This window comes from Tinamus guttatus, unplaced genomic scaffold (genome assembly GCF_059628265.1).
Source record: "Tinamus guttatus ecotype Peru unplaced genomic scaffold, ASM5962826v1 Tinamus_guttatus_pri_ptg000259l, whole genome shotgun sequence".
Classification (NCBI taxonomy): Eukaryota; Metazoa; Chordata; class Aves; order Tinamiformes; family Tinamidae; genus Tinamus; species Tinamus guttatus.
In genome coordinates this window covers 825,673-1,065,233 of record NW_028288793.1, presented here as the reverse complement: position 1 = coordinate 1,065,233, position 239,561 = coordinate 825,673, and the positions used below count along the sequence as shown (strand labels likewise).

Below are 239,561 nucleotides of genomic sequence, written 5' to 3'. Positions count from 1 at the left end.
GTCCCTCCGAAGGGGAGCTCGTCCCTCGGGACGGCTCCTGCGGGCCGGGCTGCTCCCAGCGAGACGCTGCCCTGCGCACAGCAGCGGTGATTGCAGAAACACCTCGATCCCCGCACAAAGCGCTGGATCGGGGCGCACGAAAGGCTTGGGGAAATGACTAACCCCGTTCCTGGAGAGCGCGGGAGCACAGCGGGACACGAGACGCCCACGCGCCGCGAGCGCGTCCGTCCGGGAGCCGCGCGGCGCCCGCAGGGCACGGAGCCCGCGCGGAGCCGACCCCGGCGCCTTCGCTCCAGGCTGACAAAAGCTGCTGCCTGATCCTAACCACTTCCACGCTGCCCTGGTCTTGCCAAGGATCTCGCTGTCAATAACTGATCACACGCATGCATTAACATTAGGTTTCCTGTAAAAGGACATCCCTTGCCAACGGGTTGGAATTCTGTTTCTAGAAGAAGAAAATGTTTCCGCGTGGCTTTCATGCCCCAAAACAGTCACATAGTTGTTCAGCATTTGCTCGTTTCACTTTGCTGCCCTGTAAACTGTCAGACTGTCTTTCACTTACCACAGCCACATACTAATGTGAAATATTAACTGTATCAGTGCTGCCACTGCAGCTCTGGACAGTTCTCAGAGCCTTAAGAATTGGAGATTTAATCGTCAAATTGTCATTATCAAACCCAGAGTCTCTCTCCAATCTCCTGCAAACAGGTGGAAATCCAGAATAGCCCTCTGGAAATCATTGGATTTACAGCAGTGAGACCGTGCACGGCGCAGTTGTCCTTTCCATACCCATCCACAGAGTCCCAATTTGCTGCGAGAGATGGAAGTGCTGCCCGGGCGCAACCCGCGGCCACGACCTGTCCCAGCCCTCAGCATCTGGCATCATCCTCTCCCTCGATTCGTGCAAGCAGAGCACACATGCCAGCCTCGAGGCTCGGGTAGGATATGGCTCACTCAGCTACAGCTCTGCAAGGCTGCTGACAAAAGTAGAAAATTGTTTTTCTCAGTAAGCTCATCAAATGACTCAGAAGAAACTTAGCGAGGAGTTATCGGCTCGGAGGTGCGGTACGCTCTGTGCCCTCTTTTCGCTCACGTTTCGAACCCTAACCACTCTAATAATTCTGAAAATTAAACACCGAGCTCTGCTTTTTACAGGGCTGCAGGCTAAGCATGGATGAGCTTAATGAAATGCAGCATTTATTCAGCCAACGATGAAAGACTGGAAAAGTCAACAGGGTGAAGCATCAGGCAAATCCATTTTCAGGATTTCTTTCCCCAGACTGCACTGCCCGGCCCCCTCTCAGGACCAGAAAGCAGCCAGATCTGAAAGATCAGACCTGAAACCTGAATGCAGTGAAACCCCAATGCCACAGTCGTGTGCATGACTCACCCAGGGCAAAGCCCTGCCAAGTCAGGATTTTACCCCGAGAGGTTAAAAAATGCAAAAATTTCTCTTTTTTCTTTTTTCTCTGAGATGTCCTCGTTGTGGAAGGAGAGAAGCGTGGTGGAGAATCGTGCACATTGCTGTATCTGTTCTGCAGAAAGCATTAACTCAGTCACTGGGGGCGGTGTGGGGGGTGCTGAAGGTTAAATACTTGCTTCTCCTGTTTTGATAAAGTGCAAGCTAATATTTTGGTTATCATAAATGGCATCTTCCCCAAAGGGAAATGAATATTTCAGGTCTTTACAGCATAGAGCCTGCTGTGATATACAGCTAAAGAGCAACTCCTGCTTGCTTCTCATGAGCCACCATTGCTTGAGTTTCAGTAGCCACCACTGCCTGCAAAGTTCCAGGCAGGAGCTGCACGTTCAGAAATTATTTAGGCAAAAGAGGAGGGAAAGGTACCTGGAAAGAATGGCTTTGATGCTGAGGAAGAGCAAAAGCTTCCTGCCAAAGAGCAATATAAATGCCAAAAGCCAGGCTGAGATTTGCACTAGCCACCAAGCACGTGTAGGTTTGGAAGAGTCAAACCTGCCACCAGGGTGAAGCGCTAGTTTAATCAACGAGGCTTTTTCAGCTTTCAAGAGGTTTCAGAGCCCTTTTGATGTGGGCATTTGACATATTAGTAATTGAGCTTCTCCAAACAAATGGCTGCACCAATATACAGGAAAAGAAAACGATGAAATACAGTCAAGATTTCAAGACAAGTTGTTGCTGACCTGCAAGCCTGAGTGCTGAGAAGACAAATATTTAGCAAAGAAATGAAACTTTCCTGAGAGGTCTTTCTGAGGGACAGAGCTGTGATCACCAGATGGGAAAAGTTATTAAAACAAATAACTGCCACTTATAAAATCCTCTAAGAGCCCCCACGCACATCTTTCCTGCATAATTTGCATTTGTTTATTATGCCTGGTTCTCTGCAGCAATTAGAGCCGCAGTCATAGTATTTCTCACCATCCGTTGGGATGTTTTCTTGCTCCAGTGATCCTGGAGGGCTCCAGAGGGACTGGGCTCTGCTGTTTGCAAGGCAAGCTGGTGCCTGGGAGACTGGGCAACCTGAAAGAGACACGAGACAAAAGAGAAATTAGAAAGAGTTAAAAATCAAGGAACATATATAAGGATTTCCTATACTGGGCTGGGGATCTACAGTTGAAGCTAGCGAATATTCCCATTTCTGAAGGAATTCTGAGGTGGTGCTGGTGGGTTCCTTGTTGCTGCTTAGGAGAACGAAGCTGAAGTTCTTTACTTTGAAAATCCATGTTTTTGGGAAGTGACAGAAGGCGGCATTGGTGATCAGGAGTTGCCTGCAACAAGGAACCATTAAAGCAACCCAAATCATCGCACGCACAACGGGACAAGGGAGCTTGCACCAACGCAGCACGACTCAACTTGCACCCAAGCAAAGATTTTAAAGTACCCTGGGCTCAGCTAGAGATGTTATTTGGTATGCAAAGTAGCTGTTTTCTTTCAGAAATAGCAAATCACCATCATCCCCTTAAAAGCTTCTGTCAGAAAATACCTTACTGAGGCCTGGAAAATAACAGCATTTTTAGGAAAACTGTGCTTAATTCAGCTTTGAGAGTTTACAATTCTCATCACTTTATATAAAGGCAAGAGAAAGTCTTGCTACTTGCTAAAATGCCTGAGCTTTGGCCAAGCCCCCACATGCAGCACCCTGTTCCTCATCCACCAGCACGAGGGGGCAAAGCAGGGTCTCAGCAGGACCCGCAGCAGCTCTGATCTGCCCCACATTGCCAAGGGGGTAAAAACCTGCTGATGATGCAGGCCAGGCCCTACATGAACCCAAATAGAGAAGAAACTGGCTGCTCACTGTGGTCACATCAATTTTCAAATTATCTGGGGAGCAAATGAATCACTCCGATAGCCAATCCGAGCGCTCAGAGATTTAGCTTTCACCAAAACTGAAACTTGCATTTCAGTAAATTGGTCGTGGATTCTGCATGCAGCCCAGCTCTTGACACGGGTTTCGGTTTTGCCTGGGTTGATGATGTCTTGAGGATGCACCAGCTCAGGGCTTGAACTGCACAGTTGCAAGGGGGGCAAGGCTGCTTTCGGTCGTGCTACGTTCATGAGAATCACAAGTGGAGCAGTCCCGAAAGCGGGAAGTATTCAGAGCTCCGTCCAGTTTCTGCCACAAATGCAAGGTCAGAGAAACAAGAGGAGGGAAAAGAAAGCAAAAAGAAATAAAATAAAATGCTTTCGGCAACAGCTCACAGCATTTGGCTCTCCTGCTTCCGACATTATTTGTCCCCTGTGGAACAAGCCCCGGGCAGGATCAGCACCGAACCAGGACTGCGAATTTCACCTGCAGGGTGGGAGCTGCTCCCGGGGCAGCTCCGCAGCTCCCGGCTGCCCCGTTCCCTCCTGCGGTTCCCCGGGGCCCGAGACGGAGCCCGGCACCGCGAGCAGTCAGGAAGCAGCCCAGACACCTGCGCTCATGCAAAAACAAAGAAAGACAGAAAAATAAAAGAGCTGTGGTCCCCCTGGGAGCAGCGTTATTTCAGTAACAGTTTTTCAGTAGCTGAACTCGTTGCTTTCGTAACTCACGTTTGCTTTTTCTTCTTGGTTTGGTACCATTCTGTGGATAAATCACAGTTTTGCAAGCATCCATCTGGCTGAAATACCTCTCAGTAGCAACGTCCATATTCCATCACCAGCTGCAAAACACAAAGGGGATCTGAACACATAGAAGTAGAAACTTGTACATGAAATATGTAAAACCCTATCACATCTCTCAGCAAAGAGGGTCCATTTGTTATCAGAAATCTCGGCTTAACCATGTGGGGCCAAACTGAGATTTTATTTTCACCATCATACATATTATATACACTGGAAGTGCACATTTGTTCTGAGGCAGGAGTTTCTGACTGAAGCGTAATTTGAAATGCACAAACTGAAAAGGGGCTGCTAACTGCAGACAATCAGCTTCAAACAAACCAAAAAAAAAAAGCGGAAGGGTAGAAATCTGATAATATTACTTTTCTTTGCCAGAGCAGAGGTATCGGCAGCACTTTTGGGGTGATTATTCTTGGAATCTTCACCACAAAAACCTCTGCCTTTGCCTCGGCTTTTCCGATGTGCCTCTGAAATGTCAGATTTGAAGGAGCCTGCACGGCCGGCAGGACCTGGGCTCAAGCCCGTGCTCTGATGAGCACCCAAGTTTGGAGGGCAGCGGTGGGGATGTCCCTGAGGCCACCCCTTCCGCACACAGACACTCTCAAAGCAGAGAGCAGAGGCAGGGGAGGGAGGGAAAGCCCCTCTTACAACATTATTGCTAATGGACAACGTCCCGAGTTGCCCTTCGGCCTGGGCTATGACCTGCCGTCACGCGTGCCGCGTCACTTGCGGGGACATGGGCTTGGTGGCGCGTCACCAAGCGCCACCAAGGAGGAAAGAAAGCCCCGGATTTCCCAACGCCCGGCGTGGGCCTCGCCAAGGCCATCGCTGCGACCCCGCTGGGACAGAGCCTGATCCCTGCTCCGCACTGTGGCCATCAGCATCCCCTGCACTGAGCCCGGGTGCAGCTGCTGTCACTGCTTCGTCCCTAGTGAGTCTCTGGGTATGGACACTTGTCCCAGTATCTACTGTGCAACCATCCTCATGGGTAACAGTAGCAAAGGGGTTGGACTCAACAGTCTTGAAGGTGTTTTCCAACCATGGCAACCATATGATTCTATGAAAACTGGCTGATCAGAGGAGCAGCGGTGCCAGACGTCTTGGTGTGCCCAGCAGCCAGGGTCAGGAGCTGGAGAGCCCAACCGCCCAGGTGCTGGGAATGGCCCCCTTGCAGGTGTCTGGTTAAAACATAATCATTTTGGAAAAAACAGCCCATAAAGCACCTGAAAGGCCAGTCCTGAAGACAACCTGTTCAGCCAGAGTCGTTGAGAGAGGAAAAGACTGAGAGGTCTCAAAGGCAGAAGTTCTCCCATGCTTTGTGACAACAGTGCACCAGGTCAGGGTATCTTCTGGACCCCAAGGACACACCTTTTGCCTCCCAAGGACATACCTTGACATAGTTGGTAGGCACATTTTATATCTGTTTTATAATGGAAGCACCAGCTCATTTTTCAGGTCTTCTTGCTCAGCACGTAGCATGGCAGGATGCTCTGCAGGTGCCCTGGGCTCAGGAAGAAGGTAAAGAATGCTGCAGAAGTGCTTATGGTCTCCATAGACCCCTGCACCTTATGACTTGAGAAGCTCTATCTATTAAATGCGCCCAAGAAAAGCTTGAAAGAGGATTTTCTCACTATTTTTTACTACTTGATGCAGATGGGTCCTTGGTCTAATCAAAAAAAGACATAGCAAGTGCCAAATATTAGAAACTCTACCTATGCAATTAAAAACAAAGTATTTCTTAGTTAAATTAAGCATTAAACACCTGATCTACAGATCTGCTGATTTCTTTACTACCTGATCTCTTTAGAACAAGACATCAGGTTGATTTAGTTCAAATGGAAGATCTGGACTTGATAAGAGATTTCTAATAATATGAGAGGTCACTCTAGAAGTCGTCATGACTTCTATTCATAATTATTTACCTACTTCTGGACACTCACACATTACATGGTTCTTATTATTAAGGATATTGGCTAAGTTTCCAAGGAGTATTTTGGCATTTACCTGTTGAGGTTGTATTAATCACATTGCCAAATATAGAGCAAGACTGCTAGAAAGCAGGTTTCCATGTTATGGAAATCCCATGTTATGTCATGCCAGCAAAAAATGCTTTAAAAAAGATAAAAAAAGACTCAGATCATTTTATGTTTAACCCACCAGGAACTGTTAGTCAGAGTCAATACTGCTGAGACAGCAAGAGCAATTGCAGGCGAAACTGCTGTTCCTACAAGATGAACAAATGGCTACTAAGTCATGGTTCCCCCATAACGTCACAAATACATGACAGATCTCATGAATGTGAAGCGATGAGAAATGGGAAATTTTGGAATAGGAAAGAAAAAAAATACTCCATGATGATTGCCTGGAAATCCAGGGGATTCTTAAGGCTAAATCTGTAATGCAGCACGTGTGTAACACACAACGTCCCTGTGTCCAAGGGCAAGAGATGGGCAACTTGCACACACAAACATCAAATATCTGTTGGGAGCAAGGTGCCTCGGTGGCCCCTGTCCTCGCTGGGCAGCGGGATGAGCCGGGACAGCTCCGTGTAGGACAGGGCACAACCGCAGGCTCCATCCAGGGGAAAAGCCCCTGCCGGAGCCGCTGCCTCGGCTGCAGGGAGGCAGAGTCCCCGTTTTCCCGACCGGCTCTTCGGAGCTGAGCAGCTCTGGGAAGCCTGGGGGACATGGGTAAAAGTGCACAAGAGGACTTTTGGGCAACATTTCTTTCCTTCCTGAAATATCTTCTTGGCAACCATGACAGCTGTTTCCTAAAGGTTTAGAAATACACCCACGGCCCCGGACACTCTTTAGGAAAAGGTGCTTTATTCATTCATGCAGCCACGTCGTAGTACTGCAGAGTGAACGTATTTCCACAGCGCTAAGCAAGGGTGAGTCAGAGCGAAACTGCACCCTCGAGATCTCTGACACGGCAAAGGAAACACAGGTAAACAGAGGAGCCTTATCAGTGCGCAGAGCAGAGTTTCCTTTATGGAATGGACACATGTGGCTTACGCTCTTTTGCACCAGAAAAACAAAGCAAGTTCCAAAACAGGGAGGAGGGAATTGCACAAGACCCGGAAGGGCTCTGAGCTACCTCGGTGCCTCCCCAAGGCCCTGCGTGTGCCCAGGGCTCCTTGCAGCTGCCCTGGCTCCTGCGAGGAGGAGGGAGCCCTGCCATGGCCAGAGGTTTCCTCTGGTCAAAGGAAGGACCGAGACCCCATCCGAGGTCCCTGTTGCAAAATCCGGGTCCCCTCTACTCAAAGACCTTTTGCAGAGCCACCTTCCCCCAAAGGCTGTCAGCACCTCAACCATGCACGTCCTTCCAAGACACCAAACTGAATGGGCTTAATTCCTCACAACGTGCAAGCTGCTGGCAGGCAGCCTTAGAGAATCGAAGCACCGAGTTAGCTCGGCTGCAGAGGGGTTAGAGGCATTGCCTACAGGAGGAAATCGCACCCACTTAGGCTTTTTTGCATAATTTTAGATCTGAGTGTTAAACCAAGGCAGCCTTCAGAGGACACTCTCAGCAGTGAAGCTTGAGCAGGTTCAGATTAATCCAAAATAGACAAAAACCTCTCAGGATTGGAGCGAAGGCTGGAATCAGAGAAAGGCAGGATCTTCTCAGTGGAAGTTCATTACTGCTTTTGACCGAGCCATCTCATGCTGCCTCCGCTTCTCCTTCCCCATAACTTCTGGCTGGTAGTCAAGAAAAAAACCACACTGATGCACTAGAGCCGGGGAGAAAAAGGGATAACTAATGACACACGGTGATTCAGATAAACTTCTAGTGTCCCCGCAGTGATTCACTACAAGATTCCTTCTCCTTCAAAAAACCCATTGACAACAAAAGACGCCAAACCAAAACACACACAAAAATAGTGACTTCGGGGCCCCCGCGTTACATAAGTTTGATCCCTTTGCACTCGTTCATGAATACGCACAGAACTTTCATCTTCTTGCTCCTAAATACATACGTATACAAAACACACGCAAGGACTATTTTGCAACAAGGTCCTTCACAGGGACTTGCAAATTCAAATTCACAAATTCACAGAGGTTCAGGGCAACAAAGAAGACAAGAAGTGAAGCGACTTGTGTCCAAAGCAATAAATCTGAAGTCTGGAAAGACCAAGCTATTTTAAAGTCATACAGGGCTTTTCAAAGAAATCCTCTCATTTCACAAAAAGGTAAATTGATCTCCACTTTCTCTTTCTTGGATAGTGAATTTTATAATCAAAAGTTTTATCACAAGGAAACGGGAATATGCACATGCATAGATATCTATAGAAAGAAAGAGAGGGCAAGAGAGAGCACACATGCACTATAATAAAAAACGGAAAAGGAGACAGACAAAGGAATTATCTTCAGCGCCAGCAAGTCATTTTTATCAGAGCTGGAACAATAACTCTCATTTCACACAACACACCCAAGCTCGTGGGGTTAATGCAAGATGGTCCATTTACAGGAAAACGAAAACGCTTTAATATGTGAATGGTGTGAATAAGAGAAGCCCTTTGGCGTTACCACACGCAGGTCCTCGTGGGAGCTGAGCCCGCGCTCTGCTCGGTGCCAGCTGCAGCAAAACGGCTCTTCAGCTGCCCACGGTACTGCAAGAGCCCTGAGGAAAAAGAGGCCACCATCATTTTTCTTGTTAAGGATTGCACCATCTTTTGGTTCCCACTTGTTTTCCCTGTTTCCTAAAAGCTCTTAGGGTACCGATGTAAACATTTCTCCTCACAAATTTGAAGTGCAAAATTAAAAACAGCACCCAGCAAGAGCTTGGAAGGTGCTCCTTTCATGCCAGTCAAAAGCATTAACGGAAAATAATAATAATAACAGTAATAATAATAATAAAGATTTAAGATTTATAGGATATCATTAGAATGCCAAAGGAGGAGGCAAGGTGTTTGCACCAGTTCATTAAAAGCAATAAATTGAATTAGGCATAGTGTTGGGAACCTTAAGTATAGATATGCTACAGAGATTTAAAAACAGAACCACTTTTTTCCCCTAACAATAGGGCATTCATCTAAAAATAAAGATAAGCATGAGGATGCAGAAGTAAACTCACACAGCACCTTTTTTGTTTGCATTCAGCTTTCTTCTTTAGCCACATTCAAATTTACAAGAAGCAAGCAATGAAAAAAAAAATGCAGAGTCTAAGCATAAAATCTTCGATGGGGTGTGAGGAGAGGAGGGGGGTCAAGGGAACAGGAAACCCAAGTTGACGGGAAACCCAAGTGACATTTGGGTTTAATGAATGACTTAAAACCCCAATATTACTCCTCAGGAAATGGGGAGAGGAAATTGAGAGATGTTTTGAGAGTATAAATGAGGGGCTCCATGAAGGTGAAGGCTGCAGATCTGTGTTTTACCTCCTGAGAAGCTGCACGGAGAAGGGCACCAAGAGGAGAGGCACCGCTTGCAGCATGCAGCCCTGCACCGCTCTTGTCCTCCTGCTCCTGGCTGCCCGCTGCTTGCACGCCGAGCCCAGCTGCACTCACTTCTCTGAACTCCTGCCCGCCTATCTCAGAGACCTGAGGATCAAGTTTGGGGAAATTAAGGACTATTTTGTAAGTAAGACAGCTCTAGTCTCTCCTCCTTGCTTCTATTTGTTTTTTTCTTCTTGCAAAGCTCGGTGGTGTGGATAGCTAGCTCCCTCTGGACAGAAGTGATTGGGTTGGTGTTACAGGCTTGCAGGTGGGAGCAAGAGAAGCAGCTCAGTTTCACTGCCCGCCGGGAGACAGCAGGCAAGGCTGTTCTTCCTAGTTCTGCTTACAGAGAAGCCGAGAGCTTTCACAATGAATTTTAGCACATCCTACTATCCAGACTTCCCCCTTATCGTTGCAGAGCAACTTATTCATTGAACAAATAGGAAGGAAATACAATCATCTTCAGGGCAATTTGGCACAGCCTCACTGAAATCAATAGCAGATGAAAAGGGAAATCTTTTCCTAAAGACTTTTTTTGTATATCGAGTTTACTACCAAAGTAGCCTGGACAAAGTGCTTGGGGAAGTCTGCAATAACCAGAACTTGGCTTGATGCCTGTAAAAGTTCAAGGCTTTGCTGAAGGGAGCCTCTGGTTGCTGAGGAAGCAATCACGACAAGATATCCACAGCATTTGTCACGGCAAAGATGTTTGCTCATATTTCTATTGCTATTTTTGCTGTTGTCGGTAGCTCCTGGCAGCAGATAAATGGATAATGCTCCAGATGAAGTCCCAGAGTAATGGTGTGGCTTGTATTTATTACCAAACCAGCGTGGATTTAAGACCTGGGTTTAAAGCTTGCTGTAAATCCCCGAGTTGACGCTAGGGATGAACATTTATAACCTCTTGGAAATGCTCTGTTAAGTGTCCTGGTCCCCGGGGTGCTACCTTGGGTGGGGGTCGAGCTCCTGGTCCTCCGGGGCTAGCAGTGCAAGAGGGGCTCTCCAAGGAGGAACACCTAGAAAGGAGACACACCCAGAGCGTGACGGGGTGCACAGGCAGCCCCGTTACGTCAGCCTGACGCTGACTACAGCCTGCAGCGTGGGAGCGGAGGCTCAAGCCCACCAGAAAGGCAATAAGCCCTGCTGAAGGTTGGGATTTCATGACCTTGCTGTCTTGGGGCCCCAGGATATTTGCACTGCCACGTTATGGGCCAAAAAATTGAGATTCCTGTACCTAGAATTAGCGTTATACACACAAATATGAGCAAGCGCTTTCCTGCATGGAGGGCACACGCGCAGCCAAGCCACGCGAGCCTGCGGTGAGGCGAGGGCACTGCCCAAGGAAAGCTTCTCCATTGCACCCTTTTTCCACAGCAATCAAAGGACAACGAACTTGGCATCCAGCTGCTCAGCTCCGACTTGCTCAATGAGTTTAAGGTAAGAACTTCACCTTATGCCCACAATATAATTCTCATCCAAATCCCCTGCCCTTCTTCATCCCTTAAGAAGGGAACCAGACTAAACCGAGGCTCCTGCCCCATGGGGACAGGGCTCAAGTCACACTTATAAGCGCCTGTGTGCTCCGGCCACCAAAGCCCGGTGACAACCGGCCTCTGGACACTTTCCCCGCCACTTGTGGCTGGCACCAACGTGGGTCCCTCTGCCTCCTCAGGGCACCTTTGGCTGCCAGGCCGTGTCGGAGGCCATGAGGTTCTACATGGAACAAGTCCTACCGAGCGCCAGCCAGGCCAGCGCGCGCCACCAGGAGAGCGTGAGCCGCCTGGGCAACGTGCTGATGAACCTCAAGGCCACCATGAAGCGCTGTGTGAGTAGGGGCCGGGGGACAGGCGGTGGCACGGGCGCTCGCACGCGTCCCTGAGGCCGGGGTGGCGTCGACCGCCATGGCCGCGCCGCCACATCACGGTCGTCTGCAGCACCGTGACCCCGTGAACGAGGAGGAAGGGGAAGCGGGAGGCCGAAGGGGCGAGGGCGGGAGGAGGAAGGGTTGTCAGCAGACGGGAGGAAGGCGGCTGGGTTCACGCTCTGCCTCGTCCCCCCACAGCACCGGTTCTTCACGTGCGAGAAGCACAGCAAGACGCTGAAGCGCATCAGGGAGACCTTCGAGAAGGTGGGTGTCCGCCCGGGACGTGGCGGCTCCGCTTGGGAGGGAGCCGCGACGCTAGACAGTCAGGGGCTTCAATTATATAAAAATACATAATACATAAACCGCAGTGTAGCCAGTGATGCCCCAAGCAGCAGCTGGATGTGCAGCTGGATGGGTAGAGGGAGAGGAAAACTATGAGCTCCAGGATTGGAGAAAGTATAAAGGAATAAAGGAGATAACCGCGCTTCCCACGGTGCTCCCTGAAAAACACCAGCTAAACTCCTTAAGTTGCTGGCAGGGAATCACAGCAAATACGCTGCAAAGTCTACACAAGGACACAACAGATGAGTTTTAAATTATTTCTAAAACTTGATATATAACATGCTACAGTGTGGGATGCAATGCAGAAAAAGGCACATATTCTGTCCAAATTGTACTTATTCACTGAGTGATTTTGCACTCACTTTAAGACGATTTTCCACAAATAATCTGCCTGTAGAGATTTCAAAACAGAAACATCAGTAATCCATCAGTGAACTAGTCATTGCGAGTACTCGTGCTGCAGAACAGAAACGCAGCCCATGCCCGATATCTCCAAATGAATCAGCTCAGACGCCTCGTTCACAGAAAGATCAATGTCAAAAGCCATCAACTCACGTGCTCCCCGCAAGCTCCCGGCGACGCGGAGATTACAGTCGAACGAGGCTGTTTCTAGCCACTCGGCATGACACATATCATTACCTACAAACTCGAACTAAAACTGTAACTGTGTCAAATGCATTCCTTAATAATTCTTGGTGAACTGTAGAATTATTATCTACCAGCCTAACCGTACACTTGTTAACGAGTTAAAAACTAATCTATTAACTTTCACTTGACAGATGAATGAGAATGGCATCTACAAGGCAATGGGGGAATTCGACATTTTCATCAACTACATTGAAGAATACTTGATGATGAAGGGAAGGAAGTGAAACTGTACACGGGTCTGCATCTTTCACACAAAATCGCACTGTCTTTCGGAAATAATATGACGCTCTAAGAGCATTTGAGACAGGTTAAAAATTACAAGTCAATAACCTGTTAAGGTTTAATATTGTATTTAAAGTTATTATTTTGTGAAGAGAATTTAATATTTATTACCTCTAATATATAAGTGTTTATGTTTACAAATGTTTTGAAGAGAGATGAACTTTTAAACTATTATTTATTGTTCAGTATTTTTGTGCTGTTATATGATTCTGCTGTTTTATTCCTAGCACCAAAGCTCCCCAAAGCTGCACTCTTTTGAGAAATTGTGCTTTTGGGAAGCATGTAATGAGTGAAATTTCTCCCGAGTGCAGCTATGGGGAACAAGGTCAGTCTCATCAGGAGCTCTCCAAGCTCAGCCAAGCGGTGCACTCTCCTCTCAAGTCTATCCATCTCTTTAGCTGTGCATTTAACTTTTCTGCATGTAACTTTGCCAGTGTGTCTGGTTCTGCTAAACCACTTAAATATTCAAAATGATCCCATGACCTTACACTGAGCAAAATAATTGTAAAAGAAAAGGGTCATTTTGTCTTTCTCGCATGGAAAGGACTGTGAAGGAGGAGGGTATGCACTGCAGCCAACGACATGGGATAATGCCCTAATTCTACCTCTTCTCTTCATTCCTGCATTAGTCCAGATTATAGAAAATATAGTAATAGGCATTAAATATTTGGTTCTAATAGAACTTGTGGTTCAATGTTGCTACACATTGATTTTCAGAGCTCCTGACACTCTGCACCTTTGAAAATTAGTGGTAATATTTTCTAGTCTTTGACTGGGTTTTATTCACTGTTTTAAGAAGATATTTAATTAACCACCATTTTAAGGTGGATTTGGTGATTTGCAATGAAATTCATATGGCTGACATGGTTTTGTTTTACTTCTAATTTTATGAACTTGCAGCATAGGCATTTGCTTCTAATATTTAGAAGCACTAGGGCAGCAATATCCTGCAATACTCTCAGCTTGTCATTTGCTTTTCTATAAATGTTAAGTCGCCACTGAGGAAAGACTATTGAAAAGTCATTTATTCTATTTTCACATTTACTGTGGTAGAAGGGTGTTCCCACAAAGTGGAACTAGTGATTGAGGAGCTGTACCCAACCCAAAGCAGGAATGCTCTTCTGCAGGTCACTCCTCTTACTGGAGCCACTGAAGTGGCTCAAGGGCCACTTGTTTGAACCAACCACTGTAAAATTTAAACCAATATTCTTGTTTATGCGGGGACTTCTATGTTGTCTGTGTGAAAAGAAATCATTTATTTTTCCTAATAAAGACCTCAGAACAAATAAAGCCTCTGATCTGTTCTTTCCAGTTATTAACACAGTCAGGGCAAGGCCTTGATCCTAGATAAGACACTAGATAGTAGCTAGCTACTGGACTAATGTGAATTGATAACAGAATTGCTGGGTGTTCCCCAGGTGTGATTTCCCTGTGCATGGGGAAGTGCATCTACGGCAGTGGAATATGTAATTCCAAGCAGCCTGCACGAAGCTCTGGTTCTGCCACTAACACACCCTGAAATCCCCCAAAACAACCATTTCCAACCCGCACCGCACATCCACCGCCGAAGGGCGGTTACTCACGGACACCCACCTGGCCACGTTTCCGTTTCAGTTTTGAGCATCTTTCACTTTCACCGATTTCAGACCTTTACTTGCCAGTCCACAGGACTCCCTGTGTTTGTCACTAGCTGGTCTTCCTTTCCTCACTGCATTAGAAATAAGAATATTTTCAGTTAATAAGATAATTTCTAAGTCTGGCTCTGTCCAGACCTCAGCACTGTGCAAGGCCCTGGGGAGATTTAGGCCAATAAATTGCTGGTGTTCCTAGAAAAACCTGCATTTTTGGGTGCTCTGCAGCACATGGGATCCCCTAACATCACCAGCAGGAAGACAAAGGCAATGTGAAGGGGACAAAGCCAACGAGGCAGCGTCAGCAGTTCATGGCAGGAGCCCAAGGACTCTCGTGAGCTCAAGCCGAACATCGTGTTCTGCTCTGCAGGGAGGAAAAGTGTGGCATCAGCTCAGCTGTGGTGAGTTTTTCAGTAAAACCTAGTCACTCTGGTTAAAGTAACCACAGGAAGGAAGCAGATGGGATGCCGCTTGCTGTACGGAGAATGAAGGTTCCACTTACCTGGTGCCACAGGAGTCATTCGATTCAGAAGAAAAAGGAGGAAAAGCAAGTCAGCAAGCGAGGAGAGGCTGGGCAGGCTGGGTCTGCTCCTCTGCGAGAGGAAGGGTCCTGCAAGGCCCCTGCCAAAGGCAGCACTGCAAGAGATGGGGAGATAGCCGAGCGCATCCGAGAAAGGGGACTAGATGTACGATCTCCAAGCAAAATGCAAACCCGCAGACTTTTGTCACCAAGGCACAGGGATGTTTGCACCGTGACACAGATCTGGTACATGACGACACACCGCCAGCTAGTATATACCACCTGCAAGAAGCTTTAGGTAGGGTGTTCTGGAAATGCAGAAAAGCCATCGAGGCAGCCAAAGGACCTGCCACAGGACAACGGCATTTCCAGCGGAGAAGCAATCCCTACGTTTCACTGCGGGTCGTGTCCTCAAGCAGGTCTTTTCACATTCTCAGGCCTGCTACATCCACATCTAGTCTCCTCCTGCCAGCTGTGCTTCTCAAGGGGGGCAAAAAAAAGGAGAGAGAGAGAAAAGAAGGAAAAAAAGGGCAGCCTGCAAAATGGAGACACACGACGCACTGCCACAAGTCACCCCCATGAGTCATAACACCTACATGAAACCAGAATCACAGCACCACCTTCCAGCCTCCACCAGCGACCTGCTACACGTGTTGGATGGGGCTGCAGCCCTGCCGTGCCCCATGGATGAGCTCCTGCCCGTGGAAGAGCCTTCCCGGGCCTGGTGTCATCCCACGTGCACCAAAAACATCAGTGCTTAGCCCAACACCGACCGACTTCACCAGCATCTCCTGCATCCTCCTCCTTGCGTTCCCATTTCATCCGTTCACTGCTATTTCTTGGTGCATACAATGAAACTTGGACCATCTCCACGCGTGGGTGCTGGGCCCAGGACATCTGCTCCTGGTGCAACCAGTGGCTGAACAGCAACATCTCGGTGCATGGTCCCACGGCGCTTAGTGCTGAGGTAGTTCCTGCCCATCTCAGAGCAGGTCTGCACGTTACAGTAACAGCACGGGGCTGCCGCGTACAGAAGAGATGGTGGTTTTGTTTTTTGATCCCGCACCAGCAAATGGTTTCCTTGTTGGGTACCGTCTTCCTGAGAGCTGCCCCGAGCGCCGGGGCCACTTCCCGACACCGAGCGCTGCCGCCCGGGAGCTGCCGGGGACCCGCGGCGCCTGCGGCTGCTTACCTAGACAAGCCCACGGTCTCCCCTGCCCAGAGGCTGCTTATCACGCGTGCACAGCGGGAGCACTTCAAAGATTTTGGTCTGGTGCAGGTTGCATGTGGTTAAACCACCTTTTTTTTTTTTTCCTTTAAAAAAAAAAAGTCTACATGCTAAACGCTAGAGGAAAAGACCTGGAGAGCTGATCTAAGCAGAAGCCTAGAAGACCTTCTATTTCCACCCTCTCGAAGATCTGCAAGCCATAGGGTCACCTACCAGCTGCGCCTTGGGTGGTCCAGCCTGCCATAACAGAGCCAACACTCCACAGAAAACCCATTTCCAACTCCCACCGTGACTCAGGGGTCAATCCAACTCAGCGTTGGACGTTACCGCCAAGGGTGATCTCCGAACTGTTGTTTTCCTCTTAAAAAGATGGAAAAAACCCACCTTCCAATCAGTGTTTATTCACCACAAGCGCAGTCTGCGGTTAGAGCTGCGCGTTTCTGACAGCCCGGGGCAGACAGTGGCCTTGGAGGCCTGAGCCCGGTGGCCAGGGACAATCCGCTGGGGCCGGCAAAGTCCCAACTTGCACAACCGCGGGCTGGAGTTTTCATGGCGAAACCCAAGGCTGAGCTACGGCGGGTGAATCACCACGGGGGTTAGCGAGGGGCCAGCGCAACGCGGCCGGCGTCTCCTCTGCTATTCCCCGGCGCCTGCGAGGCTCTCCAGCCAAGGTGCTCCCTTGGCTCTTCTACCTTCCTCCCCTGGAAAATCTGGGCAAGGAAAACTTCAGGAAAACATGAGATCCACTCCAAAAAGGGAGCGTGCAGGCAGGGTTTGCACACACAGAAAGCTCGTGGTTTCAAAGGTGCTTTGATTAATCACTGCAGCTTGGGTGCCCGCATGCAGACAAAACCCCCAAGGACTTCAAAGTGCCTGAGCATCAGGCTATTGCTCTGCTGAAGTGCAAGTTTCGTTCATCAAGGAAGAAACACCCCCAGGGAGGCAGCACAGCAGATTAGTCTGCTAGCTGCAATGACAGTTGCTTCTGCTTTTGCTTTTTTTCTCCTTAGAACCTTTCCTGAAAGCCATAAGCACCAGCACGGTGATCAGTGTGTTCTTGCTGACTCTAGAAAGATGCTCGGCTTCTTCGTTGGCCAACGTGGGAAAGGCAGCTGGGCTGGATCTCAAGGGGTCATGGCTAGAACCTTCTGCTGAGCTGGCTGACTAGGTACTGGGAGCAAAATACCACTTACCTCCTCCACGTACAAGGAGGAAAAAAAAACTTCTTATGCTTGAAATATTAATATACTCTTCAGGAGCGTTTGGCTCTTTCCCTCTTGATCTGTCTTCTAGACTTTGAGCTACTCCTCACAGAGAGAATTTAGCTCCTCGTGTCGATGCTCAAGCCACCAAACAGGTTACAAGATGCCCGTTGAAGAGCGTGGAGCTGCCAATTGGCATCACCAGGCCTGGAGACAGCCTGAACCCTGTGGCATCTCACCGTCCTATTCCAGCTGTTAGTCCATGGGACAGAGCACAGCTTTGATTCAGTGGCCGATCCCATTGGATATGTTAGATCAGTTCCTTCTTCCCCTGCACTGAAATCCAATCCAGCAATAAATCCTGCTGGCAGCCAGTCTCCAGGTGCTTGGATCAGAGTCCCTGGGCTTTCTGGCTGATGAGGAGGAGGAGGAGGAGATTGCAGCCCACGAGGACCGTACAAACCTGGTGTACAGCAGCACCAATTCAGTTATTATTTATGTCTTTGCCTCCTGCTGTGTGTTCCTCTCTGCCTCCTGGCAAGGTCTCTATCCCCATTGCTTCATACCCTGAAGCAAGAATTTTTCTTTGCTACAGGCAACTCAAGGTTCAGTTCCTGGCAGTAACACCAGATTTCTTTTCTCCTTTAGCTGAAATTTCATTTCCTGAATCTTTTGCAATTTTGCGGCTGGCACATCTTACATACACTGTCCATAATCTGCTCAATTTTGAAGAGCTTGTGCTAGACTAAGGTACTTTGAGTTTCAAAGCAGCGAGGAACACCTTCATCTTTCCTCGTGGAAAAGGTGCTGCAAATGCCCAAAGCAGGAATCCCACCAGCCTAGCACAGCAACTTCTGCAGGGCAGGTTATTGTCAGCAAAAAGAAGATTTTGTTCCTGGACACCTTAGTTTTACAGCTGCATTTAAATTATCTCCATCATTCCCTAACCAGGGCAGCAAACGCCATTATCAGAATTTTTTGTCATTTTACAGTCAACTTCAGCAAGATTATAACTGCAAGTTCAAGCAAGACTATTGCTGATAGATCTTGTACTAATTTAGCATTTTTTAGCATTAAGCAGCTTAGTTGTACCAGCACAATCCTTTCCAAGTATCACAAGTAGAAATCCTAACTCTCTGAAGTGCTTAATCCCACTTCTTGGAAAAGTGCTACCACCACCAGATTTTGCATAGGAAGTTTTGCATTTCTAAAGCACAGAGCTCACCGCCTGCTCCTGACGACAAGCCCAAGGAGGCTTGCAAGGTGGCTCAGGTAATAAACCACCAGGGAGATAGACTTCAGCAAAGAGACATCAGGTGCAAATAGAGGAGGAAAGAGCTGAGTCAAAGCCTACCCAGTTAACAGAAGTCAGCTGTTGGCATCCCTACATGCAGAGCAGCCTTACAAGCACTGATAGCTCACACACAGAGAAATATCTGCTCTAAATTCTCATCGTGAGAAACCTCAGGGCACTAGTGCAATGGGAAACTGCACACAACCGCTCCACACCACTCTGTTCTTATTTTTCCCTCTACTCATTGCACAAGTGGCCTTCCTGCCCCACACACCCAGCACTGCCCGGAGCACAAGTTGTCCTTCGAGGTTGCCCAGAGCTGAACAACATCATGAGAGTGCAACTAGCCACCAACACACACAAACCTAGGAGCGGGGAGACGCGGGTTATCTGGGCCTGCTTTCTCATCTTGCAAAAGCAACAAGTACATCTAGCCATGACAGACAAGGAAACAGAGACCTTCATGATTCATCTCACGGGTAGTAGCAAACACCAATGATCTCCCTGGAGCAGAGCCAGACTTTTGATCAAAACCAATCCCCTCAACAGCGAGAAATACATTTTTTTTTTTAGCAGGAAGTTTGCTACTAAAAATAGGAGGGCGTGGTGAGGAAAGAAGGTTTATTTTCCTACTAACTACTCAAAATTTAAAATGCTGCGGTGAATTCTTCATATATTCCTTCAGAGTCAGCAGGTTACACGTACAGTCCCTTGGTTCTACGTGAAGCGCTGGGTGGCTCAGTCACAGCCCGGAGGTGCATGGACTACGTGATGGTCACTGATGTTGAAGCTCACATTTTGTAGCTTCATCTCCAAGGACAGAAATACTCATTGGCTCCAGGTGTTGGGGATGTAGCTGAGCATCTCGGCTCCTTAATTAGCAACTGCAAACACATGCTTATCAAGCAGGAGAGTAGCAGCGAACAGGTGTGAAAAGGAGCCCCCAACTCCATGAGAGGGAGATGAAGTGCTTATCTTTTATCACTTGCATGAGCGGTCCTGCTTTCCAATTATGCTTGAAGTATTTTCAAAAAGAAGACTTAGCAAGAGAGGTTCTTGCAAGCTTATCTCATTCCTCTTTATCTTGTCTCTCATCTTCATCTTCCAGTTGAAGACAGCCACATGCATCTTCTTGTAAGGCCAAGCAGAGGTCAGGAGGAACCGGGTGACACAGTCCAGGTGCGCAGAGCTTGCGCTGTTGTTATTTACCAGCCGGAGCTGCTGAGGAGGAAACAGTTCCTGAAAGCCTCCTCCTGCTTTCCAATAATCCGCAGCTTCAGAAGCGAGGGAGGTGGAAATACCTCTATAAAACAGCAAGAAACAGCAATACTTAATCAAAGGATAACATCTGATCCAGGCGCATGGGATCTGGACCGGCCCAGGTATCACGGCCACCACCTTGAGCATCACTCGGATCGTTACAGGAGGTCCAAGATCTTGCCGCTTCCCTCCTCGCTCCAGGCACTCTATTTACAGCACTCCATGAACACGTTCACCTAAAGATTTTGCTTTCAAACACCACACAGCAGAATATTGCCTCGCATGAGTAAGCTGCTCTTCTCACCCGCCACCCACACTGACCTAGCTATTCCTTTTAGCATCAACAGCTTTACAGAAAACAGAGCTCAGTTTTCATGCACCTCGGTGGCCCCTACGAAAATGGTGACAAATAGAGAGTCTCATGCGCTGGGGCCGCGTGGTCCCTCCTGTGCAGTGCTCCAGGGCTGGGCATCCCTCCTCTCCCAGTGGGATAGCGCACGGAGGGGCAGCGGGGGTTGCAAAGTGGGGTGATGCTGCTCTTAATCCATGGGTTTTCCAGCCTCCTCCGGCATGCAGAGCAATGCGGCTCCTTCTGCCGTGCCCATCAAATTCCCACTCTCCACCTTAGCCCTCCCAGAGGGGCCAAGGAAACGTCTCGAGCCGCAAAACCCCAAGCTGGAGCCGAGATTTGTGCTGGCAAGCTCTGTCATTTCCAGGGCTGCTTTCAGCAATAACCCTGCTGGAAACAGCAACCTCAAGACGCTCCCCCCATCCGCTCGAGCCAGCTGGGGGATTTTCTCACTAGGATTACGTTAGTTTATAGAAAACACTCTCCAAAACGCCGAGCCGAAGCGGCGCACGCCCTGCAGAGCTGCGGGCTGAGCCCTTGGAAAACCCGTGCGGGCTTCACACCTCGGCGCAGCGTTTGCGCAGCGGGCACGGCTCGCGCCCGCTCCGCGGATTAGCTCGCTGTTTTGGAACGTGGCAGCTCCCGAAAAGGGACTCCTCCCCCTGGGGCTTTCGCAATTGCGCTCAGAGGCGGCCCCGAAGCTCCTTTTCTCGTGTTCTCCCCTTGCAGCACCCCGGGGGGTTCCGTGTCCTTCATGTCGTGGGGACCGAGGCGAGGGGTCCCCACTGCCCCGCTCCGGCACCGCGCAAGCCTTTGGGAAGGGCGGCGCTTGCAGCTGGCACCGCTCCAAACCACCGGCTTTCCCGGCACTTTTACGGTGCTGGTGGGAGGGGATCCCCCTGGGGATCCTTCCCAAGGGCTATTCCTGGTGTTCCGGCTGGCTCCTCCAGCTCCAAAGCAGGTCAGGGACAAGGAAGAAACCCCAGGGGCCGAGCAGGCGGCAGAGCCAGCCCAGCAAACCCGTGACCTAAAGCTCAGCCCAAGGGGCTGCAGAACAGCGTCCCAAAACCCTGAACCATCCGTGGGGTTTTGAGGGTGCTGGATATTCTCCCTTTTTGACCACACCACGCAGCAAAGAGGGGCCGACGCTGCCCATCCAAAACGCTTGTTCTGCACAGGCCTGGATGGGCTCCAGCTCCGCACGGGGACAGGGCATCTCGGATGTCACCAACACGCCAGCAAACTGCTCCGCATGGGGACAGGGCATCTCGGATGTCACCAACACCCCGGCAAACCGCAGCGCTGGCGCGGTGCAGCCCGGCGCAACGCGGTGCAGCCCGGCACAACGCGGTGCAACGCGGTGCAGCCCGGTGCAACGCGGTGCCGGTTCCCCCTGCCGGCTCCGGGACGCAGCGCCCGACCCGTCCCACGGGGAAGGAAGCCACTTGTCACCACATGCTGCGACACTGCTGCTCACCGCACCAAACCCGGGCTTTGTAGCATGGAGAAATCCCCCAGAACCGACAGCCGGCACTCGGCCACTTTGGGGGGAAAAGAGAGCAATTTAGAACCATGGGGCAAGTGGGGCACTGCGGTGCAGCAAGGAGGAGCAAGACGGGGTGACGCGTTAAGTGTCTTTAATCCAAAGGACTGAAGAGCAGACCATGAAGATTAGTATAAGCCAACAGACAAAAAAAAAAAAAAAAAAAAGATAAAAACCTGCTTTTAAAACAAATTAGAATTCCATACAGTGTCTAGAAGATCACCTAAAAACTAAACATTTCCTTAAAAAAAAAAAAGTAATAATCCCCCATTCGAACAAATTAAAAGCAGTGAAACAAAATGACAAATAATGATAATGACTCATGGACTAACGACTTGCAGGTTCTGCTGCTGGGAATGGCTTTCCAGGGATGCTGGCACCACCCATCCGGGGTGTTCCCAGCCCCTCTGCGCCCACTTTTCCCATGGGGACAAACTGCCCCTGGAGCAACAAGTGCCGGGGGGGTCCCACAGCCCCCGCGACCTTTGCACGGGATGGGGACAGGGACAGGGAGACGTGGGAAGCGTCTGCCCTACGTCGCCGCGGGCGGGAGATGAGTTTGGGGCAGGGAGAAGCAGCCCCGTGGCCGCGCGGTGCCCACGGCCGCCCTCATCCCGAGGGGAACACCAAGCCCTTCCCTCCCCTGCAGACACCCCGAGCTCAGCCCCGAATTCCCGGCGCACGGACAGACTCCAGCGGGCAGCGACGCGCGCTCGGGGCTCCGGGAGCTCCCGCTGCTCCGAACGCGGCAGCTTTCCAGGGAAACACCCAGCCCAGCGATGGCAGGAGCACGAGGACACCAGGGACCGCCTGGCACCGCTGCGGCCCCGCGTCACCCACCGTGCAGCTCTACAGTAGTTCTTTTTTTTCTTAAAAAAAAAAAAAAACATTTATACATCATATGCCCTAAAAAGGTCACCACAGGAATTTCCATGTCTTTGGAAGGAAGGAAAAAAAAAAAAAAAAAAAAGATAAAAGTTTCACAACGGGGAAAAAAAAAAAAAATCCAATTAAGCGCGCCATTCACCTATGGGACAAACCCCAGGTGACGTGTGCGGCTCTTATAGGGACATCTCATCGCCTGCTCCAGAAAGGTCAGAAACACAGGTGAGTAGCTAAAAATAACTAGTCTGGTATAAATGTCTGAATCCCATGCGCTTGATATAACAGTCTCTTTTTGTCTTTTTCTTAAAAAATATATATATATAGTTATTGCTTTCTCCGGTCTGGCGGGCGGCCTCAGTGCGGGAGCGCCGCGGGCTCCGCGGGGTTCGCTTTCTTCCGCCTCTTCATGAGCAGAGGGTTGGAGGAGTCCTCGATCTTCTTGATCTTGATCTGTTCGTAGTCCACTCGCATGGTGGCCAGCGCGCTCGTCATCTCCTCCTGAGGACAGCAGGGACAGCAGGGCCCGGTTAGTGCCAGCCACAAGCCCTGACCAAGCAGGGGAGGAGGGCCAGGACACGGGACACCGCCGGCTTTTGGAGCTCCAAATGGGTCCCAATGCAAAGCTCATGGAGCTGCCACCAGCTTTTGCTGCCCGTGCTACCCCAGAAAATGGGAGTTTAGGGGATGATCTGGGAGCTGCTCCAGTGGGAACCACCTTCCTCCCCGCTCCTTTACACCCTTGAGTCAACTCCAGGGTGACTCAGTCCAACCCTAACCCCTAAGCCCAAGTCTAACCCACCAGCCCAACCTTCTGCCCAAGTCTAACCCTCCAGCCCAACCTTCTGCCCAAGCCTAACCCTCCAGTCCAACCTTCTGCTCAAGTCTAACCCTCCAGCCCAACCTTCTGCCCAAGCCTAACCCTCCAGTCCAACCTTCTGCCCAAGTCTAACCCTCCAGCCCAACCTTCTGCCCAAGTCTCACCCTCCAGCCCAACCTCTGGCCCACAGGATGTGAAGGCAGGAGGGGACAGTCCCGGGGAGAGGCTTTACCTTCACGTCCTCCCACAGGTCCTTCTCCTCCTTGAGCACGCGGCTTGTGTGCAGCGGCGTCTGGGGCACCTGCATCGATTGCTGCGGGCAGAGGCGGCGCGTGAGCGGCACCGCGGAGCCGCCCGCGCGCCCGCCCCGGCCCCCGCGCGCTCACCATGATCCAGGGGTGGTTCATGAACTCCGTGATCGTCATGCGCTGCGTCGGGTCCGTCTTCAGCAGGTTGCGGATCAGCTGCTTCACTGAAACGGGCGGCGCGGGGACGGCGTGAGCGGAGACGCGGGATGCTCCCCCAGCCCCATGGGATGCTCCCCCTGGCACAGCGGGTGCCAGCCCAGCTGCAGCCCCCAGCAAACGCCCCTCGGGCAAAGGGGCAAAGCTGCTGCTGCCAGGACTGCCAGAACCACCCGGCGGTGACATTGTCCCCGTGGTGACATTGCTCCCAAGGTCCCCCCGGGGCTGGCAGAGAGCAACAAGCCCCATGGCCTTCGCTTACCTTCTTCCGACACTTCGGACCACTCAGGGTTGGGAAATTCATACTGGCCCATTCGGATGCGCTTCTTCATGCCCGGAGAAATGGCCAGACCGTGGTTGGAATAGAAGGGGGGGTATCCACAGAGCCTGGGCATGGGGAAGCAAGGCAGGAGTCAGCACGGCCTGGAGAGCCGCATCCCTGCCCGGAGCGCTCGGAGACACGGCGCTCCCGGCACGTCCCAGTTCGGCATACTCACAGGATGTACATGATGACCCCCAGGGACCACATGTCACAGGACTTGTCGTATTTCTCGGGGCCCAGCACCTCGGGGGCTAGTGGAAAACAAGGAAATCCCCGAGCATCAGCCTCGTGTAGCAGGGGACACCGGAGCCAAACAAGGAGCGTCCTCCTGGCAGCGAGCATGGAGCTTGGAGGGCTCGGAGCGGCCCTTGGAGCATCTCCAAGAGGAGCCATCCCAACCCCTGCTCTGCAGCCAGGGTCTAATCTTACCCCCCAGCTCCAGCCCTTGCTCCCATGAGCATGGAGAGGGGACTTCCAAGGAACAGGAGCCCTCCAGCTCCTCAGGGACTTACCCACATAGTACGGCGTGTAGCACGGGGTGGCCAGCGAGTTGTGCGTGGTAGTTTCCTTAGCAAAGCCGAAGTCGGTGAGCTTTAACACGGCATTGGGCCTTTTCGAGGTGTACAGGAGGTTTTCTGGCTGTGGAAACACGAGGAACAAGAAAGCAGAAATAAGAGCCAGGAGCAGCAAAAGGCATCGGTGCTGGTGGGACCGAGAGCAGGCGCCGGTGGCAGCGGGCGCATGCGGTACCTTCACATCCCGGTGCGCAATGTTGATGGAGTGCAAATACTGGATGGCTTCCCCGATGCTCTTCATGATCTCAGAGGCCTCTGAAGTGACAATAAAAGGACTGAGACGTTAAAATTCAGTTACTCCAAATGAGCCTTTTTCCCTGGGTCACCCCAGGAGCAGCTACGAACCAAGAGCCAAGGCAGAGGCCACACGGGGCTGAGGCCAAGAGGGTTCCCCCTACCCAAAATCTCCCTGCCCAAGCAAGCTCCAGGCATGATCCTAAACCCTAAACAGCAGGAGCAGAGAGGAGGATTTGTTCCTGGATAGGGATAGGCTTAATGGTCCTCAGATGGCACCAGGGGCCTGAACCTGCTGAAGAAAGCGTCTCTGCATGCTGGGAAACCAACAGGGAAGGGGGTTTGGGTTGGGGCTTTACAGAAGCAGCAGCAGAAGAGATTAAATTGGTTTAGCTCTATGAATTGCAGTAGGAATAGGAAATAGGAATAGCAAGAAACTGTCCAAAGGTGAAACCCGAAGTCAGTGTTGGCTCCATACCCCGTTCGGTGAAGGCCTGGTCTCCCCGATCCTGAATTCGGCTGAAAAGCTCCCCACCATCCAAGCTGCAACACAGAGGCAAGAGGGATTAGACACTGATTCCCCACTTCATATCTGCTCCAAAGAGCCAGCACCTTCTCCTGCAAAGGGGCCGTGCACCCACAGCTGTAGGGAGATGCCCCGACTCGGACCACACCAAAATCAGCGAAATCAATTCAGCCGGCGCGCGGTGACACATGCCGGTGACAAACTGGGTTGTGCAGAGACTTCCCAAGCACAACGGGCTCAACACTGCCCCGGGAGCAGAGCCAGCTCCTGGGCAAGCGGCTGGGGAAGGACCAGGAGAAACCCGCTTGGTTCCTTCTGCTGTTAAAGGCTTTCGAGGTACCCTAAGGAAATCCAGCCCCATGATCTCCACCGGTGGAACCCGGGACAGCCTGTCTCTGTTTCATCTAATTCAACTCGAAATGGTTTCTGGCTTTCCCACACAGCATCTCATGCAAGCGCCCTTGACACTAGCCAGACATCTGCAATACAAATGGGGGACAGCCACGAGGACCAACACTGCCCCGAGCACGCGAAGAGGGAGAGGACATGGAAGGAAAGAGACCCCAGCAAAGAGACCTCGAAGGTCGTCCCAGTTCATAGAATCATAGAATGCTCAGGGTTGGAAGGGATCTCTAGAGATCATCTAGTCCAACCCCCTGCACACGAAGGGTCACCTAGAGCACGTGGCACAGGGCTGTGTCCAAGCGGGTTTGGAAGATCTCCAGAGAAGGAGACTCCACAACCTCTCTGGGCAGCCTGTTCCAGTGCTCTGTCACCCTCACTGTTAAGAATTTTTTCCTTAAGTTCCTGTGGAACTTTTGGTGCTTCAGTTTCCGGCCATTTCCTCTAGTCCTATGAGTGGCCACCACTGAAAAGAGACCAGCACTATCCTCTGCACTCCCTCCCTTGAGGTATTTATATACACTGATTAGATCCCCTCTCAGCCTTCTCTTCTCCAGCTGAACAGGCCCAGCTCCCTCAGCCTCTCCTCGTAGGGCAGATGTTCCAGGCCCCTGATCATCCTTGTGGCCCTGCGCTGGGCAGCCCTTGGACACGAGGGCGAATGCGGAGCTGCTCCGCACGGAGCGCTCGTGCTCGGGGGATCCCTGCCCTGTTGCTCCGCTGCTTTCCTGCCGCCGCAGGGACCGTTCCCACCTGCGGGTGACCCGGCCTCGGCGCCGTCCCCAGAGCCGCAGGAGCTCCGTGCAGCAGCTCCCTGCTCTGCTCGGGCTGCTCCTCACTCCCCCGGCGCCCGACCAGCTTGCCAGGGGAGAGGTTTTGGCAAGGAAGCTACATTAAATCACAGCTGCGGTTGGGATGTGGTTTCAATGCTTTCCCCTTCATTCCTCCTCCTCCCCGTGTTGTATCAAACATCTAGCAGCAGCGAGTCGCTCGGCGGCCGCGCGCCCTGCCCGGCGCGTCCGTAAATCCGTCCTTGCCGCCAGCCAGACGTCAGCAGATGCGGCTGCGGTGCCCGCCAGGGACAACCCGTACTCGCCGTGGCCAAAGCGAAGAGGATGATGCTCTGTCTGCCTTAAACCCACGGCCCTGAAGCCTATGAGCATCAGAGCAAGCTCTCAGAATGACTCAGAGCCAGCTGAGCCCCCGCTCGGAGCGCACAGCGCTCGGGAAGCCTGTCCCGTGAGCACCTGGATGCCGCATTCCTGCTGGTCCCGCTTCCCTGCACCCTTCAGACCTCCTCCCTGCGCCGAGCGCCTTTCCGGAGTCACCATGACCTCCCACGACACGGCAGAGGGGCAGTTTGCAAACCCTCTTTTCTGCATCATCTGAGAGCAGAGAAGATGCTCGGAGCATCGTCCCCTTGGCCGGCACTTACCACTCCATGACGATGAGCAGACACTTCCTCCCCTGGTAGAGGTTCTCGTAGACGTCCATGATGCGCACGATGTGCGCGCACTGCGACGCCCTCCAGTGCAGCTCCACCTCCCTGCGGGCTTTGGGGCAGTCCTGCAGCATCTGCACGGGAAGCAAAACTGCATCAGACCAAGTCCCTGACGCGCTGCCCCGGCCAGCGGGCAAAGCGACGTGGGACAGGACGCCGGAGCAGAGGACGGGAGCGAGCGCGGATGCTGCAAGCGCGCGGTGAGCGCGCCGCGCTCTGCAAGGTCTCCACCTCCATCTAGTGGAAAGAGCGTGAAGTGGGAGGCCCTGGTCCGAGCACCCCGGGGGCACCACGCTGGCACGGACCCTGGCCGTGTCTCAGAAACACATGTCCCTCATCCACTGTGACTAGAGGAGCCGGGGACACCGACCACCAAGGGCAGCGCTGTCACCCATCCAGCGTCCCTGCGCTTCCCAGCGCATCAACCCCGTACCTGCCGCCAGAGAACCCCCTCCCCAGCACAGCCCCCCAGGTGCTGCCCGCAAAGCAGCCGGGGTGCCCACCCGGCACCCTGCAACGCTCCCGAAACAGCAGCTCCAGGCGGCCCTTCCACCAGGCCCTCGACCTTCGCGGAGGGCTCGCGGCGCCCGCGCGCAGGCAGGACTTGCCGGTCGGCCACAGACTATTAATTACCATGTTTGCCAGGATAAACAAACTGCCTTAATTATTACGCTCCTAAATATAGAGTGATGAACGTGTCTCTCTTGAGCCTGTTTCAGCTTCCTTCCTGCCGCCGCGGCCACCGGACTCGCAGCTTCTGACACTGCCCCGACTCAGCCCGAGCACCGCGGCTCCTCGTCCTGCTAAAGAGGGATTTCCACGGCTCCCCCGGCGCATCCCGCTGCCTGCTCCATGCCAGCACGTGCATTGGCAGCAAACACCACTCGGGGCCGTTTTAGCAAGAGAGGAGCTAAAAGCAGCACGTCTGTCCCACCGCGGTGCTCGCAGCCCCCAGCTCCGCAGGGCTGCTAGTGCCACCGAGCGATGCAAAAATAGGGCAGAAAAGGGGCAATGGGGCAGCGGGGAGGCTCCCTGCCTCGGGGAGCAAACAGGAATCTCTGCTGCTACGAAAAGCCAAGCAGCAACGGGGAGTTGCAGGAGGAGCCGCGGCGAAGGCTCCGGAGAAGGGCAGCGGGGACCGAGGGTGCGGGGAGCCCGGGCACGCAGGGCTGGGATCTGCAGAGGAGGTTTTTTACATCCGGCTTTGTTCCGAGGAGGCTGGGGGAGGAGAATCAGGAAGCTTAAAAGAAAAAAAAAATGTAATTACCAGCTGGGAAAATTGGGCAGCAGGAAGTCGGCTGTTAGTGTAATTCTGAGCGAGGCAAACAGGAGAACAAAAACGCACACCTGGTTTTTAGAGGTTATTCAGGGCTCTTCGAGAGCAGCCTAATTGCGTTCCTAATGAACTCCGGGGGCTGCAAATAACCCCAGAGGCAGCCGCGGCCTCCTCCATCCCGCGGCCTCGAGCGCGCGGGGAAGGCGCCGGCGCACGGAAACCAGATCCCCCGTTACAAAAGTGTCCCCTGGCCCAGGGCAAGGGCAGCGGCTGAAACACGAGCGCTCCCGGCGGCGCCGCGGCCAGCGGGGAGCAGGAGGCCCCGAGCCCGTGGCGGAGCAAAGCCCCGTGCCAGGAGCCCGGGAGCAGAGCTGCCTTTGGAGCGCGGGGATCCCGGCGGATGCGAGCGGCCGCGTCCCGCATGGATGCGGCCTCGTCCTGCCGAGCGCATGGGGACAGCGCGGGCGGCCGGCACGATGGGGCGGGGAAAACGTGCCCAAAAAATAAAGGGAAAAGGAACGCAGGGCAGGTGAGGGCGGCAGGGAGGCGGCGGGAGGAAGCGGCCGCCCCTGACTCACTCATCGTGACGGCTCTGTGCAAACAGCCTGCAGGAGACAGCAGTTAAGGAAGATAAATAAACAGCTTCAGTCTCGCATACCTCGGAAAAACAAAATTAGGCGACTGTTCAGCTCCAAGTCTCTGTTGTGGGATCATCCCAGGCTCTGCACCAGGAGCGCATCAAAGGAAACGCTGCGTCTGGGTGACTCTCCTGCTCCTGCCCTTCCCACGGCGGGAATCTGGGCTGTGCGCGGGGAGCAGAGGGGGTTCAGACAACAGGGAATGCGGGGATCTGCCCACGGCATCCACAGCACCGAGACACCCAAGGATGCTCCGCACGGAGACAGGGCACTTGGGATCTTTGTCCCCACTTAGTGGGGATGCAGAGTGGATGTTTTGCCCCCAGGCTTCTAGGTGGTTGCACTAGAGACGATCCAAGAATGACACCCAGCACATTCCCGGGTGCAGATCCCGGAGCAGCGCTTCAAGAGGAAGGAGAAGAGCCCTGGGAGCGGCAAAACCCCCAACCCAAGACCTTAGAGGAGGGCGATGGAGCCCGGGGAGGCGCCAGGAGCAGGAGGCCCCCGGGAGCGGGTGCCGTGGCCAGAGGGGAGAGTGGAAGGAATGCAGGGAACAGGCAGCCCGCTGTGTCACCGGTTATTTATAGAGCGGTGCGGGGAACAGCTGATCCGCTACAGGCGGAGCGGAGGGGAGCGCTCGCCCGTGCCGGGCACGGCGCTGCGAAGCTCCAGCCCTCATCCCGCGATGGGGACCGCAGGGTTTTCCACGGGGCTTCTGCAATAGGAAGCGCGTCACCTCCGCGGGAGCGCTCAGCACAGGAGCAAACACCATCGTGAACCATTAACTCGGTGCACTTTGCACCTCCCTCGGGAGCAGATGCGCGGGCAGACCTGGCCCCGCTGCCCTGCTTTGAGCCAAGCAGAGTCCCGCGAGGCAGAGCCCGCTCCGCGTGCAGGGACCCCACGCAGGGACCCGTCCCGCTCAGTCCCCCGGCGGCTCCGGCAAAGCCCGGGAAGCGGATGCAGCCCCAGGGTGTTTTTCTCCGGTCGGTGCCAAGCCCGGGAGGGTGTTTGTTTACGCGGCCTCCAAGCCCGCTGACGTAGGGCGCACGCTCGTGCAGCGCTCTGCCCTTTCCCTGGATGTTTGCTCAGGATTTCTCCCTTGCTGCAGGCTGCGTGAGCGCCAGGATGGAGCAAGCCGGAAGGCAGCAGGTGAAATCCAGATGTCCATCGCTCCCGTTATCCCTCACCCAGCTTTTCCTGCCCTCCAGCACCCCAAAGCGCAGGAACAGGCCAAGCTGCTGTTCCTATTTAAGGCCAGATATGAGAGACATTCGTTTCAATTAGCAGTAGCCAGCCCACCCCCAGCGCTCGCGCTGTGCGCTGGGAGCACCCGGAGCCTTGGGAACGCCGCGGGAAGCGGCTCCGGCGCAGGAGGAACGCGCCCAGAGCCCATCTCCGGTGGCCCCCGCCTGCTGACCTCATGCAGGAAACGCGCTCGGCGGCGAGTTCAGTCACTGCCGCCCCGGGGGCACCGCTGCCGTAGCGCGGCCCGATGCTCCTTCCCGGGACGCGCGCCCGGTTCGGGCAGTTTGGGCTGCGGACGGATGCGGGTACAAAAGGGACATCTCGGTGCCAGCGCCGTGCAAAACCCCGTGCGCAGACGGGGAGCGACACGTTTGAGCTGCAGAGAGCAGCCGGAAAACTCCCTCCTCGCTCCTGCTGCCTGGATGCAGCCAGGGTACGTCTGCCACTCGGCTCCTCGAGGTGAAACCCGCGAGCAAGGACACGCTTGATGCCCTCGATCCCCTCCAGAGGGGAATGCCGGGCTGGAAGAGGAAGGACTGCCCGGGATTCGGGCTGCACCCAGCGCTACAGAGGAGGCTCCGTGTTCGTGCCAAAGGGGACTGGAGAGAGGGAATTTCCTGCGGATTAGCTGGAGCACCCGCAACACGACAGCAGAGGATGGGGGAGGCCACCGCGACGCCGCCAGGTCCCCCCAGCAGCCAGTGGCGGAACCGGTCCCGCCGCTGGGTCCCTCCCGCGGTCCGGCCGTGGCCTCGAGGGCGGCTGCGTCACCGCGGGTGACGTCGCTCCGCGGACCGCAGGGCTGGCAGCCCCGGCGGGCCCTGCTCCAGCCTCCGGCCTTACTCACCCCACGCGGCCGGAGCCTCCCAGGAGGCTCCCTGGCCAGGTGAAGCGGCAGCAGCGCCTCCTGCAACAGCCACCCCGGTCCCTGGGCAAGCCGGCACCGCGGAACGGGCAGGATGGGGAAGCAGGGTCAGGCACCGAGCGCATTCACACTCCGCTTCCATCAGCTCGGAGCGCGTGTGCTTGTCCCCCCAGCCCAGCTGGGGAGAGGCAAAATACCCGGAGCGCCACTTGGAGCGGGCTCCCAGCCACCGTCATCCGCAGCTACTGGAATTCCAGCCACCGGGACGCGCTGCCAAATTTCCACAGCAGCCCCAGCTTTCCTTCCAGCCTGATTTCCCTAAAAAACACACGCTTGGCTGCAACCGCCAGGAGCCTCGCGAGAGGCTGCATGAGCTCAGTGCCAGGGTCGCTGGGGAGGCAGCAAGCCCGAGCGCGCGACCACGCGCCGCCGCGGTCCCGGGGACCATCACGTGCACGGGCAGCACCGGGAGGAGAAGCCGCTCGTGATACCGAGCCCTATTTATGCTCCCATTCCAGGATGGCTGAAGAGGCAAAATGCAGGAGCAGCGCCCGGAGCAGCGAGCTGCAGCCCCGAGCGCGCGAGGAGACGCAGCAAGTCCGCAGGGATGAGCAACGGGCGCATCCCTCCGCCGCTCGCAGCACCAGCCGGGACGGGCATCGCTCCGGAGCCGCGGGGCCCGGCTGGCCGCGAGCCCCGGGAACATTGAGATCCGCGCTGGCGCTTTGAACTTTATCTGCCGCCGAGGTGCCGCTCGCTGCAGCGCGATCACGTGGACCCTGACGCCAGTGGCTCAAATAATCTCATTACACACGAGGGTAAACGCCGGGCCTGGGCAGCCGGAGCCACCTCGCTCGCCTGCCCCTCCGATGGGGATCCTGTGGCTTCCAATGGTGCCGTCCCTCTGGAATGGAGTCCTGCTCGTCTCCTGCTCCCTCCTCATCCCTGTCCCCACCGCGCTGCTCTTGTAGCTGTCGCTCCATCACCAACGATGTCATCCCGGTGCACTGCATCTCCAGCAAAATCCATCTTTCGGGTCACCTCGGGTCGCAGGGACCTGCCAACAGCCACACACTGGTCCATGTTAGTCCCTGCCCCGCATCGGCGAGATCCGAAGAGGCCGCAATCCGGGAAGCGACGGCGTGGGACACCAGGAGCAGCGGGAGGTGCCGCTGGGGCCCTCTGCATCCAGACTCACTCGTGCGCATCCTGCTCCAAACCCTGCTCATTGATCCCAACTACATCCCAGGGCAAATTGGACCCGGATCATTCCCACTGGGGACTCAGTCATGGCACATCCTTGCGGATGCAGAATACAGCCAGGGAACTGGAAACAGGAGGCATTTTTGATGGTTTTAGATGCTTTAGCAGGAGAGACACGAAGATGAGCAGCAGCCACGGAGTCGAGGAGGCCATGTGCTGTGGGATGAGGGGTCTGCAGCGCTTTAAAAAGCCAGTGGTCAAGACCCAAAACAGCAACTTCAGCCATCGAAATTCAACTGCAAAGACCTGCCCATCACTGGAGGTGCCGAGCCCTTCCTGGAAGATGGGGAGATGCTCTCCAGGTCATGGTGGGCACGAGCCATTGGAGAAGGTCACAGCATCCCGCCTGGCCTCAGCGCACAGGGGGCTCCTGAAGGAGCTCATCTCGGAGCATCTCGGAGCAGCCACCTCGGGTAGAACCACCCGTCCCTCTCCTGCGTGGGCGCCAAAGCAAGAGGCAGCCCCGGGCTCTTATCAGGGTGTATCGGTTGTAGATTTGACTGCTCGGCCTGCGTAACATATTTAAAGGGGATTATGCAAATCCCCAGTTGTTTAAACAAAGTCACAGTCCAAACCAGTAAACCCGTTTGGTCAATGAGATAATGAGCCCCTGCCTTGGAAAAGTCCCGTGATGTCACTACACTTTCCGTAGCTTTTTGACTATGAGTCGCACCAATAGCCATGGAGAAGCTGTTTTTGGTTAAATAAAATACATGGCAGAGTTAATAAAAAATAGGAGAGCAAAAAAAACAGCATAGACAGAGGAGCAGAAGCAGAGCTGGCCTAGGGAGCAGCGGTCATCAAGGTCCATTTCCCACAAACAGCAGCCCAGGATCTCCACATATTCCATCATTTAGGGGTTATTTTGGATTTACTTCCGAGGGACATAGCATATGAAAACACAGCAAACTGGAAACCAGGCTGCTTTGCTCTTCGAGCATCTCTAACAGCTCCCGGCCTACGGGAGCGGGAAGCTCCGGCCACCTCGCCAAGGCAACACGAAACATTTCCCTGTCTCCTGCTGACGGAGAGCCGGCATCGCAACCCCTTGCCGAGCCCCGCGGCTAACGGTGCTCACGACGCAGCAGAGTTAAAAGCACAAGCGGAGCCTGGCAGCTCATTAAAGCTCCAAGGGCCTTAATGTCCCCCTGGTTCCATAGCGCAAACGCGGGCAGACAAATCACACGCTTCGGGAGACAAAAGACAGCGACCCTCTCTGAAAGCATCTCCGTGTTGGGTACCGGCTCCAAAACGAGCCCGTGCTCCTCAAAGAGCCGCTCGCCGCGGGCAAGGCGCAGGCCATTGCCACCCGCGCGCCTCCACAGGCTGCTCGGTTCTTCCCCTCGAAGGGCAGGATGAGGGTTTTCTGCTTTAAAGCTTGGTTGTTTGCTGGTTTTCGACAACTCATTTTAAAAGCAGCCTTGCTCCGCCAAGAGGTCCCGCAGGTGACATATATGATGGAGAAAGGGAAACGCCACCACTGCCACCTGCTTCCCCATTCCCTCCAATCTGGGTGACCTGCAAATTCCTTACAAAACACTGAGTTAAAGCAACTAATCACAAAGCCGGTATTTTGTCTAAAGATTAGCTGTCTTAGGAGTGGAATTTGCAGTACGCAGCCCTGGTCTCACTCCCCATCCCACCATTGTGCCCTGCGTCACTTAATGCCAAGAGCCCGAGTGCAGCAAAGCCGGCCAAGCAAAGTCCGCCCTGACCTACATACACGGGGCTCACCAGAAATTACAGGCCTAATTTTGTCTATTAATAAATCACGCCAAGGTGCGAGGAGGAAGGGGGCAAGAGGCCCGTGGCTTCCGCGGGCGCCAGACACCGAGAATTCAACCGCTGCCACCAGGCAGGGTCTAGGTGCTGGTGACCAAAGCCTGGACAGTCAGGTTGGGCAAAGTGGGAACAAATGAGATTTATGGATTCCGCTCTTGAGAAGAAAAGCAAATTTCCTGAAAAATACCCCAAGAGGGAAACCTGCAACACGAACAATCACAACCTACGGGAAAAGAGCTCGTCTCCCGTTTCCACCTAGCTAGGGCATCTCAAAAGCCACCGTCACATGCGGCCTTACTTTAGGTGCATCCTCCACTGTAGGATCCCCCCTAGAAAGAGGAGGGAATCAGCTGCATCGGTTTCTGTCACTGCTGAACGTGGCCTCCGGACTCAAACCCTGCAACAGTTGCACAAGATCCAAGAGGAAGCTCAAACACAACCAGAAGACACCGTTAGCACTAATGAAACGCACAGTCGTTTCCCCTTCAGTGGGAGACTGCATTAACACACGGCCTTCTGGAACAGAGGACACGGAGCAGCGTTGCAAATGGAAAGGTTTTCTGTACAAGCAACGCAGACGGCATTGAGAAATTTCAGCCGCAGCTCCTGGCTACAGGCCACCAGAATTCTTTTAAACAGCATCTGCAAGCCGACGACTTGATGCAATCGCTTCGGTATATCCTACTTTAGGTCATCCTTTCGCACCCATGCAGCCTATGAGTAATGCGGATCTGCTCTCCGCCGCTCCACCAGCTCCTAACGGAGACGCTCCCCAGCCCGTGGAACAGGGGAGGGCCTGGAGTCAACGCACTGGGTGCTTCGGGACGCGTTGGGTGCTTTGGTCTCTGGAGGAATAACAGATGGTGACCGAAGAACGGAGCTTTGGCATTAAATACACCTCAGCCCCCAAGAGCCACGCAGATATTCTGCACGACAGTTTCAAACCTACGTCACCGAGCACATTTCAGCACACCAAGGAAATAACGCAAATTGCCGCTATGCTAAATCCCGGACGCGTCGGCTGCACCGCACTCTGCGATGTCACGCGATAGTACGAACCCTGCTCCAACCGTCTCAACCAACGTTCTGATGGAAAAAGTCTCTTCCCACCAGGTATCCCCCTCCCTTGTAGCTCCTGGTGCCGTCCTTGATGTTTATTATTTCAAGGGGGACGTGTGGATCATCCGCAATTTAAATAGTTGAGTCAACGGCAGGCTGAGGAAGAAGAGCACGTCTGCCAAAACAGAGACTGATTTCGCCCATTTCAAACCAAAAATAAATGCTACCATAACACGTGCTGTGAGTCTACGAGGGTGCAGCTAATGGCAAACAGAGGTGTTTTTGAAGGAAAAGTCAAACTTACACCAGTGAACCGAGGAAGCCCCCTCTCCAGCACAGTCCTCACCACCCTGCACCTGTCCCACCTCCCCCTCCATCCCAATCCACGTGCCAGACGCGCGTCCTCATTCATTCCAGTGAGGCATCCCGGATACCAGCAGCCTGCTCTGCAGACAGAAGACGTCTGGGTATGGATTTGTGTGTTTTCTTCTTCTTTTTTTTTTTTTTTTCAGATCTTCCCAGCCCACAGGATAACGCCTCAGCTCCGAACAGCTAATGTGTGGGAGCAAATTGCATCCGAGACAGGGAACGTGCCGCTCGCCTGGCACAGACGGCGCGTACCCGGGCCACCGCGCGCCGCGTCACCGCTCCAGCTTCCCCCGGTCTCTCTCCACGGGGGACACGCGCGCCCACCTTCCTCGGGGAAGCTCCTCGGGGAGCTGCTAAGTCGCCGTCGTTTATATCCAAGCGTCTTCCCAACAAAGCAAGGAAACACGGGCCGGACCTCCCTGGCTCCCCGCGCTGCTGGGACCCCCCGGCCGACGCCGCGCGGGGCACAAAGCGGCGCCCGATGCTCCCGGGCCGGGAGCTGCCCCGACGGGGCGGCCCGCGCCCATCGGGCGGCCCCGCACGAAGCCCCGCGGCCCCGGGGGGCCCCTTCCCTCCGCCGGGAGCCGGGGCGGGGGCAGCTGCGGCCCGCGCGGCCGGTCCATCACTGTCAGGCAGGAACTGTTGCTGCCGCGCGGCTCCTTCCCCTTTCCGCGGCCCTCCCCCCGCACGCGCAAAGAGGAGAAAAGAAAAAGAAAGAAAGAAAATTAAAGGGTCAAAAGAAAAGGAAAGAAAGAAAAACAAACGCTATAAAAAATAAGGGGTATAAAAAAATAAAAAGGAAGAAAAATAAAGAAGGGAAAACAACAACTTTGCCGGTAGCGCGGACGCTCCCGCCCGGGCGGCGGTTCCCCCCGGAGCCGGCGCGCACCTTGAGGGCGAACTTCTCCCCGCTCTTCTTGCTGAAGATCTCCAGAACTTTGCCGTTGATGCCGAGCCCCAGCACTTGCGTGGTGACCTTGTAGTCGTCCGTGATGGCATTCTTCCGGATGTGCAGGGCGGCCTTGGCCGGGAACGGCGGGAACGGCGGCGGCGGCGGCGGCCCGTGCGGGGCGGCGGGCGGCGGCGGCGGCGGCTGCGGCGGCGGCGCCGCGGGGAAGGCGGCGGGCGGCGGCGGCGCCCCGGGGAGCATGGCGGGCGGGCGGGCGGGCGAGCGGGGCGGGCGGGCGAGCGGGAGCGGGAGGAGGAGCGGGAGGAAGAGGAGGGAAGCGGCGCGCGGGGGACAGCGACGGGGACGGGGGAGGAGAAGCCGCCGCCGCCGCCCCCCGCCGGAGCGCCCCGGCCCCGAGCGCGGCGACGGGAAGAGGAATCGCTCCGGTGCGGCGGGCGGCTCCTCCTCCTCCTCCTCCTCGGCCTGATGTCAGCGCCTCGCCGCGGCCGCCGGGGGAGGGACGGGCGGGGAGCGGCGGCCGCCGGGCCCGAGCGAGGGCCGCTCTCCCCTTCGCCGCCCCCTTTCCTCTTTGCCGCCCCCTTTTCCGCCCCCTTTTCCGCCCTTCTTCCCTTTTCCGCCCCCTCTCCTCTCTTCTTTTCTCTCTTTTCCTCTTGACTTTTGTTTTCGATGAGTTTTGCCGCCGCGTCGGACCCAGCGCCCACGAGAAGAACTGAGTGGGGTGCCAAGGATGGGGAACCCTTCCCAAAGCAAACGAACAAATGTAATCCATCGGCAATAAAAAAAGGCGTTCTGGTGGCAACAAAGTAAGCCCCTTCCCGTGGCTAATCCCGACCCCCTTGTGGACAGATGGAAGATAAGGAATGGCCACTGAGAAGCAACTTGACTCTGGGCCACCAGGCGTCCAGCAAAACCCCATGACCTTCCTTCAGCTGTGGGAAAATGGGAAGTACGGATTTCTCACTTGGGAACTCAAAGCAGGCGGCCACCTCATCACTAACAATCCTTGTTTTCCCTTTAGCAAACACACTTTAATGCCATTTGCTCCCACGTTATCCAGCCTGGCCACACGAAACCCCGAGTTTAACCTTGGGGTGGGAAGGGCAGGAGGAAAAGTGCCTGGAGCAGCACTGGGGCCGGGAGCGGAGCCGGAGCAGGATCCCTCACAGGCCTCTTCATGCACGTCCATGCACACGTCTGCTCCGCACGATGCCAGCAAGGGACGGACATGCCGGCTTGGGGAGCGGGAAGCAGCTCCTCCAGCCCGGCCCAGCCTGGAACGGGGAACCAGGGCAGGATCCTCATCCTGGGAAAACAGACAGACTCGGGGACTTGCAGCATCTCCTGGGAGCTGCTCCCCGGCGGCAGAGGGTTTGGGCAGGAGGGAGAGTCAAGGGGCTTTGGAGCAATCTAGGAGCAGAGCCGCTCTGGAGCACGACATGCACAGGAGGCTTTTCCTGGCATTCCCTTCATCAGGCCACGCACAGCACAGCCGCATCCAGGGAAATGGCCCTTTCAGCCCCAGTTTTTCTCTACGGGGGAACAGGCTGAGTCTGCTGTGCTCCGGGGCCTCTAGCTTTATCCCCCGTTACCCTGAGATCTGCCCCTCCTTTAGCTCAACGGTATCAGCACCCCATTGGGAACACGGGGTTGGAAGTCACGTTTCCCACGGAAACCTCCGCTTTAGAGATGGAGGAACGGGAATGGTTTGCAAAAGAAAAGAGGAAAAAGAAAGTAAAGAAGGAAAAGAGAGGGGAAAGCTGCTCTTTGCTCCACGCTGGGTGGCCGCAGCCACCAGGTGGCCCTCGAGGCCCGCGGTGTCCCGTGTCCTGCATCCCGGCGCCCATCCCGCCAGGAGCTTCAGCCTCTGCTATTATTTATGTATATATACATATACACACACATATATATCAGATACGCTCTTGGCCTCGCTAGGTGAATGGCAGGTGACTGAGTGCCGCCACTCTCCAGGCAGGAACGAATTTATCCGGGCTCACAGCCCTGCTTTCCCACCATTTTCCCCGATTTTCCCCAATGTGCTGGTTTTCCCGGCACTTCACTCACACCCATGTCAAGGGGAAGCTCTTTCCCTTCCTTTCCCATCCCCACCAGGGAAAAGGAGCGGCCAGGAGCAGCCCCAGCCTTTGCCTACGTGATGCAGCAGCTCGTCTGCTAAAGCGCCTTCCCTGGCGAGCAATAAACTGGATGATGATTCGATTAGAGCGGAGTTACCCAGGAAAAGAGACCCGGAAGATCAGGGTAATGATCACTAAGGCCACACGCATCCTGCCCTTCCCCCTGGGCAGGTTTGGAGGAGCACGAGGCTGCTGAAAAGCTAGAAATGATAATGTGGTTAAATAATCCTGTGTGCTTTTAGCATGGGGGTAATTGAGTAGAGGAGATTGCATCAGTGCCCATCCCAGCTGCTAATGCCCTTCCCAGAGCAGGAGCGGAGCGAGATGTCAGATCCGCAGAGCCACTGGGGAAGGGCCCTGCGCTCCGGACAGGGACGAGCATCAAAACCGAGCAGAGGCCGCAGGCACCGACCTGCTGCGTCGCTGCTCCCGTGACACGGACACCAGGAGGTTTTTCCATCCGCAGGAGGAAACCGTCACCCTGAGTCACTGCCCACGAGATAACATGAAACACCCTTCCTTACGCAGAGCCAGCAAAGCGCTCGGAAGGGGGTCGTTAAAGGTAATTTGTAACCTGCCCTTAATGGCACGGGCTGCCCAGAAGCAGCAATCAGGCCTTGTTTGCAGCAGGGCTGGGGTAAAACCAGGGGAAATTATCAGCTGAGGCCCGAGTAGGGGGATTAAAGGCTCATTTGGTCCCATCTGCAGGCAGCACCAGAGGCCTGAATGGGTCTGTTTCCAGCGGGATTTTACCCATTTCTTGCAGTGGTGGAAAATCCCCCCCGGGTGACCAAGGGCTCTGTGGCTGCCCCAGTGACTGCACCGCGACCCGGCACGTGGCGCGAGCCAGAAATAAACCTGTTTTGGTAGCAACGGGGCAAACAGCAACGGCGGCCAGGTGGGGGGCCACCCTGCTCCCTCGGGACGGACACATTCATTGATCGAGGTGGACGGGAGCTGCATTTTACACAGGGGCTGCTAGGAGCGAGGCGCAGACACTGCCCGCTTGCACCAGCAGGAAAAACGAGGATAATATATATAAAAAAAAAAAAAACACAAAAAGTGAAGCAAAAGCCCCTTTGGGAAGTCCTCCCCATCTGCTGGGATCTTTGCAGGAGAGAGTTGGGGAAAAGAGCAGGACGCGGGTCAGGCTCCGCAGCCGCCGCTCGCTGCCGTGCCCGGCTCCAGGAGCGATGCCCAGCGGATTAGGGGAACCCCGTCTCACCGGGGGGTGTTTATAAAGCGTGGGGTCACTGCTGCCCGCTTCCCGTCACACGGCCGTGTGTCAAGGGACGGTGCTGAGCCCCGTAAGGGCGGTGGAGAGGGCTGGAAATAGCGCCGAGCGCGTGACCGCGCTAGACAAGGGAAAACCAGGGACCGCACGGATTCATGGAGCGCGTCCTTGGCGAGCTGCAGCGCCGCCCGCTCCACCACGGAATGAGCCGCTCCGCCTGCTTATCTACACCCGGGTGGGAAATTTGTGCCCGAGTCCTCCCACACCGATAAAAATGATCGCCCGATTTGCTTGTGTGTATTTATTAGATATTCACGTGGTGCTTTCCCACCCGGGCACTCGCAGCTGGCTGCCCAGACCGCACATTTCCCTGCGTTTGTGTCACCCGTCACCAGCAGCTGCTCCGGTGACACTGGCGGCTCCCGTTGTTGCTGGTCACCCGGCGTCCTGGCGGGGCCGGGGGTTCCGATGGATGTGACCAGCGCTGGGTGCGCGCGGAGCATCGGAGCCCGGAGCATCCCGTCCGGCACCGCTCGGAGCATCCCGGCCCTGCAGGCAAAGCCAGCGGGGATGGCCCCAGGATAGGGCACTTGGAGGCAAGGGAAGAGCCTTAAGGCTCCCAACACGTCTCTCTAGCCCAGGGCTGCAGCCCGGGGCCCTCTCGGTGCAGGGAGACGCAGCCTGTGGCTTCGGGACATCCCAGGTTCTTCAAACGCAGCTTTCCCGGCCAACTAAACCATGCAGCTCCCAACTGCGGATTTGGGAAACGCAGGAGCTGCGTCAGTTCTATTACCAGCAACGCAGCGTGGCAAAATAAGCTTGTAAAAATAATAGTAAAAAACGAGCTATGCCTGAGGAAATACCACTTACTCACATAAAACCCTCATACAGACAGCCCTATAAAATCAACTGGAAGCCTGATTGAGTGGAATGGGTTTGCCGGCATACATAGCGACACACATATATGCACACTATAACCATAAATATATGGAAATTCAGAACACTTATGCACATATTGTGTTATTTTTTTCAGACTGTAAATTTTTTTGATTGGACAGTTGCCTTTAGATCATATTAAAACACGTAAGAAAAAAAGTAATTCACGCTGCTGTCCACAAACTGCTTTTGCCTGCAACAGGCATCATTTAATCGTATGTGCCACAGCTAGAGACCTTTTTATTGCAGTGTGACTTCACCTCCAAACCATTCCCATAGCCACTTGTGTACAGTAGGTTACCCATTTATAGGTTTCTAATAAAAGCAAATCTTTCTTAAGTAGCTCCTACTGGATTTCTCCTTTGGGCTTAGGGATAAGGAGGATTCTGGACTTAAAACCAAACCCCATGGCCCAAGGAGCCGAAGAAGAAAGTGACAACGGAGGAAAGCGATGGCAAAACCCTGGGATGGCCCCGGCGCGGCCGCGCTCACGGGAGGGACATTTGCCAGCTCCGAGGGCCGCGCTCGGAGCCACCCCGAGGACAAGGGGTGTGAAAAGACCAAGGAAAGGCTCTAAAATAGAGCCGGGGTGCCCAGGAAGAGCAGGGAGCAAAGGAAAAACCTCCCGGCAACAGCGACCTTCAGGCTCTGCACCAAACCCTTAGTGCCCCCCTTTCCCTCCCCTTCCTCCCGCCCCAAACACACACGACGACGCGCTGGGATGGTTCCACATGTGAAGCTAAGCTTTATTGAAATACCAGTATAGCAGAAAGGTTTTCCTGGCTCATTTTCTCAATTTCTGCTTTTACACACTTACTTTCTTCTTTTTTTTGGTTTGTATTAGACACAGCATTGTAAACAGCTCTTGTAAAGTCCAGTGGTTTTGCGTTGCTCTCTCCATAGACCCCACGGAACGCAGGGTCTGGCAATACAAGGTAAGTTGCACCACCTGGAAATAATTAATACTTTTTTGAGTACTTCTTTTGGAATTTACGCAGCGTGTTGCTAAAGATGTATTTATTTTCTTTCAATAACGTACTGAAGTCCAACTTGAGGAAAAATCTGCTCATTACGTTTAGACACATAGTTTAAAACCGACTTTTTTCCAAAGTGCTCCTCCACAGAGCAAGTCAAATTCACATGCACCTTATATGGTTTCTACATTCCCCACCATATTACACCTCATCACAATATTTAGAATAAAAAGGCTAACCTGCAAATGCTTTAGACATATTGACATTTAGTATGAACGTCTGGCAATGTGAGAGAAACCCTGAAGAGTCATTTGATTGCACCGAGACAGATGCAGGCTGGTAAAATAATAAGGCACAGTGCTGGGTATAGGGAACACGTTGGTTTATTTTAAGCAACAGACTTGCTGATCTGGTTAGCGAGTCCGTAAGGCGGTAATTGGATTAAAACCATCGCATCCTCTGCAACACAGCGAGGGGAACGTTCACCTACCCAAGACTGCTCCGGGGACTCGCGGATTTCGTGTTACCGTGGGATTAAAACCAGTGAGATAGCGGTAGCTTTACAACACCCAGGAAATGTTTCGCTGGAAACAAGTCCGATTTCCTCCAACTCTTGTCAAAAAGAAGGAACTAGTAAAGAGTTTAAAAAGTGGTAAATCTGGCATGCAGCAAGTGTGAAGGTTTGATGCCAGCTTTGGTGAGCGGCAGGGACCCACAGCTCCCGGTGCCCGACACGCAGATGGAGCTGCAGCTTTTCCCTTAGGAAAGTCTCTTGGTTTGGGACCCCAGCCGCTACCTTTCCGTATCATTTTGGCTCCTCGCTTCCACCACGGAATTACCCTTTGGCAGGCGGGGGATTTGCATCCATCATTTCAGCACAGCCCTCTGGGTGCAGCATCAGCCTTTTGCTTCTATGGCGAGGATTAGTAAGACATTGCTGGATCATCATGTATATGTTGCACAGCCAAAACAGCTATTAGTATCAAGAAAAAGAACTACAGTTTGCAGTGAATATCCCTTTAAAAAGGACCCTAGATTTATTTCAGAGGTAGTTTTAAAGAGGATGACCATTGCAAAGACCCTCTAATGATAAAATAGAAAAGCATTTTAAAGATTCCTACTTTTTAAGAAGTTGCAAATGCACCAAAGTCCTAGCAGGTCACAGTTCCTGTGAACAGCTTCAGATTGAGCAACACACCCACTCCTTCATAAAAACTGCCTCGAAACTTCCCGATTGCTTTGTTCTGAACTCTGCCGCTGCCAGAATTCGCATTCAAAGCGGGTCAGAAGGAAACCAAAGGCTGCAGCGGGGCAGCTGCTCGACGCGGAGGAGCCGCAGAGCCGATCGCAGCGTCAACGCGGAGCCCGTAGGGCCGCCCCGGCGCCTGGCCGCGACCCCGCGGCGCATAGTGCCAAAATACCCCCCGTGCCGACACACGGACAGGCAAGGAGGCAGCGGCCGCTCCGACGCGGAGCGGGAACGGCCGGGAAGCGCACCCGGACACCCACGGCGCCCTTATTCCCAGGAACTGCGCGGGAAGCGCAAGCATCGCAGGAAACTAAAAGTTCAAGCGACTTTAATAAAAGTCCTAGAAGGGTGACAGCGCTTTGGTGTAAACCCGAGGCATTTTTGCATGGTTTGTGCTACGTTTTGTGCTTTAAGTAACAGTAGAGCCTCGCTGGCAGACTAACAACCTGCAAAGCAGAGCTGCCACAAAAAGCAAAGCTATTCTCTTGCTGTTTGGTCAAGTTTAGGTTTATATTGCTTTTAACAAGCCACACAGTGCCACAAATAGCCAGATGGATGAATTTCTGGCGATTTGAGACCTCGTTAACATTGACCTTTCCAAAAATGAAGTAGAGCTGTGAGGTTCGGCTGTACCTTAGTCAAGCCAGCGCGGCTGCCACCTCTAAGTGACACTGTCCAATACTGTGTGTGACCGTGTCCAAGCCCTGTGCCACCTCCCGGGGCTTCAACATGCAAAGAACTTACACGGACGAGTCCCAGGCTTTCCCCCATGCACAAGACTTATTATCTCCTTTAAATTGTTCTCACGTGAGATTTATCGTCCCTTTCGAGTGGTTTCCTGGTCTGCAGGACTGGGAAACACTGTTCTTCGAAAGCAAAGATTTTACAAAGAAAAATGAGGCTTAACAAATGGAAGCAATGAGGAAATAGTCAACTGTGTTCGCTGCGGTTTGGGGCCATCCCTTCCCACATGGCTGAAACCCACACAGCACTGAGGTATGCAGAAGGCTGTTAGAAGGTACCTTATAGCAATCAATTCCCAATTCCTAGCGGAATAATTAAAGTTTAGCATTTGTTAGGTGAAAAAATATTTTGGAACCAGGAAAATATTCATTCTTGCCAAGAGACAGGCTGTTTTGCCTGCTGTTTGTGCAGCTCCTAGCACAAAGTCTCAGCAGCCCAGCCCTGCACAGCCCAGCACACAGGGTGCTCCTTCCTCCACCTCCTTCCTCATCCGACCAAGGCTCCTCCAAGCTCCTTCCTTCTCATTCCCCGGGCATGGTTCATGAAAGGGACACACAGGGAAGAGCACAGAGCAAAAAATGCTCTTAAAATGTGCCGCATCTATTAAAGAATGTATGGAATTCAGGGTATCTTTTGGCACTTCTATACAATTGGCTTCCCTGATTTTCCATTCAAATAGAATTTAACTGAGTCAAGTAAAAAGAGCATTGGTCGTGCATCATTAAGAAGTGAACCACAAACATACTGTACACGCTGGTCGTCTTGTGGCTGCACGGATAAAAGCTGGACTTCTATTTTAATACCATTACTCAGCTTACTGGATTGACACTGGTAAGGCAAAGTAACTTGGAAGAGTTAAATAAATAAGAATCTCGGTTTTAAACAACAGTCTTGGAAAGTTTGGAGCCTGGGCTCTTGAGCTCTGCCTTTCGGAGTTGTTTTAACACAGCACATCCCCAGAACTCAAATTAAACACAGCAGAGGAGAAAATGCAGCCCCATCTTCTCAGAACAAGGGTCTTATGTTGAACATTTGGTTGACTTAAGGATCACACAGATAATTCCTTTGATTGCATATACAGAGAGACTCCTAGTTTTGTCATTAAAAACCTGCAGCAGAGAAACTCATTAAATATAAAACCCTCTGTTCTTAAAAATTCTAAATTGTATTTAAAATTGTCTTCAAGCACCTGGCAACAGATCAGATGTTTCTGTAAATGAAGTTAAGCCATATGGCTCCAAGGAGAACAACCTGAGAGCTGTGCTGTTGTTATTACAGGTCACACCACTATTTTAGGTTCTTGGAAGATAAAGAGGAAATACAAGCTTATATACTTCAAGCATGCAAAAACTTAAGACATCTCTCTTTCAAATGCTTGAAGAGAAACAATTAGAAATAAAGCAATTCTTCCCATAGCATATTCTGATTTAGATCTACCTGTCTTCTGCACCTTATCAGTCCTTGCTGACATTTCACAGATCATGCTTGGATTTCAGAGGACTCTTCTAATTATTAGGCCTGTCCCACATATGGGTTCTAGTTGCAGTGCTGGCCCTTAAAACCTCACTTGTCTGACAGGGATGGTGTGTTGCATTTTTATGGAAAAAGCTCCATGTCATTCAGTGGCATTCACTCTAAACACACACGTACACGCACAAAAAAAATTAAATGACCAGAATCTCAAACAGGTACAAAGTAGCCTCTAGCATCAACAGTTTCTTTAAGTTCAACATTTCTGTTTTGGAAATGACACAGGGAAGGAAAAAAAAAATAGTAAAAAACACAACTAGCAAAACTGGATACTTAAATTCAAGCTCCAAATAAATACGTAATTAATTAATTAGCCCTGAACAAACTGGCCCATACTTGTAATGGGATGGGCCAGTTCTGATCTTTAATTCCCTTACTGGTTTTTCAGAGATTTTTAAGGGAAATAGCAAGTCTGCAGAAGTCGGAAGTTTTATGAAGATATACCATGTGTTTTGTGACATTTCTAGGCTCCTTTTAAATATCATACTGTGACATTTTGTCACCAAATTGCGCTGGTACCTATATCCTGTAGTATTTTTTTTTTTTAAGTCTCAGCCAGAATGCATGAGGGAAAAGCAGTGCAGAGAAAACAAAATCTTCAAACATTGAGCTGTTTTGCAAACAACTTGCTAATGCTTTACATTAACACATTTGTGCTTTTGATAATAGCTGTAAAATATCTCTCCAAAATAACGAGAGTTCACATGGGGATTGACTTAAAGAATTGATTTTAAAAATCAATTTTCCCTTGCCATCTTGTGCCAAAAAAATCTGTTGAACCGTCTTGATAAGAAATAGTCTGATTTCTAAACCAGCATTATTAAACAGCACATCTGCTAAAGTGGCATCTTACTCAAAGTAACAGATGTGCTGACTTATCAAGTAATGTAATATGCACCACATTGAAACTGAAAAAAAATTGATAGAAGTTAGCCCTTTAAATGTTTCTATTTTGATTGATTTTTTTTTATATTCAAGATTTAGCATTTAAAAAAGGTAAATCCATTAAAAACCTCTGCATTTAACTTCCTTACATGTTATTAACAAACAATTAAAACACAAGGTATGTATTCTGGAAATACATAATCCTCTATTAACTAACCAGTTTGGGTAGCACAGTACATAGAGGTATCCCGCCGTTGGAGTCGGCTGTTAAATTAGCCCTCAGCTTGTTTGCTACTCCAACCACCGGAGGCAACTTGGAACCTATTCCCGGGAAGGGAGCTGTGTAGTTAGGTGTCCGTTTGCTGGAGGTTTTGTCAGTGCTGGGTGGTTTGGGCGCTCGTTTACAAATCCAAGGGTGCCTCAAAGCTTGACTCGGCGTCATGCGCACGGTAGGATCCCAGCTGAGACATTCTTTGAGGAAGTCCACGAACAAGGGATCGTCGCAGCCTTTTAATGCTGTCACCCAGTCTTTGTTCCCTGGAGCACCGCGGAGCTTCCCCCTGCGCGAGCGGCTCCCGTTGAGGGTCACCCTGCCGTCCGCGTGCGTGGTCACCGTGCAGTAGCGAGGATGGCCCTTGGAGTTGATGAAGTTCTTGGCTCGCTTGGATTGATCCAGGAGCTTCTGCGGTGGCATTCCAAGCAGTTCCATCATACAAGCCAATTGGTCTCCCTCATCCTCGCCGGGAAAAAGAGGGTATCCAGTCAATAGCTCCACCAGAATGCAGCCAAAACTCCACATATCTATGGGCATCCCATAGCGGCTTCCCAGAATTACCTCGGGTGCCCTGTAAAAGCGAGACTGAATGTACGTGTAGACTCTTTGGTGCTCAAAACAGCTGGACCCAAAATCTATGACCTTGATTCCACTCCTCCCTTGCTGCTTGAGGAGGATGTTTTCTGGCTTCAAGTCACAGTGGATGATTTTGTTTCTATAGAGAGCATCCAAACACTGCAATATAGAGTGGGCAAACTTGCGCACCAGCTGGATGCTGAACCCCTGAAACTTATTTCTTTTAATCAGCTCGTACAGGTTCATACTCAGGAGTTCGAAGGTCATACAGATGTGGTTGCGAAAAGTGAAGCTTTCCAGCATGTGAATAACATTCATACTGCCAGTTTTATCCTGCTTCTTCAGATGCTCCAAAATCCGGATTTCTTCGGCAGCTTGGCGATGGAATCTCTTTTCGTTGCGAACCATCTTTAAGGCTAAGTGCTGGTGGAGTTTATGATCATAGACTTTAGCAACTTGCCCAAAACTGCCCTTTCCAATGATTTTGAGCACTTCATACCGGTAAGCAAGGTGGTCATGGGGCACATGAATATAGCTGCCTTGATCATCATCATAGCCTCCGTTGTTGGGGCCACCTATTACTCCTTGCCTCTTTTTTGCAGCTGGACCCACAAAATAAATTTCAGAAAAATTAAATATCTCTTGCTGCTCATAAGCAGATAACTGATGTTTGTACTGTTTGACAGCTTGTTCTGGAGCCTGGGAAACGGTTTTGTGCGCTTTTAAGGAACTGCCAGGACATTTAGAAGTGCTTAAACCATCTACATTTTTATCTTTTGTCAGGGAAGGAAGAGCTCTTTCTGTACTATTAATTCCTGCAGACTGCAGAGTGCTACTTCTTCTGTTGCCAGAGTCCTCAAATAATTGCTCAACTTTGACCTGGCTTCCAGTCAGAGGGTGATCCTTCATTGCAACTTTGTGGCTATTAACCTAGAGATGGGAAAACAACAAATAAGCTTCCTGTTATCTTTTACAGTAGGAACCAAGAATAACAACCAATAGGACATAAAACAAGAGCTGTAACACCAGCACATTTTGCTTTTCTACTAGGAATGAACATAAAATGCTGGATTCATTCCCTAAATTAACTCATGTTACAAGAGCAGTAATCAATGGGTATGCAAGGAGAATACAACTTACTCGACCAAGAATATATATAAACGCGGTGTATTTTTGAGTCCATAAAGGGTAAACCCTCAGCAGTGGCCCAGGCAAGGGCACACTACCTATCCCGGCCGGAATGCACGCAGCCTGAAAACAGCCGGGGGAGCAGCTAAGTTTAGCTTTAAGTGTGGGTGCAGAAAACACAACCGCCAACAGATGCAGTTTGCACCTGTCTGAAACACGCAGCATAACACGGATTGCTGGAGAAGTGTTGGGAATATCGCAAAGACAGCAGTGCCAAAGGAAGACAAGCAAATGACAGCAAGTGACACAAAGACGGAGTAACCAAGAAGCAGAAGGATGACAAACCAGGACAAGACTGAAAAAACAAACAATCACAAAGCAGAAAACACCCGCAGCACCAGCAAGCACACTACAGAAAACACATTGTTTACAGCACTGTATCCACGACTCCCTTTTACAAGCTTGACAGCTGAATTATTGTATTTGAGAATAGACTTAGAAACTAAATAATCAAAAATATGTTTTACCACTCTCAAAGTTTGAGTAACAGCTGCCTCTTACCATCATATTTTATTTAGACTTGAAATTAATGTATCAAGAATATAAAAAATGAGCAAAGCACTATGCAAGTTTTCAACCTTGTTATTTTCACAGACTGAATTCCTACAATTCTGTTCCTTACTTGTGGCTGCAGCTATTCCCCCTTTTCAACCCAGTGACCCTCCACACTGACAGACAGCGAGAGGTGTTATTTTATCCCATGCAGCACTGAAGAGGCCATGGCTAGTGTAGCAACATCTGTTTTCCATTCTGGCCTTTAATCTAAAAATAAAGATTTGAGACACATGCCAAACCAAAACTCTGGAAACTGAAATAGCTACACAGGAATTGAGCAAAAGAAAAAAAAAAACTGTAGCTCCACAGGAATAAAATTGAATTCCTTTTTAGTTACATACAGTCCAACATCACAGCACACTCGGTAAATAAGGGAAGTGATAATTCTTGCCAAAGACAACCACGCACCTCTCTTTCAAGAGTCCATTTGTTGGTGCTGCCCTGAAACACCCGCTCTTGCTCAGCAGCCCAGCAAACAGGCACTTCCCGCAAGGCTGTCCCAGACCAACGGGGTCCAGGCCATCCAAAACTTAACGAGTCCCCCCGCTCGGAGCGGTATCAATGCAGACACAGAGCACACTGCAAGGGACGAGCCCTTCCAGAAACTCAAAGGAAAACAAACCACCAAAAAGCACTCGCCCGTCCCACGCAACAAGAAACACACCACACCTCCACCCTGGGAACTTGGATAAACACCTTTTTCTTCGGGTCTGGCTGAAACGCCGAGATAAGGACGACGTGCGTGTTTTGAGAGCTCGCTGAAAGTCTGTTCACATTAAACAGACACAGAGAGTAGGTTTACAAATAAACAGAGAACATAAGCATGGAACAAGGTTCATATTTGTTTGGTTTATAAAGTTGGGGTGGGAGGAGGAGGAAAAAAAAAAAGCCTGTCCCTATGGAATAAGTCTTACTTCCATCTTTGAAATCAAGACTTGATATTGTCACTATGTGGGTTTCAATTTTATGCACAACAGAAGCAGCTTTTTATCATTGTACGTGCTGAATAAACACGAGTACACATTTGCAGACAACTGTCCTGACGGAGAACATCTCCACAGCAGTTTATATCAGCAAGGCCTCTGTGAAGAAGCCTCTTGTAGCTGAATGAATGAATTAAGCACCAAGACTTCAAAAATGCAGTATGTACCACATTAATCCTGCTTACATAAATATTTTACAAGTGTTAACAGTGTCATGGATTCTAGCGACATGATAGAGTCCCAAAGTCGCTCTTATTCTGACTTCTTAAATCATAGAATCATAGAATCATAGAATGCTTAGGGTTGGAAGGGACCTCTAGAGATCATCTAGTCCAACCCCCCTGCATACGCAGGGACACCTAGAGCACGTGGCACAGGACTGCATCCAAGCGGGTTTTGAAGATCTCCAGAGAAGGAGACTCCACAACCTCTCTGGGCAGCCTGTTCCAGTGCTCTGTCACCCTCACTGTTAAGAAATTTTTCCTTAAGTTCCTATGGAATTTTTGATGTTTCAGTTTCCGGCCATTTCCTCTAGTCCTATCAGTGGCCACCACTGAAAAGAGACCATCCCCGTCCTCTGCACTCCCTCCCTTGAGGTATTTATATACACTGATTAGATCCCCTCTCAGCCTTCTCTTCTCCAGGCTGAACAGGCCCAGCTCCCTCAGCCTCTCCTCATAGGGCAGATGTTCCAGGCCCCTGATCATCCTTGTAGCCCTGCGCTGGACTCTCTCCAGCAGCTCCACATCCCTCTTGTACTGTGGAGCCCAGAACTGGACACAATACTCCAGATGTGGCCTCACCAGGGCTGAGTAGAGGGGCAGGATCACCTCCCTCGACCTGCTGGAGACGCTCTTCTTAATGCAGCCCAGGATCCCATTGGCCTTCTTGGCCACGAGGGCACACTGCTGCCTCATGGTCAACTTGTCGTCCACCATGACACCCAGGTCTTTCTCCGCAGAGCTGCTCTCCAGAAGGTCGGTTCCCAGCCTGTACTGGTGTCTGGGGTTATTCCTCCCCAGGTGCAGGACCTTGCACTTGGCCTTGTTGAATTGCATGAGGTTTTTCACCGCCCAGTTGTCCAGTCTGTCCAGGTCCCTCTGGATGGCAGCACAGCCCTCTGGGGTATCGGCTACTCCTCCCAGTTTGGTATCATCAGCAAACTTGCTGAGGGAGCACTCTGTGCCTTCATCCAGGTCATTGATGAATAAATTGAACAGGACTGGACCAAGGACTGACCCCTGGGGGACCCCACTAGCCACAGGCCTCCAACTAGACTCTGCACCGCTGATCACCACTCTCTGGGCCCTGCCATCCAGCCAGTTCCTAATCCATCTCACTGTCCACTCATCTATCCCACACTTCCGGAGCTTGCCCAGGAGGATGTTGTGAGGGACGGTGTCAAAAGCCTTGGTGAAGTCGAGATAGACGACATCCACCGCTCTCCCCTCGTCTATCCAGCTGGTCATTTCATCATAGAAGGCTACCAGGTTAGTCAGGCAAGATTTTCCCTTGGTGAATCCATGCTGACTACTCTTGAGCACCTTCTTGTCCTCCATGTGCCTGGAGACAACGGCCAGTATGAGCCGTTCCATCACTTTTCCGGGGACGGAGGTGAGGCTGACTGGCCTGTAGTTGCCTGGGTCCTCCTTCTTGCCTTTTTTGAAGACTGGCGTGACATTGGCCTTCTTCCAGTCTTCCGGCACCTCCCCTGTTCTCCAGGATCTTTCAAAGATGATGGAGAGCGGCTTAGCTATGGCATCTGCCAGCTCCCGCAGCACTCTGGGGTGCATCCCATCAGGGCCCATGGATTTTTGGGTATCGAGGTTCCTTAGATGCTCTCTGACCCAATCTTCCTCTACCCAGGGCAAGTCTTCCTCTCCACCAGCTTCTTCTCTTGCCTCTAGGGCCTGGGTCTCTAAAGGGCTGCCCTTGGTAAACACCGAAGCAAAGAAGGCATTGAGCAACTCTGCTTTTTCTGTGTTATTTGTAACCAAGGTGCCCATCCCGTCCTCCAGCGGACCCACGTTTTCCCTGATCTTCCTTTTGCTGTTAATGTATTTGAAGAATTTTTTTTTGTTATTTTTAACGTCCCTTGCCAGCTTGCCTTCCAGACGTGCCTTAGCTTTCCTTGTCGCATCTCTGCACTCCCTGACTACGTTCCTGTATTTCTCCCAGGGGGCCTGTCCTTTTTTCCACATTCTGTATACCGCTGCCTTCTGCTTGAGCATTGCCACAAGCTCCCGGCTCATCCACGCAGGTCGCCTGCCCCCTCTGCCTCCCTTCCTACACACAGGGATGCACTGTTGCTGGACGTGGAGAAAGTGCCGCTTGAAAACTAACCAGCTCTCTTGGGCCCCCCTGCCTTCTAGAGCACTAGCCCATGGGATTCTACCGAGGAGGTCTCTGAAGAGGCTAAAGTTGGCCCTCCTGAAGTCCATCGTCGCAAGGCTACTTACAGCCCTGCCTCCTCCTCGCTGAATCGTGAACTCCACCAACTCATGGTCACTGCAGCCGAGGCTACCCCCCACCTTCACATCTCCTACTAGGCCCTCCCTATTTGATAGCACGAGGTCCAGTAGCCCACCTCTCCTCGTCGGCTCCTCCACAACCTGCGTCAAAAAGTTATCGTCGACGCTCTGCAGGAACCTCCAGGACTGCTTATGCCTGGCTGTGTTGTCCTCCCAGTTGATGTCGGGGTAGTTGAAGTCCCCCATGAGAACCAGGGCCTGTGACCGTGAGGCAACATCCAGCTGCCTATAGAAGGCCTCATCAACCTCCTCGTCTTGGTCAGGTGGCCGGTAGCAGACACCCACCACAGTGTCTCCCACATTAGCCTGCCCTCTAATCCTTACCCACAAGCTCTCAACTCGCTCATCCTCGACTCCCAGGTTGAGCTCCATGCATTCCAGTTGCTCTCTCACATAAAGAGCAACTCCACCACCTCGCCTTCCCAGCCTGTCCTTCCTAAAGAGCACATAGCCTTCCATGGCAGCGCTCCAGTCATGCGAGCTATCCCACCACGTCTCTGTGATTCCGATGAGATCATGACGCTGGGACCGCACACAGATCTCCAGTTCATCCTGCTTATTCCCCATGCTTCGCGCATTGGTATACAGGCATTTCAGGGAAGCAACAGAGGCCACAGGTTTCCCAGGAGGGGTGAAAGAGGACCCTCTGTGATCATTTCCTACCCTCACTTCCCCACTACCATACTCCCGCTGGATGCCATCTGACCTGGGCTGTGCGGTACTGCTTGCCGCGTCAGTGTGCCACTCCCCTTCCCCCTTCTTGCCTAGTTTAAAGCCCTCCTAACCAGGTTGGCCAGCCTTTTTGCAAAGAGACGTGTGCCCCTCTTGCTAAGATGAGTACCATCGTTCCCCACTAGCTGTTGGTCATCAAACAGAGACCCATGGTCGTAGAAGCCGAAACCCTGTTGCCAGGTCCAGCGGCGCAGCCAGTTGTTAAGCTGCCATATTCGCCTTCTCCTCCTTGAGTCCATTCCCCTCGTTGGCAGAATGGAGGAGAACACCACCTGGGCACCTGTACCTTTGATGGCCATCCCTAGGGCTCTGAAGTCTTGCTTGACGTCCCTCATTTTCCCCATGGCATCATTAGCACCCACATGAATCAATAGTAGAGGATAATAGTCCGACTCCTGAACAATTCTTGGGAGCCTTTCTGTGATATCCTTTATTTTGGCCCCAGGTAAGCAGCAGACCTCTCTGGATGAGGGGTCCGGTCTACATATCGGTGCCTCCGTGCCCTGCAGCGTGGAGTCACCCACGACGATCACCCGCCGCTTCTTCCGGGTGCTCCTTCTCACTTTAGGGGGAGCAGCCTTGCTGCATGGATTAGACTGCCCCTGTGTAGAGATCCCCTTAGACGGGCCTTGGTTCAAGGCCTCCTCTATCTGATTGACATGTTCCAGGGCCTCGTACCTGTTGAACGTGGTCACCGGTGGAGGTGAGGTGGGCTGTGGAGGGGATCTTCTGCCACCTCGAGTGGGGACCCGTTTCCATTGTTGGTCGTCCCTGGAAACTGTTAAGTCCACCCCCTCTACCCTAGGGCAAGAGGGCACTGGACTTTCTGACTGAATTGGGGAGTTCTGAGGGTAGCTTCCCTGGGAAGACTGCAGGATGCAGCTCCACCAGTCGATTTCCCTTTCGCATTCCCTGATGGCCCTCAGTCGTTCTACCTCCTCCTTTAGCTCCGCCACCAGGCTGAGCAGGTCATCCACCTGCTCACACCTGAGGCAGGCTGTGCTTTCGCCACTCCCCGGTAACATGGAGAGGCCCAGGCATTCCCCGCAGCCAGCAGCCTGGACCGCTGCATGTTTCTGTGGCGGTTCAGTCTGGGTCGCCACAGTCTTCCTGGCGGAAGCTCTCTGCCGAGTGGAGACCATGTCTTTACCTGACCCTTACTCCCTGACCCCTGCCCACACCTCCTGCCTGCGCAAACTGCCGCGCTAACTGCCGCGCCACGCCCTCCCTGGCGCGCCACGCTCTGTTTGCCCGCTCTGTTCGCCGCGCTCCTGGTCGCTCGCGCTCCCTGGGGGCAGCTTTTGAATTCCCGCCTGCCCTGCCGGCTCCGCCCGCGCTGAGTCAGAGCCGCCTCTGGCCGGGAGCTCAGCACTGCCCGCACGGGGGTCGGCGCTGGGGCTGCCTCTCGCTCTGTTGTTCGCCTCTAGACAAGGAGCTCCGGGACGAGCGTCCGCTCCAGAGCCCTTCCCTTCGAGATCTGAGCCAAAAAGGCAGTTTCACAGCTTTTAAATTCCCGCCTGCCCTGCCGGCTCCGCCCGCGCTGAGTCAGAGCCGCCTCTGGCCGGGAGCTCAGCACTGCCCGCACGGGGGTCGGCGCTGGGGCTGCCTCTCGCTCTGTTGTTCGCCTCTAGACAAGGAGCTCCGGGACGAGCGTCCGCTCCAGAGCCCTTCCCTTCGAGATCTGAGCCAAAAAGGCAGTTTCACAGCTTTTAAATTCCCGCCTGCCCTGCCGGCTCCGCCCGCGCTGAGTCAGAGCCGCCTCTGGCCGGGAGCTCAGCACTGCCCGCACGGGGGTCGGCGCTGGGGCTGCCTCTCGCTCTGTTGTTCGCCTCTAGACAAGGAGCTCCGGGACGAGCGTCCGCTCCAGAGCCCTTCCCTTCGAGATCTGAGCCAAAAAGGCAGTTTCACAGCTTTTAAATTCCCGCCTGCCCTGCCGGCTCCGCCCGCGCTGAGTCAGAGCCGCCTCTGGCCGGGAGCTCAGCACTGCCCGCACGGGGGTCGGCGCTGGGGCTGCCTCTCGCTCTGTTGTTCGCCTCTAGACAAGGAGCTCCGGGACGAGCGTCCGCTCCAGAGCCCTTCCCATCGAGATCGAAATACAAAAGAAATTTGTGATTCCACTTCCCCTGAATTATTTCTTAATAAAAAAAAAAAACACCGGGATTGTATCTCAAACCTGATTCAACAGGTACAAGTAGTGAGTACCAGAACACGACCATAACACACAACTATAGATCAATCTTAATTTGAATGCAGAAAGGCTTCATGAAAAGCAAGTTGATTTCTGGGCAACATCAGCCTTCTTTCATCAGCTTGCTTTCACAAATCAAGGGCTGCCAGGTTATTTTCTTGATAAACTTGCTATTAGCTGTCAAGAAATGACTGACAAGCTAAGTGGCAACCCTGTTGAAGCTTTTCACTGCCTTTTTTTATATACACAGTTCACTTAAACACTGCACCTTAGGACTTTAAAAAAAGTGATATAGTAGAACATTTCAACAACCTGTAAAATAATTTTCTTGACTCAAATATGAGCAGAGGACAATAAAGTAGGATTTCTAATGCTACGCAGCAAGTTCTGTGCTGAACACAATACCACATTCTTTTTAAGCCTACAAAAGGCAAGCATGTCAATAAGCTATCACACAGCTGCAACACCCCCATTCTATTATTTTACTGTGTACAGTGAAATATATGATTATTTGGCTATCTTCTATGCCAGTCAACACAATATGAAGACCCAGAAGACCTTTAAAATACTCACATTAGATCTTCCAAAGGAAGGGAGTCCTGAGGGGCTCTGTTCTTCATTTGTAGACTCTTGGTACCTAACCTGATCTATCCTCATATAGGAGTCATATAATCCATCTGCAAATCTGCCTGGAAGTGTCCCATATAGAAACTGATTAGTCACAACCATTCATACACTGGCACAATAACTTAAAATGCTAAAAGTGCATCTCACATCACACAGTTTGCTCAGCAAAACCTGCAGCTTCCATTCATTTAGTAATTAAAAAATAATCCTTCAAGTTTAACTTGGGCATTAAGTTTGTATTTTACCACAAAACAGCACAAATCTTTTTGCAAATCTCCACTTACTTCTCTTTTAATCTGGGGCATTTTTATTAACTTTTGCGCTGCAGATTTTTTCCCAGGAAACATTAACCCATACGCTCCCTTCCCCCCGCTCCCCACTTTAAGCAGGATAATCCCAAACTAGCCTCATTTACAGCTACAACAATAAAATTAAAAAGCATGCAGTTAAATACTTGAGAGAGTTACCCTTTAAAGCAGCTTAGCTTTATAAAAACGATATGGGGGAAATCAGAAGGAGCAGCTTAGCTTTATAAAAATGATATGGGGGAGAGGAGCGGGGATGTGTGGAGTGAAGCCACAGGAGGGTCCCGGAACAGCCTTTCCTGGGGATCCCACACCAGGAATGGGCTGTTCTGAGGGACAGAACAACCTGTTCTGAGGTTTTTTTTTTTCCCCTTCACCCATTTTAACGCCCCTGCTACAAAACAAAACCCTCGCCGCTTCCCCGCCGTTGCCCCAGCCACGGCCTCGGCAGAATTATTTCACGAATTATTTCCGCAGCCGCCACCGACAGCGGCCTCGCCGTTCGCTAATTACTAATTGCTCATTAACGACCGCGGCCTCGGGGAGCAACAAGCGGTTTCTCCCAAGCCGCGGGACGAGGCGCGTGCTCAGCCCCCGGCCGGCCCGGTGCCGCGGGCTGCCCCAGCCGAGCGGAGCCGGGGCGGATTTTGGGGCTCAACCGAGGGGAACCTGCCGGGCCCACCTGCGCTGAGGGGCGCCTCGGGCTTCCTGCCCAGCAGCATCATGGCGGGGGGGTGGCGGCCGGCGGGCCGCGCGCCCCATCCCCCTTCGCGCCGCCGCTGCCGCCGCCGCTGCTGCTGCTCCTCTTCCTCCTCGCCGCCCCGCCGGGCCTGGCCGGGCGCCGCCGCTCCGCTTTCCAGCGCGGCCCCCGAGCGAGCTGCGCTGCTCCCGGCCGGGCTGCGCGGCTGCCGGCGGCGCCTCTGGGCCCGGCCCGGCGGCAGCGGCGGCGGCGGCAGCGGGGCCCGCCCGTTGCCACGGGAACCGGCCCCTCCCTCCCGGCGCATGCGCGGCGGCGCCCGCTGGGCCGTGACGCCACGGTGGGGCGGGGTTACGTCAGCGGGGGTGGGGCTTGCCGAGATGGGGCGGGGCTTGCAGCGCCTGGGGGTGGGGCTTGCTGAGCGGGCGCTGCGTGGCGGCCGCCTCCCCCCACGACTGACAGAAAACCTCGTTGCAAAAAATGCATTAAAAATAATAATAATAACAAAAAAAAAATGGCCCCGAGCGCCCTCGTCAGGGTGTAGCCGCGCACAGGGCTTGCCTGCCCGTTTCCCCCCGGCCCAGGCCGGGCCGCGCCGGCGGGGCGGCGGTTTCCAGCCGGACGCTTTGCGGCGGGGAGCGCGGCATGGCGGCGCCGGCGGGCTGAGCGCCGCCATGTTCGCCAAGGCGCTCAGGGTGAGGGCCAGCTCCGCCATCAAGGGCTCGGACCGGTGAGTGCCCCGCGGCCCCGCGCGGAGCGGCGCGGAGCGGCCCCGGCGCCTTCCCCGCCGCGAGACCCCGCCGGGCGCGCGCCGACCCGGCGGGTTTCTAGCGCAGATCGCTGAAATCCAGGCCATCCCGGTGCAGAAATCACCAGAAAGCGCCCCAAAACCGCCCGATTCCCACAGCGAGACGGGGCCACGCAGCGAGGAGCACAGGAGCCTTGGAGCGGGGCAGCTTCTCCCCTTGTTTGTGCCAAAACAGCGTCACTCTTCTAAGCCTAAAACAGTTTCTCTCCCTTTTTTCTTTTTGGCTTGGAGGTGCGACCATAATTGAGCTGTTTTTTAAGTGACTTTTGACGTCAAGGGCAAGGTCTGGGGCTGCCCGGTTTGTGCTCGAGTTTTGGGGCAGTTTTTGAAGTTAGTGACAAACCAGCGACAGCCGCCACGAGCAGGCGCTTCGGGAGGGAGAGCAGGACAAGCCTGTTTCTCCCCACACTATCCCAGCGCGCGACTCTTTCATGTGCAAACCCAGACACAAACGCTTCAAATTAGCTTCTCTGGGAGGAAAAATACAATGGAAATGGGAATCTCGTGAATAACCAAAAAGCAGAAGCTGGTGATTATTGAGGAGGTGGTCTATATGGTTTTGTAACACAGCCGTGATTTATCTTCGCAGGAGAAAACTCCGGACCGATGTTGCAGCGGCTTTTCCTAACCTCAGTACTGAACAACTGACAGAGTTTATTCCAAACAAAGAGGAACTTAATGTCATCAAAATACACACTCACAAAGGCGAGGCCGTTACTGTTTATGCAAACAACAAGAACCCAGTTCTGTTTGAAATTGAAAAAGCTCTGTATCCAACAGGTACGGGAAGTGGATTAAAGGAATTCTCCCTCCCTCTTTACCTTTTGGACTCCAACCCTTTCCCCCCAATTGTGCTTGTGTTTTAAGTGCTTGTATGTGTCCCCTCACCATAGCATCTTCACAGTAATGTATTTATGCTCCCAACATCTGTGTAAATCCAGCAGGACTTCTGGATTCTTTGTGCTAGAAGGAAATTGAGATGCTGAGAGGTGACAGGGTCCAAGAATGTCTGGGAAACGAGTCTTGTGAGTCATAGATTAGTGGTGTCCTAGCCCCTTTTCCCTTTTTGTCCAGTAACTGCAAGCTGTAATTGCTAGAAGCGTGATGTTCACTTCTAGGCATCCTTGGAATTAGGCAACAAATTGTTCTGGTACTCTGCTCTTCCCCCTATTCCTTCCCCCAACACACCCAGCAATTCTTCCCCTAGCTCAAAGTGTCCCTGATTTAAGGAAAATAATACAAAATATCTGTAATATATCATTTACAATAATCCATGGAAGCTTGAATTCATTGGCAGTTTTTCTTCTTCGCATATACTAGTTATTTTAGAATTGTTCTGACTTCAGATTTATTGAATACCTGAGTGGCAGAATAGTATTTAACTGTGGTTAGTACTACACTGCTTAGTCTTAGAAATGACAAGAGGCAACAGCTAGAGAAGTTTTTGGTGATGCATCTTTAAATTTGCTTCTGTTTTGGGACAGTGTACACTCTGTGGGCCTATCCGGATCTTCTCCCTGCTTTTTCAACATGGCCCCCAGTGCTACAGAAACTTGCAGGAGGAGCAGGTAGGAGAACTAAAACTTTGTTATGTTGCACGGTAAAAAGCAGTCGTCTTTGGAAATTGGTATTCCACAACACAGCTTTTGTGATGCTCTCTGTCCCAGAGTCAAAAATGTACTTGAAACAAATAACAGGAAAGGTTCATTTTTCACAAAGTATTTCTTGTTGATCTCCCAAAGGGAATATAAATTAGCAGTAGGTAAGTTTGTGAATGAAACAAAGTATGTCAAGGTTTTTAAATGAATTCCTCTGTTCTGAGAGACTCAGATTTGGAATATCTTCCCAGGGTGTGAATTTGAGTAACAACTCTGAACTGGGACAATGAACTATCTGTGTTGCTGGTTTGGGTTTATTATAACTCATCTTGGGCAGCTGAGTTCATCTGCTGCTACCTTGCTTCTCTGTCAATTCAGAGGTGAGCTGGTTTATTCCATGGATAATGAGTAAATTGTGGATTGTGCAGGTGAGGTTGGATTTGAATTCCTGGATTACTAGCTCTACAATTTAGTTATGGGCCAACACTAATAGGAAAGTCCATTTTCTGGAGGCTGCTTTGGATGCAGTTCAGACTCATGATAGTCAGGCTTTTATCAACTGAAATTGCAGAACTGCTCAACCAGCAGCAGATTAAATTTCAGCCACTGTGGCCTTCGTCCGTAAATGGAAGCGTACGTGTAGAAAGAGATGTCCTTCTTTCCATGACAAAATATCTAGAGTGTAAGTGCTCAAGTCCCTCTGTTCACTTTGCTCCTAGCGAAATAAAGCGGGTGAGTGCGTAGATGCGGTAAACATCTGAGCAAGCCCTGCTGCTGACTTGCACTGACCTGTTTTCTGGGGGAAAATAAAAAAGGAAAGTCCTAAAGGGGGAAGGAGGTTGATGAAAGGGCTGCTGGTCATTCATCTCCCTTGGCAACCAGGCTACCTCTGGGAAGATGCAGAGATAAGGAGCTCCCTACGACACAATGGCCAGGAGAGGAAGAGAGGAGCAGGAAAAAGCAGCAGAGTTTCCAGCCCTGCAGCGCAGGGAAAGTGAAGGGAATTAGGGGAGCACTGCCTTAAGAGGAGCAATCACAAGGCACTGCTGCTCTCAGCTGTCTGTTCTGTTAATGCAAGTAGCTCCTGCCTTCCCTGGTTATTTACGTGCTTACCCTGATATGTTGAGGTCTTTAGGTGGTTTCTGTCCCTAGAGGTGGGGACCCTGGTTGCGATTGCAGCCTGCTTTCTAGATTTGCTGGAAGCAGTTGTCATAGCAGGTAGAAGGGAAAAATATTGTTGCCTGTTTCAGTATGCACATGAAAATCCATGATAACTGAGAAAAAAAAGCGAGATACCCTCAAAACCAAAGCACAGAGCACAGGTCTGTCCACGAGGCTGCAAACTGCAGCCAGTTGTAGCTGCTCTGAGGGAGGTCAGGTTCTCTTAACATAACTCAGTGATAATGTGATGCTCTACATCAGGCATAGAAAACTCCTTTACTCACGTGGCCATCCATTCATCCCAGCTCTGGAAGGCAGAAGGAAGCACACAAGGAGTCTTTCTGTTTCTGTGCAGCTTAGCAAGGAGATGGTTAAGGCTCTTTCTTCCTGCCTCCGGGCCTGCCAGGTGAGGATGGAGCATTGAGCTCTGCTGCTGTCCTTGGGGACGTCTCAGCACCCTCCTGCATCAGCCCCCTTGCTCCACAGCTTGGAGACAAGAACTCCCACCTTCCAGGCAGGAACCTGGGCATGCTGAGCTATTGAAAGGCTTGTGTTCTTGCCAAGGGAGGGTGGCCGAATCTTTCTTCGGTAGCTGCTTTCCTCCTGCTCGTTGAAGCTGAATGCTAAGTGCTCGTTGCTGTGTTCTCTCCCAGATCTGATGCTGCCCGGAGTCGCAGTGCCATCTTCTGGCTTCCCCCAGGTGGAGCGGGGCACGCTCTGCGCCGTCACCCTCTTGGGAAACAGGTACACGGGGCTCCTTATTCAGGGGCTTTTCCCAGAAGCTGATAATGAAAGTGCTTTTTAAAGGACGACCCTGGGGATTTTGAGGAAATAAAGGCAAGCCTGTTCCCTTGCATTTAATGCAGAGTAGACTTAAACAGGGTTGAAAATTCTGCAGAAAAAGAATTCAGTTAAGTTTCTCTGTAAAAATAGCTTTTATCGTGGCTGTATGTGACAGAAGCACAGCCAGTGCTTGTCCAAGAAGCACAGGGTATTTGCAGTGTCCTGCTATGATGCTCTCTTCTTTCCCCAGAGCTCCAGTAGCAGTTGGAGTTGCCAATATGTCCAGCACGGAGATGCTTGCTGCTGGAATGAAAGGGAAGGGGTTTGCCATACTGCATACCTACATGGATCATCTCTGGTAGGTGTATATCCAGGTGCACCTGGATAATTTGCTTGATTTAGTTCCTTCGACTTGAATATAATCGTTACAGATACAAAGCGACACATCCCTGGTGCTTCGATTTCAAAATATCTGCCCGTTCTATTAAAACGGCACACTGAAATGATTTTGCTTGAAAGGAGGCAACTTTGTGAGTCTCAACCAAAGAAATGAGTTGTTCTACATTTCAGTTTGACCAGTTTGCTCAGTTTTAACTTAGATTCATGGGGAACATACCGATTTCGGAGGAAGGTGAAAGAAAATAAGTTTTGTAGTTTTGAGAATGCAGAAGATTTATGCAGCTGCTCATGTCTTTTATCAGAGGATATTTATTCATTGTCCCATGAGTTTAGAAGCAGTATACAGAAAGCTATTTTATGCTTTTTTCTTCCTTTTTAGGGAATTAGGTGACAAATCTTCTCCTCCTACCTTAGCTCCTTCAGTAGCAGATCCTGCTGAAAAGGAGAGTGCTGAAGATGAGGAAGAGCAAGAGCCTGTGGTCAACTGCACGGCTGACCCGTTGCAGCACGTGGACATCGCTGATCTGAGCCTGAAGGAGCAAGACAGCCGTGCAAGACTGATGGGCAAAGAAGAACTCAGTGAGAACAGAGCTCCAGAAAGAGCTGAAGAGGACACTGCAGAGGTTCAGCAGGAAGCTGAGGACAGCAGGACCCCACAAGGTATTTTTGCAGACTGACAGAACCACATTACAGCTCTTCTGTTTGCTGAAGCCAGTGTCCATGATCCCGATTACTTCCCTGGAAGACATTTTTTATCATAGTGGTAGTTTCATGGTCCAGAGTGTAACCTGCCTGTGGTGTGATGGCTGTTACTTCATGTGCAGAATATCTGGGACTAAGCCTGCCCCAAATGTGCAAAACAGCAAAATTGGGTTGAGAATGTGCAATTTTTGTCTCTTGGTCTTGTTCTGTAACTCTTGGATGTAGAGTTAAAGAGATATTTGACTTTTTAGTAAAAGATAGAAATCAAAATGAAAGCTGTGAAAGCAATCTGAAGTGTATCATTCTTGAGAACACTTCCTTGTCCGTATGGAAGGACAGAATACTTACTATGCTTTTTGCTTGTTTGTTTTTTTCCTGCAGAGCAAATGGATGAATTATTTAACCAGTGCTTTTTTCATGCTTTAAAATGCAAAGTAAAGAAGTCAGATCTTCCTCTACTGACCAGCACATTTCTCCGCAGCCATATGTTCTCATGCTGGTATGTGGTAAGAAGAGTATCTTTGTATAGTGTGGTTTTGTCCTTAAAAATGTGGAATAAGCATGTGATATTTGGGATGAAGTTTTTGACTCAAAAGTTAAAATCAGTTTTTATCTAAGGCTGTCTAAGATTTTGCTCACTCTCACAGTATTTGATGTGGGAACATCAGCGCTAGTTTCATTTATCATGGTCTGCCTAAGAGCTTTTTGAATTAATTCTTTCTCTGTGATTCCTGTTTCTGCTGTTCAGAAAATTTTAGCCTAAGCAGCGAGATACAAGAGGAAATGTAGGGCAACCACTAACCAAATAACGTTTTAAAAATCTATCTATAGCCCTGCTGGACAACAGCTGGACATAAAGAAATCAAGCTATAAGAAGGTAAGATCTCTCTCTCTCTTTTCTTTTTTTTTGCATTAATTTAAATAAAAATGGAAGGAGAGAAAAAGCTTCAGGTGAAAGCTTACATGACAGAGGCATTAGCTATTCCTTAGCAACTGCTGTTTAGAGAAGCTGGTGGCAGGGAGAGCTGCCTTATTTATTAATTTTCTGACTTTAAAAAGCCTTTAAAAGCACAAGAAGTGGAATTTCCTATGCCTAGTTTTCTCCACACTTATGATTGCTCCTTCATTCAGTTCTCCAAATTCCTGCAATGTATGCAGCATCAGAAGATCTTACAAGTGAAGGAGCTGAGCAAAGGTGTGGAGAGCATTGTGGAAGTGGACTGGAAACATCCAGAGTAAGTAGAAGATTATAATCTTTAAGAGGGTCATTAGTCTTTAAAAGGAAGGAGAGAAATCAGGTATTTCTAGCTCTAGTATCTATACTGTACTTGATCTCCCTTTCTGAATAGCACGGTGAATGTAAGTCATAAGTTTCATTCCTTTCACTTACGGTAATTTTAATTACCAGTAATTATCGTTTCAGCCTTAAAACATTTACGGTACCTGAAGGGTTTTCTTCGGTTGCTGCTGCCCAAGAGAGCAAGGCTGAAGACAGAGAACAATCTTACCATGCTCCTGAAATCATCCCGCTCTACGGCGTCTCGGCAAAAATGATCCCGCTCTTCCAGGAATCTGGACACAGGTGAGCACTCCAAAAGTAAGATAAAACCATGGTGAGGTGAAGAGGCAACAGAACCATTGCTGCTGCTGCCACGTTTGCAGGTTGGGCAGCCTAACCATTAGTCTGCAGGGGGATAGCCCTGTAATGCTACCAGGAAGGGCAATAGCAAAAAGAAGGTTTTCAAGAGGGTGCCTGGGTGATTGGAAGAGCTCGGTGGCCTCATTGAGTTGTTGCTGCTGAATGTAGCAGGAGTGATTGCTCTCTCTTTTCTGCTTAGCGAGTCTAACCAACATCTGTTTCTTAATGTAGTAATTAGGTTGCTTTTTCCTTCCAGAAAAGGCAGCATCCTGTCAAGCAGCGAGGTGAGAAACATCGTCATTAACTATGTGAAGGCTAATGAGTTGGTTGATGAGACAAACAAGAAGTAAGTAGATGTGACAGTTGTTCTACCACGTTTCCACATGAGATGTTGATAGTAGAGTTGAAAAATGAACTTGCTTGTGCCTAACACACTGTTTTTCTGTTGTAGCTTTGTAAAGGTGAATGCCATTTTGTGTGACTGCCTGCTAGATAAATCAGAACAAGATGAAATCACAAACCTGAAGTGGGATGACCTCCTGAGCAGGTGACCTTTCCAACGTACTCTTTACGTAGATTTATTGCATGTGATTCAAAGCCCATATTATCAGAACTATGGAAGTTGTTACTTCCTACGGGTAAAATAAAAATACTTCCACATTTATTGGTATTCAGGCTGACTACTAAAGTTGTTTTTCCTCTTTACCATTTAAAAAAAAGATTTTAAAAGGAGAGTAGCTTTTGCTGAATTTTAAACTGCAGTCACTTCATTGGCCTATCTGAACAATATTTAACTCAGTTAAAGATGGTTTTCATTGACAAGAATCAAACTGTAAAATCTTACCAGTAATGATCTAAGTGAAAAGCAGGTAACATCCTCTATAAACTTCTTTCAGGTGTCTTGAACGACTGCAGCCCTTACACCAGGTGACGTTTTTTGGACAAGAACCCATTGTGAGGAAAGGAAACATTGAGCCCATCAGCATAACCATAGCACAGAGATCATCAAATAAGAAGGTAAAGACAAAATTTAAATGATGGGTTTTGAGCTTGTTTTTCTGAGCTGAGCCACATACAGCAGTGACATTGGTGATAATTATTACAACCTGCAGGTGACAATTATCAAGAACCTTGAGCTCTATGGTCTAGACCCACAGTGTGTTGCCAACATCCTGCAACAGAGGGTACAGGCCAGTGCCACGATCACCCCAGTACCAGGAACAAAAGACAGAGTTCAGGTCCAGATCCAAGGCAATCAAATCCACCATCTGGCCAAGATGCTGCTAGGTAAGTTCCTTCTAGAACCAGGCCAGGACTGCTTATAGCAAGATACAAGGTTACTTAAACTCCAAATATTTACCTGAAATGAACTCTTTTTTTATATTGCAGAAGAATACCAGCTACCTCGGAAATATATTCAAGGCCTTGAGAAGGCTCCAAAGCTTGGCCGGAAAAAATAGGAGAAAAACCTAGTGTAAGAATTAATGAGATCTCATTATTTATAAAAGTGTTGTGCCTACAGATCAAGAATAATATACAGGTCCCATTCATGCAAGGACAAGTCGTGGACTTTTGTAATGTCTGGAATTGATCCAATTAATAATATTGCTCTAGCTGTCCATTTTTCATAAAAATAAAAGACGGGGGAAAAAACAAAAAGTGTCATCCTTGTATTCACTTCTAGGATGGATTTCTGCTTTAGGCTTAATACATGAAAGTACCACAGGAGGGCGCCAGATGAATAAGTTAGAAGAGATTCATTGATTTACTGACAGTTTTATTTTCTTTGTCTGTTACACTGTGCATCTGAACAAGTAATTTCAGAACCTTCAAAAAAGCCGCAAGTGAGACATTTTTTAAAAATGAGCCGCAAGTGAGACATTTTTTAAAATGCCACTGAATTACTAGGGAGTAGTAAAAATAAATTACAGCATTGCAAAAATGCATTTCACTTTGCCATAGAAGCTTTACTATTCCATTCTATACACATTATTTTACATGTTTTACAATAAACAGGAAAAATAAATTCACACAAACTAGGCAACACACACCATACTAACCAAAGGCACTGCCAACAGTATTTTGCGCTTAAGGAAGGGGGCAACTCTCCTATCCTAGACTTGTGCCTTGGCACAGGTCAACTGACTGCTGAGATTTTGAGGTTCACGGTTACCTATTCTTCAAATGCCCCATGTCTTCAAAAAAAGAAGAAAAAAAACAAAAACAAAAGAAACAGCCCTCCCCTTTGCAGGAGGTTTTCAGCAGCATTCACGGTAATTGCGTAAGAAGCCATGCCTTCTACCAGATGTCTAAGACATGCTGGGTTCTAGGAAGGGAAAGGGAAACACCAAAACTCTGGTAGAAAACAACGAAAAAGAAACCCTTACAAGTTTTAGCCAGAAAACTAAGGAGTTTAAAAACAAGCTTCTGGATCTTGCTTCTCAGAACCAATGGCAGTTTTTGCAGTGTTGTTCCTCTTGACTGAACAGAAATATTTATACAGTGCTTGTGAGAGCCAAAGCGCTAGATGAATGTTATTTAAATCACTTCACAAGTGCGCAGTGAAGTAATATGGATTCTTACAAAGGGGCAAACACGGCCCCAGAGCATGAAAAATTACTGCTCTCCTTGGGCTGCTGCCACGTTGCTGAAGGTCGTCGGGGTGGAGGTGACAGCACCGCGGGGAGGCCCTTCCTGCACCCCTGGCTAAAGCCTGAGCTGGGCCGAGCTCGCACCAAGCGGCATTTGTGCCACCGAGGGGCTCGAGGTGATGCAGTTGCTCTCTCAGGTTAATGAACAGAAGTTACAAACAACTCAAGTATAAATCTGAAAAAAAAAATATCCCAAACAGTCACCTTGAAGGAAGGAGGAGACAGGTCCTTGTCCCTCCGTGGAGGAAAGCGGCCTCATGCCAACAGTGCTTCAGGTGCTGGGGTGTCAGGGACCGATGAGGCCTCCAGACCTCAGCCCTGTTCCAACTTCCTCCTGGGCCCAAATGTAAAGTTTTTACATGTAAGGAGGGAAAAAAAAAAAAAAAAAAAAAAAAAAAAAAAGGCACTGAGGTAAATTTTAGACTCTTCGAAGTTGTCTGTCCTGCCCGGGAGCCCGTTCCCTCCTTTCCCATTTCACAGGTGAAACCATGGCAGTCCCTGTGGCGAGTTCAGGGAGACACTTGGGCCACCAAGGCCGCATGCAGGCGCTCCCCAAGGCCCACGCGGACACGGCTCGTTTTAACGCTCCCTTTGCCGTTCCGCGCTGCCACAGCCTGCGTGCACAGCGGGAAGAGCTGCTTGTTTCGCTCCCCTGGCTCCAAACCCCACACAGGACCTTCCCGGGCACGCAGCAAGGGCAGCGATCCAGCGGGATCCGCTCCGGATGGCACCGGCAGAGCCGGGCTCCAAACAGGGATGGGGGGAGAGCACCACGAGGAGGAGAGGTACCAGGAGCAAACGCGGTTTAAGAGGAGGAAAGCGAGGCCAAGAGCTCCCTCCCTCTTCGCAGCGCTCCGCTCTCCCCAACCTGTGCATAGCACAAGAGCAATTGGCCTCGTGAAAAGGGAGGTTTCCTGGATTAGTCTTAGATCCGCATTGCTAAATGGTCGCTACCAAACCATTCTCCCACATTCCAACCATCATCTTTGACACTTTTCAAACAGATTTTTTTTAAAACACTGGTCCCAATTCCTACAAAGTAGGAAACCAGTAAAACATAGGCTTGCTAAGCTTAGCATTGGGGATATTTGCTTTAATTTGCCTTCAAAACTTTTTTCTTAATTAAAAATCTAATAAGGGTAAAAATAGATGACTTTTTTTTTTTTTTTTAACTAGATTTCGATCATACTTAGTCAAAGAGTGCTGTGTTGTTGCAGCCACCTTGGCATCATGACCTTACGTGTCACTTGTGAGCTTAGCGCGGCACAGGAGCCTGTTTGGCCCCGGTTACCGCTGCGGCACCCCCGTGGTTTGGTGCAACCACCTCCTCCACCTTATCCGCTGCTTCCTGCGCTCCGCTTGCGACACGGGAGGCCTCTGCCCAGGGACGCTCGCGGCCGCGGAGCCGGCCCCGGCCACGCGAGCGGAGCCGCGGGTGACCTGCCCAAGGCCAGTAGCTGTTCCTGGCGGTTCGACGCTCAGCATTTCCGTGACGTTCCTTCACCCCGCGGTTCGGGGGAAACCCCAAAGTCACCCAGCAGCGTGTGGGTTTGCTGAGGGCCCGCTGGTTAAAACGGGCTCCCCATTCTTTGCCTGGTCTGGTCCTGAGACAAGAGGTTTCAGAAGAAGAAAACGCAGTACGTTCGCTGTAGGGTTACTATGTGCCAGTCCGTAATGGGAGGATGAAGAGGGACAGTGAGTGACCACTATAAGGTGTCCTGAGAAGTGTCTTTTCATTTTAAAAACAGTACCTAGCTTAGCCTGATTCTGCATGTGCCTCCTGAGCAATTATCCGGGCTTGCCTCCTGCTTCCTTCAAGGTCTGCTGCAGTCTCTGCTTGAACTTCTCGTACTTCCTTTGCACTTGCTGGATTTTGTCCTTTTCTTCTTTATCCAGTATCATTAGGAAGTTCTGGAGCTCCGGGATGGAGAACGCGTCCCACTGCAGCAACAGCAAAAAAGAGAGGGATCGATTGGCCTTTATTACGCCTTGTTTTGCCCTGCCTCCATGGAGAGGAACAATAACAGAGTTTAAACACGTATCTGACGTCCAGGTAGCCTGGCTCAAGGTGGCAGGTTGTGATAACGGGTTAGGAACGCCCAGGACCGTCATAGTGCGGAGCCCCTGAGCCTGGAGCCCTAACAGGAGTCTTATTTACCCAGGTGGCTCAAGGTTTCCACTGCAAGAGGTGGTCCAGTTCCCAAAGGAGTTGAAATATATATAATAATTAAATAATATTTAAATAATATTTAAATAATCAACCTAGGACCTCTCGCAGAGAGGTCTGGCTCAAATTAGGAGATTCTGCAGCTCGGGGAGGATTCCCACGGGCTCCTGCACTTACTGACCCTGCATTCGTCACAACACGGAGCGCGTCTGCGACTAGGGGCTGGCTGGGAGGTTGTTACCTGAATGGCCCTGGCTTCTATTTGAATTAGCAGATTAGTTATAGCAGTATTTAGCTAATCTAATTGTTGAGGATTAACTTTGGGACTGTTGCTTGGTTCCATAAACAGATTACGGTTTGGACATCAAAACTGACCTCAGCGATTTCACAGCTCAAGTTTAATTCCTTAAAAATCACCGTAATTTATGAGCAATAAGTGGTCCAAACATTTCTCAAAAAGTTAAGCAAAGTCCAAGCAGTCCATTCAATAGATAAAAATATTAACTTTAAAGAGAAGCTAGTATCAAACTCAGTATTTGAGATGATAGCAAAATCACCACCAGAGGGAGGGAACTTGCTCACATGCCTCCCCGTCAGCCCATGCTGCTTCTGCCATAAATCTCACAGGTCCGTTTGACATTGCCACGTGTTTGGGTAAAGCTGTTAACATTCATGTGAAAGCCAAGGGAAAGAGCCACAGACATACCTCAACTTCCCCAGTTTCATTTTCCTTCAGCACAAAACTGAGAACATCTGTGTCGGGGCCAGCGAGCAGCCGGAGGTACAAGGGATACTCTGTTAGAGGGAGCTTCTGGAGGAGAACTGCAAAGGGGAGAAGACATCCACAGTGAGCAGGGCTTTAACCCCATTTTGAAAACTCATAATTCCCCATTAACTTCAAAAAAAACCATGGGAGCAGCATCACGTTTTCTAAATATCAGGGCATTTATTCACCCAAAGCGTAGGCACCGACTGACACAACACCATGGGTCCTAGATCGAACACTTTGACATCACGTTTCCCACGAGAAAATTGCCCAGCCTGATCCTCACTGAACAACACACTTGAAGTTCATGTTAGCAAAACAAAGTCTCCTTTGAGGGAAAATACAGGCAGATGACTCGTGATTAATGCACTGGCTTGGAACACTGGGTATCTGGTGCTTTTCTCTGTCACAGACACCCTGCACCAGCATGGGTAGCACACCTAATTTCTCTAATTCCAGCTTCACAGATGCACAACAGAAGTCTATATCCACCACCATTTCTATAATTTTCTTTAGCCCATGGCAGGAGAGGAGAGAACTTAAGAGGGCCCCATTAGGAAACTCACTGTTTCTGTAACAAAAATAGTGAGAGAAACTCATTGGCTGAAGGAAAGCTGGCAGGTCCAAGGAAAACCCTTCCACGTTCCCAACTCTAAGAGTGTGAACTCACCTTGCCCGTCTTTCCGCATCTCCTTGAAAAGTGCAAACTTCTGGGGGTTATCCACCACCATGAACTTCTTCAGGAGCCCCTGGATGACCTCGCTCACTGTGGTGGTGCTGCTGATGTGCAGCTGCTTGATGGCATCCAGCGGCAGGTAGAAGGAGGTCCTCTTGTCCGTCATGTCAGCCAGGTTCACCTCCTTGAGGGCATCGTAAATGGACTGCGGCCGGATCCCCGCCGGCACCGTCACGGGACGCCGCAGTTTCAGGTGCACTTTGATGAAGCCCGTGTAGGTTCCGTCATCATTCTAGAGCAAAGGAAATCAGTCACAACCCAGGACATTTCCATGGCTGTGCAGCCCTCAGGTCATGGTCATCTTTTCCCCGACACGAGGGACCTCCTGGTCTCCTAACACGATGCTTCAGCCTGCGGGATGACGGCAGAAGAACTTTCCGCTGTGCTTAGTGCCCTGCTAGGAGGCTGAGGGCCTCTTATTAATCATGTAAACGTAACCAGCAATTTGGGTTAGTCGCTGCTGATTTTTTCCTGTTTCTTACTGCTTCATAATGACTCATCTCTTCCTAGCATCTGTCCTATCTTGCCTTATTTAAAATCGATCTTGCTACAAGTTGGTTTTGAAAAAAGCTCTATGTAATTAGCAGCTGCTCTTAAATGCAGATTGGAAAACTCTGTGTGGGCCTTGATGCTGGTGCTCAGCTGGAGCTCCTCACTGTATTCCTGAAGTTTCTGGATTTCTCACATCTGCATGCAATAAACCAGCATTCAAATCACCCTGTCTCACACCAGATCTCTTTCCCTATCCCTCAACTCTGCAGAATCAAAGGAAAGCCCTGGCTGTACGCAGACATTTCGTGGTGGACAGCCCAGCTCATCTGCCCAGCAAGGGCACACGAAGGGCTCGCCAGTCCCCACATAGTGTTTTTGCTACACTTAAATAAAAGTAACTCAAGAAAACGCTGGGTCCAAACCACCCCTAAGCTAGTAGCTCATAAAAATCAAGGGCATGAGACACTCCAGCACAACTCACTGTGCAGTCCTCAGAAAGAAAATTGTTTTAAGTAATATTTATTGTTTTAGATAGACTCTGTGTTGATTTGAGATGTTATCAAGCAGCAGAAAGTTATGTAACTGCTGTTCTTATAACTCTTAAAAATTATTACACTCTTAATACAAAAAGCCTTCCCCTTGGCCATCGAAGGAGCGCTCCTTCTGCAGTTGAAGGAGGACAGAGGCAGGGACCGGTTATCCCAAGTGTAGTAAAACTAGGGCAAAACAAACTCCGGGATGGAGCTGGGCAGGACCGCGGGGCACGAGGAGCTCCGGGTGCTCCTGCCTTGGCGCGTTGACGAGCCGGCTGGGTTCCTAGTCCAGAGGAACCGGCACCGGGCACCTACCAGCTTCATGAGCAGGCAGTTGGTCACCTTCGCATTGTACTTCTCGATCCTCTGCTTGATCTCCTGAACGGTTGGAGGTGCCCGTTTTTCTTCTTCCAAGGTTTTTGCTACATTCTGGAATAAGAAGAGACAGGCCTTGTTGGACAACAGGGCACCTATCCGGCCCTCCTTGTGCCTGGGAAATACGTGGACAGGGACTACGTACGGTTCGGAGGCAGCACTTGCTGCTGCCTTGCAGATGCGGATAGGGAAATGTGGGATAGAGCAGGGAAAAAAGCCCGGATCACAAACCTACTTTTAAAAGCACTACCCAGTCACCGCTTGCACCTGCCAAGAGTTTCCTTGTGCCATGCAACAAGCCAAAATGCACGTGCTAATTAGAGCATCCACAGGCTCCATCTGCCACGCAAGGAACCCCCTCCCAAAGCTGCAGCCTTCCTGGGAACCGCTTCCCGCAGCTTCATCCAGGCAGGATCTGAACTTAAATCTTCCCTGAATTATTCCCCAAAGCAGTGCCTTCCTGTCGCCCAAAGGATTGGAAATTCTGCGCATTTGCCGAAAACCGCAGAGCGCGTCGGCGCGCGGCGATGCCGGAGGGGCAGAGCTCTCGCGGTTCCGCTCTCGCTCCGGAGGCTTCGCGGAACTTCCCCTTCGGAGGCAGAACCACGGCTGGGGCCGCAGGGGGGTAGCGCAGGGCACCGATGTGATAGGGGGACACCAGGACACGGGGGGACACCAGGACATGGGGGGACATGAAGGGAGGAGGCTCAGGAGCCACCGGCACCAAGCGCCCGTGGGTGGTTTTCTGCAGGGAATGGGACCAACACAGTCCTTGGTGGAAGCTGGAGCTGAGCTCCCACTTCCCACACGAGCAGCGATTGCAACAGCCCACGAACACCCCCAAAACACAACACCAGGATTCTGGATAACTGCACTCGCCTGCCTGCAAGATCAACCTGCCGCGGGGCTGCTGCCCCCTGATCTGCACCACCCTGGGAGCAAATCCACATCCAAAAGCTGGCTAAGAAAATCTAGGTACAATAGTGAAACAGCAGGAGGTAAACGAAGCCCCAGGTCCCAGTAATGCAACACAGCCACAGCCAGGGCTCCTGGTAGGAACCAACCTGTGCAAGGACAGGGGTGTTTGCTGCCCTGCTCAGCACCAGTCGCTTGAACCTCATTTTCCCCATTTCTGATGCCTAGACACTAGGTAAAGCCAGAAATCTGGGAAAACACCATCGGAAAATGAGGCCGATGCCCCAGCCCCTCGCCGGAGCGCACGGCTCTGGACAACAGGTTGGCTCCTTCCCCGACCCCGTTCAAGTGCCATTGAAAGAGGAACGCTGCGTTATGGCAATGTGACAGTGACGGGGCTTAACAGCCATTTTATGCTCTCTGGGGGTCATTTTACAAGTCATCGTGCATCTGGTGGAGAATTAATTTGCTTTTATTAACCTGTTGGCGTTGGTGACAGATGGCTTAACCGTTTCCATTGCAGAAAACGGTATACGTATGTGAAAAGCAACCACCTGGGCCAGGAACTGAAGAAAATATCTCACTTTTACCCCTCTGTGGCTCTGCGTTAACCTGCAGATCAGCTCCTTCCTGCTCTCACGCTCACCCCGAGCTGGGGGTTTGCAGCGTTTCTGGTGCAGAACACGCAACAGGGCCCCGGGCAGAAAAACAGAAGCTCTAAACCATGAGCCGTTGCCACATTTCCTGTTTTACGGGGACAGGATGAAACACGCCGAGAGCAAAACAGCGCGTGGGGCCTCCCTGTGTACCCTGGGACCTGGTTCCAACGCAAATGAAACGGCCCGAAAAGCGGATTTGCGAGTTCCCGGGAAGGAGGGACAGGGACCAGCCTCGGGGCAGCCCTGGCGAACACCTCCCTGTCCAGAGCTGAGAGTCCCTCATATTTCACTCCCTTTAGGAAGTTTGGATCTGAGTCTGTGTTTGCTTTGGGGCTGGGAGGAAAGGGCAGAGCAGCCTCGAGAAGGGGAAGAGCATCATGGCTGCGTTGCAAAGAGGTGACAGGCAAGTGGGAACAGGCTCCGTGCTTTGATTTCCATGGAGATTTCACTTGGAAACAGCTTTTCCCTGTTGCAGCTCTGCTCAGAAGCGCCTGACCGGAGATGGGAGGGATGTTGAGCCATGGAGCATCCCTGGCCGGGAATGCCGGCTCCATTTCCACACCACGGCCCGGGCGCTGCCGACCGTCTGCGCCAGCCAGGGCCAGGAGCAGAGGGAAACTCAGCTCGGAAGGTCCCCATTCCCCTCGCTCCACACACAAACAACATGGGAACCTTAATGGGAGCAGCGCGCGGCTCTGCTGCTTGCTCCGGATCCATTTGCTCCCATTAGCTGCCCACGCTGCTCCCAAGGGCAAAGCAGGAGGGGAGTCTGGCAAAACATCCACCAAGCTGCAAACAGGCTCCTGTGGATGCGGGGAGCCCCATCACCCCCCGGGCTGCACTGAGCTCCATAACCCTCCCCGTGCACTGCTGTGCCCTGGCGAAGGGCAGCCCGGGACCAGCTGGGCCCCGCGTGGGACCCCGGCTCAGGTGCCACAAGCTCGCGCTGTGTCACGGCACCCGCCGCGCTGCACGACGTGGGGTGATGCTCTCTACACATCCCCACCAGGACAAGCTGCGTATCGGCCGTAGAACAGCACAGATGCTGCACGGAGCAGCCAGCGCATCCTTGAGCTAACGTTTCACTTAGCTAAAAACCAATGAGATGTTCCAGGCGAGTCCTCCCACTCGCTTGGTGTCGTCGCCGGGAAGGGGAGCCAGCTCCACGCAGCCCATCCAGGAGGAGGGGACCACGCAGGGCAGCACCTGGCGGCTCCCGCTCCTCCAAGGATGGAGACCCGAGCCCAGGAAACCCCTGCCAGCAACGGGGGCTCCTGCCTGGGACACCCACATGGACACGGGCCGTGGGGCGAGCGGCGCGCGCGGGCGCCCGGGCACGAGCCCCGCGCAGCCGCGGCACCTGGCGCCATGGCAACGCCCATCGCCATGGCAAACACCCCCGCCGCGTTTCACGGCTTTCCGCGTTTTTAACCGGAGAGACGGAAACTGCTGGCTCAGCTCCGCGGTGCCGCTGCGGGAGCTGGGCACGCAGCGGTGCCAAGGGACAAACCTCCCGATCCCGCTGCGCCGCCTCCTCCTGCGGCCATCCCGGCCGGGAGCCCCCCGCGGTGCCACTCGGTGGCTGGGGTCACCAGGTACCTTTGCCACCAAGTGTGGCACGGAGAGCGGCCCCATGAGCCAAGCCCTGCTGTTTTCCGAGCCTTTTTGGGTGGGAAAAACTCCTTGCACTTTGCGTCCTGGTTGGTGCGTTGTTGGCGCATGTCCTCAGTGGGACACGCGTGGCCATCCCCGAGCGCCCAGTGCAGGACCATGAGCGGGATGCTCAGAGAGCGGCGGGATGCAGAAGTGCTGCCGCGCGGAGGCCTGCGGGAAAAGGCGGCTGCGGAGAAGGGAGCAAAACGCGTGGTTTTCCCTGCCTTCCCTCCCCGAGGACAGGCACCGCTTCCTCCTCCGGTCACCGCGGGCCGACCCGGACGAGCCCCCTCGCACGGAGTCCTGGGGATGCTCCGAGTGCCGGTCCCGGTGGCACCTCCGGGCTCTGGACCCAGCTCGGAGCAGAGGGAGCCGCGCGCGGCGCGTGGCACCATCTCCCGCATCTCCTACGCACATGAATCATCCAGTGACATTTAAAGGCAGCAGGACGTGCTGGTTATTCATAGCAAGCAGGAGCTGGTGCCTAACAGGGAATACCCTGTGCTAAACCTGAGGGAGCATTTCTTACATATACATGTACATATATACATATGTTTTTTCCAGCTGAGCGAGGCTCTGCCCAGCCGGGCACCCCCGTTTCGGCAGCCTCTCACCCCGGTGCAAGCACCAGCGCCCATCGGGGCGAGCTCAGGCGCTCTCAGGCCGGATTCCTCCTCGCGGTGCTTCTCCCCCCACCAAACCTCCGCTTCCGCAATGGCTTCTGCTCCCCTCCTGCCTCTGCACCCGGCGCTGGCGGGTCCAGGGAGGCTGTTTTTGAGCACCCCTCGGTGGCACCAGCAGGGACACTGGGAATCCCGCACCCCACGGGTTCGGAATCGCCCATCCCGCGGCGCCGGGGGCTCCGGGACGGGCGCCCGCCCCGGCACCGCAGCCTCCACCATGTTGGGGCGCCGCACGCGGCCTCCGTCCCCAGCCTCCCCACGGCGAGCGGCGCCGTCCGCGGCCCCCAGCCCCCCAAATCCGTGCTGGGGGCGCAACTGCCCCCTAAAACCCTGAGGGAAATAAATCATGGAGCTACTCGGGGCCCTCCTGAGGCAGGGGGGACAACCTGGTACCCGTGGGGTGCAGGGCTGGGGAACCTGCCAACGCGCAGCGGAGAGGCAGCTTGTGCTGCAAAGGCAGCACCTGCAAGTGCCTGTGCACCAACACAGCCATCCCTGGGGTCCCCAGTGTCCCCAAGGTCCCCATGGTGTCCCCAGGGTCCCCCCGCTGCGGGGCCGTTACCTTTGCAGGGGTTTTGCTCGGCGCGCTGCGGAAGAAGGAGGTTTTGGCCGTGAAGAAGCAATCCTCGAGGTCTTCATCCAGGCTGCAGTAGCCGCTGCTCATGCTGCTGCCGATGGTCATGGGCGGCGAGGGGCTGCGGGCGGGCGGCCGACGAGCCCCGGCGCCGCCGCCTCTCACATCCCACGCTCCCCGCGCCGGCTGCGCCTGTGCATCCCCGGCGCGCACGGAGCCGGCGCCGCTCGCCAGCCGGGTAACCCTTCCCTGTCCTGCTCCGGCACGGAGCGCGCCGGGAGCGCTCGGAGCGGCGCCGGGCGCCTTGCGAGGCTTCACCTCCCCTTCCTGCGCGCCCGGCTCGCGCACAGCCGCCCGGCCACTTCCTCTCGCACCGCTTCGCTCCCGGCATCCGCCGGAGCCGCTTCGCCGGGGAGCACCGGGCACCGACGGGCCCCTCGTCGCCCCATGGTGGGGCTGTCCATCCCGACGTGGGAGCTTTGCCCATCCCGGTGTGGGAGCTTTGCCCATCCCGCCCCGCTCTGCTACATCCCAGCCCTCTGCAAGACGCACACGCAGCCAGGGCAAGGGGCCAACCTGCAACCTGCTGCTTTGCTCCAAAAACCCCTTGGTGGCTCCCACTCCCTTGAGTGGGAAATGCCCAGGGCAACCCTTGTATTTCAGGATGGATTTGCCCCCCTGCACCAAACAAACTAAAATTTCAGAAGCTTCTTGTCTATGTTCTATGTCCTATGTTGACACTTCCCAGCCAGACTGTGTTTTCCCTCCCTCCATTTCAGGTGATTTCGTGCCAATGGGGTCCAACCCAACGCTTGCATGAGGCACAGGGAAGCCACAGCAGACCCCAGTTTGCAGCCCTATTTTCTCCACTTTGCAGCACACACACTCATTTCCCAAAACTCATTACAGTCATCAGGATTGTTTTAACCCTGGGTAATTCTTCAATGCTGCGGGCGGGCAGCACGCACGTTGCTCAACAGCCACCAACACCGTGGTGAGACCTATCAGAATTGCATAGGAAAGGAAGAGCCAGCAGAGCCAGAAAAGTTCATGCCACCAAATAAATCCATGCAGTACCCATGGTCCAAATACTTCCATGCAGGGAAGCATTATAGGAGAAGATCGAGAAGCATCACAGAGGAGATGGAGAGCCACAAAACCTGCATGCTGCTCCTTGCAAAGCGTCCGCTCGCAGCAAATCCCCCGCTCCATCCCGGCACGACGGCACCGTCGCATCCAGCATCTTCCTCGCGCTGCCGAGGGGCTGGGGCTCCTTGCGCCAAGGCCACGCGATAACCCCGAGCCAAGAGCAGAGCCTGGACCTTGCCCAGGGAGACTAATCTGGGACCCAGATGTAAAGCACTCTTAAGTACTTTACTGGATCAAAGCCCAAAATATTAATGCCTACTATTACATGGCAACAGTGCTTAAGTATGTGATACTAAATTAGCTGTTTCTCTGATGTCTCTAGTTTGCTTACATTTGATAACACTATTTATTGACTTCCAACTATGCCAGCTATTAAAGTTCCTGCATTTCCACTGCGCAGTCCCCTTCGCTCTCCGGTGCGGTCCAGCACCCTGCACGTCTCGCCCCACAGCACCGATACCTTTTCCCTTCACCTCTCCCCTCCAAGGGGCCAAAACTGCTCGGCCAACAGAGAAAAACAACCGGAACGTGGCAGTGCCCAGGTTCAGATGGAGTCCATTTGAATATCCAATATTTCTTCCCAGATCCAGACGATTCTTCCCTACCCAAGGAACGAAGCTTTTCTAGCTCTGCTGAGGAGAAGCCCAAGGACATTTGAAGGAGCTGCAGGCAAATGCACACGTGGCTCTGCACTGCTGTGAGAGTTACTTAATGCATAACCTATAAGAAAGCAAATTCTGCCCAACTCCTGGGTCCGAGAGCTGCAGCCTGCACGTGGGAGGCCACTGTGCTGTTTTCCAAAACCTTTCCCATTTCTGGCCGTGCTCGGCACTGGGTGACAGTCTGGCCAACACTGCAGAAGGCCCAGTCCTGTCCCCACCGTGTTTTAAGCAGTACAAGGGAACAAAACTGCTGGAAACATCCCAGTCCCATCCCTAGTGTCACTTCACCCAAACAGCAGCATTAAGGCAACACCCAAAGCCCCATTTATTTGGAGTAAATGAATTTTCCGTTCGGATCAGACCGTGAATCTGCCCCGGGACTTTTTGACCATGACGTGGGCAGGAGGAGCCACTTGGTGGCCCCGGTCTCACCACGAGCATCACCAGCGGCTCCCTGCTCCCCCCAGTGACGTCCCGCGGGAAAACACCGTTTTTGGGCAAGCAAGGAGGGACTTCGGGGCTCTTGAACCAGCAAAACGCAGGTCTGCACCCCGCCAGGACACGGGGGACCTGCCCCACGCCGTCCTGCAGCGCTGCCACCCCACGAAAGCGCCGGGTGTCCCCAAGGGTCCCCAAGGGCGCGGAGCAGCCCTACCTGGCCGAGGCGCAGCGCCAGGGAGCCGTCGGGCGAGAGCGGGCTGGGCGGCTGTCCCGGCCGGCGGCAGTCCAGCTGCACGAGGCTCCGGCATCCCGCGTGGCACGTGTAGCCGCAGTCTGCGGGGAGAGACAGCGTGAGCGCGGCCGAGCGCGGGGGGACGCGGCACGATGCCGGATCCCGGCTCGGTTTGCTTCCTCACGCCCCTCGTGTATCTCGGTTACTTTTTGTCACTGTTTCTGCATGTATATAATGAAAGCATTCGATGTTCAGCTCGTTTAGTGAGCAGGTCCCCAAGCGCGGATGCTTCCAGCACAGGTTGCGGTAAGAGATTGGTGGAGCCACCCCCAGATCCTGACAAAAAGAGAATAACGGGAGAGGCCACGGCCTGGAGCGCCAGCAGCAGCCACCTCCGAGTGCTCCTGGGTTCCCAGGGCACTGGGATTTGCATTTAATCTAACATCCTATCTCATCTTAGGTGACCCTGCGTGTGTGGGTGGGTTGGACTAGATGAGCTCTAGAGGTCCCTTCCAACCTTAAGCATTCTATGATTCTGTGATTCTATGAACTGCCCTCGCACACGGATCTGCTCCACAGTGCTCAGTGTTGGCTGCTCCCGGCCCTGCCTCTCCACGATCCCGCTTTTCCAGAGCCTCTTGGCCGTCACCACCACCCGCTCCCGCTTTTGTGCCCCGATGATCCTTTTAATCTTTAACCGCAAGAGAAACAGAGTGCGATTTACTTTGAATCTACCCCAAATTCCAGAGCGGTCACTGAACCAGGGGGAAAAACTCCTAAAAGCAAGACAAGATTCACCGCAACCAGGGCCAGGACTGGGGCTTCCCTCAGCCTCCAGCTGGGCTCCCAGCCCCAAAAGTGCTGGAGCAAAGGGAAACCCTGGGATGGGGCTGCACAAGCAGCGTGGCCGGACTGTCGCACAGCCCACGACACGCTGTGCGGTGCCGGATCCGGCCCATTAGGGCCAGGCATTTCATGCTGGGATTAACGCGTGACACCTCCTTAGTCACCAGCACCTATTAGCAGACCTAATCGCCCGGTATCTGGTGGGGGACACTAATTTTAGAAACCGAGCGCGGCGGCAGGATGCGGCCACGCGACAGGCTCGCCCGGAGCTGCCACAGCAGGATGCCACCACTCACCAGGCCCAACGGCGCTGGAAATGCCATTTCTTAAATGTAATTCATTAAACAAACGCAAATATCCCAATGCAGCAACAACCTCCACGGTCTGGAGCCCTCAGGGCTCCTCCAGCGGGACGCTCTGCTCCAGCACTGCCGGGCTTGGCTTTTTTGGCTCTTTAGAGCAAAATGCTCTAACATGGCTCCGGGGCTTGTCTTGGTTTGGAGCATGCATGCAATCTGAGGGCTCCTCTCAATTCCTTCCAAGCAAAACCGTTCCCACAGGAAGGCTCCCGCCGCGAGGCCCCTGGAACCGAGGGAACCGAGACAGCCTGGCGAAGGCCCCAGGTCCAAATGCCCCCCTGAATCATCCCGGTGTGGAGCCATCCCAAGCAGAGCCGCCCCGTTCGCAGCCCGACGCGTGGGCACCGTGCGCTCCCGAGCGCTCTCCATGCACAAACACCCACCTGCGCTGCCCACGTCCCCCCGGCGCGGCCGCCGGAGCAGCCGCAGCGGCGCCGGCCGCGCTTTAGCCCTGCGGAAATGCCCGAAGATTTTACGGATCCTCCTGGCCACGAGCCCCAGGCAAGCGGCCGCCTCGGCGCCGCCGTCGCTCATGGTCCCCGCTCCGCGCCGGCACCGCGAGCATCCCCGCCGCTCCCACCGGAGCCCTTTCCCTGCCGAGATAACGCCCTGACATTGTCCATTCGCAGCCTGCCGCTCCGGGGGGATCGGGTTTTTTTTTGGAATGACAAGGCAAGAGCTTGGGGCTGTGCATCCCTGCGCCTGCTCCGACGGCCCTGGAAAACTTTCTATTTCTGGGGCTTTTTGCTTGATAAGATAAAGCAGCGACGGAAGCGATTAGAGGGGGAGAGTGCGCAGGAGCCGCCGTGTGCCGGGAGGGCTCCTTGTGAGACCCTCTTCATGCAGCTGCTTTTCCCTGTGCCCTTCTGAAGCTTAAAAAAGCCTCCAAAGTTTAATCATATGCTAAATATAAGGAATATTCTGTGATTCATTAGATTATCCAGTGCTACAAAGAGTTTTCCAGGTTGTAAGATTGATGCTATAGGTCTTTCGTGGGGCACAAAGATTACCTTAGTAGCATGCCTTAAATTCATGACATTATAGCATTTAGAACCTCTGAATTACCTCCAACGCTACCCAAAACTGCCCTGTTCGATGTCTTCGTATGAGCTTGTCACGCTTTCCAGCATCCTGCACGAGACCCATGGGCCATTTGCACAGGGAATAACAAGATAAAAGTCACCTTGCTCCCCTAACATCCCAGGCAGCGCCGCAGGGAACCAGTTCAGCAACTCCGGAGGAGGAATTGTCCCTTGGTCCTGCTGTCCCGAGCCCCATCAGCACCCGGTGCTTCACTCCTGCACCAACAGACTCAATTGGAGCGGGGAAGAGGAGATGGGAGGAAGGAGAAGCCCCCGACTAACCTGCGCGGTGCAACTTGGAGCGTTTCTCCATGAATCCTGCCCGGGCACGGCGGCTAAAAACAGCGAGAAACGCGGTGCCGAAGAGCCAGGGGCTGCTCCGCGCGCAGCTCCTACGTCCTCCCGCGCTGCCCTTCGCCGGGAGCAGGGCCGTGGCCGGGGCAGCTCCAGCAATGGGATGCACCTGGCACCCGCGCGGCATCCGGCGGCACCCGGGAAGCTGCCCCGACTCGTCCCGCGACGGCAGCGCCGGGGACGGCGCTTCCTGCACCCTCGGCTCTGCCGGCCCGAGTGGAGACGCGAGCGAGCGGGAGGAGGTGACGGGGACGACGGAAATGCTCCGTGTCCCGCAGCGGGGAGCCGCGGCACGCGCCAAGCGCCCCGGCTTCCCCAGCGCCTCCGCACCCGCCAAGGATCATTATCTGCGCAAACATCGAGCGGAGAACCAGTCTTGCCAGAAGCGCAACGAGCTCCAGGGAGAAGCGGCGCGCGCTCCAACGGCTCCTCCCCAGCAAGGGGATCCCGACTGGGCCGAGGATCCGAGCACGGGCTGAATTCAGGTCGTGCTTTGCTGAACCATGTCCAGAACACGAGGTTTAGGGACCAGCCACCAAGGCTGCACGAGACCTCCCTGCGGAGCAGCTCCTGTCCCTGCAGAGAAGGCGGCTCCAGGTTCCAGCTCTGGGCAGGACAGACCGTCACGGGGACACACGGGAATGGGAGCGGCGAGCACAGGCGAGGCTCTTAAATACATTTTTGTGCCTCGCACCGCGAGGTCCCCAGCACGAGCATGAGTCACCAGAATGGCACCTTTGGGCAAAGCGCGCCTCGGAGCCCGCCCCGACGGAGCCACGCTCCGGGAAGCGCCGCTGCCTCCGGAGAGGCCTTCCCGCTGCACAAGGGGCCACGAGGCTGCCTCCGCGGTTATTCCTGGAAGGATTGCTTCGCCCCACGGGAGAAAGGGGGATCTGGCAGCAGGGATTCCGGCGCACTTCTGCTTCCCACCAAAACCGTGGGGCCAAAACCCCCTCCAGGCTCAGCAGAGGCTCCGGCCCCTTCCTCCTTCCTGGTCTCTTCGCAGTGCCCACACAGGGAAGTCACCGACCGCCCTCGCGGTCCTGTCCTGATGGCACCAACCCTGGCCAGACCCAGCGCAAATATGAAAGGGCCAGAAGGGCACAAACGAAACTGAAGCAAGAGTCATTCCCAGCAAAACTCCGTGGTCATTTGGGGAATTTGGGGGGAATTTTGGAGGCAGAACTGTTCCCTGAGCCTAAACAGTTCTCCATGAAAATTAAAAGTGTAACAGAGGGTTTTTTTTTTCCTAGTTATATTGAAAGAAAACTTTAAGAAGTCCGGCCAGGGAAGAAGTCCCCCCCGAGCAGCTTCTCACAGCAGCACCACAGACCTCGCCGCGTCGCTGTTTTAGATGGGGATTTTCAAAGCAAGTGCTGGGGCTGGTGCCCACGCGCCGTTTGCACCGTCAGGAGCTCCCGGTCCCAACGTGCTCCCAGCTCACGTTGCGCCGCCGGCCGGGTGACACTTAATTAACAGCAGCCAGGGCTAAAGCCTTAATGCGACGCAGCGCGGCCATCTGGTGCTGCCCCGCCACGATTCGGGAGCTCTCGTCCCGAGCGCGCTTCCCGGCTCCCTGCAGCTGCCGGCAGTGACGAGGCAGACGACAGACAGGTTCATTAGCGAGATTAATTGCCCTAGAAAAGCGGGGGCCGTTCCCGAGCGAGGGGAACATCAATCACTCATGCAGTGTGTGTGACCAACACAAGCGAAACTGCTGTCCGGGCAGCTCGCGCACCCGCGGGTCTGGCAAAGCCAGGACGTGTCCCCAGAGCCACCACCGCCCTCCCCGCAGGAGCCCCGCGCCACGCGGGGACAGCAGGGTGCGGGGGGGCAGAAAGGGGGCAGCCAGGGTGCGGGAGAGCCGGGTAGGGAGCAGGAAGGGCCCGGGACAGGAGGGTGCAGGAAAAGGCGCAGGGCACAGGCAGGATGCAGGACAGCGGTGCTGGGGGGCACCAGGCGCCAAGCAGGGTGCAGGGGAGGGCGCAGGGCACAAACAGGGGACAGGACAGCGGTGCGGGGGGACACCAGGCGCCAAGCAGGGTGCAGGGGATGGCGCAGGGCACAAGCGGGGTGCAGGACAGCGGTACTGGGGGACACCAGGCGCCAAGCAGGGTGCAGGGGAAGGCGCAGGGCACAAGCAGGGTGCAGGACAGCGGTGCTGGGGGACACCAGGCGCCAAGCAGGGTGCAGGGGAAGGCGCAGGGCACAAGCAGGGTGCAGGACAGCAGGGCTGGGGGGCACCAGGCGCCAAGCAGGGTACAGGAAAAGGCGCAGGGCACAAGCGGGGTGCAGGACAGGGGTGCTGGGGGGCACCAGGCACCAAGCAGGGTGCAGGAAAAGGCGCTGGGCACAAACAGGGGACAGGACAGCCGTGCTGGGGGACACCAGGCGCCAAGTAGGGTGCAGGAAAAGGCGCAGGACACAAGCGGGGTGCAGGACAGCGGTGCTGGGGGACACCAGGCACCAAGCAGGGTGCAGGGGAGGGCGCGGGGTGCCGCGCGGGCTGCGGTGTCACTCACAGTCGCAGCGCAGCGCGCGCTCCCGCACGGCCGCCGCGCACAGGTCGCACCAGCCGCTGCGCGGGGGCCGCGGCGCGAAGCGGTGGCCGCGGCCCCCGCGCTCCGCCGCCTCCCGCGGCGCCGCGAAGATGCTGCGCACGTCGGGGAGCAGCCGCGGGGCCGCCCGGCCGGGGCGACGCCGCAGCCGCCGCGCGCCCCGCGCCCCCGCGGGCCCCCCGCGCTGCGGCTCCGCACCGGGACCGGCACCGGGACCGGCACTGGGACCGGGGAGCCGCGGCAGCGGGCGGGGACGCGGCCCCACGGCCGGCGAGGCCATGGCTCGTTGCTCGGTCTGCCCCGGCTCGGCCCGGCGTGGGGAGGAGGAGGAGGACGAGGAGCAGGAGGAGGAGGAGGAAGAGGCGCGGCCGGGGTGGGGGGGGGCGGCACCGGCCCGCCCCAAGGGCGCCGCCCCCGCGGGAATCCCCCGCCGTGAAACCTCCGTCCACGGGATCCCCCCGGGACCCCCCGTCGTGAAACCTCCGTCCACGGGACCCCCCCGCCGTGGGATCCCCCCACCCCACGGGACGCAGAAATGTCGCTTTGCAGCGGCCACGTTGGGGCAGTTCAAGCGCGACAAGGACGACTGGTGCAAACTGCCCCCCCCCCCCCCCCGCCTTATTCCTTTTTCCCTTTGCCAAGAAATAAATCCCTCTCAGACGCTCCATTAAGGGCAGGGTGGCAGCCAGCGGGGTCAGGGCTCCAACGGCACCACAGTAAATCCGAGCTGGACAGAAAAACGATGCAAGTTATAAAATTGGGAGAATCCCAGAAAATAGTTTGTGTGGGGGAAAAAAAAAGCCTTTAAATTATGGTGTAGTTGTACCCCTTCCATAACAAGGAGCTTGGCTCAGCGGTTGGGATGGTGGTTTTAAAATTAAGAGCAGGAATGCTCTGACTTCGCCAAATGCTCTGTGCAGGGGAGAGCTCTGTGGGCACCCTCAGCCTCTTCTAGCTGGAAACCTGCCCCAAAGTGTCTCAACGTGCCCCAAAACTCCCGTGCTTCCCTCTATCCCGTTTCTCCCAAGGGAAGCATCCTGCTCCCGAGCTTTGCCTCACATGTAGCAATCCCGGTCAAGTGGACAGCAGTGTATTCTCAATACAGCATCGTTCAAGCACACGGACACAGACTTCGGAACAGAAACACTCCTGACAAGGGGAACGTCCCTTGGCTTCCCGTTCCTCCGGTCCCCGCAATCCCGGCAGTCCCGCGGATCGGAGGTGCCGCCTTTGCCAGCAGCCGCTTTTCCAGTGCCAGGATCCCCCGGATGAGCCCGCCCGGGCTGCGTCAGCCTCCTGCCCACCATGCGCCAGGTTGGTGCCACCTCAACAACCTCCTGGGCAAATTTTGGCAGGCTCGAGGCTTGCAAACCGCTCGAAGCTAATGCTGGTGAAACTGTGCAAAAACGCTGGAGCAGAGAGGTAGGATAAGGAGAGTTCCCGAAACACGGATGGACCCGAGGAGCCAGGAGCGCTCCGGTCCCCGGAGAGTCCCGCTGGCTTCTGTGGCTCCAAATCCACCGCATCTCTCAAATTCCGGCAGTGGGAGCAGCCCCGTCTAACCTGCAGGAACAAGAGAGAAGGATTTAGCTGAGAGGCCCCCAACCTAAGCACCCTCATTCACCCTGCACCAAAACCTGCAAGAGATTTTGGGTCTGGAAACAAGCTTTGAGCTGGTTCCTGCGTCTCTTGGTATCTGTTCATATCAAAGCACAACAGACCCTTTCTTGTCCCCTTTTTTTATTCCCTTTTTTTCATTAGTCCCTATGAAAGCACATCTGGGATGAAAGAGCCTAAATCAATGAATTTCTTCCTTTTCAAACCTGATCAGAAGCTTTTTGAGATTTTTGAATTCATGCTGCTGTTTTGCATTATGGTCCTCAAAAACGGGCTGCACAGGGGAAGGACGAGAGGGTTTTGGCAGCAGCAGCAGGCTGGTTTTCCATGGAGTTTAGTCCAGGAACAGAAAGGACCTGCTCCTCCGCGGCCTCTAGCAGCCAGCTGTGCGGAGCAGCCTGGGAAGAACACTGGGAACGGGGTGGTGGAGATGAAATAGCATTTACAGAAGATCATGCTCAGGCTTCCCAGCAAGATGAACGTCCCTGCGCTGCCAGACCGTGATGTAAACCCAGTGTCATTAAACGTGACCGTGACCCGCCCGGCACTGCCTGGTCCTGCTCGGTGCCGGGTGCTGCGGAGCGGGACGGGTTCGGGATGCTCCTCACCGCTCGATGATGCTGTTGTTGACCTGGAGCTCGCACGCGACCGACCTCATCTGCTCCAGCAGCTCCTGCATCCTGCCGGGATCCCAAACGAGGCCTTGCACATCGGGGACTCCGCTTCCCCAGAACTCACCGTCCCGACGCTCCGGCTGCTCCGCAGGACTCACCTAAGGGCCATATCGTGGCGCGCCGCGTTCGGAGGAGCCGGCAAAGGGGCCGGTGACAAATGCTGCGTCTCCGGCAGGACCGTCTGGAGGAATGTGTCCGAAGCCTGCGGAGACGGGAGGCTGCTGCTTCCTACGGGCTAATCCCTGGGCACCGGCCCGGAGCAGCAGTGATGAAATGTTTGGGGATATGCCCAGCATATCCACCCCATTAGGGCAAATAAAACAAGGACCAGAGCATCTGCTAGGTGTCTATACTGCAAAATTCCAGGTGATCCATCGGGATAACTAAAGGTGGAGCATCGTGTTGTCCACTACCGCAATCTCCTCTTTATCCCAGTACAGACAGATGCGGAGAGCCAGACAGACTGATGCTTACGGACAGGGAGCCACAGGTTCAGGTGCCTCTGCTGAGGTTCCCCCGCACCCTGCCCTGCTCAGCAGGAGGAAACAACCCCAAGCAACGGCACCACCCCAAAACATGGCAAAAATTCCCCGTTTAGGAACAGGGAAGCAGCCTCTGGGCTTCCCTACGCAAGTGGCCCCAGCCGTATCCCGAAGCCGAGCACCCACGCGCTGCAGGCAGTCCTGGCACTCCGACATCGCCGCGCCGCCGGCGCTCATGCAGGTGCTGAGCCTCTTCAGGTGCTTCTTGATCTTGCAGACCTTCCTAGCAAGAATAGAAATACAGAACAGAAAGAAAACGCCAGTCAGTGTTTAGCAGCAACATGGATTTTTTTTCTTCTCTCTTTTGTTTTCGTTTTGTAGAGTTTTCTGTAAGCTGTACCAGTTTTAAGCTAAAATCCTAAAGGAAAGCGGATGAGTCACAGCAGTGCTGTAATTCCAGCTGCAGCGGGGCTATCCAAAGAGCACAGAGAGCAAACTCCTTAGGGAAAGTGCAGGACCGTGGCTGCCGCCCCGAGTGACGCACTGGCTGCTCTCCTGTCCCCTGCCAAGAGCCTCCCCTCTAAAAGCTACTTGGGTTTCTACTAAAATCGGCATGGGCTGCTTTAGGATTTGATGCTTTATAAAGGCTGGAAGGATTCGGCAGCCCCTGATTTGCCTGGGAGCCCCTTCTGCATGGGAATATTGCATAGCCAGGCAGGGAAGCACAAAACTCAGACCTGCTCCATCCTGTGACCCTTGGGGACCGAGCACCAGTGCCCGAGGGCGGAGGGTCCGTCTGCCCCGCGGGCCACACGGTGCCAAAAAAGATCCTGGTTTGGTTTGGCTCAAAACCAGGGAGGTATTTAAGGTGAGCGGTCCATATGCGGGCGCCAGAAAAACACCCACCATACCACAAACCCTGGCTGCCAGCGGGAGCAAAACACGGCCATTAAACCTGAAGCAAAAATAAGTTTAAAATATCCTGCTGTGACTCATGAGGACAGGAAAACAGGTGCAAAAATAATCCAGGAAAACATGGGGAATCTTTTTTCCCCCCTGCACAGGGCTCCGGCCCCAGCGCTGGAGGTTAATGCACTGCATGGATCTGATACAGGTTTAATGCATCGGGATCAGGCTGGGGAGCCCTCTCCCTCGGAAACCCTGCACTGGTCAACCCCATACCCAAAACACCAGGTCCAGAGCAGGTCTCCATGCTAAGGCATCACAGCAAATCCATCTTTTTCCGCCCACACCTCCACCCGGAGGGACAGGTGATCTGCTTTAAAAACCACCTTGCAGTAAAAATCCGGTTTCTGCAACATCCTTTTCTTCTAGCTGCCTCCCCCTCGCCCCGCTCCCTGCTGCAGCAATAGCCAGTGAATTGCACTTAATCACTGCAAGGTAATTTGATCTTTGCCTTATTCCCCAAACACCTTTTAACGTAACATCATTCCCAGTGAGCAGATCTCTTCATCTCAACAGCAATTTTGTCCTGGTACAACAACCTCTCCCCAGCAAAGAGCAAGGAACCAGCTGCCTCAAACGAAGCCACAACATTGGGCTGGATTGGGGCTCTTTTTTGTAATTTAAAACCCAAGGGCAGCTCTCGTGGCAAAGCAAAGTGCTCGGGCCTGTGGGAGAGACCCGAGGAAGGGGCTGGTACCTCATTCTGCTCCCATGCAGAGCCAGCATCTCTTGGTACCTCTGCACACAGTCGTCCTGGAAAATCAGCAGCACCTTCTTGGCCAAATGTCCTAAATTCACCCTAAAGACAGGAGAGGAAAAGAGAGGAAGGGGAGAAATGTTATTTCTTTATGAGCACGAAAATAAGCACTGCAGTTTAGCTAAGAGGAGGCCTAAAGCAGGTTCCATGGAGCATGGGGGCTGGACACTCCACGGTGAATTCAGCAGCTCGTTACTCACTTGTCCAGCTTGTGTATTTGCTCCTCGTTATAGCCCAGCCCTGGGGGGAAAAGACACATTGAGCTGCCGGGCAGCAGCTCGGCCCCTTCGTGGTCCTAATTTGGGGAATGGGCAACTCCATGACCCAGCCGGGGCATCCCAGGGGAGCCGGAGCCCCAGGGTTATTGCCACGGCGCAGATAGCTGCTAAAAACAGCAAATCAGCAGTAAAACTGGGTCACTGCTGCTGCGAAGGCAAGAGAAGCTCTTCCTCGCCCACCACTTACGCAGACACGTCCTGGCCTGCTTGAACTGCTTGTGTATGAGCTGCATCTTCTCCAGGCAGCACTCGATCTGCTGGATGCTGTGGAGGGCACAGAGCTGTGTTGGCTCCCCAAACCACTCATTTTTTTAACCCGTAAAAAAGAAGAGGGCGATAAAACACACGGAAGCGCCCAGGAACGGCGCCCAACGGACCTCTTGTCCTCCAGCACCTCGTGCCCGTGCGCGGCCAGCTCGGCCAGGACGCCGTCCAGCTCGGCCCGGTGCTCGAAGAGGTCGCGGGAACATTGCGAGAGGTCCCCCAGCACCTGCGGACGGGTCGGGACGGGTCGGGTTGGGTCGGGCAGCGCCGGGGCCAGCGCGGCCGCGCGCGGGGACCCACCGCCTGCAGCCGCGTCCTCACGGCGCCGAGTTCCTGCAGCGCCGGCGTCACCCCGGTGCCACCGACGGCCTCCAACCTGCGAGAGCGCAAAGCAAAAGTGTCACAGGCAGAAACGGGCCGGGGAGCGTCGCGGTGCCATGCACCAGCACCAGTGGATGCAGCCGGGACGTGCTGGGGTTGTCTGAGACATCCCTGCAATTTGGTGAATGTTCCATGAGCATCGATGTTCCCTCTCGTGTGGGAATAAAAGCCACCTTGGCACGAACGGTGTGGTTGGGCTGGGAGCCGGCTCAGTGGAAACGTTCGGTAATGGGGTAAAAAATGGGGGATTAGAGACAGCAGGAACGTATGGAGTCACCCAGGGTTAGCCAGAGAGCCAGGACTAACGCCAGGCTCACAAGAAACTGGAGACGGGTATTTAAACACTGAAGCAAAAAGCGAGAAAAAAGCCTGGGTGTCTCCTTTCCTGGTCTCCTCAGAGAGCGGAAAGCTTTTATGTTCCAGCTACCAGTTTGTTCCTGGAATTTGAGTTATTTCTGATTATCCAGGCACCACTGAGAACCCCACATCTTATCTGCAGCCTACTGATGGCCAGCAGAGCCTCTGGGGCTGCAAGGCGGCACCCGAGGCCACCGCTGACACCTTCCCCCCGTGTCCAGCACCGCCAAAGCGGCCTCGAGGAGCCACTTACAGCCCACGGGTCTTCACCTCGGTGAGCTGCAGGCAGCTGAGCAGCGCCAGGGCTCCCCTCCTCTGCTCCGAGAGCCTCGAACACTCCATCTTCAGGCTGCCGCTGCCAATAGAGAAAACAGGGATCCAGCCCATCCGGACACAGCTCCGGAGCTGGATACAGCCGCCAACCTGGGCTGGGGGCTCTGGAGGGGCCGCGGGCACTTACAGGACCCAGTGCAGCCCGCGCAGCAGCAGCTCCCGGGCGCGCAGCAGCTCCCGGGCGATGCGCAGCGTCCGGTGCGCGGCGCCCACGGCGCTCTGCAAGGCAAAGCGGCGCTGCCCGCGGCTGCCCGCGCCGCCGGGGCCCCGCGCCGCCCCGCACCTACCTTGGCCGCGCTGCAGTCGGCCACCACGTCCACCTTGGGCACGAGCTTGGGGAAGTCCAGGGCGGCTGCAAGGGGATGCATGAGGATGGAGCGGGGCGATCCCCGCGGCGCTCCCGGCGGATCCCGCGCTCCCGGCCGGATCCCGCGCCCCGTGGATGCTCCGCTGCGGAGCCACAGTGACATCTCGTGCCCGCCCGGGTGAAGCGCCGAGCCAGCTTGGTGCCGGCTCCCGCGCTCCAAGCAATTCCGGAGCAAAAGCGCCTGGAAGGCTGGGATGGGATGGGAAAGCAGGGGGTGCATGGGGCAGCTGAACCTGCAACATCCTAATCCTGCACCCTGATCCCTGCGCTCTGCACTGGGTTGGGCCCCACGGGCCTGCGATCAAATCCCTCTTATGGAAACCGCCGCTGGAGCCTCCCTGCCCGGGCTGGGAATGCCGTGGCACAGGGCAAGGCCCGGGATACTCACGGTCTCTGTATCTCAGTCCCAGCGGCTGCTCCTGGGCCTCGGTGCTCAGCAGGGTCAGCGGGCTGCGCTCCGTGGTCCTGTGGAAGTCGTGAGCTTGCAGGTTGGGATCCAGCTCATACAGGTGGCCCTCAAAGAAGTATTCCTGGTGGTGAGGGGCGATGTTGGTTTGCTTGAAGACAGCATCTAAGAATTTGGTGGTACTAAAAATGCAAAACATATGACATGGTAGCGAGTGAGAAACAAGAGGAGCACTCAGACATCCTGCTTTTTTGTAGGGCTGGGCTGCTCTGTTTCAACCAGCTTTAGAGGGAACCATCCTGAGGTCACATCCTGAAATTGGGAGCTGAGGCTCTAGTTCCTGCATCCGATCCCAGGTTGGTTTCCTTACGTGTTGTGGGAGTGGATGTAAATGCGATGCAGGGAAGCCTGCTGCAGGGAGAAGACATCGACCACGATCCTGTGCAGAATATCGCTGGTTTCTGCAAAAAACTGGTCAAATCCCCAGCACTTTTCCTGGTCTGCCTCCAGGATATTAGCCAAAATTGGTATAAGCTGGACCTGCAGCCCCCTGCAGCAATGAGAGGAAGAAAGAAGGGTTGTTTTTAGCCACTTCTGCAGCAGAGTCTCCTGCAAACAAGTCACTGCTTTATGCCCCTTTTTACAGCTCTAAAAGTGGGAATGTCCATGGCTATCCCAGTGGGATACTCACATGGAGAGCTGGCACGTGGCGGGCAGCTTGTAGCTCCACTCGATGCTCCCGTTCTCCTGTCTCTGCACCCCTGCGATGGCTCCGGGGGGCTTCTCCGTGGTGATTTTGTGCCTGTTGGGATGAAGTCGGTGGCTTCATCCCTGCTGGTGGCCCAGGCTGGGCGACCTCCCCCGGGGCGCTGCAGCCCTCGTGGCGGGAGCGCAAAGGGCGAGTGGCAGCAGCGTGAGGATAGCAGAAAATAAAGGGAGAAAACAGGCCAGTAATGCGGTGCAGGGAGCTGGAACACGTTTCTGCTGCAAGTCCCACAGCCTTGCACCCCAAAAGCCACCTACATGACCTCCTTGTTGCGGCGAGGCCCGCCGAAGGGGACGAAGGGGAGGCTGCCGGTGGCAGCGTGGTAGAAGGTCACCCCAATGCTCCACAGATCCACGGTCACTCCGTAAGCCTTTTGCTGGGGTTTCCGCAGAACCGCTCGCTCGTACATGTCCGGGTGCTACAGGGATGAAGCAGAGAGCCCACAAGGTCTGCAGGCAGCGGCCAGCCTCACGTGCGGGGATTTAAAGCTATGGGGTCACAGAATCACAGGTCGTGGTGGCCTCTTCTATTCCTGGATGCTCAACACAAAACATCTCCTGAAACTTTATAATGAAAACGCTGAGCAGTCCTCTCCGAAAATCTGGCCGCTTTCAAGTTTGCCTCCCCACATCACCTGTTAGCTCTAAAAGTGCCCTCAGTTGTCAGCGGGGACAGACCTCCACGGCACGTAGAGCTGTGCTGATAAAAAGCCCTTTGTGGCTCCATGAGGACCACATGAGACACGAGCCCCGCGTTTCTCCTCGCTTTCTCTCCAGCCTGACTCGACTGGGGTTTGGCCTCTATGTTGGAGCAGGTAGCGCTTTAGCCCGGGGCTCCCGGGGTGGGCACGGCGGTGACGGGCTCTACTCACGAGATACTCCTCTGTCCCATAGACCGACACAAACTTCTCATCATCATCCAGCTCTCGGGCGGCCCCAAAATCTGTCAGTTTATAGATGCTCTGCCCGTCTTCTCCCATCAGCCGCATGATGTTCCCAGGCTTGATGTCTCGGTGCACGATGCCGTTCTCACGGAGGTGGTTCATTCCTGCCACTGGGAACATGGAGGTAGAGGGCGTTTTTGGGGAGAGCCGCATCCGTGTGTCCAGGCTGGGGTTGACTGAAACGCGGTAGAACGGGTGGGATGAGCCGGAGCGCATCCCGGCTCCGCCACGCACCGACGCACTGCAGCACGATGAGGAACTCGGACTCGGCGAGGCCGAAGGCGTTGGCGGGATCCTCCAGCACGCTGAGCAGGCTCCCGCTCGAGCAGTATTCCATCACCAGCACCTTCTGCTTGCTGCTGCCCTGCGCGGGAGCAGAGCAGAGGCTGGATAGCAGCGGGGTTCCACCAGCGACAGGGCCCTGTCCTTGCTCGGAGGACGAGGGGTTCCTCCTGCTCCAATTGGGACACCCAGGAATGCAGGCGGGAGCTGCTCTCTTCCCCAAAACAACCCCAGTGCTAAAGGAGCGAAGGGGTGGGTGACACTGATCAGCTCCCAGGGACAGGGAACAGCATCGAGCAGAAGAGTCTCTGGAGGGGAGGACGCCCGGCTGCCTCCCCGCCTGGCCTGTCCTCTCAGCAATCACCTCCACGCTCCAGCCTCCGCTTCCCCAGCCTCCCTGTTGCCCGAGGGCTGGTTAAGGGCTCGTTACCGAAGTTTGGCAACGAAGCAAAACGAGTCCCTGTCCTGTTAGCCATGAAGGTGACACCAGCGGCCACCAAGCCGAGCTCACCCTCACCGTCTCCTCCACGGCGAACAGCTTGACGATGTTCTTGTGGTTGAGCTTCCTCAGCATCTCAAACTCCCTCAGCTGAACCTCCTGCGGCCTGAAGTAGCTGGCGTCGTTGAAGACCTTCACGGCAACCAGTTCCCCCGACTTCTGCACCGAGAGCAAGAAAAACAGGGCTGGAAATGCAGCCAGAAAAATAGAGCTGGAAATGCAGTTGTTAGCGCCGTGCATCAGCATCGTCCGGAGAGGAGCGAGGGGAGCTGCGGCAGAACGGGGCAGGGGCTCCCGTGGTTTCTGAGCAGGCTCCCCTGGCCCTCACCCTCTCCTGCTCGCCCCGCTGCTTCCTCCTGGAGCTGCAGCGCTCGGTGCAAACGCGGATCCACGCGAACGCGGCTCCTCCGCCCCGCAGGAGCTTCCAGGCTAGACCAGGGGCCACCCCGTCCCTTTCCGGCCGCCGCTCACCTTGTTGCGCGCCTTGTACACGCAGGCGGTGGCCCCCTGGCCCAGGACGTCCTCGGGGTGCCACAGGTAGTTGGGGGTGCTCTGCATGGCCGGCGCTGCGGGGGCGCGAGGCGAAGCCGTCACGGCGATCCCGGCGCTTCCCCCGGCGCCCCGCGAGCCCCGTCCCACGGGGCGCGGGCGCACGAAGGGCCGCGGGGCCGCCGGAACGAGGCGCCTCCCCCCGCGCCGAGGCCTATCGGGTTGCAAAACCCGCGGAGGAAACGCTCCGCTTCCTGCTCGGAGAGCAGAAATTCCCCACGTTGCAGCCGCTGCCGGCTCTGCCGGTTCCCGGCTGGGGCTGCGCGCGGGGGCGGGAGCCCGGGGAGGGCTGCAGCGGTTGCCCTGCTCCCGCCAGCCGCGAGGCCACCGCGATGGGCTCCAGCCGCGTCCCCGCAGAGCCCGGGGAGCTCCGGAGCAGCCGGGGGTTCTCTCCGCGCGGAGCCCGGCAGGAGCGGCCGCAGCAGCAGTTTCCAGCTCCCGTGGTGAGGACGGCCCCGGGGCGCAGGCCGGTCCCGCTCGCTCGTGCAATCGCCCCACGCGCGTTCCCGAGGGTTTCCTCCCCCAGGGACTGCAAAACTATCCAGCCCGTGGGAGCTGCTGCAAAGCACATCTGGAACATCTGGGGGCTCTCAAGACCCCCGCATCAGCTGGGCCCCATCAACAGCACCAGGGGGGAGATGGGGGCGGCCTTTGAGCCTGAGCTGGGGGAGCCCCGAAGCTGCAAAGTCACCGCGGGACAGGGAGGACAGGGAGGAGGAAGCGGGTGCAAATAAAACACAAACACACGGGCTCCCGAGGGCCCCGACCGGCCCTTGCCTCTCCGGGAAGGGCTGATGCCCAAGGGCATCCTCGGGGCATCCTCAGGTCGCAGCGTTTGCCAAGCGCCGCCGTGACGGAAGCAAAATAAGTTTAGTCGAGGGAAAGTCTTTAAGTCGTCAGGACTTGCAGCGGGAGGAGCTCGCGTAGGGCTCAGCGCCTCCAAAACGGGGCGAGCGCCTCGAGATGGGGCAGGAACGGGGCGCGGGGGGAGCCGCCGCCGGTACCTGGGCTGCCCTCGGCTCCGGCGCCGCGGATCGCTGCTCCGGGACGGGACGGGACGGGACGGGAGCAGCCCCGGCGGGACGGCAGGGATGTGCCGGGAAGCAGAAGCTGCCGGTCATGTGATTGAGCTCCGGCTGCGAAAAGAAAGCGAAACAGCCGCTTTTATAGCCCCGAACTCGGAAACGGGACCTCCCGGAGCCCCGCGTCCCGCGCAGCGCGCTGCGGCTGTCGGAGGCTGCAGAGAGGCAGGAAGGAGACTATTAAATTCTGTAACGCTATTTAATGAACCTTGCAATACTGCAAGGCACCTTTTCCGGCTTATTAGCGGGCCGTCCGCTTTGTCCAATCCGGTATAATTATGGACGCGACATTTGGGACGAGATGGAATAGTCCCACGTCCAAGACACAACCAAGGTGGGGCAAGAGCAAAATTCAGCGAGACAGAAAGACTGAGCAAGCTCGGTCGTCTGTGCGAAGAATTTTGATCTTGTTGACAGACTAGATGTTACAAGTCTAGAGAGGTGTAGGCAGACAAACCAGATGACCCGCGTCTTTTCGGGCACAGGCAACAGACATGCCAAGCCCCCTACTCGGACGGATGGGTCTGTCTACCAAGAAACTATTAAATTCTGTAACGCTAAAGAAAAGAGGTCCCGGAGGAGCTGCCGGTCCCTCGGGGAGCCCCAGGAGGAGCCAACGCCGGACGAGCGGCCCCGGCCTCCGCGCGTCCCCCCGCAGATCCCGGCTCCTCCAGGCTCCTTTTCCCTCCCCTTCCCCGTTGAAGCCTCGCGGCTCTCGCTCCCGTGCAGCGCCAGCCCCTTCCCGCGCATCCCGGCTGGGGGCAGCAAAGCCTCGGGAACGGGGCCCGCGTCCCGCGGGGATTGCGCGGAGCCCCGGGCTCCCCGCGGACACCACGCAGCGCCGGCCGCAGCTCAGCGTTTCCACCGTTCCCGAAACATTTATTTCTCCAAAACTATTGCTAATGACAATGGATACATTTCGTTGCCCCCGTATGGATTTCAACATTTCCAGCACATGTAACTCCTAATACTGTACAAAGGAAAAAAAAAAAAAAAAGATGTACCTCCATATTGTACAGAGTTATATATACAAAGTACAATTTTACACGGTTTAATATATACACCATATATATATCGGTGTAGAAGACATGGAACAACAGAAACTTTGAGCAGGAACATTGCACCCCACCATCAACAACTGCTCTTAATAGCAAAGCCAGCCCCAGAGCACCCCACGAGCCCCGCGGCACCAAACCCACGGGGACGGTTTCCCGGCTTCGCCGCGGAAGCTCCGTAGGCTGCAGCAGGACCGGGACACGGCCGCTGTCTGGGATGCCCCGTTGGGAGCCGCTGCCGCCCTCCCGCTCCGCACTCGCCCCTTCTTAGACCAACAAAACTCTCCCGGCTCCAGCGTGGTGGGAGGAAGCACGAAAATGCAACAGATCTGAGGGTTTTCCAGGCTCTGAGCTGCTGTTTGGTACCTCGAGACCCACGGGCAGCACCCAGAGGTGCCCCGGCCGGGGCCGCTCGCCGCAGGGCTCCCCGCTCCGACGCGCCAGGAGCCCCCGTGCCAGCCCCGTCCCCCAAGGAAACGTCCCCGTGTCTCCCACGGCCCACGCGGGACGCTGGCCAAGACCCGGTCACTGCCCGAACGGGGGGATATTGCTGGAAAACCGCACAGGGGACAGCCAGCCCCATCGTTAAACACAGGGTCCCTCCGGGAACAGCAGCTGCTTCCCGCACCCCTCACTGCATCCCGGCACGGGACGGCCCATTCCCGTCTACCAGGAAAAGCACCCAGAGCACCAACTCCAGACACTTATTTCTCGGGCTGGAGAGGGAAAAAAAGAATATCAAAAAGCCCCAAATCCTCCCAAACAGCCCCCAGGAGGGTGCGACGTGGGCACCGTGTGTCCAGTCGTGCTATTGCTGCAAGGCGGGCGCTTGGCGGGGTCACCCCCAGGCTCCTGCCCGGCTCGGACGCGTTTTGCTTTGCAAATAAATTTATGAGAACTTGGTTACCTTAACCTACTTTTGTGCAAGAACAATCTTGCCTTAAAAAGAAATAAGAAACAACACAACCACCCTCCCCAACACATGAGGTATTAATCACAGGAAACCCAAAGACTCTTTAAACAGGTATCAAAATACGTACACACATATACAACATGTTGCTGTCACAGTGCACCCTAACCCTCTTCATCGGAACAGAGCGGCTGGTACAGAGAAAACGCGAGTGTTGGGTCGTGTCCCCCTGCTTCGACACGAAGAGCAGGTTCACAATTTATAGTGGGAGCCTTTGGATTACCTTAGAGAGGCAAAAATTTAGCACTCATTAAAGCACACTGCTCAGTTCCCAACTAGGGAAGTAAAACATACCAGGTTAGAGCTCTAAAAACTATGCAGATCAATGGCCTAGAATTGTACTTTATTTTTAAAGTTTTGCTTTGGATTATTCCAATCCAACACTTGATGAACAAGAACCCTTTGCTCATACAAAACACTATCAAACAGACGTACGTTATTCCAGTTATCCAACACTTCTTGTCTTTTATATTTGACACATACATTACATAGAACTCATGAAAGAATTTTCATGGAAGAGCTAGTATTCCTTCAGAACATGAAGATACGAAGCAACATTTCTACCTCCACAAGCAAACCACCGTGTCTCATTTGTCCACAATACATTGGTCTCTTCTCTACGATGCCCCCGCTCTGCAGAGCGGTGCTGATGCTTCCAGTTTGTCTTTCCCACCTCTCCAGCAACGAACGTTTGTCACCCACGATGGCCAACGTCCCCTTGGCCGTGGAGGGAAGCTGGGCTGAGGTTTCTCCCCTCGTGTGTGCGACGTGTGCGGGTTTCCTGCCGGTCCAGGCCCACGCGGAGGAGGAGATGCTCTGCAGGCTGCGTATTGCTCGCGGTATGGAAGTGTCCGTCACAGTGCGCGCCGCTCCGGATGCCGTCGGTCCCCCGAGCGCGTCCCGGGACACCAGGGCTGTCCCCGAGCTGCGGGTGCTGCAGATAAGCACCGTAATCCCACGCACAGGCAGCTACAGCCACCTCAAGCCTTTCTGCTCTCTCGTTTCCCTCCACACTTCAGACCCCGCTGATAGAAAAGAACATCTCCTCCCCGAACGTGCTGCGTGGGGCTGGACACTGACCCTTAGAAACGTGAATGCTAGGCATAAAAAGTATAAAGAAAATAAGGCATTACAAATGAGTCAAAGTAAGTTTACAGAGATCCTGCTCTTGACACGGATTCACGTTGGCCATTCACGACCCAACAAAACAAAACAAAAAAATCCCTACCTAAGGAAATGCCAGAAAGTTCTGCCTGAGCGAAAAATTACCAGTTTGTTTTAATTCTTTTTCCCCAAAAGCACGAGTGATTCCTTGGTGGTAGGAGTCCGTCAGAACCTGAGAGCAAAGTTCGCTGGTCGAACTGGGGGGATCCTCCCGGGCGCTGCACGGGGCGAGACCCGCAGGAGCCCGGCGCTTCCCGCAGAACCGCTGCTACGGATCCGATCCGGAAAAAGCAGCAATGAAAACGGCCTCACCAAAATCTTCCCAGCATTCCCTTTCTATTGGTGTCCACAATTTTTCCATACGCTCTTAATTTAGGGCACAGAGAAGTTGGTCTTTTCAAGTCATTCACTTGGATATGCTTCTTTTGCAGAAATGGGGTAGGGGGGGTATAGGAAGAATAAAACCCATGTAACATCCTTAAAATAAGTCAGGAAAGTATGTTTATGGAAAAGTTCTTCATAATGCATATTTTTTGCTTCTTTTTTAATTACTAAGTGCCCATTATAATGGCATTACACTCACGAGGAAGCCAAGTGTGAGAAACCCACAAATTTAAAAGAAACTCACCTAAAAAAAGAAGAGGAAAATAGCTTATCTCATGAATTTATTTGATGAACGCCCAAGACGTGCAACTATTTAAGTCCCAGGAGAGCTTGGGAATTACAGACTAGCCAAAAGCTCCCTCTCTGGTGGGACTGCAAGATCTTCGTTACTGCTTTCAGTGGCACATGCCTTTTAAAAATTAAATAATCGTTAGCGTTCTGGAAATTCCCAGCGGATACAGAAGAGTCCATGCAGCGGCCCAAGCACTTGCTGCCTACCGTGCAAGTAGGTTACCAGGGATTCATTCAAGTGTCTGCAGCTCCTGGCGAGGCAACGCGCAGGGAAGCCGCTCCGGGAGCCGCGTGCCGACGTTCCCAGCCCCGCCGCTCCCGGCGCTCCGTGAGAGCAGGAAGCCTAAAGCAGTTTGCGGTGGCCACGGCCGCCGACCGAAGCATCTGCAGCCAGGAACCGGGCAAAGACACAAAACTGGAGAACTTGGGGTTGAAGTTTCGCAGTGCTCGTACTGGGGTTTTGGTAAGGACCCATCTTGATACGGGATCCAAACAAGAACGTGTGCGTTGGTCAGTGAACTCCTGGAGGAGCACACCAGCTAGTTTGCAAAAGTTCAACTGGTTTTACATTCAGTTTCCCAAGACCATACAGCATAGGACAGCCTATGGGCTGAAAATTACACCGAAAAACAACAAGGCTGCTTTCAAACGGGAGAGCAGAAGAGGAGAAGACAACTAGATTGTCCATAAGCAACAACCGGGCTCTTTCTTATGCTCCTAACCCCCAGGAGCATATTTGTTTGTATTTGCACAGACACATATTACGTAAACTCCATAAAATCTAAGTGTTCCAGAGTAAACTATTCGTCGTGACAAGTGTCGACTAGAGGAGGAGGCTAAGAGCTTTGGCCCTTGGGCAAGGATTCAGGGAGCAAAATCCAAAAGCAGGGGATGTAATGGAATTGAGACAGACCCTTAACCACAGTGGCACCAGTGGGCAACGAAATAATGCACAAGAAACAGGCATGTCCAAGCTCCACCTAGCTAGTGGCACCAAACATGCAGTAGACTAAAATCTATTCTATTGTTTCCCTGTGATAAATGAAACACAGAATATATAAGTTACTACACCAGTACTCAAAACATGATGCCACTAAACATTTTTCAGTGGCCAAACACTTGAACAAGGCATTAACTAGAAACCAAGATCTAACTCATCACTTTGTGTTTTCCTCCTCAGCTTCACAGTGACCCGATATCGGACTTCCTAAGCGTGGCATGTCCTGTTTTGCCTTAGAACATCACGGATGCGGGTACGTGGCACGAGGCTTAGTTTCCAACATTTCACTCCCAGGAAGCATTCCCAGCAGGAAGTAGCAGTCCACAACTGACCTTCAGCAGAAGTTCAAAAATGAGTTAAATAGGGTTTTTAAATGACTCCTCAGCACAGTCTCTTCACCTGAAACAGCACAGTTACATCCCCAGCGCAGCACCAAGTTCATCAGACAGTACAGGACTTGTCCGCAGGCTGCGGAGACGCTGAGGACGCGACGCCCGGGCTCGTGGCGTTGGTTTTGGGGAACACTGTAGGCTTGGGCCTCGTCGCTGGAGGTTTGACCTGCGTGGCCATTTTGACCGACTTCACTGGCCTGAAGGTGCAGGGGATGTCGCCGGCCGTGCTGGCGCTGCGCTGGAAGGGGGGTTCAGTGTCCTTGAGGATCTGAGCGTGCAGGGGGCTGGAGGGCTCCGAGGTGGGAGCCACCACCGGGGAGGTTTTCAGGGGCTCCAGGGTGTCGAGGACGACGTCCGGCGTGTGCTTCACGCTGCTCTGCCGCTCCAGCTCCCGCAGCTCGTTCAGAGCAGAGTTCATGGTCGCTTCAATGTCCTGCGAAGGCAAAAGAGAAACCGAGTGAAGCTCTGAACCGAGACCGAGAACAAGCAGGTAGGAGTCAGGCAGAGTCCTGGGCCTCTGGTGGTCGGTCTGCAAGAGCCAAAGCTGATGCAATGGGGAGATGAAAAACCTACATTTTCTTTAATGTTAATCTGGTCCTTTAGTGATGCCAAGTCTCCCAGTTCTGATGGATTTTGGGGAGGTACCAATTCCAAGGCAATGCTATGACCACAAAAGCACGCAGCTCTCAAAGCAGCAGCACTGCCTTGGGTACAGGAGATCCACGAGAAACAGTTCATAAAAGACAGGAAACCCGAGGCTGACACTTGTGCATCGGCTGATGGGCCAAACGCTCTTAAAACATAGCAAACACTTGGGTTTTGCTGCTATCCACGAGCCCACGGAGGGAAGGGCCTCACGCTGGGCTCCGGCTCTCCGGCTCCCTTGCGCATTCCCAGGCAAGGAACGATGGTAGGAGCCGGGAATCTGACACCCCCGGGGCTACCTCGAGACCAAGGGGATTTCACTTATGAAGTCAGGGAAAATATAGAAAGCGCGCGAGGGTTACGAGGTGGCATTTAAAGCAGGGGGCAAGGAGAAATATTGATTTAACATCTTTTTGTAGTAGCTCGGGCTTTTAAGGTTACTCTCCAGTGAAAACTGGAGTTAATATTTTGGCAGGAAGAGGAGGCAGAGCAACTGATTATTGTCAACTGAAGGACAACAAAATATGAAGATAAAATATATTATAATTTCATTGGAGGACATGGGCTAAAGATATTCATCAGGCAAAATACTGTTTTCCATCAGAATATGATGGAATTTTTACTCAAATTTTTACTTGCATCAAATTTTACTTGGATCAAATTTTTACTTGCACTTTATTTATTACTTAATGTTGCTGCCTTGTCAATGAAAATGCTGTTTAATTTTCACATATTTTACCCCAGCTTTTTAGAAATCTAGAGACTTCTGAACCAAGAGAGGCAAAGAGTGACTGCGAGCTGACTTTGTAACCCGAGAGCCAGGCATTCCTTGGCTTTAGATAGATCCATCACATACTGAAAACAGTTGGTACAGGCAAGCATAGATGCGCAGACACATCCAACAGCCTGGATTTGGAGAGAGGGAAGATCCTTCAGGGAGCAGGGAAATCTGTAACATTTATATCATTCACCCCATTAGTAGCTGTCACTTCTCGAAATCTCTAGACCTGACTTTTCATCATTTTTTATGCTACTTGTGAAACCACAGATGTTTGAATGCAAAAAACACCAAGTTTTTTTTGCAAGTTCAAGCACAGCTGTAGGTGCTTTGGTACCTGTCCTCATGACAGGGCACTCGTCTGAATAACGAACTAATCCAAACGGGGAGGATTAGGGTCCAAGGCTGGTTTCTAATCCCCGCTCCAGGATGCTGGGGGTGTATAAAGGTGCACACTGCTGGCCAGCTCGGTAGCTTCTTGTTTTGCTCACGCTGCTACATCTGCTTCCAATGCCTGACCACAGGCCAAGCTGCTAAACTGACAGGAAAAATGTTAAACTGACACTAAATACTTTGCTTTTCTTACGTCTTGAAGTTTAGATAATGTATTTTTTTTGCTGACAGCTTTGGAATCTGTGTAATTTTCTGCAAGGAGCAATTTTATTGTTGAAACTCCATTTGAATAATGAACAAGGCCAAGTTTTTATGGAGTAAGGACCTGACTGCTTAACTTCACTCGTGGAGCAGTCGCCGTGACTTGCACACAGTGAGGCTAAAGATTACACTCAAGCTGCCTAGTAAATTAATGCTGCATGGCTGGAAGGAACGGCAAGGAAGTTATAAGATTGATTCAGACTTTGCATCAAGACATTCCATTGTATCTGGTATCCTTTAAGTGTGCTCAAACAACCCTTCAGGCAGAATCCTCCTTTTTTACCTGTGCAATAACTTCAGGGTCCATGGGCCGGTGGTTGTTGAAGCTCTTGGACCTCCCTGCCGTCACAGTTTTCCGGGTCTGCGGGCTCTCTATCCTGTTCTTCAGCGACGAATGTCGGCTGATGGAATTGAGGCTGCCGTGGCCACTGATGGAACATTTATCTGGAACCTCCTTGGGAAGACTTTGGCTCAAAATGGGCTGAGATGAGGGTCTGGAACCCGCTATGGCTCCTGGGGAGGCTGGTTCTGCCAGTGAACTACCTAGCCCATGGCTGTCACTTTGACGAAAGGCTCTTCTGATGCTGCCTGACTCTGGTTTCTTTCTCTGCCTTCAGTCACAAAAGCAAAACAAGTCAATACAAGCAGGAACACATGGATGGGCTGTAATTTGAAGATATCCCCCCAAGACAACACAGAAGACAATGGGAAGACACATACAGATACCCAGATTACAAAGGCGCCCAGGATTTTAGGGGGTCATTGGGAAACAGTAAATCATTGCATTTTAACACTTCTAACAACAAGACTGGATTTCTGGCAGCTGTGCACATTCATAGCAAAACCAGAAAACTTGGATGGAAATCAACTGAAGTAGAGATTTTATATTTGAACAAAAAAAAAAACCCTCTGTGCCATCAGCAGGTTTTGATGATGTGTTTTTATTACATTAGAAGAGCAGAGCTACAATTTCTTGACTGGAGGACACAGTATAAGTCTACTAAGCTCCTGGCCCAAGGCATCAAGTTGTTATTTTCAGAGACTGGCAAGCAAAGAACCCCATAGATAGTTTGGGGTCAGAACCATTTCCAGTATGTGCTGGTGGTAGGAGAGATCTTTTCCAGTGCTTTAGTAAGACCATGAGGCATGATCTATATAGGGCTACAGATATACCAAAAGATGATGTCAAATGGATGAGCTGGTCCAAACAATTTACTTTCTACCCCAGCAGCATGTGGTCTGACAGCATGATTCCATTCAAATTATATAAAGGCCATGTAGCAAGAATACTTTATGCCATAGGTCTGAAGCTTGGCATCCATTATACAGGGAAGGATCCATTTATATATAGCACCAGCCCCAGGAATAACTGCAAGAAAGTGTTAACTCCAGTAGGATTTTGGCATCCAAATAATAATTCAGTGGGTGGCACAACTGTCATTGCGAAACCATCTGATTTAATTTTGCTCAAGTCTGTTCACACATAGGTCAGAAGATTCATTCCTAAAGAAAAAACAACAAAATGAGTCTTACGCTACTATTGCTAAATATCGGTTTCCCTAGTAAAGGGAAAAAATTATGGAGTGGACATTACCCAGGCTTCCTACAAGCACTACATACAACACTAGCAAGCAGCAGATGGTGAGGCTCCAGCACAGGTCTGTTCATTATACATTCTTTTTTCCATAACTGACAGAAGGACATACTTGAATGGCTCATACAATAAATATCATAAAAGAAAGATGAGATCCCAAACTGCTCTGTGCAGCTCCGCTGCTGTGGGTATCAGCAGAGCTCTGCTGACTCCCACAGCCTGAGGTCAGGCTCTGTGCAGGACACTAGCTCTTCCAGACCTTTCAAAAAGAAATGCATCGCTATTACTAACTAGAGTCTGTTAAGTTAACTGAAAGTTAAAAAATGTCCACTTCTATAAAGCTAATTAATATCTTCAGGGCACAAAGAGATGGAAATAATCCGAAAGATGTGGGGGACAGTCTGCTCTAAAATAAAAGATCATGACATTCTGTCTCTTACTAGCTTAGTTTTCCTGGTTTATTTTAAATCAAGCTGACTGTTGGCTAAGGCAACAATTTCTTACTCAGCAGGTAAAGTTAAGAAAATGGGGGGCTGTGTTGTTTCACTGCAAGCATATGGTTAGTAACCTGCGTAAGGGGAAAGGTGCTGGAGGAATGAAGAAGTGTTAAAGGCAATATCAGATGGTGGGATTCAAGGAATGTCGGTTAACACGCAACACGATGCTAATGCTGATGTGTGACCCATAAAACAAACCACGTGAAATGTAAATGAGACAGAACAGGTCACAGGAACATAATAAGGAATGGAACACATGATTACAAGAACTCATTCCACAATATCTCTCTTTCTCAGTATGTTTATCTTACCAAAAAGGACGTGTTTGGGAAAACTGGGGCAGACGGCACCTTAGGGATAGGGAGGAGAAGCCAGCGGGATTTTAAGTGAACACTGGCCACACTGGTGAGAGAGGGGGAGGAAAGCAAACTGCAAGCAAGTTAGAAGAGGTGGAAGCACAGGGAAATGGTGGCAGTGCTCATTTGTTAACCTGGCTCAGGAAAGGAAATCTTTTACTGGACTCATCACCAAGATCTTTATAATTACATAAAATAATGCAGGGCTGTTCTTACTTGTTGATGTTTGCAAGGTAAATGTCTGCGACGTGACCCCCACTTGGGCAACTGGCACCAGCTCTGGCTGTCACTTTTTCTTCCGGTGGCTCAGAATTTATTTCTATTTCAGACTTCGGGCTGGATCTTTCAGAGATACCATCCTCACTAGGAAGGAGGAGGGAAGGAAATCACAACCAGAACAGCACCGAGTTTTACATACAGCACCACGCATGCAAACGCACAAAATCACTGTGCTAAATGTCTCTTTCTTAAGAATCATTATATATTTGCCAAATCTGAGATTTCCACAAGCAACTTGGAGGTTGCAGCTCTGCATCTTTATCAGGCTGGCAGCACCAGGGCTGCTTTGGCATTGCAAAGAGGCTGGAACTCAACTGTCACGTACGTGTTGTCTGTGCTTCAGTGCAGCTCTGCTTTTCTTTTTAATGGGATCCCCTTTTGAAGGGAATATCGAGGGATGAAGAAAGCGACCGTGCGGCGTCAGCATCCCCACACAAATGCCCCATCCCACACCTGATTTTTAAGCAAGCCCTCGTGCTGATGGGCTTCAAGACGTAACGTACGTGTCTTGGACGACGATGTACTGATGGGGAATGAGGCCGTCGATCCCGTTGTGCCGTCCCTCCCACCAGTCGTCGGAGGCTCGCTGGTAGAGCAGCAGGGAAGCTCCTTTCTTGAAGGAGAGCTCCCGGGCAGTCCTGCCGATGTAGTCGAACTTGGCTATCGCTTCTATGGGCTCGCACTCTGGCAGAGGGAAGGGAATAAACAGCAGGTCACTAAACGCTGGCGCTCAGGGGAGCAGGCAGCAGTTTAAACCCACAACATGGATGACGGTGCGGGCAGGAATCTGGAAAAGTCAGCATGAAATTCACGGGGATCGGTTCAAGACTTTCAAATCCTGCCACTCGTTGAGTCTAAATATGCACTAAGGCAGTTCCCAACGCGGAGCAGGGGACTGGAGATGAGCTCAGCCACACGGCCCCGCTGGACTCCGCTTGCTAATTACTTCCAAGGAGCTTTCCAAGGCAGCGGAGCGCTCCGTGGAAACGGCTCTTCCTCGGGGGAACAGTCTTGGTTCCTGTTCCTTCAAAACGAAAGATGTCCCATTTTGTTCTTAGATCTGCATCAGCGTTAAGGGAAGCTCCTGGGGGCAAGCGCCATCCAGAAGACACTTGGAGGCCAAACACGAGCCGTGGCTTTTAATGGTTCCTGGGAAGAACCATCCCTGAGCTCTCCCGAGGGTGCCCCTCGGCTGGCAAGGCACTAGCTGAGCCTGTGCAAACGCCTGCTGTAAATCCCTGCAGAGTAATCACAGCACCATTGCCACCAAGGGCCACATGAGCATCGTGCATGAGCTGAGTGCTGAGGCCAGGCAGCCACAGCACCCACCCAATGACCCCCCGCCGCCGCTTCCTCTACCACCAAACCGTGAAATTCCATCAAATCTGACATTTTTTGCAAGTCCATGGTCCAGGAGAACGCAGGCAGCAGCCCCAGACGCCCAGCACAGCACAGGGAAGGTGGGAAAAGTCTGGCCTGGGTTTCCACCTCGCCATCCCTGCCTCGCTTTGGCCTCCCCAGAGCTCCTGGGTACCCAGTTCTGGCTCCTGGTTCCCTAGTTACCTCTTTCTTATTTTGTTTCTGGAGCAAACTTCCTCATAATAGTAAAAAATTATAATGCTCCTTTTTGGTATTCCCCCTTTATTTCTGAGGGGGAAGGGAGAAGGATTTTGAATGTTTCATCTGTTTCGTTAAGAAGTGTTTATTATTCCAAATAAGTGGTGCACTCAGGTTTCCCATGTTTCTAATTTGCCTGTTAGGACTCGGGCTTTCATCCAGAGCAGTGATTTTAGACTCGAATTTCCAGTAGCTTTTTCCTACTACACTCCTGATCACAGAAGCAAGCTCAGACCAACGGGACTGAGCCAAGCCGCTATCCTGCCAGTCTGGGAATCTGGGCAGGAAAGCAGCAGTCAAAACCTTTCCACTCGCACGCATGAGTTAAGGAGCATCCTACACGCTTGTCTTGCAGTATTACCAACTTCTTGTGCCCCTCTCAAAATTGCATGTTCAAGCCCTCGTGCAGAGGTTGGAAGGGAACAGCACAGATGCTCTGCAGAGAACAACCTACCCCAAAAGCCAGGGGTGATTCCTCCACCCCTCTGCTCCATGAAGAGCGGTGCCATGGCCAGCAAGGTGGCTTTGAGTCCTCTGATGCCATCAAATAAGTTAGACACCTGATTTATTTTTCTTGATAGCCAAAACTAATTTGGAATCAGCTATGGAGCTGGAAAAGCTTACTCTTCAGTAGTTTTGCTGTATTTTCTGCAATAGAGCACGTTCTCTAAGTGCTCAAAACCCTTCTCCTCCACAGCATCTGCATCTCCCCAGCCTGTGAATCCTGCCCACGACCAGCAAAGGTGCCCATAATGCAGGCTTTACTTGGGGAGGACCAGCTCCAGCATCGCCAAAAAGCTAAAGGAACAAGTGTCTGGTCACATCTAAAGAGGGAAGGAGCGGAAAAAACCTAAGGACTTCAGTTCCAAATCCTGAGAGAGGCCACGAGTCGCAGAAAGGTGTGTGTAGCACTTCTGGGGAGCGAGTCCAAGGCACAACTGCAAAAATCCATTACAAGTGTGCGAGGCTCCTGTTAACAGAACCTCGCTGTTCTCTCAGAAGAGATAGAGGCCCAACTCTCTCCTCGGCTTCAGTGCCAAACTCTCACTACTTCGCATGGAATATTCTGTGTAGGTTGTAGGACTGCATCCAAAACGCCTACAGATGTTACCTTGCACAGGGGCCCCACGCCATCAGTTCCAGGGGTTGTAAATCGGTGTCTTTCTCTAAGGTCTAACTGCTCCTTTTCCCATCTCCGTGCCCTCTCGCTGTGCAAACTATCCAGAAATCCTTGCACCGTGCGAGTGACCTGGTGGTGTTAGGGCTGCCCTAGAGCCTGGCTCCAAAAAGAGGGCAAACGTGCGTTTTCTTTTGTTTGCCTCCTTCAGACAGGACGGGTGGAGGTTAAAGCCCTGGGCTCTCCTGCCAAGGCTACTGCAGGGGGAGATGCCTGGCACGGGGAGAGCAGCCGAGCGCGCTGGAGCGCCGCCAGCCTCTGGCTCCACACTTAGCTCATGGTTTCCAGCTCCGAGATCCCGCTACGGCACAGATGAGCTGAGCCTGCCGAGTGCCCAGGGCACTGCGCTACGGCGAGGGACCCTTGGAAAAAGGGAGACTTTAAAAATAGACAGGCAACTTCTAAATATTCCTGCGGAGTCCGTACCTTGTGCTTTTTGGCATCAAACGCTGCCTGTGGCATTTCAAGCAACTACTGTGACTTAAACTTTGGAGTTAACTTTGGATTTCAACCGCGAGGCGCTTCATCCTCCACCCCCCACCAGGGTCCCTAAGGAAGGGGCTAAGAGGCTCCGCGTTACCGTCGTCGCTGGTGTGGTGCTCAGCTGTGACGTCCTGCACCGAGTCTTCCGTGGAGGCCCTCTCCCCATGGGGACTTTCACTGCAACAGAAGGAAACACAGGGAGCGCTTTAAACTGGTTGGAATTGAGTCTCCTCGCTTGTGAAGCGCACGGGTAGCTCGGAGACGGGAGCATGCACACGGGATGTCCCCAGCCAGGCTCTTGCTGTGCCACACAAGTCAGTACATCCAAAAACGAAGCTAAGCTGCCTATTTGCTCGAGCAGACAGACATTTCCAGGTCCAAGTTGGTCATCCCCCTCCTTCCCTTCCATCACAAACTTGGAGTGTCCCACGCATTTCACCAAGTGACTCCCGTCACCAGCTGACCCGACTGCAATCCCTCTTTACAGAGCACCTCAAATCCTGAGAGCTCTTGAGTGTTTTGCACCAAGAAAAGCCTTGGAAGCGCCTACAGGAACAAGGGGCGCACGAAGGCCGGGTTTCGGGAAGCAGTCCCGGGAGCAGCTCCCTCAAGACAGGCCGAAAGGAGCCGGAGAGAAGCCCTGGCTGTGCTGGAGGCACCGCATGGAGCGGGCGCCAGCTGGATGGGAGGCCTCGCGGCCGGTGCTGCTCCCATTGAGGAGAAAAAAGGGGAAAAAGGAGAAGAAAGGCAGGATCGGTGACGGGACGAAGCAGAGAGGGGCTGAGTCCAGCCCCATGCCTGCCTGCGACTCGCATTAAAGGCGACCCGGGCTTCTTTCCAGACTGTAATAACCCCATCGGCCCCCTGGCCTAGCAGTGGTTAAAATAAGCGGTCGCTGAGGTGCAGTGTCCTCCCTTTGAGCAGCTCGGCAGGGTCACCGTCCTCCTCTGCTCTCCTCTAAAGCAAGGCAGGGAGGTCGGCGTGACGCCGGGGTCTCAACACACCTAAGAAACGCGGGGGTCCCTCCTTGCCTGCTTCCCCCTTCCCCATAGCAGGGCTGGGAGCAGCCGTGCTCATCCTCCTCCTCGTGCTCATCCTCCTCCTCGTGCTCATCCTCCTCCTCGTGCTCATCCTCCTCCTCGTGCTCATCCTCCTCCTCGTGCACCCGCAGCAGCCGCTCTGCCAGCATGCATGGAGCGAGCGGGAAAACAAGGCCCGCTCTGTCACCAGAGCAGCCCCATTTCTAAAACGTATTTATTTTAATATAGGAAAATAATCATTTGCATTCCTGGGACAGGGAAGGGGAAAGGGGGGAGGCGGAGGACGCGCTTTAACATTCCTCATTTTCAGTGGGAGAGATCAACTTGGCCAGTAGAAAAGAAAACACCTCCTTTCCTTCCCCCACTCCCAACCTTCCACCCCAGATGACAGGAGCCGCTCGGGCTGAATTGCTTCCAGATGCTGCTTGCAGGCTGCGCACGCGGCCAGGCCTCTGGAGCTTTGAGCTGGATGGAAATGGTGATTTCGCATTCCTCCCTCCCCCATCAGAGCTGCCCTGAAAATTAAACCGCGCCGCAGCTTTCTAGGTTCAGCTGCAAGTGACCCCTGTCTGAAGCAGAGTCACTCAAAAGAGGCAGGAGAATGTCAATGGCAGAGAGAGAGGGGGAGAAAACAGTCGCATGGAAGCATTAGCAGTAGTTGGTGCATCAGTTTGTCTTTCCCAAGGAAATGGTGGCAGCTACCATAGCAGAAAATGCAAAAAAAATCTCTGTCAAGCCTTCCCCTTCAAGACAGGTGAGCACTTCTGTTAGTGGTGGGTCTCCAGAGACACCAAAGACATCTTCTCTTCCCAATACAGACCCTGAGTGTCTGAATCCAGCACCACACAACACAGAATGGCTATGAGCACAGCACACTCATCAGAAACTGAACACACATCCTTTCTTTGGCTATCATACCAGTAATCCTCAGTGCTTCCACCTCTGCTATAGACCGGACCCTCCAGCTCCCTTGGTCCCGGGAAGATGTTCTCATGTTGGATGATGATGGTTTTGATCAACTCATTGACATGAGCCTGGCAAGAGACTTGATCGTGACCTTCAGGCACAGACATCAACGTTGGCCCGAAGCAGATGGCGAGATTGTAGGGATCCATCATATTCTCTTCACTGAACTGAGATAAACTGCAAAAGACAGAAGGGAAGAGTAGAGTTAGCAGAGAACAGCACCTTGTCCTGCTCCCCAAGCAGATCCCAGTGCATTATTCAGTGTGGGGGAAGCACCAGCATTTTCAATATGTGTTCAGAGTGGCTGAAGTCTCCCAGCCAGATCAGGAGCGAGGTGAAGCTGTAGCTTCTGCGAGAAATTCTGCGTCTCAAACGCTCTGCAAAGCGAGTCAAGAGGATTTCTCAGGGGGAGCTTCTAACTAGAAACAAACAGGAAGCTTAAACTAGTCTGGAAGCTAAATGCTCCAGCACTGAATTAGAGTCAGAGCCATGAAGGGAAGCGCTGTTTTATCTGGGGAGCTCCAAGTCCCTGGAGGTACAAGAAATGACGAGATGTGCCATTTTCCTGGGGAACCTATTTATAGCAGAAACCTCAAATTATGGCACAATTGCAGCATTAAATCCATCACAAGGAAGAGGATGAGAAAACAATCTTCCATACTGCCAAAATCTCATTAACAAAAAGGAATTTTGTGCAGTTTTCTCTCAAGTTCAGATCCAAAATATGTGAAGCTGATTGTATTTTTATCACAGCCTCCACTAATCATGGGGCAGACAATTTATGTAGAAATAATATCTACTCATTACTGACCAGCCATGATTTCTTATTACCTTATTTTAAACATGCAATTTCTGATAGGCTAAGTGATGATTAAAAGTAGATTGGAAAATACTGTTCTAAAGCTATTCTTCCCTAGTGTTCAAAGGTACCCAGACCTGGAAGTTTGCCTGACAGTTTTAAGGGGACTTGCCACTGCTGAAATTCAGGGTATATTGATATCAGCTTTGCTCAAATCCCTGTTTATAGTTTAACCTTCCTCTGTAGGTTTAAAATACTCCCTAATGCAGACACTCCTTTTCTTTTGTTCTTGCTGTAGGATGAACAAGATGAAGGATATCAGCAGCACATTTCCACTCAACACTACCAACCTCAACAGGGAGCAAAGAATGTTTAAATCCTGCTATGCTTCTGGCTAGGATGTTTTTCCTTTATGCTATCCCTCAGGTGTCAAGACCACACTACTGGAAGAAGCTATTGACTTCTTGCTGTCAAACTGCCTGATGAATCAGCCAGATGTAGCAGAGTGTTTAAAAATACAATAACCTCACTCTGCAGCACTCTCACCACTTAGTATACACGACTCCTTGCTGGTGTGGGACCTAGCTTCCAATTCCCTTGTATCATTTTTTGCCTGAATTACCAGCAAATTATTCATGTTCATTTCTGGAGCTCCACTGAGCTGCAGTGCTATCATGAGGATAAATCTCAGTGAGGCTCTGCAAGTCAGCAAAACAGATGCAAGAGTCCTCTGCAGCGACACCTGCACCTTGACCTGGGGCTCAGAGCTCATACAGCAACGTCCAGGCTGATTCTGTCACTCAGCTCACTCCAAGTTATTAGAGCAGGACCACGGGGCTCCTGCGGATACTCACTGATTGAGGAATGCAAAGAGGTATCTCATTACAATCAGAGTGGTCTTGGGCAAGTTCAGAAGGACCTTCCGGATGTGCAGCGCTCTCTCTTGCAAGTTATCCATCGCTGAAAGGCAGAAAGGGCACCAGAGTTACTACATCACCAGACCCACATTTTGCCACCCAGTATACAACCATATACTGTGATGTGCAAACTATTAGAAAGGAAAGGCAGCACAAGGAAGGGTCTGCCCCTTCCCTGGACGCCCGGCTGTCCCCGACGTGGGAACGCGCAGGCTGCGGGGCCTTCCGCAACGAAGGCTCCTAACACACAAACCTTGGCTGCGAGCTCCTTCCTAGCGTGGGAGCCCTGCATGTCATCTGTCTCAATAGCTCCGACACAATAGCTTATTCAAGTCAGCTTAGAAAGGTGGGTGTTTAAAGAAAAAAAATATTTAAGACTCAAAGGCAGATTAGCATAGTTAAAGGGTGAGGCAAAAAGCTCTGTGTGCAGCAGCCTACTGAGAAATAAGTGGGCAGCATAAATCATCTCAGAAGAGCAAAGTTATGTGGAAGTAGATTTTTCTTTTCATATAATGTGAATTCAAGTCTGCAAATGCATTTATCAGGAGAAGAAAACCACAAATCATATTAGAAGCAGTTATCTTCTGCTCAGCTTCAAAGGCTGCCCCTGTGAGGGACAGGGGAACTGCTCTCTGATTCAGAGCGATGCGGCAACAGTCGGGCCATTGAAACAGGGGTTGTCCAAGTACAAACACAAAAACACAACCTGCTGCCCCCAAAACCATTTTTAAAAACAAAGATGTTAACAACTGCACTGTGATCACCCTCGTGTTTGATATCCTGTAACAAGAGTCAAGAAAGGGGCTCTCATGCTGACGGAGTTAAAAGGCAAATAATGACCACCTTGCTGGCTAAATAGGCAGCAAAGCAGCTGAGGCAGCAGAGCTATGAACACGAGGGAAAGCACACGGGGCAGCAAAACCCTGCTGCAGGTGCAGGCTTTTGTGAAGGCATTTCTGGAACCTCTGAACACGGGTCTTGAGATTATTTTTCAGAAGGGGAAGTCTTTTGTTTTATTCTTTAAGCACAGAATGCTGTCGTGAAGCGCTGTCTCATAAAAATACATGCTATAGCTCTTGAAAAATCTGCTCATTTCTATCTTCTTCCTCATCTTTAAAAGACTGCTATGAAAATACCTGTCCTGATGCTGGCTGAAGCATATGGCCTAACAGACACTAGGGTAACAGTGCAGCCCAAAGCCAAGTAGAGTAACCACCAACAGGCTGTTCTTGATAAAGATAAGGGAGGATAGGTGGAAGACAAGGCTGAAAAAAATCATTCAAATTCCTTTCCAGATCTTTGTATACTTACTGACACAGGCAATCAGATCATGAAAGATATCCTTGGGGAAGAGGGGGTGCTCCAGTCCTCGAAAATAGAGCTTCAAGACACCTGCTATTGAATCCATGTCGTGGTCATTCTGGTCCCCAGCCAATGGATCCTCCCCTAAGGTACAAGCAGAAGAAAAATAAGGTCAGTTAAGAAAAAACAAAATGCTGGAGAAAGGAATCAAGCTGGAAGGTGGCAACTCAGCTGTAGGAAAGGATTTAAGTAGCACAAAGTTAATCCCACCTACTTCAATGAGACTAAAACCAACATGGAGAGGAGAGGGAACTCCCTGCCCTGAGGATTGCTCTGAGCTCTACTCAGGTAGGGGCTGAATTTGGGAATCACCATTGAGAGAAACATAGCACAAGCCTGGGAATCTCTGCAAATTCTCAAATGAAGCCTGGCCTGGACTCTGCCTACACAATGGGGCAACAAGCATCTTTACGAGGCTCAGCAAGAGGCAAGCAGCTTGTGTTGAATTATGTGGAAGGGGAGGGGAAAAAAGAGAAAAAAAGGGTTCTGGGAACTACAATTTGTCATTACAGATGTGTCACAGTTTGTCTATGTTACAAAAGAAAAGATGCCTGCTTAAGGAGTTGTTCCCTAGGGAAAACTCCCTATCAGATATAATTAGATTTAACGATGGGGCAAATCTCAAATTGAAGCTATATATATCCATTATGTGACTGAGATTACCAAAGCTTGCCTATTATCTTAATAACACACGGGATAATAAATGGGCCACTACAAACCAGCGCATTATGCTTGATATTAACTGCCACCAAGGGTTCTGGGTGAAGTAATAAACTGCAGAGACATTATTTGTCAGTTCTGTATATCATGTGCTTTACAGCGGTAGGTGAGATGAAGCTTAGAAAAAAATAACTTTCTGCATGTTAGTGCTGAAACAACTGGCTATTTTCTCAGGATGTCTGGTATTGTCATTTATTTTTTAAAAAGGATCTTTGAGGCTGATATCAGGGCCTTCAACCTGCGGCTTGTCATACCCGCTCCTGCTTCATCTGTTCCTGAGGAAGACAGGCCAAAAACAGGCTTGGAGGTTCCTGTGGGAAGCAGCACGGCCGAGCTGCATCTCGGGAGCACGGGATGCACCGAGCTCGTCCTCTAGCACGTGCTCTGCTCACAGAGCTGCAGGGGACAGGGACATTGCAGCTGTGCCCAGCAGTGCAGCCCTCTGAACCCTCTGGTGCTGCAAACAACCCTTAAGCTACCGGACATGAGAGATGACTGAATGCAGAATGTTTATTAAACAGACACTCCAAGGCATAAAGCCTAATGCCTTGAATATTCAATATTAATGAATGCTACAGAAGCGCCTGGCGAGAGTCTCTTACGAAGCTTGAAAAAAATTAAAAGAGGATATAGTAAACTGCATTCAACACACTTAAGCTATTTTGGAACAGCTGCTTAACAAATAATACATTTGGCAAAGTATTAATTGGATATACTGGAACAGATCCTCCTTACCTCTCTCAAATGCATTTTTTATATCGTTCACTTCAACTTGTGACCCAGACACTCTAAATATTCCTTCATGCTGCAGCCCTGTAAGACAATAAGGGACGTTGATAACAACTGACATAAGCTAAGCTGGGACCTTCATCAAGTACAGCATGATGAAGGAAACAGCAACACAGGCAAAGGATCCTCTTTTCAAAGCCATCTTCCCTTAAACATCCAGCCACAGGCAGACCACGGAAAAACAGAACTCTGGCACCCCTGAGGAGAAGTATTAACCCTTCCTAGGACGCCCACAGAACAACTTGGTTATAACATCCATGCGTTTTATCTTTCACCCTGGAGGATTTTCCAACCCAGAGAAAGTCATGAACTAATGGCACACCAGCCAGAAGTAAAATATAGCTAACTATACAGCAAAACAGCTTGTTTTTAAAGAGCAATACTGGAAAGGCCCAGAGCAAATTAGGCCATTGGAATTGAAGCATTTAATTACCCTAAAATGCCTTGATATTTAGGATTCTAGAATAGCCTTTAAGACATTCCTGGGAAATAGCGTGCATAAACAAAATCGTTTATGTCATTTATCCAGTAGGTGAGATATTTTAATTAACTGTCATCATCATTTTGTTGGTACATGAAGGATGAGCAGCAGAATTTTCAAAGCAAGGTCCAAGGATCCCTGCCCAGGCTTCCTCATCACTGCTCATGTGAACAAACAATCCAGGATTTGATTTTGGGGTCTATAAACTCACCGTGTCTGCTAATGAATCGTATGCAGCTCTCCACTACCAGGGGAATGGCTTGGCTGGAGTCCTGAGCAGAGAAGAATTAAATGAAAAAGCAGTTAAAATGCAGAGCTGGAGTCAAAGCCAGCGATTAGTATTTCTCCGTGACTAAAACGTCCCTGTTTCTGTTTGCATATAGCACCTCCTCCAGCAGCTTTGGACAACAACGACTGAAGGACACCCCAAAACTCATTTGCTGGGAAGCTGCCGCATCGCACTCGCTCTTGAGAACGGCCTCGGGGGGACCGGCCTCTGCCCAAAACCACGACGCCCCGGCCATCACTTCCCTAGTTTCGGTTTGATCATTTTTTGTTTTAATGAAATGCCACCGAATTTGATCACAAAGTCTCTATTAATAATTCCTCTCCTAATTAGCCGTGGTCGGCACAGAACTCGTTTCCTGCACGCGCTGGAGCTCCGCGCCAGCCAATTAAGAGCCCTTGAGAAGCCGGGGAGCTGCGCAGCTCAACGGGCCCCCACGGATCTGCTTTATTAATAATCATCCAAACAGCATTATAAAGGCCCAGGCTCCTACAGTTTGACAAGAGGAATTCATGGAGAAGCACACGCCCTGGGTCCCCAGCAGAGATTAAGAATCTCAGAGCAGTTATGCTTTAAATGCTTAGGTCACACTCAAAAAAAAACCATTACCACCACAGGCAAGTGATTTCATGTAGGCTACGGAGAGCTGCAGAGAGATGCGGGTGTTGCAAACAGATTAGGTTTTCATTTAGGTTTCCAAATCACAGAGACCGGTGTGTCAGTTGTACTCGGTCAGAATGTGCTTGGGAGACACCTCGAAAGCTCCTCGGGAAACCGGCAGGCAAAAATGCACATCTCGGTTTTTGTATGAGGAGGGAATGTTTTTGGAGCATAAATAGAGCAACAATAATTGAACTCAAAACTAATCTCTGCATACAATAGGAAATGCAAGTTTTCTACGTATATGTTAGCAGTTTCACGGAGGAGAAAACCTTCCAGATCACCTTGAGACACTTCACTCCTCCCTCCCTGCGTTAACCGAGGTCCAGTCTGCAGCCTCCGGACCGCAAGAGGACACAGAATTCCCCAGAGGCCACACGAAAACTGGCCTTCCCAAACATCACATTACATTTTATGTGGAACGTGTATTTACTGCTCAAAATAACAGCCAGGCCCAAGCATTTTTGCCTGCCAACTCAAATGCCAGCAAAGCTGTAAAGCACACGGTCAGCCTTCCCTGCAGTCACATGCAATAGTTTATCTTGCTACAACAGGGACTCCAGGATGGAAAATAACTTACTCTCCTACTTGTGCTTATTTTATTACTGTTGCTTGCTTATTATTATTATTCTATTATTGCTTACTATTTCCAGTACATGCAGATCTTGAAAACAACAAAGCAAAATCCAAAGAGATTGTATGAAATGAAACACTAAGCAACACTTGCTCTTTAAGATGTGCAAAGGACATTTAATTTTGCTTCTCCTCCCTCTGAAAGGGACATGCTTTAGCTCATTAGGTACTAGAAAGTAATAGATCATCCACGATGGCCAGGGAAGCGGGGGGAATAAAGCACGGCTGGTGTTAGCTTTTATTACAGGAAGGTAGAGCAAGCGGTTACAAGTTTAATAGCATTCCAAAGGCACAGGGGCAAAAATAAAGGGAGAGGAGACAGTGACATACAACAGCACGAAGCCCATAAACCCTGCCCAGCAGCCTGAGAACTTTCAGGGTTATTACACATGCAGACTGCAGCCAGGAGGGGCATCGGGGGGACAAAGTAGTCCCATATATTCACCCAGAGAGTAGCACATAAACACCAGGGCAAAAGGAAGAAATAAATTTAATTGGAGCAGGAAGCAGCGTTTAGCAAAAGCCCCATGAAATCGCCCTTGTTGTGCCGCGCAGCTCCCGAGAGCGATGCTGAACATCAGGGGCAGCAGTCAAACAGGAATGAAAATGCCCACGTAGAGAGGGAAAGGGGGGTGGAAACTTCCCTGCTTTCCATCCCTCCTCCTCTACACCCGAACACACACACGGTTTATTACTCAAGGAAACGTTTATTACCTGCTTCCTTATAGTGGAGCTGCGCCTGCCACTGATTACACGATCCAAACCACCCATTGCAGGAGGAGGGAAAAAAACAGAGAGAACAGACACGTCAGCACAACCCTCCATCATCACCCAACTTCTCATTTGATATTCCAGGCTCCACTGTCTTCGGAGGAGGGAAGAAGTCAGCTACACGAGTCAGTCATAATGACTTAGTCTCATCCAATTTATGGAACCTCAGAAAAATTTTAAGTGACTTTAAATCACTAAAATACTGAAAAAGGCACAAGGGAGCCTACGGCTTTGACAAAAGATTATCCTTGACATTTTAATTCCAACCGTATGGAGATCTATTATACAGGGCTCCATGCTCAAGATGAAGTTTGTTATAAATTGCAGATAGCACCTCTCCCAAGGAGGCATTTTGCAGAGGGAGAAGCAGGTGGGAACGTGCTGGCTTCCCACTGTGCTGTTAACAACTGTCATTGGGGATTCTTTATTATAGTTTCTGATAGGCAATAAAAAATAAAAATAAAAGCAACAAACCAGAGCACCGCCAGGCACCAGCCAGCCGGAACCATTCCAGTTTATACCATGATTACCATTAGAATCGTGGTAGATGTTAATTGCAGATAAAAAGGAAAGTCTTCCTTTGCCAGGGTTTTCTCTTCAAATTTATCACTGAGGTTTAAAATTCCTATAGTTCCTGCTAAACACAAAGCAGGAGAGAGAATGGCAGAAAGGCCTAATGTATCATTCAAGCCAACTCCCTGCTAGGGCAGATGGCTGCTGAATTATAAATAAGGTGATTAGAACTGTGATTTTTAAGAAGACAGTACAATGTGTTAATTCAGCAGAAATTCCTGTTAGAAAAAGCAAAAACATCAAATTGAAAAAAAAAAAAGTAAGAAATCTGATTCCGTGGGCTGTCACGGGTAATAAGGTTGCTTTAAACTATTAGCTGCAATGATTCTTGGATATTTACAGTTGTTTCATGATGAATAATATTTGATTATTACAGATGTCAGACTCTAATTAGGGCCTGTCAGCCCTGCTTTGCTGCAAGGAGGGTGAAAAGGAGGAATGATGCCGATGGGCAGCAATCACCTGCCTGGTGTTAAACCAGCAGGATGATGATGCACAACCCTCACTTCAGCTCCTCGTGCCCCCTGAATCCATCAATTTGGAGATGGAGACTTTTTATGTTTAATAAAAACACCATCAAAATAAGCTTACTCATGACACTGCGAGATGGGTGTTAATTATAAATGGAAATTTTATTCTCCATGGCCTCTGTATTGCTGCAATCCAGCTCAGTGTCGGAGCAAGACACTGAGGGACGGGGCTAGTTTAAAAGCAGCGGGGGCAAGAAAGAAACTACACAAGATACCCAAGTGCCTTTTCCTCTCCTTAGTTATTTTTACCCCAAATCTGTTTCGAGACCAACCGGGGTACGGCCAGAGCTGCGGGGCACACGGGTGCCAGCCAGAAACGCGAGGCTGGAGCAGGCTCCATGCCAAGCAAAACACCCTCCCCGGGTGACCGGGGTCCAACTGATTTATGAATCACCTTGCACCCATGCAGATAATAGAAGTGATATTTAATGCCAGATTAACTAGCAGGAATTTGCTTTTATATTAGCTAAGTGAATGTCCTTTTCTAACAGACACGTGTCTTGGGCTGCTATCTGATCCTGCTTGGCGGTGACCAGTTTGTGGCAGCCTTTCCTCAAAACACGGATTCTCCGAGCCGCACGTACCTGGCAAGGGAGCAGTCCGTCCTTTGACCTGTTGGGAAGACAAATAAATACAGCATTAGGGCAAAGGGATGGGCAAACACCCTTGAGTGATGAGTATCTCCTGTTTGAGGAAGGCTGAGATGAGCTGCGAGGAAGAGGAGCAGCCGGAGGGCCGCGTCGTTCCCGGTCGGAGCGCGGGAGCTTCCCTGCTGGCACGGCCCCGCGGTGCCGACCGGGAAGCGCGGGCTGCTGGAGGACTCTTCTTTGGGAAGTATTGTTTCTGCAAATTGCTTCCCTGCACGTTGTAATTGCTGACTTGCACTGCCAAAAACCCGGGCTTGTCAACCTCTCCCTCCCTCCTCCTCCCCAGCGGAATTAGCAGGGAGATAGATTATACTTATAAAGCCACTTAACAACACTGCAAACACGCAGAGATTTGTTAGCCCCCAGCCTGGCCGTGCTAGCATTAAGCTATTAGGGCAGAGAGGGGTTTAATGATATTTTCCACAAACATTTGCAAGAGTGTCCATTAATGTGCCCCGACTTTGCAAGGATGCAGCCAAGCTAGCGGCTACCATCAACACAGGCATCATTGGAGAACAGCACAAGGCGTGAGGAGGATGGAACACTGGCGTGTGCCCTTGGGAATGGCACAGGCCACATCTTTGGCTGGAACACATCATTCCCAGCGAAACCCCACGGATTTACACCAGCTGGAAACCCATCCTCCCTCCAGCATCTTCCTGCTCCCGGGGAGATGGAGGAATGAAGCAGGGAAATGTCTAATTGCTGATGGCTGAGAATTAGTTTAGCACATCTTGAGAGCCGCTTTCCTCGCCCCCCGTAAAGCCGAAACAGTGCATGATTTGCATGAAAATGTTATTCTAAGGCAGAATTTCCAACCATCTGTCTCACCTCCATCATGGAATATTCATATATATAAATTACATGACTGTGGCAAGATCAAGGGGCTCCTACATTACAGTGACAAATGTGTACAGTAGGCAGGGACATAATTGCTTGTAGATAGGAAGACTTGCTGTTATTTTTATTACTAGAAATCATCCTCTTTAGATTAAGGTAATTTGCAAGAGATCTAATAAATGCCACCTAAGGAAAGAGCAAAGAATAAAAATTGTAACAAAAACCTGAGGTTTCCTGGGCCTGAACATAGGCAGCTGTAGGTATCTTTTTTCAATTAAACTTCTAAAAATATTTCTGGGACTCCTGAAAGGGTTTTTATTTGCCCATATCCCACTTAAGTGACATTTTATGAATAGGACTAGAAGTGAACCCGGTTTTGTACCATTAATTTAACTTAAAACTGTACCTCACTGCCTCAGCTCCCTGCTGACAGGAGTGATCTTTTTTTCGAACATTTTTGGAGCTTACCCTGGCACACACTGGATCCCTTCACAAGAAGGGCCGAGAAAGCTCTGCTATTGCAAAGTGAGCACAAAAAAAAAAGAAAAAAAAACCCTTTAAATCTGCATAGTAATACGGAAATTGCATTAAATTTCCTTCTCTTTTGCCCCACCACAGCTTGAGATCGGCTCAAAGGGCAGGCAGGTTAAGAGGAACTAGGTCTCGGTATGCAGAGGTCAGCTCCGATCCAGGAATGTGATTAGTCACAGGGCAGCACGGGTGTCACTGGGAGATATTCAGAGGCAGAAGAAAAGCACCCTAAGGGCTTTGACTTCACCCACCCTTGTCACAGGGCAGCCCAAAAGAGAACAAACCCTAAAGACTAAAGATTGGGTCAGGCTGCTCCTCCTATCTGCTAGTGCCTCGAGTCCGATAAACATGCAACTCTTAATTACTGTAGCAATAACTATTTTATTTTTATAAAACATTTTTAACCTGAAAGCAAAGCACTTCAAAGGCCACATGCTGTTTAAGTTTTCATTCGGAAAGCACCATAAACTGTGGGGAGTCCAGTTTAGTTACTAAAGGAAATAAGAAGCAGCCCTGCTGCAGGATACAAACCCGGGGAGGAGCGGAGCCATTTTCCGACCCGACATTTACACTGTTAAACCATCTCCACAAACACCGGGCGAGCAGGTTTCTATGGAAATTTGGATGCGCTGTTGAAGAGGGGTGTTTGGGCAGCAGGATGTGCCCGTGCCACGAGGGAAGGAAGCCCCTCTTTGTTGGCACCCCAATAGTGAAGGTGCCGGGGGTTGTGGCTGCTGCCTGTGGCCTGCGGATGGGCCCCGTATTTTCCCCGCTCTGCAATTTGCTTGTGCTGTGCTCACACGCCCGGGCTTGGTCTGCACTGGGGTCAGGAGCACTAATCGACCATGCAAATGAACCTGGGGAGCAGCCTAACGAGGCGCCGCTCCCCAGCTCGTCAGGGAGCTGCCACTCACGGGCTCTGCCGCGCGCGGGGGGCACATGCTTCATTTAAACAAATAAGCGAGGCACATTAGTGACTCATTAAGCATTTGCCTTTCATCATTATTCAAGCAGCCATGTAGGTCATTTGGCTTCTGCAGCACACAGGTCAAAATAAATTCATAAAACATGAACGCATCCAGGCAGCGTCAGTAATCCAGGAGCATCCTGCTCCGTCAGCTAATTCCACAGGGGCGCGCGGGGCCACACTCACTTTCTCCCAAGGTCTTCTGCAGCAGGTCGTGCTTGGCTTGGAGCTTCGTTATCAGGTTCCTGCCTTCCAGGTACTCTTTCATTTTCTGGGGAGGTGGAAAGAAAGCGACGTGAGCGGGGGACAAGCTCTGGTTTCTGCTGCCTCCTCGTCCCGCGGGGCGCTGAGCACGAGGCCGAGGTGGCACCGAGTCACCCGCGCTGCACAGGGCTGCAAAGGATCCACAGGGACCCCCTGGGGCTGCCCCTTGTGCCGCCCAGCGCTGCTGGAGGGGCCATTTGGGCAAACTGCGAGGCTGCTGCTGCGGCTCTCCTCTCACTTGGCCTCTCTCACCCCACTCGCCTCGTCCAGCGCCGCTGGACGGTGCTGCCTCCGCGCCGGACGGGCAGCACACCCGTGGTTATATAACCACTTCTCCCACCTGGTTCGGATTTTTCCCGGCTCTGCAAATGCTGGTTTTCGCACTTCCTTCATCTCCTACTTTGCACCTCAGCGCGGGGCTGCTCGTCCTGGCGCGCGGCAGGGCCCTGCCGGAGGCCTCTGCAGCCAACGTGGCTGCACTGAGGCCTTTTTTTTGTTTTTTTTTTTAGTATTTCCCTATCCAACCTGTTTTCCAATTCCCACTTACGTGTTTTTCCTAAAGCAGTTACGTTTTTGCATCAAATGTTTAGCAGAAAAATAAATAAATAAATAAATAAAACAGAGTGTACATTGCCAAAATAACCAGAGAAGTTGAAGAGGGAATATGAGGATAGATGTGAGTCTGGAAGATGCTGAGCTGCCTGTCTCGAAACCAAGAGCAGGCAGACAGCGCTACATGGCTCATCTCAAAATAGCTCAAACAGAAGCTTAAAGATCTGCAAATCAACTTGATCTGGGAGAGACACACACCTCCCTTTGAAGCAGACGCTAACGTTGAGCTCGGTCCTTCTTGCGCTCCGTCTACATCCCAATGGCCCCCGCGTTCCGAAAGGAAGGGCCCCCCTTCCCAGACAGATGTGGCCCCCTCTGCATTGAACACGCGGCCTCCATCCCAGTTGGGGCTGCACTACCTGCGGCCGGGCACCAAGGACACCTAAATCACACAATTTCACACCGTAAATCAGTGAGGATCTGCTGCTGTGCGATGCCCGATGCGAGGAAACGTAAACGAGCTCCCGTCTCCCTGCCTTGGGGCAGCTTCCTTTGAAGAAGCGTCTTTGGGGCCTGGAACATCTGCCCTGTGAGGAGAGGCTGAGGGAGCTGGGCCTGTTCAGCTGGAGAAGAGAAGGCTGAGAGGGGACCTGAGCAGTGTCTAGAAGTACCTCAAGGGAGGCAGTGAGGAGGATGGGGGCGGCCTCTTTTCAGTGGTGGCCACCGACAGAACTAGAGGAAACGGCCACAAATTGAAGCACCAAAAGTTCCACAGGAACTTAAGGAAAAATTTCTTCCCAGTGAGGGTGCCAGAGCACTGGAACAGGCTGCCCAGAGAGGTTGTGGAGTCTCCTTCTCTGGAGATCTTCAAAACCCGCTTGGACGCAGCCCTGTGCCACGTGCTCTAGGTGACCCTGCGTGTGCAGGGGGTTGGACTAGATGACCTTGAGAGGTCCCTTCCAACCTTAAGCATTCTGTGATTCTATGACTGGTGCAAACAGGCCAGGATACACCTCCAGCGGAGGGAGGAATCCTGCCAGGATACGGACACCGTAACCAGCTCTCCTTAAATTAAAGCCCCACATCAGCTTCCCTGTGCTTACCTAAGAGGCCTGCCAGCCACCAGCACAGCACCTGCAACTCCCAACCTCTGCTCCGCGCCACGAGGGATTATTTTCCTCAAGCAAGCACCGCTCCTTCACTTCCCATCCCTCTGCACGCCCAGCCTGCAACGGGCACGAGGGGATCGGACTCTCTCCCGCCCGCGCTGCCGTGCAGCTCCCTCCTCATCCTCATTAGCACCCACCGACCGCCTTCCTCAGGCACGGAGATAACTGCTCCTTGTAGATTCCAAGCTTGAAATTCCTATAAAAGATATTTATGGCTCTGCCCAATCGCAGATCAATCACGTATGCGATTAGGCTGCTTAGAGAAGCCCCTCGTATATCAGCGTTGTCGTGCTGATAGTTATTTCATCCGGGCGGGTTTGACGTGACAAATAGCCCCTCTGCCCGGGGGGACAGCGGCTTCCCGCCTGGCTGCATGGGAGCCCTGTGGAATGGGAAAACTGCTGCACCCAAGTCCAGCGCGGGCTGCGGCTCCTCCGCGCGCACGGGAACACGGAATAGTCCTTCTCCAGGGAGAGAACGCTTACAGTCCAATTAAAAAACCATTTTTCTACTTCCATAATCATAGGCAGGCTGGTTAATCCCTTCTTAATTGAATCCGTTTCCCTGCCCACTTTTCTTGATAGCCAGCATCACCTTCTAAGAAGGCTTTTTAATTTAATGGGTTATTTTAAGCTTTTTAAGCACTTGTCCAGGGAAATGATAAACTCACCGATAAGCCTATAATAAGGCCAGCCCTGACAAAACCCATCCCATCCGCCAGTGCAATTTGCACAGAAATTCACTATTTTAACAAGTGACACCATTCTTGGAGCAGGACCTTAAAGGACAGTAAGTATAGCAAAAATGCCCAAGGGAATGACAGAAAGTAGTGAGGATAAGTAGTAATATTTTTTGTATAATTTTGAAAAAAAAAATTAAATAGAAGAGAATTCAACAGCTCAGCATAAAACAGATTTAAAGGAAAAAGAAACACCCATGTATTCTGGTATCAAAGTCATTACAGAAAGCTCTTAGCATCTTGTAAATCTTGTACACCTTGTGAAATTGCATCAGTTCTATTAAAAGCTTATTTGAACTTCCGAAGTTGGAAGAGGGTAACAAAAATAAATAAATGCTCTTTCAGCCTGTATTCTTTTTCAAAATTCTACATTTACAAGTTGGTAAGTTTTTCCCAGACAATTCCTTTGTTAGGAAAGAAATAAGAAGAGGAAAAAAAGAAAAAAAAAAAAAACACATTTTACTCAGCTTATGCACAAAGCTTTTATCAGACAAAGGCATCTCAATATATTTAAAAGAATCCAAAGCACCTGTTTTTAAAAGCATTATTCTACCTCTGCTTGCCCAGAATCAACTACAGGTCCATTTCTGTAAGATGACAACAAGGTTTTGTACTTCCTTGTAAAAATAACGCTAACAATGCTACAAATATAGGTAGAGAGTTCCCCAAAGCCTTGAATTGCTCTGAACACGCTGAATTCAGCGGCTCACCGTGAAGTAGAACTGCTCTGTCTCCTGCTGGTTGGCCCGTCTCTTGGCGATGCTCGGTTTGCTCATGAACGTTTCGGAGACGGTGGATTTAACGGACTCCATCGAGTTGCTGTACTGGAAACAGTCGGAGACATCGAAGTCCTCTATCGTGACGATATCCTGGATCGTCTGGAGCGTGGCTTCCATAGTCTTCTTAACCTGGCCAGCAGGAATGAGCGTTTTATTAAGAGTGAAGATAATATCTTGTAGGTGAAAAGAGAAGCAATGAGGACCTCAGAGCATTTCACTAAATGAACAGAGATCACTGGTTTGGTGATCTGTGGGCCATAACTAGGGTGCAAGCTCTGCTACTTAACAGACCACAGGCCCTGGCAGCAGAGAGGCTGGAGCCCGAGGCAGCACCAACATGGCTGGAATCAACGGGCTGGGGTGAGAAATAGGAGGATTGAACCTCCAAGCAGAGAGCTGGGGGGAAAAGAGCTGCTCATCTGCTGCAAGTACATCGGGAGGGCATCAAACAAAGGTCTGATTAAAAACAGCGCTTCTCTGTGCTGTAAATTTTTCCTGAAGGTCAAGATCAAAACTCTGGGTATTTAAAGGGATTGCCATTTTTTCCCCAGAAGAAATTAAAAATTCCTGAATATAGAACTGCAGATCAGATATTTTGATCTGTTCCCAGACAAATGCCATTCATCGAGTGCTCTCATCCTAGATGACTGATGAACCAAAAGCTAGCTCTTACCTTATGTTATCAGAATTCAGCGTCTTAACTTCAAAACACTGCTTTTTTTTTAGATATTCAGATTCAGCTATTTGAAATATGGTCAGCGCTATCAATTTAGGGTTGGAAAAAGGATTTTTTTTTTTTTTTTAAGTTGCATTGGACCAGGATGTTTCCAGCCGTAGATGCTTCTTCCTGCATTTTACTGCAAACCATCATGAAATAGGATCACAGCAACTGCATTTTTCGCAGTGCCCTCCTGGCTTTGCAAGCAGCAGGAAGCGCTGGCTTTGGGGGGCTCACCTCCTCATTCTCTATCTTCAGCGTAGACAACCTGGACTGCAGCTGCTGGCACCTCTGCACTAGTTCACTCTGGACTGGTTGCTGGGCACATAGCTGCGACTCCTGCAAGAGAAGATGCAGCATTTTTAGAGTACTAGGGAAAAACACAGACTCTAAACTGTATAAATGTAACTAAATGGAAGAATGAGCGTTTGTGGAGCTAGAGGCAGGATGTGAACTGACCATGTCACCCATATGGGGCTGAAACTCGAACTTCATGGGCGGGCAGAAGACGTTGTTGTACATCTCCATGAGCCGCTGCTTATCGCTGTTGGCGTCCAGGTTCTCCACGGCATTCTCAATGGCATCCAGACCCTCGTGCTTCGACTGTTCCAGGTTCAGCTCAGCTGACAAGAACGTCCTGAGTGCTCTGTTGAGGCTAGCGTGGTATCCCAGGTCACAGCACTGCTGGAAAAAGCCACACAATTCCATATGAATAAGAGAAGAAACTCTGAAAGTGAAATTAGAATTTCTGAGGCTGTAAGTAAGGGATACTTCACCATTTTCTAGGTACCACAATGGTCTCTGATTGACCACAGAGATATCTGGACTAGCTGTCTTCGCTGTAAACAGAACCCAGTCTATGAAAACCTTAAATAAAAAAAGTTCTAAATTATTCCAACTAAAAGAAAGACAAAGCACTGAAGTACTCTCGTGAGAAACAAACCACAGCATCGGCATCACCTGCAAAGGTTAATCTGCAGCTACCACTATTCCATCCAAGCTACAGAAAAACTGCTTCATCCGGCACGCCGCTGGCAGCACGAACACGACCTGAACAGTCACCAACAGAAGGAAGGGAGTAATCCAAAAAGCAAGCAGTGCTGGGTTGAGATGACATCACCACTAGGGTGAAACAGAAGAGCAAAAAAACCTTCCAAGCACAAGGTGGTCAAGGTCAAGAATTTCCTGGCTCTCGCTGACACGAGGATGATGTCACTGGCAGACGACCAAGCGGCTTCACCTCCACCGCGCCGCACGGCCAAGTCCTAATGTTTCATAAGGGAGAAAAGGGCTTTTCTTTAGCTGATCAGAAACAGACCGATTTTTTTTTCAGACATCTAATAAACCGAGCGAGAAAGGAGCCCACCTTCTTGGAATTACAAGCAAGATTACATATGCTAGGAGACTATCCAAAAAGAAAGAAAGAGACCATCTGCTTGATTGCTATGCTGCTCTGTAAGCAAAAAAGATCACATGAAATCTCCTCCTCAGCCATCATTTGGGTCTCATCACTGTCATTGTGAGTAAACGGAGGAAAAAAAAACCCATGATGGAGATGGAGGGGGCCTGGGTGACTAGGGGACCGTTCCCGCTTCCGCAGCATCCCTGCTGCCGCGTGCCGGCTCCGGTGCCAACAAGCTGTGGCAGGTGGGGAGCCTTGGAAAGGAGCTGCAGTTGCTGCTGAGACCGCAGGCAGGGAATGAAAAGGACGTTGCATTCAATCAGAGAGCACAAAAACACAAGCGAGAAACAAAAGATGCTTGATTGGGAACTTGCACGTGCGGGACGGCCTTGGATCACAGCTCCTGCTCCTGTGCACGTGGCAGTTCCTGCCCTGCAGCTATTTGGGGACAGCCAGGCCGAGCTGGGCCACCAGCGCAGCCAGCACTGCAGTCAGGAAGATTTAATAGAAGCAGCCACTCGTTTTCCCCTCCCAAGCGATGCTTTTGCCCACTCAAACAGGGTGACACGGTCACCGTCACCTGCATCCACACGGCAAAGCACCAGCGGCCCAAGAGGGGTTTGTGATGGGGCTGGAAAGGCCAGTGGGACTAAATATTTTATAGCCCACTTCATTAGGCAGCAGGACTACATTAAAGCTGAAAAAACACTTTGCCAGCTTATTTTATTGAAGCCGGTGATAGGAAACATTTTTCAGCCCACTCCCCTACTTTAATATTTTTAAGAGTCCAGCACACTGCATGTATAGAAGTATCAGTCTTGCCATCCCTTTTCTGGGTTATATAAATGTTTGATGGAATCGTTCTCCAAGGAAATCAATTTTTTATAAGAATTTAATGATAACTCATTCAAATTCACTTCCCAAGATGACAGCTGATTAACCCTTTGCCAGACAGTGGTTTAATAGGCTCAGAGAGAAGGTTCAAGAAGAGAAGAGCCCTCTGTTTTCAAATGCCATAATTCAAGTTTAACAAATGTTACCCAGAAAGAAAGGTCTCCTAAAGAGGCAGCAAGTATAGAAGAAACACATCTCTTCAGTATTGCAATTTTGCAAGGAGTGAATTGGGAAATGGTGAAAAATCTGCTTGTTTCTTTGTCCAGGGAGTGGCCAGCAGCAGTTTCTTTTGCTTTTGCCACTTCTTCTGACACCTTTCCCCATTGGTCTGCAAAGCAGTCCCAGGGCCACAAGAAAGAAAAGCATCAAGCTCCAGCAGACCTAGTGGGTGGGGGTGTTAGACAACAGACAGCCCAAGAAGCAGAGAGATTTATTCCCCTCCTGAAATACACTATGAGAAGCATTAACCTTGAAAAGTATGGAATTTTTCAAGGCAAGTTAAAAGCTGTGTTGGAAAATGCTTCTGTCCTTGATTTCTTTTACCAACTGGCATCCTGCTTTACAGGATCATTTTTCTTGTCAAAAACATGCTGAATTATAATCTTGAGGCTTTGCTTAAAAGAGTGAATAGAAAATGTCAAATAGGGATACAAGAACTGTGCTTTGCTTTAACTAAGCAATTTCTTCTAGGCGTTTCAGTGCCAGGTTTATCGTGTAACAGGCTCCAGAAGCCAGCGAAGAAAAGCTCCCCTAACAACTTAATGCCTGATCATCAGGCCAACTGCTCCTGCCTGAACTGCCCATCAAGCACCACGAGGCTGCGGCGGTGGAGGACGTGGCTGGGTGTACAGGACACGTTGAGGGAGAGGCGCACGTGAGGGTTAATGACAACGATATTCACTGCAGTCACCCAAGCAGCAGAACTTACATCAATGAGATCAGACAGGTCATGAATGTAATACTTGAATACAGATGCGTTGGTGGCTTCCAGAGCCAGCAGATATTCGTTTCTTGCCTTAATTGCCTTCAGTCTATTCTCTGTGTACTTAGCTTGGCGCTGAAAGAGAAACCAAAGACAGGATTTATTTTAAAAAGAGCTGTGGAAGGAGTAGTAGCATTCTTAGTAACACTAAGCAGTGTTCTGAACAATTCTCACCCTGACCGTATAATTTGTTTAGTTCAGCTGGATCCTGGTTTTATCAGGATTCAAGGGCTTAAAGCTTAGATTAATTACCTAGAAGGGTTTAAATATTACTGTACTAGGCAGTTTTAGTCCTCTCTGAGGACCCTGACTATGGTATTGGCAAAGAGTAAGGGAAGAACGAGGAACAAGGTGGGTTTATGAGATTGTAAGGTGACTTATAAATAAGATGTAATTTCAGTTACCTCCACACCTTGAACGGCAACTCTAAGCACTGCTTGCCACTGAAACTTGCACAAATCCACCCTAGATCACAGCACAGATCTGAGCCCAGCCACATTAGTAAGTCCCAAAGCTCAACATGACCACGTAGCCCAAAGTCAACACCAGCTCTGCCCTTCGCTCATCTGGTTGTGTTGGCCCTAGACTCTAATTTAAGGCTGCTTATCTAAAACTTGTCCTGATCTTTCAAGCGAGGTGTTCCCATCTGTGTGCATCCTCGTGCTACCAGTACCTTCTCCTTCATTTTCTCTATTTTCTTGACGGAGCTTCGTCGAACGTGTTTTTCTTCAAACTTGACGTTGGCCGTGGAGTCGGGGGAGCGTGGGGTCTGCTTGTCCTCTTGTTTCACCGACTTCCCAATCTGCTTTTCCTCCTGCTTCTCTGCCTCTTTCAGCTTGCTCTGGGCGCTGATGCTGTCTGCGTTGTACATATGGTAGGTTTTCATAACCTGAGCAAGATGCACAACAGTCACAAAGTGTAACAGGGCAGAGAAGGAAACAGGTTTATCTACCTGGCAAGCCAAGCACGCAGAAACTTTGCTTTACACTGTCATGTGCATGACCGAGTCTCGGGGCAGAACATTACACACACACCTGCAAAGCTCAGAAGTTAAGAGGAGGAAAAAAATCCTACAAAAAAGTCACGTGCTACAACGCTTTACTGGGACATTGTTTGGATTCGGCCAATGCACTCTGAAAAAATAAGTTACTTGAACGTAACTCTTGACAGTAGGTTTGTATGAAATGCAAGATATCACATGAAGTAAACAAAGGCACTTGGACGGGGACCAGCAAGTCAGATCTGTTTGTCTGCTGGGAGTCAGAAATGTCTAAACTGGCAAAATACCCAGGAAAACATCCCATCACAAAACAGCGTGCCAGAAGACGCCCGAATGAAAGCGCGGCTCCCAAAATGAATTTGAAATCAAAGCAGATTAATTTACAGCTGCTGCTTTGTTTAATTTTGGCACACGCCTTCCTGTACACTCCAATGGAGGAACTGAAAAAAAAAGAAAAAAAGAGAAATCAAAAAAACAGAGCAATTATATCTTGCCTTCTTATTATTCAGAGAACATTAGTTGTCAAAGTTGGAAAAATGACTGGTTTTCATGACCAGGTACAATTTCTGAATGTCTCTCAGCCTTGTTTCTAGCTACATGAGGCATTTAAATATTACAAGTCTCAAGCAACTATACACAAATCAATAGTTTGATCATAACAGCTTCATAAGTAACTCATGCTCAATTCCTTTAAATCAAATTTGACATGAAAAAGCACTTTTGATTGCCTTATGTAACATGAATATCAATAAATGAAGGTGGTTCTTTCTGAAGGCTCAAGCAGGAACTTGTGCTACACGGATTACAGCACATATTTTTTATAAATATTATCCCAAAAGCATACAAATGTGCTTATCCCTATTTCATCTTAGTCTGAGGTGCAACAGGGTTTTGCTGAAGCACGGATAGGAACAGAATTTGTATTTAATGGTGAAAGAGCAGGCGAACGCAGCCACCCTTAAAGACTTTCTGAATAATTTACACACACGCTTGCAGACACAGCCACTGCTCAGACTATAGAGCAGGTATTTATAATAATGGAGGCAAAGGAGCTTCTTTTCCTCTATCGCTGAAAGAGGAGCAGGCAGAAAGCAAGAGAAGCAGGAAAAAAAAGGGAAAAAATCCTGATTTTAATGACTTCACCCTGCTGGCAATGCCACATTGGCAACCACAAGCGCCGCCTGCTCCCTGCTTGGCAGCGGGGCTGCTGTTGACTCACTGGAGGCTGCCGGGGTCAGCGGCCAAGTCAAGGACTTGGGACAATTCGGGACAAAAGGGACAATCCAGGGGAAAGGGCTCCGCACCGGATCGATGGAGGGGAACTTAAGAACGGGCCCGTTTTCACGGACGCCCATCTACGCTGGAAACAGGGATACTGTCCATCCTTTACTCGAAAAAGAGTAAGGAAGATTCCTTCAGGAAGAAGGAAACACTGCTGAAATAAACGGCATCCTCAAAAGGAAAAAAAGAGAAAAATATATAATTTCTACAGTAGCAAATCTGATGAGCCACCTTCATTTTAAAGTGAATTCTCTGCTTTTCCAGGAGAAAAGGGGAGTAGTGGAGATTCCAAGGCAGCTATCGCAGCAGCAGGAACACTGGAGATTTTCCTCCCCTCGAGCTCCCTTTTTTTCCTAAAAGATTCTAATTCCAGGGAAGCCTCTCCAATGCTCTCGATACCTGACTGCCTCCCAACGCCAACATGGACTCAGAGACATCGTCTTCAAGGAATGAAGAAGTTGTCCCTTAGTGCAATGAGCCGGTGCATCATTAAGAAAGGAGGAAAGACAAGTCATTTTGAGCAACAAAGCCACGGAAAACCATGCCGTGGTGCTGCTTTTAGAGCAGAACCAATTCACCAGCAGCTGCTGAGGGGAAAAGAAACAGCCAAACAGCGGGCTCTTCCATTCATCTGTGCGAGAAGAAAACTCCCCAAGCAGCGGATGAACCTTAACGACCACATTCTGCTCTTCCCGAGGCAATGCCTCTTCCTTGGTGCTCCAATGGCCAGGCTGGGAGCGGAAAGCGCAGATGGAAGCCTATTACTCTAAAGGGAACTGTTTTGCTGGAAGAGCAGAGGAACAAATAAACACGGAGGGTTTTTCCTCCCCGCTGAAGTTGCATGCTTGCTTTTATACGCTCATTTCCAGAAGGGGACCACACAAAACCACTGAGCTTATCTGATTCCATCATTCATTAACCCGACTGATTTCTTACTAGTGCATTTGGAAATATTTCTAAATATCTCCTTTATTTTCCTCCTTTTTTCTCTTTATTTTTTTTTAACACTGCAGCTAGTAGGAAGAACATCTAAACCTGAGATATTTGGGAAGAGGAGCCAACACTTACAGAACTGAAACAGAACATTAAGATGGAGTGAAATGGCGAGATTTATACTACTGTATAGACTGGTGAACACAAACTGCCTCGAATCACAAGGGCTGCAGACATTTATCAGCCTTAGTGCTTCGTCTCTGCTGTGAGAGCAGGCTGGGAGACGTCAAACACCCTTCCTTGCGTGTGAAAGGAAGCCAAGAAGCCGGAGTTACCGTGTAGAGCTCGTTCAGGACCTTCATCAAGTCCTCCTGGAGCTGCAGTCCCACTTCCTTACTCTGCAACGAAACAGAGAAATGAAAGTTAATTGGGGAAGACGGGGAAGAGGCGAAGGAAGTCGGCCTGCTCCACATCTACAAATAAGCTAGACTTCATCAAGCCCTGTTATTTACGCTAACAAATCCAGTAACTGCTCAGCCAACAGCCACTTTATGGTCAAATTGCATGAAGGATATTAATAAACTGAAATGTTATACGCACACGGCCAAGCAGGCCTGAGAGTTGGAGACAGGAGAACTTCCAGCAAACGGATTTTCAGCTTTAGAAACAAGTAGATTCTCCAGCCTCGTATGTAGCAATCTTAGTGTCTGCCTATGACAGCTTGGCATATAGCAGTATATGGAAGGGCCCTCAGTCATAGTAAAGGGTTTCCTTTATTTAAGGCTGTATCGCAAACAACAGGCAACACTTCCATTCTGCTATAGAAACCCAGCGAGAGGGGCTCAGTGATGCTGGCACGAGAAGGCAGCTCCTTCACAAGGGCTGTGTTGGGCCACAGGTTCGGCCCCAATAAATAACAATAAATAACTCTAATCATGCAAGTGCCACTGCACGGCGTTTTGGCCCGCCCTTTTCAAAGACAGGGAGGCAAAGGCAGTTTGCAGAGGACAAAACGGAAGCAAGGTCGCTCCTCGCACTGCTCCAACCTCCAGCATCCTCTTGCAAATGTTCTTTTGCTCAGGAATTTCCTCACCGCAGCTACAGAAGCACCAGAACGAAGAGCAGAATCGCTCTGAGGGGGATTTACATTGCGTTCGGCAGGCAGCTCTTCCTCCTTGCATTCAAATTACAAATTCAGATATGGGATTCACCTCCGCAGACAAAGCAATCAGCTATTTTTAAACTACAAAGGCTCCAATGCAATTTAACTCTATCAACACAGATCGCTCCTCCCGGGGGACGCGCGCGTTAGCGAGCTGCCTGCTTCAACCCAAGGCAATGTGACTCATGAACCCGCTTCCTTCTCTAAGAAAGAGCAGAAGGAAGGGAAATAAGGATTAGCAGCAGACAGGCGAGATGGGTTGTCAAAAGTGGTCAAGACCCAAACTCGCCTGCAGCCAAGTGTCAGATTTAAAAATACATATATATATTTACTTATTTAAAAGCCCTGCTATGTGACAGGGAGCGCGCGTTTCTAGATTGCTATTGGACACAAGTGCTGCATGAAGAGGCAAACGTTTGGCTTGAGCTGGACACAGAAATAGGGAATGAGAAGTACATTTTGCTATTAAAGACTCTGAGGGTGCCGGAGTCACGTCTGTAATGGCCAGGGCCGACACCTCTCCATGCAAAGGCCTCTTGGAAGAGGCGTTTCTGCACAGACCAACCTATGCAAAGGAGGGGAAGCAGCTTCCTCACCTAGCGAGTTCAATGGCACTATTAATCTTCCTTGATTAGAGACAGCGCTTCATGATGGAGCTGATTCATATTCTAAAGAGTTTCCATGAGAAAAATCTGAGAAACGCAGATGCACCAAGGAGCAGAGTCAGCAGGCGCTTAATGACACTCCTTGCTGCGCAGGGAGCAGCTCCCGCGGCCTCTGCGCCAGCACCCGGCTCTGCTAAACCCTTCCCAAACCCTCATCCCTGCTCCGCTAAACCCTTCCCGAACCCTCGCCCCGGCTCCGCTAAACCCTTCCCGAACCCTCAACCCTGGCTCCGCTAAACCCTTCCCGAACCCTCAACCCTGGCTCCGCTAAACCCTTCCCGAACCCTCAACCCTGGCTTCGCTAAACCCTTCCCGAACCCTCGCCCTGGCTCCGCTAAACCCTTCCCGAACCCTCGCCCTGGCTCCACTAAACCCTTCCCGAATCCTCGCCCTGGCTCCACTAAACCCTTCCTGAATCCTCGCCCTGGCTCCACTAAACCCTTCCCGAACCCTCGCCCTGGCTCCACTAAACCCTTCCCGAACAGCATCGGGGGCTGCAGCGAGCGCCGAGGCAGAGCGTGTCCCCACGAGCCTCCTGCATCGGATCCTCTCCCTGCGTTTTCGTGGGAATGGACCCACGGCCACGTGTGAACGAGCCATGGGATCCACGGCCGAGCCATGGGATCCACGCACGGCTCCCACGCGCTCCCCATGCCGTTCCCCGGGGACAGATTATCCCCCTCCGACAGCAGCTCGGAGCGAAGCTGCCGGTTCCCGCTGCACGGAGCCGTCTGCAGCAGCAGCTTCCACATCTCTGGAATGAGAAGCTGGAGCTGCTGCTCATCGGTGACAGCGGCCGCGAGGATTTGCTGCCTGTCCGGGATGACTGATGAGGCCGACGGCCGGGGCTGCTCTGAATGTCCCGAGCACTGGAATTCTCCCTCGGGAAGCGCTTTGCAGCGGCGGCTCCTGGCTGCTCGAGCCGCCCGGGCCGGGCCCGTCCTTCTCCGGCTCTTTCTGCTTTTTTCTCACATAAAATTGCTCCTTGGCTGTGCAAACTGCTGAAGCATCAATTATGCAGGGGCAGATTAAAATGCATACTCTAATGCATATTCAGATGCACATTCAGGCTGGAGAAGAAAAGGAGAAATGTAAACAGAGAACTGTCAAAACAGGCCAGCCCTCGTGTTCCCAAGCGCGCGGCAGGACCGGAGCTGCCGGATTGCGGCACTAAGACAAAGGTAGCAGAGATCAGGGTGCCACAAGAATGAGGCCCCCAAACGGCCGTTTGGCCCCGTTCCCAGGGCTCATTTTGCTGCTTGATCTGGGCCGTTACCGGGCCCGGGTTGGAGCTTGACCCTTGGGAACGCGGTACCCGCGGGTCGGCACCGGGACCGCGACGGTGTCGCTGCAGCCGGGGCGCCCGCGGGCCCGGGCGCTGCCGCTCACCGCGCGCTTCGTTACCGCCACCCGGCCCTCCGCCTCCCGCTAATTCGATCAAGATGTTTTTGGGATCCGCTGCGGCCCTCGCGCGGCTGTTCCGCATTCCAGGGAACATGAGCGACTTCAGCTTCAAAATATTTCGGGGGAATAACGCACACGAGAGCTCCGGAACGCTGCTGATGTTCACGCCCCGGATGTCAAGGCTCAGCACCATCGTTGCAGATCGGATAGAAAGACGGGGCGGCTTCAAAAGCAGCATCCAAGGGTCACTTTGTGCAGGATGTCCCTAGCAGCAAGGAAGCCAGCAGGACCTGCTGCCGGGGAATGCATAAAACACCAGGATAAAAGATTTTATCCAAGCTACGATACTATGTGGGTCAGCAACAGGATGGGACCAGAATCCAAGCCTGCCCACTTTGAAAACGATTCTCCAACTAGACCATTTCTCTTGCCTTTTTAAAAAAGTGTAAGTGGAATAAATGCATGCAGATAGGCAGCGAGCAGGCATCTCATTGTCTAATTCTGTGCTAAATTAACAGTGGCAGGGGAGAGGCAAGGTGACTGTGTCCTTGCTGCGAGCAGACACGGAAAACCCTTTCCTCTTGCTGGACCCTCCATTTGTCCAACCGGAGGCCGCGGCTCGGGGGTTCGAAGGGGAGCGCGTGCCAGGTAAAGCCCTCCAAGCCCAAACGCGACTGCTCGGAGCAGCAGGTCCCATCTGAGCTCAGGCACCACCAGCCTCCTCGTGAGCTTCCCGCAGGCTTGGCTCAATTCCATACGGATGCAGGAACAGGCACAACGGGGCATTTCCACATTCTCCCCCACGCAAACGCTTGGATCCTCGATAGGGCATCCTGTGACCGTCATCCTCCTCAACCCAACGCAGGTTTCAGTGACACCATCCCTGTTTCACAAAACCAACGCTGTTTTGGAGAACCTTCTCCCACAGCTTCCGCAGAGCAAGTCCTCAGCACCCTCACCCAGCCCTAGGGAACGGGGGCTCTTTAGGGATTTCTTCTACAGCCCCGAGTTCTCGGAGCTTAGAGAAACCCGAGGAGAACAAGCCCATGACGGGACGCGGTCCCCGCGGATCTGGGGGACAGTCGGACCGCTGCTTTCCAGCACAGGGACCCATTAGGCATCCCCAGCCCCACTCAAGTCACTGCTGCAGTTTTGAACTTTCTCCACTAATTCCACTAGCAATTTGTTAAATTCCATTTCAACACTGCATGAGAAAGAAGGAATTTTCCCCACAGAGCAAAAATGGGAGACTCCAAAAAAGCCATTCCTACATAAAACCACATCTCACCACTGCCTTCTGCTTCCGACTAACCCCTGCCCTTTTCCTCCTATTTTTTTTTTTGCTGTTTTCTGTGCTGGTGCTATTAAATCCTGGGCTTCAGGCGCTCAATCCCAGCAAATCAGGCAATTTTATGGCTGAGGGTCCTCATTCCTACAGCGAAGCGGGCCTGGCCTCACCTGCCGAGCGAGCGGCACGCGGAAGGGGCTGCAATGGGAATGCGGGAATGGGCAGCACGGAGCAAGGCCGGCGGGCACCTTCCACACGCTGCGAGCAGGGAAACACAGCCCTTTGGATCCAGCCCCAAACCAGGTCCCCTCTGCTGCTACCAGAGCGCTGCAAACCGCCCCCGCGCTGCACACGAGCGGCGTGCTGGGGATTTGGCCTGGAAAACACAAATAAACGGCAATATAGTCGATACAAGCAAGCGGCATCGTGGCCAGGGCGCTTCCTGTCCCTACGAGGCTTTTCCATGTGTGCCACGTTTTTAAATTGCTGCTATTCCAGCCCCGATGCAGCGAGCGAGCCGCGCTGCAGCTGCAATGTAGGTCAGCTCAAGCAGGGACCCCTTCAGAGAATTAATAATTCTTCTTCCTTGATTACTGCAGGCTTTTAACCAGCTCATCGTGGATTCTTCATTTCACATCAAACACGGTGCTGTACATGGGTAGATAAATAAAGCGTTTTTTTCCCCCACGATCAAAGGTGTTAAAGAGGAAGAGAATTCAAAATTGACAGTTTGGGTTTTCAGCCCTTTTTCTAGGTTTCCTTTCCTTAAATACCATTATTGAATTTGCTACGCTAGCGTAAAGCGAGGAGCACCGGGCTGGTTAAAAAGAGATTTTAAAAGCCGGGGCCCAACACGGTGCGAGAGGGGACGTGACAGCAAGGAAGAGCCACCACTGGGCACGAAACCCACCCAAAATCAGGGCGAGTTCCACAGTGGGTTCAAAACCCCCCGAGGAGTCTCGGCTAGCGGTTCCGTGCTCCGGTTTTCCCGGATTTTATGGGAAAGCTGTTTAAGGAGCGTGAAGAGGAGGCTCAACGGGGGATTCGGGGCAACTCTCTGAGGTCTTCAACACTGGGGTGGAAATGAGGAGATCAGAGAGGACCCACGTGGCAGTGAAAGCTGCTGGTGCTGCCTGCAGGGACAGCACACAGAGCTGGGAGCTCTCCACCGCTTGGCTATTTTGTGAGGTAAAGATCTGTCAAGCCGAAAAAAGACAGTTTGTTCATAAAATCCACGAAGCGAGGAAGGCTTTCCTAATCCTCATCTTTTGAAAACTGTATCTATTTTCCTTAAATCCGAACAAAACCCGTCAGTCTGCTTCTAAGGAACTCTTGGAGACAACAGAAAGAGTGATTAAAGATATTAAATGAAAGAGCCTTCTCCAAAGGCGACACGAGTGTAAATAACACCGCGGATCCCTGCGAAAAGAGCGAGATCTGCAGGCGGGGAAGGCTGATAAGCGGAGCCGACCCCGGCCGCGCGCGCGGGAGAGCGAGGAGCGATGAGGGGGATAGGGATTGCTAAATCCATGGATAAAAAGGCCGTGCTTCGGAAGGATGAGGAGGAAGGACTCAAGGTGTGTGTGATGGTGGCCGCGCAGGAGGGAGGCCGACATCCAAGGCGGGCTGGGACCGGGACCGGGACCGTCCCACCACTTCCCCCTTGGCTTCATCGGCTCAAGAGAGGCGATTTATTTCCCCACTTGCCTTTCGCATCCCTGGAATTAGCACAGACCCGTGCCGGCAGCATCCCTCGGGTCAGGGAGAAGGCGGCGAGCAGAGGCGGCCGCCGGGAAAGGCTGAGGATCCGGGACACATCCGACACGGCGCGCTCGCTGGCTTTGGCAGCGCGCGGCTTCTCTTATCAGCAGAGATACCTTTGAAGTGGCTGGCGAGTTTCCAGCTCGTGTCCAAGCAAATCAGACCCTTCACATCCCAGCACAGCCGGGAAAGGGATCTCTTCATCCTGCAACGCGGGCGGAAAAGCTTCACTCGGCAGCGCCCGGCCAGGCCCCCTTCCCGCCCCGCTGCAAACGGGGACTGGAAACACAGGCCAAAGCTCGCAAGGAACGCGGGCATCCCGCTGCGACGGCCCAAGGTCCTTGATTTTTAGCAAAGCTCGAGCGCCAGCGCTGCTGCCCCCGGCCTGCAACCCGCTGCTTTTCCACGGAGCTCCGGAGAGCAACGCGGGAGACTCCGTCTTGGCCGGGACCCTTCCCGCCATGGAAGACCAACTGCCCGAGAGGCTCCTGCAGACCCAGCTCCCACCCCGGGATGTAAAACATTTGGAAAAACACAGAAAATAAACCTGTTCTGCAGTATTTTGTGCAAACGCATCATGCTGGGTTTGTGTTCTAGCCCGTAGCAGCTTCCCTACCAGTTTATGCCTCTCGCTGGGCTGGAGAAGGTGAGAGATTCTAGTGGAAAAGCACAAGCTTGACTTGGTTTCTGATTAAAACGCTACCGCTAAAAACAAAACAAACAGGGCAAGAGCCTCCTTGTAAAAGGAACCGAGAACGAAGATGAGCTGCGACGCCAGCCCTTCCCTGGCAAAGCCCTTCCTGCCGACCCGCTCCTCGCTCCGACTCCAAGGCTTCCCCTCCGAAAGGATTACAGGAATTGGCATCTGATCAACCACAGTGTAGCTACCAGAAAGCTTCGAAGGGCCGGGGAGGCCCTACTGCAATTTTGCTCAAGAGAAGGTTCCTCCTTGACTTAAGGAACGTCCCAACATGAAACTAAACAAACACAAATAAAAAGGAGACAGAACGCAACCCTTCCATGTTCTTCCACACTCCTGATAGCCAAACACCACTCAGGAAATCTGCATTGTACAACGGGACACTCGCACTCATTTTAATTGTAGAATTTACCTCAGCTACCAGGGCCCCCCAAAAGCTGCTGCAAGGGGGCAAATCAATCCGGGCGCTGCTTTGGACCGGGACACGGACCCTCCTCAGCACCGACGCCGCGCAGAGGTGCTGAACACATCTGAGTCTGCTTCCTCGAGACACGTCAAGGTGCTGCCAAGACCAGAGTGAGAAGCCAATGGGGCCTCCATATACTGCTCCTAAGCAGATTTTAATTCTAGAGGGAGACACACACCGCTCACACGACTGGTTTTTAACACAGCAACAGCCACCAAAGGCAAGAGCACAGGTAGGACAGCCTGCCAGGCAGTTTGTATTAGAACAATTCCTCACCCATCTCCTGCAGCCCCGAGGCTGAACAGCCCCAGAGCTCTTCAGACACCCCACTCACCCTGCACTCCCTTTCCTCTGACATTACCTGTGCTGAAATCTCTACCATTTCCAAAATCTTACACCCTGACAGGGAGCAGGGAATGGAACAGGGACAAGTTTACACCGTTTAGCAGGCGTTTTTCAAAGCTTCCATATCACGTTTCTTCAACTGGAAGAAGATTCTTAATAAAAAATATCATCCTCCCACACTGTCTAGCTTTTTTATTTTTTTTCTCCCCTAAACATAATCAAGGCAGAAGGGAAGAGGGAAAGAGGGAGGAAAAAATGAACACAAAAGCACCTTAGCTGCATTTTATCCTTTCTCCAGAGGAGGACATCCATCATTCCTCTATCATTTTGTATGATAGGAACCCTCTCCTCCCTCCCCTTCCCCTCTTTTTTTCCTTTAGGCAGCAATTCCTCCTCCACTGCTGACAACATTTTGTCCTTGGAGAGTTGTTCTTGATTGCACTCAGGATTAAAATTTGGGAGAATTTCTGATTGTTCAATAAATGTTTCAAAAAGCTTCTATAAACTGTCAACACTAAGCAGATTAGGAGGTGAAAATGTGGCCTGGATTTACCCACTGAATCTCCACTGGAGATTTTCAGGAAAATCCTAAAACAAGGAAATCATTACAGAAAGGAGCTGAGGCAGGTCAAGCACAGCTACCCACAACAACAGACATTAGGAACAGGCAGAATAAACGGATCCACCAGAAGTTGCATCCGCAACCCGGCGTCTCGGCAAGGACACGCGGCGTCGCGCTCCGTTACCTTCTTGAACAGGCGCCCCGAGTCTTCGCTGACCTGGACAAAGCGCGGGATGATGTTGTTGAGATAGATATCGCTGAGCGTGGTGTGATCCCTGCTCTCCCGCTTCACTTGGTTTAGCAGGAGATTCCAGCAGTTGACTGGTGAGAGCACGTTCTGATCCTTCCTGCAGGGATGCAAACAGAGACAAGCATTGGATGGGGCTTCACCCGCAGCACACGGAATGAATCCGTCCCGCGCGTTCCGCATCAGGGAATATCCATTTAGCCACGTAGCATCTGCATGGGAAACAAAACGGGATGGCTCGTGCAGGACAGCAACCAGTGCAAGTCACCTAAACCCACCCTGAGCAGAAGAGCATGCAATATCCATACATAAAACTCGACATTCCCATCTTTGGGCTTTGCATTCCCACCTTTGGGCTCCCACCATGGCCAATTCCCCCTGTGCACGCAGTCCGAAAAAGCTACTACCCCTTTTTGTTTTAAGCACAGATATAATAATTCAGAAAGAGCAACTCCAATCTCTGCTGGAAGGCCAAAGCTCAACTCAGTTATTGCACAAGATTGTACCAGATTCTTTTCCCCTTAAAAGGAGTGGGTGTAATTTCCACAGAAAAAGGAAATATCCTTTTTCTAAAAGAACAGTGAACTCTGCTGCAAGCAGCATCTGACGCTATTAAAGTCACTAAAGAATTAAGCCCAAACAGACTTTTGCTGTCCTTCTCATGGCATTGAGGGTTGCATCACCAGCAAAATATGCATAATTTAAAGAGGGAAAAAAAGAACAGTTCCAAAACAGCTGATTTTGACACGTGTTTCTTTTTCTTTAAAGCAAGCACAGGAGATGACTGCTGTGTGATGGGGCCTGCCCCAAGGGCTGCAGCGTGTGCGAGGGGGCAGAGAAGCTCCGGTGCTTTGAATAGGAGAAAGAAAATAAAACGGGAGAGGGTAGAGATTTCCCTCGGAGATAACATTGCCCTTTGTGGTGCCTGCGGTACTGCGGATACTGCTGGCACGGGCAAAACCAGCAGGAATGATGCAAACCCAGCGCCGTGCGGGCCTGGAGCTGCCAGGTGCCGAGCGGGCCGCCCTGCTCCGGACCTGCAGGACCTGCCGGCTCCGCTGCAGCTCCGGGGCCTCCGGAGCTCCCTGCAGCGAGCGGAGCACGGCCGGGCCCCCAAGGACACGTGCAGGGCTCAGCTCCGCACGTTCCGGCTTCTGCCGACACCGGGGGTGACAGCGTCCGCCACAAGCTTCAATATAATTAGGGGGGTTTGTTCTAAGGTGAAACAAGAAACAAAACCCGACTTTCTCCCAGCACAAAGCCGGGGGAGGAGGATGGCAGCGACTCCAAGGAGCTCTTCCAAGCGGCAGCGCTGCTCCAAGCCCGGAACGAGCTGCCATCTGGCCCGGCAGACCCGGCTGCGCGGAGGGGCCGGGCAGGCAGCGCTTGGGGAAGGGCCCTGCCGGGGCTGCCACCGCTCGGCTGCTTTGTCCCTTTTATCCCCAGGACACCCATGGGTTTTGTACCTTGGCCTACGAGCTGGAGGAGCAGCAGGAGCAAAGACACGGATGAGCCCCAGGGCCCTCCTGGCTCCGCTGCCAGCCCTGGCCGCTGCTGCTGCCCTGCATGGGACGGGCAAGCTGCAAACAGGGACACGCAACCACGGCTGGACCTTCTGGGAATAACACTAATAGAAGGAATGCGGGCAACAACCGGCTCTTCCACAGGGGCTAACGCTCTCTCTGCAGCCCAGCGCCGGCCCGTATGTGACGCTGCGCTCCAACAGCAGAGCCTGGCTGTTCCTTGGGGCTTGCCATTCCCACACCTTCCCGGCCGTGCTCCAGCTCCCTTGGGAACACTGCCAGTGCAAGGATGAGGGGCTGGGAGCGCACAGAACGGATCAGGAGAGCCGGGCTAGGAAACCGGAGAGGCAGGCGGGCGATTCCCAGCTGTCCTGGCTGCGGCAGCGCAGCGCCCGGAGCTATTCCAGGGCACATAGCACAAATACCAGGAGCCGGGGAAGGATGCTGGGCAAAACTGCTCGCGTCCCACGGCGCCACGCGGGTTGTCGATGCTCTCCGTGTGGTTAAACAGGAAAGGCCACCTGGGAGGAGAAAACAACCTCCGCACACGGCACTGTCACCGTGGGCTCCTGTCCCCAGCCCCGGCCAGCGCAGCTCGCTGCTCCTCACAGCAGGAATCTGCTTTGCGATTCCTCCAATTCCTCAGGGCCTCCTGGTTGCACTAAGCCCTCGGGTGCCCGGTCCGGGTGCTCCCTCCTGCTTTTGCCCAGGTTTCACGTCTTCACCGCAGGATTTTGACAGCAAGAGCAAGATGCAAAGATCGTCCCCGTCGCGTGTCGGCACCGGCAGGAGGAGGACGAGGGGACCCGATTCCAGCAGGAAGGAAAGGGGGCAATTCCCGAACTGCTCACGCCGGCGGGCACCGCTTGCCAAGGCCCCGGCGGGGCAGCCGCTTTCCCAACACGAGCACCGGTTACACACGTGCTGACAGCAGCTCCGGCTCGGCCACAACCACGAGCAGATGGCAGAGAAGCAAAGTGCCGTTGGCATTAGCGATTCCGGTGGCAAAAACACCCGGCTCCCAACTCCTTGTCACTACGGACAAGGGACCGGAAAGGAAAACCCAAATGACAGTGACTGCCGGCTCCAGGCACGTGCGAGCGCCGCTTCCGCAGTCTGGATGCTCCGGAACGGCTGAAATCCTGGGGATCGAGACCAACAAGAGCGCCACAAAACTCTGGGAGTTCCCCCACGTTGCAGCCGTTCCCGTGCAGAAGCAGCGTCCGACACGGGCTGCCGCGTTCCCACCGCTCTCGGGGCGGGTTGGAAGCCCGTGCGATGCCAGCGACGCCGCGGGGCGTTTAGGGCAGCCCGACTGCCACCGGGGCGGATGCACGACGAGGAAGCCGGGCACGGATTTGTGGAACCACAAGGAATGCAGCTCGGTGCTCCTCGGGCCTTATCTCGATGGAGTCCCGGGCAGCCTCCACTTCAAAGGTGTCGGTTGGTCTCCACAGATCAGAGGAGAAGATGGAGCTGGAGCGTGTGAAACTTCTTAATTAAATTACTCATGGGGACAAGGAACTCGCAGGCGAGCAGGGATGTATTATCCGCTTCACCGTGTGCTGCGAGGGAGGCTGCACCCCGAGGTAGCAACAGGAAAGGTGCCTTAAAAAGAGTTTGTGGATACAAACATGCTCCAGCAGCCTGAGAAGGGAAGTTATTTGCAGACGGGTGCTGCTGCAAGAGCCCCTTGCAGGGCACCATGGCCTGGAACAGGCAAGGCAGAGAGCTTCGCTGCTCTCCATAGCTGCTCACACTGCTCTCAACTTTGTTTTGCTCTATAACAGCAGCTATCATCACAGGACACAGCACAGAACAACCCCAGGATCGCTGATAGGGTGGAAAACACCCGCAAGGTTTCCAAGCTCAACTCTACTCAATTACATCAAAAAGAAACACAGGGCAGAAAAACCTACTTTTTCTTTTGAATCACCTCCCTCCAAACCCCACACAAGTGCAAGCCCATCTGATCCACATTAATTAACATTTATACCTCCCCCATAGCCTATGCCATCTCTACTTTAAATAGATCACTCCAATTTTGAGGAAATAACTGAGTTTCTCTGCAAACTACCGATTCAAACCAATGCTTGGCTTCCCCTTCACGTCTCCCTGACACTGCTCCATGCTAACTGCAGCAAATGCTGTGAATTGCAAGCACCGACATATACGCTGCTCCCTGCCCTCCTCTTCCAAAAGATTTTAGTTATGAACATCTGTTGTTTACAAGTGCTCAGCCTGGAGGTTGCCAGACTGATCCTGCATCTTCCACTTCAAGGCACGGGCTGCCAGAAACCCAGCTGAATTTCATGCTGGGATATCCTGGACATCCTGCGCTCCAGCTGACAATTGCTACTCGCTATCCTGCTTCCACAGATTTTCCCAATTTAAAATATGGCCTTAAAATAGCCTCGTCTTCGCATTGTTTTTCTTTTTTAAATTCCTCCCTTTAAATTAATTACTCAAGATTTGCAATGCTGTTTATACTGTTAACTATTTATTGGGGATGGCAAATGTCTCCAGAACAAAAAAACACGTAAAACGGGTCAGAATTTGGAAGCTAAAGTGTTTTTTTCCAAAAGGAGACGTTTTGGTGCAGCCAGAGCCGTCCCTAGAGGTGACCCCCTGCTTGGCGGCGCTGCCTTCGAGGAGCCCACGGAGCCCACAGCAGCGCTGAGACCTGCAGAAACGGATGCTCTGATTTAACAGCCACGCACGAGGCCTTAAATCCATCAGGTTTTTATGGAGCGATGACTGCGCTCAACTTTTGACCGACCAACTCCTGTTACAAGAGGGGCTGCAAGGCCCAGGCTATGAGACACGCTCCCTCCCCACTACCACTTCTTACATCTTCTATGAGTGTTATTTATCATGAGGATCCCCAAAAGCCTTCCTAACTATGCGTTTTATACAAATGTTCTCTTCAATAGCCTGTCCTATTTCCAAACTCGTTTTTAAAAGAGGAAAACCACCGTCAAAGGGAGCTGGTCTAACGGCCATGGTAGAGTAGTTAAAAGCGAGTCGAACCTGGGTCATATCCAACTGTCATCAGCTCATATGTCACCTTGGATAAAACAATCTGTTCCCACTCTTTGGAGATAGCAAATGAGAATAACAGCCCCCTGCCTCTGTAAATCATTTTGAGCTGCTCGGGTGCAGGCAGCATCAGACGGTGCAATGGGCAGGCAGCATTTAGGTGCAGCATGAGCTATTGCAGCTTGCTGCAAAGACCTGTGCGAGGCATTTGCTGCAAACCCCCACAAGCCTCATGCCACTCTGTCCTGTGGCTGCTTTTAAGCCAGCCTGGATGTGCCTGGTGGGGAGAGCTCCTCAATTTAATTCCAAGGGTCAAGCTGCAGCCTCTTCCCCTTGACAGCATTCCCTTAAATGAAGGCATTTGGAGTAACTCGGCAATTACACGGTAGCTACCGAGCACGAAAGGACATGCAAATTACAGCGTTCCTGCCTGACAAATTTCCTCCTTGACAGTGCGTTATGAGATCTAAAAACTGCAAGTGACATGGTAAGCAGTCACTGAATAACATGGTACCTTCCAACGTAATTGCTATGTTATCAAAAGAACGTGCTATTACTGTATATTTATAGGTTAGAGCCACGCAATTACAGAGTAGCCACCAGCATGTGCACATCTCTTGGAGTCCTGTAATACCAGAGTGCTCAGGAGCACAGCTCCGACGGCTGCCGTAGCTCAGAGGGGCTTTTCGGGGATTCCAGCCTGGGCTACAGCTTCAGCCTCTAAAAAATACAGGATTCCAGGAAAGTTACTCTTCAGGATTCACACAGAGCAGTGCTTGGGATGGCAAAGTGTCATTTGAATTCATAACTATCTGAAAATGACTCGTTTGACCAGCTAGGAAACAGTACTGTGTTATTAGTTAAGGACTAGAGGTGGCAGGGAAACCCCAGGGAGCATCTAAACATCCTGCCTAATGCAACAGCCATGGTCACTCCTGGGGCTTATTTTTTTCCTTCTAAATCAGTAGGGCTCAGAAATCTCTCCTAGCAAAAAAAATGATTTAGTTGCTTTGCAAATCACTGTGTACAGACACAATGTGGTGATTTTGCAGCCCAAATCCACAAGGCTCTGAACTGCCTCCTCTCTGGAGGGGAACATTGGATTGGAAGCATTGAAGCAAACCAAATGATGCTCCCAAAGACAAATCTAGCCTGCGAAAACACAGAAAAGGAAGAAGTGCTGCTGCTGAGACACCCTCAGCCTTGCACTTCATATGGTGCATGCCCTTGTGTGATGGTTTCGAGCACACAGAGTTAAGTGCTAACGTGAGCGAAATCACTGGAAGGGAAGACTGGAGCCAGGTGAAAGCGAGGCTCAGGAACGGGGCCCAGAACATTTGGGGAAAGGGCCTAAGAGCCCTTTCTGAATCTAAATGCAGAAATTCTGTGATATTGCCCCCAGGACACTCAGTTAAAAGGCACGACCTTCTTTCCCAAGCTAAAAGCTCAAAGCAAAAGCATTTCTGGTCGTTTCATGTCTACTTTAAGCACAGAACTACAGCAAATTACACCAGAGCTGTACAAAAAGTAGGTTAAAACGGTGATACTTAATGGCTTTCCCAAACAGGGTTTCTAGGTATAAAGGAAAGCTGATCCTCCTCTGCTGCATGATACAGTAACCCACAAACAGAGGGAAAATAAAAATCACGGCATGCCCCAGACGAAGCTCACAGCTACACTGTACTGTGGGTGGAGGCACATCCAGATGGATCGTGTCAGGCAAAGGACAGGCTAATCCAGCCAAAACGAGGATGATTCACATCCCCAGGCTGCCTTTTGGTGGTGTCCCCAGCTGCCACCCTGACGCGGAAGCCGCGGGCACCGCTCCGGTCCCCGTCCCGCTCCGCGGTGCAGGGGGGAGCCGACCCCCCGGATCAGCTCCCTGCACGGCAGCCCCTTCCTCCGGGCAGGAATCGGCAGCAAAACGCAGCGTTTCTGCCTCCACGAAAGCAAGATCCACACGAGCCTCCCCGGCTCGAGCGGCTGAACTCGTGAGCAGGGCATAACCAACGCGGCGCCGCCAGGCCCACCATTAATTAACGTTTCAAGCAGGTGTGGCTAATGTAAATACCCCTGGAAAGGGCAGAGAATAGCTGCAGTGTGAGAATCCTGCAGCAGAACTCTATTAAAGAGGCCATTTCCTACTGCAAACACAACCAGCTTGTCAGTGAGGAGCAGTCCCCAGCAATGGGACTGCCGTGTCCTCCGTATCCCATAAAAACGACCATCACTTCCAACGGGAGCATGAGGATAGGCAGCGAACCAGAGCACAGAGTCTTCTAACCTGACACGGATCACAACGCTCCTCTATTTGAGCGGGTGATTCACTGCCAATTAAGACATCTTTTAAGACAGTTTTAATGGAGCCCCGTCAGCTTTTTTAATCATAGCTCTATCCAAAAGCGCTACTGGCCTTGTTTCTCTGCAGTTTAAGTGATGAGGAAGATAAGTGAGAGGAAAGAAGCCTGAATAAAGCCACTTGGCATCCAAAGAAGTCCTGGTTTTGACCATCAAATGAGGTGTCCAACTTGGCTTTCCAAGATAAATGGCTCCTCCTATATTGTGCCAGCTCTTTATCACTGTTGCCTATTGGAAACATTGGTCCTATCAGGAATTACCAAAAGGAATCAAGCAACCAGGCTAGGTTCAGTGTTTATAGCAAGCTTGGGAAGTGTTTTCTTCTGAAATCCATGCAAATGCTGATACCTACGTTCACTACAGCAGCTCTGCGCTTGCATTCCTACACGTGTCACCACGTATTTAGAAAAAAAGGATAAAAACGAAGGGCAAATACTCTACTTGAATTGCTGGTCCTTGGTGCTCCTAGTTTTGGCGAGGAATCTCTCGGCCAGCTTCTCCAAATTCCTCGAGTAATCCATCTCGATCTCGGCCTTCTTGCGGAAGAAATCCTGCAGGTCCTGCAGTAGCTGCACCCGGAGCTCACACTGCTGGTCGAGGCATTTCAGCTGCTCTACCAGTTGGGCGCGGATCTCTGCAACGAACAAAAGCATCAAAGATTAAGCGAAATCTCATTAGAGAAACACCGCAAAGCTCTCTATACGGTTAAAAAAAAATCCTTTCATTAGTAACATGGCAAAGCCCCATTATGAGCAACTATATGCACAGAAAGCGATGCGGGGGTGGCAGGAAAGTGACATGGGACATCGAGGGGGGTGTCCGGACGCGCACGGAAAGCGTCACCCCTCCAGGTTCACCAGCTACAAGCATCAAGTGCATTTCTGGCACTAAGCAGATGTGCTCATTGCCTAAAAATGTACTGAATCTCCAGGCTGGAAGCAGGACCGAACGCTGCAACACCCCACGTCAGCTCAGCGGGTCACGCCGGGGAATTTCTATCGGATTCCTTCGCAGGCTCTTGCTGATGCAGAAACAAGATGTTAACGCGCGCTGCGGCGCTCCCAAAGGCGCCGGTTTGGGATGATTCAGTCAGTGACTGTGTCTCCAGCTGTGCAGCTCTATAAACCCAGCCATCAAAGCAGAAAAAGACACCCCTTCGCAGACCAGAATGATACATCTTCCTCTTGGGATGCAGCCCTAGAAAGATGATTTTGCTATTAAAAAAATAAGAAAAAAAAATTTGCAAGTTGTGCCTCTTTATTTGCAAGACTGATAAAGCAGCTACCAGTCCAAGTGTTAACGTGATTATTAAACATAATTATTACTGGAGCTATCTATTTGTATTTGCACATTTTACCACCAGCTTTCAAGACGCTGCAAGATTCTCACTTGGGCCCTCTCTGATGGGCTGCTCATCTCCTCATCTGACTGCAAATGGGGGGCAATTTGCTCGTGGCCAAACAGTGCAACAGAACGAAGCAGAAATAGCACAGACTCCTCACTAAAAACACGCTGCCTCTGCCCTTCCAAGTCACAAATCAGCCCTGGTTTTTGAGGGGGTCTGCATGAGGCCACCGGGCTCAGCCACGGGCTCTGCTGCAGGGGGGGCAACCTCGTGCATCTTGCAGAAACGCGCCGCAAAATGAGATCAAGAATGCAGGAATTTCCTGCGGCTTTACGGGGCCTTCTCGAGCATAAAGTGCCTGCTTGTTTTCCCACTGCTTACACAAGCACAAGGTTTTTTTCAGCCTCACTCCGAGGACATACCAGGGCGCAGCAAAGGCAGCGCGCGACACACTGAGGGTCATTGTACCACACAGGGCCTTTTGTAGGGCTCTAGTCACAACAAACACGTTTTCATGGCGAATCCGCTGCTTTCGCATCTTTTAATTGACACAGGTCATTAGGCTGCAAGGACAAGAAGCCCGTGGTGGAACTGGGATTAAGCATCGAGCATCCTCCCTCTCACATCAAGCCTTGCCCTGCGCTACAGGGTGCCCCCACGGTCATTCTGGCTCCTGTGTTTAATTGCTGCATAATTAAAAGGTCCCTAATAGCAAAAGAAAATTCCTTCCATGTATATTTTTCTTTCTATTGCAGCTCAGAATCGTTTGGATTTCCCTGCATCTGCTGTCACTTCCTTCTAATAAATGTACGTGTTTGCTTACAAATGGGCACTAAAGATGCTCCCGACAGGCAGCATCTAACCCGACCCAAAAGACTCCTGGAAAGAGAGAGTAAAACACGGTCCTAGCCCTAAACTAACAAAGTTTATCACCTTTTGCAATCTGGTTGATCTGCACCAATTCCAGGCAGAGACGGGTCAGAGATCAGCAGAGCAATCCCCAAAACTGGTCTCTCGATGGACTATTAGTGACTATTTCTACACTCCAGCTCTCCATAGACACGAGTGCCCCAGTAAGTGCCAGTTATCCCTGATTTGCTGTCCTAAAGAGCCATATTCTGAGTCATTATGAGACAGACAGCTATAATCGCAGGCAGTGGAGAGGAAATTAATTTTTTACCCTACCCATTGTAGCACCATTTTACTGTTCTGGTCTCCCGCTCTGCTTTTCAGCTCTTCCTCATACCTCCCGATCCGTTTTAGCTTATTCCACAGCTTAGCAGTCATTTCAGTTTATTTACAGGCAGGATGACCTCCTGCTGCACAGCGTGAGCTTCGTTTTTGCATCTCCTTCCCTCTCGCTGATTCTACTGCGAGTTATATAAACGTAGCCTTCTGGATTTTAGTATTTACAAGAATTTATAGGGCTATGTGTGTGCACATACGTGTTTTGCACTGTGGAAGTTACCGAAGTTCCCACACGACTGAGCTCTGCTCCTGCTCTTTAGTACTCGATGATGCATCTTGAGGGAGACCAGCACCAAGGAGCACAGGCCAGGTCCTGCTCTTCTGCAGCACCCAGCCTCTATGAGAAGAATTTATAGGAAAAAATCTCCTTTTTAGAGTTTTTAAGCCTCCTGTGAACCAAAGGTGTAGAAATAGGGAAGAGAGATGCTTCTGTAGCAAATTGTTCATTCTTCAGCGGGTCACAGAGCTACAGGGATGAACCAGGACTCAGGAGTCCTCCTGTCCTGGACATTCGGAGCAGCGGGATCACTCCCTGCCCAGGGTCTAGCTTTTCCTGGTGAAAAGCTGTCTCCAAGTGCTACAGCAGGACAGAGCACAGGGAGGCTCGGCCTTCCCACCACACACTTCCAGGAAAAGCTCAAGGGACCCGGGCTGCTTTTCAGGATGGAGCTGCACGGCCGCGTATCTCTGCTTTGCTCAAGCCGTTCCCACCGCTATCCCAAACGCCACGAGCCCTTTAAAAAGAGGACAAGCTTGGGAAAAGAGTGGGATGACAACAAACCGGAGCGACCAACCCGCGGCTCCCGCCCAGATCAAGCGGCAGCGTCGCCCACGCGGCCCCGCCGCGGCGGCCGGGCCCGGGCGCCGCCGGGGTCCTCCCCTGGTAACGCTCCGGAGCCAAACACAAACAGGAGGTGCAGGGAAGCCAAAGGGAGACGGGGGAGAAGCAGGAATGGGAAGGCTGAAGTCAGCACATTGGAAAACCTCAAGCGCAGCCCAGGCCGCACGGAGCAGGGCTGGGCTCGACGCTCTTGAAGGCCTTTGCCAGCCACCATCGCTCCAAGCGCCCAACGCCACGAGCAGAACCCGATGTCGGAGCGCACGAAGGGGAGCCCAAAGCGACCAAAACGTCCCCTTGGCACCAAAACCTGGTGCTGTTGACTAAAAACCCCGAACCCTCCAGATGGGAGTAAAAGTTAAAGCCTCTTACAGGTACAAACAACATTCAGAAAGTCTTCCCGGTTACCTAATGTATTCCCAGCATATTGCTAGGAATTGTTCCTATTTCCCTACCGTTAATACATGAACAGCCGTAGTCTAAAAGCAAAAGATTTCATGGTTTTATAAAGAGAGTCTCATTTCTAAAAATGATTAAAAATAGGGCTGTGACAAACGACAGACAACAGCCTTCGCAGTTCTGGCTACGGCCAGGAGGTTTTGTGATTTAGAAAAACCTTCATACAGTAGCAGGGAGAACTCCATGGAATGAAATGCACTGCTAGCAGAACACTGTTGATCACAGCCTTAAAATCTCCCTTGTAAATCTAAGAATGAGGCTTTGAAATGAAAATGATATAAGAGGAGGAAATGCAGCCTGCTGGTTAACAGCAGAGCCCGGAGATTCAGGTTCATGTCAGCAACTGCATGTCCTGGAAAAGGTGAGTTTTCTATTAAAAAAACAGGGTATTCTTTAGAGTATGACCCAACGCTAATATTTCTCAATCCACACTGACAAAAATCCCTTTATAGTTATAATTATATATCATTATAAACATTTGCGGCTAAAATTCTAATATATGCATGATAAAATCGTTTCCACGTCCAAGATATATGCATGAAGTTTAGCATTAGTGAAGTAAAAAGACCATCTGAGGCATGCTTAAAAGCAAAAGGAAACAGAAAGCCTAGTTCTTAGTGAAATACTAGGGACAGCCATGCATTATTTTCATACACACATCTTAATATATTTGCATCGCTAATTACTCGGGCCTCCCAGATTTTCCAGTCACAATAAAAGTGTCATTAGAAGAGCCAGGCTGTTGACTTCTCCTTTAATGCTGCTGTATAACACTGCAATCAGGACGGATAGCTTGGAAATCTCCTGATTTTAAGCGGCTTTTGGCCAGCAGCCCCGAAGGCTGCTGCAGTTCGGGGCGTTTGCTGCCTTCCCGTAGCAAAAGGGCTTTGTTTGCAACCTGCAGGCTGCAAACTCGGGCAGGGCTTCAGACCTGCAAAACTGTTCAGCAAATGCTCAAAATTCAGCAATTCAACACCCTGACATAGGTTGCTGCGGCACCTACTCTGTGCAGAATTCAAATGAAATATTTAGGTGTTTTTATCTACCGCAATAACCAAGCGAGTCTCTCTCAACACAGTCCTCGCTGCCGACCTTTCAGGGAGGATGTTTAAAAACCAGATATAGACTGAATTACCCCATGCAGGGATTCGCTGTCCCAATCTCCTCTGCAGAACACGGATAAATCCCCACATGGGCCAGGGCAACCAAAGGCCTCATTTTTATAACTAATCCACAGTGCGCAGCGAGAATAAAACGCCCAAGAGCATCGGGGAATATTTTGTTTCCAAGCTCAGCGACTGTTTATTCCAAACAAACACCAGTCTAATCAACATACTTCAAATAAGTAAAAAACAAAGCAAGCCACATGCAAGAGGCAGGAGCGTTACAACTGCTTCTGCCTACAGGAAGTTTCTCAGTATTTTAAGCCTGTCTGTGCTCAGTTAAAGGATACCCCAGATGACATCAGAGAAGAAAAATCTCCAACTTCTGCCTACGCTTTGACTGCTGCGAGATCCTACGAATAAGTAATAAAAGGACGTTTTATCACTGGTTTGCAGCATGGATTTACACAGTAATAAGTGCAACAATAAAAAGGGATTTTTAAAAAAATCAGTTTGGCACGCGGATCGTAAACAAAAGCAACGCATTTGCATCAGTTCTAGTGCTCAGTATCCAAAGAGATTCCTGGGGAATGATATATTCCACACACAACTTTTAATAGTTATTCCCCTCATTCGCGGTGATTAAATTAACAGTGCACAAAGCAGAAGAAAAAAAACAAAACAAAACAAAAAAACACTAGCTGAACATTTTTAATGCAAGGGCGGGTTTTTTTTAGCACTTGCTTTCCTGCTCCCCAAGCACTGGCTGTTGGGGTTTTTCTGTCCCTCTGCTGCCTATTCGGAGCTTTCTCCTGAGTTTACTGCAGAAAGAAGAAGATTCTCTCCTGTCAAAGCAACAGATTTTTTTTAAATCAACCATCAATTTTTTATTAATTTTTCTCTTCCTAACTTCTGGATGCTCCTTAAGGCTTCCCTATGCCCCTCATCCCAGCACCAGGACATGCCACATGCAGGTGTCAAAGCAGGACAAGTAAATTCCACCCCAACCCTCCCGCTCCTGTCGCACCTAACGAAGCCCAGAGCTCATTCTCTCTGTTTAGAAAAGCCACCGCGTTTCACCTGGCACAGGAGCTCTCTGATCCTTCCGAGCCCACAAACCCAGAGCCTACACGGCATCCTGCCGTTGCCAAAAACGCTCTTCCTGCTCCCCAAACCACACATCAAAGCGACGGGACTGAGCCCCAGGGAGCTCGGAGGCATTCGGGTGCCACCGAAACGCTCCTTCATTTTGTTTGTTCCCTAAACGGATCCATACTCCAATCAAAGCCCTGAACTTTGGGGTTAGGAGAAGAGAGGGCCCCAAACTCTGGCAGTTTTCTTCAGTTTCCTACCGCTTTCCAAGGTTTCTGCAATGTTTTCTTCACTTATTTGAGAACTAGTTATTCTTTTCAGCTCCACGGCTCCTTCCAAACCTTTTCCCTGCCCACTACGTAGGGTACAGGAACTATTTAATGGCAATAGATGAAGCCCAAGACTTGACACGGCTCTTTGTTCCCGCCGAGCGGAACGGAGAGATTTCATCTACCAGTGCTGATTAAATCCGAAGTGAAAAGGCTGCTTATTTCTGCCTTCCCAAAAAAAGAGAGAAATCTTTTGGAGATATTTTAGCTGCAAAGATAGCAAGGATTTTATTTTCACGGTGGAACAGCACTAAATTGAACTGCATTATTCATCAGCAGCCGGTAACGTGATCGTTATTTCTGGCATTCACCATATGCTCTTACTGCCTCGAGTCTCTTTAGGAGCCCCAAATTAAATGCACCGCACATGACACGTTGTTTGGAGAGCGCGTTCCTGCGCACGCACCGGAGCCGCACGGATGGGAGCGGGACACGCGCGAGCAGGAGCCCCGTTTGCAGAGACTCGCTCTTGTACCGAGGAAGACGTCGGTCGCGGCATCGCTCTCATTTCAGCCAACACCCCTGGGCGGTTGAAGTCCCACCTGCCCCAAGAGTTTTGGGAATTCCACTTTAACCCCCAAATCAATGGACGCCCAAGGCATGGAGTGACTCCTACATGGGGTCCCGGCAAACGGCTCCTTTCCCCCTAGCCGGAGTCCCCGGGGACATCGGGGCAAGGCCAGGGAGAAAAACCCAGCAAGCGGCCACGCGACTTAATGCATCGTAACATGGAACGCGCCTCGCAGATCGATAAAGTTGCTGGAACAAACGCAGCAATTAACGAGTTATGGGTTTTAATCCCTTCGACAAAAGGAAATTCCCCCGGTGACTCTGTCGTGGAGCTATAGATGCAGCCGGGCCGATCAACACCCGATCTACCCCATCGCGGCCCGGATTCCTCCTCTGCCCTCCGCTAACACGTCAGCACGCACAAATGGTGGAGGAAGAGGAGGGAGGGAAGGGGGAGCGTCTCGGAGCGCGCACGGCAAACCCGACTTCGGAATGGCTCGCGCACAAGGATTCCCGGATACGCATGGGCAGGAAGGGTGTTTTTAGGGTTTTAACCGCATTAGCAATATCCACACCAGTTTGGGATCCGGGCTGACACCAAGACCCCAACACGGGGGAACTGGGCTGTTTCTCTCGGACACGAGGAAAGCAAACGGCGCCAGGCTTCTTCCTCAAAACCGAGCCGCTCCGGAACTGCGCAAGCCGCCCTCAGCTTAGCGCTGCCGTTCCCGGTTGCCATGGAAACCGACACCTTTCCTCGGATACCGCGAACGCTCCCTGCCATTCCCGGGCTCGGGAAGCTCCCGGGCCAGGCGGGACGTGTCCCTGCCGGGCAGCGCGGAAAGGCGGGACCCACCTGGGCGCTCGTGGAGGAGCCGCTCGGCGGCGCCGGGCCAGCAGCCCCGCGCGCGCGGCGCCAGCACCATGAGGGAAACGCGGCCTTCCCGCCGGAGCGGCGCGCGGCCCACCCGGCCGGCGGGATCCGGGCAGCCCACGGAGCCTCCGCGGCCGCTCTGACGGCTTCGGATCGCTGCACAGAGCTATTAACTAAGCCTAGACATTCCAGGGGAGGTGAATAAGCTCCGTGGCAGGATCTCGCGGGTGACTCCAGCAGGATCAAAAAGGCCCGGGTTATTTGCCCGAGGAAGCAGTGGACGCTAATGACAAAGCCGGCTGCCTCCACAGTGTCCTCTTATTTTCCTCAACGCAGCGACACCTGCTATTAAAGCAAATCCAGTATGTAAAACCCAAGTGATGCATCGCTAGAGCGACACGAAAGTTTGGGATAAAGCAGTCCCGAGAGTTCACAGGAGAAATCCAGCTGGAGCACTGCTCTTCATACACAGATAGCCACCTCCAAGGAAAGGAAACATAATGGAAATAGAACCACAAAAGCAGCTCTTTGGTCGGATTTGTGAGGAATTCACCCCAGGCCTGGACAGTGAGGAGCCCTGCACAGGGCCCAGGAGGTAGCGGGGGAGCTTCCAAGTGACAACAGCTTTTCCTGTCACTCCCAACACGGCTGGGAAGCCAAGTTTGGGTCACTTGGAGACATCTCTCCAGCTGCCCTTTGAAAGGCCAAAATTTGCATTTACAACTTCCAACAAAACTTCTTTATACTTGATCTGTATGTTGATAACACCTCAGGTAGCTTCTAAAGCCCAGTTGTTATCAGCCATGAACTACCAACACAAAAGCCATCACATTTTCTTTTATTCCTCATTACACACAGATCGCTAATGCCACAAAGTTGCGACTTTGACGCATTTGTAAAGTGAGAGAACCCACAGTAAGGCAGAGGGTATTTGTCTGAAAACTCTTTTTGATGATGAGGGCTTGTTTGAATAAAAATGAGGTGCCCACCAGGTAACCCTAAAACCATCTCAATCGGCAGACTGATTCGTACTCAGTCCACAATAAATGTGGGCAAAGTGAAACGCAGGAACTAATGGTGGAAACTCCAAAGGCAGGAGAGCGGCCGAGCTCCGCGAGTGGAGATCCCACTTTGGGGAATGGGGACGGGTGGATGTAGCCATGCGAAACGCGACGCTTCCTCGGGACCATCGGAATAACCCGGAGCGGGAAGCGAGCAGCCAAGGCTGCAGTTGAAGGGGGCTCCTCCTGCTTCCAAGGAGGATGGATGCGACTTCCCAAGAACACGGCTCCGAGCAGAGCGGCAGCCCTGGCGAGGCGGGACCCGGCACCGCGCGGGCTGACTCACAGCGGGACCATCTGGACAAAACATTCCGACCGGAGCTTTCTCTTTTTTAAAAAAAGCTCAGCATTTGGAAGCAAATTGCCAGACAAAATTACACAAAACGATCTGCCGAATGTGCTAAGAGGTTGCCAGAAAAATCTTTCAAAGTAGACAGAGCACGGAAAGCTGCATCCCGCCGGGATCCACTTACAACTTATCTTTCCAAACGCCAGCACGTCCGGATTCGTAACGCGAGAGCCCGGAGCGCGCTGGGGTCAGGGCGAGCGCGCTCCCGCAGAGGCATCCAATGGATCCAGGCATTTTCCGCGTGATGTGGCCGGATTCCCGACACAGTCCCATATGGAAGTGGCTCGGGACAGACCAGTCCACCTTCCTCAGCTGCTTTCCAACTCCCAACGTTATGCCCAGTTTCTTCCTACCAGGAAGGAAGGATTCTTCGGGAGCGGGTATCCCTGCTGGCTCCTTCCCGACAGCAACCAGCGAAGTTCCCAGCTTCCACCCAGCAAACTCCGCTTCCCGCGGGATTGCTCAGGGCTCCTTTATCCCTCTCGCCCAAACGCATCACTTCCCAGCTGGACCATCGGCCACGCGCTCGCACCTCGTCCCATCCCGGGGGATTCTAGGTGCGAGGCCACGGAGCCCCGCGCGTTCCCACCGTCCTTCCTCCCGCCTCTACGGATAAGGCGGGATGGAGAGCGCCCTCCGGCCGTGTCCTGCGGCATCGGCACCGCTGGCTGCCACCCCTTTGTGCTGCAGCACCGGCGCTAATGACATGAGCAGAAGGCACCGGCGCTTGCAGGATCCCTCCTTGCAAGCCAGGAGGACCGGAGAGCCTCCGCGACAGGCTGCCCTGCTTTTAATACCCTTTTAAACGCACGGAAACCACTTCATCTGAAGGAAATCAAGGCAATCACTGCCTTGAGGACCCCCTAGGACCCCAGTTTGCCACCCTGCTCCAAAAGGCTCCCTTGCAGCTGCGGGGACGTTTTAATTCAATCCCCTCTCTGCTCAGCCCTTCTCCCTGCAGTTCAGCCCCACGACTGTGCGGACAGGCACGAGCCTCAGAAACACCCCGAGCAAAACCTGTACCTGCCATCAACCACCGCACGCTTCCCCCAAAGGGTTCATTTTTACTGCAGCATATGCAGCTTCCTAAATTTTAATATTAGTTTGTACTTTCCTTGATTTCACAATATACTCAAGACAGAATGAACAGAAGAGGTTTCAGTTCCCTCTTCTCTAAAACTGCATCAAAGACCATTCATGGCAAGACTCTTCCTCATCCGAACCCCCAGAAGGGGCCACTGGCCAGTTATTCTGCAGGGCTCAATATTCCTGAAAGTCCCAGTTCAGTTATCACCAAAACAGGTCAGGTACAGAGCTAGACACAGAGCTATAATCTGTGCTGTGGAGCAATGGGGATTATCAGGTGCCAGACGCATCATTTCAGCAGACACGAAGCTACGCGATGTGCAAGGCTTGCAGGAGGGGACAGTAACAGTATAGCACCATGCACAGAAATGCCTCTATCAATGAAAAAACTGCCAATTTTGACTTCTTATGACTTCTTAAAGCCAGGAGGAGCTAAGTTTAATTTGCAAAACGGCTGTTTTCTTTCTCTAAAGCCAGGGAAGGTGAAGGAAAGAAGAGTCATTAAGGAAAAGAGACTTCAAAGAGGCACTTCAGGGAACACGTATCTTGTGAGAAACGCAGTGCAGTCCTGCATCTAGAGCTAACAAGGCAGTATTTTGTCATATGTAGTCACTTAACCACTTTCTCTTTACCTGACCCATACGGTTCCATGTGCCCTTGGAACTGAGGCTTCTTGCAGAAGTCACATAATCACTGCACAGATCCCTAAATTGTGCAAACTGCACCAAAGCGGCTCCAAACCACCCACTTTCTTCTAAAATAGTTAGGTCTACTCAGTCAAAAACCCTGGTCCTTAAGAAAATGAGGCTTTAACTCATGGACAGCGTGGCTGGCTGAGTCAGCAAAACCAGGGAGACCCAGTTGAGACCTCAGTCAAGGCCGGGATGAACTTCACTCACCTCCGGCAGCTTCCCCCGGAGCCCGAGCGCTTGGGGGCTTCTACGGGAGAAATGCACGTATCGCACAGCCTTCTTTTGTAAGTAGAAGTGTGCATTTAAGGGTAGAAATATTTAAAAAAAGGAATCGAGAGTCATATTTTGACCTTAAGTTGACTCAGTATCTCTGCAAACACCGTCCTCTTCGCCTTCCAAACCCTCATCACTTCCTATAGCAACAGGGGGGAAACGGATACAGACTGTTGGGGAGCCTTAAAAACTAGCCCAAACAAGCAAAATGTTGCGATCCTGCTTCAAAACCAGTCCCTTTGCAGCGATTTTCCTTCATTACCTCCATGACTCCAGCAAAACGAATGCACGGGCAGCAGCGGGAGCTCCGGGAAGCCCTTTGGCTCCCGGGATCGGGAACGCGGCTCCGGCTGCGGCCGCTCGTTCCGGCTATTGTGCTCCAAGAATAGCAGCGTGGAGCGCGCGGACCCGCCGCATTGTGTCCCCTCCTATCCAGGCGACCATCGGAGAGCTATTTAAAGGGTAAACCCAGCGGCCCTTGGAGCGTCGGCACAATCTGGGAAATCGCAGCTCCCGCAGCCTTGGGAAGCGCTGGATTTTCAAAGCTCTCCCCAACAGCCGCAGAAATATTTGCCATCCGAAGCGCGACAACGCAAGGAAGGAAAGTTCCACGATGACAACGCGCACGGTCTCTACGCTGAGACTTTCCAAACGGGAGCTGGCTGCTCCTCAATGTAGGTCAGAGCAATATGCAACCTGGTTAAGTAAATAAAGGCCAAGAAAGCTACTGAAGGGAAAGAGATTGTACAGCGAGCTGCTCCTAGAAATATATCTCAATCATAATCATTTATCTTGGTGTATCCGCCACGATCCAAAAATCAGCAATTTCCTATTGATCTACCGCGAAAGACCCTATGCTCTCTGAGTCATTATTGCTCCTCTGCTGATTAAAATGATGGAAATTAAGCAATCCAGGCAAAAATCGCACAGCAAGTCACTCTCAGAAGTGAGGAGCAGAAGTTTCCAGCCGCACGTGTAAGACCAAGGCAACGCTCACTACTTCTATCGTTTGTAAGGAATTCAGAAGAGCAAAAGCAGTAGCAATAAAGGACATTTCTCCTAGGTACACAGCGCACAGCTCGAAGATTTCATAGCTATTCACGGAGTTATGCGCTGTTCACGAGATAAAACTGTATTCTCATTATTTCTATAAAAATCAGTTACTTCCAAATACTCCATGAGCCAATCCCGGCCTCAATCCGAGTAGCTCCGACACCTGCAAGAGCCAGGGCTGAATTCCCACTGCAGCCGGGCAGAGCCCCTAGCGCTTCCCAGCTCCCACTCGGAGCGGGGCAGGGAATGACTCATCCTCATCCTCCCGCTCCGGCCGGAGGCGGCAGAACCGGCTGCCCCTGGCAGAGCCGCTCCCGGCTCCTCCGGCTCCTCCGGCACCGGGAGCATTTGGTGACATTTCCATCGCTACCAAGAGGGAATGAGCTTGAGTCGGGAGCTAAAAAAGATGAAATTTGAGTCATCCGCACCGACTTCTCACTCTTTAAAACACATTTAACGTATTTCTGATTTGCAGATTGCTCCGTATGAGCAGCACGTTAGAAAAACACAACTGAGGAGCCCACGAGCAAGAGGAGAAAGCAGCAACCAACTCTCGAGGGAGCCCCCGATACCCAACTTCCCGCAGAGACTCTGTTCTTGGGGCTTCCCAGCTCATCTCGAGCAACCCTGTCAGCAGGAGGGCTTGAAGCAGCCTCTGTGCAAGCCAGAAAGATCCAACGAAACAACTCAGGAGCTGCCCAGCCTGCTGCCCATGCAGAGAGCATCGCCCCGCTGAGCAAAAGATCCCAGGTTAAACCTAAAAACCCACGTTCTTGTGAGCAGGGTTTCCAGGAGGCGTTTGAAAGCACTGCCTTAGCTGGGGGAAGAGGCACGGTCTGCACTCTGAGTTTATTTGGACTAACCACACTATTAACCAATTTGCCACCGGTAATAACAGCCGTACCGCGGTCACCGCCGCGCTGCCAATATCCAGGCAGGAAAAACACGGCCGGCCTAACCTCAACCCGTGCCAAGGCCCGGACCAAAGGGAACCGGCAAGGAGCTGGGTCCTCAAAAAACGTCCCCAGGAATCATCTTTGCAGCTTTTCCCTTTTCTATCCCAGTCTCAAATAGACTCGAGGACTCTGGCGCCATAAATCCCATTATGATTATCACAGAAGTCGGAAGGATAAATGAAGGAGCGAGAGAGGGCTCAGAAGAAGAGATACCCACACACATCTCAGCAATCCAGTACAAGGCTGCCCAGGCTTTCACTCATTCAGGCAGTGTTTGTTCCTGTACTCCGCATCCTCCGCTGAGTTTTAAGCGGGGGGTCCCCTGTATTCCCCATCTCCACTCTCTGCTTCTGCCCAGCCGGGGACGGGCCATTTTGTCACCTCCAAAAATAACAATTGAACAATAAAAAAGCAGAAAACGCAGCACATACGACTGCCCGGTTAGCTCTTCATTTGAGGAACTTTTCCTAAAAATAAAACACACATCCTTTCCAACTGGGCAGGCTGCATTGCCAGACAAAAAAAAAAAAAAAAGACTCACTGATTTATAGCTAAGTTTAGTGTCACTCTTTCCCTGCTGTTTAGGCAATGCGAGAGGCGCTCTCCTAAGAAGCGGAGCAGTTGTCCTGTACCTGCAGCAGCAAAACCACCCGCGTGCAGGGCAGGGCTGCGAGGGGCAGATCAAAAGGCCGTCCCGGCCCACGCTGCAAGTCCCGATGACAACAGCAACCTCAACTCCCTTCCTGTCAGCGCGGCAGCTCTGGGAACGGAATCTATTAAACAGCGGTTAGAGCATCCAGACCTCTGCCGGGATCTCTTTATACACACACACAAATACACGGCCTGTCCTCCCTTTCTGCATTGCTGTTCCACAACTCACGGACGTTCACGAGAGCCGGTCACAGATCCGAGAGCAAAAATGGGAGAGGAGGAGGCAGAGGGACAGGAGGAGGATCCAGATCTGCAGACATCCGGCTCCAGGGGGAATCCCAAGAGCACATTTTCATTCAGAGCGGCCTAAGTTTCCATGCAAACATCATTACTGCATCCTGCGGCCTTTGCAACGCTGCGTTTTGCTCGCTCGGTGCAGGAGCCCTGTCCCCTCCGGCTGCCAGATGTGCAGATTTGTCACCCCCACCTCCTGCTGGGGCCTCGGCGTCTGGCAGCAGCACCTGGGAATCAGCTCCGGGCTGCCCCGCGTGTCCCGGGAACCCACGGAGCACACGGGAATCTGGGCAGCTGACGGGGGCGCCTGTTTGGAAGGGCAAATGCGACTACCCAGGGCTCCAGCTCAACAGATGGAAAGAGAGGAAAGCTGGAAAGTCAATTTTATTAAAGACACCAAAGCAACAACAGGCTCCCTTCTTAAACCACTTCAGAGCAGCCTTCGTTTATTAAGTTTCTGAGTAACAAGTTATCAAACGCAGGGGAAAAACCTCCATGGGTCTGTTCAGAGCTTTGTAATTCTACAGCTCATAAAACATGCAGGGTGCTTTGGGTTGGCATTATTATTCATTAATGGATCCAGCGCAGCTCCTAGCAAAAACAGGGACGTTTCTTTGCAGGGTGAGAGCGGCTGCTTCTCGGTTAAGCACTTCCCATCTCGGCTCTCAGAGCACTTGGCACGCGGCAAGCAGGACTCTCCACAAAGGAGCTGTTGTGCCCAAGTCCTGCAATCCCCATTTTAAAAATGGCAGAGGTTTTTTGTTGCTTTTAAGTGCTTTATGGCCAATAGAATTTCATTTATATCCACTAACAAAAAAAGAAAAGGAAGAACAAGTCACTGGATGTGTCAGACGTTACGGCCAGAAGAGTAACCCCGTTTCATTGAGCACCGCTGCCTTTCCTTAGAAGTGCGTGCCCAATTTCTGCTTTCACAGGAACACGGTGCTTACTGCGGGTTTCCAAGAAGCTGGAGGAGGCACCAGTTTTCGAGGAAGCTTCACCTTTTGTTCGCGGCGCAGAATGTCCGGGATAGCTGTTCACAGCACTATAAATAACCGCGGAGAAGTTAACTCATCCCAGTCGTGATTTCCACGGCAGGAAGCGCCCAGGTGAAGCGGGAGGATTCCCGTCCGCCAGCTCCGCGCACGGCGGCCGCGTCCGTCGGCGGCTGCCACGTTTTGCTGCCAAGTTAAATAACGACATCTGGCAGCCGACGGAAAGCGTCTTCAGCCCATAAGCTTTTCCCTACATAAAATTTCTTCATATTTTAATATCCTAATCCGTGCTAATGAAACACGCGAACAACTCATTTTTTCCAAAAGGGAAGTGCATCACGTGAAACGCGTTGTAGATACCAGATGCTCTCAGTGGGAAGCGCCAAGCACCGCCCCGGCCCTGAGCCCAGATAAAGGAAAGGCCTTTCCCACAGCCCCCGGCTTTGCGGATCAGGCACTACCAGGTAGGAGCATCCTCAAGGGCAGGACAGCCTTTTATCCCACCGTATTTCAACTCCGTCCTGCAGGCATCTGGAATATGCCCAGAATAAAGGCAACCCCGTGCAATATGCCAGAGCGCAGGAACTTCCTTGAAATTGCCCTTCAATGGGATTTTCTCCTGCCCTGTGCGGATCACTCGCTGCCTGCTGAGAAGGGCAGCAAGAGGGTCAATTAACGCCAAAATCCAATGACGGACACGGGGAAACACCAATCCCTATCGCTAAACCCAAGGGTAACTGCTTTGAAGGAGCTGCTACACAAGCTGCTTTCCAAAGGTTCCTCGCTTTTCCTTGCAGTAGGGAACGGGTTGGTTTTCCTCGGAGCAGGGAGGACAAGGATGGAAACCCAAGCGCTCTTCCTGGAAAGCTCGGCAATAAAAAAGCCTCAAAAATAGCAGCGCTGACCAAATTTCCCTGCCGCAGAGCAAAATCCTTTCGGGGTTTAGAGCTAATCTGCTTATTTGGCCAACTCCAAGAGTCAAAACGCCAGGAGCTGCTCACGCGCCGCGGCGCTAGCGGAGCAAGTTGGCCTCCCCTGCCTAAATCGGGGCTTTTCACAGAAATCAAGGGAACCAGCACCATTTCTGCGGCTGGCTGAACACACCCAGGACCCAGGAGTTTCTCCCACATTTTCACACCGTGATATAAAAACGCGCGTTAGAGCAGAGCGGGAACCCTAGGGAAGCGCGAGGCTTCCCGGGTGCTTCACCCCATTAAACAGCAGCATTCCAGGCGCACGGGCCGGGATTCGGCCCCTCCACGGAGCGCGTTTCCATCCGCCCTCGCTCCCGCTCCTCCTGAAGGCCGGCGGCATTCCGGGCGCTCCGGACGCGCGCACGGATCCGCACGGCATGCCCGGATACTCCCAGCTCTTGCACACACCGCGTCGCCCCACATTCAAATCACAGAGGAAATGACTTTTTCTTTTTAATTCCCAGCCCCTGTTTCATTTTTTTCCCCTGCAAGCAGCAATTAACTGATTCAACGCCAGGCTCCAAGGCTTTAGGGCCAGTAGCAAGTGGTTACGTTACCAGCAAGAAATAACATTTAAGAGCAGTTAGAGTTATATCGAAAGCAGCCAAACATCCTTCGAGACAGCCAAAAGAGGGAAAAGATGGAGCCTTATCAAGAAGGCTACCGATTTCAGCAGCTAAAGGGAAAAAAAAATAAAATACCATCAAGGACACGGCCATTCTGCAGCTGGAAAAGAAAAAGGGACTTGCTGGAAATTCATCCCCCGCTTTGGAAATGTCGCAGAGTTGCCTGAACTTGGTAGCAGCTGGAGGACTTGCCTGAAGTTGCTCCTGTCGGGCTCTTAATCCCAAGATTGGACCCAGCCAGATAAACCTGCGGCCCCTTCCATGCTGGGCTGGCTTTGGTTCACATTAACTCATTTATTTTTCATATTCCTGGCACTTCTTGAACTGAGCCACAGGATTTGCAGAAGACTTTTACCCTTTGCTGGGGACTGCTTCTTGATAGCTGAAACGGCTTCTGAACCATCAACTTTGTTAAAAATTCCAGTATTAAATTTCTGTCGCCCAAACCATGAAGCTATTTACTGGAGCTTTATACAAACTAATTAAATATAATGCTCTCATGGGAAACGGGGAGAAAGGGAGGAAGAATTACAAGATAAATCACTGGCTTTTCTTTCCGCAATAAATGTACATTCCAATTTAATACATTTAAACCAAACCAAAACAAGACAAAAAAGCCTGTCAGTCTTTGGTCAAGGGGAGATAGGCAGAGTCCAAATCTTCCACAGAGCACATTGCACAGCCCAAATTAATTATCTCTGCTTTCCTGCAGCTTGCACAAAGGGATTGGGAAAGACAACCCAGACAAGGGGCCGAGGTCGAGATATCAAAGGCTCCATATGGAGGGCGCAGGATCTCCCTTTGCAGCTCCACGGAACTCGGGATCTTGGGGCACGGAAAGGACGGAGGCGGCGCTTCCCTCCCTGCCGACCCCCGGCACCGCGATTCCTGCCGCGCCACGCACCAGTTTTCATGGATTTCTCCAAGATCCCGGCGTTCCCATGCAGCAGAGTGCACCAATGCCTGCCGCCTCGCTCCGCCAACAGCCCGAAACACTCGAGTGTGCAACATTCGCTAGGACAACCACCAAACACGGCCAGTTTTACTGTCGCTGGAGGCCGTCGGGATAGCGGAAACGCAGAGGAGACTCCAAGGAGGAGCAGGGCCTCCGTGCAGCTGCTTAGGAGCCATCCACACAGGGAGGCTCTCCAGATCAGTTCACTTTTGCACGGGCAGTACCTTTGTACTTGCACCTCCACGTATTGGAGGTCAAAGGATCGTAAATTAATCCAGGCTGGAAGGGACCTCAGCCTCTAAGGCTAGAGGCTGCACTAGCACCTTCCCAAAGGCAACTAAAAACACAATTTATACAATATATACCATTTATACAATATATAACATACCAACGCCTGATTCATTTCACTCTCACAATGACAACTTCATGGCATCAGTACCCAATAACTGAATAATCCATAATCAGAGGCAACGTCACTCCCAAACCGTTCATGACGTCCAAGCTAGAGCTCGATCCAGACTCCAAGACCTGGTCCCACGCTCACGTTGCCTAAGGCCGAGGCAACGAGGAGGCAGCGCGGGGAGCCCTGGGGTTCAGAGCAGCTTCCGAGGCTTCTTCCAGCACCACCTTCACCTCCTGGTCACAACAGGAACAGGGTCCTGCTGCTCGCGGGACCTTCCCGATCGTTTCTGACACTGCGAACCACCTTGCAACGTCGGAATGAAAGAACACGCGAGACGTAAGTAAAGGAGTTGAAGGGATTTTTGAAGAGAGCTGAAGATCGCCGCTGTGCAGACAGCGGCACACAGTGAGAAGAGGCTTCACCCCGGGAATTCGCAAGGAACAAACGGAGGAGGAGGAGGGAGGATTGATCCCCTGCCTTCACGCTAAGGCATCTCTCTACATCTCATCCGTCTACATCCCATGGGAAGGGCACCAAGGGATGTGGGCCACATGATTCAAAATACCCGTTTCTACCATTTCCCACACAAGGGTTCCCCGTCACCATCGAATGGTCCCTCGCGGCCAGGGGACGTTTGCAGAGCGTTCAGGGACCACAAGTCTGAGCACGACACACTCGGGAAGGCAGCCCGGCTCTCACGGCTTCCAGAGGTCCATTTAAAGACAATTCATTAGCCTTAAACTGCACCCGTTTTGGACAGAAGCTTTTTATAACACACACAAGCAAGAAACCTGTGTATCGCTACTAGAGTTCCTCCTGGGGCCCAGGTCACAGCCTGGAATGACAAGTCCTCTGCACAAGTCCCTTAAGTGGCAAACTGAGTTTTGGCAGCAAGAGCCTCTCGCGTCATCTCCGCATCTCCCTGGGCGCTCTGTGCAAGGGGAAAGGTGCTTTTTGTGCACGGGGAAAGGCGCTTTTTGTGCAAGGTGCTTTTCCTCCTCCTCCACGTGCAGAGCGAGCGCGACGTGGGCAGCTCCCCCAGTGCAAAATCCGTGGCGTTTGCTGCAAGCCACGCTCGCTACAAACAGCATTTCTAGGATTCAAATCCAAGCTGTGCGACCACGAATTGATTTCTGTTGATCGCGCGCTTTTGCACGGGGGTAATAGCAAAATGCAACATTTAAAAACCGCTCATTCTGCACTGGCTTCAATTCCTATTTCCATCAAACATAGCTTGAAACAGGAATAGAAACTAACATGGTAAAGAGGAAATAATGGTCTCCATTTCTGCCTTTAAGAAGCCTAAAATCATAAAAAATCATGAAGATAAACATTAACTGACCTTTATAGTTGCTCAAATAAACATTTTTTTAATATAAATGTCAAAACTTCTTTTAGGTTTAGGCAAAACCCAACACTAAGCTTAGCACAGGATACGCATCTATTTGCAGAACTACAATTTAATGACTAGCAACCAGGGACAAAGCCTCCCAACTAGGAAAAATAGCTGAGCACGTAATTGCAAAATAGCATTTTAATTGCCAGTTTTAATCTAGACTTCCTACTCACATTTAAGTTACTATTTTTTTAATCGCATTGATTTAACTCAATCAACCCTGCCCAAAGGCCATCTTTCCTGCCTGCTAGGCGCAGAGCAAGCAAGTTTTAACCAATTAGACAAATCACAAAATCCCCTAAGTTTCTAACAGCGATATCGAGCCACACACAAGAAATAGATATATATGTCGCTTTATATAAGTGTCATTTTGAAAATTTCGCAAGGGTAAGCAGCTATGCAGACATTTCACCATCCTTTTTACCCAGGGCACATGATACTCTGAAACCCAGCCAAGAGGCTTCTGCAGAACACTCGCATTACCATTACAAATATCCCTCTCACTCCTCACTACCTTCCTTACGACACCTGGAATACCACTGTTATAAGATATAGGAGCTTTATTTAATTGTATGTGTATAGGTATGTGCATACACACAAAAAATGCAGCCTTAAGGTGTGACACTCAAGAGCACAGCAAGGGAAAAAAGGGCAGGCAGTAACATTATGGGCTCAGCACGAACAAAATCCTCAATAATGGAACTTTCTAGCACAAATTGCTGTGCAAAGACCCTAGGCAGAGGTCTGCAACACTGTCATGGGCCTCTGACACTACACAGGTTTTTTAAGAGATTCCCTATGATAAAAGGAGGATTAAAAAGCAATTAACTGCATTTTAGAGCAGACATAAAAAAATATCGCTATCTCAGAAGCCAAAGATTTGTTGCATCCAGTAAAACAATCCCCTTCCTGGGCTGGCTTTTGGCAGGAACACACCACGGTAGGAACCCACCCCATGGCGGGGAGAAAAAGCCCTGCAGTCGCGCGACGAAAAAGCCCTGCAAATTCCAGGCAATCTGCAAATGGTTCCCCCTTCCCCACCCAAACGTCTCCCGTGAACTCCTGCATTTCCAAGCCAGGACTGCAGCGAGGAAAAGAAAACGGCTCCTACCTTTAACTTGCGTGTCGTATTCAGCTATGATCTCCTTATCCTTTTTGAATTTGGCCGGCGACGTCATGTTTTCTCTCCCCAAAAGCTCGGCCTCCCCGCGGAGCCCCCGGAACGCAGCGGAGAAGCGCGGCCGCGCGCCGCAACGCCTCGATTCCCCCTCTCCTCCCCGGGAAAAACGGGAAAGGGAAAAGCCCCCGGCTCAGTCCATGGGGAGCGAGGCGGAGCGCGGCACGCGGATGCTGCGGGGGGAAGAGGCGGCAGTTTGGCCTCCCTGCACCAAAACCGGCATCCACCGGGCGAGACCCCCGGGCTCTCCCCTCCCCGGCTGCGGGCACTAGCACAGCCGGGCCCTCCACGTCCTCCCGCACAGCCGCATGCTCGGGGCTCTCTTTTTGGGGGGTTTTCCTTGGCTTCTGGCGTTTTTTTCCTTGCTGTTGTCTTGTATTTTTCCCCTTCCCTCTTTAAATGGGCTCGGAGATGATGCAGCCCAAATCCCACAAGGGAAGCAGAAAGGGCGGCTGAGGGAGCTCGTTTTCTTTGGCTTGCCTGCAAATGCAAAAGAAAAAGCGTATTATTCATTTTATTTGTACTATATATCGCTTTTATTTATTTTTTAGAGAATTAAAGGTCGCACCCAGCAAGCAGAAGCCCCGAGTGAAGGCGAAGCGGCCCGGGGGCCCTTTGCCCGGGAGCTTTTTTGGGGAGATTTGGGCGGATTCTCCCCCTTTCCGGGCACATTCCCGCACTGTGGCGGGAGCGGCTCCCCCCGCAGGACACAACTTTTCCCCGGTACCATTTTTTTTTTTAAATTTGCTTTCCCGTTTTCCTTTTTTTTTTTTTTTCCCCTTTTCAAAGGGGGAGGGGGAGCTGCAGCGCGGGCAAGGGGAGGGGGCGCCGAAGGCGAGCGGGACCCGCTCCCCGCGCGCCGCGAACAATGAGCGGCGGCGGGGCCGGAGTGGGACCCCGCGGCGGGGAGGCGGCCCCAGGCCCCGCTGAGGGGACCGGGTCGGACCGAACCGGGCCGAGCCGGGCGGTTACCTGGGCGCTGCGGAGCCGCCACCACCGCCGCCTCCCGCAGCCGCGCGTCCTCCGGCCGCTGCCGCCCGCCGCCCGGTTCCCCCGCCGCGGCCCCACCCCGCCGCGCCGCTCGCCCAATCGGCGGAGCCCTCGCGGCGTGATGGACAGGGCCTCCAGCCAACCAGAGCCTTCCACCTCCCCGCCGCGGCCCACCCCTCTCAGCGCCGCCCCGCCGCCCCGGTAGGGGCAACGCCCCCAGGTTCTGCGCATGGGCGGGGCGAGATATGCAAATATACTGCTGGCGGGACCAATGAGAGCACACAGGGCGTGCCCTTCCACCAATAGCCAGGCGCTGGGGGCGGTGCCACCGTCCTCCCCCAACGGTGATTGAGCGGAGGGGCGGGGCCCGGAGAGCGCTTCCTCCAATGAGAGCGGGGAGGCGGGGCGCCCGCCGGCCAATGCGGGCGCGGGGCCGGGGATTCAAACGCGGGGGCCGTTGCGGGCGGGCGCGCTATGGCGGGCGGCCCCTTCGCGGAGCGCAGCGTGGCCCTGCTCTGCTGCCGCTTCTGCCGGCAGCTGCTCAGCGCGCGCGGCATGAGGGCCGTGCTGCTGGCCGACACCGACGTGGACCTCTACTCCACCGACATCCCGCCCACGGGGTAAGCGCCGCCCGCGGCTTCGGGGAACTCCCTCGGTGCCCGGCAGCACCAAAACCGCCGTAATTCACCCCAGTCTCCCTTGCTGGGCTCCCCGAGGGCACCGGGGGGTAGGTGAGAAGCCGAGGGGATCCCACGTGGGAGCAGCGAGCGGCTCCGGGGCCCTCCCTCCGGTGGGGCAATCCGCCCTGACCTGCTCCTGCTCCCCAGCAACTTCCCCCAGAAGGGCCTTTGAATACCAAGAAAATGAGGCAGCAAAACAGCACGATAATGTGAAAGCAGGGGGTTAAAAAATATATATCCCTAGCTAAGACTAGCTGGGACCAAGGGTCTTGTCACCAGTGAAACTTCAAGTTCAAGTCCTGCAACCAGCAGCAGCCTGTGGGAACCAGTGAGTGCGAAGGGAAGCGGCACTTTCAGGGCTATTTTGAGAGACCCTGTGGCACACGGGCTCAGGGCTCCCTGGCCTCTGCTTTCCATATGAGTCTAGCTGGTGGCTGGGAGGAACAAGCACTTGGGCAAGGGCAAAGGACACACAGGACTAAGGTTAACAGCAGCCTGTAGTCACAGTCATATCTAAACTTTTTGCATTGCTGTTTTTCTTCCCATCCAGTACTGTTGACTTCATTGGAAGCTGCTACTTCACAGAAATCTGCAAATGCAAACTGAAGAACATCGCATGCTTGAAATGGTAAGGGTGTCCTCAACACTAACACCTGCTCAACAGGCAGCAGTGCTGCTTAACCTCTCCTGACTGACTGCTGCCAGGCAAGAGTTAAGGAGTGAAGCAGCAGATTGCACTTGCTACTTCAAATTTCATTTAATGCTGCTGGATAGAAGCTCAGCCCAGTGCTTCTGCACGCAGTTGCCAGTCTATTTCTGTGCAAGTCCCCAGTGGAAATGTGACAACCTCATCAATAGGCTGAGTGTACAGGAAAGCTTGCATGCCACCTGCCTGATTAAATGTCTGCTTCAACACAGAGATAATTGTGTGAATAAGGCCTCAGTAAGAAGTAGTTACTCATTCTAATTAATAGAACATCCTCTTGGCAGATCGAGTTGTCGCTAGCAGATGGAAGATGCTGTCACTGAAGTTCTTGGAGTTCTTTTATCCTTTTTATTAAGGCCTGATATTTAGGATTCAAAACAGAGACTCTGGTAACATTTCATTTGGAGTTACTCACAGGGATGCTAATAACTAAGACTCTTACCTTGCTCAGATTTAAATACAGAAAGTTTGTTACAGAATACGGTTGTTTTAGGTAGAAGTACAGAAATGAAAATATCACCAAGTACATGATTAAGCAAGCAGGAGACCTGTTGTCCAAAGTTTCACCCAAGAGCAGATAAGACTGAGAATATCAAAGCCCTATTACTGCTATTTTCTCTCATGCACAGTGCTTCTGTACAGATGCACTGTATGTGCATGATCAAGCACTTCTACATGGATTCCAGCACAATCACTGGCCTTTAAAAACATTTTTGGTTTGTTGGTATGTAAACTACTCAGGATTACACAATGTAAATTACAAAATGGTTCCCTGCCAAAGATCTAAGGCAGAGATAGTCTGCAACTCCTGACAGATGTGCTCTCAAATATTTTAATTCTTGTTTAATATTCCTTTAACTTCATCAACATAGGAGCATTACATAACAGTCTATCAAGCACAGCAGCTATTTAACAGTAGTCTAAGCTGGAAAACCAGCAGCTAGCTGTTTGTTAGAATTTATGTTGCTCATTATTCCACTTGTCTTTCCAGTGGTAACATTGTAGGTTATCATGTGATTTCTCCATGCAAACCTTGCCTGCTCTCCTGCAATAATGGCCACTTCTGGATGTTTCATAGCCAAGCAGTCTTTGGCATCAACAGACTAGATTCCTCTGGTAAGGAACACTTTCCTATCTCTTCCCTCTAGTGTTGAGTCCTGACTCCTCTTCTTAATGAGGCATCTCAATATAGTTAAAGCATATGGAGAGAGTACAACATATGGAGGGATAAGGCAAAGTGTTATTTTATTGCCAATCTAGCAAACTACTTTGTGGGAGGCAGTTGTAGCATCTTTGTAAATGAAGATTAATCTCCGCTTTGAAGTTTACATCAGAGTTTACCATGCCCCTTTTCTGCAAGCAGAAATGAGGATTTTCTGAAGCACCCTAGCTAATATAAACATCAGCCCCAAGCTGCTATTTATAGCAGTATGTATAGCTGTACTGTGCTATCAGGCAGCTGTCCAAGAGACACTTTTGGACAAGTCATTGTCATTCTGACCCTATAACTCAGTTCCCCTTAGCTCAAGCTGAAGTTACAGCTCATATTAACTGCTTTAATTAGATGCATCTGTTTGGATGCCAAGTGTCTAACATCATTTGCCTTGAGTTCTCAGGGGTGCACAATATTCTGACAAATCAGTTCTCTTCCTTGTGCATGAGATTAATTTACTGTCTAAACCTTTCAGTGTCACCCAAGATCAATGCATTTAAAAAAAAAAAACATGAGATTATCAATAGCTATGTGAATACAGCTGTGGGCAGGGATCTAAACAACATTTAGAAGATCACTTTGGAAGAAAAACAAATATGAAATAGTCCCGGTCTGTTTAACCTGAACTTGACTTGCAAGATATTGCAATGATCAGAGCAGCTATTTTCTCTAAAAATAGTTGTGCAACTTAAGCCAGGTCACGATCCAAAATTCTTTTCCTCCTCCTCTTTCTTGCTTCCCTCCCACCAGGTGTCAATGTATTGCTCTGGGGCAACTTGCCAGATTTGGAGGAAGGCACAGATGAAGATGTGTCATGCATCTCTGAGGAGGAGTATATCAGATAACTGTTACCTACAATATACCTCAGTGTCTTCCCTTGTTATGTTGCATTAATGTTTCTTTTGGGTCTTTTCTTCTGTTTCCTATTTTCCTGCTGGCCCATCAGAGCTCAAAAATATAGGAAACTGGGTATTCCAGAAAACACTCCTAAAGAAAGAAGGTACCTTCCTATTTCACTGCAGTCTCTCCTAGGCTCTTGCTGCTGCCTACCTGCATGTCATTCTGATCTAGGGCACTCCTTGGATAGATCAATCTTTCATACCTGCCATCTGCCTATCCAGATATCATTTCTGAAGTCTGTTTTGTTCTTTCTTTGAAGTCTCAACTGTGAATCTTTTACTTGTATTTTCATTTTTCCCTAAGACAATGTTCATGGGCCAAGTTTTAGTCACTATAAACACAATTCAACAATATTGAGAATTAGCCTGGTTGACTGTGTTGCTCTGAAAGAGCTTTGCTTTTGAGATCACACAGATCCCAAACATTTAAGGCATACTAGGATATTCCTGAATGGGAGCATGAGGAGCCATCATACTAAAAATCCTCATCTTTCTCTTTCAGTGCCTCTGATCAATTTTGATAGAGGACAGGTCTTTTTCCCCTCAGTAGAACTGTAATACTGTAGTTAATGCCTAATATACCCCAACAATTACAGCAAATTTTTCACTAGTGTCAGCAATAAAACCCCATCCCCTTCAGGGCATTTTCCTTAGAGGATAAAAATCTCTTCAAAAGAGAATCCAAAAATGTGAATGGGAATCTTCCTAGAGAGAAGACACACAGGTTAAATATTCAATGACCATGCCTAGTCTTACACACTAGAGCATACAGACAATCAAATTCTTGGAGAAATAATGGATTATCTGAGTAACTTCAGTCATAGTATTTAATTTATGAACCAAATACTGTCCCTTTAGCAAGTCACCTGACAATGTCTTTGCAAATAAGGCTACAATCATACAAAGTGACACTTTCAAGCTCAGACTGATGCCAAAGTCCAGAGTAGCACAAGAGGCTAAAGTGCCATGGCAAAGACTGAATTGTGTTTTTTTACTGTATATTATGTATTTCTTAATGGTACTACCTCTTATTCATGGTTTGAAGTATGTATTTGTATGTGTGCGTGTGTATAGTTTCTTCTGTGTATATATGTCATTTTAACTTCCTGTGTTGTATACCTGCTCATTAAATGAGTTTGACAACATTCTCCTGAGTTGTAAAAAAGTAGATTTATAATGATACAAGTTGAATAATTGAAACAGTGAAATAGCACATTGAAGCAAGATTAAGCTAATTGATTAGGTTCATGCTACCATTCATTTTGGTTCAGACACCATTCACTTGCTTTCTAGGTGAGAAACCTGCCAGTATTCCAGTCTTAACTGAAAAAAGGTACCTAAGTAACTTGTATAACACAACATCCCACTCTGGCACTTCTGTGCTGCATGAATCAGATCGTGTTGTGACTGCAGCATTAAGTTGGCAAGGTGACATGTAACACAAAGATTTTTTGTCAGAATTTGTGAGCTCCAAGTACGGTTAGCATAATATTTTGAATAACATTCTTCTCATACAATCCTGCTTTGTTGCAAGGTTAGCACTTACAAAGCTGAGCTTTGGGAAGGTTAAAAATGGCAACTGCCAGTCAATTCCGTGTGGGAGCTGACCGCAGAGCTGTCCTTACTCCTGATGCAGAGCTAACTTCTCAGCAAATCAATAGTTCTCTGCTTGTGACTTTGCACAACTGGAAGTTCTGCTATGAACTATAATTACCCAGACCTGTTTGAGCGAGTTTATCTTAATCAGGCAACAGCTTGAAATTGAGAATGAGCCAACTCTTAAGGGTTTTTTTTTTTTGAGGATGAAGTGTATATAATGTAAACAGGCATCACCTACTGCTCCAGCTTGAGTGCTACCAGACAAGTTCATCACATCCAGAGCACCTTCTGTTCTTTCTATATGGAAGAGAAGGCATGGCATACTTCACATCAAGTCATCCTTTGCTATAAATCACCTCATTACTTTATCCTGAAAGGTTTTTACATATTTTATTACATTTGCAGACTGTGGTTTCTGAAAGCATACCCCAAGGAGTGCACATACTCCAAGTAAACAGCCTTTGTGTACTATTATTTGGATTAAGGGAGTGTCTCCAGGCTGGCACAGCGCAACTGTGGGAGCCTATTGTGCAAGAAGCTGCCCGAGCACAGCAACTTGTGGACTCAAAGAGCTTGCACTGTAAACAAGAGAGACAGCCAAGGGGTGGGAAGGGAAATGCACTGTTGGCTCCATCAGGACAGATCAGAGGGAAAGGCTGAACTGGGTAAACCTGAAGAGAAAACTCTTTAGTCTTCAGAATGCAACAAAGAACTGGGCTCTTCTTGTGACTACAGGTCCTTTCTCCCTCTTATATCAACATGTATTTGCAAGTCTATGAATACATTCCACTACAAATACCATCAATCATCTCCTAGTTAAAGCAATCAAGGATCCTTCCCTACACCAAAGCTGGTTCTGGAGTTACACTGCATTATTGGATTTTTCTCTTGTTCTAGTGTCCAACCTCAGTACAGCCTCTAACCAAATACCCACAGAAATCCTACAAGGAAAACAGGTATTTCCAAACTCATTTAAGTACAACATTCACAGAACCAAAGTGTGCTGCTTGATCGAGGCAGGATGTGATGACAAGAGAAGGGCAGGATGCTGCCTTGAACAGTTCCTGGGAAGTCATCTCCAAGCTCTGTGCTACCCTTTGGGAAAAAACACTCCCAAGCAGCTGTTGCTGGGGGACATCTTAGCCACTCTGCTGTCTGCAGTGTCCCTTGTCACACTGCATGTGCCACACAAGCTTAAAGGCAGGCTCCACCCTACTGATTTTTCATTGGAGAGCATGTCTCATTTTGGACAGCAGTGTGTATGTGGGGCAAAATAACTGGTCAAATCTAAACTCAACACGACCTGGTGCTTCACTTTGTCACCTGGACACTGACAGCTCCACATGGCTGGGCACAACTGCGCTAGGGAAATCAGCAACACAGCTCAAAGCCCCATCCACACACCAACAAATGCAGAAATTCTAGCAGACAGATATGAAGCAACACAGATAGCAAGGCTTGAGCACAGCAAGAGAATTGCAAGAGATCATTTCCTGTGGAAAAGTGCTAATTAAAACTAACCCAGCATCACTCCAATGAGACACAGCCACACAGGCTTCTCCCTGCTGCGCCATGGCAGAGGCTCCTTAGTCCATCCTGCTCTAGCATATGGTCTGTTTTGGGATAGGAATTTTCCACTTACAGAGGAGTCAGTGCTGGGAATACAGGTGCTTGGGAAATCTCACCTTGAGCAATTTAGAATCATAAAGCCAGAGGTAAACTGGTACATCTCATGCTCCTGTACCTTCTAGGCACCTCTGAGTTTTACACACAAAGGCAAACTCAGGGAATTACAGACAAGTCTTTCGCTTTGTCTCTTCTCATTATGTGTCTGCACCCCAGAACCGAAGCTACACTCCAGCAGTGCCTGGATAAGCAGAGGAGCTGCTGGACCAAAGGGACCTTTGGAGGTTTTGCAGCAACTACTCATTTATACTTTACAATTAAGACAGGAATGTTTAGCTCCAAGACTAGCAGAGCTTCAGCAAGAATTGTCCTGGCTCGTTGCGTTGTGCTTGCAGAACCAACCCGGGCAGCTTTTGCAGGCATTGGCAGTGGAAGAGGCGCAGGCAGTAAATGCAGTCAGTGTTCAAGTGTGAAACAAGCTGCTTTGAGTGTAAGGATGCCAGGCTTCGAGGCAAGTGCTGTGAGCAGGTTTGGGCTTAAATCAGAACCCAGTGTGTGCAGCTAGAGGCCCCAAGAGCTGTGAGGCCAGCCTAGATAGGATAGGCCCAAAGACCCCTTCAGAACCAGGGCCCTGCAGGTCACCTACCTCCAGGTTTGGGCACACAAACTGGCATCAGCCCCCAGAATAAGAGACACTGGCATTATGCTCAGCAAACTTCCACTTAGAGTGATGACAGACAGTCCAACCAAGTTTATCACTTCAGCCAAGCCTAAAGACAGAGAGGTCCCTCAGCACAACACAGGGAGTTTAATTCAGATAACAAGAAAGGTGAAGACAGCAAGTGGAAAAGCAAGAGTCCCCTATCAATGAAAACAAAGGAAAAGACACCAATATTTTGAGTCATCCACCTTTAGGTTATAAGCCACTTGGACTGCTGCATATGTGGTCTCCTTGGGAACAGTCGGACAAGGAATCCAATGTGCCAACATCCATCAAAAGCTCCAACCAGCTAAAAACATCAGCTCGCCTAGGAATGCCAGGTCTGCTTTGCAAGACATGGCCAAGCGTGGAGCCACTCCTGAGCACCCAGCAGGGGACAAGGAATGCTGCTGTTTGGCTCAGGAAACACTGCTCACATTGCCACGTCCTCCCGCAGCAGCAGCCTCTATGAGGAGCTTCGGAAGGTGGAGAAAATGAAAAGAAGTCAGCCTGGCATGGTGTGGGCACGGAGCGCTGTAGAAATAACCCTAGCCCTTCTCGGTTTGTGGAGATTACCCATCTTATTCTGAGCAGGGGAAAGCAATGTATGGACAGAGTATGGAAATAAAAATAGAAAGACTGCAAGATTAGTACAAACATTCGCCAACTGTAATTCTGCCAGACACAAGAAAGATTCCAGACACTTCACATGTGCAAACACACAAAACAATCCCAATCAAATCATTTAAACTGGTGAAAATTGCCCAATCACTTCCAAAATGCCTGGCTGCCTCTGCGTGACCAGAAGAATGTCCCAGCCACCATTCCCAGGGCAGAGACCTGGGCCCTGTTTGCAGGGATTTGGCCAGGAGCTCGCTAGTGTGAAAGCGGTGCCAAGTCCCATTTATCCAGCAATCCTGACCCCCAGTGGCATCAGCCACATTTTGATGGCCATGTGATGTGACAGCTGACCTAAGGACTAGGAGCAAATGTCATCAGCATTAGTGCAAGGAGACCAGAGTTTAAAAAACAATCTGTTATGACACAGCTTTTCATGCGACCAAAGGGAAGTGTCACACTGCCCTCTTGCAGATGCTTAGGAGGGAAATGTTAATTCAAGGGCTATTTATTATAGGAATTAAGGAAACCCATAAGGACCTAAGACAACACAAGGCCTCAGACAATACAAGCTTGAAATGTCAGTTAAAAGCAGAATAAGCGTAGCCATCTCCCTGCAACCATCTTTCTTCTAGACTCAGTGTGCAGCAGAAGCAGAGACCTGGGATGTGCATCTTTCCCTTCTTTCACTTAAGGAAAGAGAGAAATAGGAGAAATCTCACCAAGGAGACACGCAGAAATACCCTGGGGAGCAGCCAGGGAGTGTTTGCCTGCAGATGAGAGTCTCGGGCTCGCAGCCACGCGTTGCAGAGCCTGAACTGCGACAATTCTCACTTCTCAAGCCTTGATTTTTGAGGCAAAAGGAGCCAAGTTCTCCCTGCCCTTCTGTTCAGAGGATGTGCGTGGCTGGGAGGAACAGCAGGGAATTTTCACCCAGGGACAAGGCTCCTGTGCTGGGGGTCTGGAAAAGGGACCTCCAGGGTCCCTGGGGTCTGGGCAGGCAAGAAACTGCCCCATCATTGCGATGGGGAAGGCCAACCCCTTCCAGAAGGCACCCGAGACCTCCAGCCAGGCACACGCAGCCCCCAGCACCTCCCAGCTCCCTGCCAGGCCCCGCTGCAGCCCCCCAGCTCTGGGCACATGGATGCACAGGGAAGAGCTCCAGGGCCAGCGGAGCGAGGCTGGCGTGAGCTCATCCCTGTGACACCCGGCACCACAACCCCTTCCCAAAGGGTTCATCCCAAAGCAGGGCTGACCGGCTGCTGGAGCAGAGCATGGACAGGCAACCTACAGCCTGGGAGAGGAAAAGGAGACAAGAGATCCAGCTGACAGAGCCTCCTACTCTGTGTCCAGAGACATTTAGCAGCCACACGAGGAGCCTTGGCTGATCTGTCAGTCCGGAGCTGCTTCACACTCCTCATCCATCAGATTTTCTTGGCCTGCTGCTTCCTCTCAGGAGGAAGAGTTGTCCACTTCCCTGCTGGTGACTCAGCAGGACCAGATCTATTTCTGCCCACTGCTTTTGTTCCCTTCATCCAGAAAAGGGTCACCAAACCCTCCGGGAAAAGGTTACTGTGGCAACCAAGTGGACTAAGTGGGGTTTTCCCTGCCATTAAACACATCCCTCCCCATCTTGAGGGTGGGGGAGAAATAGGGGCTGACTGGGTTCAGTGGCACTTCTGCATGGAAGAGTCCAGTATCCAACAAGCGCTGGAATGGGAGGGAGAGAAGCACTTTCAGGAAAATCCAGTCCATTTTGGGCAGGCAGGCTAGCTTGAGACCTGCCTCTTCCCCTTCCCGCAAGAATTGCAGCTGAACCTCTTCCAAATTCCTTCTCCATTAGGAAAGAAAGAAACGAGGAGGGAAAAGTAAAGACTGCAGAGTGTCAGAAATGAACCTTTTAATGCTTTTTGCTGAAGTTTTCTGGGTAGTCTTAAATTTAACTTTAAGAATCTTTCTGCAGCTGTTTTGACTCTTTGAAGAGCGGGTTTTCCATAGCCACAAACCATTTCAGGATCCCGTAAGTGCCATTACCTCTTCTTTGCTGGCCAAACCAAGATAAACCCTGGAGAATATGACGACTGGGACTTGGCTTCCCATGGCCAAACCTAGACTTGAGCACAAATTCCATGAGTAAGGCAGAGCAGGCATTTCTGAGATCCCAATCCAGCCTGAGCGAGCTCCTTTTCCTCCAGTCAAGCAGAATTGCATCTATTTCCCCCATTCAAGAGCAGTCCATCCCTACACCCAGGCTGCATGGAGCAAAGCAGGGCCAAGCACATGAGCTGAGGAATGAGGCTTGCAGGCAGGGTCAGGTCCTGAGCATTAACACTTAATATTTCTTAAGCATTTCCCCATCCCTGCCACCAGGTTTGTCTCTGCTGCTGCTCCACTTGTCTCCAAGCCGCATCCTGAGACAAAACAACAGTAAAATCCTACATTTACTCTAACACAGCCTCCCAGCAGTGAACACCTCGCTGGAACTTATTAACCAGCTCCCAGCTTGTGCCCTGCATAATCAGTTTGTACTTCAAAGCCTCTGCTAGCAGAGGGAGCTAAATGACAGCATTCAATTCACTCATGTATGAAATTAATTAGTTCAGGGGCAGGACAGTGGATATTGCTTGTCAGAAGTTGGGATATTAGTTGAATGGGGTTGCCCAGGGCTCTGGGGACCTTTGGAGCTTCCCAAGCAATGGAAGCTCCTGCGGCATTCCGATTGAGGCCAGTCGGCACGGGAGCAGTTGGAGCAGCTCCCTGCAGTGCTTTGTTCCGGAGCTTGGGAATCTGCTCTGCTTTCCTGCAGGATCAAGAGGCATCAGAGCAGGCGCCAATTGCCTCTGCAAACCCTTTCCAGCAGCACCCGCGCTCCCAAGAGGCCGTTGCTCAAATCCCGAGGGAGCTGGTGCAGAGACCCTAACCTGGCTGCTGGGAACAGCGAGGGATTCAGTTACACACGAATCACCCAGGAGGGAAAAACAGCATCTGGTTAATCAGCAAGCGCAGGTCACACCGGGGAGGTGTCCCCTTTCCCCGCAGCTCCGGTTTCCTTCCAGGCATAATCCTCTCCCAATTAGCTTTTGAGGACTTGGGCATTAATTTAATTATTTCTAAGTGTCATCAGCAAAGCTAATGAGCCAAGGGACCCCGGGCCCACGTGGCATCGGTGGCAGGTTCAAGTCCCCATGTATTGTTTGGCTGAATGCAGTGGGTTTAGCAGTGATTTTTCACATTTCATCTTAATCCAGCAGTTAGCTGTAAATCCACCCTCCTTATTGAGGCCGTGCTTGCTCTCACCTCCAAGGAGAGATGCTTCATTAAGCCTCGGAGCAGGATTTGATGCACCAAATCAGCATGACTGATGCACAAGGAAGGCCAGGAGCCCTGTGTTACAGGTCTCAAATGTACCAGTTCTCAGCTCCTGCCAGGCTAAGGAGACCTCAGTGCTGTGATAAGGCAAAAACACTTCAAAAATGACCAGAGCATCTACTATATCAGAGCAAACATGCACCTTCAAAAGACTGAGAGCAGAAACACATGTTTAATTCCCCATTCAACTTGGGAACACGACTATGATCAGAGCACACTCCCTTGTCTCATCTTGAGAAAGAAAAATCCTGCAAAATCCTCACAATACCTGGAAAAAAGCCACAAACATCTGTCACTCCCACTGCAAACAGGTCCTCTGAGTCCCCACACTTGCACCTGGGGAAGCTCTCCTGAAGACAGGATGCCAAACAGTTATTTTGCTGATGCTGGAGCAGTCTCCATAAGCTATATGAAAACCCTAAATTAAAACATATATAGATGCTTGACCTGCATGCTAATTTCGTTCATCTTCTAGACAACAGCAGCTTAGTGAGACAGGGAGATAGTATGGAAGCAAATGAAGAAATCCACTGATTTCAGAGCACGGTTTCCCTACCGGGAGGCTTTTCTACAAAAAGTCACTCACATAATGAAGTGATACTCCATGACAGCCAAAAATACAAGTCCACAGATCATCTGAATTATAAGTGATAAAACTGCATTTGGCAGCTTCCAAAATGTCATTATTCTGAAACATGGGGCAACATTTCCCATTTACAGCAGCGCTAAGCACATCCTCATGGCCTTTCAAATCTGCTGCACAAATGCACATGGAAACAGCTTTTCGGAGATGCCTTGGCAATTAGCACCTCACACGGGGAGAATCAGAGACAAAGCAATTCTGACAACGTTATATTGCACTTTTTGCAGATGCACAAACCAAAGGGTGGATTAATTTGGCAAGAATAATTCTTCGAATCTATGGTCTGCTTAAGAGTGTTTACTATTGCCACTGCTGTTGCTTTGTCATTATCAGGTAACTCCCAGGAGCTGCTGCTGCCACCTCAGCAGCCCGAGGTGACCCATGGCAGGCAGGACACCCCGTTCCTGGCTGTACTTTGTCACCTCCTCCTCAGGCTCCTGCACCAGGAGGGGATTAACCAGCATTAACTGCCACCACACCTGAGACACGAGCAGAGGGAACAGGAACCGCAGCCCAGGCGCTGGGGACACTTGTCCTGGGTGCATTGCAGTGGGGCTGCAAGGGAAGGACCCATTTATTACCCCAGAATCCAGTGCTTTTCACCCCAAACCATAGCAGGATGGATGTCACTGCTGCCACAGCCAGCGCTGGCAAGCACAGCTGCAACATCTGCAACATCTGCACAGAGCACCAGGGTTAGTGCTCCACATCTGTGCCCCCAGCCCAGCAATCCCTGCACCCCCAAGACGCAGGATCCGCACACGGAGCTGGGAGCGGCAGCAGGACAGTCAGACCAAGCAACACCACAAATATCCTCTGCCTCTGCCCTCCAATTAGGGGAGCAGGCAGCACATTTCGAGCACAGCTTTCTGCTTTGCTTCCAGCCACGGCGGCGCGGGGAGGAGGGACACCATTCCCACTGTTTCCTAGGAGATGTTCACACACGAGGAAGGAGGAGAAAAAACACACAGAAATGCCAGCAAAATTATTACCTCCAGTTATATCCTCCACAAAATGATCCGTTAAGTATATGGAGTCAAGCTGCTAGTGAAGCTGTATCAGTGCACCTTAATGGTGCTTATTTTATCCCCTTCCTCACTTAGCACATGCCAGAAGGAACAAATGTTATTTGGGCAGGTTAAGAGAGCAGCATTTCTAGGTAAAGGGGCTGCTCAAGCACAAACAGGCACCACTCACACCCCAGTAGGGCACATCCCAGAAGCAGCACCACATTTAAGCAATTCCAGAACCAGAGCTACACCAACACAGTTTGCCAGCATCCTTCCCAAGCCGTGTTTTATTTGGGTAGTATGAGCTGCCCTCAGCAATGGCTGCATTAATAGGAAGAGGTCTCAGCACACCCCCAGCCAAGCTTCACTTCATTTGGTCATAACCTGGGCCTATCTAATAAGGCCCCTCTTTAATCACAGAGCCTTGAACTTTGTTACAGCAGGGAGAGCACACATGACAGCAGACACCCTTCCCGTTATTCATCATCTTTTAATACCTTGGCCTGCAGCACCTGCTCCTGTGTCCCCATCACCCTGATTGATGCCCTGTTACCTGGCAGGTCCTGCAGAGGAGCAGCATCCCCAGGCTCAGGAGAGCAGCAAGGGGCCAAAACAGAGCTGAAAACAGCAGCTCCCCACTCACTTCCTTCTTATATTGAGGCTGCAATTGAATTTATCTCAAAAACCTGTGTCCTGCCTTGGAGGAGGGTGAGGAGAGGAGATCCCTTCCCACCTGGCTGCTCATTGCTGCAGGTGGCTGCGTGGCCACCCCAACCCCAGCTGTGGCCACAGGTGCCCCTGCAAGCTACCACCCATGTCAGCCCCCTTGGGACCAGAGCCTGGCGGTTATCCCGGTGCCTGGATTCATCCAAACTGATGCAAAACGTCCCATTCCCCTCCCGGAGCAGAGCCGCGGGGAGCAGACGGCAGCGCCGTTCCCGCTGCTCCGTCCCCACATCCGATGGCCTCGTCCTTCCCCCCGCGCTCCCGCCTGCCACACATATATTTTCCCCCAGCAGCCTGTCAGGGAAAGCCATTTGTTTCAGCCTTGAAATGTGATTTTGTTTTTTATTATTGATTTTAAGGTTGTAAACACCCTGGCTGTGTCTGGTTTTAAATGCTAATGATGATAACAGCGAAAGGAGATGGAGGAGCAGGGCAGGAAATTGAACCATTTTGCAGCTACCAAAGTCCTTAAGCGACTCCAGCTATACAGGGAGGAAGCCCCTGGGAGAACACACGGATGATAAAAAAGTAATTTGTGCCCACAGCTTCAGTTTGTCCTCCAGCTGTTGCCTCTCCTTACACAGACCGTTTCCATGCACGTGGGTAAACTTAAAGCGAAAAAAAAAAAAAAAAAGTGAAATTTAACAGAGTGTTTTGGGGTTGGTTTGGGGGCATCTGGGGTGGATGGGACAGATGCAGCGTGGCAGGTAACAAGGGCACCACGCTCCACACGCCACCACGTCCGTCCTAGCCCCGCGTTTGACGAACATCGGGTTCCCCGGGGCTCTGCGCTGGGATCCAAAGCACTCGCTGTGCCGAGCAGCGTCCCCGGCCAGCACCGGGGACACGGCCTGGCTGTTCAGCATATTTATTTATCCACCCAGACATGTTCTCTAATATTAAGCAGGATCACAGGTTTTAATTAAATGGAAAAAAAAAATCAAATGTGAATGAGGAAAGTGGTCGGGGAGGAAGCGGGGCCTGGCTGACACATCTGGCTTGGAAGTACCTTAAAATGCCTCAAAATGCAGCGCTGCCCGGTTAACCAGGAGGCTTCTCCCGGGGGTGACAGCAGGGGCAGTGCCAGGTCTGGTGACCACTCGGACACCTGAATATTGGGGCATTTCACCTGGCACCGGAGAGCTCTTCAGGTCCAGGGAACCAGCAGCAGAGGAGGAGGTTTTTCACCCCCTCTTCTTGCTGTGATACCCTCTGAAGAGGGAAAATGCATTTCTTTTTCCCAAGGATCATTTTTTCCCTCTGAATTACCCTCCCCTCTCCATAAGTGCCTGTGTGGAAGTGTCTCCCTGCTCTTAAACCTACAGAAATCCGCAGTAAAAGGGGGCTCCCGCGAAGGCAGAGCCCGTCCTCGAAAGGCTCCAGCGGCCGCCGCCGTCCGGCACAACCTGCCCCCGGCCCCTTCTCTCGCGCAGGGGGTTCTTGCATCCCCCTCTATCCATCTGCCAGAAAACCAGCTGTCCGATGCTGCCATGGAAAACTGCTATGGAAAATATTCCCCGAAACACCCTCCTATCTCGAACCCCAGCCCGTTGGCGAGGCGCTCCCTTTCCACGGGTGTTTGGTGCCCCTAGGGTCTCTGATAGGGATGAACGTCTTTTAATCAGACACAGACTCATGTTACGAGCAGTGACACACAGATCTTTATTCAGCAAACGATACCCCCTTGCAGGGGGTTCAGCTCAGTGAGCCAGGACCTGCAAGCAGCAGACCTGGCATCGAGCGGCCGCTCACCCCGAGATGCTTCTTTTGGGGCGTTTCTCAGATTTTCTGCTGCTTGTCTTTCCCCAGCGGCAAAACCCTTGGAAATAGGTGTTTCCCTTTGGCAGAGCCAACCAGGGCGGGAGCTGCCCGGCTATAAAACCCAGCCGGAGGCAGCCCTGGAGCCCTCTCCCTGCGGGACACGGACACGCGGCTTTGCCGTTATTCCTGCAAGGAAAAGGCCACGGAGATGCAGCACTAAGGGCGAAGCAGAATCCCCTTTCCCTCCAATTACCAGCGCTGGGGAGCAAAGGGAGCTGCAGCACGAGTGGTTTGGGGGAAAAGGAGGTGGGAAAGGACATCAGGGGTTGCCTGCACCCGTTGGAATAAGGTTTGGACTGAGCAGCCCGGGGTCGGGCTCAGTGTGAGCAGCGCAAGGGACGGAGGGACGAGCCGCTCCGGTGGCAGGCGCCGCACTGGGATGCGCATCCAGGCCCCGCTCCGGAGCCGCTCAGCCCTGCTCTGCGGCAGGATATAGGAGCCTGAGCCCAGCACCCCGGCAGCCTCCGAGCATCCCGCCGGGATGGAGCCGGCATGGGGCAGGAACGGCTCCCAGCACAACAGCACCACGAGCCGCACGGGGGACCCCAACGGGACCCTCCTGCGGAGCCGCGACGAGGAGCTGGCCAAGGCCGAGGTCGGGGTGCTGGCCGCCATCCTGGCCGCGGCCACCGTGGGCAACGCGGCCGTGCTGCTGGCCATGTACCGCCTGCGGGGCAAGATGAGCCGCATGCACCTCTTCATCCTGCACCTGGGCCTCACCGACCTGGCCGTGGCGCTCTTCCAGGTGCTGCCGCAGATGGCGTGGGAGGTGACGTTCCGCTTCGCGGGCCCCGACGCGCTGTGCCGCGCCGTCAAGTACCTGCAGGTGCTCAGCATGTTCGCCTCCACCTACGTGCTGCTGGCCATGACGCTGGACCGCTACGTGGCCGTGTGCCACCCGCTGCGCACGCTGCGGCCGCCCGCGCGCCGCGCCGGCGCCGCCGTGGCGGCCGCGTGGCTGCTGAGCGCGCTGCTCAGCCTGCCGCAGCTCTTCATCTTCTCGGTGCGCGAGGTGCGCCGCGGCTCGGGGGTGCTCGACTGCTGGGCCCACTTCTCCTCCCCGTGGGGCGCCCGCGCCTACGTCACCTGGACGGCGCTCTGCGTCTTCGTGCTGCCCGTGGGCGTCCTCGCCGTCTGCTACGGCCTCATCTGCTACGAGATCTGCAAGAACCTCAAGGGCAAGACGCAGAGCGGCGCCGTGGGCGGCGCGGGGCAGCGGGGCGGGCGCCGCGGCGCCGGGCAGCCCTCCCGCGTCAGCAGCGTCCGCACCATCTCCCGCGCCAAGATCCGCACGGTCAAGATGACGCTGGTCATCGTGGTGGCCTACGTGGCCTGCTGGGCGCCCTTCTTCAGCGTGCAGCTCTGGTCGGTGTGGGGCGAGGACGCCCCCGGGGACGGTGAGTAGCCGGGGGGCACCAGGACGCTAAATCCTTGTTTTCACAGCAAACCCCCCCAAACCCGCTCTGCCATCCCCGGGCAGCAGCGGGAACGCGGGCGCCTCTGCCCATGGGGTCCCCGACGCGCGCGGCTCCGCGGCCGCCCTGGAAAGGCTCCGTCCGACGCCGCCGTCCCCCTCTTTCCCCCGCAGAGTCCTCGGACGCGGCCTTCACCATCGCGATGCTGCTGGGCGGCCTCAGCAGCTGCTGCAACCCCTGGATCTACCTGTGCTTCAGCGGGCACCTGCTGCAGGCCCTGGCGCGCGCCCTGCGCTGCCGCCGCCGCGCCGGCCTCCGCCGCCCGCCCTCCACCGGGAGCCTCTGCAGCCGCAAAACCACCGTGCTGCTGAGCCAGGGCCCGGCGCGGGGCCGCGGCGACGACGCCGGCACCGACGCGCTCTAGCCCGCGGCGCTGCCCCCGCGGCGCTGCCCGCCCGGCGCCGGCCCCGCGCGCGCTCGCCGGCCGCTCGCCCTTTGCTGCTGCTTTTAGCTGCTTCCGAAAGCTCCCCGCGCTCCCTTTTCCACGCGGAGGCATCGGTGGAGGGAGGACAGCGGTACTGGCACGTCGGGATGCTGATTCTGGGGAAAACTGTGTTTTTAGAGTCAAATGTTTTGAATTCTGAAAGTGCAGATGTGCCCTAGGAGTCTCCGATTCCTGCACTGGACTGAGCGGGACAGGTTGGAGCAGCAGCTCGGGGCTTCACGGGAAATGCAAAGCGGAGGAGCAGGGTCAGACAGGAAGGGCAAAGCCAGAAGAGAGACTGTATTCCAATGGATTTTATGGCAGCTGTCAGCAAAGTAATCTAAATATATATATATACATATATATATATATATATGTGGTTCAAAGGAGACCCCAGCCCAGTCGGGATATGTCCACCTGCGAGTCTTCAGGAGCGCATTCCCATGGGATTGCGGCAGCCGGGATGGGGCAGGTTAGGGGTGGCCAGGACCAGGAGGGCGCTCACAGCTTCACCTCCGTGTACTCGATGGCCTTGGCCGCCGCGGAGCTGGAGCCAGCCCAGAATTCGGCTTTCTTCTTTTTGGGGTCCACGTTGACGTAGTCCGGCCCCGGCTTCACGTTCGCGTAGTCGGCGGGCGCCCGGCCCGGCGCCGCGAAGCGCAACGAGCTGTAGTTGAGGCTCTGCTCCGAGCGCGGGCCCTGGCGCCGGGCACAAAGCGGCATCGTCGGGCGGCCCCGAGCCGGAGCCCGCGAGCCGGCCCGAGGCTCCCTTACCTCCCGCACCGAGGGGCTGCTGTCCGAGTCGTCCGAGGTCTCCGAGGAGGTGTCGCTGCCCCCTTGGAAGCACACGGACTGTCACCACCTCCGTGGGGTGCAGGGGACGCAACGCTGCAGGATGCTGGGGAAAAGGCCCCGGGAGCGGCGAGCAGCAGCGGGATCAGGATCCCAACCCAGGGACAGGTTCCCCTTCCCACGCGCCGGCAAAGCAGCAAAAACGCGGACGGCTCCTCCCGCCGGACACCCCTCACCTGCGTAGGCCGCCCGCGGCGCCGCGTCCCCGGCCGGTGCCGCTGCTGGCGCCGGTGCCGGCTCCGGCTTCGCCGCCGTCCCGCTGTCCTTGCTGCCACCACGGAGCCGCTCTGCAAGGGACACGCGCGTCAGCGCCCGCGCTGCCGGCACCCCTGCAAGGCAACAGCCCTCGGAAGCGACCGGTGCTTTCAGGTGAAAAATCCCCCTGATGCAAGATGTGGTTTCAGCCAAATTGATGTTTTGCAACAGGAAGCGTTAATTCTCATGATAGCTTCCCGCCGTGCTAACGGCACAACAAAATAAAGGAAAAGTTGTGGGAGCCACGCGGCGTTGGTGGCCGCAGGGCCACCGCGACGCGGCCGCCGTCCGGGCCGCATCCCGGCCACCGGCTGCCTCCATCTCTTCCGATCCCAATCCCGATCCTGTTTCGCTCCCAAATCACTAACAACAGCAGAGTGAAGACGAGACCCAGAGTGAGGGCTCGGATGCTGGAATGGACACGATGCCGGAGGAGGAGGAGGAGGAGGAAGGCCGCCCGCACGCCGCCCCGTTACCTATCTTCCTGCTGAGCATGACGTACAGCGTGGCCAAGAGCAGCGCGTGCAAGACCAGGGTCCCGGCGGAGACGGCAGCGAACACCCACCTGCCCGGGACAAAACCGTGCGGGGAAACCCGCGTCAGCCCCGGCCTGGCCGGGACGCGGCTCCGGGCCCGGGACACTGCAAAAACGCGGGAAAAAGGGCCCGTCCCGCGGCGCCGCCGCCCGCACTCACCACGGGGAGCAGTCCATGGCGCCGGGTCCCGCGGGACGCACGGAGCTGGCACCGTGCGGGGGGACCGCGTGGGAGGCGACGGCTCCGCGCCGTGCCCGTCGGTCACACGAGCTCCACGGCGGCGTTGGAAAATGGCTCAGATGTGTTCTCTGTGCTTTAATTTTGATAATATCTTAAAAAAACTGATGATTATAGCAATAACCTCCCCAGAAACACATAAGCCAAAGCAGGCAGCGAGTTCGGAGCGGAGCTTTTGCTTTGACTGCGGTCCAGATGTGCCAGGACTCGGGGTGGCCTTGGAAATCAGCTGCTTTTGCTCTTTATTAATCATAATTATCATTAACCGAACACTAGACGGGCCTCAGCTCATCCCAGCTCTTTGGATGGATATTTTAGCATGGCTGAGCAAATGGCATCCCAAACCGCACTGAAAACCAAGAGCTTGGGGAGGTTTAACTGCATTTGAGCCGCCTCGTATTCAGTTTGAGTGACTGAAATCCCACTGAAGTTAACAGGCCTTAAGGAACATAGTCAAAAAATACATGTGCAGGAAGGGGAGCATCTGGCTCGAAGCTCTTGGCCGTCCCAGTGAAGGGAATCGACTTCGTGATCCCGTCGCCTGCTTTTTGTGAGCCCCAATGTGCAGGAAGGCGCCGGCAGCCCCTGTGCTCCGCCGCAGGGACGTATCCCAAACCAAAGCTTTGATATCCTGATTAAAGGCGCCTTAATAGCATCTTTGATAGCTAGATAGATAATAAGAGCAAAGACATTATCCAGCCTATGGATCAGATTATACATTCTCCCCTCTGACAGCTTGCTAAGAGCATTTCATCAAAAGCTTTGCGGATAATCTCACCGGTCTCCTGCGAAATTCCACTTACCCAGACAGTCTGGCTGCTGCCAGGCTACACGTCCATGCCTCACCGCAGCCTTTCCCCTCCCTTACGGCGCTGATAAGTCCCCGAATATCCTCCCTAGCCGGCTGCCCCTCGCGACTGGCTCATTTCCGACGGCGGCGCGGGAGATGCTGCAGCAGCAGATGCCTATCAGAGGCGCGAGCGGCTCGAAAGGAAATTGCAAAATAAGACCCGTATCCAAATATCAGTCGCAGGCGGCTTCTTTGCTTTAGGGGGGTTAGAGCGAGATCGAGTTGATTAAGTGCACGTGTGCATGGGGATTTCTCCTGCAAAGGCACCGGATCGCAAGGCGCTGCCGGCACTCGCGCCGTCGGCTTCGTGATGCCGGCGCCTCTCCCGGGACACCAGCCTCCTCTCCAGCAGTTTTCCTGGATGGATCAAGGCTTCGGGGAGCTCCGTCTTGGCCCAATGCTGGATTGCAAAGTCAAGCAGCGTACGCCCAATGCCAAGGAAAACTGCAGGACCGGCTTGGACGATCCTGATCCCGCTGGGCCTGGCCTCCCCGCGCCGGTCCAATGCACAGCGCGGCTGGGGCTTTCCTGAGCGTTTTACCTGGCAAAAGTCTGGTTTTGTTTTGCTTTTCTTGCAAACTTGGATGTCCCCGCGGTCTCCTCGTCGACCTCTTCCTCCTGGACAGGGCACGGCCGCCAGCGGGCCCGGAGCGGGGTAAGGAGCATGGGGCGCTCCACAGCCAAATCAGGTAAAAAAGGGCTAAATATGGATAAAAAGGCAAAATTGGGTTAAAAAACAGCCAAAGAGGGAAGAAACAAGCCAAACTGGGTAAAAGAAACCCCAACAAATTAGGGTAGAGAGAAACGAGCCAAATAGGGTAAAATCTGTGGTGCTTCAGGGGCCGGAAACGCGCGGGAAGGAGGGGCCCAACTGGCCGATGCGAGCGGAGAGCGGCGGGAATCAGGGTCCCAAATGGCTCCCACCATCCTGCCTGCTGGAAAAGGCCCCTCCGAAGCCCTTCCCGGGAATGCCGGGAAACGCCGCTGGAAAAACAACCATCAAAGCACCCGGCAGCTTGTGAGCGGGTGAGACCTTCAGTGCCTGGCGCTCTTGGTCCCAAAGCACCACCCGGATCGGGATGGTTCATTTTAAGAGGATTCATTTTAAGAGCAAACCCACCTGCTCGGCGCGATCCCGCGGGCGCCCGGCCATGCTGCCGGCTCCGGGATGAGCATTCCCAGGGAATTCCAGCAAGGCTGCACATATCCAGCCAGCGCAAGGCGGTAAAGCCGGGATCACAGCAGCACCTTGGATGGACCCTGTGCCCGGCACCTGCAGGCGTCCAAATAAGCACAGTGATGAGTAAATAAATAAATCTCAAAGCAGCGCAAAGCTCAGCCTGGCACCTCTGTTTTCGTGGGAGATGCAGGTGCTGGCTATTTTTAACCTTATTTATTTATTTATTTGTAAGCGCCTCTCTGCCCTCGCCGAGCTCTGCTCCGTGAAACGCTCGGGGTGCGTAAACAGATCTGCAGATTAGAGATGTGCGCGATAAGCAGGGGGGAAAAGAGGTTTTTTACTCTGTAAATGCCACTGGGGTGTGATTTGTATCTGTCCTGGCTAATAGTGAAAGTGGCTAAACTAGAGGAAATGCAAAAAAAAAAGAGAGATACAGAGAGATAACATATTTTTAGCCTGAAAGCAGCTTTTTGAAGGCATTGGGCCCTATGTTGGGGTGGGGGGACACATGTGAAGGGCACAACCAACCCGGCTGCAGGGAGCTGGATGCTCCGGCGCCGCTGCATCCCGAGGAAGCGCCGGGCGTCCCCACGGAGCCTCGTGCAGGGACCTGCAACCCGGTTTCACAACGGCACCTGCCCCTTCGCCGCCCACGGCCGCTTCCCGGGCGCGGGACGGAGCCCGGGCCGCTCGGAGCTATCGCCGAGCGATAACGTTATCGCGCCAGCGCTGCCGGGACCAACCCGCCCGCGGCGTTGGCGCCCGGCCGGCCGCGCTGCCCGGCCCGAACGCGCCCGCTGATTCATTGCCCATGAAAAGGGCCCGTGTTGACACGGCGCGGGGCCCGGGCGCAGCCGCCGCTATAAGAGCGGCACGAGGGCCGCGGCGGGGCCCGGCCGCCGCCATGCGACGGTGCCTGCTGCTGGCGCTGCTCTGCGTGCCGCTCGCCGCCGGCCTCGGGCGGTAAGAGCCCCGCTCCGGCGGCCCCCCTGCCCGCGCCGTGGCAATGGGAGCCCCACGGAGCCTCCTCGCGCAGGGTGGCCCTGGCGCGGCGGCGCCCGCTGCGGCGCGCGCTGCGGGAGCGCGGCCAGCTCGCCCGCTTCTGGACGGCGCACGGGCTCGACACGGAGCGCTACGGCGAGGACTGCAGCGCCTTCCGCGAGGCCAGCGAGCCCCTCATCAACTACCTGGACGTAAGTGCGGAGCGGACGGGGCCGCGGAGCGCTCGGGCTTGCACCGCGGGGCTCCCGTGCCCCGACGCTTCCCGCAATTCCCGCTGCAAGGGAGCAAACGCTGCCCCGGCACGTCCAGCCCCGGCCGCGCTGACGGTCTGCTCTGCCCCGCTGCAGATGGAGTATTTCGGGCAGATCTCCATCGGGAGCCCGCCGCAGAACTTCACCGTCATCTTCGACACGGGCTCCTCCAACCTCTGGGTGCCGTCCATGTACTGCGTGAGCCCGGCCTGCGGTGAGCCGGGGGCGCGCGGATCGCGGGCGGCACCGCGGGGCTGGGCCGGGCTGCCCGCCCGGGGCCTCCGATAAGAGCGCGGCGCCCGCGTGGGCTTGGGGACAGGCACCAGCTCCGCGGGGACACGGTGCCCACGCGGGCTTGGGGACAGGCGCCGGCTCCGCGGGGACGCGGCGCAGGGGGCCGCATCGGGAAACGCCGCCGGAGCGACGCGTCTGCGGCACGAGCGCCCTCCGACGCGCCCGTCCGCGCTCCCGCAGCGGCGCACCCGCGCTTCCAGCCCTCCGAGTCCCGCACCTACCGGCGCGTGGGCACCCCCTTCTCCATCCAGTACGGCACCGGCAGCCTCACCGGCGTCATCGGCGCTGACCGCGTCACCGTGAGTGCCGGGTCCCCGCGCTGCCGTGTCCCCGCGCTGCCCCGGGGCCCGGCGGGCGCCAGCAGGTCCCTTCCCGCGGCAGGTCGAGGGCATCACCGTGGCCAACCAGCAGTTTGCGGAGAGCGTCAGCGAGCCCGGCAAGACCTTCCTGGACGCCGCCTTCGACGGCATCCTGGGGCTGGGCTACCCCTCGCTGGCCGTGGACGGCGTCACCCCGGTCTTCGACAACATGATAGCGCAAAACCTGGTGGAGCAGCCCATGTTCTCCGTCTACATGAGCTCGTGAGGACACGGCTCTGAATCCCATTTTTTGGGGCGAAACATGGATGTTTTGCCAAATAGCAAGGGGGATTTCGCTCGCTTTTGCAGCAGCTCTCCTAGCACCCTAGGAGGGAAGCTGGTGACCCCGAGCGCATGCAGGGCGCCCATGGGGATGAATCCCATGGTTAGGGAACACGGAAACCCTCAGGCCTGCTCTTCCCCCAGGAACCCGGACTCCGCGGATGGAGGGGAGCTGCTTTTCGGGGGCTTCGACCCGTCCCGCTTCGTGGGCACCCTGCAGTGGGTGCCGGTCACCCAGCAGGGCTACTGGCAGATCCGGATCGACGCGTGAGTGGCGCGGGGCGGGAGGGCTCGGCCGGGCGGCTCCCGCCGGTCCTTCCCGCCCCGCTCCTCCTCCCGCAGCATCCAGGTGGGCGGCACGCCGGCGTTCTGCTCCGGCGGCTGCCAGGCCATCGTGGACACCGGCACGTCGCTGCTCACCGGGCCCAGCAGGGACATCAAAGAAATGCACCGATACATCGGGGCCACATACCTGGATGGGGAGGTGAGAGCGGGGCTGACAGACGTCCCCCCGCGGGTATCACCATCAGCTCCGGCTACGGGGACCTGAGCCCACCAGGGACAGGTTTTCACAGGGTTGTCATGAGCTCATTGCTCCTTCCATGCCCAACGCGCTCTTCCATCCATGCTGAATTCCTCCTTTCCGAGCTACCAGGAAAGGCGGTTTTTGCTCGGCTTCGCCCCGCTGGGCAGGCTGAGCGCGTCCCCTGTCCCGCAGTACACCGTGGACTGCAGCACCCTGAGCGCGATGCCCGACGTGACCTACGTCATCAACGGCGTCGCCTACTCGCTCAGCGCCCAGGCCTACCTGCTCATGGTAAGGCCGGCGGGCAACGCGCTCTTCCGATGGGATCCCCCATCCCGTGGCCTTGGCCAGCGCGAGGGCCTCCGATTTCCCGCTGCCCTTCCCGTAGGATCAAAGTGAGGACGTGGCCGTCTGCATCAGCGGCTTCCAGGGCCTGGACATCGCGCCTCCCGCCGGCCCGCTCTGGATCCTGGGCGACGTCTTCATCCGGCAGTTTTACTCCGTCTTCGACCGCGGAAACAACCGCGTGGGCTTCGCGCCGGCCGTGCCCTAGGGCTGCAGCAGCCAAGGGCACGGGGAGGAAAGGAAGCTACCGGGTTGTGTTGGCCAAGTCATGTCGGTCAAGTCATGGCCTTGGGCAAGTCAACTCCACTGTGTGTTCCAGGGTCCCACGGGAGGGCATGGAGACACGGGGGGCTGCGGAGCGCGGTGGGAGCCTGGCGCCTGCCCGGAGCGGGTTCCGCACCGGGCACAGCCAGGGCTCGGGCAGCTCCGCTCAAGCTGCTTTGGAGATTCCTGCTCTTTTTTTAAGCACAGGCCAATAAAGATTCCCATAAAACAGCACATCCCGCTCAGCCAGGACACAGACCTGCCCAGGTCCCGGAGCCGGGCTCCACGCGGCCGCCAACCCGGCCGTTCCCGCGGCCTCTCCCCACGCCGACCTCCCTCGTGCCCTATCCAGTCCGGAGCAGCCCCTGCTCCGGCGAGTTAACAGGTGCAGGATGAGGAGCCGCCGCGGCCACCAGCCGCTTCCCGTTCCCCTCGCCCGTCCCGGGGCTGCCGCTCCGGGCGCTTCCTCCTCCCTCCGCGGGGCCCCGGCCGCGTCTCGTGGCCAGCCCGGGCGTTGCGAGAGCTTCGCCCGTGTCTCACAGTCACAGTCACGTCCTCAGAGCCCCGCTTTGCCCCCGGAATCGCTGACGGGGGTGAGGCAGTCACGAGGGGACGGTGACAGCAGCAACCGCTGTGTCCTGCCCACGCGCTGTCACATCCCTGGAGCAGCGCCTGCCACCGGGTCGGTGTGGGGCCGGGGTCCGGGATGTCCCCAGAGTCACTGCAATGGGGTGAGCACGTCCAACGCTGGCTCTGGCACTGTTTGCTCCTGTGGGAAAGCCTGGGCAGGTCCCAGTGCTCCCAGCCCGGCCCGGCATGCCCAAGGGAGCGCAGGCAGCCCCTGTATGGGAATCACGGGAATCACCGGCATTGTGGGAACCCCCAGCCACACAAAGCAGCTCTTATCCCCACCACCGCTATCAGTCCCAGCTGAGCACAGTGCAGGGTGGGTCCAGGTGATGCTGTGATAGCCCCGATGGGGTTTTTGTTCCCAGCCCTCAACAATCTGAGGAGGCAGCAGCTGATAAGGGGCTCCTGGGGGCAGGTAAATAGGAGCTGAGGGAGGAGGAGGCCTGAGCCTGCCCTGAAATCCTTAGGGAAGGGGCAGCTTTTGTGGCACTCCCTGCGCTCCGGATTGGAGCGTGTGGGGTCGTCTCGGGCGGGCCGCGATCTGGGCGGCAGCGCTCGGTGCAGCCGCTGCAGGGCCTCCTTCCCCCGGGATCGGGCGCCCGCGGCCGCTTTCCGCTGATGTCAGCGAGCTCGGCCCCGCGGCCGGAGGCATCATCGCGCCGGGGGCGGCCGCGGTTTCCTGGATCCTCCTCCCTGGGCTCTTCCCTGCGCGGGACGCGGGGCCGGGCGCAGGCGGGAGCGGAGCCGGCAGCCGCCGCCGGCCGCCCCGGACCGCGGCAGGTGAGTGCGCCGGGGAGCAGGGAGGCAGCCGGGCTGGAAAACTCCATGTCGAGCTTAAAACCCCAACGCCTGAGAGCTTCTCCTCTTGGAAATGCTGGGATTGAGGCCGGTGGGTGCTGTCCTGAGCCGGGAGGAGCAGGAAAGCCTGGCTGTTCCGGGTGGCCGTGCCCAGCTCGGGAGTGGGAAGAGCTCACGGGAGGAGCGTCCTGGCAGGCGGGTTGTCCCTGCACAGCGCACCCGGAAAAAATGCAGGGATGAGGCTTCCTGGGAGAGCTTCCATGTGCTGCTGTGCTGTGCCCGGGCTTTCCAAGCAAGCCAGCTGCTTCCCTGCGTGCAGGGCCTGGTGCCTTCTCTGGGAATGGGTCTGTGGGATGCACTGCTAGCCACAGGGATCTTCCTGGGCCGTGCAGGAGCCGGGAGGCTGCTCCTCAGGAAGGGAGCGATGCTCCATGCGCCCGGTGCTCTGGTGACAACTGGACCTTGCAAACAGATGCTCCAAGTGGAGCTTTTCCCGCAGAGGCTGAGGAGGTCGGGAGCCGGGTGTGGGTTTCCTCCCATTTGCACCATGCTGCAGGTGGGCAGGGCTCTCCTTGGTGGTCTCGCTGGAGCAAACTCACTTTGCCTTGTGCAGCATTTATGAGCCGAGCCAGAAAGCGTTGCTGCCCATCCCCTTTTGGGGGAAAAGGAGCAAAGACTGGAGCAAGGTGCTCCCGGGCTCCCAGCCCCGCTCAGCTGCTCCTGCTGCCAGTCCAAGTATTTCCAGTTGTGCAGCTCCGGCAGCGCCGGCGTGCCCGGACGTGCGCAGGGAGCCGGTGCGGAGCAGGCGCCGTGAGCAGCCCCGGCTCCGCGTCCTGGGGACAGCCCCGTGACCGCCGCTCTGTCCTGCAGGGCCCTCCCATGGACTCCAGCAAGAAGGTGGACCTGAAGATAATCATCATAGGAGCCCTGGGGTAAGAGCCCACCGGGGCAGCGACCGGCCCCGCAGGCGCTCGCGGGTCTATAGGGGCCTTTCCCCGCCGTTCCTGTCCTTCCATCTGTCCATACAACCCAGGAGCCGAGCTCGGTGCAAAGGATCTCGAGGGATCTCCCAAAGGGCCCAGGCTGAAGGTGATGGGGCAGTGGGACCAGGGCAGCCTGATGGCACCGTCCCCAGCTCCGCCAGGAAGGTGCTGGGAATGTTGCCCAGGGCTCCTGCTGACAAGGGAGCACATGGCCACCGGAGCCGGTCCCTGCCGTGCCTCATCCTCACCCCCGTCCCTCTCCCCCTGCCAGCGTGGGCAAGACCTCCCTGCTGCACCAGTACGTGCACAAGACCTTCTACGAGGACTACCGCACCACGCTGGGCGCCAGCATCCTCACCAAGGTCATCGCCGTGGACAACACTCCGCTGAAGCTGCAGGTGAGGGCCGGGGCTCCGGCAGTGACGTGGGAGATCTCCCACCTCCCACTGTCCCTGGAGCTGCAGTGGAATTCCCGTGGCATCCTCGGGCACTGTGGGTCTGCAGCTGTGCCCCTCTCTGCCCTAGATCTGGGACACGGGGGGACAGGAGCGGTTCCGGTCCATGGTGTCCACCTTCTACAAGGGCTCTGATGGCTGCATGCTGGCTTTCGACGTGACCGACAGGGAGTCCTTCGAGTCCCTGGATAACTGGAGGGACGATTTCCTGGAGAAGGTCATCCCAAGGGAGCCCGACTTTCCCATGGTTGTGCTGGGGAACAAAATAGACATCTGCGACCGGCAGGTAAGGGCTGGCCTGAGAGCCGAGCGAGCCCGGATGGGGACAGGGCTGCTCCTGGGGGCTCGGGCGCTTGTTACCCCAGCCTGAAAGCCAAGGGTGTCCCCTCCAATGGGAACGGGAATTGAGCATCGTGGATACCCGCTTACACCGGCAGCATCCCGCCTTTCCCGCAGGTGTCCGAGGAGCTCGCTTTGGCCTGGTGCAAGGACAAAGACATCCCGTACTTCGAAGTCAGCGCCAAGAACGGCATCAACGTGGCGCAGGCCTTCGAGACGCTGGCCAAGCAGGCGCTGCTCATGGTGAGCCGGGACGCGGCCGCGTGCGGAGCCGAGTGACCCGCGGTGCGAAGGGCTTTAGACAGAAAGAAGTTAAATGAGGAGCTGGAAGGCAGGATGCAGGGAGCGCAGGGGGAGCCGCGTGCCACCACTGGCCTCTAGTGGCAGCCGCCCGGCCCGAGGCCACCGGTGTCCCCGCTGCGCCCGGTGCCTCCTCCCTGTCTTGGCTTCGGGATCGGGGCTGCTCCCGGGGAGCTGGCGCTTGGGAGACCCGGGCTGGGGCTGCTGCTGCTCCAGCCTCCCTCATCCCGGCGCTTGTCCCTTTTTTTTTTTTTTCCAGCATAAAGGGATTCTTGAGAGTTATCTAACGGACTCCATCAAGCTCACTCCCGGCGACGAGCCCAAGAGGGGCTGCTGCTGAGCGCGAGGGGCCGCGGGAGCGGAGCCGGTGCCGGAGCAGCGCCAGGCCCACGCGTGTCCCTGCTCCTGCCGCGTCCCGGCTCCGGCCACATTCCAGCGCCTGGCGCTGCGGGGACGGTGCTGGGAGCGCCGCGAGGCCGGGGCCACGCGGGACACCCCGATGCCGGCGCAGACCCTCCGTGCGCCCCGGCCAGCACCTTCCTGCGCCTCTGCCTCCTTGTGCACCCGAACCCCAGGGGCGCACCCGCCCCCCTGCCTCACGGGTGGGCATGTTCTGCCATGCACTTTGCGGGGATTCTCTTTTTTTTTTAAAAAAAAAATATTACTAATAAACACTTCATTTTTAAAAAATACCTGTGCGTTTCAGAGCGGTGCTGCAGCCTGGTGGCTCCGGGCGGGGATGGGGCCTCCCTTCCTCGCTCGTGTCGGCAGAGGGAGCCCGGCGGGAGCGGCCCCGGCAGCGGCTTCTCCCCGTGTAGGCACCGGCCCCGGCGGGAGCTGCTGCCCCGGGCACGGGGTGCAGCCCACGGGGCCAAAAGGGACCCCCAGGGGCCTGCCCGGCTCCTGCCTGGCACGCGGGGATGTTCCCGGCCCCCTCCATACGCAACGGTGCTCGGCCCGTTTATTAGGGCACCGGGCCGGGGAGAGGATTTGGGCCTTGATATCAGGACGGGGGTTGTTAACTCTTTGCTTCCCAAGGGCAGCTCCCAAAGATTGGGATCACTGCCCTTATTGGGATCACTGGCCTTTTGCAGGGAGCCAGAGTCACTGGGATGTTCTCAGGGCATCGTTCCTGAGGATTCATCTGGGAGCCCTGGGATCATGGCTGTTTCCCACAGCCTCGCAGATGTGCAGCGATGCCAGAGCTGCCATGTAGCTGCCCATGGAGCTTGTGCACCGGGAGGCTCCTCTTCCTCAATCCCACAGGGATCCCTGGCAGCACTGGGATTGCTCGGAGCCTCCAGGGTGGCATTGGGCCAGGCAGGATGCTGGCAGGAGAGCCCAGCGGTGCTGGGCAGGTAACACAACCCGGGGCTGAAACGTGATAAAGGACGGGGAGAGGTTTGTAACGCGTGGGATTAGCAAGGTCAGCTCCAGGTTTTCTCAGGGTGAGAATCAAAGGGGAAAATATTTGCCTTGGGTGACTCAGGTTGCTCCAAAGCTGCCGGCGGCACCAGCTTGCGCTGGCCAAGGCGTCGCTCACAGGGGCCATGGAGAAACTCTACCTAACCACGTTCCCGTCCCCCTGCGTCACTGCCCCGCATGGCCACGGGGAGTAAGTGAAGGCATCCACATGCTCCGTGCTGAGCTCGCCGTTCTCTAGCTAAAGCCACGAGCAAAAATGGCAAAAAAAGGGGCCTGGAGATGCCAACTAGTGTGTGGAAAACCACATTTAAGGGCCTGCAGCACAGCCCCGCGCAAAAGTGAAGGTTGCTGTTGGTATTTGCAGGATGAGCACCTGCTGCTCTCCCTAAATCTGTGACTTGGAGATGTGGTTTGTCCGGCTTTTGGCGTCTGATTGCAGCCTATGCTTCTTATACCCTCAGCCCTCCTCCGTGCTCTGGAACGTGGCGCTCGCTGCGTTTTATCTTGGGTGGGAGCCGCAGGCCCTGGGCCGCTTCGGCCACGACCGGTTCCTGGCGTGAGCGGCCAGTCGGAGCCTGCGGATTTGCCCTGTGGCCAAAGAGCCTCCCGGAGCAGCCCCTGCCCGTGACCACGTCCCCACGCTGGGGACGGCGCCGCGGCCGGGAGCTCCGCGACGCCAAGGAGCCTCCGCGTCCCTCTGGCCCGAGGTGCTTTGTTTGCTTTGAGCGTCTCTTTCGAGGCAGCCTCGCGCTGGAGCCCGCTCCTGGCCCCGGGCCATTGGAGCCAGGCCATGGGCTGCAGCGCAGGAACATCCCGCGTGAAACTTTTCAGGAAAGCCAGCGGGGCTGCCAGCTCGTCCGGCCAAGAGCTGCGGCCGGACCTCTCCGCACCATTAACCAGCGCGACGGGGCGTCCCTTGCCATCAGCCTCCATCGAAACACCTGAGCTCTCCTGAAGATCTTGACCTCAGAGGCTTCAACAGCAGGAGCTTCTCGATTGCTGCTTATCTGCCATCACTTGGGCTTGAGCGTTTTGGTCTTGATGAGTTGCCCAAGGCCACGTAACAGGCAGTGGCAACATCCCTACGTGGTGACTTCTGCCCTGCAGAAAGGCAGGAGGTTTTGCTTTTCGGTCCCATCCAGCCTGCGTGCTCCGTCTCAAGTTCTTCCCGGCAGCACCTGCCTGCTGCTGAGCTTCTCCCAAACTTCTCCACCCAGACATTCCCACACATTTTGGGGGAAAAATTCCTCCTTCCTCTTCTAAATCCAAAAACCTCCCTATGCTGGAATCCAACCGTTTGTGCGAGAAGCCTTGCTTCTGACGACCCTCTTAATTCAAAGTGTGGGAAGAAATCCCTCAGGGGGAAAGTAACGAGAGCGGCAGGGAGGAAGAGCCCGGAGCCCCCAGCCCGGATTCCAGGCGATCTTCCCAACTCCGCAGCCTCCGGGCTCGCGGGAGGCACCTGCTGCAGAAATGCGACGCATTTTTGCACCGAGGTGTGGGCTGCTCCGCGCCCGCGCCCGGGGAAGCGCTTCTCTTGAGCGCGGTGAGTATCCCTGGACCTGGGGCAGACCTTGCTGAGCACGGTGGTGTTCCCGCAGGGAAGCAGCTATCTTGCAGCCAGGTCACAAATAAGATAACAGCCCCTGCTCAAGGTCGCGGGAGGCAGAGCGGGAAGGAGCACGAGCAGGAGCGCGGACTCTCCGGCCTCAGCACTTTGCGGGGCTTCCCTCTGGGATAAACAACCCCGCATCTCCGTGGAGCTGCCGGAGAGCAGGAGAACGGGCTCCCCTCCGAGCATTTGACATGGAAAACGTTCCATTCAGCGATGCACTCGGGTGGCGCATCCTCAACGGCAGCCCTGCCGCAGGGCTTCCCGGGAGGAGGTCTCCCTTTGGAGAGGAGGGCAGGCACCAGGAGCACTTGCTGGAGGGAGATGTCCTGGGGATCCTGTCACCCTGGGAGCCTGCTCCTTCCCTTGCCTTTGGGGAGGGTATCCCTGCAAGGCTGGGGCCGTAAAGGCAAATGGGACACCGCAGTTCCCGAGCAGATGACCCACACACTGCAGTGCCTCTCCCCGGCTCTAAGTCCACGCTACGAAACAAGCTGCACAAAATGTCCCACGAGGTGCTGAGTAGGGGCAGCGCTGCAGTTCACAATGCCTTTCTGCATTCCATCCTTTATTTTGGTGTTGTAAATAATCCTGCTGTCTCCCTCTGGGACATTGCGTTCCTCATTCCTCCCCGGGTCCGAAGCCTCTGACCCCGGTGCCAGCCGGTGAGGCCACCTGAGTGGCCTGCAGGGAAGGGGGAAGCCTGGGGAACAGCAGGGCAGCCGCCAGCAGAGCCGCTTTGGGGTCCCCCTTCCTCTCGTCTCCATCACCTCGTGCCGCGGCGCTGGCTGCGGCTCACGGGTGGATCGGCCAAGTCGGCGTAGGAGGAAACGCCGCTGGCGACAAAGCGGAGTCTGGGCCCAGGCCCAAGGGGTGCATTCCTGGACAAAAAGGAAATGGTGATAAAGAGCCCTGGGAATGTCACCTCTCATGCCCGGCTCTGTGCAGGTGGCCGCAGGCAGACCAGGCAGGTGACACTGCTCACCCCGCTGCGACCGCAGGCCACCAGCAGCACCGGGACCTGCCCTTGGCTCCTGGGCTGCTCCTAGGGGGAAGCCACCCGGTACCACGGAAAGAGCCATCGCGGTTGGCCAGATAAGCCAGCAAAGCAAAGCCACTCACACCCATCCATCTTGCTAATTGCTGGGCACGCTGGCACCGCAGGGCACCGCGGCGCCGTGGCTGTGCCAGCGCCCGGGGATGACGTGTGCCCTGGCAGCCCCTGCGCTGCCGCTGGGGCTTGTTTTTGCACACAGGGGCCTGGCTCCTGGGGTGTCTCCGGACAGGGGCTCCCGACCCTGCCAGCCTTCCTTTGGGAGCCTCCTTCCCTGCCCACCCGCTCCTGAGCCCCTGGAGGCTCCGCTCTCCTCTCCGACCACGTGCACGAGGGGTTTCAAGAAGGAGTAAATCCCAGAGCCTCAGATGTCCCCAATGCCGGTACTGGGGTCCGAGGGACATGTACAGGGAGCGACAGCCCTTCCAGATCTTCCTGCTCCATCCAGATTCACCAGCCTCCGTCCCCAGCACCACGGAGGCAGGGAGAACACTCTGCTCCAACGCAGCTTTCCCATCGTTCCCAGCAGTAAATTACCACTGAATTATTACCCTCATTAAGTGCAATCTATCTGCTAATATTAATCATCCACGAATAAATCTACACGTTCCGGTGCTCGGTGTGCAGTTATCAGGCAGAAAATAAACAGCTCAGCAATCTGCTCGCTCCACGGGATCCATGTCGGAGGAGCCCCATTCCTCCTTTCCCCCTCCCAGGACTTCCCAGCTCTTGGCATAATCCCTGGTGCTCCCGGGACACTCACACACACCCCGTGCGTTGGCCAGCGCTTGGCATGGGCAACCTAGGCCCAACACACAACATGTTTTGCTGAAGCAGAAAGAAGCAGCATCTGAGTAATATTTATAGTTGCTGAAACTGGAGTTTGACCAGGACTGCACCTCCTGTCACAAGAAATGTCCAAGAAACCTTGGGGCTGTTTAAGGCTGGATTCTTTGGAGTGCAATTCTTTCATCGGAAGCAATTCCCGGATCACACCCATCAGGACTTTGGAATGATGGAAAGGGAGTCAGGCCTTCCTTTGAGCTCACCTATGTCCACGCAGAGGGAGATGGGCTGCACAGGACGGGGACACGTCAAACCCCAGGGTGCTCACGCTGGTCATCTCATGCTGCACTGATCTGCCCTCATGTTTTCTCCCTGCTGGGTGGGCAAGAAACCCAACCAGATGGACTTCTGGCCTGCAAAAGGTCTCGCACGGAGACCCAGAAGTGCACCACTGGTCCCTTCTGTTGTTGTGGTTTTGCATCCCAGTGTAATTGCGTTTTGCTGCTCTGTTGGCTGGGGAGCAGCAGACGCTCCCTCTAGCAGGGACCACCACACGCCTGTGCTGGCAGCCCTCATTCTACGTCACACGTTTCTGTTTCAAAGGGCTCTCTGCATATCAGTCTGCCCTTTAAAAAAGGTGATATGGGTTATTAATGGTATTTACAGGAGAACTGCTGGGCAATTATTACCTCTGTCTCTCCAATGGCAATGAATCAGCCCCTTTCCCTGCGGCACTTCAGCGCTCTGGACACGGCGACCGGCTCCTCTTGGATGGGGGCTCGGGACGGGAAGGGCTGATGTCCAGTTCAACAGCTACAAGGTACCCAAGTTCCTTCCTCTGCCAAACTCCGGGACCAAGTGTCCCATCACTGCCTGCTCTCCTCCAATCCCCATCACGTCTCCCTCCTCCTTTCTTCCTCTCCAAGGGCCTTTTGCTCTCTTCACTCTCCCTTTTGCCAGGCAGAGCCTTCCCCTACCAAGGGCTCATGTTGAGCTATCGCATTAAGTGCTGCATACCCCAAGACACCGATAACTTCCCTGGGCAAGGAGGCTGATTGGTATCTCCAAAGGTTGGTTCCCATGTCAGCCGCTCCTCGATGGCCCATCGCAGCGTCCCATCTCCATTCGTGTCCATTGCCAGGGGCATCTCAAGGACTTGTCAGACTTTCCTAGTGAAGGAGCACGTGACGCAGGTCCTGCCTGACCCTGCCTGCGAGGTTGATGGCAGATAGCCCGGGTTATCTGCATCTGAACATCACCATGTGGCCGAGCGCTTCAACCCCTTCCCCACGCAGAGGCAGGGCAGGCAGGGAGCCTGCGGGCTCCCTCCTTGACAGACGGCCGGGGCTCCTGCTCTTTTCCCCTCCTCTGATCCCTTTGAACCTGGAAATAAGAAAGAAACCGCTTTCCGCTGCCAATGGCATCTTCAAAGCCGGGGCTCCAGGGGTCCAGGCCCTGGCACAATGCTCGCCATTGTCCCCTTGGGATGCTGAGAGGCGGCCAGGACACAAAGGCCAAGGAGACGCTACCCAACGCGCCAGGAAACTCGCCCAGGGCAACAAAAGCATCTTCTGCCCGAGCACGGCGAGGGAGGGGGCCCGGGGGTGACACTGAATATGAGCTATTGTCACCGGGAGCCCCGTGCACGGAGGGACCTGCAGAGGGGATCAAACAGCGCAGAGAGCAAAGGGGTGGGGTGAGGGGGGACATCCAAAAAAAGCCCTTGTCCCTCTTCAGATCTCTCCTTATCTCCTCGGCTATCTGCTGGGCTCAGCCCGCGTGTGCTCGCTGGCAATTACCGCCGCAGGCCAATCAGGCGCTCGGTCCCCTTGGCCGAGGTGATTTATAACTGAGTCACGGGCGGCCGGGCGCGCAGACCCGCGCGCGGCTCCCGGGCTCCCTCCGCCGCCGCCGCCGCCGCCGGCCTCGCGCCAGGCGCAGGTAAGGCCCGCGCCAACAATCCGCTCTTTGTCTGGGTGGGCGCGGGGGGTTTACACTCCTGCACAGCCCCTGGGCGTGAGCTGCACTATTTGGAGAACTGGGACCTTTTTTTTTTCCCCCTTCTTTTTTTGTGCTTTTTAATCCCCTCCTCTGCTTTTGCAAAGGGGATTTGCAGCAGCAGATTTACTCAGGAATTAGCAACACCAATGGTCCAGGATCTTGATTTATGAAGAGGGGTTTTGAAGACCAAAAATGTGCATTAATTATTAGCAGAATAATCTCTACCATCTTATCCTGGCTGTTTCCCATTGGGATCTGCAGAGATTTTGCATGGTATAAGAGTAGTAACAGTGACTAGAGACCCTCTGGTTCCTTGTTATTATCATACTTTCTGTGCATAGGACTATATACTATAGGAATATATAGGAGTATAGTCCTATACTGTATACAGGACTATAAACTAGTCCATGCCTCAAGGATGTTGCAGCCTAAATTAGGCTCTGCACACACAGGCGTGGAAAGCCACGATGCAGAGCTTAGTGCATGCTGGTGACCGGAGGGGAACACTTGCTGCGTTTTCATGCACAGGCATCCCATGTACGTATGCTATAAGATTAGGAGGAAATCTGAAAGCTGGGAATGAGAAGTGTTCCCAGACTGAGGGCTGTTAAAACCAGGTACAAGGTCTCCAGGTCCTCCTCGTGCCACTTCATGGGATGTTTCAGTCCCATCTAGGCAGAACCGTTCAAACAAGCTATGAGAAAAGACCTCCACAAGCCTCTTGCATGCTCTAAACTGCAGTGTGCAAAGCCAGGCTGCTTTCCTCTCTCACAGTATTTCCGTGCTCATCCACACAGTGTTTCCGAGCTAGCTGCAAACGTAACCTGGGGACCTGCTCTTCTCGCCCTTCAAGAGAAGCAGTCCTTGAAGTGACACTTGTTGCTGGCTACGCAGTATTCCTGCCTCGGGTCAGAGATTCCCAGGAGGGAAATGCTCCCTGTGTTCCCACTCTGTGAGAGGGTGGGCTGGGTCCCCTGGGTGTTTCTGCTCCTCTCAAAGCAGATCTGCTGGAGCAAGGAGTGTGTGCACGAGAGGGCTTGCAGCAGGCATCTTGGACAAGTGCTTGCAGGCAGTGCGGGAATGTTGCAGTCTGCAAACCTTTTAATTCCTTGGGATTTGCATTGCCCACCTGCTCTTCAAAGGCCAAGGGCCAGGTCTTGTGTCAGGCATGTGCAGAGTAGAGATTCGTGGTGCTGAGGGATGCAGAGGATTCTCTTTCTTTCCGTGCTTTTAAGTACACTTTCAAATCTTTCCTCCTCCTCATCCTGTAAACAGAAGGAGCAGCAAGAGGCTGGGGAGGAAGGACATGCAGCTTCCCAGGGGACAGGCTCAGATGCTGTTAAAGTCAGGCACTGTGCTCTGCCTGCCAAAGAGCCCTGCTGGCTCCCAGCACCACGGTCCTGTCCCCAGCAAGGTGACATCTCCAGGGACCGTGCACCAGGCACATGCAGGGCGGCTGGTGGCTTCCAGAGGATGATGACAGGGCCATATCTGCATCCCAAAGCAGGTCTTCATGTTGGCTTCTGTTGGAAGCATGAGGAGGGTCATGAACTGCAGCCGAGGAGCTTTGGTCCCCAGAGCCACCACGCAGCACTTGTCACTTGTAGAGGGTCACTTTGCTCCTGGAGGTCCCCAGGGCACAGGGAGCAGCTCCCAGGGGAAACCCGCAGCATCGGAGCAGCCCACGCTGCAGCGCGCCGGGCCCTGCTCTCCCTGTCCTAACCCGGTCCAGCCCTCTCTTGGCAGGGACCCGTGCTGGACCTGGCTCCCAAGGCCATGGAGAGCTGGGGTGCGGGTGCAAGTGGGTTAATCACACAAATCACAGCAAGAGCGGGACAAATCTGGGCTCATTTACCCTGGGGTTGGTGCCGAGCAGGTCCCCTGTCTCTGTGGCATTTGCTGCATTTACAACCTTCCTAATGAGAGCCAAAGGCAGGCTGCTGAATGCAAGCATTTTACTTAATAAAATCCCTTTGAGCCAAACACTTTGGCTTCACCTTCAGTAGCTGGCAGATGTCTGCAGATCTTATTATTCTGGTTACCAAGTGCAGAGCTAGTTTGGTTAGAAACTCGTGTGAAGTGGTACATCAAACATTGGCACCGGCCCAGCGACAGCAGAACAAGAGCGCAGCGCCGAGCTCCTGCCCAGCGCCCGCGCCGGGCTGGGGCGCTTAAAACTAGAAAAGGGCCATCTGCCTTATGGAAATCACCTATTTAGCACTCCAAATATTTAATCTAAACAAAAAGAAAACATTGATTCAATGCCTCGCTGCTCTGTGGCAAAGGGACGGGAGTGGAGGAGCAGGACGGCTGCTCCGGAGGGGGACTTGGAAGCTGCGGTTGCGGCGCAGGGCGAACAAGAGATGTGAAGGCGGGAGCCGGAGGGAAGCGGAGACGTCTCTGCGGTCACCCAGGGCCAGGCTCTGCCTTTCCACTCCTCTCTCCTCCTTTTTTAGCTTTTCTGAAGCTAAGAGCCCGCTTTGGGATAGGATCTGTTCCATAACTGAGCTACGGGCTAGCCTAGCGTTAGCCTCTTCTGTTTTAAAATGACAGGGGTTAAAAAACATGCAAACCTACGGCCAAATTCTGTGTTTGTTCAGTGTGCAGCCACAGAGCCTGCGGCCAATTGCTCAGTCCTCTGAAATACAACCACTAGCCCCCAGCTCCACCTGCTCCCCTTCCCCAGCACGGCTGTATTTCTAGGAAAGATGTTTTTACCAAGGTATTTATGGCATGAATGCAAGAATATGGATGTGGCTCTGGGAGCACAAGGTGCTTCCCTCCTCAATCACTTAATTTGTCTGCAGATGAGCCCACTCAGCACTAATGCCGAAGCGACGCTCAGGTGGATCAAAGAGGTTTTAACGTTAAGATAAGCCCTGTTAGATGTTCCAAGTGGAGGAGTTAGTTTGAATGGGTGCCCTGCAGGGTCCCTTGGCGGCCAGCGCTGTGTGTGACCCAGCGGCAGGACTCTGGTCCTGGCCTGTCTCCAATGACACGGGGCCGGAGCGAGTGACATGAGCGCACGGGGGTGGATCCGCTGGGCTGATCGGCGCACGATAGTGGGGGTGAATTATATAACATTCTTTTGAAATACCTGAGCTGAGTGACAGCAGAAACCTCCTCGTCCTGCCGCCCGCCAGCCCGGCTCGGCACCGCGGGCGTGAAAAGCAGCGGGGAGCCCCACGCGGCGGCACCCTGCGCTGCTCCCCGCTGTCCCCGGCGGCCACCGCGTCCCGTCGGGAGCCAGGCGGAACCCCAGACCGGTGAGCACTTGCACGCTTGTCCCGGACCCCCTGCTCCCTTGTCGTGGTGTCGCAAGGGGAGGCGGGAAGTGGCCGGCGGTGGTTGCGGTGGACTCGGGTTATGCAAAGAGCCCGTGGAGCCCCCTCGCCCGAGTGTCACCCCTTTGCAAGGGATTCCTTGGTTTGTCCCCTTGCACCACGGTGCCTTGAAGCCCCCGAAGCCAAAGCCGCCGCCAGGGACACAGAGTTGGGCCGGTCGCTGGGCCGAAAACCCTGAATCAGGGGAAGCCGCGTGGAGACCTTGGTCCTCGTGTCGCAACCAAACCCTTGCACCTGCGCTCGCCTTGCGCAGACCTTGCCTCCCGGCTAGGGAGGATTGCTGTTTATAACCCTTTCTTGGGCAACGGAGCTGGGAAAGATACTTTCTAGTGAAGATTCACCCAGGTTTGGAAGGGGCTGGACCTCTGGACTCCATCAGCTGCAGGGAGATCCGTGCATGCATATGCTTGTGCATGAAGGGGGACAGAAAAGGGTTGGAGAAAGGATCATACAGTCCCTCTGGTGCACCAAATTTTTCTCCCTAAAATACGAGGGCTTAATTTATGCTCTGCTACAGCTTCCCTGAATGTCCATCTCTTACACTGGGAAGAATTTTCTCCCTTATATTATGCACAAAACATAGATCAGATTGTTTTCCTAACTTCTGATTTACCCTCCCTGGGCCGGAGTCCCTTTCCTGGGGCTATGCCAGCACAGCAGAGTGGCTTGAAGCCAGTGGGTCCTATCAACACTAGCCAGAAACCTCAATGTGACTTTTCTCTTCCCCGACACAGCTATCACCAGCACAGGGACAGAAGATAAGGGCTCAGTAAGTGCATTTGCTACATGAACAGTGGGGGAAACATAGTTTGTGCTTGGTAAACGCAAGGTGTTTTTGAGCCTGGCAGGACAGGGCTTAACCAGGTATAAACTGCTGGGGCTGTTGGCTGGTGACTTTCTGGGACAATTTCTCTCGTGCACGTCATATTTTTGGAGTGAAATAGTCCCACCTTGATTTGTTATTTGCTCTGAGCATCCCATTTCATTAAAACACCTTGTGTTGTACAACTTCTCTGAGACCCTAGTCTCAGTAGACTTATAACCAAGGCCAAATTTCAATGTTAAGCATCACCCGCTCTAACCAACACACTGGATTTCCTGGAAAGCTCAGCCCGTAGCACAGAGCCAGCCCTGCACTGCAGTGAGTGCCCCTGCTGCAAAAGAGCTCTTGAAAACCTGCTCTGGGCAGCACAGCAACTTCCCACCACTCGGCTTCTCCTTCCACACTTTGCATTTCCTCAGTCCTGCCCTGGCTGCACAGCTTAAAGCAGCTCTGCATCTTGACCGAGTCTTATCTCGTCAACAGCAGCACAGTTGGTTTTGCCTTTTATTCAGGGAGCAGCCACCCAGCTCATTCTCTTTAATTTTGAAATCTCAAAGGTTTAACCTGCTGTTTGATCGAGGGCAAGGCCATGATAAGCCAAGTCAAGAACTTGACTCTGTCTGAGATGCTGACATCATCAGCCTGTTTGTTTAACATGGAATTTAATCATGGGGATATTTTTCCCTCTATACTTGCCTTGTTTATTATTTTTTCTGACCGCTAGCACTTTCGCCCAGCAGGAGAACTTCATTAAAGGGCTGTGACACAATCGGCTGATTGAGCCCTGACAGCAGGCACGCTGCTCGGCAAGGGATGGAGCAGGAATAGAGCTCAGGGAGGCGACTTGCACCAGAAACGTGGCTGGGTTTATTATCCTTCAGGAGCCCGTTGATGGGCCTGGGCTGTAGGATATTTCCAGGGGATGGACTGGAAATCCAGAGGAAAGCTGAGTCCCAGAGAAAGCCCAGGGATGTCGGGAAACTGCTCAGCAACAAACGTAGAGCAAGGTTATGAGGTAGGGACAAGACTTCTGCAGACAGACGGTAAAACCAGGGAATGACAGTTTATTGGATAGGCTGCTGGCATGAGCACAGGGACGGGAAAGAGCCTAGGCCAGCGCTCCAGCTCAGCCTGCACCAATCCTCAAAAAGGCAAAGCCCACGATCCTCCTAAAAGTGTATTCCAGGTTTTTCCGGGATGCCGGCGTGTGCGTGCCTGCAGAGGGCACTGGAATGAGCGCCTGGCACCGCTTCTCCTCCTGGACCGTCAGGGATGGGCGCAGGAGCAGGGCTGGCGACCGCCCCTTTCCAGCCCAGCTCCTATTAGCGTAATGGTTCTGCTGACCTAAATTCTCCCCAAAGCTGCGTGCCTCACACTTTCCTTCCTGCCCTGGGCTTCCGGGCCGTGTTGCTCCACATTACTCACTCCGCTCCGGCTCAGACAGAGCTGTTTATCAGGGAGGAGTGAAAATAAACCCACATTTGTTCACCTCATCCCACTGAAATCAGTGTCAAGATGTGCATTGATTTCAGCAGTATCCACAGCAGTGGCAGGAGAGGAGAGCATCCAGCACCTTCAAATCACTGCAGCCTGAATTTCATTTCTTGATGAGTGCTCCTGCCTGGATTACCAGCTTTTTCCACCCCCTCTGCTACTGCTGTGTTGGGCAATGACCCACTTAGATAACTGCCATAGCAAAAATAATTACCAGCATCCTTGTTTTAGACCTGACCACTTCCTCCCTCCACTCCCAGGCTCTCCAACATGTAGCGCTTCTTCCCGTTTCTCAGTTATTGCTAACGTAGTAAAATCAGGGCACTCTGAACTTCATCATCTTTGGTGAGACCCAGATCCTGGGCAGGACTTGTCCAGCGGGATGTTTTGGTGTCACCTCTGAGGCGGGTAGGCGACGTTACCTTTCGGGGCATCATTTCCTAGAAGAAATCAAGGACAAGTGCCACAACAACGAGAAATATGGAGGCTGCTGAGTGTCAATGAGGGCAGCAGGCAACGTGACAGGAGCACCTTGGGCAGAAGGAGCCTCAGGGCCGTCTGCTCCACAGAACCTCCCTCGCTCCGTTGGCCGATGGAGACATGGAAAAGCTCAAGTGAGCTGCCTGGGACAGGAGGGGAGCCGCTGTCCGAGGCGAGATCGACACCCTTGATCACCTGCCAGCCGCCCAGGATGCGCTCCAGTCCCTCTGCACCATGTTGCTCATTAGCAAAACGTCAAAATCCTGGTGCAAAACATCAAAATCCTGGTGCAAAATATTAAAATCCTGGTGCAAAATGTTAAAATCCTGGTGCAAACCCTCCGTGCTGGGAAGCAGCAGCCCCCAGAGCTGCAGGAAGCCACTCCCAGGGCCAGCCTCTGCACCAGCGGGAAACTATTTAGGGTGGAGATGTTCAAGGAGGGCTCCCAGGCGCTGGAGGTGTCCGCTCCGTTGTACTGCAGGTGGGGACAGCCCCAGCCACTTTCTTAGCTCTGTTTTATCTGTTTTTTTTTTCTGGGGAAAAGAATTATAATCCAGAGATGAGCCACGCCAGACCTCGCTATGTCATCGAACGTCCAGCATATTCGGTCAGCCTCTTCGACGAGGAGTTTGAGAAGAAAAGTAGAAGTTATCCAGTTGGGGAAAAATTGAAAAACCTTTTCAGGTAACATAGAACATACTTACTCCTGGGGCACAACCAGATTTTGTGTGGAATTGGGATATCATTTGGACCTGGGGATGTAGTTCCCATTTATATTCTGGTAATCCTCCGTGATCTTCAAGGCTTTCAGGGATGAAAGACACTGGAGAAATGCAAATTGTACTAAAGCAAGTGAAATTGGTTATCTTTTCAATGCCTCAGCAGCTGTGCTGTAGGGCAAATAAATGCAACAGTTTGTGCTAAGTACATTTAGGGTTTGGGTTTCTGTTTTCTAATTATTTTTAATAATGTAAAAGTATAATTGGTGATGTAGGTATGGGTGGGTGGATTTAAGCTTTCTAGTTGGGATTTCTTTTGATCAGCTTTCCAAATAAAGACAGCTTTCCATAAAGAAAGATGAACGATTCTGCTGGTTGCTGTCTCAGAAATCTAGCTCTGCTCCCAGGAAAAATGAAGGCCCTATAGGGAAAGAGAGAATCATACAGGTTAGCAGGAGGAATGTGAAAAGCTCTGTGTTTCAACTCAGGAACCATCTTCTTTCATACAAATTTGTTTCTTTGACCCAGCACCTAAAAAAGTTTATCTTTGACCCTGTGCAACTGTCTCATGAATCTTCCAGTTGTGTTAGAGCTTTACAGGTCACCTAACCCCACTTCAGAGTATTAGAAGCAAAGATTCAGGATATTCGGGAGCTGAATCCTTCTCTCTGTGCAGCGCTGGGCACAGAATGACCACAAACCATTTCTTACTTTCTTCCTTGCTTCCTTCCTTGTGTTTTTGTGTCTCCTCTAGATGTTCAGCTTCCAGAGTCAAACTCATCCTCTTCAGCCTGTTCCCAATCCTTGCATGGCTTCCCAAGTACAAAATCAAGGACTACATTTTGCCTGATGTTCTTGGCGGGCTCAGTGCGGGGACGATTCAGGTGCCACAAGGTGAGAGGGGTGACTTTCCCCAACAGCCAGACATTACAGAGTTGCTTCCCCCAGCAACTTTGGAGAAGGGGTAGCACTTTGTCACTTAACGTTAAAGATCCATGAGATGACTGTTGGCCTCAGGGGTTAGCTCCGTTCTTGGTGACACTTATGAACAGGAGCCTAGCTCCATCCTGGCTGTCCCTCGATTCTCTGCAGCAAGTAGAGCCCCACATCTCTGCAGGGCCCTGTGCTGCTGCTCCTTCCACCTGCCCCTTTGGATCCTCTCTGCCTTGAGGCCAACACGTTCACGCAGCCCCCAGGATGGGGGCTTGACTCTAGAGGCAGGGACACAGGTGACCTGCCCATATTCCTTGTGTTTTCCAGGGATGGCCTTCGCACTGCTGGCCAATCTCCCTCCCGTCAACGGGCTCTACTCCTCCTTCTTCCCCTTGATAACATACTTCTTCCTTGGTGGCATCCATCAGATGGTCCCAGGTAAGCCCTCCTGCTCTACAGAGCAATCATCTCCACCTCTTTCGGTCGTGCCAGCCGTGGTGACGAGCTGGGTGACTTGCTCAGAACAGCCTCCCCCGTCAGCACGTTCTCCGGCTCTGCAGAACAAACTACTGACGTGCCTGTGTTGTGCTCAAGGTACTTTTGCCGTCATCAGCATTATCGTTGGGAACGTCTGCCATGAGCTGGCTCCAGAGTCGGACTTCCAGTACCTCAACCATAGCACCAACGAGGTGAACGTGAACACCACAGCTCTGGAAGCAGCTAGGCTGGAGATCTCCGCCACGCTGGCCTGCCTGACAGCCATCATACAGGTGAGGACTCCTAGTGCTCTCTCTGGGCAAAGCTGTCCCACATGGGGTCAGCTGGGCACTCTCTGGAGCAGAGATGATGGCAGCAGACACTAGAAGAGGCCACGTTTGTAAGTGAGGCCATGTTTGTAAGTGGATGATGCCTCCGAATAGAGGGTTTTGGGGGATACTGACCCAACTGTGGTCTTGGCACCCTCAGGCTCTGCTCTTTGCCAGCTCACAGTGGCATCTTTCTAATAACTCCTTGTCTGTCCTCCTGCAGCTGGGCCTGGGCTTCGTGCAGTTCGGCTTTGTTGCTATCTACCTCTCCGAGTCTTTCATCAGGGGCTTCATGACAGCAGCAGGGCTGCAGATCCTCATCTCCGTGCTCAAGTACGTCTTCGGCTTGACGGTCCCGTCTTACACCGGGCCCTTAGCTATCGTCTATGTAAGTGGGTGCTCTGGACAGGGGCCTTCCCTGCTCCTCCTCCCCAGGGACCAGCACACTGAGGGCATTGCTGCCACCCGCGCTTGGGAACAAGGGCTTGGACAGCGGGAAAGGGTGGAGGGAGGGGGAATACGGCTCTCTGTTCCATTTTGACACCTGCATTGACACTGTTGTACCTCATACCAACCCTTGTTTGGTAGTTTCTAGTCAGAGGTAATGAAGAGGCTCTGGGATTTGGAGCAAGATGAACTATGCTGCTTTATAGCACTAGCCTTGCTCAATCATCAAACATTTTCTATGAGGATGCTACTCAATTCTGAGGCCGTCTTACATGTTCCACTGATCCATCTTCCATCAACGCAGCTGGAATTGCATTTAGTTGACCAGTGCAGAGTGGGGACTGGCTGCTGATCTCTCAGCAGCAGGGTTTCTAGCACTTGTTTTCCTCAGTAGAGCCCCTGTCACACACCAGGGTGTTTGGGGTTGATGGGGATGATGGGTGTTCTCCACCACGCTGTCGATGCTGTCAGGGTCTCTGGGTCTCCATGAACACCTCCTCCTCTTCTCTCCCTTCCAGACATTCATTGACATTTGTAAAGGTCTTCCCAAGACCAATGTGGCCTCCCTTGTGTACGCCTTGGTCAGTGCTGTGCTCCTGATCATTGTTAAGGAGCTCAACCTGAAGTACATGAAGAAGATCCGGATGCCCATCCCCATGGAGATCATCATCGTAAGTGACACCTGAGCTGTCCCTGTGGCCCTCTCCACACATTACAGTCCTCAGTGCAGACCTGGGACACCCACTTCTGGTTGTTAGAGTTATTTTAATTAGAACCATTCATGTACAGCATCTAGACAGTGAATATGGTGTTACTGTGTGTGGTTTCGGGACAGGAATAGGGCTATCCTGCTAAAGGGGACCTCTAATCTCCAGGTCTTCCCTGTCAGACTGTATTTGCATCCTAGTGTTGGGACATAACTGGCTGGGGAGGGTGTCTCACGGCCTAAATTTGGTTCTAATTTTCTACTGTGAATCCCAAGAGCGCAGCAAGCCTGGTGATGCTGAGCAAGCTCATGGGCCTTCTGCTTGTGACTCCTTTATCCTCTCTGCTCGCAGGTCATCGTTGCAACCGCGATCTCGGGCAGCTTTGACATGCCTGAGAAGTACAACATGCCCATAGTTGGCAAGATCAGCATGGGGTAAGTGCATGTGCGGGTCTGACACCATTTCCAAAGAGTTTTCCCTCCTCCCCCTCATCCTGCAGCCTGGAGAGCACCTCACTTTCCTGCTGCAATGAGCTTGGCATCCCTCGGCCCCTTCCAGGACCGGCTGGCGTTGCCGCTTTGCCAAGTGGTTGCCACGATCCTCCTGGGCTGCCTGCAATTGAGGCACGGGTTATGTCACTCCTCAGCACCCGGGTTCCTGACCCACTGAACCCGTCCCCAGACAGCAGTGTCACAACAGCCTTTCCCCTCTGCTCTGAGTGCAGCTTCCCAGCCCCAACCCTGCCCCTCGTGAGCAAGTGGAAGGACATGATAGGAACCGCGTTCTCGCTCGCCATCGTGGGCTACGTGATCAACTTAGCCATGGGGAGGACCTTGGCAGCCAAGCACGGCTACGACGTGGACCCCAACCAGGTAACACGTGGAAGGACACAGCCAAGAAACGTCCCCCTTGCTCTCAGGTGCGAGAGGGAGACCTTGCTATATGAAGGTGAAACTTTCAGATATATTCTGCCTAAAATGCATAGCTTCTAGCTTGCATGCAGCCCCACAGGGCGCTTGCCCTGTGGGAATCGTAAGGGCATACGGCCAAGTTCTTCTCCCATGGGCTGCAGAGGGGCACTGTGGCAGGGAAGGAAGATTCACACTCAGTCTCTGCTCTGCTTTCCCTCCGGAGCAGAGTCTTGGGCCCCAAGAGCTGCTTCGAAGATATTTTTGCCGGTTATTAGAGCATAACGAGGCACGTGTACTTCGCACTGCACAAAGACCTGGATTCCTGGTGTGGCACCTAGATACTATAAGAGGCAGAGGATTAAATAATCCTCCTTGTCGTCACCGGCCCAGCGGTAGCTTTCAATAACACCCATGCATACCGCGTGGGGCCCTGCCCTGCGTGTGTCAACAGATGACAACGTGTTTATTAGCCACGGTGCTTCCAGACTTCCCGCCTGGTAAAGCCCGTCCCGGCTCTCATTGGAAGGAGAAGGTCTGGGACACGTGGCAGGGACTCGGGCTCCTCTGCCGTGCACAGAGAACCGATGGGGAGGACGGGAGGGAGGGATGTCCCTTCTGCTGAGCCTGCTCCCCTGCTCTCCACAGGAGATGCTGGCCCTGGGCTGCAGTAACTTCTTTGGATCCTTCTTCAAAATCCACGTGATCTGCTGCGCGCTCTCCGTCACTCTCGCTGTGGATGGGGCCGGAGGGAAATCACAAGTTAGTACTTCCTCCTCCTCCTCCTCCTATCCTCCTCTTCCTCCTCTCCTCCTTTTGGATCCTGCTTGAACCAGACGTTTCAGCCGCCACGCGCTGCCCGCCTGGCATCTCCGCTGCGTGGCTGGAGAAGCTCCATGTACGAGTGATTCACAGGGCTGCTGCTAAAAGTAGAAATTGCTCCCCCGCTCCATTTCATTCCTTAGATGGTTCTGGATGGGTCACTGATATAGGGCTGTAACTCTACATTCCCACTCTGGTTTTCAGTGGTGGGAAGAGCTACCATGAGGGAGTCGTTCTTGGGGTTCTCACTGAGATATGGAAAAGCTTAATCCATTCCCCAAAGGCAAATGTCCACAAAAAGCACTGCAGGGACAAGCTGGGCTGCAGCAGCAGGAGAGCAAAGACCAAGAAGAGGGTTAGGAAGACCCTGACACTGGTGATTTGTTTCTTTTCTGCAGGTGGCAAGTTTCTTTGTGGCACTGGTGGTTATGGTGACCATGCTGGCACTGGGGATCTACCTCGAACCCCTTCCAAAGGTAACACAGGCGCATGTGGCATCACAGCACCATGTCCCCTGCATGCCCAAGCGAAAGCACTAACCCCTGCACGGCCTGGTTCACCCGTGGGCTGCAATGTATCTGTGCTGTTTCTCTGGAGGCAGAGCAGAAAAAAGAGGTCTTTTAAATCACTGTGCTCAGATCCAAGCATGACCTTTGTGAGCTTCTCCCTTTCCCTTCCCTTGTGGGAACTGGGCCCAAGGCAGGCAGATAGTGCCTCGTGGGGAAGCATCTTTTGCAAAACGCAGCACGTTCCTGAGCTGGACATCCTTGCTAACGTGGTCCCCTCTCCTGTGCAGTCGGTCCTGGGAGCCCTCATTGCCGTGAACCTCAAAAACTCCCTCAAGCAGCTGGCGGATCCCTTCTACCTGTGGAAGAAGAGCAAGCTGGACTGCGTGAGTGCTGCGGAGGGGAGCGGGACGGCTGGGGACACCCACGGCAGGGCCAGGCTGGGCCCCCAGGCCCAGGAGGGTGGCACGAGCCCCTTGCTCTGCGCCCTCACGCTCCCAACCCTTGCTCATGAGCTCCTGGGGGATGGCAGAGCGTGGCGAGCTGAGCACTGTCATGCTCAGCACACGTATCGCCGAGGCCTGAACTATTACCTGCTCTGTTGAAACGCCAATCACCCGCGGGAGCCTGTTTGCCCAGAACTAGCCTAACCGGCCCTGCTCAGTATCCAGGAGTCAGGACTTAAAAACTCGCACAATAGCCCTCGGGGGCGAGGAGAGCCCTTCACTGCGATAAGGGCTCCAGGCACTGGTTGATGTATAAACCCAGGCAGGGGCTGCGGGGGAGTGAGAGCGGAATTTGGAAGTGTCTGACATAAAAAGACAGTGTTTGAGCAGGGCTCCCACGGCGGAGCGGTGTGCGTGGGACATCCTGCCTGGTCCCAACAAACTGCCTTATCAGGGAAGAGAGAAGTCCAAAGGGGCTGGCTTGAGTCATCAGGAGCTTTCCCAAAATACCGATCAGACCCTTCCTGGAGAAGGAGCCCAAACCAAGCTTGCACAGGGGTGTAATTATGGCACGAAGGAGGAAGAATCCAGCACAGGGCATGAGCTCCACACACTGGTCTGTACTTTGGAGCTTTCCTGGTAGAGAAGTGAGGCTGCGGATACGTTTTCATTGTGAGCTGGACTGGCTACGCAGGAAAGATCCAGAGGAGAGGAAAAGCTGCTGATGGAAAGATGCTTTGTCCCAGGATTGCTGGTGTGAGCCCTTTGAATCACCCCATGGCATTGCCAACCCCATGGCACAGTTTTGTCCAGGATGTGCTGTGTTTTTCCGGAGCTAAAGGAGCAAAACTCTTGTCATTGGCAGCCACGAATGCCCCACACGGTGCTGCCGGCAGTGTGGGGCCCAGGCAATGGGGTGAACTGCATTCCCTGCCTTTAATCTCCCTGGAATTTGAACTGGATTCGGTGTGCTTCCTGTCCCCAAAAGCAGGATGCAGCAGGGCTGGGTGATGTCAGGCCACTGGCGCTCTGCACCCCACGACTGGCTCCGCCTCCGTGCTCTCCGCAGGGCTCGCTGCTGTCCTGGGGAAATTCAGAGGGAGAGGAGCTCATATCTCCATTCACACACACCATTCTTAATCCAAAATGAAGATGCTGAAGTCTTCAGAGTTACCCTGGCTTGACCAAGCTCAAAGTCAGGCTCAAGGATGGGATCAAAATCCTCTGATGACGATTCTCAGAGAGCATAGCTATATATTCAGGCAGGACTGATTTCTTGTGGAGGAAGATGCTTCAATGCTAATGTATAAAAATGACAAATGACAGAGCTGTGAGCTGAGAGGTGGAGCAGGCTTTGGTATGCTCTGTCATACCCCGCCATCAAATCTGCTCTGTGTGCAGGTGATTTGTAGCAGGCGTTGAGACAGCTTTCAGATAGATGCTCATTCCTCCTCAAGTACCCTGAGAGCAGGGTCTTTCTTGGGGGTGGGAGCAGCTACACAGCAGCAGATGGTCTGATCTGCAGGAGCTTTTCCCTGATCAGTTAGGCAGATATTTTCCGAACTGCATGAATGTGTTCGTGCAGCTAGGAAGAAATGCGCTGGCTGCTTTCAAAGCGTAAAAACCGGGGCTGCTGGCAAGCTTCCCACCAACGATGCTTCACAAGAAAACATGCAACCAACTGCGCAATAGTAATAGCTGCAAAATTCAGGCTGTTTTCTTTCAATCCTCAGTGCTCGATGCCTAAGTGCAGGGCCGTTTTCCACCCTGCAGCCCGCGGAACGGTGCGATGACCCGCGTGCTCTTGTCCCCTGCAGCTCGTGTGGCTGGTGAGCTTCCTGTCCGCCTTCTTCCTGAGCCTGCCCTACGGCGTCGCTGTGGGCGTGGGATTTTCGGTGCTCGTCGTGGTTTTCCATACCCAGTTGTAAGTATTGGCGTAGTCACAAAAAAAAAAAAAAAAAAGCAAAGAAAATCCCCCCGTTGCAGAATAAACGATACATTATTTTTATAAGCGACCTCTGGCCCGCGTTTTGCAGGAACGTGTGGCAGGAGCCCGGGGGAGCGCAGGTGTCCTCCGCGGCCCCAGGAATGTGCAAACAGGAATGGCAGGCACTAATTTACTGCCTGCATTCCCGCTGCCGTGCACAGGTAGCGATGTGCACATCCCGAGGCACGGGGAAGTTGGGGGTATTTGCTTCACCGAGAAGAGCTACCTGCAGAGCTCCTAGCAGGAAACCTGCTCATCCAGGCAGCGAGCCTCACATCTCCACGGAGATTGGCATGAAGTTCACACACCATTTCTCATTCACCTAAGTCTTTTATTGGTATTTCCCAATCTGGAAGGGATGAGGAGTTAGGACAGCGGTTCTTCTGGTGTTTGGAATGGGGAGTCCTATCAGGGTGAGGGTTACAGCCAAATGTGACGAGCACGGTCCTAGGGGCTGCTGCAGCCCCAGGCCAGGAGTTCCCTGGAAATACAACGTTGTCCTGCTCGGCCAACACCCGAGCAGACTCTGCAAGGCCCAAATCTAAGTATTTTCCTAACGCAAATTTCCAAATTAAGACATGGAGAATGAGCAGAAGCAGTTTTCTTCCCCTGCAATGTTTACTCCAATTCTGGCTTTTTTTCTCCCAGCCGTAACGGCTCTGCCCTGGGCCAAGTAACTTCCACCGACATCTACAAGAACCCCAAGGCCTACAACAAGGTGAGCAGCAGCTGAAATCTCCTCAGCAAAACACCTCCCCGACACGATGAGGAGCCTCCTGCCTGTGTTTTTGCTCCCTGCCACCCTTTGGAGCCTCCCGCGCGCTGCCAGCCCTGCTTCGAGCTCCCTTTTCTCTTGCAGGTGCATGAACTTAACGGGATTAAAATTGTGACCTACTGCTCCCCGCTGTACTTTGCCAACTCGGAGGTATTCAGGGAGAAGATTATAGCCAAGGTGAGCAATCTCCTGAATTTTTAATTGCATCGTAATCCTAAACGGCCCTTGCTGTCTCCTGGCTCGCTGCTCGGAGATAATTGATTGGGATCGTCGAGACAGACGGTCACATCCATCCTCTGCTCTTCCAGGGTGCAGGCCTTTTCTCTCTGATCCTCGGGGCTGTCTGTGGATCTCAGAGTTTACGCCTGAGCTCTCTATTTCCAACAGACCGGGGTGGATCCCAGCAAAGTGTACTTAGCCAGGAAGAAATTCGTGAAATGGCAGAAGAAGGGGACGGCACAACCACCAGCAAACCTACCAAAATTGCTCTTGAGGCAGAACAAGGTAGCTCACTTTGGGTTCCTTTTGTATAATCCCCCAAATCCCCACTAAACTCCTCCGATCGTAGAGATTCCTGCCTTGTCCTGCATGCGTGTGGGTGTAGGGAGGAGGATGTTCCTTGCAGCACTGGATCGCAAGCAGAAGCGCTCCTGCCCTAACCGGCATCTCTGCTTTGCTCTAGACCTTGTCCTTGCAGGAGCTCCAGAAGGATTTCGAGAGCACCTCTCCAACAGACACCAACAACAACCAGACGGCCGCTAACGGCGCCGGCATCTCCTTCGTCGCGTTCGGCCCCGCTGCCGGCAGCCCCGGGCAGATCTCCGGCTCCGGCAATCCCCATGGAAGCGCCTTCGGCATCCCGCCCGCGGCGGGCGCCGACCCCACGGCCACGGCGCCGCCCCACGTCAGCTTCCACACCATCATCCTGGACATGAGCGGGGTCTGCTTCGTGGACCTCATGGGCACGAAGGCGCTGGGCAAGGTCAGGGCTCTGCCGCTGGCGCCGGCATGCAAGTTGGTCAAGAGTTTAAGCTCCATGTGAGGAAGAACTTCGGGACCTGGAGGGTGGCAGAGCCCTGGAACAGGCTGCCCAAAATGGTTCTGGAGTCTCCTTCTCTGGAGATCTTCCAAAGCCGCCTGGATGTGACCAGGGTTGGACTAGATGATCTCGAGGGGTCCCTTCCAACCTCAGCTGTTCTGTGATTCTGTGTGATACGGCCAAGCAGTAATAGAAGTATTACCATTATCAAACAGACCAGCAATAGAAGTTTCTCACAATAGAAATTTCCCAAGTTGTAGTGAAGTTGGCAGTACAGGGTTGGTGTGGTTTCTCCTTACCATCCCCAGGGCATGTGCAAAGCCTTGGATAAAAACCTTTATGCATAAAGCCGGAGCTGGAGCAGCAGTGTTATTAACCCTCTCTCTCCCTCTCTTCCCTTATAGTTGTGTTCCAGTTATCAGAAGATTGGGATTAAAGTCTTCCTGGCAAACGTGCATGGTAAGAATTCCCCAAGAACACATTCCCAAATGATCTTCCCCATTTCTGTGCTAGCTATCAGCCTCCCACTGGAGCAAATCAGAACAGATGAGATGGAAGAAAAGAAGCAGAAAGGCTGTTATTACTGTGTGAAATAGGTTCTTTCATTTGTGACCTGATATGGCTGCAGCATCTCCACAGTTTGGATTTTGCGATTGATTCCTGCATCCATATTTCTGCGGCCAACCAGTTTCTTTCCTATCCAAAGGCCGCCTCCTTCTGCGTTTCCTGGTGCTCACGCAGCTTTCCTTTCCTCAGCCCAGGTGTACAACGACATCAGTACAGGTGGAGTCTTTGAGGAAGGAGGCCTGGACCGGAGCCACATCTTCTTGACCATCCATGATGCTGTGTTGTTTGCACTGGCAAATAGCAAAGAAGTTGTCCACCCGCCCGTCTTGGAAGAGGTAAATTTTCTCCAGGTTTTCCTCCAACTCTCAGTTCTGCAATGCCAGGTTCCCAGGTCAGCACAAAGGAAGCGGAGCGGCTCATTACTGCACCCAGTGATGTTCCTCATTTAGCTCAAGTGGCAAAGGTCTAAATCCAACAAATTACTTCAACTTCCAATTCTCACGTCTAGGCCAAGAACCTGCCAATTTCATTAAGGGCTTAATGTTTCCTTCAAATGCCTAACTTGAAGTGAACATTGTCCCAGCCTACGGAAGCCAAGGAGCTTTGCCAGGACTATGCCCTCAGTTTGGTGTCAGCTGGAACATGCGGCTGCCCCCAAGGGCACAATTTGGCCCTTGGAGATGGAGGCAAAGCCCTTCTGCCTGCCCTGGAGCAGCCCCAGCACCCAGGAAAGCTTCCCTTGGTGAGAGGAGAAAAGGTCAAGGCAGGAAACGTGGCATATGCTGACAACACGGAATCAAGCAAGTTATTTCTGCAGATATGGGTCTATTTATTGCATGATAATTAGAGCTCAAACCAGAGCAGTATTAGCAGTTATCTCGCATGTGTATGTTAAGGTCTGTGTACACACTCTATGTCTGCAGCTTGATATGCAAACACGGGGGGAGATATGCAGGATATGCAGCTGAAATGGGATTTCTTCTACACCTCTCCTTCCCAAGTGGGCATTTTCTTCCGTGGGGATGTGATGATTTTAGGCCTGGGCTAGTTGCATTTTTGTCCTGCACTCTGCTAATATGTGGACTTGATTCCCTCCTGCCCAGAGGCCGGATCAGACTGAGCTCTCCATCTATGATGAGTCTGTGGATGAAAGCAGTGCAGAGTTCAAGAACCTGGAGGAGGTTAGTCGGCCACCAGGGTTATGTGCTCAGCCGTGGACATAAGAGGGAAATCAGAAGTCCTGGTTGGGACCAATGAGATGGGTTGTTCCTGTGCCACTGCCAGGCAAATTGCTCACAAAAGTCACTCTCTGGAAAGGTAACTGCAGACTAAGGTAAATCCCTGCCGCAAGCAGCTCTGGCTGAAAGAGCTGGGCAAGGCCCCAAGGGAGCCCTTTAATCCCGCTCCACAAATGGGGTGAGTTTGGAGAACCCCAAAGGAGCCCTTTAATCCCTGCTCCACAAACGGGGGTGAGTTTGGAGAACCCCAAGGGAGCCCTTTAATCCATGCTCTGCAAACAGGGGTGAGTTTGGAGAACCCCAAGGGAGCCTTTAATCCCCGCTCCACAAACAGGGATGAGTTTGGAGAACCCCAAGAGAGCCCTTTAATCCCCGCTCCACAAACAGGGATGAGTTTGGAGAACCCCAAGGAACCCTTTAATCCATGCTCTGCAAACGGGGTGAGTTTGGAGAACCCAAGGGAATCCTTTAATCCCCCTGCACAAACAGGGGTGAGTTTGGAGAACAGGCCCTAGCTGAAGCCCCCACAGGCTCCCCTGGCCGAGCTGTCGGCACAAACGGGATGTGCAAGTGCTGCAGGACACCCCTTCCAGCCTGGCCTCCCCGCGCTGCCGCGCCGGAGCAGAGCACCACGTGCTTTCCCTGAGGGAAAAGGGCTGGGAAGAGGCCGAGTTCCTGCCCACGGCTCACGGCTGTGCTGGCTCCTGCCCTAACGTGTCCCCTCGTGCTGTCCGCAGGAGATGTTCGGCAGCATGTTCCACTCAGAGGCGCAGACGGCTCTGTGAGCACCGGGAGCACCGCGGAAACCCTTCGGATCAGAGTCCTGCCTCCCACCCCTTCCCAAAGAAGCGCGCTCCTCTCCGGGGACACAACCAGTTTGCAGAGGAAGGAGCCATCACCTCCCATGAACTGATGATCCCTTCCTCCCGCCTGCTCGCTCGGCTCCGGGGATTCAGAGCGACGGCTCCGGAGCAGCAGGAGCCTCCAGGAGCAGGAACTCGGGAAATGCTCTTTTATTAATCACAAAAGAGAAGCGAGTTCATTTGATGGCAGGTGCCTTCATGACTGCAACGATTAGTCACTATGGCCAACCCAGTGCCCTCCTTTGCCTCACTCCTGAACACAACTGCATTCTTCAAGCCATGCATATGATTCCAGCATCTCCCTTCCTCCTTTTTTTCCCCCCTCTCTCTTTTCCCGATGAAATAAGGAAATACTGGGAGCCCTTCACGGCTTTGATTCACGAGCAAAAGCAGCTCAGGTGGCTTTGGAAGGAAATGTTTTACCGAGTGCACTGATGTTCAGGGACTCTGCACTGTAAGTGCAAACCCATCTCTGCCTCCGCTGCATTCCCAAACTCCTGGAACCACTGCCTCAAACCAGGGCCATATTCCCAATTCCCTGGGGATATTGGTGCCCTGTCTCAGGAGGCTGCTTTCCGGATTACTTTTTTTTATTAACATTATTACTATTCAAAATATTTTGCAATCAGAACTAACAGCTCCTTGTTACTGCATGTTATATGCACAGGTTGGCCTGCCTATAGAATCAGGATCCAGTGCAAACCCCTCTGAAGTATTTTAGGGATTTATCTATTGCCTGGACTGAGGTTTGCTGAGGCTCTCAGCCTGGGGGTGATGAGAGCAGTAATTGCAAAGGAGCTCTGGCCCTCTGCCCACTTTCTGCCCAGAATGACTAAAATCTGCAGGACAGACACGGACGAGGGCTTTGGGGAGATCTGCTTTTCGCAATCGTTTTGATCACAAGTAGCAAATTGAGGGAGATGGAAGAGAGCCCCTTCTGCAGCCTCATCGGGGTGTCAAAGATGCAGAGCAGTAAAACTGAAATTTCAATTTTATTTATTTTTTAATCTTCCCTGCAACCAGGGAATGGCCCACATGGCACCCTGTGCTCTGTAGGGCCTCAGATGAACGGCTTCAGCAATAGAAACCTCTTTTATATTGTGTGATCTTTCCATAACAATTTTCTACTGCATGTTTGATGATTTTCATTAAAATTCACCACAGACCGATGCTATGAGGATCACCTACCTCTCGGGCAAACCAGCTTCACTCACTAACCCACACCCAGGACAAAGATCTCAATCATTTCTAAAACACTAACATTCTTTTATATATGAGTGATATTAATAACTGCTGCTATTTTAGCTTGCTCTTCCAATGCCTTCCCTTCTACCCACTGCTAACGCTGTGACAGTTTTGACAAGATGACAATATAAAGCCTGAAGAAATCCAGTATAAGCAAAGGGCTAAAGGGACCCTTCTTCAGTGCATTTTAACCTCAATAGGGTTTTTATGAAAGAAAAAGGTTATTTTAAAATTTGACCAACACACATGCAGGTGTATTTTCAAATGCAATGAAAACAACTCTTTCTATTTGAATTTTAAATCCTCCTCCAGCACTGCCACACAATGCGAGAGCAAACAAAAGTGAACAGCAGCGGAGTAAACCTTAACCGCTTGGTTTCTTTCCATAAGTGAAAAAAGCCTTAATAATGACAGTAAATTATATTTTTAAAGGTTATTTCTATTTTAGTAATCTAAGATATTAAATATATTACAAGCTTTAATATGCAGTTTTGAAGTATGTAATTATTATCAAGCTTATACATACTGCTGGAAGGCTCTTTAAGGAGAGAAAGTGGAGTTTCTCTACAGCGCAGATGTCTCATTTTAAGGAAAACAGAGCTTCAGGAACTACTAGAGACTGACTGCCATTCCAGGAATAAATGAGGCCCTGCCAGTCTGGTTTTGCGTAACATCTCTTAATTAAGTCACCACTTCTCTACCTCAGTTTTGGATTATTTGGTGCAAGAAAGAGTAATTAAATCAATGGAAATTAGTTTCCAAAAGGACAGCTAAGCTAACTAAATGAAACTCACTAACTAAAGTTATATTTTATTTTGTTCTTAGTGAAACAGCTGTGATTTTCCAGGACTGTCTTCTGATCCCTAAGCTAAAATCAAGATATTAATCCCTCAAATTGTCTTTGAGCCTGATTACTCATGGTCTTCCACTCTCCTGCCTGAGCAATTCTTTTACTTGCTGCTTTGCAAATAACAACAAAGAAATTGGTGCGATGGAACAAGCGGTTGTTTCACAGCAGCTAATCAATACTTCTGTATCTCTGAGGTGGCCTCACTTAAATGAGGAAAATTCCAATTTCCAGTTCTTCATTCAGGGTGAATCACAGGAGACACTGCACTGTCTCAAGGGCCTGAGAGACCAAATGCAAGAAGCCTCAAAGCAACAGCGTGTATAAAAAATTAGACCTGTATTTCTGGAAATTCCTGCAAGAGGAATGGACATGATGCCAAGGGGGCTGGCTGGAATGGAGCAGCCCCAACCGAACTGCGATTTTGATGGCCCAGGATGGAGGATGCTTCACTTCGGCAGCCAAGGGCCAAGGCTGGCAATAAATGTAACATCCATGGACAGATGGTATTCCTGGAGGCCAAGTACGGTGAGAAACAGGAATTTTAGAGCTAACCTTGACAATCCCATGTTTTCAAAGGTCACGTTCACCAGCGTGGAAAATAAGTGAATGAAGCCAAATAAATCAAAGGAAATAGCCATGTTTTGCACTTGTCCTTCAAAAGTTTAGTGTGGCCGACTCAAAATCTTGGCTGACTCAAAATCTTTATTTCGAGGTGCTTGGACAAGACAATTAGGGAAGCTCAAATTTACACTGGGGTTAAAAAATGATAAATTTCTATTTTCCATTCATTATTGCTCTTAAAGTAAAAGTGATATTGGATGTGTAACGGCTCTGAAGCCTTACTTGGTAACTGCATGATGTATAACCAGCTCAAAATATTTGTAATTTATTTAATTTAATATTGGTTCTTTTTTTTTTGATAATAAAGAATGTGTGAACAATCATCTGCTTCTCGTGCCGCCCTGGGAGCCGGCTTTCCCTGGCACCTCCGATCCTGCCCCGAACAAGCCGGGATTGTTCTCCGGGAGACGGCCTCGGAGCCGGGGCACGGCGAAGCGGGGAGCATAACCCGGGCATTGTGCGTGCCGGGAGAGGTGCCGGGATCGCCGCAACGAGGGGGCCGAGCCATCGGATTGACCTGCTGCCAAGAAGCAGGGATGGACTTTTGGGGCCGGTTGCAAGTTTTTCCAAAACCTTGAAAATGTTGAGGTGCTGGAGCGTGTCCAGTGAAGGGCAACGAAGCTGGTGAGGGTCTGGAGCACAGAGATTATGAGGAGCAGCTGCGGGAGCTGGGTTATTTAGTGTGGAGAAGAGGACGCTCAAGGGAGCTTATTGCGCTCTACAACTGCCTGGAAGGAGGTTGTAGCGAGGCGGGAGTCAATCTCCAGAATAAATCCCGACAGGACAAGAGGAAACGGCCTCAAGTTGTACCAGGGGAGGTTCGGTTTAGATATTAGGAAAAAAATCCACACAGAAGGAGCCGTGAAGCATTGGAACAGGCTGTGCCGAGAAGTGGTGGAGTCACCATCCCTGGCGGTGTTAAAGAAGCATGTGGATGAGGTGCTTGGGGGCATGGTTTAGCAGGATGGTGACGGTGGGTTTATGGTTGGACTCGATGATTTTGAAGGTCTTTCCCAACCATAACGATTCTATGATTTCCTATGACTCTTCCCGCTCCGCCATGTTGCCCCGCTCTGCAGAGCGGGACTACAACTCCCACAATGCCTTGCTGGAGCGGGAGGGCGGGACCGAGCTCTCCCATTGGCCGCGCTGCGGGAGGGCGCGCGGCCATTGGCGGGCGCCCAGGGCGGTGGCGCTCCCCGGCGGGGCGGGAAGGGGGCGGCCGCGCGCTGCGCCCGTGATGGCGGGCGGCGTGAGGCGGCGGGCGGCGGCCTGGGCCGCGGCGCTGGCCCCGTGCGCGGTGCTGCTGGCCCTGGCGGCCGCCGCGCTGCTCCGCGCCTACGGGCCGCGCTCCCCGGCCGTGCCGCGCCTCTGGGCGCGCCGCCCCGCCGGCGCCGCCGCCTTCAGCGCCGCCGAGCGGCTCGAGCTGCGCGAGGCGCTGCGAGGTGACCGCGCCGGCCCGCCCGCCCGCAGGGACCCCCGCGCTGCCCCGGGGCCGGGGGTGGGACCCGCCGTGGCGGCCTGGGCAGAGCCGGAGCGCGGGGTGGTTTGGAAGGCGCCTTGCTGGGGGAAGTCTGCCCCGAAACCTGTGGTTTGAAGAGGAGAAAACGCCAGTCTGCCCCCGATAAACTGATTTTTGTGCTGGGCAATGTCGTCAAAAGAGCTCATGTTGCCACCAGGCAGCTCTCTTTATCTAAAAAAAAAAACACCCTGAGTGGGTGTCGGAGCACACACAGCTCAGCTGAAGTGTTCTTGGCTCTGGTTCCAGTCGCTGTCCTGCAAAAGAGACCTTAGACTCCAGGAAATCTTGGGGTTTTGCCCTTTTGAAATGCTTTTCAAACACTCTGTGAGTGATTTAACTGCTGAACGACTTCCGTTTTGTGTTTTATTAAAGGTGCTGTTAAAATTCCAACCGTTTCCATATCTCCAGAGGACTTAAATACAACTGCCATGGCAGAATTTGGGAATTATATTAAGGAAGGTATTACCTAAACTTTAATTCTTTCCTCTCTCTGCTGTTTAGATGTGTTTTAGTAGGCAAATTGAGCAGCATGTGTGGTTCTTGACTATGATGGAATAGATTTTCATTTTACTTTAGGAAGAACTGGTAAAACAGCATCTTTCAGTGCAGCAATGCATTTGAGGGTAGCAATGGCCAAAGCTTAGGACTGAGGGTTTTTTTGCAACTATATTTTTTGATTCTGAGAGGGTTAAATGACCTCACTATTACTTCCTCCTCTTTCCCCTTCTTCTATGTTTTTGTATCAGCCCCGTTTCAGCCTTTTCTTTGGGCTGCCCCATCATTGCTACCTGTAAAACAGCTACAGCCCTGTGAACAGCATTTCCCATTTTTGCTCAGGAAAACCTTAAACAAAAGCAGATGGATTGGGAGAGCTACAAGAGCAAAACTGCATATCTGCTTATTGAAGCAAATTGTGGCCAATCTCATTTGCAGCGCTCCTGCCGAGGTTAAATAGATAACTATGCTGTGGAATAAGTAGTGATAAAATTGGAAATCATTGAAATGTTTCTCTATTTTCTCTTTTGTTGTCTTAACAGTCTTTCCTGCTGTATTTTCTTCCAAGTTCATCCAACATGAAGTCGTTGGAACGTACAGCCATCTCTTCACCGTTCAGGGCTCCCGCCCTGAAATGATGCCCTATATGCTGCTGGCACACATGGATGTTGTGCCTGCGAGCCCGGATGGCTGGGATGTCCCTCCCTTCTCCGCTGCGGAGCGCGAAGGTTTCATCTACGGACGAGGAACGCTGGATAACAAAAACTCAGCTATAGTATGTGTCGTTACCAGCTCTTCTCTCTGCGTGACACCAAGCCTGAAAAAAAAGGCAGTGAAGGAGTAGAGGAATCTATTTTCTTGAGACTTGGATACTGTGTCTCATGCTGTCCTTAAATTAAGCATGTTAATGATAAATTCCCAAGGCTTGCAGTGTTCACCCAGCATTTTTGTAGTTCATATGAGCTTTAACTCTGTCTCCTTTCACCGTTAGGAAAAGAATATATTCCTTAATGCAGATGTACTTGGTTAAATGCCACATTTAAATTTTATGTCAAAAGCTGCTTCGAATTCAGGAGTAGACTTGGGATTACATTTCTCATTCTCACATTTCTATCTTCGTAACATTTTTTTGTACAACGCATACTGCTCATTAAATTAAGTGGATCTGATCAAATCAGAGTCAAATTGTATATAGTTTAGATAGTTTAAAGAAACAGTAAAGTCCTTGAATAATTGAAACTCCATCGTGCTTCCTCTGCAATTTGTCACTGACTTTCTCAGTAGCAAGAACAAGCCCATACTGTGTCTCTTGTCTGTAGGCTGATACTGTATAGCGCGCTAAGTCTTAAGCGTCATTGATCAGGACTGTAACTGTGTTTGCCAGAGAATGGGAAAATCAGCAGTAGGAGTTGGGGAAATAAAAGCTCAGCTGTGAACAGAACAGAGTCTCCTTAAGGGCCATGAATGCATCATATTTCTTTTACGTTATTTTATTCTTCTTACTGACACCCAAGAATAATAGAATATACATTTTTTTCTGCAGGGCATTCTGCAAGCTCTAGAATTTCTGCTAAGAAGGAACTATAGACCTCGCAGATCTTTCTATGTTGGCATTGGACACGATGAAGAGGTATTTCTCTTTCACTGCATCTGAACAGCTAGTTGTATGCATTGTTCATGTACAAAAAGGCCCATTTTTAAACACTTTATCTACAAGGTCCCTCATGCTTCTTACAGTTACATGGACAGGCTGTGTCAGACACATGGTCATAATCACGTATGATTGTACTAATAAGTGGTACAAAGAGACAAGGTGGGTTTGTTTACTCATGTTTGTAAATTAAAGTTATAAAAGAGTTGTTCATAGCAAAAAAGCAGTACATCTTTAAAAACGACTAATCTTTGTTCATAGCTCTGGGATACCATTGTGTCCAAGAATTAGCAGGATTCAAAACAAAACTCACTGATATTCATGAATGAGAGAATCTCTCAACGTGGATGTAAATTCATCTGCCTCCAGGCCTTTAGCAATGGCCACTGGATTTTGCTAGAAAGAGCCTCCTAATGACAGGTTGTCCTATAGCTGTTCATTATGGGATTTTTGCATTCTCTGCATCATGGCACTGGCACCAATAAGATATTTTCCAGTTTCTTGCTGATGATGTGGCTTAACCCGGCCGGTTTCTCTGCTTGGATTCTCACAGGTGTTTGGTCGAAAAGGAGCAAAGAAGATGGCAGCTCTCTTGGAAGCTAGAGGAGTGAAGCTCTCCTTCTTGTTAGACGAGGGAAGCGGTGTCCTAGATGGCATCATTGCAGGAATGAAGAAGCCAGTAGCTCTGTAAGTAAGAGGATACGGAACTACCACGATAAAAGCAATCAATTTTCAATGCTAAAGATACAGCAGTGGTGCAGAGTGTATGCAGAGGAGCCCAGAGGGTGCTTAGTCCACCACAGCTGTGCTGACAGAGGCAGAATTTTTCATTTAGCCACTGCAGGCATGTTAATTGTGTGCTATAGTCTGCTCCCTGGAGAAAATGCCAGCACATCAGTGCTCCAGGGGTTTAAAGACTGTGGTGACGATCCCTTTTTGGGGGGGGAGTTGGTTCTACAGTGTTTTATTTATTAAAAATGAGCAGACTAGTTCCTTTCACTTATGGTTTGTACCTGTGTCTTTAGAGTCGCATTAATCCAGTCATTTATTTATGGTTGATCAGAATAGGTATCACAGAAAAGGGTTCAATAACACTGAACTTCACTGTGGAAATGGAGCCAGGACATTCATCCTTTCCTCCTAAGGAGACGAGCATTGGCATTCTCGCAGCAGCCATGTCCAGGTGAGGGCTTCCTTAAGCTTTTTTCATCTTTACATTTAGAGTGTTTTGTAAATTCCCCTTATTTATTTGAAACTGAAGTTTGTAGCTCATTTAGAAGTGCAGAAATGTAGTCTCTGAGTGAAAAATTGCCAAATGTCTGCAGCATCTTTTCACTTCAACTGTTCCTAATATCTCCTCAGTCCTTGTAACCCAGACAAGTCCCTCATTATCACACTTATCCTAATACCTAATGGGTAGCAATAGGAATCACTTGGTAGATTACAAGATTTCCCTGGTATTTATTCTTGCTTATATCCACTACCTACTACCTTGCAAGATTTCCCTGGTATTTATTCTTGCTTATATCCACTACCTACCTGCTCAAGTGAATAAACATGACGCAAGACCAGGATGTTGCAACCCAAAATCTGGGTATTATCTGTCTGTCCTTACCTGTTTGTGTAAATACCAAGCTGTTTAATAAATATCTATTTTAGATGATCTTAGAGGGCAGTTATGATAGATTTTGGTATACTGTTTTTCTATATTTCTGTGTATCTGCTGTAAGGGTCAGACTTTTGCACTTTTTTTCTGCTATTCTGGAAAGAAAATCTTTGGATGTGAGTGAAATGATCAGAAACCTCTATTGAAGCTGGGCTCGGAGTTTTATTTGTCAGGAGAAAAAGTCTGATTGCATCTCAAATACATGTCCACGTTCAAAAAGCAAATTCCCATTAGTCTTGGAGCAATATTAGCCAATGAATTTGTTCTAATTTTGATGTGCATTTGCTTTGCTGCAGGCTGGAGCAGAATCCCATGCCCAACATGTTCGGCTATGGGCCAGAACTCATGACTATGGAGCACCTTGCGTCAGAGGTGAGGGAAGAAAAAAAGTCATTTCATTCATAGAATTTCAAATTAAAAAGTGAAGAATTATCCAGCATATGAACATAGAACGTAATTATGGATTTCCTAAATAATTTACTGGAAAGGAGCAGACTTTAGCTGGCATTTTTCCATGGAGGGAAGTGTTCCTGTTGGCCGTATTTCAACTATAGCAAAATAATCTCTCCTCTTGAGAGCTGAGTACTTACAGATTTGTGCTCTTGTTTCTTCCATTTAGTTCAGTTTTCCTCTCAATCTCGTCATGAGCAACCTATGGCTGTTTTCACCTATTGTCAGCAGGTGAGAAAATATATCTGCCCTAAGCATTCCTACCCTCTCGCCCTTAAAGGGTGAGGCTATTTCTAGTTTTCCAAGGAAAACAGTTATCCCATTTTGTATTTACACAGTGCTTTACAGTTAGTATGTGCTTTATTAATTAAATAGGCCTTTGTTCAGCTTATTGCCCATGTAGTTGTGGTTCTTGTGTTTTATAGCTGTTAAACTTCTTTGGAATTTGTTTTGTTTCTCTTTTTCCTCGAGAATTCTTTCCTGGAAACCTTCCACCAATGCTTTGATTCGAACTACTACAGCAGTCACAATGTTTAATGCAGGCGTCAAGGTAACTTCATTTGGATTTTTTTTTTTTTTTTTTTGCCACGTGGTGTAATATAATTTGTGACATGACCCTTTATGCCACTGCTACCAATATCACTTTTATTTTGTATATGGCTTGCATTTAGCTACAATTAAAAGTTACTTCATTTCTGAAGTAACTAGTACCTGTCTCAGAGGTGCCAGTAAATCGGGGTTGCAAATAGTCCGTGGTTTAGGATGGACAAGACAGAACAATTTCCGTGTTACACGACAAGTATTGTTGCCAATAGTCAATACTGTGTCGTGGTCACAAACCCTGAGCAAGGCTCAGCTGGAGCATGGCTTTTGTGAGGAGATATCTGGCATTTACCAGCATTCTAGCAGCCTTTGCAGGCACCTTGTGGGGAGAAATAACAGGTTCTGGCTGGTGCTGCCAGGTCTTGCCCTAATAAAGAAAAGCAGCTATCCAAAAGCCCTGGAAAAAAAAAGCTATTTTGTGTTCCATAAAAAAAATCTGTTACTGAAAAATGTCCCTGAACCGGAAATAAAGTTACAGTGGCTGAACAGTGACACTAAGTGGTCAAGAGTGAAGTGGCACCCTGATTTTGTTTTTAAAAATATAACTTTTGGTGCTTTACAAAGCTATAGATAGTCATTCTGTAGGAGTTACGTCTCTTCGTTAGTGTCATTTGTTACGTGTCTTATGTGTGTCATACTTGGGGAAAAGAAATATGACAGTAATAAAGTATATTTTTTGGACACATCAGGTAAAAGATTGTTTTAAAAAAAAAGAAAAACTTTGGTAAAGTTTCTCAAAATATCTGAAGGGAGAAAAGTTTCTCCAGAAACTTCTATAACAGATAACCTGCTTGTTGAAGCAGTGAATATTTCTTTGTATAATTACCTGCATTATAAATGAGATTTACAGTATTTGAACACAGAATAAGGGGGGAGATAACTGTATTTATGTTAGTGGGAACAAGATGAAGCTAGAGGCTCTGAGGGCTGCAGTTGTTTGAGCACTTCCCGAGTTTGCAGCTGGCATTTTAATCTGTGTTTAACTTTATTTTAAGTTTAGATCCCTTTTTTGTAGATAAACGTTGTCCCATCTTCTGCAAAAGCAACTGCGAACTTCCGCATCCATTCTGCAGAAAAGGCCACTGAGGTACTGTCCGTTCGGTCATTTACTTTTTTGCTCTCCTTTGGGTATTTTACTTTTCTGTCCATTAGCAACAGATGAATAGTCTACAGACAGGAAGCTTCCCTCGTTTTTAATTTTTTCCATACCTTTCCACGTGGTACCTGTACTCGGGCTGAGTGCCCCCCTGCTTCCAGATGCTGCTTTATCCTTTCCTGAGCGAACTGGCACTTGCATCGGAGATTAACTAGGTCTTTGGGGCAGCAGGTCTGGAAAGCTCTTCTCTTTTTTCTCTATATTTAAACAAAGAGGGGAAGGGGAAGATGTGGGAATTGTGCCTTTGTGCAGGCTATACTTCATCTCAAAGGAGGAGGGAAAAGGTAGGCCGTGTGTGTGACAAAAATGCATTGTTTCTTATGTCTTTTTCTTTACCTGGGTTTGTAGCTAGAGTAGCTCATCACGTTTGAGTGGGTGGTTTGCTTTAATGGTGGGTGTCTTTATTGGCTGTTGCTAGGAGGAACTTGCAAGTGAGCAAGGTTGATTTATTTACAAGTGGGATATTCAGCACCACCTTCTTAGGAACTGTTTAAATTTCAAATACCTTCTGAATATGGAACAGGGTAAGCAGCCCAGATTTGGAAGCGTGCCCTGCAGTTACAGCAGTCCTTGTGCCGTGGAGCACATGGATCATATGTGACTGTGGAATGGAAGCATTAAAGCTTGTTACCTGTGAGAAGGAGATGGTCTGGGGCAATCGAGTGGGTATAACAGAACTGTCCAGCAGTGGACAGTGATGAAAAAATACCATTAAATAATATCTTCCCTTCCCAAACGTTTGATGAAAGTTTTATCTTTCTAGAAGCTTTTTCTGGATTCTGGGATGACCCAGCTTGTTTCCTTGGAGCAGCAGTGGCTTGGCCACCTGCCTTTCATGGCTGAAGCAGTTTAGGAAGAGCTAGAGGCAAAGATTTGGATCAGATGAGCACTGCAAAAAATGTTAGCTTTCGTATCAGCCATCCAGTGAGTAAGAGGAGGACAGGTTGTCATTCAGTAAACACCCATGTGTATTTGGAACCACAATTGTCAGTTCACTGACAAACCTTTTCTGGAAATTGGATCGTATGCTGGCATCTACAAGGGACATTCCCTCATTTCTTTTGCTTATTTGATCTTTGTGGTTAACCCACAGGTGCTAGAGATGGTTAGAAACACTATTGCTGATGACAGAGTGAAGATTGATATAGTAGAGGCCTTTGACCCACTCCCCATCAGCCCTTGGGATGATCAGGCATTTGGAGTCCACATTTTTCAAAGAACCATCCTGGATACTTTCCCAAATGTTGACAGCGTGGTCCCAGGTAACAGCGAGCACATGATGATTATTGTTTCCTTTCCAACTTCCACCCTTCTTCCTCTTTCCCCCCTCCCCTGTTGCTTTGTTTCCATTTTTTTGTGTATTTCTCCACCCCAGCTGGAAACTACTGGAAACAGCTGTTTTTTCCTTTTCAATTTGGTTCTCTCTTTCTGTTTTAAACTTCTTAATGTTGTTAGTTTTTTTTAGTAGTGGAAGTAAAAAAGCAAACAGGAAACTGACAGAAACAATGAGCCTTGAATTGGACTCTGCACATACACAGGAATCTCTTCAGGGAAGAAAGGAATCGGGAGGGAGGAGGTGGTCTTCTCGCTTTAGCTCTTCTTGTAGTGTTTTCCTACAAGTTTTCCTAACTGGAAAAGCCATTCCTGCTCTTGTGTGTTCCTTACGTTCCTTATGATTCCAGCCCCTTCCCTTGCTAACAGTTCTTTGCTACTTCTGTATGATTTGGATTGCAGTTTGAAACTTAAACTTGTGTGGACACTGGGTATCATAGCTGTCCTTAAAGCAGCTGAGCTGGGCGTTCAGCTGATTTGTTACTAAAGAGAATTTTCTTCTTTCAGGATGTAGCATAGACTGTTTTCAATGATTTGACTTTTGCTGTAGGTAGGGGTCATGTAAAACGGTTATCAGGTGCCTTTTCTTTCTCCTAGGAAATGTGTGGGTTGTTAATTTGCTGCTGTCATGCAAAGTAAACCTGAGGTTTATTTTCCAGGCACGTGTGTTGGAAACACAGACAGCAGGCATTTCACGAACGTCACCAACGCCATTTATCGATTTAACCCAGTGCTCCTGAAATCAGATGATCTTCCCAGGTACTGTATTGTATCTGCATGGGGGCAGCTGTTTGGGGTGGGGACTAGAGAGAGAAAATTGATATGTGTTAGGCAGGAGGAGGAAACCCAACCTTGTGTACCTTGGCATGGCCTTCTTGTTGCCTCACATTCTCATAGGCCACCCATTTCCTGCAGATTTGGGTGCTGCGCACATAGAGGATGATAATTACACTGGGAGAGCATTAGTTCATGTTCTTGACTTCACATGCAGACAGGCATCGTTCAGGTGTCCCCATCCCACGGTGCAGCAGGATTTGTACAACAGTGTCAGTCTGGTTGGACGCTGTATCTAGTGCTGCCGTTTAGAAGGGGCTGTTCTGGTGTCTGGCACACATGCCGTTCCCAATTCATTAGCCCCTTCATGCTAGAGGTTACGTTTCCAGGCTTAAAATGATAACGAAGAATGTTATCATGCAAGGAAATTATTTATATTCAATGCTACAGATTTGTCATTTTATTGAGATGCAGGTGAGGTGGCAGTTGAGTGCTCTGGTAACTGTACAGGGCAAAACGGCCAAGAACTGGGCAAAGGAGTGAAATACCTGTTGATCTTTTTCACATAATCTGATGATTTAGTCACTGTGGTCAGAGCCTCAAACTGCTAAATTATTTTGGCTGTCCTGAGGATCAGGCACTGCATGGTTAGAGACCATGTTGTGGTCTTTTCATGTTGAGTTTTGTGCTATGAAGTGAGCAGGCAAATAGGATGTTGGTTAAATGCAGGTGAGTCACAAACAAATGCACACTGGAGTGAAAACTGTCCTTCTCTTTCTACCAGGATCCATGGGTTGAACGAGAGAATCTCTGTCGAGGTTTATGAGAAACAGGTCGAGTTTCTCTTTCAACTGATTCAGAACTGTGATATTGAGAAGCTGCCGGAGCCTCACGCGAACTCCCATGAGCTGTGAGAGCCCTGAGAGGAGCAGCTCCCGAGGTAGACGCTGGCGTGGCAGGGATCTGGCTGCGGGATGCAGTCGTGTGGTCACATGAGCTGTGCCTGGAATTCCGTTACTGCAAATCATGGTTTACATTCCGATGGAAAAACTGCTGGTGGTTGCTTTTGATTCAGCTCCATAGTTTGCCAGAGAGTGATAAGAATCTGCACAAAACACAACAAATAACCCTGATTTCTGTTCCTTCCTATCCTCATGCAAACGTTAAGCTGACATAATACATTTTTTTCACACTTTCCTTAAATCCTTAAGCCTCTCAATTTGGTAGTCACATAGAAACATAAGCTATAATTCTCAGCCACTCATCCCTCTGCAAAAGAGCTAATCTCACTATGTGTGCTTTTGACAAACCCTTCTGTACAGAAAATTGATTTTTCACAAGGAATGTTGCTGTCAGAAGCTTGTGTGAAAGGTCTTCAGCGTGGTGCTGCTTGGGTGGGCTTGGGCAGCACGGGGCTGGCTCTGCTGCTCTGCTGCTTGGGATGGGCTTCTTGCCCAAGTGGTGCTTCCAGTCAGTGTTATTTAGATACTACTAATTCATGCACTGATTTCTAACTCCAGTTTAAAACACTGAGCTCCAGCAGTTCTGGTTATATTGCTTTAACTCAGAGGTTGCCCTGATTTCAGAGGTGCTAAATCTGCTGTTAACCCCTTTTCTCATCTTCTCATTGACCTTTCCCTCTGTTCTCTCTTTAGTAAGACCCAGAATATCTTGTGCAGCTGGGTCTCAGACTAAGCAATTGCAGCTTTAAATAGGAAACTACATCAGTATTGTCTGCTCGTACATGTTCTTTCTGCACTGAATCAGTTTCTCTGTAGCATATGTTTCTCTTTTTTCCTCTTTTTGATTCTAAAACCCGGTGATGCCAGCTCAGTAGGAGCAGGGAGCCTTCTCTGCTCCCTCGTGGCCTCACTAGCACTTTTCACTTTACCCTGGCCCTATTTTTTTCTTGATTCAGCTCTTTGGGAATCCGAATGTGGACAGGCCATTGATGCTGACCCTGTCTCATTTGCTCTTGCACTTCTTGCACCAGCGAACTCGTTAACACTCATTAAGCACTCTTCTTTTGGCCTAGTTATTAGTTAAACCAGGGAGAAATTAAGAATCAGCTGTTAGCCAAAACACAGGCAAGGATGAAAAACACTTTGTTGCACTGACATGGATTCTCTGTGCTACAGGAACCAGCCAAGTATCCTCCTGTTGCAGAGATGCTTGTTTCTTTTTCAGGGTGTGAGTTAGGCACTGGAATCTGTGGTTCTTCTACACACACATTGTAAAACATACATGAAATACCCTGAAATGTATCTTGAAAAAGGGATGGAACTGTGATTTCTAGTCTTTCACCATTCCGAATTTATTTGCACTCTGATTTTATGAGTACAGCCAGTGGGCTTGAATAAATAGTGACTAAATAATTGAAAATGCATTGTAATTTTCAATAATAAAAAAGGAATGTAGATTAATTTCTGATTATTATTTAGTCTTTTAACGTAACTATATAATTGCAGTGAAGTCATTTCCACACCTGGTTCTGCGCTAGAGCAAGTTGCAGAGTTTCCATCAAAACAAATCCACATATTTTCCAGCCAGCTTTAATCCCGCACCCTCCCTGGTGGTCTCCTTCCTACACAAAATTAGCTGCGAGTCCTGCACCTGGGCAGGAATAGCCCCAAACAGGGGGTTGTTCTGGGGACCCACCGTGTGGAAAGCAGTTTTGCAGGAATGGAGCTGGGGGTCCAGGTGGGCAGCGGGAATGTGACCAGCAAAGAAGGGAGTAAAGACGATCTCCAGAGGCCCCTTTCAGCCTCAACCATTCTGTGATTCTGTGTCATGCTGCAGAAATCCTGATTTGTGTCCTGGTGCTGTGCAGCGAAGACTGTGCCATGGTATGGAAGGAGGGATTTGCTCTCTGTAATAGCAAAGGAGTCCTAAAGACAAAGCAGTCTTTATACGTTGTAATCTAATGCCCGATCAAAAATCACTCATCTCTGTTTTTGCAAGGATTATTTCTGTAAGGAGACGGATTTGAAGATTTGTCCTGTTGCTGAAGGGAAAGTGAAGGACAAGCAGCCCGGGCCAGGCAGAGCTGCGCTGGCAGGTTTGCACTAACGTGTGCCATGGGGTTTTGCTGACGAGCCTCCTTGCAGAGCCTCGTTAAATGCTGCACAATTAGTGCTAATTGTGCAGTGCCCCTCTGCAGTGCCCACTTCACTGCCAGCTGAAGCCCCTCAACGGAGGTAACTTAACCAGGCCTTTCCCTGGGGAT

General features: G+C 52.2%; 14 protein-coding genes across 17 annotated transcripts; 8 read left to right on the top strand and 6 right to left on the bottom strand.

Moving 5' to 3' along the window:
* Positions 1-9,509: 9,509 nt before the first annotated feature.
* Positions 9,510-12,643, top strand: IL10 (interleukin 10). The gene is made up of 5 exons (XM_010220319.2): positions 9,510-9,653; positions 10,887-10,949; positions 11,185-11,337; positions 11,575-11,640; positions 12,498-12,643. Exons 1-5 carry the CDS (start codon positions 9,510-9,512, stop codon positions 12,588-12,590), a joined length of 519 nt encoding a protein of 172 aa, XP_010218621.1. The 3' UTR covers positions 12,591-12,643.
* A 10,089-nt stretch (positions 12,644-22,732) lies between these two features.
* MAPKAPK2 (MAPK activated protein kinase 2) lies at positions 22,733-37,051 on the bottom strand. Its single transcript, XM_088526909.1, has 10 exons — positions 36,791-37,051; positions 27,336-27,475; positions 25,451-25,515; positions 24,914-24,993; positions 24,676-24,802; positions 24,339-24,414; positions 24,104-24,228; positions 23,764-23,849; positions 23,610-23,690; positions 22,733-23,058 (listed from the first exon to the last, which is right to left on the bottom strand). Exons 1-10 carry the CDS (start codon positions 37,049-37,051, stop codon positions 22,915-22,917), a joined length of 1,185 nt encoding a protein of 394 aa, XP_088383035.1. The 3' UTR covers positions 22,733-22,914.
* An 8,031-nt stretch (positions 37,052-45,082) lies between these two features.
* DYRK3 (dual specificity tyrosine phosphorylation regulated kinase 3) lies at positions 45,083-57,280 on the bottom strand. Its single transcript, XM_088526908.1, has 3 exons — positions 57,137-57,280; positions 56,096-56,211; positions 45,083-48,275 (listed from the first exon to the last, which is right to left on the bottom strand). The coding sequence occupies exons 1-3, from the start codon at positions 57,177-57,179 to the stop codon at positions 46,704-46,706; spliced, it is 1,731 nt and encodes a 576-aa protein (XP_088383034.1). The 5' UTR covers positions 57,180-57,280; the 3' UTR covers positions 45,083-46,703.
* Positions 57,281-57,681: 401 nt separating this feature from the next.
* On the top strand, positions 57,682-65,710 carry EIF2D (eukaryotic translation initiation factor 2D). 2 transcript variants are annotated; one of them, XM_088526906.1, is made up of 15 exons: positions 57,683-57,881; positions 58,549-58,739; positions 59,444-59,527; positions 61,372-61,462; positions 61,752-61,859; positions 62,280-62,560; positions 62,984-63,101; positions 63,434-63,479; positions 63,734-63,837; positions 64,026-64,184; positions 64,498-64,587; positions 64,693-64,788; positions 65,138-65,258; positions 65,354-65,528; positions 65,631-65,710. In XM_088526906.1, the coding sequence occupies exons 1-15, from the start codon at positions 57,826-57,828 to the stop codon at positions 65,699-65,701; spliced, it is 1,791 nt and encodes a 596-aa protein (XP_088383032.1). In that variant the 5' UTR covers positions 57,683-57,825; the 3' UTR covers positions 65,702-65,710. The 2 variants fall into 2 exon arrangements, with proteins under 2 accessions (XP_088383033.1, XP_088383032.1); XM_088526907.1 differs by lacking the exon at positions 59,444-59,527 and having other exon boundaries at positions 57,682-57,881.
* Positions 65,711-68,494: 2,784 nt separating this feature from the next.
* Positions 68,495-84,408, bottom strand: RASSF5 (Ras association domain family member 5). 2 transcript variants are annotated; one of them, XM_088526904.1, is made up of 6 exons: positions 84,093-84,408; positions 78,912-79,030; positions 71,902-72,015; positions 70,496-70,793; positions 69,766-69,881; positions 68,495-68,833 (listed from the first exon to the last, which is right to left on the bottom strand). In XM_088526904.1, the coding sequence occupies exons 1-6, from the start codon at positions 84,406-84,408 to the stop codon at positions 68,681-68,683; spliced, it is 1,116 nt and encodes a 371-aa protein (XP_088383030.1). In that variant the 3' UTR covers positions 68,495-68,680. The 2 variants fall into 2 exon arrangements, with proteins under 2 accessions (XP_088383030.1, XP_088383031.1); XM_088526905.1 differs by lacking the exons at positions 78,912-79,030; positions 84,093-84,408 and adding an exon at positions 76,434-76,598.
* A 1,230-nt stretch (positions 84,409-85,638) lies between these two features.
* Positions 85,639-94,068, bottom strand: IKBKE (inhibitor of nuclear factor kappa B kinase subunit epsilon). The gene is made up of 20 exons (XM_088526940.1): positions 93,972-94,068; positions 93,519-93,659; positions 92,954-93,083; positions 92,648-92,829; positions 92,034-92,194; positions 91,702-91,812; positions 91,381-91,560; positions 90,993-91,192; positions 90,525-90,589; positions 90,365-90,456; positions 90,158-90,259; positions 89,467-89,542; positions 89,280-89,392; positions 89,090-89,166; positions 88,825-88,864; positions 88,565-88,666; positions 87,088-87,184; positions 86,518-86,621; positions 86,354-86,425; positions 85,639-85,691 (listed from the first exon to the last, which is right to left on the bottom strand). Exons 1-20 carry the CDS (start codon positions 94,056-94,058, stop codon positions 85,658-85,660), a joined length of 2,166 nt encoding a protein of 721 aa, XP_088383066.1. The 5' UTR covers positions 94,059-94,068; the 3' UTR covers positions 85,639-85,657.
* A 5,579-nt stretch (positions 94,069-99,647) lies between these two features.
* On the bottom strand, positions 99,648-168,962 carry SRGAP2 (SLIT-ROBO Rho GTPase activating protein 2). 2 transcript variants are annotated; one of them, XM_088526911.1, is made up of 22 exons: positions 168,886-168,962; positions 148,654-148,846; positions 141,230-141,392; positions 133,028-133,090; positions 130,152-130,367; positions 129,425-129,553; positions 126,660-126,884; positions 126,438-126,539; positions 125,414-125,611; positions 122,166-122,250; positions 119,579-119,606; positions 117,835-117,865; positions 115,753-115,813; positions 115,007-115,084; positions 113,501-113,635; positions 112,127-112,232; positions 110,426-110,650; positions 108,565-108,644; positions 105,694-105,874; positions 105,128-105,274; positions 102,748-103,075; positions 99,648-100,820 (listed from the first exon to the last, which is right to left on the bottom strand). In XM_088526911.1, the coding sequence occupies exons 1-22, from the start codon at positions 168,950-168,952 to the stop codon at positions 100,437-100,439; spliced, it is 3,225 nt and encodes a 1,074-aa protein (XP_088383037.1). In that variant the 5' UTR covers positions 168,953-168,962; the 3' UTR covers positions 99,648-100,436. The 2 variants fall into 2 exon arrangements, with proteins under 2 accessions (XP_088383037.1, XP_088383038.1); XM_088526912.1 differs by having other exon boundaries at positions 117,835-117,859; positions 126,660-126,881.
* Positions 168,963-170,409: 1,447 nt separating this feature from the next.
* On the top strand, positions 170,410-173,527 carry RUMY1 (regulator of UNG2 and MKLN1 interacting yippee protein 1). Its single transcript, XM_010213247.2, has 4 exons — positions 170,410-170,561; positions 171,172-171,249; positions 172,319-172,443; positions 173,291-173,527. Exons 1-4 carry the CDS (start codon positions 170,416-170,418, stop codon positions 173,383-173,385), a joined length of 444 nt encoding a protein of 147 aa, XP_010211549.2. The 5' UTR covers positions 170,410-170,415; the 3' UTR covers positions 173,386-173,527.
* Positions 173,528-186,032: 12,505 nt separating this feature from the next.
* On the top strand, positions 186,033-187,390 carry AVPR1B (arginine vasopressin receptor 1B). The gene is made up of 2 exons (XM_088526923.1): positions 186,033-186,948; positions 187,140-187,390. The coding sequence occupies exons 1-2, from the start codon at positions 186,033-186,035 to the stop codon at positions 187,388-187,390; spliced, it is 1,167 nt and encodes a 388-aa protein (XP_088383049.1).
* A 561-nt stretch (positions 187,391-187,951) lies between these two features.
* Positions 187,952-189,277, bottom strand: RHEX (regulator of hemoglobinization and erythroid cell expansion). The gene is made up of 5 exons (XM_088526922.1): positions 189,253-189,277; positions 189,034-189,122; positions 188,479-188,589; positions 188,225-188,286; positions 187,952-188,149 (listed from the first exon to the last, which is right to left on the bottom strand). The coding sequence occupies exons 1-5, from the start codon at positions 189,267-189,269 to the stop codon at positions 187,952-187,954; spliced, it is 477 nt and encodes a 158-aa protein (XP_088383048.1). The 5' UTR covers positions 189,270-189,277.
* A 3,189-nt stretch (positions 189,278-192,466) lies between these two features.
* CTSE (cathepsin E) lies at positions 192,467-194,630 on the top strand. Its single transcript, XM_088526939.1, has 8 exons — positions 192,467-192,553; positions 192,710-192,827; positions 193,088-193,206; positions 193,289-193,488; positions 193,693-193,815; positions 193,891-194,032; positions 194,267-194,365; positions 194,463-194,630. Exons 2-8 carry the CDS (start codon positions 192,710-192,712, stop codon positions 194,625-194,627), a joined length of 966 nt encoding a protein of 321 aa, XP_088383065.1. The 5' UTR covers positions 192,467-192,553; the 3' UTR covers positions 194,628-194,630.
* Positions 194,631-196,983: 2,353 nt separating this feature from the next.
* On the top strand, positions 196,984-198,544 carry RAB7B (RAB7B, member RAS oncogene family). Its single transcript, XM_088526938.1, has 5 exons — positions 196,984-197,043; positions 197,366-197,492; positions 197,620-197,835; positions 198,006-198,131; positions 198,448-198,544. Exons 1-5 carry the CDS (start codon positions 196,991-196,993, stop codon positions 198,526-198,528), a joined length of 603 nt encoding a protein of 200 aa, XP_088383064.1. The 5' UTR covers positions 196,984-196,990; the 3' UTR covers positions 198,529-198,544.
* A 13,192-nt stretch (positions 198,545-211,736) lies between these two features.
* Positions 211,737-223,892, top strand: SLC26A9 (solute carrier family 26 member 9). The gene is made up of 20 exons (XM_010213236.2): positions 211,737-211,891; positions 212,681-212,820; positions 213,187-213,297; positions 213,454-213,629; positions 213,889-214,053; positions 214,631-214,783; positions 215,171-215,253; positions 215,544-215,691; positions 216,376-216,489; positions 216,948-217,025; positions 217,346-217,441; positions 219,319-219,425; positions 220,137-220,206; positions 220,348-220,440; positions 220,651-220,767; positions 220,946-221,245; positions 221,707-221,761; positions 222,059-222,204; positions 222,973-223,050; positions 223,845-223,892. The coding sequence occupies exons 1-20, from the start codon at positions 211,767-211,769 to the stop codon at positions 223,890-223,892; spliced, it is 2,403 nt and encodes an 800-aa protein (XP_010211538.2). The 5' UTR covers positions 211,737-211,766.
* A 4,034-nt stretch (positions 223,893-227,926) lies between these two features.
* Positions 227,927-237,286, top strand: PM20D1 (peptidase M20 domain containing 1). Its single transcript, XM_088526902.1, has 13 exons — positions 227,927-228,131; positions 228,581-228,667; positions 229,246-229,478; positions 230,247-230,333; positions 230,908-231,041; positions 231,418-231,537; positions 232,317-232,392; positions 232,640-232,701; positions 232,942-233,020; positions 234,089-234,160; positions 235,323-235,491; positions 236,221-236,320; positions 237,120-237,286. The coding sequence occupies exons 1-13, from the start codon at positions 227,927-227,929 to the stop codon at positions 237,247-237,249; spliced, it is 1,554 nt and encodes a 517-aa protein (XP_088383028.1). The 3' UTR covers positions 237,250-237,286.
* Positions 237,287-239,561: the final 2,275 nt, after the last annotated feature.

Bases quoted from the DNA above. Each gene is read 5' to 3' on its own strand.
- RAB7B (XM_088526938.1), top strand. From the start codon at position 196,991: ATGGACTCCAGCAAGAAGGTGGACCTGAAGATAATCATCATAGGAGCC. The intron at 197,044-197,365 runs GTAAGAGCCCAC...TCCCCCTGCCAG, and splicing joins ATCATCATAGGAGCCCTGGG to CGTGGGCAAGACCTCCCTGC. The intron at 197,836-198,005 runs GTAAGGGCTGGC...CCTTTCCCGCAG, and splicing joins TAGACATCTGCGACCGGCAG to GTGTCCGAGGAGCTCGCTTT.
- RUMY1 (XM_010213247.2), top strand. From the start codon at position 170,416: ATGGCGGGCGGCCCCTTCGCGGAGCGCAGCGTGGCCCTGCTCTGCTGC. The intron at 170,562-171,171 runs GTAAGCGCCGCC...CTTCCCATCCAG, and splicing joins ACCGACATCCCGCCCACGGG to TACTGTTGACTTCATTGGAA. The intron at 171,250-172,318 runs GTAAGGGTGTCC...TTGTCTTTCCAG, and splicing joins AACATCGCATGCTTGAAATG to TGGTAACATTGTAGGTTATC.
- SLC26A9 (XM_010213236.2), top strand. From the start codon at position 211,767: ATGAGCCACGCCAGACCTCGCTATGTCATCGAACGTCCAGCATATTCG. The intron at 212,821-213,186 runs GTGAGAGGGGTG...TGTGTTTTCCAG, and splicing joins GACGATTCAGGTGCCACAAG to GGATGGCCTTCGCACTGCTG. The intron at 213,298-213,453 runs GTAAGCCCTCCT...GTTGTGCTCAAG, and splicing joins CATCCATCAGATGGTCCCAG to GTACTTTTGCCGTCATCAGC.
- PM20D1 (XM_088526902.1), top strand. From the start codon at position 227,927: ATGGCGGGCGGCGTGAGGCGGCGGGCGGCGGCCTGGGCCGCGGCGCTG. The intron at 229,479-230,246 runs GTATGTGTCGTT...TTTTTTCTGCAG, and splicing joins ATAACAAAAACTCAGCTATA to GGCATTCTGCAAGCTCTAGA. The intron at 234,161-235,322 runs GTACTGTCCGTT...GTTAACCCACAG, and splicing joins CTGCAGAAAAGGCCACTGAG to GTGCTAGAGATGGTTAGAAA.
- SRGAP2 (XM_088526911.1), bottom strand. From the start codon at position 168,952: ATGACGTCGCCGGCCAAATTCAAAAAGGATAAGGAGATCATAGCTGAA. The intron at 126,885-129,424 runs GTAAGTTCTGCT...GGCTTTTTCCAG, and splicing joins ACCTGTCTGATCTCATTGAT to CAGTGCTGTGACCTGGGATA. The intron at 115,085-115,752 runs GTGAGTTTATAG...ATTGTCTTACAG, and splicing joins ACGATTCATTAGCAGACACG to GGCTGCAGCATGAAGGAATA.
- IL10 (XM_010220319.2), top strand. From the start codon at position 9,510: ATGCAGCCCTGCACCGCTCTTGTCCTCCTGCTCCTGGCTGCCCGCTGC. The intron at 9,654-10,886 runs GTAAGTAAGACA...CTTTTTCCACAG, and splicing joins GGGAAATTAAGGACTATTTT to CAATCAAAGGACAACGAACT. The intron at 11,338-11,574 runs GTGAGTAGGGGC...GTCCCCCCACAG, and splicing joins AGGCCACCATGAAGCGCTGT to CACCGGTTCTTCACGTGCGA.
- RHEX (XM_088526922.1), bottom strand. The intron at 188,590-189,033 runs GTAACGGGGCGG...TGTCCCTTGCAG, and splicing joins CATGCTCAGCAGGAAGATAG to AGCGGCTCCGTGGTGGCAGC. The intron at 188,150-188,224 runs GTAAGGGAGCCT...GCCCGGCGCCAG, and splicing joins GCAGCCCCTCGGTGCGGGAG to GGCCCGCGCTCGGAGCAGAG.
- EIF2D (XM_088526906.1), top strand. From the start codon at position 57,826: ATGTTCGCCAAGGCGCTCAGGGTGAGGGCCAGCTCCGCCATCAAGGGC. The intron at 61,463-61,751 runs GTACACGGGGCT...TTCTTTCCCCAG, and splicing joins GTCACCCTCTTGGGAAACAG to AGCTCCAGTAGCAGTTGGAG. The intron at 62,561-62,983 runs GTATTTTTGCAG...TTTTTCCTGCAG, and splicing joins GGACAGCAGGACCCCACAAG to AGCAAATGGATGAATTATTT.
- IKBKE (XM_088526940.1), bottom strand. From the start codon at position 94,058: ATGCAGAGCACCCCCAACTACCTGTGGCACCCCGAGGACGTCCTGGGC. The intron at 92,195-92,647 runs GTGAGTAGAGCC...TCATCCCTGTAG, and splicing joins ATGGGACAGAGGAGTATCTC to CACCCGGACATGTACGAGCG. The intron at 86,426-86,517 runs GTGAGTCCTGCG...GGATCCCGGCAG, and splicing joins CGCCACGATATGGCCCTTAG to GATGCAGGAGCTGCTGGAGC.
- MAPKAPK2 (XM_088526909.1), bottom strand. From the start codon at position 37,051: ATGCTCCCCGGGGCGCCGCCGCCGCCCGCCGCCTTCCCCGCGGCGCCG. The intron at 24,803-24,913 runs GTACCGCATGCG...GTGTTTCCACAG, and splicing joins TTGCGCACCGGGATGTGAAG to CCAGAAAACCTCCTGTACAC. The intron at 24,415-24,675 runs GTAAGTCCCTGA...GTTTTCCACTAG, and splicing joins CTACACGCCGTACTATGTGG to CCCCCGAGGTGCTGGGCCCC.
- RASSF5 (XM_088526904.1), bottom strand. From the start codon at position 84,408: ATGGCCTCGCCGGCCGTGGGGCCGCGTCCCCGCCCGCTGCCGCGGCTC. The intron at 72,016-78,911 runs GTAGGGCTGCTC...TTCTTATTCCAG, and splicing joins TGGCGCTGCGCCTCGGCCAG to AATGTAGCAAAAACCTTGGA. The intron at 70,794-71,901 runs GTAGGTGCCCGG...CCTTTGCTCTAG, and splicing joins ACTGCCTGCTCATGAAGCTG to AATGATGACGGAACCTACAC.
- AVPR1B (XM_088526923.1), top strand. From the start codon at position 186,033: ATGGAGCCGGCATGGGGCAGGAACGGCTCCCAGCACAACAGCACCACG. The intron at 186,949-187,139 runs GTGAGTAGCCGG...TTTCCCCCGCAG, and splicing joins CGAGGACGCCCCCGGGGACG to AGTCCTCGGACGCGGCCTTC.
- DYRK3 (XM_088526908.1), bottom strand. From the start codon at position 57,179: ATGATGCTGCTGGGCAGGAAGCCCGAGGCGCCCCTCAGCGCAG. The intron at 56,212-57,136 runs GTGGGCCCGGCA...GGACACTTCCAG, and splicing joins CGAGGCGCCCCTCAGCGCAG to GCAGATTTGCAGATGGATTA. The intron at 48,276-56,095 runs GTGAGTATTTTA...TCCCATCTCTAG, and splicing joins CTTCCTTTGGAAGATCTAAT to GTTAATAGCCACAAAGTTGC.
- CTSE (XM_088526939.1), top strand. From the start codon at position 192,710: ATGGAGTATTTCGGGCAGATCTCCATCGGGAGCCCGCCGCAGAACTTC. The intron at 192,828-193,087 runs GTGAGCCGGGGG...GCGCTCCCGCAG, and splicing joins CTGCGTGAGCCCGGCCTGCG to CGGCGCACCCGCGCTTCCAG. The intron at 193,816-193,890 runs GTGAGTGGCGCG...CTCCTCCCGCAG, and splicing joins TGGCAGATCCGGATCGACGC to CATCCAGGTGGGCGGCACGC.